Source organism: Nomascus leucogenys, unplaced genomic scaffold (genome assembly GCF_006542625.1).
Source record: "Nomascus leucogenys isolate Asia unplaced genomic scaffold, Asia_NLE_v1 Super-Scaffold_241, whole genome shotgun sequence".
Classification (NCBI taxonomy): Eukaryota; Metazoa; Chordata; class Mammalia; order Primates; family Hylobatidae; genus Nomascus; species Nomascus leucogenys.
This window is the reverse complement of record NW_022095767.1, coordinates 2,512,335-2,757,626: the sequence shown is the minus strand read 5'-3', so window position 1 is coordinate 2,757,626 and position 245,292 is coordinate 2,512,335. Positions and strand designations below refer to the sequence as shown.

Sequence of the window (245,292 nt, the reverse complement as noted above, 5' to 3'; positions counted from 1 at the left end):
TTGAGCCACCATGCCCGGCAGATGTGTGATTTATGATGAGCAGTTCCTGACTATATTTTGGTGCGTATATGTGTGTTTACATGTGAGTATCTTTGTGGATTTGAATATATGGTGGGTGCCTGTGACAGATTGTGTAAGCATGAAAGCAGGTATACCTGTGCAAGAATGCCTGTTTCTGCCGGGTGCAGTGGCTCACGCCTGTAATCCCAGTGCTTTGGGAGGCTGAGGCGGGTGGATCACCTGAGGTCAGGAGTTCAAGACCAGCCTGGCCAACATGGTGAAACCCCGTCTCTACTAAAAATACAAAATATTAGCTGGGCGTGGTGGCCGGCGCCTGTAGTCCCAGCTAATGGGGAGGCTGAGGCGGGTGGATCATCTGAGGTCAGGAGGCAGAGGTTGCAGCGAGCTAGGATTGCACCACTGTACTCCAGCATGGGCAACAGAGTGAAACTCTGTCACATACAAAAAAAAAAAAAAAAGAATGCCTGTTTCTGAATGCTTTTGTGAGAGTTCAAATGTGCATATTTATCTAGGAATTCATATCTGTATGAGCAAATGTATTTCTGTGTGTGAATCTGATTGTGTCTGTCAGTGTGGAGGTGTGTGTGAACGTGTTGCGTACAAATATTTGTGTACATGAGTGCAATTGTGTGTTTATTTGTAAAGTCTAAGTGCCGATTTGTGGATTTTTTTTTTCTGTTTGTTTTTTTTGAGACCGAGTCTCGCTCTGTCACCCAGGCTGGAGTGCAGTGGCACGATCTCAGCTCACTGCAAGCTCCGCCTCCCGGGTTCACGCCATTCTCCTGCCTCAGCCTCCCCATTAGCTGGGACTACAGGCGCCGGCCACCACGCCCAGCTAATATTTTGTATTTTTAGTAGAGACGCGGTTTCATTGTGTTAGCCAGGATGGTCTCGATCTCCTGACCTCAGGTGATCCACCCGCCTCGGCCTCCCAAAGTGCTGGGATTACAGGCATGAGCCACCGCGCCCAGCTGGATGTTTTTAATATTTTAATATTTGCTTTCGTTCCATTGTTTGTTTTGTTGTTATTGTGTCTTTTTTTTTTTGGACAGGATCTCACTCTGTCACCCAGGCTTGAGTGCAGTGGCACAATCATGGCTCACTGCAGCCACCATCCCTGGCTAATTTTTTGTTTTGTGTAGAGATGGGATCTCCTTATATTGCCCAGGCTAATCTCAAACTCCTAGGTTCAAGGGATCCTCCCACCTCGGCCTCCCAAAGTGCTGGGATTACAGGCATGAGCCACTGTGCTTGGCCCTCCATTGTATTTTTGTCAAAATATCCCCTGCATGCCTCTTAGATGTACATAATTGTGAATGCACAAGTGTTTGTGTGAGTTCGTTCTTTCCAGGCATAGAAAGAAAAGTGTGTTACTTTCGGCTGGGCACGGTGGCTCAAACCTGTAATCCCAGCACTTTGGGAGGCCGAGGCGGGTGGATCACTTGAGGTCAGGAGTTCAAGACCAGCCTGACCAACATGGTGAAACCCCGTCTCTACTAAAAATACAAAAATTAGCCGGGCATGGTGGCACACGCTTGTAATCCCAGCTACTTCGGAGGCTGAGGCAGGAGAAGCGCTTGAACCAAGGAGGCAGAGGTTGAAGTGAGCTGAGATCGTGCCATTGCACTCCAGCCTGGGTGACAGAGACTCTGTCTCAAAAAAAAAAAAAGAAAGAAAAAAGTGTGTTACTTTCAGAAAACACACACACACACACACACACACACACATACATATGCACCTTGTCACCTTGTGAACAGGAGTAAGTGCTCACAGACTCACACAAATATTCACAAATTCACACAAATGTAAATGTCAGCTTCATGCACACAAATGCACTCAGAAAGTGATACATAAAAAGATAACATACAGGCCGGGCGCAGTGGCTCACGCCTGTAATCCCAGCACTTTGGGAGGCCGAGGCAGGTGGATCACCTGAGGTCAGGAATTCGAGACCAGCCAACATTGTGAAACGCCATCTCTACTAAAAATACAAAAATTACCTGTGTTTGGTGGCGGGCGCCTGTGATCTCAGCTACTCAGGAGGCTGAGGCAGAAGAATTGCTTGAACCCAGGAGGCAGAGGTTGCAGTGAGCTGAGATCGTGCCACTGCACTTTAGCCTGGGTGAAAGAGCAGGACTCCATCTCAAAAAAAAAAAAAAAAAAAAAAGACCAGGCCCAGTGGCTCATGCCTGTAATCCCAGCATTTTGGGAGGCCAAGGTGGGCGGATCACCTGAGGTCCGGAGTTCAAGACCAGCCTGACCAACATGGAGAAACCCATCTCTACTAAAAATAGAAAAAAAATTAGCCAGAGGTGGCGCATGCCTGTAATCCCAGGTACTTGGGGGGCTGAGGCAGGAGAATTGCTTGAAACCAGAAGGCAGAGATTGTGGTGAGCCTAAGATTGCACCACTGCACTCCAGCCTGGGCAACAACAGCGAAACTCCGTCTCAAAAACATAAATAAATAAATAAAAAATCCCAGCACTTTGGGAGGCCAAGGCGGGCAGATCACCTGAGGTCTGGAGTTCAAGACCAATCTGACCAACATTGAGAAACCCCATCTCTACTAAAAACACAAAATTAGCCAGGCATGGTGGCGCATGCCTGTAATCCCAGCTATTCAGGAGTCTGAGGCAGGAGAATCGCTTGAACCTGGGAGGTGGAGGTTGCAGTGAGCCAAGATCGCACCATTGCACTCTAGCCTGGGCAACAAGAGCAAAACTCCAAAAAAAAAAAAAAAAAAAAAAAAAAATGCTATGAAATGGAAAGACGCTGTGTCAAGCCGGTCTCCAAGACCCCTGACCCCAGATGGTGGCTCTTTGTTGAAATTGCACGTGTGTTTGGGGCGTGGGTCTCATGGTCTGGAGCATGTGAGTAGGCATGGGGGTGGGTGTGCCGAGGGAGGGGAGCTGGGGCGTGGGCCCTCCTGTCTGGATGTGCCCGTGCAGGAGTGGGTGTGGGTGCGCAAAGGGGCCAGTGTCTATGTGTGTGAGCACAGGTGCTGATGTGGATGACGCATGCCCGGGCTCCTGTCCCAGTCCCCTCGAAGGACCTAAACAAGGTCTTTTTCCCACTGGACCTCAGTTTCCCCATCTGGAGACCTGGGGCTCCCAGCCCGGGGACGCATTTCCAGCAGGAAAGGGTGCTCCCGCCATAACCTGCCCTTCTCTGAGCTTGGCGTGTCCTGCCGGCTCACACGCGGGTTTGCTTTTCCTGGGATGGTTCCCGTGACCTCTGTGGACCCCAAGGACAAACCCAGCAAAGGCGGCAAATGCAACTTGCTCACACACAATCCGGGGAGATGTAGGGTGGGCGCACAGGTTCAGCTTCCCATCCCGGGAGGGGGCTGCAGTTTGGGAAGGATGGGTGGAGGGCCGTCCAGGTCCAGAGGTGTCAGTGCAGGTCGAGTGCTCCTGTCCCTGCCTCCAGGGGCCTCCACTGGCCCAACCCCCACACTGGGCGGACTGGAAAGCCTGGCTGGTCTAGACTGCCCCACCCACACACTGCCGGCTGGAATCAAGATCCCACCTGCCCCTGGGGGCCTGTTTCTACGGCCTAGGCAGCCTCAGACACACTGGCTGCCCTGTGCGCATGGGGCGGCCCCTCCTGGAGCCCCCCTCCAGCCTCCCGCCTCCTCCCACACCTGGAGCTCTTTGGGCTCTCACGCCTCCTAACTCATTAGACAGAGCCTGCTTATTAAGCTGGGGGTGGGGATGACTTAGAGGGTTTATAGGTCAGGAGTTCAGGATTTGGTTTGGGGGAGTATGTGAAACCCCATAAAATCATCTGCAAAATTCCACCTGTGTGTGCACTTCAGGGATCAGACTCATAGATGACAATTTCTGAGTGTGTTATATGCCCGACATTGTCTCATTAATCCTCATGCCGACACCAGCATAATGAGGATTGTACCCATTTTACAGATGGAAAAACTGAGTCATACACCAAGGAGAATAGAAGGAGGCTTTGAGCCCCAAGTCACCGGATCTAGGGTCCACCAGCTGAGCCACTTTGCAGCCCTTCCACTGCGAGGCCGGTTCACCCTTCTCTCAACGTCTATGACCTTCAGGACGGGCACAGCGGCGCATGCCTGTAATCCCAGTACCTTGGGAGGCTGAGGCGGGTGGATCACTTGAGGTCAGGAGTTCAAGAACAGCCTGGGCAACATGGTGAAACCCCCTCTCTACTAAAAATACAAAAGTTAACTGGGTGTGGTGCCGGGCACCTGTAATCCCAGCTACTCGGGAGGCTAAGGCAGGAGGATCACTTGAGCCTGGTAGGTGGAGGTTGCAGTGAGCTGAGATCGTGCTACCTCCCGAGTAGCTGGGATTACAGGCACCTACCACCTCGCCCGGCTAATTTTTGTATTTTTAGTAGAGATGGGGTTTCACCATGTTGGCTAGGCTGGTCTCGAACTCCTGACCTAAAGTGATTCGCCCACCTCGGCCTCCCAAAGTGCTGGGATTACAGGTGTGAGCCACCGTGCCCAGCCAGTATGGAGTTTATTATCAGCACTCCCCAGGTACCTCAGGGAGACATGTCCAAAATATTTCAAAAGAATTATTTATATATACATGTGTACATATATATGTAAATATTATGTTATATATATATGTAAATATTATATGTTTTATATGTATATGTGTAGAAATAGGGTCTCGCTCTGATGCCCAGGCTGGAGTGCAGTGGCACAATCATAGCTCACCGTAGGCTGGAACTCATGGGCTCAAGCGATCCTCCTGTCTCAGCCTCCTGAGTAGCTAGGACTACAGGTGTGCACCACCACACCCTCCTAATTTAAAAAATATTTTGTAGAGATGGGTCTGGCTATCTTGCCCAGGCTGGTTTCAAACACCTGGCCTCAAGCGATCCTTCCACCTTGGCTTCCCAAAGTGCCTGGATTACAGGTGTGAGCCACTGTGCCCAGCCACCATGCCCAGCCTCAAAATAATTTTTAAGAACAATATTGGCTGGGCATGGTGGCACACGCCTGTAATCTCGGCACTTTGGGAGGCTGAGGTGGGCAGATCGCTTGAGCCCAGGAGTTTGACAACAACCTGGGCAACACAGTGAGATCCTGTCTCCACACACACACAAAAAATACAAAAATTAGCCAGGCGGGGTGGTGCATGCTTGTAGTCCCAGCACTTTGGGAGGCCGAGGCGGTAGATCACTTGAGCCCAGGAGTTCGAGACCAACCTGGGCAACATGGAAAAACCCCATTTCTACAAAAAATACAAAAAATTAGTTGGGTATGGTGGCTTGAACCTGTAGGTCCAGCTACTTGGGAGGCTGAGGCAGGAGAATCCCTTGAGCCTGGGAGGTTGAGGTTGCAGTGAAGCGAGTTGTGATCATGCCACTGAACTCCAGCCTGGGCAACAGAGCAAGATCCTATCTCAAAAACAAAAACAAAAACAAACAAAAAATGAACATTCCGGGCACGGTGGCCCACACCTGTAATCCCAGCACTCTGGGAGGCTGAGGCAAGCAGATTACTTGAGGTCAGGAGTTCATGACCAGCCTGGCCATCATGGTGAAACTGTGTCTCTACTAAAATACAAAAATTAGGCCGGGCGTGGTAGCTCAGGCCTGTAATCCTAGCCACTTTGGGAGATCAAGGTGGACAGATCACTTGAGATCAGGAGTTCGAGACCAGCCTGGCCAACTTGCTGAAACCTCGTCTCTACTTAAAAGACAAAAATTGCTGGAAATCGCTTGAACCTGGGAGGCGGAGGTTGCAGTGAGCCAAGATCATGCCATTGCACTCCAGCCTGGGCAACAGAGCGAGACTCTGTCTCAATAAAATAAAATAAAATAAAATAAAATAAAATAAAATAAAACAAAATAAAATACAAAAATTAGCCAGGCGTGGTGGTGCACATCTGTAGTCCCAGCCACTCAGGAGGCTGAGGCAGGAGAATTGCTTCAACCCAGGAGGCGGAGGTTGCAGTTTGCTGAGATCGCGCACCGCGCTCCAGCCTGGGGGACAGAGAGAGACTCCGTCTCAAAAAACAAACAAAACAAAACAAAAAACAAATATTATGCATGCCAAAGGCCATCCCTGTCCTTGCGCCTCGTGACAGTTGCATTTAGATGCAATAAACTAATACGAGTGAAAGAGATCATTTCATGGCTGGGCGCGGTGGCTCGTGCCTATAATCCCAGCACTTTGGGAGGCCGAGGCGGGCGGATCACAAGGTCAGGAGTTGGAAGCCATCCTGGCTAACATGGTGAAACCCCGTCTCTACTAAAAATACAAAAAATTAGCCGGGTGTGGTGGCGCGCGCCTGTAGTCCCAGCTACTCGGGAGGCTGAGGCAAGAGAATCACTTGAACCCGGGAGGCAGAGGTTGCAGTGAGCCAAGTTCGTGCCACTGCACTCCAGCCTGGGTGAAAGAGTGAGACTCCATCTTAAAAAAAAAAAAAAGAAAAAGAAAAAGAAAAGAAAAAGATCATTTCACCTAGGGATAAAATACTGGGACAATCACACAGTCTAGCAAAGGGGCTAGTGACAGTCAGGGTGGGAGCTGCTTTTGCTAGGGCAGTTGTCCCGGCAAGCTTCTTCGAGGAGGAGGGAGAGGTAGGGCAGGGAATGGGGCGATGAAAAGAAGCAGATGGGGGAAGAGCATTCTGGGCAGAGCAACTGGCAAGGACAAAGGCCCTGGGGAAGGACCAAGCTGGTGCTCAAAGAAGGTCACTGTCCCTGGAGTGCAGCCAGGAGCAATGCAAGGAGACGCCGGAGGGTGTTTTGCTGCCCAGACTCTCCCTGGTGAAGCACCACTTCTTCATTTTTTTTTTTTTTTTTTGAGATGGAGTCTCACTCTGTCACCCAGGTTGGGGTGCAGTGGCACAATCTCAGCTGACTGCAACCTCTGCCTCCCACGTTCAAGCAATTCTTGTGCCTCAACCTCCCGAGTAGCTGGGAGTGCAGACGCACGCCACCATGCCTGGCTAATTTTTGTATTTTTAGTAGAAACGGAGTTTCACCATTTTGGCCAGGCTGGTCTTGAACTCCTGAACTCAGGTGATCCGCCTGCGTCAGCCTCCCAAAGTGCTGGGATTACAAGCGTAAACCTCCGCACATGGCCCCATTCATTTTGTTTGTTTGTTTGTTTTTGTTTGTTTGTTTTGAGATGGAGTCTCTTTCTGTTACCCAGGCTGAAGTGCGGTGGCGAGATCTCAACTCATTGTAACCTCCACCTCCCACCTCCTGTGTTCACATGATTCTCGTGCCTCAGCCTCCCGAGTAAGCTGGGAGTACAGGTGCATGCCACCATGCCCGGCTAAGTTTTTGTATTTTTAGTAGAGACGGGATTTCATGATGTCGCCCAGGATGAAAAATAAAACATTTAAAAATTAACCAGGCGTGGTGGTGCATGCCTGTGGTCCCAGCTGCTTGGGAGGCTGAGGCGGGAGGATCCTTTGAGCCCAGGAGTTTGAGACTGCAGTGAGCTATGATTGCACCACTGTACTCCAGCCTGGGTGACAGAGAGACACCCTGTCAAAAAAAAAAAAAAAAATGACATTGGATGATTATAATCCGAAGTATAAAATGAATATTTGAGAGTCCACACTGATGTCAAGAAATGAGCAGGCCAGGCTTGGTGGCTCACGTCTGTAATCCCAGCAGTTTGAGAGGCCAAGGTGGGAGGATCGCTTGAGGCCAGGAGTTCCAGACCAGCCTTTACAACATAGCAAAACCCCATCTCTACTAAAAATAAAACAAATTAAAGAAATTAGCTGGGTGTGGCAGTGCAGACCTGTAATCCCAGCTATTCAGGAGGCTGAGGTGGGAGGATTGCTTGAGAGTGGGAGGTTGGGGCTGCAGTGAGCCGTGTTTGCATAAATGCACTGCAGCCTGGGCAACAGAGTAAGACCCTGTCTCAAAAAAAAAAAAAGGAGCACATAATTTCATAATAGGGGATGAGGGACTTCTTCCCCTGCAGAAGAATTTCAAATAATTCATGTAGATGCTCTGCCCTCAAGGAGTGGAACGTAACTCTCCAATCCTTAGGTGTAAGCTACACGGGGTGCCTTCCTTCCAAAGAGCACAGTATGGAAGGAGGAAAGAGGGAAAAAAAAGAGTATCTTTACAGTGGAGAAACCTAACACACTACTCCAGCAGATGGTCAAAGACAACCTTGACGGTCAGAAATTATGTTGTTAGTATGTACTTTTATTTATTTATTTATTTATTTTGAGACACAGTCTTGCTGTGTTACCCAGACTGGAGTGCAGTGGTGTGATCACAGCTCACTGCAGCCACCACCTCCTGGGCTCAGGCAATCCTCCCACCTCAGCCTCCTGAGTAGGTGGGACTACAGGTGGGTGCCACCACACCTGGCTATTTTTTTTTTTTTTTTTTGAGACAAAGTCTCATTCTGTCACCCAGGCTGCAGTGCTGTGGCAAGATCTGGGCTCACTGCAACCTCTGCATCTTGGGTTCAAATGATTCTCCTGCCTCAGCCTCCTGAGTAGCTGGGATTATAGGCACACACCATCATGCCTGGCTAATTTTTGTCTTTTTAGTAGAGACAGGGTTTTACCATGTTGGCCAGGCTGGTCTCGAACTCCTGACCTCAGGTGATCCGCCCATCTCCATCTACCAAAGTGCTGGGATTACAGGCGTGAGCCACCACACCCGGCCTCACATGACATTTAATCATCACATCTCCTTCCATTCAACTGGGACAGTTTCTCAGGAACTGAGAGGCTAAGGCTGGAGAATTGCTTGAACCTGGGAGGTGGCGGTTGCAGGGAGCCAAGATCACGCCATTGCACTCCAGCCTGGCTGACAGAGTGAGACTGTCTCAGATAAATACATGTGAAATCCTGCATGGGATCCTGGGACAGAAAAAGAGCATTATGGGAAAGCTGAAGAAACTGAATGAAGAATGGACTTTAGTTACTAAAAATGTATCAATATTGGTTCATTCCTGGGAGGCAGAGGTTGCAGTGAGCTGAGATCCCACCCTTCCTCTCCAGTGTGAGCAGCAGAGCGAGACTCTGTCTAAAACAAAAAAAAAATTGGCTTATTGATTGTATCAAATGTGCCATGCCAGTGTAAGATGTTAATAAAAGGGGAAATTGTATTGTGTATGTGTTGGGGGAGAATGAGTGTACTCGAAATCTCTGTACCATCTACTTGATTTTTCTGAAAATTTAACACTGTTCTTTAAAAAGTCTATTAGCTGGGCATGGTGGCACAAGCCTGTAGTCCCAGCCACTCAGGAGACTGAGGCAAGAGGGTCACTTGAGCCCAGGAGTTGGAGGCTGCAGTGAGCTGTGATCGCACCACTGCACTCCATCCTGGGCAACAGAGTGAGACCTGGTCTCCAAGAAAATGAAAATAAAAGGCCAGGCACGGTGGCTCACGCCTGTAATCCCAGCGCTTTTGGATGCCAAGGCAGGCGGATCACCTGAGGTCGAGAGTTTGAGACCAGCCTGATCAACATGGAGAAACCCCCTTCTCTAATAAAAATACAAAGTTAGCCGGGCGTGGTGGCACATGCCTGTAATCCCAGCTACTCGGGAGGCTGAGGCAGGAGAACTGCTCGAACCTGGGAGGCAGAGGTTGTGGTGAGCCGAGATCGCGCCATTGCACTCCAGCCTGGGCAACAAGAGCGAAACTCCATCTCAAAAAAAAAAAAAGCCTATTAATACAGGAAGGAATTTAAAAGGCATGCGGAACATGAGCCCAGCTGTCATAAAATTACTATGTGAAATTATTATAATGATTCTATTTATTTATTTATTTATTTATTTATTTATTGAGATAGCGTTTCACATTGTCACCCAGGCTGGAGTGCTTCACTCTGTCACCTAGGCTGGAATGCAGTGGTGTGATCACGGTTCACTGCAGCCTGGGCCTCCCAGGCTCAAGCATTCATCCCACCTCAGCCTTCCAAGTAGCTGGGACCACAAGCATGTGCCACCACATCTGGCTAATTTATTTTTTATTTTGCAGAGATGGGGTCTCGCTATGTTGCCCAGGCTGCACTAGAACTCCTGGGCACCAACGATCCTCCTGCCTTGGCCTCCCAAAGTCCTGGGATCACAGACATGAGCCACTGTACCCAGCCTTTAAAGATTCTAAAAGCTGGCCAGTGCATGGTGGCTCATGCCTGTAACCCCGGCACTTTGGGAGGCCGAGGCAGGCAGATCACTTGAGGTCAGGAGTTCGAAACCAGCATGGGCAACATGGTGAAACCCTGTCTCTACTAAAAATACAAAAAGTACCCAGGCATGTTGGCGCAAGCTATTCCAGAGATTGAGGCAGGAGAATCGCTTGAACCTGGGAGGCGGAGGTTGCAGTGAGCCAAGATTGTGCCACAGCACTCCAGCCTGAGCGGCAGAGTGAGACTGTGTCTCAAAAAACATAAATAAAAATAAAGATTCTGAAAGCTTTTTTTTCTGAACTCTCTCATCTAAATGGGAAATCAACAGCTTGGGACCAGCTGCAGGCTGCGGCTCACACTTCGAGTAGTAGCAGGACAGGGTTTCTTGATCACCGCACTATTGAGATGTAGAATATTTGGATAACTCTTTGCTGTGGGGCCGTCCTGTGCATTGCATGACGTTTAGCAGCACCCTTGGTCTCTACCTACCAGATGCCAGTAGCAGCCCCCTCCGGTTGTGACAACCCAAAATGTCTCCAGACATTGCCAAATGTCCCCCAGCAGGAGGAATCAATGTCCCCTTAAAAACCATGAACAGGCTGGGCGCAGTGGCTTACTCCTGTAATCCCAGCCCTTTGGGGGGCCGAGGCAGGCGGATCACTTGAGGTCAAGAGTTCGAGACCAGCCTGGCCAACATGGTGAAACCCCATCTCTACCAAGAATATAGAAAAAAGTAAGCTGGGCATGGCGGTGCACACCTGTAATCCCAGGTACTCGGGAGGCTGAGGCAGGAGAATCGCTTGAACCCGGGAGGCGGAGGTTGCAGTGAGCCATGATCGTGCCATTGCATTGCAGCCTGGGTGACAGAGCAAGACTCCATCTCAAAAAAAAAAAAAAAAAAAAAAAAGAAAAGAAAAGAAAAAAAGAAAACCGTGTACATACGGGTGACAAAATCAAACCTCAGGTCGCCCTTGGGGGACCCGGTGTTGCCAAGACAATTTCAGGTAGACCACAGAGGTTTCAGTAACGAGGTCAGCCCCAGGGTGTGGCTTTGGGGACAGGAGCATGCACGGGTGCAGAATGTGTTGGGAGATGGAATTGGCAGGGCTTGCTGGTGGATGGGAACAGGCGGCCAGGAGAGGGAGGGCGGAGCCTTGGAAGATGCCCAGATCTCTGCCTTTCGCAAGCAGGTAGATGGTGGTGCTGCATGCTGAGATGGGGACAGGAGATGAGGGGCCAGGCTGGGTGGGGAGGATGAGTTTCGTCTTGGACGGGTTGAGTTTCACATTCCGAAGGGCCATCAAGGAAGCCAGAAATTTGTCATCTTTACCACGTGATGATCAGAGCGGGCCCAGGCGCCTCCACCAATACACAAGATCCCCAAAGGAGTGAGAGGAGCGAGCTATGATCACGCTACCACATTCCAGCCTGGGTGACACAGCAAGACCCTATCTCTCTTTGAAACAAAAAACAAAAAAGGCTGGCGCGGTGGCTCACATGTGTAATCCCAGGACTTTGGGAGGACAAGGCGGGCGGATCACTTGAGGCCTGGAGTTCAAGACCACCCTGGCCAACATGGTAAAACCCCGTCTCTATTAAAAATACAAAAAAAAAAAAAAATTAGCCGGGCGTGGTGGCGGGCACCTGTAGTCCCGGCTACTTGGGAGGCTGAGGCAGGAGAATGGCGTGAACCGGGGAGATGGAGCTTGCAGTGAGTGGAGATCACGCCACTGCACTCCAGCCTGGGTGACAGAGCAAGACTCCGCCTCAAAAACAAAAACAGACAAACAAAAATTAGCCAGGCATGGTGGTGCTTGCTCTAATCCCAGCTACTCGGGAGGCTGAGGCACGAGAATCACTTGAACCTGGGAGGTGGAAGTTGCTGTGAGCCAAGATCATGTCACTGCACTCCAGCCTGGGTGACAGAGCAAGACTCTCTCAGGGAAAAAAAAAAGGCTCTGAAGCTGTGAAAAGACATCAAAGAAACTTAGGTGCATATGGCTAAGTGAAAACCACAATCTGAAAGGGCCACTTATTGTGTACTTCACCAACTCTATGACATTCTGGGAAAGGCAAAACTATGAAGATAGTAAAAGCTCAGTGGTTACTAAGGGTTAAGAGGGAGGACAGATGAGTAGGTGGAACACAGAAGATGTGTAGGGCAATGAAACTACTCTGTATGACACTATAATGGTGGGCCGGGCGCAGTGGCTCACGCCTATAATCCCAGCACTTTGGGAGACCAAGGTGGGAGGATCACTTGAGGTCAGGAGTTCGAGACCAGCCTGCCCAACATGGTGAAACCCTGTCTCTACTAAAAATACAAAAAATTAGCCCAGCATGGTGGTGCACGCCAGTAATCCCAGCTACTCGGAAGGCTGAGGCATGAGAATCACTTGAACCCGGGAGGCAGAGGTTGCAGTGAGCTGAGATTTTGTCATTGCACTCCAGCCTGGGTGACAGAGCGAGACTCTGTGTCAAAATAAATAAATAAAATAAAATAAAATATAGATAATCTCTACAAATACATACTCAGATATTCACAAAGGTACCCACTAATACCCACAGAATTGCATGCATTAACACGAACATCTGCGCACATGCACACACGCATAAACACATTCATGCAGATGCTCAATATTGATGTAGGTCAAGGGAGAGACATTATTTCAAGTGTGCTCTCTGTCATTTATATGGCCTTGATAGGAAGAAACTTCCCTTCCCTCCCTCTGGTAGGAGGAGGTGTTTGGGCAGACAGAAGCGAGAAAATGACTCTAGTAGGTTTAAAAAAAAAAAAAAAAGACCAAGGTGATTGAGAGTGGGGGAGACGTGCAGAGATAAGGGGGCTCCAGCTGCTCTTTTCTTTTCTTTTTGAGACAGGGTTTCTGTTTCCCAGGCTGGAGTGCAGTGGCACGATCACAGCTCACTGCAGCCTCGACCTTACAGGCTCAAACGATCCTCCCACCTCAGCCTCCCAAGTTGCTGAGACCACAGGTGGGTGCCACCATGCCCGGCTAAGTTGTTTTTTAAAGATAGGATCTCGGCCGGGCGCAGTGGCTCAAGCCTGTAATCCCAGCACTTTGGGAGGCCGGGGCGGGCAGATCATGAGGTCAGGAGATCAAGACCATCCAGGCTAACACGGTGAAACCCCGTCTCTACTAAAAATACAAAAAATTAGCCGGGCGTGGTGGCAGGCGCCTGTAGTCCCAGCTACTCAGGAGGCTGAGGCAGGAAAATCGCTTGAATCTGGGAGGCAGAGGTTGCAGTGAGCCGAGATCGTGCCACTGCACTCTAGCCTGGGGGACAGAGCAAGACTCTGACTCAAAACAAACAAACAAACATAGACTGGGAATACAGGTGTGCCCGTGGTAGAAATGGAAGCTCCATGGAATGTGAAACATGGGTCGAGGATGTGGCCCTGGGAGGGAACGGAGGAGAAAGAGGAGGCTCTGAGCTTCCAGGGAGCGAGGAAATCAAACTAACAAGGGAACAAAGGCTTTGGGAAGGTGGGAGTAGTCTCCGGCGTCCTGGGCTGGTCTGGAGACTGTGTGAGATAAGAAGTGGGTGGTTGCATTGGATCTTGGGACATGGCGTCCTATAGTGACCTTGGGGGAAGATGGTCTTAGCGGTATGTGTGTGGGAAGGCAGGAAAGAGGGTGTCCGATGAAGAAGTCAGTGAGAGGAATCAGTGAGGGAGGTTTCACCTAAAACCTCCCCTCCTAAACCTCTCTGCATCATCACCCACCATCCACTCTGTTTTTTAAATTGCTTTATTTTTTGAGACAGAATCTTGCTCTGTCATCTAGGCTGGAGTGCAGTGGTGCGATCTTGGCTCACTACAACCTCTGCCTCCTGGATTCAAGTTATTCTCGCGCCTCAGTCTCCAAAGTAGCTGCGATTACAGACACCCGCCAACACGCCCAGCTAATTTTTGTATTTTTAATAGCGTTAGGGTTTCACTATGTTGGCCAGGCTGGTCTCAAACTCCTGACCTCTGGTGATCCACTTGCCTCAGCCTCCCAAAGTGCTGAGATTACAAGTGTGAGCCACTGCACCTGGTGGCCACATCCACTCCTTTTGAGGTAGGAGGCAGGACTGGACTCCCGAGATGGGGCTAAGAGCCTGGACCAGACTGAAGGCTAGCTGAAACAGCCCAGGCACAGTGGCTCATGCCCTCAAGCCTGTAATCCCTGCACTTTGGGAGGCCGAGGCTGGTGGATCGCCTGAGGCCAGGAGTTCAAAACCAGCCTGGCCAAGATGAGGTAACCCCATCTCTACTGAAAATATGAAAATTAGCTGGGCGTGGTTGTGGGCGCCTGTAATCCCAGCTACTTGGGAGGCTGAGGCAGGAGAATATTGAACCTGGGAGGCAGAGGTTGCAGTGAGCTGAGATCACATCACTGCACTCCAGCCTGGGCAGCAGAGTGAGCCTCCGTCCCCCAAAAGCAAACAAACAAAAAACACTAGCTGAAACGGGGCACAGGTGAAAGCACCTCTCCCTAAGACACGCCCTCCAGTGTGCTGTGTCAGTTTACCATTGCCATAGCAACATGCAGAACTTACCGCCCCTTTCCATGGCAGTCACCCAGAAGTTACTACCCTTTTCTAGAAATTTCTGCATAATCTGCCCCTTCATTTGTATGCAATTAAAAGTAGGTATAAGTCTCACTGCAGCACGGCCTCTCAGCTGCTATTCTGGGCTCCCTGCCTATGGGGCAGCCCTGCTCTGTCAGGAGCAGAACCTCTGCTGCTGCTGTCACTTCAGTAAAACTTCCTCATCACCAGCTCACCCTTGAATCCTTTCCTCGGTGAAGCCAAGAACCCTCCCGGGCTAAGCCCAAACTTTGGGGCCTGCCTATCCAGCATCCCTTTCCTCTCTCCTCTCCCAAGCTGTTCTCTCCTGCACTCCCATCCTTCCTCCTTCGGTGTCCTCTTTTTTGTTGTTGTTGTTGTTGTTGTTTTTTGTCTTGTTTTGTTGAGTCAGAGTCTTCCTCAATCACCCAGGCTGGAGTACAGTGGCATGATCTTGGCTCACTGCCACCTCTGCCTCCCAGGTTCAAGCCATTCTCCTGCCTCTGCCTCCCGAGTAGCTGGGACTACAAGTGTTAGCCACCACCATGAGGTAACTTTATTTATTTTTTTTAGTAAAACTAGGGTTTCACCATGTTGGCCAGGCTGGTCTTGAACTCCTGACCTGAGGTGATCCACCCACCTCGGCCACTCAAAGTGCTGGGATTACAGGCATGAGCCACCGTGCCCAGCCAGTGTCCTCATTTTCTGTTTCTTGTCCACCTCCTATCTTTCCCCCAAACTCAATCCCCGTTGTGGAATTGTAGACTATTCCAGAAGAACGGAGTCTTAAACATCTGCTAGTCCAAACCTTTCCCCAGAGCTCACACAATTTAGCCTATCCTTGATTCTTTCCGTGAACGGGGAGCTCATTATTGAGAAAAGCCGTATTTTCTAGCTCTGTTGGCCACACAGTTATTCCTTTAGCAGAGTCATGCATACAGTAAGTACTCAACTGATGTTTGTGGAATCTGTTTCCTGGCCCTTCTGGTACTTTCTGAGCCCCCATCACCCTGACTTACCTTTCACGATGCTCTCCTCACTTCTCAACTTCTCTATTAAGTTATGTATCCTAAGGCTGGGTGCAGTGGCTTATGCCTGTAATCCCAGCACTTTGGGAGGCCAAAGCAGGAGGATCGCTTGAGCCCAGGAATTTGAGACCAACCTGGGCAACAAAGGGAGACCCACATCTCTACAAAAGATTTAAAAAATTAGCAGGGTGTGGTGGAGCACATCTGTAGCTGCTTAGGAGGCTGAGGCAGGAGGATGTTTTGAGCCCAAGAGTTTGGGGCTGCAGTGAGCTATGATCACTCCACTGCACGCCAGCCTGGAAAGCAGAGTGAGACCTCGTCTATATACATATATCCTAGATGTAAACATAATTTTCAAGGTGTGAAGTGACTTGCAGTCATCATAGAGTTTATTATTTTATTTTATTACTTACTTTATTTTATTTCATTTTGAGACAGAGTCTCGCTCTGTCACCCAGGCTGGAGTGCAGTGGTGCAGTCTCGGCTCACCGCAACCTCTGCTTCCCAGGTTCAAGCAATTCTCCTGTCTCAGCCTCCCAAGTAGCTGGGATTACAGGTGCCCACCGCCATGCCTGGCTAATTTTTTTTTTTTTTTTTTGAGACGGAGTTTCGCTCTTGTTGCCCAGGCTGGAGTGCAATGGCGCAATCTTGGCTCACTGCAACCTCCGCCTCCCCAGTTCAGGCTATTCTCGTGCCTCAGCCTCCCGAGTACCTGAGATTACAGGCATGTGACACCACGCCTGACTACTTTTGTATTTTTAGTAGGGACGGGCTTTCTCCATGTTGGCCAGGCTGGTCTCGAACTCCTGACCTCCACTGATCTACCCACCTTGGCCTCCCAACGTGCTGGGATTACAAGTGTGAGTCACTGTGCCTGGCCTGGCCATATATATATATATATATATTTATATATATATATATATTCCTATAAACTTATTTATAATAAATATATTAACATATATTTATTAATGTATTTGTTAAATATATATTAATAAATATATAAATAAATATATATTAATAAATCACCAAGCAACTAATGTGAACAAATCTGTCCCTTAGGGGCAGAAACTTACCACAGGGAGGGACTTCTTGTGGTGAATTGTGGAAGTAATGATTCCTGGTTTGTTCACGTCTGCTCGTATCCATGCCCTTGGGAAGTCCTCTCCCACGCTGACTCAGAGTTTGGCCATATGACTTATTTTTTTTTTTTTTTTTTTTTTTTTTTTGAGACGGAGTCTGGCTCTGTCACCCAGGCTGGAGTGCAGTGGCACGATCTCGGCTCACTGCAAGCTCCGCCTCCCGGGTTCACGCCATTCTCCTGCTTCAGCCTCTCCGAGTAGCTGGGACTACAGGCGCCCGCCACCACGCCCGGCTAATTTTTTTTGTATTTTTAGTAGAGACGGGGTTTCACCGTGGTCTCGATCTCCTGACCTTGTGATCCGCCCGCCTCGGCCTCCCAAAGTGCTGGGATTACAAGCGTGAGCCACCGCGCCCGGCCAAGGCCATATGACTTATTTAGACCAATGGGACAATAGAAAATGTGACAGAAGCAGAGGCTCGAAAAGCATTTGCACACTGAGGTAAAAGAGGGGATATCACTACAGTCCCTATGGACATTAAAAGGATCATGAGGAAATTTTATGAACAACTCTGTGGCAATAAATTTGACAATTTACCTGACACAGACAAGTTCCTCAAAATGCAAAAACACTAAGCCTTTATTTTATTTTGAGATGGAGTCTTGCTCTTGTCACTCAGGCTGGAGTGCAATGGCACAATCTTGGCTCACTGCAAACCTCCACCTCCTCGGTTCAAGCGATTCTCCTGCCTCAGCCTCCTGAGTAGCTGGGATTGCAGGTGCCTGCCACAATGCCCGGAAAGAAAAGTACAGACCAATATTCTTCAGGAACATCGATACAAACAATCCATCACAAAATATTAGCAAATTGAGTCCAGGAGTATATAAAAAGGAAAACATGTCCTGATCAAGTGGAATTTATCCAAGGGATACAAGGTGGGTTCGGCATTTGAAAATCAATCAATGGGACCGGGTAAGGTGGCTCAGAGAGAGACTCCGCTTAAAAAAAAAAAAAAAAAAAGTGGCCAGGCGTGGTGGCTCATGCCTGTAATCCCAGCACTTTAGGAGGCTGAGGCAGGTGGATCACCTGAGGTCAGGAGTTCGAGACCAGCCTGGCCAACGTGGTGAAACCCCCTCTCAACCAAAAATAAAAAAATTAGCTGGGCGTGGTGGCAGGCACCTGTAATCCCAGCTACTCGGAGGAGCAAGGCAGGAGGATCGCTTGAACCCAGGAGGCAGAGGTGGCAGTGAGCTGAGATCGTGCCATTGCACTCCAGCCTGGGGGACAAGAGGGAGACTTTGTCTCAAAAATAAAATAAAATAAAATAAATCAATGGAATTGCCAAATTAAGAGATTAAACAAAGAAATACATGAAACATGGCTAGTATCATACTTAATAGTAAGACTCAATGTTCTATCCTAAGGTTGGAAACAAGGTAAGGATGTCCAGTTTTGTTTTTGTTTGTTTTTTTTTGAGATGGAGTCTCACTCTGTCGCCACGCTGGAGTGCAGTGGTGCAATCTCAGCTCACTGCAACCTCCGCCTCCCAGGTTCAAGCAATTCCCCTGCCTCAGCCTCCTGAGTAGCTGGGATTACAGGCACGTGCCACCATGCCTGGCTTTTCTTTTTTTGTATTTTAGTAGAGACGAGGTTTCACCATGTTGGCCAGGATGGTCTCGATCTCCTGACCTCGTGATCTGCCCACCTCGGCCTCCCAAAGTGTTGGGATTACAGGCGAGAGCCACCGCGCCCAGCCTGGTTTTTGTTTTGTTTTGTTTTTTGAGACAGGGTGTTGTTGCCTTGTCCCTCAGGCTGGAGTGCAGTGGCACGATCTCGTCTCACTGCAACCTCTGCCTTCCAGGTTCAAGCAATTCTCCCAACTCAGCCTGCCAAGTAGCTGGGATTACAGGCACATGCCACCACACCCAGCTAATATTTATATTTTTAGTAGAGACAGGGTTCCGCATTGTTGGCCAGGCTGGTCTCGAACTCCTGACCTCAGGTGATCCGCCCACCTTGGCCTCCCAAAGTGCTGAGATTACAGGCATGAGCCACCATGCCTGGCCAAGGATGCCTGTTCTTACTATCTCTATTCAGTATTGTACTGGAAGTCCCAGACAGTGCAATAAGGCAGGAAATGAAATAAAAAGCACAGACTTGGAAAGAAGATAAAGATGATTGTGAACATATATGAAAAGAAAGAAAAATAAAACATCATCTACACAAAAAATCAGAATGAATGTACAAAAAAGCTACTAGATCCAGTAAGTGATTTAGCGAAGTTGTAGAATACAAGGTCAATATATAAAACTAAACTGTATTTCTACACAATAACAATGAATAATTGGAAATTGAAAACTTTAAAAATCAATACCTTTTTTTTTTTTTTGATAGAGTTTCGCTCTTGTTGACCAGGCTGGAGTTCAATGGTGTGATCTCAGCTTATCACAACCTCCACCTCCTGGGTTCAAGTGATTCTCCTGCCTCAGCTTCCTGAATAAATGGGATTACAGGCATGCGCCACCACGCCCGTCTAATTTTTGTATTTTTAGTAGAGACAGGGTTTCTCCATGTTGGCCAGGCTGGTCTTGAACTCCCAAGCTCAGGTGATCCGCCCACCTCGGCCTCCCAAAGGGCTAGGATTATAGGCATGAGTCACCACACCTGGCCTTTTTTTTTTTTTTTTTTTAGGACTAAGTCTCACTCTGTTGCCCCAGGCTGGAGTGCAGTTGCGTGATCTCAGCTCACTGCAACCGCTGCCTCCTGAGTTCAAGTGATTCTGCTGCCTCAGCGTTCCCGAGTAGCTGGAATTACACGCACCTGCCACCACTCCTGGCTAATTTTTGAATTTTTAGTAGAGACGGGGGTTTCACTATGTTGGCCAAGCTGGTCTTGAACTCCTGACCTTGTGATCTGCTGGTTTCAGCCTCCCAAAGTGCTGGGATTACAGACATGAGCCGCTGTGCCCAGCCGTGACTCCGTCTTTATTAAAAAAATTAAAAATGAGCTAGGTATGGTGTCGCATGCCTCTAGTCCCACCTACTTGGGAGGCAGAGGTGGGAGGATCAATTGAGCCTAGGAGGTGGAGGCTGCACTGAGCTATCATCACGCCTCTGCACTTTCTCCCAGCTGGGCAACAGAGAGAGACCCTGTCTCTAAAAAAAACAAGAAACAAAAGAATAGGGACCTGGACGTGCACAGAGTGGCAAGTTCTGCCGCTTGCCAGCTAGATGATCTCAGGTTTAAGCTCTCCCAGACTGTTTTACCATCTTCGTATTCTACCTAATTTTAGTCTCTGACAAAAAAGGGTTGCTTTGTAAAGTAAAGAAAACCAAACAGGACTGGGGCAGTGGCTTGTCAGTAATCCCAGAGCTTTGAGAGACTGAGGCCGGAGAATCGTCCAGTTTGAGACCAGCCTGGGCAACTCTGAAATAAACCAAACACACAAATTCGAGGTAACATAAAGAAATCCTCACAGATGCACGTGAAGATTCGTACATAAAGATATTCATCCTCTGGCCGGACGCAGTGGCTCATGCCTGTAATCCCAGCACTTTGGGAGGCCGAGGCGGTGGATCAACTGAGGTTGGGAGTTCGAGCCAGCCTGGCCAACATGGAGAAACCCCATCTCTATTAAAAATACAAAATTAACCAGGCGTGGTGGCGCATGCCTGTAATCCCAGCTACTCAGGAGGCTGAGGCAAGAGAATTGCTTGAACCCGGGAGACGGAGGTTGCAGTGAGCTGAGATTGTGCCATTGCACTCCAGCAACAAGAGCGAAATTCCATCTCAAAAAAAAAAAAAAAAAGATATTCATCCAGGTTTCATTCATAACAATGAAATGTCAGAAACAACCACGATCACAGGATTAAGTTACTTGATGAATATAACCATAACCCCCGCCCCCCCACCTCAAAACAGTGGCTGGTATACAATAAGTGTTCAATAAACACGAGCAATGCTTGATATTCTGCCTAATTGATGTGACAAATATTTTCTCCCAGACTGTTGCTCTGCCCGTCTTCTGTTGTGTTTTATTTTCTGTTTTGTTTTTGTTATTGTTTTTTTTGAGACAGAGTCTTGCTCTGTCACCCAGGCTGGAGTGCAGTAGTGCGATCTCAACTCACTGCAACCTCCACCTCCCGGGTTCAAGCGATTCTCCTGCCTCAGCCTCCCAAGTAGCTGGGACTAATTTTTGTATTTTTAGTAGAGACGGGGTTTTGCCATGTTGACCAGGTTGGTCTTGAACTCCTGACCTCAGGTAATCCGCCTGCCTCGGCCTCCCAGAGTGCTGGGATTACAGGAGTGAGCCACCATGCCCAGCCTTGTGTCATTTTAAAGAAATATTTAGGCCAGGCGCAGTGGCTCAAGCCTGTAATCCCAACACTCTGGGAGGCGGAGGTGGGCCAGCCACTTGAGCCCAGGAGTTCAACACCAGCCTCGGCAGAATAATGAGACCCTGTCTCTAGTTTTGTAAAATAAAAAAATAATAATAAAATTTAAAAAGAGCCAGGCAAAGGTGGCTTATGCCCATAATCCTAGCACTTTGAAAGGCCAAGGCAGGCAGATTGCTGGGGCCTACGAGTTTGAAACCAGCCTAGGCAACATAGGGAGACCTCACCTCTACTAAAAATAAAAAAATTAGCGAGGCATGGTGCTACATGCCCTGTAGTCCCAGCTGCTTGGGAGGCTGAGGTGGGAGGATCACTTGAGCCCGGAAGGCAGAGGCTGCAGTGAGCTGAGATAGTGCCACTGCGCTGCAGCCTGGGTGACAGGATGAGACCCTGTCTCAAAAATAAATAAATAAATAAAACAAAAAGAAATATTTAACAATTTCAAAACAAGATCATTTCTGGGGGCTTTAAAAATTATCAAAATAAATTTAAAAATCATCACAATAATGCAATCTCATTTTTTTTTTTTTTCTGAGACGGAGTCTTACTCTGTTGCCCAGGCTGGAGTGTAGTGGCACGATCTTGGCTCACTGCAAGCTCCGCCTCCCAGGTTCACGCCATTCTCTTGGCTCAGCTGGGACTACAGGCGAGTAGCTGGGACTACAGGCGCCCGCCACCACGCCCGGCTAATTTTTTGTATTTTTACTGGAGACGGGGTTTCACCGTGTTAGTCAGGATGGTCCAGATCTCCCGACCTTGTGATCCGCCGGCCTCGGCCTCCCAAAGTGCTGGGATTACAGGTGTGAGCCACCGCGCCCGGCCGCAATCTCATTGTTAAAGTGTCAAACAGTAGAAAAGTAAAAATATTGAAATTCTCCCCCTTAAATTCCCACCCTGATATTTCTTCCCAAGGAACTATCCTCCCAGCGCATCCTATGCATGTACAAACCTGTGTGTCTTTGATGGTCTTGGACGTAAATGTGATCATACTGTACACAATCTTCTGTGACTCTTTTTTTCCACGGAGTAGAGTACCTAGGAATTTTTTTTATGACAATAGCTATAAGTCTGTTTCATTCTCGTTAATGACTTAAGAGCATTCCCATAATGTACTGTGCCCTAATTTGTTAAACTATGCCTCTATTGTCAGTCACTGACACTGTTTTCCAATTTTCACTTTTACAAGCAACGGCATCATTGCAGAAAAATGCTGTGATGAACACACGTTTGTAGACACATACGTTTATAGAGGATCGATTGTTGGATGAAACCCGGCTAGGTAAAAAGTTATGCGCTTTAAATTTGTTGTTTGTTGGGAGGCCGAGGCGGGCGGATCACAAGGTCAGGAGATCGAGACCATCCTGGTTAACATGGTGAAACCCCGTCTCTACTTAAAATACAAAAAATTAGCCGGGTGTGGCGGCGGGCGCCTGTAGTCCCAGCTAGTTGGGAGGCTGAGGCAGGAGAATGGCGTGAACCCGGGAGGTGGAGCTTGCAGTGAGCCGAGATCACGCCACTGCACTCCAGCCTGGGCGACAGAGCAAGACTCCGTCTAAAAAAAAAAAAAAACAATTTGTTGTTTCACGACAGTCAAATTCCCTTCCCCCTAAAATCTCCATAATTGACAGTTTCCCAGCCCAACACTGTGAAGATGTTTCTTATTCACCCAACTTTCAGTGTGACTGGATTTGTTAATATTTTTAGCATTTGCCAAATTAAGAAGTGAAAACTGGCTGGGCGCAGTGGCTCACACCTGTAATCCCAGCACTTTGGGAAGCCAAGGCAGGAGGATTGCTTGAGCCCAGGAGTTCGAGGCCAGCCTGGGCAACAAAATGAGACCGCCCCCCGCGCCACCGCCATCTCACTTTGAAAAAATAAAACAAATTAGTCGGGTGTGGTGACAGGGGCCTGTAGTCTCAGCTGCTGGGGAGGCTGAGGTGGGAGGATTGCTTGAGCCCAGGAGGTCGAGGCTGCTGTGAGATATGATTGCCCAATAGCACTCCAGCCTGGACGACAGAACGGTACCCATTCTCAAAAACAACAACAACAACAAAAACACCAAAAAGATAAAAAAGGAAATAATAATACTACCTATATAAAGGGCTAAAAATTAAGTTATTTGATAAATACAACCCCCCACAAACAATGGCTGGTATATATAATAGTAACTGTTCAATAAACATGGACAAAGCTCGATCATCTGCCTAATTTATGTGACAAATATTTCCTTCCAGGCTGTTGGCTTTGTTTGTCTCCTGTCTTTGTTAAGCGTGTTTTCATGTCATCAAACACCCTCATCTTTTCTTTCAAGGCACTGACTTGCAATAAAAGCAAATCTAGGACATTTAAATTGATTGCAGAATAAAAAACTGACTCTGGCCGGGCACTGGTGCTCATGCCTGTAATCCCATTGCTTTAGGAGGCCGAGGTGGGCAGATCACCTGAGGTCAGGAGTTCAAGACCAGCCTGGCCAATATGGTGAAACCCCGTCTCTACTAAAAATACAAAAATTAGCCGGGCGTGGTGGCGGGCACCTGTAATCCCAGCTACTCAGGAGACTGAGACAGGAGAATCACTTGAACCCGGGAGGCAGAGGTTGCAGTGAGCCAAGATCAAACCACTGCACACCAGCCTGGGCGACAGAGTGAGACTTCGTTTCAAAAAACAAAACAGAACAGAACAAAACAAAAGAAATTGGGAAAAGAAAAGAGAGTATTAGCAGTGTTCACGTCCAGGCGGTGGAATTCCTGTGACTTTTTCTTTTTTTACACTCTGCTTTCCATGAACATATATTTCCAAATGAACACATATTACCTTTATGTTTATGTTGTGTTTGTTTTTTAAATTTGTTCTAAGTACACAAGTAATAATTTGTTTGTGGGTTTGTTTGAGATGGAGTCTTGCTCTGTTGTCCAGGCTGGAGTGCAATGGTGCGATCTCAGATCACTGCAACCTCCACCTCCTGGGTTCACGCGATTCTCCTGCCTCAGCCTCCCGAGTAGCCGGGATTACAGGCGTCCGCCACCACGCCCTGCTAAATTTTTTGTATTTTTAGTAGAGATGAGGTTTCGTCTTGTTGGCCAGGCTGGTCTCGAACCCCTGACCTCAAGTGATCCACCTGCCTCAGCCTCCCAAAGTGCTGGGATTACAGGCGTGAGCCACTGCAGCTGGCGGAAGCACACAAGTAATGATTTTATAATGAGAACAGTACTCCCTCCCCTCCCCTCCTTTCCAATAAATGTTAATTCTAAAGGACAAAAAAAAAAAAAAAAAAAAAAAAAAAAAAAAAAAAAAAAGCAAGAAGTCAGCCCACAGCTACTCGGTGCTTAATCTTCCCCTAGTCAGCAAAGCTCCACCCCGGAGCCAGACGCCTGAACGCCATAGCAGGATCGCCCCCTGGTGGCAGAAGCCGGTCCAGGTAGGTGTGTGCGTTGAGTTTCCTCCTGCAAGGAGCTCTGTTTTGTTTTATCTTATTTTTATTTTATTATTAATTTTTTTTGAGACAGTGTCTTGCTCTGTCACCCAGGCTGGAGTGCAGTGGCACGATCTTAGCTCACTGCAACCTCTGCCTCCTGGGTTCAAGCGATTCTCCCGCCTCAGCCTCCCGAGTAGCTGGGATTACAGGCGTGCACCACCACGCCTGGCTAATTTTTGTATTTTTAGTAGAGATGGGGTTTCACCATGTTGGCCAGGCTGGTCTCAAACTCCTGACCTCAGGTGATCCACCTGCCTTGGCCTCCCAAAGTGTGGGATTACAGGCGTGAGCCACAGCACTTGGCCTATTTTATTTTATTATTAATGTATTATTCTTTATTAGAGACTGGGGTCTCACTATGTTACCCAGGCTGGTTTCAAACTCCTGACATCAACCGAACTTCCCACTTTGGCCTCCCAAAGTGCTGGGATTACAGGTGTGAGCCACCGCACCCAGCCTGTTTCCTTTTATTTAAATCACAGGTCAGGTGTGGTGGCTCACGCCTGTAATCCCAGCAGTTTGGGAGGCCAAAGTGGGAGGATCGTCTGAGGTCAGGAGTTCGAGAGCAGCCTCACCAACATGGAGAAACCCTGTCTCTACTAAAAATACAAAATTAGCCAAGTGTGGTGACGCATGCCTGTAATCCCTGCTACTCGGGAGGCTGAGGCAGGAGAATCACTTGAACTCCAGAGGCGGAGGTTGCGGTGAGCCGAGACGGAGGTTGCGGTGAGCCGAGATCACGCCATTGCACTCAAGTCTGGGCAACAAGAGCAAAACTCCATCTCAAAAAAATAAAAATAAAAATAAATTACAAAGCAACCCATTGGGACTAAAATTAGGTAGAATACACAGGTGACAAATTTGAGAATGGGGGAAGGGAAGCCCAAGGTCTGCTGGCTAGCAATTGCCAATCTGTGCAAATCTAGGACCCTGAGTTTTTTTCCTTTCCGGCAATAAAGAAGGAAAGGAAAACTCCGTTTTTTACTTTTTTTGTTTTTATTTTTGTGTCAGAGATCGGGTCTTGTTCTGTCACCCAGGCTAGAGCATAGTGATGTGGTAATAGCTTACTGCAGCCTCAAACTCCTGGGCTCAAGCGATCCTCCTGCCTTAGCCTCCCAAAGTGCTGGGATTACAGGTGTGAGCCGCCATGCCCAGCCTCTTATTTTTTTTTAATTTGTTTATTTTTTGAGATAGAGGCTTACTCTGTTGCCCAGGCTGGAGCACAGTGGCATGATCTCGGCTCATTATAATCTCTGCCTCCCAGGTTCAAGCAATTCTCGTTCCTCAGCCTTGCAAGAAGCTGAGATTACAGGCGTGCACCACCACACCCAGCTAATTTTTGTATTTTTAGTACAGAAGGGGTTTCACCATGTTGGCCAGGCTGGTCTCCAACTCCTGGCCTCAAGTGACCTACCTGCCTTGGCCTCCCAAAGTACTGAGATTACAGGCATGAGCCACTGTGCCTGGCCTAAACTTATTATTAATATTATTATTTTTATAAAAGGTTTTACTCTGGCCGGGCGCGGTGGCTCATGCCTGTAATCTCAGCACTTTGAGAGGCCGAGGCAGGCGGATCACCTGAGGTCAGGAGTTCGAGACCAGCCTCAACATGGAGAAACCCCGTCTCTACTAAAAATACAAAATTAGCCAGGCATGGTGGTGCATGCCCTTAATCCCGGCTACTCAGGAGGCTCAGGCAGCAGAATTGCTTGAACCCGGGAGGCGGAGGTTGCGGTGAGCCGAGATCACACCATTGCACTCCAGCCTGGGCAACAAGAGCGAAACTCCGTCTCAAAAAAAAAAAAAAAGGTTTTACTCCGTTGCCCAGGGTGGAGTGCAGTGGTGCAATTATAGCTCACTGCAGCCTCTAACTCCTGGGCTCAAACGATCCTCTAACTTCAGCCTCCCAAGTAGCTGGGACTACAGAAGTGCACCATAACACTCAGCTACTTTTAATATTTTTCACAGAGTCAGAGTCTTGCTATGTCACCCAGGCTGGTCTTGAAGCCCTGGCCTCAAGTGGTCCTCCTGCCTTGGCCTCCCAAAGTGTTGGGATTACAGGTACGAGCCACTGCACTGGGCCTGGGAGGCCGAAAGATGTCCTACAGCCTGACCAGGTTGGTTCCTCCCTGTCCAACCTCTACATGGCCATTTCCAGAGACTGGGCAACAAACACACCAAGAGTCTGGGTGTGGTGGCTCATGCCTGTCATCCCAACATTTTGGGAGGCCAAGGCAGGCAGATTTCTTGAGGTCAGGAGTTCAAGATCAGCCTGGCCAACATGGCAAAACCGCATCTCTACTAAGAATTAAAAAGAAAATTAGCTGGGCATGGTGGCATGCGCTGTAATCTCAGCTGTTCAGGAGGCTGAAGTGGGAGAATCACTTGAGCCCAGGAGGTAGAGGTTGCAGTAAGGCGAGATCACACCACTGCACTCCAGCCTGGGCGACAGAGAGAGACTCTGTCAAAGAAAGAAAGAAAAAGGGGCGTGGGGAGAGAGAGAGAGAGAGACCAAGAAAACACTCGTGAATTTGACTCTATCAGTCTCTTGGGTCCATACCTCGTGTCCAGCTCCTGTGGATTGCAGGACAGGGCCCCTGACGCTGAACCCAGGTCCTCACTGGAACCTCAAAATTTCTTGGCACTAGCTGAGTCTCAAGCTCTGGAACCAGAGAGGGGTAGCCTAGAGAGTGCAGGAAGGTCCAGTTGAGGCTCATTTCCAACTCTGTTAGTCAATAGTTTGTTTTTTGTTTGTCTTTATTTTAATTTTTTGAGACAGGGTCTCGCGCTATTGCCCAGGCTGGAGTGCAGTGGCATGATCATGGCTCACTGCAGCCTAGACCTCCCTTGGCTCAAGTGATCCTCCTACCTCAGCCTCCCTAGAATCTGGGATTTCAGGCTCACATCACCATGCCTGGCTAATTTTTTGTATTTCTGATAGAGATGGGGTTTTGCCATGTTGCCCAGGCTGATGTCGAACTACTGAGCTCAAGCAATCCGCCCGCCTCGGCCTCTCAAAGTGCTTGGATTACAGGCGTGAGCTACTGCGGCCCAGCCTGTTGATCATTAGTGATGATCACCAAATATTTCCAATGCTCTCTCTTCTGGGCACATGGTAGGGCTGTTTTTTCCTGGCCACTTACAGTTGGGTAGGACCATGTGACTTTTTCTGGCCAATGGGCAGTGAGATAAAAGTATTGCATCATTTCTGGACCAGAGTATTTAATGATGGGTATGAGGCTTTCCAGAGATGCCTTTCCTCAGTCACAGTGACCCAAAACATTCCAGATAGTGACTACTTTTGTTTTAGAGAGAGTCTCACTTTGTCACCCAGGCTGGAGTGCAGTGGTGAAATCATAGCTCATTGCAGCCTCAAATTCTTGGGCTCAAGCGATTCTCCTGCTTCGACCTCGCAAATAGCTGAGACTACAGGTGCATGCCACTATGCTCAGCTGATTTTAAAAAGTTTTTTAGAGATGAGGTCTTGCTATGTTTCCCAGGCTGGTCTCAAACTCCTGGGCTCAAGCAATCCTCCTGCCTCAGCCTCCCAAGTAGCTGGGACTATAGGCATGAGCCACTGCACCCAGCTCAGAAATTACTTTTGTATCATTTTTGCCCCCCAAGACTTTGGTGTTATTTGTTACAGCGGCATAACCTGACTTGTCCTGACTCATCCATTACACCATCCACATCATGGCAGCTGAGTCTAGCCAAGGGCTTCTATGTTAATTTGCTAGGATTTGCTGTCACAAAGTTACACAGATGGGGTGACTTCAGCAACAAAAACGTATTGTCGGCCAGGTGCGGTGGCTCACGCCTGTAATCCCAGCACTTTGGGAGGCTGAAGCAGTTGGATTGCTTGAGCCCAAGAGTTCAAGACCAGCCTGGGTAATATGGCAACACTTTGTCTCTATCAAAAATACAAAAATTAAGCCAGGTGTGGTGGCATGTGCCTGTGGTCCCAGCTACTGGGGACGCTGAGGTGGGAGGATGTTTTAAGCCTGGGAGTGGTTGCAGTGAGCTGAGATGGCACCACTGCACTCCAGGGTGGGCAACAGAGCCAGACCATACCTCAAAACAAAACAAAACGAGAGAGAGAGAGAGAGAGAGTGGGAGTTATCTCAGGGATCTTTGCTTCGTCTTTGGAGCTTGATGTCATTCAGCATTTACTGAGCACCTACCATGAGCCAGGTGCTGCTCTATGCAAGGTTCTTCCAGTGATGGAACTTATATTTAAGTGCGTCTTGCAGAGACAGACGAGAAACAAGTAAGCAAGTGAGGCCTGATGTGGTGACTCACCCCTGTAATCCCAGTACTTTGGGTGGCCAAGGCAGAAGGATCAATTGAACCCTGGAATTTGAGAACAGCCTGGACAACCTAGTGAGACCCTTGTCTCTACCAAAAAAAGTTTTAAAAATTAGCCAGGTGTGGTGGTGCTTGCCTGTAGTCCCAGATACTTGGCAGGCTGAGGTGGGAGCATCACTTGAGCCTGGGAGGTTGAGGCTGCAGTGAGCTATGACTGCACCACTGCACTCCAGCCTGGACAACAGAGCGAGATTAAAAAAAAAAAAAAAAGTTAATTAAAAACTTTAGGCCGGCTGTGGTGGCTTGCACCTGTAATCCCAGCACTTTGGGAGGCTGAGGCAGGCAGATCACCTGAGGTCAACAGTTAGAGACCAGCCTGGCCAATATGGTGAAACCCCATCTCTATTAAAAATACAAAAATTAGCCAGGTGTGGTGACGGGTGTCTGTAATCCCAGCTACTTGGGAGGCTGAGGCAGGAGAATAGCTTGAACCTGGGAGGCAGAGGCACCACTGCACTCCAGCCTGGACAACAGAGTGAAACTCTGTCTCAAAAAAAAAAAAAAAAAAAAGAAAAAAAAAAAAACACTTTATACCTGTAATCCCATCACTTTGGGAGGCCAAGACAGGCAGATTGCTTGAGCCCAGAAGTTTGAGACCAGCCTGGACAACATGGTGAGACCCCCATCTCTACAAAAAATAAAACAAATCAAAACAAAACTACCTGGGTGTGGTGACTCACGCCTGTAGTCCCAGCTACTCAGGAGGTTGAGGTGGGAGGATCACTTGAGCTACGGAGGTCAAAGCTGCAGTAAGCCGTGATCGCACCACCGCACTCCAGCCTGGGTGACAGAGTGGGATCTTGTCTCAAAGTAGTAATAATAATAATAATAACAATAATAATAATAATAATAATAAAAAACAACTAAAACAATAAAAACAAGTGAAGCAACTGTGACTAATGAAGTGCTTTAAAGGCAAGGAGACAGGGGCCAACGGGAACAGGGAAGTTACTGTACACAGTCTGAAGAGGTGACAATTGAGGACAGGCTTAATCAGCTACACAGGGAGTAAAAAGCCCAATTCTGTGCATTGAGCCAGGAATCTATGGAGAACTTGAGGAATAGAATGAAGGTTGGTACAACTGGAGCCTCGTGAGCCAGGATGGAAGGGGAGCCAGTTAAGATGCAGACACCAGTAGGTGCCAAACTATGGACTGAACTGTCCCCTAAATGTCCCCTTCCACCATCAAAACCCAGAGATCTGGAGGGCGCAGGGATATCGGGGGAGCTTGGAGAGAAAGACACAGAGGGGGCGCAGTAGCACCTCGGACAGCACCATACCTGTCCATGGTGCTGACAGCTCGAGGCACTGACAGTCAGTGGGAATGTAAAACGGTGCAGCCGCTATGGAAAAGTTTGGCGTTTCCTCAATGCAACGCAGAATCTGCATATAACCCAACAATTCCACTCCCAGGCATCTAGCCAAGGAAATCAAAAGCAGGGATCCAGATAGTTGTACACCTGTGTTCACAGCAGCATGAGTCACCATAGCCAAAAAGTGGAAGCAACTCAAGTGTCCAACAGATGAACCTATAAACACAACGTGGTCCATCCACACAATGGAATGTTATTGTCGTAAAGAAGAAAACCGTTCTGACCGGTCAAGGAGACTCATGCCTGTAATCTTAGCACTTTGGGAGGCCAAGGTGGGTAGATCACTTCAGCTCAGGAGTTCAAGACCAGCCTGGGCATCCCGTCTCTACTAAAAATACAAAAATTAAGGCCAGATGTGGTGGCACATGCTTGTATTCCCAGCACTTTAGAAGGCTGAAACAGGTGGATGGCTTGAGGACAGGAGTTTTAGACCAGCCTGGCCAACATGGTGAAACCCCATCTCTACAAAAAAGACAAAAATTAGCCAGGCATGGTGGTGCTCACCTGTGGCCCCAGCTACTTGGAAGGCTGAGGCATGAAAATCGCTTGAATCCAGGAGCTGGAGGCTGCAATAAGCTGAGATCGCATCACTACACTCCAGCCTAGGTGGAGAGAGAGACACTGTCTCAAAAATTAAAACAAAAAACAAAACAAAACAAAAAAACCCCACAAAATCTAGCTGGGTGTGGTGGCGAGGGCCTGTAATCCCAGCTACTCAGGAGGCTGAGGCAGGAGAATCGCTTGAACCTGGGAGGTGGAGGTTGCAGTGAGCAGAGATCATGCCACCGCACTCCAGCCTGGGTGACACAGTGAGACTCTGTCTCACAAAAAAAAAGAAAAAAGAAAAAGAAAAATAAATAAATAAATAAATAAATAAATAAATAAATAAATAGAGGGGTGCCATATCGGGCCCCCAAGAGCACCTGTGAGCCCGGGAGGGTGGCACGGAATGTTTGGCCCTGTGGTCTGGAGTCAGCACTGGCTTCTGAGGAGCCAGAGAAGGGGCAGAGTGGGGACAAGCACCTAGTGGGGCTCCATGTGGATTCTAGAAAGGCATTCCCTGTGGGGGGCAAGCACCAGGTGGTGTCAGACCCCAGCCCCAGCCATCCTGAGCACAGAAGGTGGGTCCCCAACCCGAAGACGACAGGAGGCCATTTCCAAGAGGTGAGTTTATTGGGGGAGGGGACTGGTCAAGTGATCAGTGCAACACTGCATCCCCGCTCAGGGCAGGTCAGTCCAGTGTGTGGGCCCCGGGGGTCACAGGCATAGCAGCAGGAGGGGGAGTGAGCTACCCCCACAGGGCCACCCCCAGCCCAGTCAGGGGTGGGGGGAAGGGGGTGACCCCTGTCGAGGTCCTCAGGCATCTGTGGCTGAGCCGGGCGGCTCCTGGGGCAGACAGCGTCGTTGCCGGAGAATCGACTTCTCCTCCTCCTGCAAGGAAAGGTCACACACATGTCACCCAGCACGGGACACTGATGCGTCACTGTGCACATGTCAGCCAGCACCCAGCACACACAGGATCTCAAATACGCCCCCCTGCTCCCCCGCCTGACACTGTACTCATGACCCTCTGGGGGGTGTGAGGGGACCCTGGGCCACCCACTCTCACCATCTCGGAGGCAGTGCTGGGGCTTGCGCCCTCGGGGGACCCCCCTTCGTCCCTCGAGCAGTCGGGTCCGGCGTCCTCCTCATACTCTGTCAGACAATCTGACTCTTCTCCTGGAATCAGGAAGCAGGGCACGGGTGAGGGGATCGGGGTTGGCCTGCCATCTCCAGCCACTCCCCTCCCTCTTGGGGGTCTCCTGGGCCCCTCACCGTCAGCACAGCCATCAGAGACATAGCTCGTGGGGGGCTCAATCCGGGACACAATCTCTGCCAAGTCGGTGAAGCCAGAGCTTGGGAAGGCAAGCACCTGTGGGGTGACACTGGTGAGGCTCTTGGGGGGGCCCACACTCTTGGGGCCCCTGGGGGGCCCAGTGGTGCCTTGGGGGCTCAGAGGAGATCCTAGGGTGGGAACTCTCTGAAGTCAGCAGAGGTCTGAGAGCTCAGCAAAACCCAGGGATATGTGGGGTGATCTGAGGTTTGGGGGAGACTTTAAGGGGGCTTGGGTTCTGGAATCAGTGGAGTCAGAGTGGCCCCAGGGGCATCACAGGCTTACGTCTGCACGGCGGCTCTCATTAAGGTCTGTAGACCGCCGGTCTGTGAGCATTTTCTCAATGACATTGCCACGGCTCCAGCCTCCAAACACCGCCTTCCCGTACTGGTAGCCCACATCCTGTGGGAAGTGAGGGGCTGGGTCCGTGTCTGCAACCCTGCTTTGCTTGTCCCCGCTCTGTCTGCCCATTCTCTGGCCCCTCAAAAGCCTGATGCTCTGGGGGAGCTGCATTTGAGACTAAACCTATTTCAGAGTCAGCTGCACATAGCACACTTGCCTACACATCCCGTCCTGCCCTTGACAGACATTACCAATCAATCTCTCCATGTTCTTTCCCACACAGCCCCATGCAGGGTGCTGGGTAGCAAATAACATAAGGTGGTGATGTGTGAGCTTATTTTGAAGTCTGCAAACAGGCAGTACATCTGTGGATGTTGCCATCTCCCAAGCCCACAGCAAACATCTTGAATTTCTCATGGCATGCTATCCCAGTGAGCCCACAAGGGACATCACACATCTCTTCTCAGACTCAGGGCTTCTGGGCTGCAGCTACTGATCAATTTCTTTCTTTCTTTTTAAAAAAAAAAATTATTATTTTTATCTTTTTTAAAATTAATATTATTTTTTGAGACAGAGTCTCACTCTGTCACCCGGGCTGGAGTGCAATGGCACAATCTTGGCTCACTGCAACCACTGCCTCCCAGGTTAAGCAATTTCTCCTGCTGCAGCCTCTCAAGTAGCTGGGACTATAGGCATGCGCCACCACACCCGGCTAATTTTTGTATATTTAGCAGAGATGAGGTTTCACCATGTTGACCAGGCTGGTCTTGAACTCCTGACTTCAAGTGATCTGCCCACCTTGGCCTCCCAAAATGCTGGGATTAAATGCATGAGCCACCATGCCTGGCCCTTTCTTTTTCTTAGAGACAGAGTTCTGCTGTGTCACCCAGGCTGGAGTGCACTGACGCAATCATAGCTCACTGCAGCTTCAAACTCCTGGGCTCAAGCAATCCTCCCACCTCAGCCCCCCGAGTAGCTGGGGTGACAGGCATGCACAACCATATCCAGCTAATTTTAATTTTTAATCTTTGTAGAGATGGGGTTTTGCGATGTTGCCCAGGCTGGTCTTGAACTCCTGGTTTCAAGCAATCCTCTCACCTCAGCTTCCCAAGGTGCTGGGATTACAGGCATGAGCCGCCATGCCTGGCCCCCGATCAATTTCAATTGGCTTGGGCTATGGCACATTTTTCAGGGTCAGTGGCATATAACACACACACTGCTACCTCCCTCTCCTGGAACTGTGGCAACCATTTCTACTTCATCACTATTCTCATTCCCACCAATGCAGAAATGGCACTAGAAATCACTATACAGTGCTTCCGGGGGTGCAGCTGGCCTATAAGGAGAAAGTTCTTACACAGCACATGCACAGCCACACCCCTACTACATCCCCTGCAGACATCACCAATTGATCATTGATCTGTTTTCCAGAGATTCCAGATGGGATTCCTGGATTCCTCCTGGATTCCTCCCCCTCATACCACTCTGGGCTTTAAGTAGCAAAGCTTAGCTGGACCACCTATGCAGGCACCACGCCACTCCTGCCCACTCACATAGATCTGGTCGAACTTCCCGAAGTCCATGGTCTTGAAGCAGTCGATGGGCGGGCGCAGGTACTCGCAGTAGGAGCTGGACTTGACAACCTCTAGCTGCCGCACGCAGGACACATAGGCCAGGCGGGACTGGATTTCGGCCATGTCTGGAACCTTTACCTTGTCTGCCCAGGGATTCAGCCGCTTCCACAGCAGCCACCAGCCGGACAGGCTGTCCCCGTAGGTGCTGAGGTCCGTCTCGTCCTGGCTCCCCACGTCGATGGCGATGACCGTTTTGGCACCCATGCTGCGGGCGATGTCCGCTGTGGGGCCGGGGGCGGTCAGCAGGCTGCTCCCCTTGGGGGCCCGGGGCAGAGATGTTCAACCCAGTCCCACAGACGCCATCATGCAAATGATCATGAAAAAAAAAAAAAAACCACCCACACATGCAAACATCATGCTGTCATGCACAGACGTGGAAATGATGCAACTGAAGTTAAGGAGGGGTGTCAGGTGTTGGGAGGTTTTGTTTTATTTTTTGAGACAGAGTCTCACTCTGTCACCCAGGCTGGAGTGCAATGGCGCGGTCTGGGCTCAGTGCAACCTCCACCTCCCAGGTTCAAGCAACTCTCTTGCCTCAGCCTCCCGAGTAGCTGGGATTAGAGGCATACACCACCATGCCCGGCTAATTTTTGTATTTTTAGTAGAAACCAGGTTTGACCATGTTGGCCAGGCTGGCCTCGAACTCCTGACCTCAAGTGATCCACCCACCTCGGCCTCCCAAAGTGCTGGGATTACAAGCGTGAGCCACTGTGCCCGGCTCAATAAAGCTTTATTTATACAATCAAACAGAGGGCAGGATTCAGCCTGTGGGCCATAGTTTGCCCACCCCTGGCCTACAAGATTGTGAGCATGTGTGCAGCTAGCGTACATGTCTATTCGTATATGCACACTTCTGGGGTGTGAAATTTTAAGTTGTGTACCTGCCCGCCTCTCACCTGCACCCATAAGGGTGGTAGGCATGGCTTAACTCGGTCAGAGGTGCCACATCCTATCTACGTGTGTGCACATCCCTGCATGTTTGAGGGAACGTGCAGGACAAATGGGACAGACTGGCATGTGTTGGCAAATGCCCTATTTCATTGACACACGTGTTCATCTGTGCACGTGCCTGTGTGTACACGTGAGTGTGAGCCCTACCTGCTCCTGAGAGAAAGCATGTGCGTATATAGCTGGTGTGCACATATATGAGTGTTGCATTCCACCTGCATGTCCCCTGATGTGCATGTGGACGTGTGCACCTGTCCCTCTTGTGTGTACATCCACTTGTGCTTAACACAGCACACCAGCAGGTAGATGTAGATTTCTTTCTTTTTTTTGAGACTGAGTCTTGCTCTGTCACCCAGGCTGGAGTGCAGTAGCACGATCTCAGCTCACTGCAACCTCCACCTCCCAGGTTCAAGTGATTTATCCGCCTCAGCCTCCTGAGTAGCTGGGATTACAGGCACACCCCACCAGCCTGGTTAATTTTTTTTGTATTTTTAGTAGAGACGGGGTTTCACCATGTTGGCCAGGCGGGTCTCAAACTCCTGACCTCAGGTGATCCGCCCACCTCAGGCCTCCCAAAGTGCTGGGATTCCAGGCTGAGCCACCGCGCCTGGCCAGAATGTAGATTTCAACTGCACATGTCGCTGTCCACAGGCACATTCATGTATCATCTTGTGCACGTGACCACATGTGTGCACATGTGTGTCTGCACTCCTGCATGGGCAGCTTGGGCATGTGTTCCCTCATTGAGCCTGTCTGTGTGTGCCCATGCGTGTGCATGCGTGTGGTGTGGGAGGTGCTTCCGTGCGCGGGTGGTGCGGGCAGCCACTTGCCTGGCAGATTGTTGATGTAGCCGCCATCCATGAGTAGGTGCCCGTCCTTGGGGTCGCACAGCGGGGGCAGGTAGCCCGACAGCGTCATGCTGGCGCGCACATACCGCCACAGGGAGCCTGCGCGGTGGGACACACAGACACAAACACGCACAGACACGCTCAGACACGCCGGAGGCCCGGCCAGCCCGGCAGGCTCGCTGACCTGGGACGTTGTTAACGTAGCACCCATCCACCAGCAGGTGCCCATCCTTGGGGTCGCACAGTGGGGGCAGGTAGGGGCAGTAGGAGGCGCTGGCCCGGACGTAACGCCACACACAGCCTGTGGGGATGGCGTGAGGGGGGTAAGGCATCCGACGAGTCTCCCTGCTCCCCTCCCTGGAGGATGGACGTACCTGGGGCCTCCAGGGCATTAGTGGGTGGCGGTTAGTGGTCGGCGATCGGGCCAGGGTGGACGGTCACTCGTGTTAACAACGTCCCAGACGCTCAGCGGCCCTCCCGGAAGCATCCCCCCAAACCCCACGTGGCATCAGCGGTTGCTGCGGGCTGGGCGGGGACACCCACCATCTTTGTGGACTCGCATGGCTGAGGCGGTGATATCTGTGGTCACGTTGAAGTAAGGCAGCCACAGGTCCTGCGGGGACAGGGATCGAGGTGGGGGAGGAGCAGGGGGCTCCTCTGGGGAGGGGTAGGCAGGGCAGGGGATGAGGCGGGCCTACCTCAATCTGCTTATCTTGGAAGACCCGGTGGATGCTGCGGTTAAAGGCAGACCCAGTGAACATGGAGGTGACTGGGTACGTGAGGTCCAACACAGGTTCCAGCACCGAAGTCATGCTCTAGGGACAAGGGGGCCAGACAGGGTCAAATAGGAGTTACCTGGGGTCACAGATAAGGTTCACCAATAGGAGGTGAGCAAGCAGCACTTAGGGGCCAGGTGCAGTGGCTCACGCTGGTAATCCCAGCACTTTGGAGGCTAAGGCGGGCAGATCACTTGAGGCCAGGAGTTCAAAAGCAGCCTAGCCAACATGGTGAAACCCCATCTCTACTAAAATACAAAACAATTTTCTGGGCTGGTGGGGCGTGCCTGTAATCCCAGCTACTCAGGAGGCTAAGGCGGATAAATCATTTGAACCTGGGAGGTGGAGGTTGCAGTGAGCCGAGATTGCACCACTGCACTCCAGCCTAGGCGACAGAGCAAGACTCAGTCTCAAAAAAAAAAAAAAAAAGGAGCACTTAGGGATGATGTGGTCACCCAAGGCCATTCACAAGGTGGTCACCAAAGGCCCTGGGTGCTCTTGTTGGGGGTTATGGGTTAGGGTCAGTAGACAGGAGGTCCCAAAGTGGTTACCCAGAGTCCTAGAAGCATATCTATAAAAGTCCGGACAGCTGGGGTTCACAGATTCAATCAGGAAGGGTCACCCTGACCCTGGAGGTTCCCCCATGGGATCAGGTTAGGGTGGAGCCACGGGTTTTATGGCACTCCTGGGGTGCTGCAACCCCTCCTCGCAACACACACCTTGGCCCACTCCCGGGCCCGCTGCTTCGTGCGGCTGGCGCTGCGCTCCTCCGCGTACAGCGCTCCGATGAAAGAGCCAATGGACGTGCCGCCCACCAGGTCCACGGGGACCCCCGCCTCCTCTAATGCCTTTAGTACTCCGATGTGCGAGCAGCCCCTGCCGGGAAAATGGGCCCCAGTGACCCGCTAGGCCCCACCTGCAGGAACTCCCCTGCTCCTACCTCCTCCCACCTCCCGCACTGCTAAGGAACAAGGGACCCGCCCCTACCCACGGGGTCTCTCCCGGGGAGGAAGTCCACCTTCGGACACCCAGACCCCGCCCCCAGAAGCAAGCCCCGCCCCCACGTGTCTCCCAGGAAGCTCCACCCTCGGACACCCAGGCCCCGCCCCCAGGAGCAAGCCCCGCCCCTCACCTGGCCCCGCCCCCGCCCAGCACGAGGGCAATGGTGTTCCCTGTGAGCACCCTCGCCAAGCGGGAGAAGTCGCTGTGCCGGTCCGCGCGCCTGGAGAAAACCTTCTCGTAGAGCTCATGCTGGGATGGGGGAGATAGCCGCGACCCAGGAGCATGAGGGCGGGGTCCGGCGGATCCCCCAGGGGCACCCTGACCTTCGAGCTTGTCCGCAGCTCTCCCAGGCCCCGCCCCAATCTCCCAAGCCACGCCCATTAGCCACGCCCCTGGAAGGTGGGGGCCCGCGCGCTCCTCACCAGCTTGGCAGGGCTGCGGCGCGAGAAGAGGCGGCGCGGACAGCGCAGGTGCAGGTGCCCCGAGCACCAGCTGCGCATGTTGAGCCACTCCACAGTGCGCGTGGGGCCCGCGCCCTCCTCTCGGTGGAGCAGGACGAGCTGCTTAAGGGCGCGCACAGCCGTGTTCTCCAACATCTGCTCCAGCTGCGGAAGACGGCCGGTGGAGGTCACCAGCCGCCCCCCCACCACCTGGCCACACCTGGGTCCCTGATCGCCTACCCCCACGGCGAGGCTGCACGTGGCCTGGTGCAGGCACGGGACAGCAAGGGACGGGGCCCGAGGTGGGTGAGATCAGGGAGCGCGGCCTTCCAACCTGGCCGAGGGTGGGCTCCTGGTCCCCCAGGCCCACGATGAGGATGCAGTCGGCCTGTCGCAGGCAGCGCACGGTCCAGGGTGTCAGCGAGGTGTCCGTCTGGTAGAGTACGATACGGTGTGCATCCTCCTGCTGGGCCAGCCACCCTGACAGCCGGAACTCTTGGATGCTAGGGTGGGATGGGGGCAGCGTCATCCTGGGGTTGGCCTGGGGTCAGTGTGCTCCCCGAGACTACATAGCTCCGTTGCTGGGAGGAACTTAGACACCCAAACCCCCACCATGGAAGTCCGTGCCCCGATGGGCAGATTCACACCACTGCGAGTCTCCCCATTGACCTATGGGTAGTACGCATGCTCCGTGGTTGGAAGCCGAGAACTTGAATGCAGGTCTGAAAGAATTTGAGGCTCCAAGCCCACCCACCACCCTCCCCACTCCCTTCTGCAACACACACCTGTCCAGTGCGGAGGCCCCCAGGCGTGCCCGGATGATGTCACTGTTAAGGAGTAGCGTCGGACCTAGGGGTAGGTAGGGAAGGGAGGCTGGGAACCATGGTCCACAGGGCTGGGGCCTAACTCAGAAAAGAATATCCATTACCCCGCCCCTGTGGCCCTCCAAATGACCTACCCGAACATCTCTCACTCACTAATGTCCCACCCACTGCCAGCCCCCACCCATGACCCTCACCCCACTGACCGATGGCCTGCAGGGCGTGCTGCAGCTCCAGCGTGAAGGCCACCATGGGGACCTCAGCACACACGGGCAAGACTGCCACAGTTGCCAGGTTGCTGGCTGGGTTGGTGAGTTCTGAGTGTGGGGGCACACCCAGCCCAGAGCCTGCTGAGAACCCATGGGATGAGATTTGTGGTTCGAACCTGTGTCTGGAGAGATGAACCCTCCTCCTCCTCTTCTTCCTCTTCCTCCTTATCTGAAATTTCTGCTCCTCTGCTCACAGACTGCAGTCCCCAGCTGCCCAAAGTCTTGACTCTACCATACTGAAAGCCATGGCTCTGGTCCTGGACCCTCAGCCTCAACTACTATCCCCTCTTTTGTTAAAACATGGCCATCCACCCTCCACTTTGGGCCCTGATCACCTCAGTGGGATCCATTACACAACTCTACAACCATTCAGATTCACTGTGCTTGGGAGATCAATTGGCCAGTGCCCCTGCCCCATTCTGGCCTTGGTTCCTCTGTCTAATGGGGGACCTGAACATAAAACAAGGCAGAAATAAAGCTATTTTTAGCCTAGCCAATATGGAGAAACACTGCTCTACTAAAAATACAAAACAATTAGCCAGGCGTGGTGGCATACACCTGTAATCCCAGCTACTTGGGAGGCTGAGGCAGGAGAATCACTTGAATCCGGGAGGCAGAGGTTGCAGTGAGCCGAGATCGTGCCACTGCACTCCAGCCTGGGCTACAGAGCGAGGCCCTGCTTAAAAAGAAAATAAAAGACAAAGACAAGGAAAGAAAAGAAAAGCTACTTTTGACCCATCTGTTGCTTCCCAGCTTCTCCACTACCAGCCTAGACCAGCTGTCAACCCCCATATCTTGCCTAGACCTCTTGTTGCCTCCTTATTGGTGGAATCCTTCCTCCCCTATAACGATCTAAATAAGCTCAAATGCCTGTAGACAGCCCCTAGCCCCTATGTGACTTATCCCCCCACCCCCACCACCTCTCCCCTTGATCACTTTCCTCCTCAGTGCTTCCAAACCACCACCAGCCTCCTGTGCAGCACCCCTGGTTTCTCTTTCATGTCTGGCCCCATCTCATTTGTCAAGTCTCAGCTCACTGTCCTTAGAAAAGCCTCTTTCTCCCTCCCTTCCTCCCTCCGTCAGCCACACGCCATCATGACCCTCTTTTGTCTTCTAGATAGTGTATTCTCTATCTGTAATTTCTTTCCTTCTTTTTCTTTTTTTTTTTTTTTTTGAGATGGAATTTCACTCTTGTTGCCCAGGCTGGAGTGCAACGGCGCAGGCTCGGCTCACTGCAACCTCTACCTCCCAGGTTCAAGCGATTCTCCTGCCTCAGCCGTCCAAGTAGCTGGGATTACAGGCACCCGCCACCACACCCGACTAATTTTTGTACTTTTAGTAGAGATGAGTTTCACCATGTTGGCCAGGCTGGTCTCGAACCCCTGACCTCAAGTGATTCACCTGCCTCGGCCTCACAAAGTGCTGAGATTACAGGCGTGAGCCACCGCCTCAGGCCTCTGTAATTTCTTTTCTTTTTTTTTTTTTTTTTTTGAGACAGAGTCTTTCTCTGTCCCCCAGGCTGGAGTGCAGTGGCGCGATCTCGGCTCACCGCAACCTCCACCTCCTGGGTTCACGCCATTCTCCTGCCTCAGCCTCCCGAGTAGCTGGGACTACAGGCGCCCGCCAACACGCCCGGCTAATTTTTTTTTGTATTTTTAGTAGAGACGGGGTTTCACCGTGTTAGCCAGGATGGTCTCGATCTCCTGACCTCGTGATCCACCCGCCTCAGCCTCCCAAAGTGCTGGGATTACAGGCTTGAGCCACCGCGCCCGGCCTCAGCCTCTGTAATTTCTTAATGATGTCTTTTCTGCCACTACTGCCCTGCCCCCGCTTCGGAGGATCTAGGGGTCAGGGCCAATTGGGTAGAGCCCTTGGAGGGAAAAGGGGTATCTAGGTTGCTGCGCTGGCCCAGAATTTGGCCGCCACAGTGTAGAAACTCAGGCCCGCATTTCAGCAGGCCTCCAACCCCACCACACGCCCCATTCTGTTCTAGCTCATTGAAGCCACAGGCTGAGACAGGGGGCTACATCTCCCAGCATGCTGTAACTTCAGAAGGCAAGGTGCCCAGAGTCCTAAACAATCCACAGACTATTTTCCATCATGGTATGGGGAGTTTTGTTTGTTTGCTGTTTTATTTTTTCTGAAACAGGCTCTAGCTCTGTCGTCCCAGCTGGAGTACAGTGGCACGATCACGGCTCACTGTAGCCTCGACCTCCAGGCTCAAGCAATCAATCCTCCCGCCTCAGCCTCCCGAGTGGCTGAGACTACAGGCATGTGTCACCACGCCCAGCTAATGTTTGAAATTTTTGTAGAGACGGGGGTCCTACTATGTTGCCCAGGCTGGTTTCAAACTCAATCTCCTGGGCTCAAGCGATCCTCCTGCCTCGGCCTCCCAAAGTGCTGAGATTACAGGCATAAGCCAGCATGCCCGGCCCTGCCATCATATTCTGATCTAGGACTCCCTTTCTCTCAACGTCCAGGCCGTGGACTTCCCCAGCAAGCCCTGACTCCCGGGCAGACTCCGCCGACTCCACCGCCTAAGACTCCCTCTCCGGCACCACTGATTTACTTTCGAGCCCATTAACTAGCACGCCCGGGGTCGAGGACTCCGTTTCCCGGCATGCTTAGGAACACGAACTCCATTCCCCAGAATGCTCTGCACCTCGGTCCTACTTAGGGTTTGAAACCCTCAGGGGCACGATTTCTTCGCGGAACTCCATTTCCCAGCATCCCTCAGGAAAGAAGACTTCCCTCCCAGCATGCTCTGGACGCCGGACTACAACTCCCAGCACGCTCTGGGCCGGCCGGCTCTCACCTGGGAAGGGTCCTTGCAGCTGCTGCAAATTCCCTAGAATTTTCTGGCTCAGTAGGTGGATAAGGCGGGTCACGACCTGGGGGCGTTGGAGGTCGGCATTTCAGTGAGACCTGGGAAGCGGCTGTCCAGGTCCCACCTCTCCCTCCTATGCCGGGGCTCCTGGGTCCCCGTTACCTGGGTCCCACCCCTAAGAGCCCCCGCCCTCACTCTTTCGCTTCGGCCCCGCCCCCGACCCGCGCACCTGGAAGCCCCGCCCACACACTAGGCCCGGGCCCCCTGGGGTCCCGCCTCCGCCTCTCTGCCCCGCCCACAACAGGCCGCACCTGCGGGTACCGGCGTTTGATGTGACCCAAGGTGCCCTCGGGAAGCTTGGCCAGCTCCGTGTCGCGCACCGCGTGCACCGTCGTGGCTCGCGGCTGCCGGGTCAGTGCCTCCACCTGGGGGGCCGCGTGCATGATTGGGGCTGCTTGGGTGGGGAATGGGGAGGCGGAAGATGGGTGGAAAGGGGGCTGTACTACCCCATCTAGGGCTCCCCTGCAATGGGGGTGTAGGGAAGCAAGCCTCGCTCGCTACCCATTAGAGCTCTGGGCAGAGGGAGAGGACAGGGATCCACGACAGGCGGAATCCCCTTTTCCGACGAAATGAGGTCTGGGCGGGGAGTGGACTGGGTGACGTCAGAGGTCGGGAGCTGCATTCAGCACTCTCTGGATTACCCGGGATGATGTGTGTGCGTTGTCGAGGGACGGGCCTGGAAAAGGCCAGAGGTCAGTGGGTGGGGGTCGCGCTCACCACACCGATGAGGTCGCCACGGCCGTACTCGCCCACCAGCTCCTTCTTGCCACTGCCTCGCTGGATCACGCTACGCAGTCGCCCATTGAGCACGATGTAAGTGCAGTCGGAGCGGTCGCCCTGCCTGAGTGGGCGTGGGGGTCAGCAAGGTCTGACCACCCCCAGGTCCCAACCCCTAGGCGGGGCCTGAGCAGCGCGGTGGGAGCTGCACCTGTACAGCGCGCGTCCCGCCTCCACTGCCGTCCAGTCGATGGCGAAGTCCATTTGGCGCACGAAGGGCGACATCCTGGCTGCCACCGTGTGCGCTGCGCTCAGCACCACACTGGGCTGTGCGCGCATGATCCTGCAGGAACAGACTTGAGATGAAAGAGGAAGGCCTCAAAATTGTCCTACACCGGCGCTGGAAGGCCAGATCTGGGGGCTCCCTTCTGCTCTTCCCGGAGTGAAGGTTGAGGGATGGGGTTCTGGCCACTCCCACGAGTTGGGGTCCTCCGAGTGCCACCCCCACTCCAACCTCGGGCTGTCATACTCATAGAAGTCGGACTTGGAGATCCGCAGGAAGGTGCAATCGCGCTGGGCTCGCAGTGTGAAGATGAGAGGTTCGCCAGTGAGCACCGCCAGCTGCCCCACCAGCTCCCCGGGCTGCGCTACGAACAGGCACACGTCCTCCGCCTTGTCGATCATGCGCTGGTACACGTGCAGGCAGCCCCAGAGCACGAAGTGCAGGCTCACGTCCTATGAGGGCAGGGGATGTGATGAACACAGAACCCGGACAGCGCGGACCCCAGCTCAGGTCAATGTGCCCCCACAGGAAAAAAAGAAGAAAGGAAGGGTTAAGAAAAATATGAAGGCACAGGGCGCGGTGGCTCACGGCTGTAATCCCAGCGCTTTGGGAGGCCAAGGCAGGGGGATCACTTGAGGCCAGGAGTTCAAGACCAGCCTGGCCAACGTGGCGAAACCCGTCTCTACTAAAATAAAAAAAATTAGCTGGGCGTCGTGGCACATGTCTGTAATTCCAGCTACTCAGGAAGCTGCGGCAAGAGAATTGCCTGAACCTGGAAGGCAGAGGTTGCAGTGAGCTGAGGTCATGCCACTGCACTCCAGCCTGGACGACAGAGTGAGACACTGTCTTAAAAAAAAAGAAAGAGAAAAAAAGAAAAACATGAAGGAGAGAATACAGACTTTGGATATGAGCAGCATCTATATACAAATATAAATACATATAAAAATATTTTACATATTTATATATAGATGAGCAGCCTGTCTCTCTCTCTCTCTCTCTCTCTCTCTCTCTATATATATATATATATGTATGTATGTTCCGTATACCCAGGATTCAACCAACCTTGGATCTAAAATATTCAGGAAAAAAATTGCATCTGCACTGACCATTTACAGACTATTTTTCCTCATTATTTCCTAAATAATACAGTATAATGACTTTACATAGCATTTACATTGTATTAGGTATTATAAGTAATCTCCAGATGATTTAAAGCAAGCTTGCCCAACCTGCTGCCCATGGGCTGCATGTGGCCCAGGATGGCTTCAAATTCGGCCCAACACAAATTCATAAACTTTCTTAAAACATTATGCAATTTTTTTTTGCGATTTTTTTCTTTTAGCTCATCAGCTATCTTTAGTGTTTGTTTTGTTTTGTTTTTGTTTTTTTTTTTGTTTTGAGACGGTGTTTTGCTCTGTCGCTCAGGCTGGAGTGCAGTGGTGCAAACTCGGCTCACTGTAACCTCTACCTCCAGAGTTCAAGTGATTCTCCTGCCTCAGCCTCCCGAGTAGCTGGGATTAAAGGTGCCTGCCACACGCCCGGCTAATTTGTGTATTTTTAGTAGAAACGGGGTTTCACCATGTTGGCAAGGCTGGTCTCAAACTCACTTGTGACCTCAGTGATCCACCCACCTCGGCCTCTCAAAGAGCTGGGATTACAGGTGTGTGTCACTACGCCCAACTAGTGTTAGTGTATTTTATGTGTGGCCCAAGACAATTCTTCTTTTTCCAATGTGGCCCAGGGAAGCCAAAAGATTGGACACCCCTGATTTAAAGTATACTGAAGGGGCTGGGTGTGGTGGCCCACAACTGTAATCCCAGCATTTGAGAGGCCGAGGTGCGAAGATCGCTTGAGCCCAGGAGTTCGAGACCAGCCTGGGCAACATAGTGAGACCCTGTCTCTACAAAAAAAAAAAAAAAATTTTGCTTAATTAGCCAGGCATGGTAGCATGTGTCTATAGTCCTGGCTACTCTGGAGGCTGAGGCAGGAGGATTGCTTGAGCCTAGATGTTTGAGGTTGCGGTGAGCTATTATAGCGTCACTACACTCCAGCCTGGGCTACAGTGCACGACCCCGTCACTAAAATAAATTAAAGGCCAGGTGCGGTGGCTCACACCTGCAATCCCAGCATTTTGGCAGGCCAAGGCAGAAGGATCGCTTGATAGTTTGAGCCCAGGAGTTGGAGACCAGCCTGGGCAACATAGCGAGACCCCCATCTCTAAAAAAAATAGAGTAAAATGGGCAAAAGATCTGAATAGAAACTTCTCCAAAGATATAGAAATGGCCAATAGGCACATAAAAAGCTGTTCGACGTCAAGTCATTAGAGAAATGCAAAGCAAAACCACAATGAGATACTACACTTCACACCCACAAAGATGGCTAGAATTACAAAGTGTTAGAGAGAATGTGGAGAGACTGGAATTCACATACACTGCCAGTGGAAATGTAAAATGGTGCCACTGCTTTGGAAAATAGTCTAGCAAACAAACAAACAAAAACACAGTGCTTAAAAAAAATAAAAATAGAGGCTGGCCGTGGTGGTTCACATCTGTAATCCCTTTGAGCCGTGGTGGCTCACATCTGTAAGCACTTTGGGAAGCTGAGGTGGACAGATCACTTGAGGTCAGGAGTTCAAGACCAGCCTGACCAATATGGTGAAACCGTGTCTCTACTAAAAATACAAAAATTAGCCAGGAGTGGCAGTGTGTGCCTGTAATCCCAGCTACTCGGGAGGCTGAGACAGGAGAATTGCTTGAACCTAGGAGGCAGAGGTTGCAGTGAGCCGAGATCACGCCACTGCACTCCAGCATGGGCGACATAGCGAGACTCCCTCTTAAAAAAAAAAAAAAATAGAGTTGGCTTATAACCCAGCAATTCAACTCCTAGGTATATACCCAAGAGAAATGAAAACATATGTCCAAGCACTTTTGGAGGCCAAGGTGGGAAGATCACTTGGGCCCAGAAGTTCGAGACCAGCCTGGGAAACATAATGAGACGCCACCTTTAAAAAAATAAATAAAACATATGTCTACACAGAAACCCTTACATAAGGCCGGGTGCAGTGGCTCATGCCTGTAATTCCAGCACTTTAGGAGGCTGAGGCAGGCGGATCACCTGAGGTCAGGAGTTCGAGACCATCCTGGCCAACATGGCGAAACCCTGTCTCTACTAAAAATACAAAAATTAGGTGGGCATGGCCGGGTGCGGTGGCTTATGCCTGCCTCAGCTTCCCGTGTAGCTGGGACCACAGGCATGTACCACCATGCCTGGCTAATTTTTTTTGTTTGTTTTTTGTAGAGACTGGGTTTTGCCATGTTGCCCAGGCTGGTCTCCAACTCCTGGACTCGAGATCCTCCCGCCGCGGCCTTCCAAAGCACTGGGATTACAGGCGTGAGCCACTGTGCCCAGCCTAAAGTATATATTTTAAATGGGTAAATCATACAGTACATGAATTATAGCTCAATAAAACCATTACACCCCCCCAAAAAAATATTGTTTCACTTGAGGCCCACTGACTTCCTTTTTTATTTCTTAGAGATCAACCTATTTCTTACCACCACACAACATTTGCACAAGCTCTTCCTTCTGTCTAGAAAGACCTTTCCTCCCACCTGCACCCAGTTTGTTCCTCCCCCTCCTTCCTTCTTAGGTCATACCCTTAGAGGTGCCACCCTAAGCCAGACTTTGTAGTGCCAAGGTCATCTCCTTTGTAGCACTAAGCACATATGATTTTACAAGAATTTGTGTAATCCTTTGAGTCATGTCTCTCAGAATACTGTGGGCTGCCCAAGGGCAGGGACCACTAAGGGCTTTCCCTGCCCACTTTTTTTTTTTTTTTGGAGACAGGGTCTCACTCTGTCGCCCAGGCTGGAGGGCAGGGGTGCGATCTCAGCTCACTGAAACCTGTCTCCTGAGTTCAAGCAATTCTCCTGCCTCAGGCTCCCGAGTAGCTGGGACTACAGGTGCCCGCCACCACGCCTGGCTAATTTTTGAATTTTTAGTAGAGATGGGGTTTCACCATGTTGGCCAGGATGGTCTCGAACTCCTGACCTCAAGTGATCTGCTCACCTTGGCCTCCCAAGGTGCTGGGATTACAGGCGTGAGACACCATGCCCAGCCCTTTTCCTGCCTCTTGTCCAGCTGGCAGCACACGGTTTGAGATGGGGCAAATGCTGGATAAACACGTTTCTTTTTTGGGTAGCCTGACCAGCCAGACACCTTCCTGTTCCACTCCTTTATAAATAAGGAACTGAAACCGCCCAGAAATGGAGAGATTCCTTCTTTATCCACCACACCAACCTGTCTGGCACCCAGTGAAGCTCCACCTGCCAAAACACTGCAGGGACCCCTGGGTGAGGCACAGTCCCAGGAGATATAAACACATGCTGGAACCTTCTAAGACAGAATTTCCAGACTGTGGCCAGGTGCAGTGGCTCATGCCTGTAATCCCAGCACTTTGGGAGGCTGAGGTGAGTGGATCACTTGAGGCCAGGAGTTTGAGACAAGCCTGGCCAACATGGTGAAACCCTGTCTCTACTAAAACTACAAAAATTAGACAGGCGTGGTGGCACGTGCCTGTAGTCCCAGCTTCTAGGGAGGCTGAGGTGGGAGAATCACTCGAATCCGGGAGGCAGAGGTTGCAGTGAGCCAAGATCGCACTGCTGCGCTCCAGCCTGGGCGACAGAGCGAGATTCCGTCTCAAAAAAAAACAAAGTTTCAAGGAGAAGCACAGGAGAGCAAGGAGTACCTAACAAAAGTCCTGCCAACCCAGAGAAGCTCTGACGGGCTGCAGACCAGCTTGGTCCACTGACAGGCCAGGGCTGCGTTGTGGTCAATAGTCGCCCAGATAAGCAGGGCCCAGGGGCCCCCAAAGAAGCCACGAGGTAAACTTACTTCCTCAGCTATACTAAGAACAGCTGGCGAAAGCCTCGACTTCCTCTCCAGAAAAGAGCCCATCCCTGCCATGGGTGGTTCAAGGGGACAGCAGAGTCACTGGGTCAAGTGACACAGCAACACCCCAGCCGGCTAACAGTGGGGCCACAGCTCCCACCCCACTCCAACCTGCCCCAGGCTTCTCTCCCCCGAGCCTGGGGCAGTGCTGGGGTCCCAGTGCCTATGATAGCTCACTGTCACCTCAGGCCCCTCCTCACTGTAAGCTGCTGCTAAACTCCCTCCCTGGCCGCTTGTCACTCTTGCAAACCCCACACTGTGGATAATGGACTGGATGGGCGGGGCGCGGTGGCTCACGCTTGTATCCAGCACTTGGGGGCCGAGGCGGGGGATCACGAGGTCAGGAGATCGAGACCACGGTGAAACCCGTCTCTACTAAAAAATACAAAATAGCGGCGTGGTGGCGGCGCCTGTAGTCCCAGCTACTCGGAGGCTGAGGCGGAGATGGCGTGAACCGGGAGGCGGAGCTTGCAGTGAGCGGTGGCGCCACTGCACTCAGCCTGGGCGACAGCGAGACTCCGTCTCAAAAAAAAAAAAAAAAAAAAAAAAAAAAAAAAAAATGACTGATGGTTCTGGCCTGCTGCTCTGTACATTTGAGCATCCCTGGTCTCTACCCACCAGGTGTCGGGAACAGCACCCTGTGAAATCCTAACAATCAAAAATGTCTCAGTAGGCTGGGTTCGGTGGTTCATGCCTGTAATCCCAGCTCTTTGGGAGGCCGAGGCAGGCAGATCACCTGAGGTCAGGAGTTTGAGACCACCCTGGCCAACATAGCGAAACCCCATCTCTACTAAAAATATAAAAATTAGCCAGGTGTGGTGGCACAACCCTGTAATCCCAGCTACTCGGGAGGCTGAGGCAGGAGAATTGCTTGAATCCAGGAGGCGGAGGTTGCAGTGAGCTGAGACTGTGCCACTGCACTCCAGCCTGGGCAACAAGAGTAAGACTGTCTCAAAAAAAAAAAAAAAAAAGGCCTGGTATAGTGGCTCATGCCTGTAATCCCAGCACTTTGGAAGGCTGAGGCGGGCAGATCATGAGGTCAGGAGATCGAGACCATCCTGGCTAACACGGTGAAACTCCCTCTCTAGTAAAAATACAAAAAATTAGCCGGGCGTGGTGGCGGGCGCCTGTAGTCCCAGCTACTTGGGAGGCTGAGACAGGAGAATGGCGTGAACCTGGGAGGCGGAGCTTGCAGTGACCTGAGACCACGCCACTGCACTCCAGCCTGGGTGACAGAGGGAGGCTCTGTCTCAAAAAAAAAAAAAAAAGTCTCACTGGGGTTTCTGCGAACTGGGCATCTCTTCTTTATTACCCCATTCCACTGATGAGGAAGCAGAGAACTTTCTAGATCATCTGCCACACTCTGGGGGCAGTGTGTGGGTTTCAACTTTCCTCTTCTTCTTCCTCCTCCTCTTCCTCCTACCCTGGGACTTCCTGACTTTCAGCTGGTAGTCGGGTCACTAACCCTTGATGGGCCTCAGTTTCCCCATATGGACAGTGGACAGAATGGTGGCATACATTTTCCTACACATCCTGGGTGCCACCACAAGGGCTGGTTCATGGCCTTCTGGGGCCAGATGGTGATTTGTAGCCATTTATTGAGCCCCTATCCTGGCGGCGGTCAGCGTAAGAAGCAGACACGTTAGTGAATACTGCAGGATCAGAAGTTCAGAAAACAGAATTACAGGAAGAGACAGGGCAGGCAGGAGAGATCTCGGAGTTGGGGTCCTAGGGCAAAAGGTTCAGGGGTCACAGGTGAAGGGTTGACAGGTCCAGAGGACATAGGGTGGGGTTAGGGGGTGGGGGTCACAGAACCCAAGGGTTAGGGTTTGGAGATGATAGGATGAGAGAGGTCTGCTTCTATGGGAGAAGGTGCTGGTCTTACAGTCAAAGGGCAGGGATCAGAGGTCACAGAAGCCATAGGGAATGATCTCAGGTGGCATGGTTAAAGGTCAGGGGTCAGCCTCACCTGGTCTCCCTGGCGGGCAATGATGGTGCCGGCTTTGGCGTGGTGCAGCAAGACTCGGCTGTTCAGGAGGGAGGGGTCCTGGGGAGGGATGGGGGTTGAGATGGGCGCAGCCAGGCCTCCCTTGCGCCCTGTGCCCAGCTCCCCTCGGCTGCCCACCTCAATCCGCATCAGCTTGGCCAGCTCCCGCTTTGCTGCCTCGAAGATGCTGCTGGTCTGGCGGCCCTGGTAGGGCCCAAAGGGGCAGCCATCGGTGGCCGACTCATCCTCACAGTAGCTGTATTCACAGGCACCTGCCGGCTGCTCACGAGGCTCCTGAGTGGGGGTCTGAGTGGGGCAGGCCTGTGACCTCCTGATGCTCCCTCCCAGCCACCTTCCCCTGCGGACTCCACCACTGGCCAGGGTCCCAGGCCTTACCCGAGCGAGGGCTGCCTGGGACCCCCCGGAGGCCTCTTCCTGCAGGGACACGGAGATCCGGCCACGCTCATAGGCCATGTCGAAGTCGGAGCGGGGGCCACCCTGCAAACCTGCAGGTGGGCAGGGGGGCAACAAAAGCCATAAAGATGAGAGTAAGATTTTTTAAAAATGAGCCAGGTGTAGCAGTGCAGGCCTGTAGTTCCAGCTATTTGGGAGGCTGGGGCTGGAGGATCACTTGAGCACAGGAGTTCGAGGCTGCAGTGAGCTATGACAGCACCACTGCACTCTAGCCTGGGAGACAGGTCTCAAAAGAAAAGAAAAAGATGAGAGTAACCACAGTTGCAGTCTGAGACCAATGGATACCAATGTGCCATGGGCCACTGCTGTAGCAGACATGACTAATCAACGCCTGCACTCTCCCTCTGAATCCTTCTCAACACAGGTGGGAGAAGCACTATCTCGATGAATATCTACAAAAAAGTGCCCGGGGAAGTACTGGCAGTGTTCCCATTTCGCAGATTAAAAAAATCAAGATGGGCAGGCGGTGGACCTGGATTCAAACCTGGAAGCTCCATGGCCCTCCCCCCAGACCCAGTGCTCCAAACCTGAGATGTCCCCTGGCATGGAGACGCAGCGGCTCAGCAGAGGGGCCGAGGGGGTTTCCAGGGATGTGGGCTTCACGGGGTCCCCTGGGGGAGACACATGTTCAGGCTCCTGCCCCTCAGAGCCACTAGGAGGATTAGCAGGTTGGGAGATAAGGAGATGCTGGGGACTGATGAACTAGTTAAAGCAATTCCAGTGGGTCCTTGGGGATGAGGCCAGAGCTTCCTGGGTACCAGATAGGAGTCAGACCTGGGTGCCCAGCTATGGGGTCCCTGTGGGGCTAGACAGGGTCAGGTTGACTCTATGCAGAACTGAAAAAGAACTGAGATGGGGCTTCCTGGGAGATTGGGCTTGGCTGGCCTTGGGTCCCTGGGTACCTGTTGGTCCAGGCAGCGGGGCCCCGGTGGGATCAGGTGGCCGGCCTGGGGTCTCCCTGGGCTCGTCTGTAGCTGAGGTGCTGACCATCCTCTTGGAGCCCCGCACAGGGCTGGTGCGAGTTGGGAGGCCGGGGCTGGGGAACAGACGCAGGGGCTGGATCTCCTGGGGGCAGAGAACAGCTTGTAGCCTGTCCTGGGAGTCCTATTCTGACCTCGCCCCCATCCCCTCTGTGCTCGCTCCCCGCCACCCACTCACGTGGCTGAAGAGCTCATTGGTCAGACCCAGGTAGTTGTGCAGTGCCAGGAAGGTGACTCGCTGCAGCCGCACCATGATGATCTGCAGGGCTCCAGGGGCGTGGCCATAAGATGGGGCGGGGTCAGGGACAGGACCAGATGGTGGGCCGGGCTAGTTTGCAGCATAAGGGGTGGGGCGGGAACCAGGGAGAGACCCACAGTCTGGGGAAATGGGGCGAGGCAGCTAAGGGAGGAGTCTGCGGCTGTGGATGTCTGGCTGCTCCAGGCCGATAACCACAGCTCCAGTGCCTGCTGGCTGCTGGGCCTCCGCCCCTTGGAGCCTGGAATGGGTGGGGGCCAGGGTGGGGTCCCTCGGGGGGTGACAGGAGGCGAAGGCCCACTGACCTGCACGACCCGCACCAAGCTCTCCGGGTACTTGGTGAAGACCGCGGAGAACGCCTCCACCGGCAGGCGCAGCACCGTGGAGTCCCGGGCCGCCCGGGCAGACACGGTCCGCTGGGGATGCTGGTGACCCTGGGGGAGGGGAGGGCGTGAAGAGAGACAAGGGCAGGGGCTGCGAGTCCCCCCTCGCTACTACCCCAATCCTTCCTGGCGCCAGTCCCGTGAGGGGCCATCGGCAGCATCAGGGATGAATCAGAGATTGGGGACCCAGTGATTTCCTTCAATCTAGTCCCTTGGGTGGGACCTCGCACCCCAGCCCCCCTGCCTCAGAAACTGGTCACTCACGGTGATGACATCCAGGATGCTGAGAAGGCTGTTGACGCTGTCCCCAGGAACCACTTCCTTCACCACACACTCCTTCCCGTCCTGAGACACAGGGGACCGTGGACCCTCGGTGGCCTCGCCCTGGTGACTGGCATGTCACCCCCTCAGCCATCCCAATGATCACTGACACTCCTCATCCCTTCTCAGGGGAACCCGCCAAGCCTTCCAACCAGCAGGCATCTCCCATCATTCAATACTTGTAACTACTGAGCCACCATGCACACCAGCCCAAATGTCCTTGGTCACCCGTTCCCCTGACTCCCGATGACGCATGACCAAAGACCACCAGCTCTACAGACCAATGCCTGCTGCCCATCCCCACCACCCATCCTCCTGCAGCAGCCCCTGGGGAGGCCCACTCACAGGCCCCGGCAGACAGAGCTCCAGCAGCCCGTCCTGCACCACATAGATGCTGGCATCTGGCTGGCCTGGTCGGAAGACGTAGTCACCCTGGCCCAGCCGCTGGAAGACCATGTGTCGGCAGAGCTCCAGAAAGAGCGGCTTCTCAAAGTGGCCCAGCACCCTGTTGGACAGGCGGTGGGGGACAGAGGCTGGAGGTCAGAGCGGCCCCACGTCTGCAGCCCTCCACCCCCACCTGCACCCCAACACTGACCGGACGTTCTTGAGCATATAAAGCACTTCGGAGGGCAGATGGGAGTTAGCCAGGTCGCCCTCGGTCAGGTCAGCTTCCAGCACTGCGGGTGGGGGCTCCTTCCGCTGCAGCGTGGGCGCCTCTTTCTGGATGCGCAGAATCCTGGTGGGAGGGGAGGGGTGCCGGGGGTGAGGGGGACAGGGAGAAGGTTCAGCAAACCTAAGACCCCCACATACCCCTTTCCCAAGGGCTCACGTACAGCAAACTCTGGCCCGCTGGCCAAATCAGGCGGGCCGCCTTTTTTTTTTTTTTTTTTTTTGAGATGGAGTTTCACTCTTGTTTCCCAGGCTTGAGTGCAATGGTGCGATCTCAGCTCACTGCAACGTCCACCTCCCGGGTCAAGCGATTCTCCTGCCTCAGCCTCCCTAGTAGCTGGGATTACAGGCATGTGCCACCGTGCTTGGCTAATTTTGCATTTTTAGTAGAGATGGGGTTTCTCCATGTTGGTCAGGCTGGTCTCAAACTACCGACCTCAGGTGATCCACCCGACTCGGCCTCCCAAAGTGATGGGATTACAGGCATGAGCCACTGCGACCGGCCTCAGGAGTCTCGCTCTTTTACCCAGGCTGGAGTGCAGTGGTGAAATCTCGGCCCACTGCAACCTCCACCTCCCAGGCTGAAGCGATTCTCCTGCCTCAGCCTCCCAAGTAGCTGGGACTACAGGTGGGCGCCACCAAGCCTGGCTAATTTTTTGTATTTTTAGTAGAGATGGGGTTTCCCCCATGTTGGCCAGGCTGGTCTCAAACTCCTGAACTCAAGTGATCCTCCCGCTTCAGCCTCCCAAAGTGCTAGGATTACAGGTGTGAGCCACTGCACCCGGCTGGACACATTTATTTTTGTAAATAAAGTTTTATTGGTACAAAGCCACGTTCATGTATTTGCATATCATTATGGCTGCTCCCATGCAGCAGAGTTGAAGAGTTGCAGTGGGGACCATATGTGGCCAGCAAAGCCTGAAACATTTACTATCTGGCCCTTTATGGAAAAACCCTATGACCCCAGACCTAAAGTTCTCTGAGATGGCCCCTCCACTAGGCATAGGCCCAAGCTGAACCCTTTAGGAAAGCGGACCCCTGATATAGCTTCCAAGATAAGGGTAGGCCCAGAAATGGTACCTGTGTTTATCATGGGGGTCCTGAAATGGTCCTTCCAGTAGTCACAGAGTAGATTCCTGAGATAGTCCCCTTAACGTGAGTATGCCTTTGACATAGCTTCCAACATATGAGAAGACCGCAGATACAGCCTCTCTACTCTACGTAAACATTCCTGAGATAGACCTTCCTCCCAGTCTCAGAGAACCTTCAGACAGCTCCTCTGACGGCCACAGAGGTCCCTGAAGTAGCCCCCATTATAAGTGGAGAATCCAGAGACAGCCCCTCTGCTAATCGTGGACCTGGGACAGCCCTTCCCCACAAGTCACAGTGATTGCTGAGAAAGACCCTCCGCTGGCAAAAGATCCCTAGATAGACGTTGGAGGATGGGCCCCTGGGTTAAACTCAGTGAAATCAAGAAATTCAGATATAATTCCTTTTTTGGCTGGGCGTGGTGGCTCATGTCTGTAATACCAGCACTTTGGGAGGCCGAGGCAGGAAGATTGCTTGAGGCCAGGAGTTCAAGACTAGCCTAGGCAACACAGTGAGACCCCCATCTCTACAAAAAATTTAAAAATTAGCCAGGCATGGTGGTGCATGCCCATGGTCTCAGCTACTTAAGAGGCTGAGGCAGGAGAGATCTCTTGAGCCCAGGAGGTCAAGGCTGCAGTGAGCTGTGATTGTGCCACTGCACTCTAGCCTCAACAATAGAGTGTGATCCTGTCTCCAAAATAATAATAATAATTGTTATTATTATTTCTTTTTTGATCAGGGAGATCTTGAGCTAACTCTTCCCTAGGTCACAGAAAGTTGAGATAGCCCTCTGACAATCATGAAGATATCAGGGTAGTCCCTTAAGAGTGTGCAAACACTACAGACAGTTCCTGTGATGTGGAGAAACCTGAGGTACAGACCCTCAACTGATCATGGGGAACTTTGAGATAGCCCTTCTACTCAACTCATAGAAAGCCCTGCCATTGCCGGGTTCAGTTGCTCATGCCTGTAATCCCAGCACTTTAGGAGGCTGAGGCGGACGGATCACAAGGTCAGGAGATCGAGACCATCCTGGCCAACATGGTGAAACTGCGTCTCTACTAAAAATGCAAAAATTAGCTGGGCATGGTGGCGGGTGCCTGTAGTCCCAGCTACTCTGGAGGCTGAGGCAGCAGAATCTTTTGAACCTGGGAGGCAGAGGTTGCAGTGAGCCGAGATCACGCCACTGCACTCTAGCCTGGCGACAGAGCGAGACTCCGTCTCAAAAAAAAAAAAAGAAAGGCCTGCCATTGCAGGACTATTGATCATGGAGAGCCCTGCCCTGGGATGAAGAAACCCTTGAGGCAGACCTCCAGGTAGACTCCATGACGCAAGGGGATCCCAGAGCCAGCAACCAGCTTGCAAAGAGGGTTGGAGAGCCTTTCTCACAGACCCTGAGATAGCTCCTTGCTGCCAACAGGGATCTCTGACGCGTCCTTCCTTTATTTCTAGTGCAAGAAAATTCTAAGATAGCCCCTAGGGAATAGAAACTCCTGAAACAGCCTCCTTAGTGTGGGAAGAACTCTAAGGTCCATAAAATAGGAAAGATGTCTTCTGATGTAGAGAGATGCCTGAGATAACCCCTGGAGAAGAGAGGCTGGAGGCTGGAGATAGCCCCTTTAGGAGGTCATAGAAACACAGTTACCTCAGTGAGGTACCCTGGAAGAAAACCACTCATGTGAGGAGACTCATGAAATAACCTACGTGGAGACCCCTGATGTAGACCCCCCACTAAATATATGGCAAGACCGCTGAGATACTGACTTGGGAACACATAGCTCAGATACCCCAGTGGAAGGAGAACGTCACTGAGGTAGCCCTCAGGGAAGAGAGACCCTAGAGACAGCGTGTCTGGTGTGGAAGAGCTCTGAGAGGAGAGTCCAGAGATGCCTCTCTGACACAGGAAGACTTTCTTTTTTTTTTTTTTGTTGGATAAAGCGATGAGTTCTTTTTTTTTTTTTTCTTTTTTTAAAAATTATTATTATCATACTTTAAGTTTTAGGGTACATGTGCACAATGTGCTGGTTTGTTACATATGTATCCATGTACCACGTTGGTGTGCTGCACCCAGTAACTCATCATTTAGCATTAGGTATATCTCCTAATGCTGTCCCTCCCCCCTCCCCCCCCTTCTTTTTTTTTTTGAGACAGAGTCTCACTCTATTGCCCAGGCTGGAGTACAGTGGCGCCATCTCAGCTCACTGCAACCTCCACCTCCCAGATTCAAGTGATTCTCCTGTCTCACCCTTCTGAGTAGCTGGGATTACAGGCCCATGCCACCACACCCAACTAATTTTTGTATTTTTAGTAGAGATGAAGTTTTGCCATGCTGGCCAGGCTGGTCTCAAACTCCTGACCTCAGGTGATCTGCCCGCCTCAGCCTCCCAAAGTGCTGGGAATTACAGGCATGAGCCACAGCGCCCAGCCAATATGGGAAGACTTCCACAACACTTTGGTGTGGGTTGATTACTCAAAAGTCCCCTGAGATAACCCCTAATACCAGGTCACATCCAGCACAGCCTTACTTCTTGGCAATGTTGAGCATCTTCAGTTTCTTCTTCATGCGTGGCCGGGAAGTGGCGGAGACAGAGGTATCCACGAGGGAGGAGGTGGATTGTGACACCTGGGAGAATGAAGGCGGAGATGGGTCAATTGCTAATTCAGACCTTGGAGAAGAGGCAGACGGATCCAGAGGGTCTCCATCAAGGAAGGAGCGGTGGCAGACACTAAGAAGTGTAAATAGGGAAGGGGCGCGGCCTCTGTGTGGTCAGGGCGGACCCCAGGGGTCCCGGACTCACCTTCCGCATAATCTTCCGGCCATAGAACAGCACTTTGTCCCTCTTCCGGAACCGATACCGGGGGCCATCCGGGGCTGGGGTTTCTGGGGATAGGTGGGGACACAGGCACTCCGAACTCTGTGCAGACTCCACCCTGCCAGAGCTGGGGTACCGCGAACAGACGCCAGCAAATCCCCATCTCTGCCGCCTCGGGACCCGGGCATTTGGGCCTCCCACCACACAGCCTCCCAAGAGGGGCCCCTCCGGTGCTCACTTGGCACTCGCAGCCTCCGCACCACCAGGAGGATGAGCACGGCCGTGACCACCACCGCCACTCCGGCCCCGATCATCACGCCCAGCACCTGAGGGACGAATGGCACTGGCTGCGCACCGCAAATCCGTCCCGCCGAGCCTTCCCCGGGCGCCGGGACGTCCTGGAACCCATCCCTCTCCGCCACCTTCGCCCCCGAGGAGTTCGTAGCCAGCCCGTGACTCGATGGCCCCATCTGCAGAATGGGCCAGCGCTGCTCCCTCCCCGGGGGCGCGACTCTTCCCTGAGGCCCGGCGGCCCGCAGTGCATGCCGGGAAACGTAGTTCCGCCCGAGCGGACGCAGCGTGTTAGCGCCAGGCCGCGTAATGCGCGCTAAGCACGCCGGGAGTTGTAGTCCCCGTGGCGCCCCACGCCCGCACCTACCCGGTCCCCGCCCCACCCCTTACCATTCCAGTTTGCAGAGGAGCCTCCATCGGTTGATTCCAGCTGGACGGCCGATCTGGTAGCCCGGAGGCCTGGGAAATCAAGGAGTCGAAGGAACCCGTGCAAGTCGTCAATCTGGGCCCGGCCCTCCCCTGCCTCAAGCCCTGCCCCCAGCTCAAGCCCCGCCCTCTGGGGTGGGGGGAAGCGTCTCCACCTGCCAGGGGCGCGGCTAGAGGGGCGCTGCGGTACTAAGGGATGGAGCAAACCGACCTCCCGGCGCTGGCCAGGAGGTGAGGCGAGTGCCCGGCTTCCTGCTCCCTTCGCCTACGCGTAGGGCCTACCAGACGCCCCGCCCATCCAACCCCACTCCGGGGCCAAAGGCCGACCCGGCACCCACTGTCAGCAGCCTGCAGGCAGGTCCCCGCAGGGCACGGTCCCCTGCACCTGGTGACTTCCTCCCGGGTCACTGCCCTCTGCGGGGTTGATCAAGCCTGACCACCCGACCCCCCAGGCCGCACCCCCTACTCCGTGGAAGACTGAATGCCCCACCCCAGGAAAACTGGGGCCCGCAAACCGTGGGGTCCGGGAGTGGGCACCTAGATACTCGGCTCCCGACCCAAGCCTGCCCCGGGGAAGACCCAGGAGCTGGGAGGCACGGGAGTACTGCCGGGGCATCCGCGGAAGGCGTCTGATACCCACGTTTCAGAAGAGTCCTGGGATGCTTGGGGTGGCCTGGGCTTGCAAGGCGCTGCTGGTTTTTGCCGGGGATCTACTATCACGTAGTAGTGAGGTTATGGGGGCTCTATGGCACGGAGCATCACTGGGACTCCGGGACCGATGGTGGCGCCATTGCTGGGAGGCGTAACCAGAGACGCTGGAATTAGTGGGTGGGGATGGGGGGTCACTGGAAAGTTACTGAGAGATTCTGAGGATTACAATACTACTGCTGGGAAAACTAGGAGGTGGGTGGGCACATTCCTGGGGTGCTTATGAGAGCGGGCCTGGGGAGGGCGTCCGGGCTCCTTGGAAGATACTGAGAGATGCTGGAATATTACTGGGATTTTTCTGGGAAGCTGAGGATGTTTCCGACACCGCTAGAGTATTAATGGAAATTCGGGGACCGGGAGATAGCAATCCCGGAGACTGCGAGTCGTTACTTGGAAAATTCCTGGGTAGCCGGTCCTCTTCCACCCAGGGCACAGCTGGCTACCGATGTGGAAACACCTGCCAAGACGTGGGGGTATGAGAACATCAGAAAGTCTAGAGTTAACAGGAATCGGAAGACAGATCGTGGGAAAGCGGAGGCTCGCTAATGACCCTTGAAGGAACACCCCTGCGAGGCCAACGGAAACCCAGACTCACCCAGGGGCCGCAGCCGGGGTCCACTCCGCGCCAACACCGCTAGCGTTCCGCCCGGCTCCGCAGGCGCGGCCCCTTTAAATTATTCCCTCCTAGTCGCACCGCAGTCCCTCCCGCCCCTCCCACCATCCCCCCCACACACACACCGCGCCATGCTTGGAAGGCCGACTGAGGCCGCCATGCTGAGTGTGGCCGCGCCTTAAAGGGCCTCACACCGCTTAAAGCAAGGACTGCTCCTCCCGCTAAAAATGAAAACGACACATTTATTTTCCCTTTTATTCAACACCCTCCCCACCCTGTCTCCCCACCCCCAAGGGTCCGACACGAAAGGTCCAGGCCCTCCTCGGGCGCGACAGGGAGCCGATCCTTAAAAGCAAACCCTAAAAATAAATAAGCGGGGTAAGGGGCGGGGGTCTCCGCAGTCCAGGGCCTAAGGTCCAATGGCAGTCAGATCGAATCAATTCACCAGCAGCGAATGCTCCTCCGAGGGGTCCCTGGAGGAAGGAAGCAGGGAAGAGGGGCGTCAGTTTTCTCTGGCTCGCTCCCCTTTTTCCAGTCCCTAACCCCCAATCTGAATGGGCCAGACCCGGGACTCGAACCTTCCGCAGCAGCAGAGAAGGCTGCAGGCCGAGCCGCTCCCGCGGCGGAACTTGCCGGAGGTGGGGCTGTCCTGGCACTGTGCGATATAGGCCTGCAGCTCGCTCTCCTCTCCGCCTGCGCCGCCGGGATGCTGGGGAGAGAAGCTGGGAGGCTCAGCCTGAAAGTGGCTCCCAACCTCCAAGGCCCTTGAAGTCCGCCCTCCCCTCCAGCCATATCTGCATCGCTTCCCACCTCCAGGCCTTTGCACTTGCTGTGCCTGCTCCACCCATTGTTCCATAGCTTGCTTGCACAGAGAGAGACCTTCCCTGACCCCTGAACGTGGATACAAGCTGTGTCTTTGCCCTCTGCTGTGGGCCCAGCACCTAGAGACCTAGAGCCAGGGCTGACACGACCTCGGTGCTCAGAAACCATCTATTGAGTGAGCTGGATGCACACTGAGCACAGCCATGGGAGCAGGGCCTGAGTCTGCCCACCAGAGTGGATGCATGTGTGTGAGGTCTACGTGCTAAGCCAAGACAGGAAGTAGCTCCGAGGGCCTGAGTGAATGTGTCTGTGGGACAGCTGAATCCATGCATGGGGAAAAGGGGGTGTACCCATCTGCCGGTGACATTGGATGTGGCAGTGTCCCAGCCAAGGCTTCCTTCCTCTCAGCCTCATGGAGGGACCATCTTTTCTCCAAGTTTTTTCAGGCAACTAGACCTTTGCTTTAGCTATTCCTTCCCCTCAGTGCACTACCCTTGGGCTCCCATCTCTTCGGTCTAGAGACGATGGAAGTATTCAATATCTATGCTGTCCAATATGGCAGCCACCAGCCACACTGGCTTTTGAGCACTGGATACAGGATGGTGCAAGTCGGGGCTGAATTTGCAACTGTACTTCATTTGAATTAAAATTTTTAAAAAATTGTTTTGTTTTGTTTTTGAAGCAGAGTCTCACTCTGTCGCCCAGGTTGGAGTACAGTGGCTTGATCTCGGCTCACTGCAACCTCTACGTCCCAGGTTCAAGCAATTCTACTGCCTCAGCCTCTGGAGTAGCTGGGATTACAGGTGCGTGCCACCACGTCCAGCTAATTTGTTGTATTTTAGTAGAGATGGGGCTTTGCCATGTTGGCCAGGCTGGTCTCGAACTCCTAACCTCAGGTGATCCACCCCCCTCGGCCTCCCAAAGGGCTGGGATTACAGGCGTTGAGTCACCGTGCCCAGCCGGAATTAAAATCAAAATTTAAATAGCTGCATAAGGCTAGAGACTAGTGATGGATAGAACATTCTAGAAGCTCTCCTGGATCTACTCTCAAACCAATCTAAAGCAGGGGTCCCTCTGTAACCTTCCACTCTTCCTTCATACCTGTTACAAGTAGGTCATTGGTCATGGGATGTCTGTTCCTGTGCCATCCTTGCCCACAGGCCTTGGACAGATCATGCACACCTGATTTTCCTCCATGCCCAGAACCCAGCACAGATCTTGGCCCTTAGATATATCTGCTGAAAGAATCCTATCTACCTGCCACTTCCGCATCCTGCTGTGTCCCCTGACCCTTGCAGCTTGCAGGGAAACCACTGTTCCCAGCCACCCTACTAAACAGAGGACAGAGGGGTTAGGAGCATGGCTTCTGGAATCAGACTGCCCTGGGTTGAGCCCAGTTTTACTGCTCAGAAGCTAACCTGGGCCGGGCACAGTGGCTCACGCCCGTAATCCCAGCACTTTGAGAGGCCGAGGCGGGCGGATCACAAGGTCAGGAGTTTGAGACCAGCCTGGTCAAGATGGTGAAACCCCATCTCTACTAAAAATACAAAAATTAGCCAGGCCTGGTGGCATGTGCCTATAATCCCAGCTACTCAGGAGGCTGAGGCAGGAGAATCGCTTGAACCCGGGAGGCAGAGGTTGCAGCGAGCCGAGATTGCACCACTGCACTCCAGCCTGGGTGACAGAGCGAGACTCCGTCTCAAAAAAAAAAAATAAATAAAGAAGCTAACCTTGGGCAGGGTCAGAGGGAGTCGGAGGCATGGCTGGGGGCTGGGGTCAGGGTGGGGTTTTTAGGGGTCCGCCATAGGAATGGGGCCAGCTGAGGATCACCATGTTAATGGCAACGTCCCAGGGTCAATGACAAGGTCATTGAAACTGTATGACTTAGGTGGGTTCAGTGGCTCATGCCTGTAATCCCAGCACTTTGGGAGGCCAAGGTGGGTGGATCACCTGAGGTCAGGAGTTCGAGACCAGCCTGGCCAACGTGGTGAAACCCCATCTCTAGTAAAAATATAAAAATTAGCCAGGTGTGGTGGCACGTGCAAGTAATCCCAGCTACTCAGGAGGCTGATGCACAAGAATCGCTTGAACTCAGAAGGCAGAGGTTGCAGTGAGCCGAGATCATGCCATTGCACTCCAGCCTGGGCCACAGAGTAAGATTCCATTTAAAAATAAAAATAATAATAATAGGCTGGGTGTGGTGGCTTACGCCTGTAATCCCAGCACTTTGGGAGGCCAAAGTGGGAGGATCACTTGACCTCAGGAGTTTGAAACCAGCCTGGGTAACATAGTGAGACCCTTGTCTCTAATAAAATAAAGAATAATACATTAATAATAAAATAAAATAGGCCGGGCATAGTGACTCACGCCTGTAATCCCAGCACTTTGGGAGGCCAAGGCAGTAGATCACCTGAGGTCAGGAGTTTGAGACCAGCCCAACCAATATGGTGAAATGCCATCTCTACTAAAAATACAAAAATTAGCTGGACGTGGTGGCGTGTGCCTGTAGTCCCAGCTACTCAGGAGGCTGAGACAGAATTGCTTGAACCCGGGAGGTGGAGGTTGCAGTGAGTCAAGATCTCACCACTGCACTCCACCCTGGGTGACAGAGCGAGACTCCGTCTCAAATAAACAAATAAATAAATAAACTCTATGACTCGGTTGCCCTGTTGGTAAAGGCTGACTCAGGCCCCCTCCTGGCTCAAACCCACCTTGACATCCCCCTGCGCCCCCCAATTCCGAACCACCCTCTTTTTGGTTTCAGAGTCTCCCATATTCTCTCCTGGGCTCTTCTCTGTTCACCCTGCGGTGTCCCCAAGAACCCCTCATGGCAGACTCCAAGGCACCCAGAGCCCGAGCTCGGGGCTGGGAGCGTGCGGCTGACCTTGATGGTGTCGTAGGCGCCAGTGATGAGCGCGATGAAGAGGCTGAGCACCATGTAGATGAAGAGGCTGATGAAGGAGTATAGGTAGAGCTGGGAGAAGAGCCACACCAGGCTGCTGCGGCCCTGCTGCGCCTGCATGGCGGCGAATGTCACGAACATGTCGTCCCCGTTGATGAGCGAGAACAGGCACTCGGACACCATGGAGAGCGAGCGGAACTGCCAGAGGGGCGGCGGGGTCAGAGGGAGCCAAGGCGTGGCCAGGAACCGGGGGCTGGGGTCAGGCTGGGGTCCCACGTGAATGGCTGGGTCCCGGGCTGGGGTCACCATTGTGAATGGTCAGGACCCAGGCTGGGGTCACCACTGTGAATGGCCAGGACCCAGCTGGGGTCCCACGTGAATGGCCAGGACCCAGGCTGGGGTCACCATTGTGAATGGCCGGGTCCCAGGCTAGGGTCCCATGTGAATGGCTGGGTCCCAGGCTGGGGTCACTATGTGAATGGCCAGGTCCCAGGCTGGGGTCCCATGTGAATGGCCGGGACCGAGGGTCAATGATAGAGCAGGAGGGGAGTAATCCAGGTCGAAATAGGGTCATCAGTAACTGTGACAACAATAACGGCACAGGGTCAGTGTCAGGGTCACCAGGGACCACAGGGGACAGTGGACAGACTCCCAGCAGTCACCAAGGGGTCATCTGGTGGTCACAGTGTCAATGACAAGGTCAAAGGGTCAATGTCAGGGACATCAGGGGTTAGATGTACCTTCACATGATAGGGCCCCAGCACGATCCAGCCACAGAAGCAGTAGCCCAGGTAGATGACGGCCACGCAGCAGCAGAAGCGCATGACGCTGGGCAGGGCCACCCGCAGTGTGGCGATGAGGATCTGGGTTGGGGCAGAGGGAGGCTCGTTGAGGGTGTGGCCACAACTCAGGTCAGATTGGGGTGGGAGGGGCGGGGCCTTGCCGAGAGCACAGCCCGTGTGGCCATGGGAGCCAGTGGGTGCCTAGAGGGGGCGTGGCCGTGTCTGAGGGGGTCCGAGGGCAATGCACGGCTGGACTCAGCTGAGTGGGCACAAAGGAGCAGGCTCCTGGGGCCCCGCGCAGGTGCAGCGACAGATATATATGGTGTGGGCAGGTAGGAGGAGGAGGCTTGCAAGGGGCCATTGGTCGGGGCTGGTGAGTGCTGCATGTTTAGGGATTTATTTGGAGGGCGTGGGGTAACCATGCAGAAGGCCCAGCTGCGTGTGCAAAACTCACATTGTAGTTGTGGAAGAAGGTCAGGTAGCGGATCACGCCCACCCACACCAGCAGCGTCGAGGTGCCCAGGAGGATGCTGCAGACGTCGTAGCTCGCCAAGTTCTGCGGGTGGGAGTTGCGTCAACCTATCTGGCCCAGCCCTTCCTTTGGGGGGCATGGGGGAGGATATGGCCCCAGACAGGCACTGACAGCAGGGATGGGACCTGGGGCCCAGGGTGCGGGTAGGACGCACCTTGGCCTCGATGCCGATCTTCATGATGGTGCCCGAGATGGTGAGCACGTCGCTGGTGACGAGCAGGATGTACCAGCCATTGACAAATTCCAGCCGCTCCCACAGGCTGATGACCCGTCCCCGCTGCCGCCACATGAACCCCACAAACTCCTGCAGAAGGCAGGTGGGGTGAGGGCCTGACCAGGCACAGGACCCTCAAAGCCCTGGCTTTTATCATCCCAGGGCCAGGCGGGGAGGACACCGGCACACATGATGCAGGAGCCTCACGTTCTGCAGCAGGAAGCCTCGAAGGAGCGAGCGGGCGCAGAGGAGGAAGGACAGGGAGCAGGTGAGGATGACCACCACGTCAAACAGGAGCCGGAAGCTGTTGTCTCCTGCAGGGAGGGCAGAGCGGGTAGGGCCAAGGATGGCATGGAGCCTTGGGAGGCTAGCGTTGGTGCCAGGCCAGGCTGGAGACCTAGGGGGCTGCACGGCTGGTTTTGGTTGGTCAGTGGGCTCAGGGCTTGCTTGGGGTGAGTCAAGAACTCCGGTCAGTGCTGGTCTGGGGCTTGGGGGATCTCAGCACAGGACCGGGTCCCTGGTCTGTGCTGATCTGAGGCTCAGCAGATTCCTGGGGAGGTCACGGCCCCCAGGCAGCGCTGATCTGGGGCTTGGGGAATCCCAGGACAGGCCAGGGCCCCTGGTCAGTGCTGGTCTGGGGCTCAGGGGCTCACCGTGCCGGAAGACACTGGGGTGCTTACACTCCTGGATGTGGGCCTGGGTCTCCAGGCTGATGGGGATCCGCCCACTGTGTGCTTTGTTGTCAAACGTGATCTGTGGGGTCCAGTTGGGGGCAGAGTAAAGCTTGGCAGCCCCAAGCCCCAAGTTCCACATGACAGGTGGCCTGACAGACCCCGGGCTCCCTCCCTCATCACCCACACACTTGCCCTTGGCCAGTGCTCCCAAGACCCTCCCTGACCAGGTCCCTGCCCTGGAACTCAGGAGTCCTGTGGGTTCCCGGGGGGCCTCACCAGGACGCTGAAGGTATAGCAGTCCGGAATCTCATTATTGATGAGGCTCTGGAGGTTAATTGTCTTCAGCCGGAAGTGGATGGTGACATTGACCAGCCTAGGCAGGAGGCTCGGGTGAGGGTCAGGGGTGTCTTCGGGTCCCTTCCGGCCCCAAGTGCCAGCATCCCCTGCCATGTGCTGACTCTGCAGCTGGCAGGGGAAGTGCTCACCCAGCAGGCACCAGCGCGGGCGGGGGGGCCCTGTCCCCACCTTAGGGAAGTAGTCGCTGGGGTGAGAGTGCCTAGTGTACTGCCTCCCCCACCCTGGGCCCCCCTCGAGTGAGCAGGCAGTACTTGTGGAATTTGAGTGTGAGGTTCTTGTAACTGGAGCTGCTTTCCAAGAGGGTGAGATCGTCGCTGGGGGGCGGAGGGGGCCGCTCGGGGGGATCCACCTGGATGCAGTCTGAGGACAGGGAGTCAGGGAAGGGCCTCAGGGGGCGGGGGAGGCCAGGCTGGTCTCCCCAGAGTCCCCAGTGGCCTTCTTCCCTGTGCTTCCCCAGGGTTGGGTCATTCCTACAGGCCTGGCACTCTCTGGGCCTGCGGATGTTTTACTGAATGAGCCATATTAAAATATAACACCTGGTGCTTTCTATGTGGCAAGAGTCACACTCACACTAAGCATACTTGTTTTTTTTTTTCTTTTCTTTTCTTTTTTTTGAGACAGGGTCTCACTCTGTCACCCAGGGTGGAGTGCAGTGGCATGATCATAGCTTACTGCAGCCTCAACCTCCTGGACTCAAGCGATCCTCCTGCCTCAGCCTCCTGAGTAGCTGGGACCACAGGGGCACGCCACCATGCCCAGCTAATTTTTTTGTGCGTAGAGACAAGGTCTTCCTACGTGGCCCAGGCTGGTCTCAAACTTCTGGCCTCAAGCAATCCTCCCTCCTCAGCCTCCCAAAATGCTGGTATTATAGGCGTGAGCCACCACGCCCAGCCACAGCTATTGATTTTAATCCCAGCAGCTCAGGCTCCAAACAGCGAAGCCTCGTCCTGCCCACTCACCAGTAACCACCATCGGATCAATGTCAAATGTGTCGTTGGCTGGGTCCACGTGGCCTCGGTGGTAGTACCGCTGGCAGAGAGCAAGCCCTGAGCCATTGGTCCAAGGGTCACCCCTGCCACGGACATACGCATACCGGCCCAGTGACACGTCAGGCAACGCCAGGTACTGTGGGCAGAGAAGGGGAGGGCCTGTGAGTCCGGCCCGCTCTCTGCAGCCCACCCACCTGTACCTGCCCGCCCACCTGCACCTGCCCGCCCACCTGCACCTGCCCGCCCACCTGCACCTGCCCGCCCACCAGCACCTGGTCCACAGCATGGAAGATGGCCTGGTACAGCTGCTCCCGTGTGTAGGCTGCGAAGGTGTCATCCGCCCCGTCCGAGTAGCCCAGCAGGAAGAGGTGTCGGAAGGCGATGGTGTTCTCTTCCCGGAATGTCACAGCCAGCTGATTACTGAGCCCAAACAGGATGAGCTGGGGAGAGGGTAGTGGAGGTTGGCGTGGCTAGGATGGGGGTTGGGGTGTATCTCCCTCAGGGCACAGGTCCTGGAGATGTCCACTGGGGTGGGGCAGGGCCCTGCTAACTTGGGCCACAAACACGGATTTCACTTGTGCATTTCTTTTTTTTTTTTTTTTTTGACACGGAGTCTCACTCTCTCACCCAGGCTGGAGTGCAGTGGCGTGATCTCGGCTCGCTGCAAACTCCACCTCCTGGGTTCGCGCCATTCTCCTGCCTCAGCCTCTCCAAGTAGCTGGGACTACAGGCGCCCGCCACCACGCCTGGCTAATTTTTTGTATTTTTAGTAGAGACGGGGTTTCACTGTGGTCTCAATCTCCTGACCTCGTGATCCGCCCGCCTCGGCCTCCCAAAGTGCTGGGATTACAAGCGTGAGCCACCGCGCCCGGCCACTTGTGCATTTCTTTGCTTTGATTAATTTCACCCCACCTCCTGGCATAGCTCCATGCCACGCCCACCGTGTCCTCCCCTGTACAACACAGGGTGGGCACTCATGTATCTCACTGCAGGGACTAATGTTCATTAAATGTTTACTGGATGTCGGATTCTGTGTTAAACCCAAACTTTCAGGGTAAGTACCATGACTGGGTCCCTTTTCTTTTCTTTTTTTTTTTTGAGACAGAGTCTCACTCTGTTGCCCAAGCTGGAGTGCCGTGGTATGATCTCAGCTCACTGCCACCTCCACCTCCCGGGTTCAAGCAATTCTCCTGTCTCAGCCTCCTGAGTAGCTGAGTTACAGGCACCTGCCACCACATCCAGCTAATTTTTGTATTTTTAGTAGAGACAGGGTTTTGCAATGTTGGCCAGGCTGGTCTCAAACTCCTGGCCTCAAATGATCCACCCACCTCAGCCTCCCAAAGTGCTGGCATTACAGGCATAAGCCACCATGCCTGGCCAACTGGGTCCCTTTTCTGAGGGAAAATTAGAGGCATGGTGACATGCTAAAGTCAGCCCAAGACGTGAAGTAAGTACTTAGGGCAGTGGCTGGGTCCAATTCATCTTGGGGTTCCCAGAGCCCAGCACAGGGTCTGGCATGGGGGAGGGAGAACTATCTGTGCAGCCATTGGGTCAACATGGTGTCAGACTGCCTGGGTTCAAATCCCAGCTCCCAGTGTTCTATTGCTGTGTGACTTTGGGCAAGTCTCTTAACCTCTCTGAGCCTCAGAGTCGGCTTCCTTTTTTTTTTTTTGAGACAGAGTCTTGCTCTGTTGCCCAGGCTGGAGTGCAGTGGCATAATTTCAGCTCACAGCAACCTCCGCCTCCCAGTTCAAGCGATTCTCCTGCCTCGGCCTCCCAAGTAGCTGGGATTACAGGCACCGCCATGCATGGCTAATTTTTTTGTATTTTTAGTAGAGATGGGGTTTCACCATGCTGGCCAGACTGGTCTTGAACTCCCAGCCTCAAGCGATCCACCGTCCTCGGCCTCCCAAAGTGCTGCTTTAAGACTCTCTTCAAGGAGCACAGCAGCCACAGGTGGCCTTCGGCTGGGGCCCCTGCTTGGCTGGCCTCACCTGCACCGTGACCACCAGGATCTTGACCACTTGCAGCATCAGCTTGCAGGGCTTGCGGCCCTTGGCTCGAAACTTGTCGCAGGGACTCATGAAAAAGTATTTGAGACGACGGCGAAGGTCTTCCTCTTCTGGGGGTGTCGGAGGGGCTGGCAAAGGCCCCGCCTGGGTCCCATACCCGGGGTTGGGGGTCAGAAGCCGCTCGGTCTCTGTAGGAATAGGAGAGGGCACTGGGGTGAGGCCTGGGCAACTCCCCTTTTCCCCTTTCTCCAACCAGGAAGGCAGCACACGCCCTACCTTCATGTCCCCATGCTCCTGCAAAGGAAGAGCTCTGAGAGGTCTAAAGAAAACCAGAAAACCTGTGACATTGTACGTATCTATGCACCCGTCCTGCTCAGAGGTTATGAGCTGGGGTTCAGGAGGTACAGGGCCTGGGCTGATTCCTGCCCCTCCTGCTCACCAGCTCTCTGAGCCTCAGTTTCCTCATCTGCAAAATGGGGCAATAATATGTCTCATGGGAACGCTAAGGACTGGATGCTTATGAAGCATTGATCACAGGGGCTGGTCCATGGTGAATGTCAGAACATTTCATCAATATTCCCGTTATTGATCTTTGGGGAGAGAATGAACTGCTCCCACTGGCTTTTCACTGGGCATTCAAGGCTCCTGGGCTCATCCCAACTCCAGCTTCCGGACATGAGCATAGAACTCAGCCTGTATTCTAGGTTTGTCTGGACAAATACCCAAAAGATGACCTCTGGGTTCATTTTAACCTGGCCCATCAGCTGACACTCTCAGAAGCCAAGGACCTGGAGAAGAGGTAATTGACAATATAAGTAATAATAATGGAACACATTCGCTAAAGACTCATTTTGTCTCCCTGAAAAGCACCAGCTCCTGGAAATCATGCAGCCCTAGCATCAAATCCCAGACCTGCCACTTTACAGTAGGTTGACTCCAGGTACCTCCCTGAGCCTCCATCTCTTCATCTGAAGAGTGTAAATTTTAAAAAGGCTACCCCTTGGCTGGGCTCAGTGGCTCATGCCTGCTATCCCAACGGCTTTGGGAGACCAAGGTGGGAGGATCCAGCCTAGGTAATACAGCGAGACCTCCGTCTCTACAAAAAAAAAAATTTTTTTAATAGTCAAATATGATGGCTCATGCCTGTAGTTAGTAGCTGGGACCCCATCTACCCGGGAGGCTGAGTTGGGAGGATCACTTGAGCCCAGGAGTTCGATGTTACAATGAGCTAGGATTATGCCACTGCACTACAGCCTGGGCAACAAAAAAAAGTTTATTAAAAAAAAAAGTTCACCCTCTCCCTGAGCCTTGAGGTTGAGATCCTGAAGCTGCTCTGAGAATTCAGTGAGACACAGCAGATAAAGACCTCTTCAGCAAACACAAGCTGTCCTAATCACTGTTTATTTTTTTCCAGCCTAACGGTTAGATCTAAGCTTTCAGCAACTGCTGGAGTCAAAACCGGTCACAGCAGCCCAGAACTCTCCCTGTCACACCCCCATGGGGATGTGCTTTCTAGGGCCTGGCCCCGTGTTGCTTTCTAGGGCCTGGCCCCCTGCCTAGCAAAGCTGTCAGGATAAATGTGTGCACCGTGAGAACCTCCCCTGCAGAGAGGGACAAGTTCCGGGCCCCTCCCTTTGCAATGGGATGCTGCTGTGGCTGTTTACGACAAAGCCAGAGGGCAGGGCCCGCCTACAGAGCTGAGATTACAGCTAACCCACTCCAGACCCTACTAGCTGGGACACCGGGACACCTATCAGGTAGGGGTCACCAGCTAGCTCCAGAAGGGGAAGCTAACGCAAGGGGTCTTCCTCCAGCCTCCCCGAGGAGGGGTGGCATCAGAATTGGCTGGAAGCCCGAATTTAAGAAAGCTGCGCTTCCACCGGTTTGGAAAGCTAAAACTGAGTTAATCGCCTGGGGGCAATCCCTCCAGCCCTCCGCGCTTGAGTTTAGGGAAGCTGAGCATTTGTCTCCTGGAATCAAGAGGGGAAACCTGGGAGTCTCGCGTGCGGGTTGGAGAAGCTGGTTCCCGCTGTCTGAGTTCCAGCCAAAGTTGAGCAATCGGAACCTAGGCTCCCAGTGGGAATCCCAGGAACCTCGCCGCCCCAAAGGGAGAAGCTGGCGGCCTGGCGCGATCCCTGCCTGAGTTTGGGAACCCAGCAGAGCCTGGGTTCAGGAGGGAGAATCGGAGAGGCTGGTGCCCACCCGCTGCCTAACTTCTAGGAGCCGTCTGCCCATTTCTCCACCATGAAAAGTCAGCGCTGGAGCTTAGAAAAGAGACTGAGAGCTCCGCCGCCCCAGGTCGGAGAAACAGCCCGCCCGCCTGAGTTCGGGGCCCGACGGTGCCGCCCGCGCTCTCACCTGAGCCGCAAGGACCCGCCGGGGCTGTCATGCTGGGGCGGGAGCGCGGGACGCAGGCGGGTACGGCGGGGCAGCCTGGGTCCGATCGCCCGCCGCTGTCACTGCGACCTCTCTCCCTCGCGGCGCGGCTTCAAACCCTCCGGCGTCAGCTGATCTGTGCCTCGGCCACGTGACCCGGTAGACCAGAGCCCCTCACGTGACCGCCTCTGGTCCCGCCCCCTGCGCCACGACAACCCCTGCCGGAACAGCGCGCATGCGTGCCTCTGCCGGCGCCCTCTGGGTCGAAGGCAGTCGCGAGGTCCTAGCGCCGACGCGCTCTGGGTGGCCGGGGATGGGCTGACTCTGAGCTTGGCAACGATGAGCTCCGCCCTGGCTCCCGGCCATGCCCCGAATCCAGTGCCAGGCTCGTGACTTCCATGTTCAGAGCTTGACCCCTTATCCTCCTTGGTGCCTGGTGATGACCCTGCCTACTATCTCAACGCTGTCTTCCTTTTTCTCCCAGAAACTCCTTTTACCCTTCTCCCGCGCATCTTCAGCGAACACGATTGCCTAATTATGTATCAAATAGAACCACTTATCCCCACCCCTATGGCCCCCAGCCCAGTCTTCCAACATTCCTGGCCTGGATCTTTGCAGCAACCTCCTCCCCGATCTCAGCCTCCCTCCACTCCACTCTCTACCCAGCAGCCACAAGCATCTTCAAAGAATAATTCCTATCCGTCTTGCGAGAACCTGCCCTCGGCTTCCCATTGCTCTGGACTGACAGGCAGAGTCCCCACTCTCGTCTATCAGGGCCCTCTGATCTGGCCCCTACCTCCATCCAAAGCTCATCTTTCTATAGCCCCAGAGCCTTTGCATACTTTTGACCTGGAACGTAATGGTTAAGAATTTGGACCCTGGAGGGCAATTGGGATTTAAATCTAGGCACTGACAAATGCCACTTCTACATCTTCCAGAGTCCCTTCAACTCCAAGCTGAGTGCAGTGGGTGGGGGCATGCACCTGCAATCCCAGCTACTCGGGAGGCTAAGGTGGGAGGATCGCTTGAGCCCAGGAGGTCGAGGCTGCAGTGAGCTATGATCACACCACTGCACTCCAGCCTGGGCAACAGAGCAAGACTGTCTGAAAAAAAAAATGTGCCTCAATTTTCTCATTTGCAAAATGGGGATATTCAATCAAAGTCATCTACCTACTGGGGCTGTTGAGAGGATTAAATGAGAGAATGCAAAAACTATCGCATAAGGCTGGGCAAACAGTACTGATTATTAAATTAGTGATTATTGGGATTACAAAATCCTTCATTGAGAAAGCTGCCTACCATTTATATCAGAAGTCTTGTTACGCTTCTCCTAGAATGTACTATACCCTATAATTATTTTTTAAGTATTCTGAATTTAATATATGTGAGCTCCGTGCAGGTCGAGGCCATATTTATCTTGTTCCCTGCTGAGACCCCAGCAACGCAGAGATGTTAGTTGATTGCATAAATGAGCAACATTTTTTGCTCTCTGCTGAGTCCCCAGCAATCCAGAGATGTTTGTTGATTGCATAAATGAGCAAATTTTTTTGCTCCCTGCTGAGACCCCAACAACCCAGAGATGTTTGTTTTTGCATAAATGAGCAACCTCTTTTTGTCCACTTGTGTACCTACTGCGTGGGCTTTGAAGAGCAAGGGGTGAGAGGAACAGAGAGTGGTGACTAGTGGGATGGACCAGGGTGAGACATTGTGGGTTAAGCTGGAAAGTCTAGCTGGTGGGCCCAAGAAGGAAGCCAGGACACTGGAGCTCCAGATTGTGGCTGGCCCTGGCCACACTGTCCCATCTCCGGAGCAAGGGGCTGTGCTCAGAAAGAAAGCACAAAAGGCAAGCCACGACACAGAGCCCGGAGGCAGTGGGAGGATTTTACTAACTGCACAACACACAACTTCCCCAGGCCCCCGAGGATGCCGGCGTCTCCTTCAGCCATCAGGCCCCAGCAGTGCCCCTTGCTCCTGTACCCACTCTGGACTCTCGCCGGTAAGGAGGGCTGGGCTGACAGTGCCATGAGTGGGAGAGCAGGGGTCAGGGCAGGACACAGGGTTGGGATCAGGGCTGGGCACAGGATCAGGGTCTGGACTGGGCACAAGATCAGGGCCTGGGCTGGGCACAAGGTCGGGACCAGCGTTGTGCCCAGCCTTCGGGTCAGAAGATTCCACAGGAGTAGGGCTGGGGGTGGATCTGGAGCCGGGGAGGGGTTTGGAGCTGGGATCCGGCAGAGTGCCCAGCCCAGAGCCAGGGTCAGGGTTGCGGCCAGAGCTGGTGCCAGGGCTGAGGCCCAAGCCAGAGCCGAGCACAGAAACAGCATCAGGACCCAGGAGAGAGACCTGCCCCGGCCTCATCATGGATGCAGGGCTTAGGCCAGGCCCGAGGCCCAGGCCGGCGGCCGCTGCTGCAGCTGCAGCAGCCGCGGCAGCTGCAGCAGCGGCTGCACCCTCATGCACCCGCTTGTGCTTGGTGAGGCTGGAGGCCTGGCCGAAGGCCTTCCCGCAGAGCTGACAGCGATAGGGACGCTCGCCCGAATGCACGTGCAGGTGCTGGAGCAGCGCTGAGCTCTGCCCGAAGGCCTTGGAGCAGTGCGGGCAGGCGTAAGGCCGCTCGCCCGTGTGGATGCGCAGGTGGTGTTGCAAGTTGGAGCTCTGCCCGAAGGCTTTGCCGCAGTGGGGGCAGCGGTAGGGGCGCTCGGCCGTGTGTGTGCGCTGGTGCTGCAGCAGAGCCGAGCTCTGCCCGAAGGCCTTGCCGCACTGCGGACACGGGTAGGGCCGCTCGCCCGTGTGCGTGCGCAGGTGTTTGAGCAGCGCAGAGCCCTGGCCGAAGCCCTTGGCGCACACCGGGCACTTGTGGGGCCGCGGGCCGCCGTGCGTGCGCAGGTGCTGTGCCAGGAGCGAGCCGTGCCCGAAGGCCTTGCCACACACCGGGCAGTGGTGCGGCTTCTCCCCGCTGTGGCTGCTGCGATGTTTCAGCAGCGTGGAGCGCCAGCCGAAGGCCTTGCCGCAGGCCGCGCACTGGTAGGGCCGCGCCCCGGTGTGGATGCCACGGTGCTGCGCCAGGGTGGCACCGTGGCTGAAGGACTTCCCGCAGTCGGGGCAACGGTACGGCTTCTCGCCGCTGTGGGTACGGCGATGCTGGCTCAGCCCGGAGCTGCGGCGGAAGGCTCGCCCGCAATCCGGGCAGGAGAAGGGCCGGGGCGGGCTGGCGGGGGCGGGGAGCACCGTGGGGCTGGTGGCCAAGACCTGGGGGGTGGCAGTGAGGCCAGAGGAGATGGGGTCCACGTTTGGATCGCCGGGGCTGAGGGTGTCGCTGTTAGGATCGAGAATCAGGGGTACGGGGCCAATCACATCTGGATCGAGGTCGAAACTCGAAGACATGGGGTCGGGATCTTGGGGTTCCGAGCCCGGAGCTTCGGCGTCGGGGTCCAGATCCTCCGAGACGGGCTCCAGATCTTCATAGCTGGGGTCCAGGTCTTCCGCGACAGTGTTGAGGTCTTCAGGATCAGGCTCTGGGTCTTCAGAAACCGGGTCCAGATCTTCAGGATTGGGGTCTAGGTCCTCAGAGTCAGAGTCGAGCTCTTCATAAACGGGTCTCAGGCCTTTGTGGCCTGGGTTCCTGACCAGGACTGAGCGCCGCATTTCAGGCGTGGATGTGCCAGCAATTTCTGGGGCAAGACCTGCAAGGGCAAGGATAGAGGGTAGGGGGTAGGTGGGTTCTGTGGGAGCGGGGGTGTCTTTTGGAGTCTGGTTAGGGATGAGAGAGGGGACCTGGTTGTGCCCCCCATAACCCACTTTTTTTTTTTCGAGATGGGGTCTTGTTCTGTTGCCAAGGCTGGAGTGCAGTGGCATGATCTCGGCTCACTGCAACCTCTGCCTCCCAGGTTCAAACAACTCTCCTGCCTCAGCCTCCTGAGTAGCTGGGATTACAGGTGTCCACCACCACACCTGGCTAATTTTTGTATTTTTAGTAGAGACGGGATTTCAGCATGTCAGACAGGCTGGTCTCAAGCTCCTGACCTCAGGTGATCTGCACGCCTCAGCCTCCCAAAGTGCTGGAATTACAGGCATGAGCCACCGCGCCCAGCCCCACTTCTTTATTTTTATTTTTTTGAGACGGGGTCTCACTCTGTCACCCAGGCTAGAGTGCAGTGATGTGATCATAGCTCACCACAGACTGGAACTCCCAGGCTCAAGCAATCCTCCCACCTCGGCCTCCCAAGTAGCTGGAATTACAGATGCACCACCACACTCAGCTAACTTCAATTTTCTTTCTTTCTTTTCTTTCTTTCTTTCTTTCTTTCTTTCTTTCTTTCTTTCTTTCTTTCTTTCTCTCTTTTCCTTCCTTCCTTCTCTCTCTCCTTCCTTTCTTCCTTTCTCTCTCCCTCTCTCTTTTTTGAGATGGGGTGTCACTATGTTGCCCAGGCTGGTCTCAAACTCCTGGACTCAAGCAAATCTCTGGCCTCGGCCTCAGAAAGTGCCGGGATTACAGGCATGAGCCACTGTGCCTGGCCAAACCCCACTCACTTCTGAGCATACACATGGATCTTTCCCTTGTCTCTGACTGCAGGGAGATTTCTGACTTACCCCAGCCAGGGCAGGGAGTTGAGGGACTGGGGTGGGACATGGTAGGACCCTCCCCTCTCAGCCCCGAACCTGGACGGAGGTCATGAGACCCGGCACTAGAGGTTTCTAGTCCCCAACTCCATGGCTCTGCCCCTCTCTCCATCCTGGGCTCCTCTTGTGGGAAGCTGGGGTCCTGTGGAGGAGACAGTCCTAGGTTCCTACTCCCTTGCTGGGCGTCCCCACATGGAAACAGTATGGGTGTCAGCGTTCCTGTGCTCCTGAGCACATGGCCTGAATTCTTGTCCCATACTTGGGGGCGGCAGATTAATTTAGGGGGCGAGTTCTGGTAGGGAGGCCCCCCTCCAGCAGCAGCATTCTGAGCTCTAGAACCCATGTCTGGGGGATAAGAATATGCAACAAATAACGTCAGGTATCCCTCCCAAGTCACGGGGGAAAGACAAGAAGACTCTGGCTTGCCCTCTGGGGAAAAGAAAACCTGAATTCCAGAGCTCACAGCTCCAGGTGAGAGTCCGTGTCAAATCCTCTCTCTTAGACAGATCGGAAATGCCCTTTCCTACAGCCAGATGGTGAGCACAGTGAAGTGATATTTGGGACCCCTCCTGGTGAGGAGGGGTGGGCAGGGAGACTCATGAACCCCATAGGCAGGAGGGTGGGGACAGTTGTTAGTACACCTGTTTTGTTTATTTATTTATGTTTGAGATGGGGTCTTGGTATGTTGCCCAGGCTGGACTCAAACTCCTGGGCTCAAGTGATCCTCCCACCTCAGCCTCCCAAAGTATGGTGATTACAGGCATGAGCCAACATGCCCGGCCAGTATACCTGTTTTCCCTATTGGCTAGAAGTTCCTGAATTTTAACTTCTAGCTGGAGGATAGGCAAAAATAATACCTGGGGACCCTCTGAAGTTAATGGGGGAATGCCTGAGCCATCTCCTCCCATGGCTGGGACATGGCGGGTAGTGTCAGCACACTTGTGGCCCTTCCTGAAGGAAGGATCCTGAACTGAATTGCCAGCTTGTGGCCAGGGGCAGACTGGGAGGTAGAGGGACAAAAGCTGGAACCACTTCTGGGGAGCAATGGGAGCCCAGGATGACCTGCCAGGGGGATGCCTTGAGCTCCCCACCCCGTGGCTGGGTGTTGAGGTGTCAACAATGAATGATCTGCTCCTGGGAGAAGGTGTGGGGGGACCTGTGGCTCTCCTTCTAGGGAAGGGAATACACTGAGCCACAACCCCATAGCTGGGAGTGTGCAGGCAAACAGAGCTGAGTTCCTGGATGGGGGTCCTCAACCCAGACCCCATAGTTGGAGAGTGGAGGAAACAGTACTGGGACCCCTCCTGCATGGGGGGCAGAGGAACCCTTAGATTGCCTCCAGGGGAAGGGGCCCCCTGAATTCCCATCTCTTAACTGGAAGGTGGGAGGAGAAATCACTGAAGTCTTTCCTGAGTTCCCAGGGGCGAGGGCAGGTGGACCCCTGGATCACCTCCAGGGGAAGGAGCTTCCAGAACTCCAGACCCCAAGACTGGAAGGGCAGAGGAACAATCGTTGGGACCCTTCCTAGGGTCCTGGGGGAAGAGGAATCCCCTATGTCCCCCTCTTGAGGACAGGGCCTCCTGAATTCCAGACCCCAGGCGGGAGGTGGGAACAATACCCGAGCCCCTCCTCGAATCAGGAGGGGAGGGGGTCCTGGATCCCCTCCTAGGGAGGGGGCGTCCTGAGCTCCAGACCCCAGAGCTGGCGGGCGCCCCCCACCCCGCCCGATTGAAGGCTCCCAACCCCCTGGCCCTCTCCCCCGGGCCTCAGCGGCGGGATGGGCGCGCTAGGCCGGGGCGGGCCGCGGGGTCCCCTCCCCATCGCGCCCGCGACCCCCGCTCGCCTGGGCCAGGGCCGGCGGCGCGCAGGGCGGGGGACGAATAGAGGTCGCCCCGGGCTGCGCCCCGCGCCTGGAGCCCTCCGCCCGCCCGCCCCCCACTCGGCCCCCCGCCCCTGACCCAGCCCGCTCGCGGGGACACTCACCCGGCGCCCCTCGCCCCTGCCCGGCCCGCCGCGCCCGCGCCGGCCGCCGGCGCCCCCCGGGCCCGCAGGAAGCCCCCCGCCCGCCAGCCCCGCCGGCGGCCCCCTCGGCCCAGCGGCCCCGCCAGGCGCTCCCGGGGAGCGAGAGGGGCCGGCCGAGGGCCGCAGCGGGAGCTGCTGGGACTTGTAGTTCGCCGGCGCCCGCCGCGGCCGTCGCCATCGCTGCCCCCGCCCCCCGGGCAGGCCTTTGTCCCCGGCCGGGCCACCCCGGCCGCGCGGCCGCGCCTTTGTCTGCACCGTGCCCCGCCCGCACGCAGCCCTGGGCCCATCCCTAGTCTCCTCCTGGGCCTGTCTCAGCCCCTCTGTGGCCCTGGCCCTATCTCTTTCTCTCCATCCTTGTCCCTCTCTCTGTCTCTCTCCGTCCCTATCTCTCTATCTCTGTTCATTCTCTGTCTGTCTCTGTCCCTGTCTTCCCATCTCTTTTCCTTTCTCTGTGTCTCTGTCCCCATCTCTTTCTCTCTGTGTTCCAATTTCTTTGCCGCTGTTGCTTTCTCTGCCTCTGTCTCTCTCTATTTCTGTCTCTCTCTCTCTCTCTGTCTCTGCCTCCTGCCCATGTCTCTGGCTCTATCTTTGTTGATAAAATTCTACACGTTGTTCTTGGAGACTTGCAGTGCACATAGGCACAGCCAAGCCTCTCAGCTCCACAATCTAAAAACATGGCTATTTTTGCTTAACCTGGCCTTCCTCCAATTTTCCTTTTTGCATGGTGAAACCTGTCACCCTTTCTGGGTAACACCCGCCAAGGCACAGATTTGGGATATTCCTCCCCTAGTGTTTTCAGCCTCCTACCCAGATGGTGGGTCACCGCTGTCCCTGGAGGCCTCCAAGTGCTAGATGTGAGTGACGGTTTCCGGAGAACCTTACGCAGGGCTGGGAAGGACTGGGGGCAAACTTTCCTTGGAGACACAGATCCCCGCTGCCAGCCAGGAGAGAGAGTGGAAATCAGCTCCTGAAGGCTGGGCCGCGATGTTCTCCACCAAATATAAACAGTGGTCACAGAATATAAACAACGATGAGGCAAGGCCACTCTGTGACCATGTCTGAACGAAGATAGAGACATGGGCCCTCTGCAACCACAAAAATGAGTTCTCATCCCCCTCTCCCAGTGAACATAAATGACTGCCACTTCTCACCGAGGACAATTCCAACCCAACTTCCATCCTCCCACCTCTGAGATAAAAATCACGGAAATACCTAGTCAGCAAAGCGCTCCCAGCTTCCCGACAATACCACCCTAGTAATTCTCTTTAAAACCACCTAGTATAGGCTGGGTGCAGTAGCTCACGCCTGTAATCCCAGCACTTTGGGAGGCCAAGGTGGGTGGATCATGAGGTCAGGAGTTTGAGACCAGCCTGGCCAGCATGGTGAAATCCTGTCTCTGCTAAAAATGCAAAGATTAGGCGGGTGTGGTGGTGGGCACCTGTAATCCCAGCTACTCGGGAGGCTGAGGCAGGAGAATTGCTTGAACCTAGGAGGTGGAGGTTGCAGTGAGCTGAGATTGCACCACTGCACTCCAGCCTGGGCAACAGAGCAAGACTCCATCTCAAAAACAAAAACAAAACAAAAAACCCAAACCACCAAGTACAAGCCCAAATTCTATAGGATGCTCCTCTGTCCCCATGTCCTCCTTATAGAGACACCCTATGGTTCCTTCTTCCTTCCTGAACCTTCTAGATGTGTGTTGGACTCAGCCTGAGACCTGCTTTCCATCTTTCCGCAGAGGCCACAGCAGATCTGAGAGATTGGAGGTAACTTCAATTGGATTATGCCCCTAGTTCGTTATCCTGCCACTTCCTAGATGATCCCATTACAAATACATGTGACGACATCTGTTGTTTCTTTGGCTCAGAATCTAACAGTACTTTCTTTTCCTTTGTGGAGTCCCCTCCACTACTCCAGATGCACATGTGTCTAACACCCCTTCCCAGTCCCATGTGATCTGGACTCTAATCAAAGGGCCCCTATCCCCTGGCCACAATAATTAGGTATGGGATGAGAAGGTGACATTGGACGTTCTCATTCTACCTCTGGGGTTATGAGCCATAGGGGGCTCATTCTGCCTGCAGCCACTTTCCCCAGTTGTTCAAAAGAACAGTCTGCAGACTGAGGCCAATATGCACCAAGATGTACAAGTAAGAGTCAGAGAGATAGCTCTGGCTGTATTTGTTGAGCTCCTGGATATAGCTGTACCTGAAGCCACAGAACTCATTCTTTCCTGTACCATAAACCAACAAATGTTCTGGGTGTTTGAGCTAGTTTTAGTGGATGTCTGTTCGTTGCATCCATGACAGTCTTGACTAATTTAGGAATTATTACCTGGAAAGGAAAGAGTAATAAAAAAAAAATCTTAAAAAAAAAAACCTTAAAATGTGGAACCAACTAAAGAAAGATGGAGTAGAGAGCCAGGGTTGCCACATACATGGGCTATAAAGTGAATGTGAATAGGGCACCTTAGGTTATGCAATGCACAACCTGTCTAGATGTATATGGGGCTTTGTAAAAGAGCTTTCCCCCAGAAAACTAGAGTTACGTGGAAGAAAACCAGAGGATTAAACTGTTGCCTGGCCAGGCGCAGTGGCTGACACTTGTAATCCCAGCACTTTGGGAGGCTGAGATGGGCGGATCACTGAGGTCAGGAGTTTGAGACCATCCTGGCCAACATGGTGAAACCCCATCTCTACTAAAAATACAAAAGTTAGCCGGGCATGGTGGCAGGCACCTGTAATCCTAGCCACTTGGGAGGCTGAGGCAGGAGAATCACTTGAACCCGGGAGGTGGAGATTGCAGTGAGCTGAGATCACGCCACTACACTCCAGCCCAGGCGACAGAGCAAGATTCCATCTCAAAAATAAATAAATAATTAATAAATAAATAGTTACTGATTTTTCATGGAACTCTAACTATGTGTCTCCTAAGTACCAGAATATTGGAATATGGGGAAGCTTTCTTTCTTTTTTAGAGACAGGGTCTCATTGTGTCACCCAGGCTGGAGCACAGTGGCACAATCATAGCTCACTGCAGCCTTGAGCTCCTGGGTTCAGGCCAACCTCCCACCTCAGCCTCTTGAGTAGCTGGGACTACAGATGCGTAGCTGGGGACTCAGCCTCCTGAGTAGGTGGGACTACAGCCACCATGCCTGGCTATTAGTATTATTTTATTCGCAGAGATGGGACCTCAGTATGTTGCCCTGGCTGGTCTCGAACTCCTGGCTTCTGCGATCCTCCCAACTTACTGGAACTACAGGTGTGAGCTACCATGCCTGGCCTGGGGCAGCTTTCATGCAATCTTCAGCAAAGTCTTGCAAGAAAGACACAAGTTTCTGGAATGTGTTTCTTCTCAAAGCAGAGAATCATCTGCTTCATCGTGTGAGATTCTCAGCTGAATTTTCCGCCCTAGGCTAAAAGACGAGGCAGATGATGAAGTAGAAGATAAGACTGGGATTATGGGAGAACATCTGACACCCTAAGCTACTCCCAAACGCTGAACATTCCTTGTCTACAAAGCTGACAATCACTCTCACTGGGAAGAGCCTATTAGCTGAGCTAATCCACCCTCCAGATTGCAACCTGGGGCGGGACACAGATCTGTCCTTAGGAGACACAGTCAATTAAGGTTGGGCTCCAGCACCGCGATCCTGGCTGGGTTTGGGGATCTAAATAAACTAGGGGTGGGTTCCTGAGCTGGGCAAACCAATCACCATATTGTCTTCCTCTGGGCACAGTGATTGGTCCACAACTGGGTGAGTGATTCAAATGGGCCAATCAGCCTGTTCCTTAAATCCCAATATGGGGCCCGGTGCGTTGGCTCATGCATATAATCCCAGCGCTTTGGGAGGCTGAGGCAGGCGGATCACTTGAGGTCAGGAGTTCAAGACCAGCCTGGCCAACATGGTGAAATCCCGTCTGTAATAAAAAATACAAAAATTAGCCGGGTATGGTGGTGCACGCCTGTAGTCCCAGCTACTTGGGAGGCTGATGGAGGAGAATTGCTTGAACCCAGGAGGCGGAGGTTGCAGTGAGCCGAGATTGCATCACTGCACTCCAGCTTGGGTGACAGATGTCTCAAAAAAAAAAAAAATTCAATAGAGGGAGCGTGGTGGAAAGACCCTGCCCTTCTCTGGGGGCTCTAATCATAAGGATTGGAAAATACTAACAGCATCTTCCTTTGCTGTTGCTTGGAGGGATACAAGACTGAGAGATGGCCAGAGGGACAGAGTCCTGAGGCAAAATGCCTGATATTAGACCCAATTCAAGACTCAGACCTTCTTGTTTCTCTGTGTGTGTGTGTGTGTGTGTGTGTGTGTGTGTGTGTGTGTGTGTTATTGTTGAGACAGGAACTTGCTCAGTTGCCAAGGCTGGAGTGGAGTGATAATAGCTCACTGCAGACTCAATCTTCTCGGCTCAAACGATCCTCCCACCTCAGCCTCCCAAGTAGCTGAGACTACAGGTGCACACCACCATGCCCAGCTAATTTTCTAAATTATTTTTAGTGGAGATGAGATCTCGCTATGTTGCACAGGCTGGTCTTGAACTTCTGAGTTCAAGTGATCTTCCCGCCCCAGCCTCCCAAAGTGTTGGCATTGTAGGCATGAGCCACCACGTCTGGCCTGTCTTTTTCTAAATCAATAAAATTCCTTTTATTCCTTGAGCCAGATGGAGCTTGGTTTCTGTCACTTGCAACAAAATGACATAAGACATTAACACATTTAGTCACCATTCATTGAGCTGCAGCCAAGTGCCAGGCCCTCTTCTGAGCATGGTACATGCACCTTTTATTTAATTCTGTAACCACTCTATGAAACGGGAACTACTGGCATTCCCATTTTACAGATAAGGAAAGTGAGAGTCAGGGTGTATTCTTGCCTAAGGACAGAAAGGCAGGTCTGAATTTTGCTGCTGGGTGATGCTTACAACTGAGAAAGTTGTTTTCCTTTAAAAATTAATCTTGGTGGCTGGGCACGGTGGCTCATGCCTGTAATCCCAGCACTTTGGGAGGCCGAGGTGGGCAGATCACGAGGTCAGGAGTTCAAGACCAGCCGAGCAACATGGTGAAACCCCGTCTCTACTAAAAATACAAAAATTAGCCAGGCGTGGTGGCTGGCACCTGTAATCCCAGCTATTTGGGAGGCTGAGGCAGGAAAATTGCTTGAACCCAGGAGGCGGAGGTTGCAGTGAGCTGAGATCACACCATTGCTTTCCAGGCTGGGTGATAGCAGCGAGACTCCATTTCAAAAAAAAAAAAATCTTGGTTTCTCACATTCAATTCTATATTTTTTGTCTTAATCCCTAGGCTTTTGGGGGAAGGAAGGGGGTGAGTGGAATATAGGTGGGTTAGTCATAAATCCATAAAATACATCCAGAATAATCCTGATGTAGTGTCTTTCCCCAAGGATTAAACATTTCCAGTACAGTTTCTGTTCTTCCCTGGCAAGCCATCCTAGGGCTGGTCATTTTCATTGTTAGAAAATGCTTCAAGTTGTGCTGAAATCCAGCTCTTTTTTAACTGCTATGGACTGTTTTCATCTAATACCTAAGGCTGTTTTAAAGCATTCCTGGGATGAGGCAGGAAGATAATCCTGCAACTAGAGCTACATGGAACTTAAGACCAAATAAATATTCTGAGCTTCCCAGCAGGCAAGGCAAAAAGGGAAAGCCTTTCTGTTCTAGTAGTCTGGTCACTAGGCAGACCAGCTTCATCAGAAGGGGATGAGCTTATCGAAGTGGTTTCCAACCAGGATAATTCTCTCCCATCTGGAAGATATTTGGCAATATTTGGGACATTTTGTTACAAGTGGGAGGGAGAGGTTCTACTGGCATTTAGTGGGTAGAGGACAAGGATGGCACTAAATATCCTACAATGCACAGGAGAACCTCCAATAAAGAATGATCTGATCTAAGACATCAATAAATGACAAGCCCTGGTTTATCCTGAAGTAACTCAGAAGAGCATGATGCCAAATATCTCTAGAGGACATATTCTACAGCTGGCAGATTCTTGCATGCTCGAAGCGGATACCATGTGCGGCCAAAAGGGTCATCTTGTCCCTACAGGATGCAAAGCTGGATTCTCTCCTGCCTTTACTGCAGAAATGACAACCTGGCCTAGAAGAACTGATGCCAACCAGGAAAGGGCTCCTGGGCAGGGTTGAGACTGGCTCAACCTCATGATTCATTGGATTGGGGTCCTTGGTCTTTGAAGGTTTGATTCTTGGTTCAGGAAAGCCGTGTTCACTCTTGAAACTGGACGTTCAACAGCTACAGAGGCAGGCCCCAGGCATGGTCACTAAAGCCCACCTTACCCAAGACAGACCTTACCCCAGACAGACCTTTCTCCTCACCACACCCTGGACCTTAAAGGTCAGGTGCTGTCCAAGGTACTGGTCCTTGCTAAGCCCTGTTACTCACTTGCTGCAGAGCCCCATCACATCCTCCTCCTTTTGACGCTTTACATTTTGTCCCTGGCTGAACACTTACCCCCTTGGACCTCATAATATCTTGATGGCTTTTGTCAATTTGCCCCTGGACTCTGCTCTGACCTGGGGACCAGTTGCCCAGACAGCCAGTGCCCCATTCAGTCTCTAGTCTCTGTCCATGATGGAAAAAACTGCTGGGTTATTCTCAGCTGTGTCCACTCCTCCATGTCCTCTATGGGCCACATCCAGTGTCCCCACCATTGAAAGCTTTTTCCCCACACCCTGGCTTTCCCCACTTTCATCCTCAGAAGGGAAGCTTCCTCTCCACGACCCCAGCCCCATGCAGTGAAGAGTGTGTACGTTTCTCATGTATAACAGTCTCATGGGAGAATTGCTACTTATCCCCATTTCATAGATGAGCAAATTGAGGCTCATAGGGGTTAAGTGACTTGCCCAAACTACTATCCGGGACGTGGAGGAGTCCGGGATTGGACTATGCCCATCCGGCACCCCCGCCCTTCCCCGGCCCCAGGGATCTGTGTTCTTAAGTACACATGCCAGTATCTCTGTTCAGCACTATAACTTTATTCTTTTTTTGAGACAGAGTTTTTGCTCTGTTGCGCTGACTGGAATGCAGTGGTGCAATCATATAGCTCACTGCAGCATTAAATTTCTGGGCTTAAGTGATCCTCCCACCTCAGCCTCCTGAGTAACTTGGACTACGAGCATGTACCACCATGCCTGGCTTTCTAAAATTTTTATTTATTTATTTATTTATTGAGACGTAGTCTCACTCTGATGCCCAGGCTGGAACTCAGTGGTGTGATCTCGGCTCACTGCAACCTCCACCTCCCAGGTTCAAGTGATTCCCATGCTTCAGCCTCCCGAGTAGCTAGGATTACAGACATGTACCACCACGTCCGGCTAATTTTTGTATTTTAGTAGAGATAGGGTTTCACCATGTTGGCCAGGTTGGTCTCAAACTCCTGATCTCAGGTGATCTGCTCGCCTTGGCCTCCCAAAGTGCTGGGATTACAGGTGTGAGCCACTGCGCCTGGCCAATTATCTTATTTTTTTGTAGAAACAGGATCTCCCTATGTTGCCCAGGCTGATCTCAAATTCCTGGGCTCAAGCAATCCTCCCATCTCAGCCTCCCAAAGTGCTGGGGTTACAGGTGTGAGCCACCGCACCCAGCCTTGACTCCATACTCTTCATGGCAACACAGCAACAATGGAGTCATCCTTTCCTGTGCAGTCCCTTCCTCCAGCCCCCACCCACCCAAGCATCCTCTGGACTGGCTGACTGATGGGAAGGAGTGGAATGTTGCTAGGATGGTATTTATTGCTGGCTGGGGCACAGGTACATAGGGGGCTGGGGGAGCCGAGGGTCTATCTTCTCCTTGCAGCCATGCTGGTGAGGCGTGCCCAGGGGCACGAAGCCCTCCTGAGGATTTTTCAGTCTCAGGGCTGCTGGGCCCTGGTACTTGAAAGGAAACTCGTCCTTGTATTGGGTTGAGAAGAAGCGCAGTCCACTCAGAGGGGGCTCCATGTGGCTGTACTTGCACTGTGGAGACAGGGTGGACAGCCTGGCAGGGCAGCCTGAGAGGTGGCCGATCCACCCTGTCCACCCCAGGATCTCCAGGCCTGATGAGTCAGGGGGCGGGGCCAGGCAGGGCAGGCTAGCTGGTGGGGGCGGGGCCAGTGTTTGACCAAGGAGGATGGTTAAGACTGGGTAAGAGAGGATAGGGAAAGGGAGGAGGCTGTGGCCAGAAGGGTGGAGTTATGCAGGGGCGGGGCATGGCCACCAAGGGGCGGGATTGTCCAGGGGCGGAGTTGGGGTTCTGGTCAATTTGGGGTGGGATTTAGCCCTTCAGGAGGTGAAGCCTAGGGTAGGGTGGGGCCGGTTAGGGGCAGAGCCAGAGCATCAAAGGCTGGGGAGGTTGAACCCTGGGGAGAGGTGGGCAAAAAGGGCCCCAGGCTGGGCTGAATGAGGAGCTGGATAAGAAGATGGAGAGAAACCAAGGGTGTCCCTGGAAGGACTCCAGGGCTGGGGTGATCCTGGGTGGCTCTGAATTAACCCTCGTCTTGGGTATAACAGTGGTGGTGGTGCAAAGATGCCCCCGAGCTGATCTTGACATGACCCTGGGGGGTGAGCTAGAGATGATCTCTATTTTTTTTTTCCTTTTTTTGAGACAGAGTCTTGCTCTGTTGCCCAGCCCAGAGTGTAATGGTGCGATCTTGGCTCACTGCAACCTCTGCCTCCCTGGTTCAAGCAATTCTGTCTCAGCCTCCCGAGTAGCTGGGATTACAGGCGTGCGCCACCATGCCTGGCTAATTTTTGTATTTTTAGTAGAGAGGGGGTTTCACCATGTTGGCCAGGCTGGTCTCGAACTCCTGACTCCAGGTGATCCGCCTGCTTCGGCCTCCCAAAGCCCTGGAATTACAGGTGTGAACCACTGCACCCGGCCAAGCTAGGGATGATCTTGAGGCTGAAGGGATATTAAGATGCCCCCGAGCCTGGGTGGTCACTAACTCTGAGGCTGGGTGACAGCACAGTCATCCTGAGATAACTCTACACCCATGTGGGAGTTGCCTAATGATGGGTGGCTCTCCTTCCCCTCCCTCACCCGCTGTAGCATCTCTTCAGTCACTGCGGCCGGAGCTGTTCTGTGTGGCATCAGCATTTTCTGGTTCATGGTTAAAAAATCGAATTCTGGAGATTCAGGTTGGGGAGGCTGAGTGAGGGCTGGGGGCCGAGGCAGGGCTGAGGGTGTGGTGAAGTTCAAGGGAAGGGTTCAAGAGCCAAGCCCAGGCCAGCGCTGAAGTTGACCAGGGGAGAAGAATGGATAGGAGAGGGGGGGAGGGAGGAGCCAAAGAAGGAGGGAGGAGCCAGAGGAAGCGGGAGGAGCTGGGAAAGAGGGAGGAGCTGGGAAAGAGGTAGGAGCTGGGGAAGAGGGAGGAGGTGGGAGAGGAGGGAGGAGCCAGGGGAGGAGGGAGGAGCTGGGGAAGAGGGAGGAACTGGGAAAGAGGGAGGAGCTGGGACAAAGGAAGGAGCCGGGAGAGGAGGGAGGAGCCAGAGAAAGGGGAGGAGCTTGGGAAGAGGGAGGAGCTGGAGGAGGACGGAGGAGCTGGGGAGGAGCCCGGAGCTAGGGCATAGGGCTAAGAAGGTCAGGGGCGGGGCCAGGCCAGATGAGTCTGTGGGCAGGGCCAGGCAGGGCAGGCTAGCGGGTCAGGGGCTGAGCCAGAGTCTGACCATGGAGGAGGAGTAAAGACTGGATAAGAGAGGATGGAGAAGGGGCAGGGCCGTGTCTAGAAGGATGGAGTTATGAAGGGGAGAGGCATGGCCATGAAGGGGCGGGATTATCCAGGGGCAGAGTTGGGGTTCTGGTCAATTGGGGGTGGGATTTAGCCTTTCAGGGGGTAAAGCCAGGGGGAAGGGAGGGCTGGTTAGGGGCGGGGCCAGAGCAGTGGCAGGGGCGAGGCTTCCAGGGCTGGGCTTCCTGGGGCGGGGCGGGGCGGGGCGGGGCTTCCCGGGGCGGGGCTCCATGGGGCGGGGCTTCCCGGGAGCGCTCACCGCCCGTGCCCCGCGGCAGGTTGCTCCGCTGCAAGTGGAGGTTGGGCGCTTTCTGCACCTGCCTCCACTCTGAGGGGCAGTAGTCCGAGCCCATGGTGGTCTTGAAGAAGCGTCTGAGTAGCTTTGGCTCCCCTAGGGTCACATGACTCTGCAATTTCTCATGAGGCACGTGGCGGCTGGGTGGCTGGTTCGGGGGTGGCGGCTGTAGGACCACGCGGCATTTGAAAGCTCCGGCGTCCGAGAGGTCCCCGGGCCGGGAGGGGAGGGAGGAGGTGGGCTCTGAGTGACCTTGGACAGCTCCCTCACCCCTTCTGGGCCCCACGTGGTAGAGCTGGGAGTTGGTACTCTTATCTCATTTTACAGAATGAGCCACCGAGGAGGATCGGAGTGGTTAAGTGACTCGCCCTAGATCACTCAAGTACATCCAGGAGATTCCTGCATACATATCAAGTCAAGCTCACTCCCACTTTGGGACTTTTGCACCTGCTATTTGCTCTGCCTGGGAAGCCCTTTTCCCTGGCCGCCTTTTCGCTCTTCCTGCTCACCTGGCCGTAGAAGTACTGCATGAAGGTGTCCAGACTGCCGGGGCCGGGGCACCAATTTCCTTTCAGGATGTGCGACTCCGGAGTCTCATCGTGGTGAAGAACAAAAGGCTCTGCCAGAAGCGGGACAGGTGCAGAGCTGCCCTGGGAGGCTGCGGCAGGAGGCGGGGCGGGGCGGGCCTCAGGCTCTCACCTGGCTCCCTGGCATAGAAGTGCTCGGCCTTGGTGGTCCTGTCGCGGAAGAGGCCGTCACCAGGACGGATATTTACATAGTGGATGTGGGCTGCGGCCTGGGCGTTGTCATACCTGCACGTAGTGTATTATTCCATCAAGAATAAGGTAAAGTGGGCCGGGCACGGTGGCTCACCCCTGTAATCTCAGCACTTTGGGAGGCTGAGGTGGGTGGATCACCTGAGGTCAAGCTTTTGAGACCAGCCTGGCAAAAATGGTGAAACCCCATCTCTACTAAAAATACAAAATTAGCTGGGCATGGTGGCACATGCCTGTAATTCCAGCTACTCGGTAGGCTGAGGCAGGAGAATCGCTTGAAACCGGGAGGCGGAGGTTGCAGTGAGCTGAGATCACGCCACTGCACTCAAGCCTGGGCAACAGAGCGAGACTACGTCTCAAAAAAAAAAAAAAAAAGAAGAAGAAGGTAAAGTGGATCCATCTGGGGCCTTGCAACCCCCAGAAGGAGGGAAGCAGGGTTTCCTAATGACCAAGCTGTGGGGCTCTGATAATGGGAGATCTGGCACAATAGTGCACCTTGGCTACCAGTGACAGAGACCTCAAAGGCAGAGTACTGGCCCTAAAGCCCTAAGGGGCAAATACCACATGCTACTGAAAGCCATCTGGGTGGGAAGGCAGTGCCCCCTCGTCCCCCACTTTTTTTTTTTTTTTTTTTTGAGATTGAGTCTTGCTCTGTCGAACAGGCTGGAGTGCAGTGGCGCAATCTTGGCTCACTGCAGCCTCTGCCTCCTGGGTTCAAGCGATTCTCCTGCCTCAGCCTCTGGAGTAGCTGGGATTACAGGCGCCCACCACCACACCTGGCTAATTGTTGTATTTTTAGTAGAGATGGGGTTTCACCATATTGGCCAGGCTGGTCTCGAGCTCCTGACCTCATGATCTGCCTGCCTCAGCTTCCCAAAGTGCTGGGATTACAGGCATGAGCCACTGTGCCCGGCAGTGGCCGCCCCTTTATACCTATCTTCAGGCAGACCCTGGGGCCTGTAGGCCTGTTTCTGCTCCGAACAGGTTGATCCATAGCTGATCTTGCAGTCTCCCAGCTCCACTCTGGAGGAGGCCTGTGGGCAGACAGGGATAGGAAGGCCCAAACCACCCAGCGCCCAATTCTGCCCCACCTGCAGCCCCAACACAGCCACAATTTACCCTCTTACACATCAAGGCAGGTGGGCCGGGCAGGGCCTGGAACTGTCTTTGGTAGGAAGTCCCATCTTGTCTCGTGTAGTCCCACTTGAGGGTGTTGGGGCCCCCTTAGGATAGGCAAGAGGGGAGAGAGAGAGGGGGAAAGAGAGAGAGAGAGGGAGAGACAGAGAGAGAGAGGGAGAGACAGAGAGAGAGAGGGAGAGACAGAGAGAGAGAGAGAGAGAGAGAGAGAGATTGAGATTCCCTGCTATCTCAAGCCCTCTGGAAGGAATTCTGTTTCTAGCCTGGGAAGGGGAGCTGGGCCATGCTGAACAGTGTAGACTGGGAGCTGCCTGGCAAACACCAAAAAATAAAAATAAAAATAAAATAAATTATACTAAAAGCCAGGTGCAATGGCCCATGCCTGCAGTCCCAGCTATTCAGGCAGCTGAAGTGCGAAGATGAGCTTGAGCCCAGGAACTGGAGACCAGCCTGGGCAACATAGTAAGACCCTCGTCTCTAAAAAATAATGATAAATTAAAAAATACAGCCAGGTGTGGTGGCTCACGCCTGTAATCCCAGCACTTTGAGAGGTCAAGGCAGGTGGATCACCTGAGGTCAGGAGTTCAAGACCAGCCTGATCAATATGGCAAAACCCCATCCCTACCAAAAATATAAAAATTAGGCGGGTGTGTTGGCATGTGCCTGTAGTCCCAGCTACTCAGGAGACTGAGACAGAAGAATAATTTGAACCTGGGAGGTGGAGGTTACAGTGAGCCGAGATCATGCCACTGCACTCTGGCGTGGGCCACAGAGTGGATTCTGTCTCAAAAAACACACACACAATAAAACAAAAAAAACCCAATAATATCTACCAAGGACTATATTGAGACACGCACAGGTTAAGTGCACTGCATCTTCTTCCAGGACTGGGTAGCTCTCTCTCCTTCTCTCTTTTTTTTTTGGAGATGGAGTCTCGCTCTGTGGCCCATGCTGGAGTGCAGTGGCACAATCTCGACTCACTGCAACCTCCTCCTCCCAGGTTCAAGCGATTCTCCTGCTTCAGCCTCCCAAATAGCTGGGATTACAGGAACGCACCACCAGGTCAGGCTAAGTTTTGTATTTTTAGTAGAGATGGGGTTTCACCACATTGGCCAGGCTGGTCTCCAACTCCTAGCCTCAAGTGATCCACCTGCCTCAGCCTCCCAAAGTGCTGGGATCACAGGCATGAGCCTTCGCGCCTGGTCGCACTTTCTTCTTGGACCTGGTATCATTTGTGTTATGTTACAGCCTCCTTGAGGCTCAGAGAGGTTAAGCAACTTGCCAGAAATCACAGAAACTAGGAACCACAACTAAATGTCAAATCAGGGTTTGACAATCCCTGAGCCCATCTTAGGGGCCTCTGACCAGTAATGTTCACCCGAAGGGTCCCTGGAGTCACAGAATTGGAAAATCACACGAATGCTGGCTACTCTTTGTTAAGTGCTCTCTGCACCAGACACACCGTACACATTCAGCTTTACCAGCTCCTGTGAATTGGGCCTTGTGATTACACCCATTTTGTAGATAGGGAAACTGAGGCTTGGAGAGGTTAACTCGCTCAGACTCACACAGCTACTAAGGTGGTAAGGCTGGGGGATGCGGGGAGGAGGGTGTACAGCTGGGGAACTTAGCTGATTTGTCTGACTCCAAACTGGCATTCAAGACTTCTGCCAACCACGCACCACTCTGGACAGATTCAGAGGATACGTCCGCCCTCCTGATGCTGAAACTGACGCTCAAGGTGGTTCCAGGGTTTCTGAGGCTTGGTGTAATCCACATTTGGGGCTGGCTAATTCTCTGCTATGGGGGCTACCCTGTCTGTGGGAGGATACTTGGCAGCATCTCTGGCCTCTACCTACTGTCTGCTGGTAGCACTTCTGCCCGTCTTTTTAAATTTTTATTTTGTAAGGGCTGGGCTCGATGGCTCATGCCTGTAATCTCAGCACTTTGGGACGTCGAGGTGGGTGGATTGCTTGAGCCCAGGAGTTCAAGACCTGCCAGGGCAACATAGAAAGACTGCATCTCTACAAATAAGTACAAAAAATTAGCTGGGCCTGGTGACATGCATGTCTGCAGTCCCAGCTGCCTGGGAGGCTGAGGTGGGAGGATTGCTTGAGCTGGGCAGATCCAGCCTGTGTGAGCCGAGATTGTGCCACTGCACTCCAGCCTGGGTGACAGAGAGAGACACTTTCTCAAAAAAAAATATATATATATAATAAAAAATATATACATATATATAATAAAAAATATATACACATTTTTATTTTGTAGAGATGGGTCTTGCTATGTTGCCCCGGCTGGTCTCCAATTCTGGCCTCAAGAGATCCTCCTGCCTAGGCCTCCCAAAGCACTGGGATTACAGGCGTGAGCCACCATGGGTGGCCTCACCCCCCCCAGTCTTCCTCCCTCCCTCCCTCTCTCTGTCTTCTTTTCCTTCCTTCCTTCTCCTTCCTTCCCTCCTTCCTTCCTCTCTCTCTCTCTCTTTCTTTTTTTTTTTTTTTTGAGACAGAGTCTGGCTCTGTCCCCCAGGCTGGAGTGCAGTGGCACCATCTCGGCTCACTGCAAGCTCCACCTCCCGGGTTCACCCCATTCTCCCGCCTCAGCCTCCCAAGTAGCTGGGACTACAGGTGCCTGCCACCATGCCCTGCTAATTTTTTTTTGTATTTTTAGTAGAGACAGGGTTTCACTATGTTGGCCAGGATGGTCTCGAACTCCTGACCTCGTGATCCGCCCACCTCGGCCTCCCAAAGTGCTAGGATTACAGGCTTGAGCCACCACGCCCGGCCTCTCTCTTTCTTTCTTTCTTTCTTTCTTCTTTCTCTTCTTCCTTTCTTTCTTTCCTTTTTTTAAGACGGAGCCTCAGGTTCCGTTGGAGTGCAGTGGCACAATCTCAGCTCACCGCAACCTCTGCCCCCTGGGTTCAAGCGATTCTCCTGCCTCAGCCTCTCAAGTAGCTGGGATTACAGGCACCCTTCACTGCGCCCTACTAATTTTTGTATTTTAGTAGAGACGGGGTTCCTCCATATTGGCCAGGCTGGTCTCGAACTCTTGACCTCAAGCGATCCACCTGCCTCCTCCTCCCAAAAGTGCTGAGGTTACAGGCTTGAGCCACCGCGCCCGGCCACCCCCCAATTCCTGACCACCAAAAGCGTTTCCAGACATTGCCAAATGTTCCCTGGGGGAAGGGGAATGAAGAGTCCTTGCCCCTGTTTGAGAACCACAAGGTGAAGCAAATCGCCCACTCAGCCGGGCGCTCGCTCACCGAGGTGGTAACTGGGCGCGCGAGGCTGCGGGCGCGCGTCGTGGGGTGGAAAGAGCGCCTGGTGCGTGGTGGGCGGGATGCGCAACTTGTCGCGGTCGCCAGGAGGCAGGGAGTCGCGGTCGAAGATGAGGCGCGCGCCGCGGATCCGCTCTCGGGTGCGCGCCGGAAGCTCGGGCCAGCCGTAGGCGGTGCGAGCGTTGGAGAGGCCGATCCCGGCGTGCGCGTCCTCGTGCAGGTGCAGGTTGCTGGCCTGCATGGCGACCGTCCGTTCCCGCGCCTGCGCTTGCAGCAGCTCCCACGGCGGCGTGGACGGCGGCGGGAACGCGCGGCGCGCCTCCGACACGCGCTGTTCCCGGTCCCGGCGCGGGTCCATTGGGAAAAGCAGCGCGGGCGGCGGCTGCAGGCTCGGCGGCTCCCGGGTGGCAGCCGGGTAGGCAAAGTCCCGGTGCGACGTGGTGCGCATGGTACCCTCGTGCAGCCGCAAGTCTGGCCCCAGCGAGAAGTGCGAGGCCTTAAGGAAGTCCAGCCGGGACATCGGGCACGGGCGCGGGCACGGCAGGAGGGCGCCTGCGGCCATCGCGGGACACCAGCCACCTGCGAGAGGGTGGAAATGAGGGACTGAGCAAGTGTCCATTGGGGCACTTGCCTTTGACTCCTGCCTTTGACTCCTTTCTCTTCGCCAAGCACTCAGCTGGAGGCTGGGGAGATCACGGGAAACTGGTACAGCTTCTGTGCCTTCCCCCAGCGAAAGCAGAGATAGAAATAATCATTCATGGCCGGGCGCGGGGGCTCACGCCTGTAATCTCAGCACTTTGGGAGGCCAAGGCCGGTGGATCACCTGAGGTCAAGAGTTCGAGACCAGCCTGGCCAACCTGGTGAAACCCCCGTCTGTACTAAAAATAATTTTTAAAAAAAATTAGCCTGGAGTGGTGGTGGGCGCCTGTAGTCCCAGCTACTCGGGAGGCTGAGGCAGGAGAATTGCTTGAACCCGGGAGGCAGAGGTTGCAGTGAGCCGAGATTGTGCCATTGCACTCCAGCCTGGAAGACAGAGCGAGACTCCATCTCAAAAAAAAAAAAAATCTTTCATGTGGTGCCTACTGTAGGCCTGGCACAGAGTAGGCACCACATAAATTGATTATTTCTGTCCCTACTCTAGGCCTGGAGGCCAGCAAGGGTGGGGAACTAACATTAGTTCACAAAACAGACCTATATCCCTGCCTTTGTGGAATTGATAATGGGGCGGGAGATGACAGACAATAATAAAAAATATAACAACATAAATTGAAGAGTAGGTTAGAAGGCAATAGCCGGGTACTGTGGCTCACGCCTATAATCCAGGCACATTGAGAGGCCAGAGCGAGAGGATTGCTTGAGCCCAGGAGTTCAAGACCAGCCTGGGCAATATAGTGGGACCCCATCTACACACACACACACACACACACACACACACACATACACACACACAGAAATTAGACAAGTGTGGTGGTCTCAACTTCTTGGGCTCAAGTGGTCTTCTCACCTCAGTCTTCTGAGCATCTGGGACTATAGGTGTGCACCACCATGCATGCCTAATTCTACTTTTTTTTTTTTTAGAGACAGGGGTCTGGCTATGTTGCTCAGGCTGGTCTCAAACTCCTGGGCTCAAGCAATCCTTCTGCCTCAGCCTCCCAAAGTGCTGGGATTACAGGTGTGAGCCACCGTGCCTGGCCAAGGGTAGGTTTTAACCACTGCTTCACAAAAGACATTGAGGCTCAGGGAGGTGGACATTTGCTTGAGATTTGAACCCAGGGCGACTCTGATTCTAGAACTTGGAGAATTAACCACTGCATTCTACTGTATGTCTGATGCGAGAACCCCGTCTTCTCACCCTCAGTCAGTTATCAAGGCCACGGTTTTCTCCTTCTTCCCCTCTGGGGAACCCATTTTTGTTCCTCTGCCTAACTCCAGCCCTGCACCCCAGCCACTGGCCGTTTCTGTTTCTGCCACACTCTTTCTCCCTCCCCTCCCCTCCCCTCCCCTCCCCTCCCCTCCCCTCCCCTCCCTCCCCTTCCCTTCCCTTCCCTTCCCTTCCTTCTCTCTCTTTCTTTCTTTCCTTTTCTTTTTGAGACAGAGTCTTACTCTGTCTCCCAGGCTGGAGTACAGTGGCGCGATCTCAGCTCACTGCAACCTCCACCTCCTGGATTCAACTGACTCTCCTGCCTCAGACGCCCAAGTAGCTGGGATAACAGGTGCCTGCCACCACACCTGGCTAAGTTTTCTATTTTTGGTAGAGACGGGGTTTCACCACATTGGTCAGGCTGGTCTCGAACTCCTGACCTCAAGCGATCTGTCTGCCTTGGCTTCCCAAAGTGCTGGGATTACAGGTGTGAGCCACTGCGCCCTGCCTGCCACGCACTTTCTTACTGGTTTTCCCCTGCTCTGCAGTTGTCCTAGGTCCTGCCTATTCTCGATCTCTTCCTGTCTTCACACTTTCTGAGAGTTAGCTCTCTCCTCTAACCTTCAGCTTCAGACTCCAAGCCTCCCCTGACCCTCCGCCTCTGCTCAGTCACCTGGGACTTTCTTGCCTTTGCTTAGATCACAAGTGTCTCCCCTGCTCTCCTCTCTGTCTCCCTTGGAGACCAGCATTCCAAGTTCTCAGGCTCACCTCTTGCAGGAAGACCTCCCAGATCACTTCAACCCACAAAACCTGCTTACCTCTGTTTATTTAGAAAACATGGATCAGACTGGTGCAGTGGCTCAGGCCTATAATCCCAGCACTTTGGGAGGCCAAGGTGGGCGGATCTCCTGAGGTCGGGAGTTCAAGACCAGACTGACCAACATGGAGAAACCCCATCTCTAATAAAAATACAAAATTAGTCAGGCGTGGTGGTGTGCGCGTGTAATCCCAGCTACTCCAGAGGCTGAGGCAGGAGAATAGCTTGAACCCGGGAGGCGGAGGTTGTGGTGAGCCGAGATTGTGCCATTGCACTCCAGCCTGGGCAACAAGAGCGAAACTCCGTCTCAAAAAAAAAAAAAAAGAAAAAAATACAAAAATTAGCTGGGCATGGTGGCACGCACCTGTAATCCCAGCTACTCAGAAGGCTGAGGTGGGAGAACCGCTTGAACCTGGGTGGCAGAGGTTGCAGTGATCTGAGACCACGCCACTGCACTCCAGCCTGGGTGACAGAGTGAGATCCCATCACAAAAATAGAAAGAAAACATGGATGAAGGGGGGTGTGTGTGTATGTGTGTGTGTGTTTTAATGAAACCACAGTTTTTCAGTGTGTAAGTTTGTTGCTTTTTTTTTTTTTTTTTCTCAGCTCACTGCAACCTCTGCCTCCCGGATTCAAGCGATTCTCCCACCTCAGCCTCCAGAGTAGCTGGGACTATAGGTGTCCGCCACCACGCCTGGCCAATTTTTGTATTTTTAGTAGAGATGGGGTTTCACCGTGGTCTTGATCTCCCTACCTCGTGATCCGCCCGCCTCGGCCTCCCAAAGTGCTGGGATTACAAGCGTGAGCCACCGCGCCTGGCGCCACTGCACCTCTTAATATTATTCTAGGGATCACAGATCTCCAAGGTGCCCTTTAAAGGGACCAGTCACCCCTCCTTCCCCAGCCAAAGACCACCAGGAATTTACCTGTGATTGAACACAGTCAAGCTTATTATTCATCAGAGAGAGAGAGGGAAAGAGAGAAAGAGAGAGGGAGAGAGAGCTCATACATGTCATAGGGCACTATGGGGGTCTCAGTAGGGAGGTGTTAGAAAGAACTTTTTTCATTTTTTATTTATTTTTTTGAGAGAGAGTTTCACTCTTGTTGCCCAGGCTGAAGTGCAATGGCGTGATCTCGGCTCACTGCAACCTCTGCCTCCTGGGTTCAAGTGATTCTCCTGCCTCAGGCTCCCCAGTAGCTGGGATTATAGGCATGTGCCACCACGCCCGGCTAATTTTGTATTTTTAGTAGAGATGGAGTTTCTCCACGTTGGTCAGGCTGGTCTCGAACTCCCGACCTCAGGTGATCTGCTCGCCTCAGCCTCCCAAAGTGCTGGGATTATAGGTGTGAGCCACCGTGCCCGGCCAGAAAGCACTTATTATGGGATTTGCAATTCTGCTCGGGGTTTTGGGGGCACAGCTTAAGGAAGTGGGGGATTTGGGTGGGATGAATTTATTGGTTGGAAATTTTACTTTCTTTTTTGAGATGAGCAGATAAAAACAAATAAAAACAACACACAGGTGAGGCATGGTGGCTCACATTTGTAATCTCAGCCTCCCAAAGTACCGTCCAGAAAAGGGCTGTTGTGGCTAGGTGTGGTGGCTCACACCTGTAATCCTAGCACTTTGGGAGGCCAAGGTGGGTGGATTACTTGAGGTCAGGAGTTTGAGACTAGCCTGGCGAACATGGTGAAACCCTGTTTCTACTGAAAATACAAAAATTAGCCGGGCGTGGTGGCTCACGCCTGTAATCCCCGCTACTCAGGAGGCTGAGGCAGGCGGATCTCCTGTGGTCAGGAGTTCGAGGCCAGCCTGGCCAACGTGGTGAAACCCTGTCTCTACTAAAAATACAAAAAATAGCCGAGTGTAATGGTGGGCACCTGTATTCCCAGCTACTCAGGAGGCTGAGGCAGGAGAATCGCTTGAACCCAGGAGGTGGAGGTTGCAGTGAGCCGAGATTGCGCCATTGCATTCCAGCCTGGGCGACAAGAGCAAAACTCTGTCTCAAAGAAAAAAAAAACTAGCTGGGCATGGTGGCGGGCACCTGTAATCCCAGCTACTCAGGAGGTTGAGGCAGGAGAATCGCTTGAACCCAGGTGGTGGAGGTTGCCGTGAACCGAGATCGTGCCACTGCACTCCAGCTTGGGCCACAGAGCAAAACTCTGTCTCAAAAAAAAAAAAAAAAAAAAAAAAAGAAGCAATTGAGGCTGAGTGCAGTGTCTCAGGCCTGTAATCCCAGCACTTTGAGAGGCTGAAGCGGGAGGATTGCTTGAGCCCAGGTGTTTGAGACCAGCCTGGGCAACACAGGGAGACCCTATCTCTACAAAAAATTAAAAAGCCAGGTGCAGTGGCGTGTGCCTATGGTCCCAGCTACTTGGGAGGCTAAGGGGGGAGGATTTCTTGAACCCAGGACATTGAGGTTGCAGTGAGGGTGCAGTGAGCTACGATTCCACCACTGAACTCCAGCCTGGGCGACAGAGTGAGACTCTGTCTCAGAAACAACACAAAACAAAAGAGCAGCCAGGGAGAGAAGTAACTATTATTCAGCATCTTAATCGTCTGTATGAAGAAGTCAGAAGGAAGGGAGGGAGGGAGGGAAGGAAGGAGGGAGGGAGGGAGGGAAGGAGGGAAGGAAGGAGTGAGTGAGAGAGGGAGGGAAAGGAAGGAAGAAGGAAGGAAGGAGAGAGAGAAGGAGGGAAGGAAGCAGGGAGGAAGGGAAAGGAAGGAAGAAGGAAGGAAGGAAGGAAGGAAGGAAGGAAAGGAAGAAAGAAAGAAAGAAAGAAAGAAAGAAAGAAAGAAAGAAAGAAAGAAAGAAAGAAAGAAAGAAAGAAAGAAAAGAAAGAGAGAAAGTCAGAAGACTAAAGCTGTGCTTGGTAAGGAACAGCCGTTGCTGGTATTAGCTAGCAGCAGAGGAGGTCCAGTTACTCTGATAGTGTCTTCAGTGTTTGTGTTTTGCCTGTGTTCAGACATGATTACGGAGCAGGCTTGTTTTGTCTTGCTCTGCCACGGTCACAGAGTGGCCTTGTCTGATGTCGGCATCATGTGAGATTGTTTATGTCCAGCAGGAGGACACCAGGGCCCTGCTTTGACTGCCAGGCCAGCTCCTAGCAACACCAAGGCCAGCTATGAACCCCAGGCCAGCTCCTGTGTCTGTTTCAAAGGTCGAGCTCGGACCTAGCCAGATGGGGGACGCTGAGAGGGCTGGGCTGTGTCTGCAAAGCTCACTGCTGTATCTCTGTTGCCTAGAGCAGGACCCGGCACACAGGAAGCACTGGGGCAAATGCATTGGGCTGTTCCAAGGCTGTTGGGCCCCAGAGGAGGGATCTGCTTATTCATGCAGCAGTAAGCTTTGCAGTCAGAGGCCCCTTTCCTCTGCATGTCTGGACCTTAGCTTTGGATTTTTTTTTTTTTTTTTTTTTTTTTGCTTTTTTTTAGAGATGGGTCTTGCTGATGCCCAGGCTGGAGTGCAGTGGTGTGATCTTGGTTCACTGCAACCTCTACCTCCTGGATTCAATCGATTCTCGTGCCTCAGCCTCCTGAGTAGCTGGGACCACAGGCACAGGCCACTGTAGCTGGCTTGGCTTGGGTTTTTCTGCTGTGAAAACAGTGACCCCGTGGCTGGGCGCAGTGGCTCATGCTAGTAATCCCAGCACTTTGGGAGGCCGAGGTGGGTGGATTCCCCAAGGTCAGGAGTTCGAGACCAGCCTGGCCAACAGGGTGAAACCCCATCTCTACTAAAAATACAAAAATAAGCTGGGCATGGTAGTGCGTGCCTGTAATCCCAGCTACTTGGGAGGCTGAGGCAGGAGAATCGCTTGAACCCAGAGGCAGAGGTTGCAATAGCTAAGATCATGCCACTGCACTCCAGCCTGGGTGACAGAGCAAGATTCCACTCTTAAAAAAAAAAAAAAAAAAAAAGAGTGACCCCAATTGGAGGAGAGGGGAGTGCACAAAGACCCATGGACCCAAGTCTTTCTTTTTTTTTTTTTGAGATGGGGTTTCACCATATTGGCCAGGCTGGACTCCAACTCCTGACCTCAAGTGATCCGCCTGCCTTGGCCTCCCAAAGTGCTGGGATTACAGGCGTGAGTCACTGAGCTCAGCCAGTGGACCCAGGTCTTAACAGGAGCAGGTGTTGGCTGGATGTGGGAGTTAAAGAGTCTCTTGGGGCCAGGTGTGGTGGCACACACCTGTAATCCCAGTGCTATGGGAGGTTGAGGATTGAGGATCACTTGAGCCCAGAAGTTCAATGCAGCAGTGGTGCTATGATCATGCCACTGCACTCCAGCCTGGGCAACAGAGCGCGACCCTGTCTCAAAAACAAACAAGAAGAAAAAAATAGAGGCTGGGCATGGTGGCTCACGCCTGTAATCCCAACAGTTTGGGAGGCCGAAGCAGGTGGATCACTTGAGCCCAGGAGTTTGAGACCAGCCTGGCCAACATGGTGAGACCCTATCTCTATTAAAAACTCCAGGCGGGCGCGGTGGCTCACGCTTGTAATCCCAGCACTTTGGGAGGCCAAGGCGGGCGGATCACGAGGTCAGGAGATCAAGACCACGGTGAAACCCCGTCTCTACTAAAAATACAAAAAAAAAATTAGCCGGGCATGGTGGCAGTCGCCTGTAGTCCCAGCTACTCGGAGAGGCTGAGGCAGGAGAATGGCGTGAACCCGGGAGGCAGAGCTTGCAGTGAGCCGAGATCGCGCCAGTGCACTCCAGCCTGGGTGAGTGAGCGAGACTCCGCCTCAAAAAAAAAAAAAAAAAACAAAAAACACTCCAAAAATTAGTGGGGGCGTGGTGGCAGATGCCTGTAATCCCAGCTGGTCGGGAGGCTGAGGCAGGAGAATTGCTTGAACCCAGGAAGTGGAGCTTGCAGTGAGCCGAAATCACGCCACTGCACTCCAGCCTGGGCAACAGAGTGAGACTCTGTTTCAAAAAAAAAAAAAAAACAAAAAGAGAGAGAGAGACAAAGAGAAGGAAAATTGTAGGAGTGGACAAGGTCTTTCTTGTGCCCCTTTGTGTTCCATGCTCCCTTGGAGCACAAGAAGAGAACTTTGGACAGGGTGCTGAGCCCCACAGGCAGTGAAACTTACAAAACAGATTCTCTGTTTTCTGCCAGGCTGTGCGGATATAGCCGTGAACAAGACAGGTCACCAGCTGGTAACATGGGTAGGAAGTGTCCAGGAGGGCGTGATCAGGTGGGTCCCGTGAGAGGATGACATTCAAGTAGAGGAAGTTAGGAGGCCGGGCGCGGTGGCTCACGCTTGTAATCCCAGCACTTTGGGAGGCCGAGGCGGGCGGATCACGAGGTCATGAGATCGAGACCACAGTGAAACCCCGTCTCTACTAAAAATACAAAAAATTAGCCGGGCGTGGTGGCAGGCGCCTGTAGTCCCAGCTACTCGGAGAGGCTGAGGCAGGAGAATGGTGTGAACCTGGGAGGCGGAGCTTGCAGTGAGCCAGACTGCGCCACTGCGCTCCAGCCTGGGCGACAGAGCGAGACTCCGACTCAAAAAAAGAAAAAAAAAAAAAAAAGTAGAGGAAGTTAGGGAAGGAGGGAACCACGTTGGTATCTGGCTCAAAAACATTTCTGCAGCGGAAACAGAACGTGCAAAGGTCCTGAGGCAGGAATCTGCTGTAATTTTAAACAACAGGAGGAAAGCAATGCAGGAGAAGAGTAACAAGAGTTGAAATCAAGAGGAAATATTCTGTGAAAGAAAACTGGTTAATATCAAGGCCAGATGCAGTGACTCACGCCTATAATCCCAGCACTTTGGGAGGCCGAGGGGGGCAGATCTCTTGAGATCAAGAGTTCGAGACCAGCCTGGCCAACATGGTGAAACCCCGTCTCTACTAAAAGTATAAAATTAGCTGGGCACAGTGGTAGATGTGCTGTCATCCCAGCTATTTGGGAGGCTGAGGCACGAGAATCGCTTGAACCTGGGAGATGGAGGTTGCAGTGAGCTGAGATTGCCGCTGCACTCCAGCCTAGGCAATAGAGTGAGACTCTGTCTCAAAAAAAAAAAAAAAAATTCAAACAAACAAACAGACTGGTTAACATCATTAGTCATCAGGAAAAGGCAAAACAAAACCACAATGGGATATCACTTCACACCTCCTATGATGGCTATCGTAATCAAAAAAGGACGTTGCAAGGATGTGGCGAAATTGGAACCTTTGTGTAATGCTGGTGGGGATGGAAAATGGTACCGCTACTGTGGGAAACAGTTGGGCAATTACTCAAAAAGTTCAACATAGAGTTACAAAATGACCCAGCAACCCCATTTCTAGGTATAGACCCAAAGGAATTGAATCCAGGGACTCCAACTACATATTCACGAATGTTTATAGCTGTACTTATTCACGATCACCAAAAGGCAGAAACAGCCCAAATGACCATCAGCTGGTACGTGGATAAACAAAATGTAGTCCATCCATATGGCACAATGTTATTCAGCTGCAAGTGGAATGAAATTCTGATACATGCTGCAACTCAGATGAACCTCAACATCATTATGCTCAGCTGTGCACAGTGGCTCACACCTGTAATCCCAGCACTTTGGGAGGCCAAGGCAGGCGGATCCCTTGAGTCCAGGAGGTCGAAACCAGCCTGGTGAACATAGCGAGACCCCATCTCTACAAAAGAAAAATTTAAAAAATTGGCCAGATGTGGTGGAGTGCACCTGTAGTCCCAGGCGATGTGGAGGCTGAGGCAGGAGGATCTCTCAAGCCCAGGAGTTCAAGGCTGCAGTGAGCTATGATCGCACCACTGCACTCCAGCCTGATGACAGAGCAAGATCCTGTCTCAAAAACAAAAAGCAAAAACCAAAACAACCCATTATGCTTGGTGGAAGAGGCCAACACAAATGGTCACATATTGTATGATTGCATTTGTATGAAATATTAAGGAGGTCAGGCACGGTGGCTCATGCCTGTAATCCCAGCACTTTGGGAGGCTGAGGCGGGCAGATCCCTTGAGGTCAAGAGTTCAAGACCAGCCTGGCCAATATGGTAAAATCCGTCTCTACTAAAAATACAAAAATTAGCCGGATGTGGTGGCGTGCACCTGTACTCTCAGCCACTTGGGAAGGCCAAGGCAGGAGAATTGCTTGAACCCGGGAGGCAGAGGCTTCTGTGAGCTGAGATTGCACCACTGCACTCCAGCCTGGGCGACAGAGTGAGACTCTGTCTCAAAAAAAAAAAAAAAAAAAAAAATCAAGAAGTGGTAAAAATATAGAGAGACAGCAGAGAATGCAGATTAGTGGTTGCCAGGGGCTGGGAGGAGGGAGGAATTGAGTGATTGCTTTATGGGAACAGGGTGTAGGGGAGGAAAAATACTTTTTCCTTTATTCTTAGTTCTTAGCTATGATGGATCCTTGCAATGAAAGAATTAACAAGGGCGGGCGCGGTGGTTCACGCCTGTAATTCCAGCACTTTGGAAGGTCGAGGTGGGAAGATTGCTGAAGCCCAGGGCTCAAGGCCAGCCTGGGTAACATGGTGAGATTCTGTTTCTACAAAAAATAAAAAATAAAAAGAAATTAGCCAGTTGTGGTGGCAGGCACCTGTGGTCCCACCTACTCAGGATGCTGAGGTAGGAGGATCGCTTGATCCCAGGAGTTCAAGGCTGCAGTGAGTTAGGATCCTGCCGCTGCGCTCTACCCCTTTTTGTGGGTAGTTGGTTAAGCTACCATGGGGTAGAATGTAGCAAGCTCTGGGCATCATCCTGGGTCCTCAGGCCCAGAGAGCACACATGTGGCGGCCTCACATCTACAAATTTGGTTCCTCCCAGAGTGAGACCCTGTCTCAAAAAAAAAAAAAAAAAAAAAAAAAATAGAGGCCGGGCGCGGTGGCTCACGCCTGTAATCCCAGCACTTTGGGAGGCCGAGGCGGGCGGATCACGAGGTCAGGAGATCAAGATCATCCTGGCTAACACGGTGAAACCCCGTCTCTACTAAAAATACAAAAAATTAGGCGGGCATGTGGCGGGCACCTGTAGTCCCAGCTACTCTGGAGGCTGAGGTAGGAGAATGGCGTGAACCCGGGAGGCGGAGCTTGCAGTGAGCCGAGATTGCGCCACTGCACTCTAGCCTGGGCGACAGAGAAAGGCTCCGTCTCAAAAAAAAAAAAAAAAAAAAAAGAAGGAAAAAAAGAATTAATAAGGGAAAAACAAATTTATTAACATGTATTTTCATGCGCGTCCGTGTGAAGAGACCACCAAACAGGCTTTGTGTGAGCAACAAGGCTGTTTATTTCACCTGGGTGCAGGCGGGCTGAGTCTGAAAAGAGAGTCAGCGAAGGGAGATAAGGGTGGGGCCGTTTTATAGGATTTGGGTAGGTAAAAGAAAATTACAGTCAAAGGGGGTTTGTTCGCTGGCAGGCAGGAGTGGGGGTCGCAAGGTGCTCAGTGGGGGTGCTTTTTGAGCCAGGATGAGCCAGGAAAAGCACTTTCCACAAGGTAATGTCATCACTTAAGCAAGGACCGGCCATTTACACTTCTTTTGTGGTGGAATGTCATCAGTCAGGGTGGGGCAGGGCATATTCACTTCTTTTGTGATTCTTCAGTTACTTCAGGCCATCTGGGCATATATGTGCAAGTCACAGGGGATGCGATGGCTTGGCTTGGGCTCAGAGGCCTGACATGTATACCTTATGTATACACGGGAGATGCCAATAGAAATGAGGTGGCTTATATAGCTTCTATAATTCCTGCTTATATAACACCTTCAACACACAGCAGCAAATTTTTGGAGAAGTGACAAGACAAAGGAAAAGGACATTGAGGCCGGGTGCGGTGGCTCACGCCTGTAATCCCAGCACTTTGGGAGGCTGAGGCAGGCGGATCACTTGAGGCCAGGAATTTGAGACCAGCCTGGCCAACGTGGTGAAACCTCGACTCTACCAAAAATACAAAAATTAGCCAGGTACTGTGGTGCACACTTGTGATCCCAGCTACTTGGGAAGCTGAGGCACGAGAATCGCTTGAACCAGGGAAGCGGAGGATGCAGTGAGCAGAGATGGCACTACTGCACTGTAGCTCTGGGGACAGAGCAAGACTCCGTCTCAAAAAAAAGAAAGAAAAAAAAAGACTCTCCAGACAAGAGTCTAAAGGTGTCCCTGGTGATCAACCTTTGTCCTTCCTGGTAGAGGGGAGGAGAGCACCTTTGTACATTTAGGTCCTGCTTTGAGGCAAATCAGGGAAGAACAGAGAGCTTTTCCGGTATCAGCTCCATTGATCTCAGCTCAAAATAATCCTACACCAAGGTCACATATTTCAGAGTGGCATGTGCTGGTCTCCTATGGGGGTCTCTTCGGGGTGATAAAAATACTCCAGAACTAGCAAGGGGTGATGGTTGTACAACATGCGCATGTACTAAATGTCACTGAGTTGTGCATTTTTATTTTTTATTTATGTTATTTTATTTTATTTTTTGAGACGGAGTCTCGCTCTCTCTCCCAGGCTGGAGTGCAATGGTATGATCTCAGCTCACTGCAGCCTCTGCCTCCCAGGTTCCAGCGATTCTCCTGCCTCAGCCCCCCGAGTAGCTGGGATTATAGGCGCCCGCCATCATGCCTGGCTATATTTTTTGTACATTTGTAGAGACGGGGTTTCACCATCTTGGCCAGGCTGGTCTCGAACTCCTGACCTCAGGTGATCCTTCCAAAGTGCTGGGATTACAGGAGTGAGCTACTGCGCTCGGCCAAGAATTGTGCATTTTTAAATGGTTAATTTCATCTTGTGTCAATTTTACCTCAATAACAAACAAAAACGGGTGAAAATGGTATTTGACTTTTTTTTTCACGAGATGATACAAGAATATTGCACAAAATTTAACAGCTACAAAATGGCATAAAGGTGAAAATGTAATATTTTCCTCAATCACCCAGGTTACCCTTTCTGGAGCAAGTCCAGTTACAATTCTTGTGTATTCTAGAACAATTTTTTTTTTTTTTTTTTTTGAGATGGAGTCTTGCTCTGTCGCCCAGGCTGGAGTGCAGTGGCGCAGTCTCGGCTCACTGCAAGCTCCGCCTCCCGGGTTCACGCCATTCTCCTGCCTCAGCCTCTCCGAGTAGCTGGGACTACAGGCGCCCGCCACCACGCCCGGCTAATTTTTTGTATTTTTAGTAGAGACGTGGTTTCACTGTGGTCTCGATCTCCTGACCTCGTGATCCGCCCGCCTCGGCCTCCCAAAGTGCTGGGATTACAAGCGTGAGCCACCGCACCCGGCTCTAGAACAATTCTTAACGTCCAAAGATAACGTCTTAACGTCGAAAGATGCCTTGTTGTGATATTACAGCAGTCATTCCTGCTCACTACAGGCAAGCAGACAGTGCAGAAAAGGTGAAGCACAAAAACTAAAAAGGAAAATCTCTCCTTGAACCACTGCGAACAGGTTGGTGGTTTTGCTTGGAATATTTTTGGAGCGTGTGGGTAGTTGGTTAAACTTAGAAATATATTTTTTTGTGCGTGGGTAGTTGGCCAAACCGTCGTGGGGCAGAATGCAGCAAACTCCGAGGATCATCCAGGGTCTGCAGGCCTGGAGAGCACACACGTGTCGGCCCCACCTCTGCAAACTCTGTCCCTCCCCTACAGCGGACAAAAAGCCAGTCAGGGAACAAAGGCCTGCGGCCGCGCCTGCGCGCAAGCCTTTGGGGCGCTCCCGGGACCCCGGCCTGGCCCCGCCCCCTGGCGCGGCGCGCCGACTTCGCGGTGACGTCACGGAGTTGCCATGGCGTCGCTGAGCGGCCTGGCGTCGGCGCTGGAGTCTTACAGGGGCCGGGACCGCCTGGTGAGGCAGGGGCGGACCGGGGCCGCAGGTCGTAGAGTTTGGCCCAAACTCAGAGACGGGGAAACAGGCCAGAGAGGGGACGGGGTCGCCCAGGAGACTCCGTTGCAGAGGCCCCGTCCGAGCTAGGCTCAAACGCGGTGCCCTAGCATTGGACATTTATGTATTTATTTATTTTGGCTGGAGTGCAGTGGTGTGATCTCTGCTCACTGCAGCCTCCGCTTCTCGGGTTCAAGCGATTCTCCTGCCTCAGCCCCCCACCGAGTAGCTGGGACTGCAGGTGCCCACCACCACGCCCTGCTAATTTTTTGTATTTTTAGTAGAGACGGGGTTTCATCGTGTTAGCCAGGATGGTCTCGATCTCCTGGCCTCAAGCGATCCACCTGCCTCGGCCTCCCAAAGTGCTGAGATTACAGGCGTGAGCCACCGCGCCTGGCCAGCGTTGGACATTTAGATCGTTTCTGCCAACCCAACCTGTCTGGACATTGACACACTGGCCAGATTCCCGTGTTTGAACGTTCTGGATCAGACCAGGCCACTGAAGTCAGTCCCTGCGTTGTCCTGAACAATCTGGGATGTTGCAGGGCTCTCCTGTGGCTGGACATTCACTTCCAACCAGATTTCCTATAGTTGGGCATTTAGGTTGTTTCAGCAAACCTAGACCAAAGAACACACCGTGGCCTGGGCCCTGCCGTGCCTAAGCAGTGATGGGTTCCAACAAAACCCCAGTTGGTCATTTAGATCGTCTCTGCCAACCCAGCCTGGCTGGACGTTTACATACCAAACAGATTCCCATGTTTGGACATTTAGGATCTGACCAGGCCACTGTAGTTGGTCCCTGGGTTGTCCCAAACAATCTCGTGTGGGGATTTAGGATATTGCAAGACTCTCCCTGTGGCTGGACAGTTTTTAGTTCCAATCAAGTCCCATGTGGTTGAGCATTTAGGTTATGCCATCCATGCCCCTGAGTCTGGACTCTTAGCTTGTCCCCACCAGTCTCTTATAGGTAAACATTTAGGTTGTACCAGGGGGTGTACTGGTGGCTAGGCATTTAGATTCCATTCAAATATCTTATGATGGGGGGATGGGTTAACAAATCCCTGCCAAGTTGAACATTCAGATTGCAGTGTTTTGCCATTATAATGGGGCTAGAAAGGAATTACAAGTAAAAATAAATAAAGCAACAGGAACACGCAATTTCTGAAAAGCAGGTAAAGTAAAGATATAAGGGAGGCTGGGCGTGGTGGCTCACGCCTGTAATCCTAGCACTTTGGGAGGCTGAGGTGGGTGGATTGTCTGAGCTCAGGAGTTTGAGACCAGCCTGGGCAACATGATGAAACCCCGTCCCTACTAAAATACAAAAATTAGCTGGGTGTGGTGGTGCGTGCCTGTAGTCCTAGCTACTTGGGAGGCTGAGGCGGGAGAATTGCTTGAACCTGGGAGGCTGAGGTTGCAGTGAACTCACACCTTTGCACTCGAGCCTGGGGAACAGAGCAAGACTCTGTCTCCAAAAAAAAAAAAAAAAAAAGATACAAGAGTAGTGAAGATGACCTATTTCACAAGGCTCCACGTCACCTACTGAGTAGGTTCTTTCTCTCTAAAGTAATTCAACCAAATTATCCTGTTGTTCACTGGGTTGAGGCCTGATCACTTGCGCCCACCATTCAGCACAGCCAAAGGCTTTGGTCCAGGCAGGTAGATGTAAATATACACTTTAGCTATGGCTTCTTGCCACCTGGGAAAAGAAGGACCTGGGAGGTAGGAAGTAAGGAGCTTTCTTTTCTTTGTTCCTGTCACATCTGTCCCCAAAGGCTGTGCCCTTCAGTTACATCAATGATGTCATGTTTCTTCATTTGTTCCACCTCCAAGTATGTTTTTAAACTTTCAGCTTTTTTTTTTTTTAGACAGAGTCTCACCCTGTTGCCCAGGCTGGAGTGCAGTAGCATGATTATAGCTCACTACAGTCTGGAACTCCTGGGCTCAAGTGATCCTCCAGCATCAGCCTCCTAAGTAGTCACCATGCCCCATTAATTTAAAAAAATTTTTGGTAGCCGGGCACGGTGGCTCACGCCTGTAATCCCAACACTTTGGGAGGCCGAGGCGGGCAGGTCACGAGGTCAGGAGATTGAGATCATCCTGGCTAAAACGGTGAAACCCCGTCTCTACTAAAAATACAAAAAATTAGGTGGGCTTGGTGGTGGGCGCCTGTAATCCCAGCTACTCGGGAGGCTGCGGCAGGAGAATGGTGTGAATCCGGGAGGCGGAGCTTGCAGTGAGCCGAGATTGCGCCACTGCACTCCAGCCTGGGCGACAGAGAGAGACTCCGTCTCAAAAAAAAAAAATTTTTTTTTGGTGGAGACAGGGTCTCGCTATGTCGCCTGGGCTGGTCTCAAACTCTTGGTCTGAAGGCATCCTCTCACCTCGGTCTCTCAAAGTGCTGGGGTTAGAGGCGTGAGCCACTGTGCCCCACCTAAACTTTCAGCTTTTACTGTCACTTTGTCGATTTAGAATCTTCCAAACCCTTGGGTCAGGCACGGTGGCTCATGCCTGTAATCCCAGCACTTTGGGAGGCTAAGGCAGGTGGATCACGATCACTGAGGTTGTGAGTTCGAGACCAGCCTAGCCAACCTGGTGAAACCCTGTCTCTACAAAAAATATAAAAATTAGTGGGGTGTGGTGGTGGGCGCCTGTAATCCCAGCTGCTCGGGAGGCTGAGGCACAAGAATTGCTTGAACATGGGAGATGGAGGCTGCGGTGAGCCGAGATCATGCCACTGCACCCCAGTCTGGATGACAGAGTGAGACTCTTTCAAAAAAAAAGACTCTTCCACACTCTCAATCCAGCGGGGCCCGGGGCCAGGTGTAGGGGGATGCAGCTCAGTTCTGCAGAACAGGAGGGCCACGCTGACTGCTTCTGGTTTCCCACAGATCCGAGTGCTGGGGTACTGCTGCCAGCTGGTTGGTGGGGTTCTGGTTGAACAGTGTCCCGCCAGGTCCGAAGTGGGGACACGTCTGTTGGTGGTGTCCACCCAACTCAGCCACTGCAGGACCATCTTGCGACTCTTTGATGACCTGCCCATGTTTGTCTACACTAAGCAATACGGCCTGGGGGCACAGGTAACAGGGTTTGTGGGGCTCTAGGGAGTAGGGCACGGACCTGAGTGGATATGTTTTAAAAAAGTTTTTGGCCCCTCATGGTGGCTCATACCTATAATCCCAGCACTTTGTGAGGCCAAGGCAGGCGGATCACGAGGTCAGGAGCTCGAGACCAGCCAGGCCAACATGGTAAAACCCTGTCTCGGCCGGGTGAGGTGGCTCACACCTGTAATCCCAGCACTTTGGGAGGCCGAGGCGGGCAGATCATGAGGTCAGGAGATCGAGACCGTCCTGGCTAACACAGTGAAACCCCATCTCTACTAAAAATGCAAAAAATTAGCCAGGTGTGGTTGCAGGCCCTGTAGTCCCAGCTACTTGGGAGGCTGAGGCAGGAGAATGGCCTGAACCCGGGAGGCAGAGCTTGCAGTGAGCTGAGATCACGCCACTGCACTCCAGCCTGGGCAACAGAGCAAGACTCCGTCTCAAAAAAAAAAAAAAAGAAAACCCTGTCTCTACTGATAATACAAAAATTAGCCGGGCATGGTGGTGCGCACCTGTAGTTCCAGCTACTTGGGAGGCTGAGGCAGGAGAATTGCTTGAACCTGGGAGGCGGAGGTTGCCATGAGCTGAGATTGTGCCACTGCACTCCAGCCTGGGCAATGGAGCGGGACTCCATCTCAAACAAAACAAAAAAAAAATTTTTTTTAGAGATAGGGTCTTGCTCTGTCATCCAGGCTGGAGTGCAGTGGAGTGATCATAGTTCACTGCAGCCTTGAACTCTTCGGCTCAAGTGGTCCTCCTGCCTTAGCCTCCCTGAGTGCTGGGATGACAGGCGTGAGCCACCATGAGCGTTTTATAGTCTTGTCCCAAAGTGCTCCCTGCGTGGGTAGTTTATTACTTTTAAAATTTTCACTTTCTTCTTTGAGAGGATCAGATGTTCTCATTTTGATTTAAATTTTTAAAAATAGCAAATGTTCACACGTTCCAAAGGAGGATATAATTTTAAGAAACCTCCCTCCTTCCTCATCTTTCAGGCCTCCAATTTTTCCCCACAGATGCAGCCACTGTGGTCAGCTTCTTTTTTTTTTTTTGAGACAAGGTCTCACTCTGTCACCCAGGCTGGAGTGCAGTGGCGTGATCTCGGCTCACTGCAACCTCTACCTCCCGGATTCAAATGATTTTTCTGCCTCAGCCCCTCACGTAGCTAGGATTACAGGCACCCTTCACCACGCCTGCCTAATTTTTGTATTTTTAGTAGAGATGGGGTTTTGCCATGTTGGCCAGGCTGGTCTCGAACTCCCGACCTCAAGTGATCCGCCCGCCTCAGCCTCCCAAACTGCTGGGATTACAGGTGTGCGCCACCGTGCCCGGCCCTGTGGTCAGCTTCTTGTGTCTCCTTTGTGAGATTTCCTGTACTTGCATAGGCAAATACACATGGTTTACATAAACAGTGCTTTTTTCACTTAACAGTACAGCTTAGGCATCATTTCTTTCTCTTTCTTTTTTTTTTGGAGACAGGGTCTCACTCTGTCACTCAGCCTGGAGTACAGTGGCCTGATCATGGCTCACTGCAGCCTTGACTTCCCGGGCTCAGGTTATCCTCCTACCTCAGCCTCCCAAATAGCTGGGACTACAGGTGCGCCACCACACCTGGTTAATTTTTTGTATCTTTTGTAGACACAGGGTTTTGCCATGTTGCCCAGGCTGGCCTTGAACTCCTGGGCTCAAGTGATCCACCTGCCCCGCCTCCCAAAGTGCTAGGATGACAGGCGTGAGCCACCGCTCCCGGCCACAGATCATTTCTTATCAGTCTAGAAAGAGCTGCGTTCTCAGGACCACATAGTGCCCTGCTACGCAGCTTCGGATTTATTTAATCGGCCTCTGGTTGACGCACAGGGCACTGATTTCTAAGGTTTTGCTATTGCGACAGTGCTGCAGAGAGTAGCCTTGTCCCTGCGGCGTCCCACAGGCGTGCCAGCCTATCTAGAGGGCCATCTTGCCCCCCACGGGATGATCTCAGAGGCTGCGTGGGCCAGCCTCTCAGCGTCATGCCCCTCCCTGGGCTGCCCCGTCTGTTCTCTCTGTCCTCCCAGGGATCACCTCTCTGAGCCACTTGCCACTCAGATGCTCCCCGCCCCAACCCCCAACCCCATGGTGTTCAGCACCACGTGTCCTTGGCCTGAGCATCCTACATCACGAGTGTTGCTGTTGTGGGCCGCCTTCCTGTTTTGACACCTATAGAATCCTCCTCCTCCGTGTCTGATTAGGACAACACTCTGGTGCATCCCTGAGACCCCTCCTTCCTCTATCCCCTCTGTGGAAGAGCCCTCAGGCAAGGGGTGGAGGCCCTTGCACCTCGAGTGTCCCTTGGCCAGAACGAGAGCCCCTTTTGTTGGGTTCCTGGTTTATATGTCTGCGTTCCTCCCTGCCCTGGTGAGCCTCTGCCCCTCCCCAGAGTCTAGCCTGGACCCTGCCGCTTCTCAGGAAATCCGGGCGGAATGACCACATTGGGGCGGGGTCCGCCATCCTCAGGGAGGTGGGCAATGTGCCAGGACGTGCCAGGCAGATGAGGGAAGCTGGAGTGAGGTTCAGAGCCCGGAGGGAGGCAGGATCATGACTGGCCAGAAAGAAGGAGAGCAGCATCTGGAATCAGCCGGGGGGCGGGGAGGAGCTTCCTGGGAAGTCAGAGAGGAGGGGAAGGATGTGAAGGTAACAAGGAAGATGAAGGGAGAGGGGGCGGGGCTCCGATGGGGCGGGGTCCTAATGGGCGGGGTCCCAATGAGCGGGGTCCCAAGGGGGCCGGGCCCCCAGTTGGCTGCGGGGCTCCGGTCCCAGAAACCAGGCTTCAGCGCTGGCTTCTACAGCCTCAACTGGTCCTGCCTCGCTGGCTGTAGGCGGTGTGATTAAGAACTTGGGGCAGAGGGCATGCGCACCGTGCAGGACCGAGAGCCCGCGTGTGCACTGCAATTCGAGGGCCTGGAGGACCATCCCTGCCAGAACTGGGGCCAGCAGCTTTCCCTGAGAGTCTCAGCGTGGCCGTCTGTAACTTTCTTGGGGTTGAGGGAGGCCATGAGCCTTGCCGCACTGTGCGTGGTGTGTGGTCAGCAGTGGGCGTGCGGTGGCCCAAGGGTTGGCACACCATCTCAGCCTGGTCAGGGTTCCCTGTGGGCCACCTCTCATGCTCCCTGCATAGAGTCTGGCATCAGAGGTCGTCGCCTGTGCAGGAACTGGAAGCCTTTGGGAAGGAAGGCTCTGACACAGGGCTCCCAACTTGGCCGTACCTGGGAATCCCCTGGGAATGTGAAAATTCCTGGCACTGGGGCCTGCCCCAGGCCGAGTGAGGCAGAATCCTCAGGGCTGGCACTGGGCATGGGGTTTTTGAAGCTCTGCAGAGGATTGCACTGCACAGCTGCGTTGAGAGCCTCCCTCCAAGGGGCACTGAGCACCGTGCTACTGAGACACGGAAATCGGGCCTGTGTGGGGACCCCCAGCCCCAGAGCCTTTCTCCTGCAGGGCCTGCCGGGCCTGGACACGGCCCAGGGACTGGGGTCAGGAAATAGCTCTCTGCCACCTGGCATGGCTATGGTGCTAAAATGGGCAGTGGGTAAGTCTGACCCTAGGCCCCCTCTGCTCCTGGTCCCGCAGGAGGAGGACGCCTTTGTCCGCTGGGTCTCCGTCCTAGGGAACCTGGCCGACCAGCTCTACTATCCCTGTGAGCACGTCGCCTGGGCAGCTGATGCCCGGGTCCTCCACGTGGACTCTTCCCGGTGGTGGACGCTGAGTACAGCCTTGTGGGCCCTCTCTCTGCTCCTGGGGGTTGCCAGGTAAGTGGCATGGGCCAGAAGGGAGCACCCAAGGTCCCTGGGCGGGGCCTCCCTAGCAAATCGGCAGTGGCCCCAGCAACAGCACAGGCTTCAGACTGAAGCATGTGGGTCTTTGCCTCTTAGAGTTTTCCTTGGAGGTTTTGTTGCTTCTTCCTTTTGTGGGTGTATTTGTTTAGAATAACTGTCGGAACAAATTACCACAACTCTGTAGTGCTGGGCAACAGAAACTTCTTATCTTAGGATTCTGAAGGCTGGAAGTGGGAACACTCCCTGGGCTAGTGTCAGCAGGTGCTGATGCCTTCTGGAAGCCCCAGGGGGAGGTCCGTTTCCTTGGATTTTCCAGCTTCTAGAGGCCACCCACACTCCTTGGCTCATGGTCCCTTCCTTCATCTTCCAAGCATGACCTCTGCTTTCAGGGTCACACCTCCTTCCCTGAGCCTCATCTTCCTTCCTCCCTCCTATAAGGACCCCTGTGATGACATGGAGACCACCTGGATGATCCAGGGTAATACCCCATCTCAAGATCCTTAGCTTAGGTTGGGCGTGGTGGCTTATGCCTGTAATCCCAGCACTTTGGGAGGCCAAGGCGGGTGGATCACTTGAGCCCAGGAGTTCTAGACCAGCCTGGCCAACATGGTGAAACCCCGTCTCTACTAAAAACACAAAAATTAGCTGGGCTTGGTGGTACACACTTGTAATCCCAGCTACTTGGGAGGCTGAGGCAGGAGGATTGCTTGAATTTGGGGAGGTGGAGGTTGCAGTGAGCCGAGATCACACCCCAGCACTCCAGCCTGGCGACAGAGCAAGATTCCGTGTCAAAAAAAGAAAAAATCCTTAGCTTAATCCCGTCGGCAAAGCCTCCTTTGCCTTGGAGGTGAACATGTTCACAGGTTCAGGACATGGACATTTTAGGACGGGCCATGACTCTGCTGACCACACTCAGAAAGAAGAAGTAACTCCAGGGCCTGTGAGAAGCAGCCAGCGGAGTGGCCTTTACCCGGGTTGCTGAGTCATGCTGGCGTTGCTGCTGCCGACACCCCGGAGAAAACAGTCAGCAGTTTCCTGACTAGCTCTGTGCCTCCAAAAAACCATACAGTTTCTAGAACTCTCCAGTAATGGTTTCCTCCCAAACATTTTCCTCTTTGCAAATGTGCTGAGTCAGAATCCCCTGCCCCTGAAAACACCAGGAGGAGCTGGGCGCCCTGGTCTCCATGTTTCAGTGGCCATGAAGGGCTCTTAGATCGCTGGGGTGAGGTGCGGCTGCCCCCAGCCTTGGGGCAGGCCGTGTCCTTTTTCTGGGTGAAGCGTTTGCTTGTCCCTAGTCGAGGCTCTGACTGTCAGTAGTTTTTGTTGTCCCCCCGACACAGATGTCCTAATTACATGCTTACCGTAGACAATCTGGAAAATAGATAAACCTCAGAGTAGAAGATTCGAATTACCCACAATCCAACCCAGAGACTCCCACTGTTCAAACTTCGGTGGTTCTTTTCCAGCCTTTGACCTAATACCCTGCCTACGCATTTTGACTGTCTCAAAAGGGTCATGCTTCATGGCCATGCCCCTGGAGGCAGCAGTGTCTGTCTATGGTGCTGGCCTTCCCTGTGTGCTGGGAGACCCCCGGGAGGGTGCCTGGGCCCAGCCTGGATGTTCCTGGGGCTCCGGTCAGAGGGGGGCCTTGGCTCACAGCCTCTCTTCCTCCACCTTCCTCTGGGTGCCTCGTGACCTCTGGTTTGTATTTTAGGGGCAGCCTTGGTTCCTTTCTTTTTTGCTTAAATAAACTTTTTTTTTTTTTTTTTTTTGAGACAGGCTGAAGAGCAGTGGCTCAATCTTGACCCACTGCAACCTCCACCCCTTGGGCTCAAACAATGCTCCCACCTCAGCCTTCTGAGTGGCTGGGACCACAGGCATGTGCCACTAAACCTGGCTAATTTTTGTAATTTTTTTTTTGTAGAGATGTGGTTTTGCCATGTTGCCCAGCCTGGTCTCCAACTCCTAGGCTCAGGTGATCCACTTGCCTTGGCCTCCCAAAGTGCTGGGATTATAGGCGTGAGCCACCACACCAGGCCCAGACTATTTTTTTAGAGCAGTTTTAGGCTCACAGTAAAATTGAGCATGATGTTCAGAGAGCTCCCATATGCCCCCACACACAGCCTCCCCGACTACTGGCACTATCCCCATGGTGCATGTTACAACTGATGCCCCTCCATGGATCCATCATCACCCCAAGTGCATAGCTCACGTTAGGGTTCACGCTAGGTTTTGGGCATCCTATGGGTTTGGACACTGACACACAGAATCAAATGGAATTGTTTCATGGCCATCAAAGTCCTCTGTGCCCTGCCTGCTGTGGCATTCTTGTTTCGGGCCTGTGGTTTTTCATCATTTCTCTGGGTTTGCGGTGAGCAGGGGGAGTGGGTGGAGAGCATTCCATGTGTGCTCATCACGACCAGACATCTGCCCTAAGGCCCAGGGCTGCCGGAGCATCAGCCAGGAGGTTTCTAAATGGAGATGCCTGGGTCTGGCGCCCAGGGCTTCTGATTCTTTTTCTTGAGACACAGTCTTCCTCTGTCGCCCAGGCTGGAGTGCAGTGGTGCAATCTTGGCTCACTGCAACCTCCGCCTGCCGGGGTCAAGTGATTCTCCTGCCTCAGCCTCCTGAGTAGCTGGGATTACAGGCACCCACCACCACCCCCAGCTAATTTTTGTATTTTTAGTAGAGACAGGGGTTCACCATGTTGGCCGGGCTAGTCTCGAACTCCTGACCTCAGGTGATCCACCTGCCTTGGCCTCCCAAAGTGCCGGGATTACAGGTGTGAGCCACCGCGCCTGGCCTAGAGCTTCTGATTCTGTGGGTCTGGGGAGCCCAGGAATCAGTGTTTTGCCCTAGCCCCCCCAGGAGGCTCCCACCTGCTGTGCCACTGGTGCTATCCTGCATCCTGCACCCTGGGTACCCAGTGGCCAGAGGAGATGTGACCAGGCCCTGCCCATTCTGTCACAGTCACAACCCGGCACACTCCACGGCCGAGGCTGGAGAGTGCAGGTGCCTGGTGGACTGGCCCGGGTGGGTGCCATGTATGGCTGCAGAGTCCCCTGGGAGCACAGAGGCTGCCCACTGGGTAACCCCTTCCTCAGCCTGCAGATGCCAGCCCTGGGGGCTCAAGGGATCATCCAGACAGGTCCAGCCAATGTCCGGAGTGTGTGTGCAGGGGGTGCTGGCATGGCACTGATTTGGGCCTTTCCACACAGAGCAGGCAAGGCAGCCAAGGCCCAGAGGGGAAACGGCGTCCCCAGGCCTGTCCAACTGCGGGCCTCTTGGCATCCTCTTCTGTCTAGGACTCCCTGCCAGGCTGTGAACACCTCACGGGGCTTGATGTTCCTTTGAGCACTTACCAGTGGTTTGCAGAGGCTGGGCCAGGCCCTGGATGGCCATGTCAGAAGTGCAGGACGATGTCCCGGGTGGGACGGGGCCGTGTTAGAGATGAGTCCCCGGGAGCTTGAGGCACAGCCAGGAGGGTGTGGGACTGTGGGGGCAGGGAGAGGGCAGGCCATTTATCTGAGATGCAGCACCTGTCCCAGACTGTATGTCCGGGGCCAGCATTGTGGAGCTAACCCTCCTGCTCCCCGCTGGGGCATCCTCCCTTGGGCTCTGGTGCCGCAGGTCCCTGTGGATGCTGCTGAAACTGAGACAGAGGCTGCGGAGCCCCACGGCGCCCTTCACCAGGTAGGAGCCCGTGATCACCCAGCAGGGAGGCCCACTCCCTCCAGCAGGCGTGGGATCCCAGCTCGCAGCCACCCCTGTGCAGGCCCGTGCTGGGGTCTGTTGTGCTCAGGTCATGGGGGTCTCACCACAGCCTCTGGTGGTTGGTGGTACCTTTTACAGATGGAGAAACTGAGGCTTGCTTGAGCGAGGACTCCAGGGCTGAGCCTTCATGCCTGCGCCCCCAGCAGGAGAGAATGATCAATTTCCCGAAGGCCATGGCCATTGTTACTGTTGCTTTTTCTTTTTCTTTTCTGAGACAGGGTCTTGCTCTGTCGCCCAGGCTGGAGCACTGTGGTGCCAATTTGGCTCACTGCAACCTCCGCCTCCCAGGCTCAACTGATTCTCCTGCCTCAGCTTCCCGAGTAGCTGGGACTACAGGCACGTGCCACCACGCCTGGCTAATTTTGTTATTTTTTGGTGGAGATGGGGTCTCGCCGCATTGGCCAGGCTTATCATCACTGTGTCATCCTGATAAAGAAAGGCCGGGCAGGCACAGGCCACGCTCCTGGGGTTCCCCCTTCCCTCCACACCTCCCAAAGTGCATGTGTGCTTTCTGTTTTTCACAAGGAATCCCCATCTGTGGGTGTTCAGGATGAGGAGTGAGGTGCGGATTTGAGGACTTGGATCCGGGTCCCTGCCCTGTTCGTGCTTCGGTCGGGGGGGTGATGGGGACGCAGTCTCTGTGGAGGGTCAGGGAGGCCACCTCGGTCCTGCCAGCTCCTCCCACTCACAGGCAGGGGCTCAGGGCTGCCAGGCCACACAGGGCATTCAGGGGCTTGGGAAGGGCAGGCAGGTGTGAGCGTGAGTGTGAGCGGCCCCTCTCTGCCCCACAGCCCGCTGCCCCGGGGCAAGCAGAGGGCCATGGAGGCGCAGATGCAGTCGGAGGCACTGTCACTTCTCAGCAACCTGGCCGACCTGGCCAACGCCGTGCACTGGCTGCCCCGGGGCGTGCTGTGGGCCGGCCGCTTCCCGCCGTGGCTGGTGGGCCTCATGGGCACCATCTCCTCGATCCTCAGCATGTATCAGGCGGCCCGGGCTGGCGGCCAGGCCGAGGCCACTACCCCCTGACACTGCCGGAAGAGCACAGGGACACAGCCAGAGCCCACGGAGGGCCCTTCCTGCAAAGCAGAAGCCGCCAGGGCAGGGGCCGTGGCTCTCACGGAGCTGCCTGTGGCGAAACCCATGGGCAGGGTGGGTGGAGGGACTGATGCGAGGTCCCCCAGGCCTCAGCCTGGAGCTCCTCAGCCGTGACAGTTTTCAGGGGCCGTGGAGGGCTTCAGCAGCACCTCCTGCCTGCCAGCTGGCGTCTTGTATCCAAATCAAGATGAGGAGGAGGGAGCCCATCGTGCCTTGAGAAAGCTGGAACGGGAATCAATTAAACATTGTGGTGCTGGCACCTGGCTCGGGTGAAGGTTATTACACTGGTGGCTCCTGGCCCCTTACCGTCCACAGGACGGAGCCAAAGTTGGAAACCACACTACCCCAGCCCACCTTCAGGAATGCCCTCAGCCCGGTAGGTCCTCTCCATCTTTGAGCAAGCATTGCCCATGGACCCCAAGTGGCCTCCAGCCATTGAAGGCTGTTCTCTACTCTCCCCAGAGTCCTGGCACACAGGCCAGAGGTGCCACCTCTCGTCAGGCCACCTGAGGGCATGGCCTCATGCCACTGTGCTGCAGATGCAGGGCCACTGTGAGCATTTTAAGGGCTCCAGGCTGAGACTGGGCAACACACACTGGCATCGCTGAAGACACTTGGGGCTCCCACCTCAGCCAATGTGTGGTGGGATGGGATGAGGGTACTTCTTAGTCTGCTGGCTGAGATGACCCTTCAGAGTCCGTGCACATGTGGCCTCTGGCAGACATTGTTGCACAGCCTGGCCCAGGAACACACAACAGCCAGTGTGTGTGCCCTTGGGCCTCATGTGATATCAATTGCACTGCCTTGATTTTTATCTTTTTGACACAGGATCTCTGTCACCCAGGCTGGAGTGCAGTGGTGCGATCATAGCCTCACTGCAGCCTCGAACTCCTGGGCTCAAGGGATCCTCCTAACTCAGCTTCCCGAATAGCAGGAACTACAGGCGTTTATCACCAAATCCAGCTAATTTTTAAACTTTTTGTAGAGACAGGGTCTCGCCACATTGCCCAGGCTGGTCTTGAACTCCTGGCTTCAAGTGATCTGCCTGCCTCGGCCTCCCAGAGTACATTTGTGGTTTGTTTTGTTTTTACAAGGAAGATACCAAGTGGCTCTGAGCAGCTGGGAGGCCGGGGTCCGCTCAGGGTCACACGGGTGCGGGAGACCCCATCTGTGGGGGCTCCTTCTGGCCAGGACTCACGAGTGGGCCAGGCTTGGTGGATTTCCCCCTTCGCTCCCTTGTCGGGGGTGCAGGCCTGTCCTGGCCCTCAGCAGAGGCCTCCTTCCCAGCCCCTAGCGGCACCTGCATGATTAGGGCATCTCATTATCTACCTGGAGACCCAACTACTTACCAGCTCATACCTGTGGGGCCCTTGGAGCAGTGCCTCTGTGTGGGGAAGCCACATGACCACCTGGTCATAGGTGCCAGGAGGAAAAGCAAGCCACCTTCAGGGATACAGCCTGGGCTGGGAAGGCCTTGGACACTGACCATGTGGAGCCCAGGCACAGAGCAGACGGGTCGGATGCGGATGCTTCCAGAAAGGGAGGCCGCTCTCCCACTCTCTCAGCTGGTCCAGTGGTTGTGTGTGTGTGTGTGTGTGTGTGTGTATGTGTGTTTAAACAGTTTTATTGAAATATAATTCACATATAAAACTTATCCACAGAAGGGGTACAGTTCAGTGGCATTTAGTACATCCACAGTCGTGCAGAGCCACAATCAACCTTAGAACATTCCATCACCCCAGAGAAACCTCATACCCCTCAGCTGTTACGCACCCGCAACCCCCAGGCTTGGTGACCACTACTCTGTCCCTGAGTTGCCCATTCTGGTCCATGGTTCTCAACCTTTTAGGGGCTGGGAACGGACCCCTTTGTGAACCTTAAAGACTACGGGCCCTCTTTTTTGAGACAGAGTCACTCTGTTGCCCAGGCTGGAGTGCAGTGGCGTGATCTCGGCTCACTGCAACCTCTGCCTCCTGGGTTCAAGCAGTTCTCTGCCTTAGCCTCCGGAATAGCTGGGACTACAGGTGCACCCAACCATGCCTGGCTAATTTTGTATTTTTAGTAGAAACGGGGTTTCACCATGTTGCCCAGGCTGGTCTTGAACTCCTGTGCTCAAGTGATTCACCCGCTTCGGCCTCCCAAAGTGCTGGGATTAGAGGCATGAGCCACCGTGCCCAGCCACTACAGGCCCTCTTTGCAGAACATCTCAATTTAGGGTGCCTCCAAGCCCCCCAGGGCTCGTAAGGTGTGCTGAGGAAGGCTGGGGGCATGGGCATCCCAGGGGAGGGGTCAGCTAGGCAGAGGTCAGAGGATGGCTGGGGTTGGGGTGCAGCAAATCAGAGGGTGGGGACACACACACACACACACACGCACACACACACTCTCTCTCTCTCTCTCCAATGTCCACCATCAGGAGAATAGCTACTGGCCAGTTTTATGTTGTGTGCATTTGACCACAATGAAGAAAAAATAGACCAGGCGTGGTGGGTCACGCCTGTAATCCCAGCACTTTGAGAGGCTGAGACAGGCGGATCACCTGAGGTCAGGAGTTCAAGACCAGCCTGGTCAACATGGTGAAACCCCATCTCTACAAAAATGCAAAAATTAGCCGGGCATGGTGGCGGGCGCCTGTAATCCCAGCTACTCGGGAGGCTGAGGCAGGACAATCACTTGAACTCGGGAGGCGGAGGTTGCAGTGAGTCAAGATAGCGTACCACTGCACTCCAGCCTGGGTGACAGAGCAAGACTCCATGTCAAAAAAATAAATAAAAATGAAATAAATAAATTACATCTTTTTTTTTTTTTTTTTTTTGAGACGAAGTCTCACTCTTGTCCCCCAGGTTGGAGTGCAATGGTGCAATCTCGGCTCACTGCAACCTCCGCCTCCGGGTTCAACCGATTCTCTTGCCTCAGCCCCTGGAGTAGCTGGGATTACAGGCATTTGCCACCACGCCCGGCTGATTTTTGTGTTTTTAGTAGAGACGGGGTTTCAACACGTTGGCTAGGCTGGTCTCAAACTCCTGACCTCAGGTGATCTGCCCGCCTCGGCCTCCCAAAGTGCTGGGATTACAGGCGTGAGCCACCGTGCCCAGCCCTTTTTCTTTTTTTTTTAATTTCATTTTTCAATCCCCCAAATTTCCTTTTTTTTTAAGCTCTTAGAGACAAGGTCTTACCATGTTGCCCAGGCTGGAGTGCAGTGGCACGATCATAGCTCACTGCAACTTTGAACCCCTAGGCTCAAGCAATCCTCCTGCCTCGGCCTCCTGTGTAGCTGGGACTATAGGTGCATGCCACCGTACCTCGCTAATTTTTTTTTTTTTTTTTGAGACGGAGTCTCGCTCTGTTGCCCAGGCTGGAGTGCAGTGGTGCAATCTCGGCTCACCGCAAGCTCCGCCTCCTGGGTTCACACCATTCTCCTGCTTCAGCCTCCAGAGTAGCTGGGACTACAGGTGCCTGCCACCACGCCCAACTAATTTTTGTATTTTTAGTTGAGACGGGGTTTCACCTTGTTAGCCAGGATGGTCTGGATCTCCTGACCTCGTGATCTGCCCGCCTTGGCCTCCCAGAGTGCTGGGATTACAGGCGTGGCCACTGCACCCGGCCAACCTGGCTAATTTTTTAATTTTTTTGTGAAGGGGTTTCACTGTGTTGCCCAGGCTGGTCTCGAACTCCTGGGCTCAAGCGATCCTCCTGCCTGAGCCCCCGCCTCCCGAAAATGCTGGGATTACAGGGATGAGCCACTGTGCCCTGCCCTCCTTTTACTTTTTTAATATGGCTACTAAAAATGAAAAATTCTACACGTGGCCTGCATCATCTGGTGGACAGTGCTGCCTGAGAGTTCCCTTTTTGCACTTCCTAGTGAACTAGTGATCGACTTTACACCTAGTCCCCTCGTGACGGGAAACCCTCTGTTGAAATAGCAGTGTCCTCGCCTCACTGGACTGGGACTAAGACCAGGTGGAAAGGATTTCACGCTCACAGCCAAGCTGCCTCTCACACCAGATGGAGGAACTGAAAGTTACACCCTTTGCAGTTATTTTGGATTAAAAGCAAAAAGATTTTTGTGGAGGTGCCACAAAAGCCTGAAGTGTACCCAGTGGGCAGGACCCTCCACAGGCACCTCCACGCCCCACTCCTGCCCTGTGCCCGTAATCCCAGCACTTTGGGAGGCTGAGGCGGGCAGATCACTTGAGGTCAGGAGTTCGAGACCAGCCTCGCCAACATGGTGAAACCCCATGTCTACTAAAAAAATACAAAAATTAGCTGGGCGTGGTAGTGGGCACCTGTAATCCCAGCTACTCAGGAGGCTGAGGCAGGAGAAGTGCTTGAACCCGGGAGGCAGAGGGTGCAGTGAGCTGAGATCCTGCCACTGGTCTCTGGCCTGGGTGACAGAGCCAGACTCCGTCTCAAACCAACCAACCAACCAACCAACCAAAAAAACAAACAAAAACAAAAAACCCCAACAACTCCTGGGGACTGGACCTGAAGGGGTCTTCGGAGTGTTAAGCTGGATACAGAGGGCAGGGGGGCGAGCTGAGGTGCAGGAGCCATGGGGAGCCCCCACCAGAACCTGCTACTCCTGCAGCGACGTTTGGGCAGAAGAAAATCCTCAAACAAAACCTCCAAGAACGTGCACGCCAGTCGCCGCTCATCTTGGACACGTTTATTGCTAGAATCGGGTCTTAAGTTCTAAAGCGGGTCAGAAATATCCCGCGGTGAGGAAACGTTGTAATCATTGTAAAAATAATTAGCAGGTGACTAAGATCATGACCACAACTGACGAAGACGTGTGCAGATCCCACGAAAATATGAACGTTTGCTTGCCTGTCAACTTTACAAATAAAATCGGGCTCCAACCCAGGAGTGGCCGAGGGGCACTGGTGAAGGAAGGGCTGTCGGCGCCACCGCCTGATGCCTAGCACGACTGAGACCCCTCAGCCACGTGGTGGGGACGCGGGGTTCCCACCACATGGCTGAGCAGAAATTCCTTGAACTTCTCCCCCATCCAAGGAACTGTGGCATCTCGGAGGGCTGGACTGGCGCACGCCGGCTCAGGAGGGTGCCAGGGTCTGGGAATGTTCTCTTCACAACAGAACAGGAACGCACAGTCAGCTTTTGTAAAGTGCTCGGATACTCAGTACAAAAATACAAAACACTGATGATAAACATGGCACCCCACACATGGGATCTGACGGGGGTGGAGAGTGTCGCTGATGGCCAAGGACCAGGCTGGATAGAGTTGAGGTCGTCAGAGGGGCCAGGAGCCTGGGGATACCCGGCCACTCACTGTGTTCTCAGGACCTTGTCACCGACGGGCTGTATGGCTGTGGGGCTCTGGTTCCCAGTTGGCACCAGCTCCTGCCCCGCCCCCAGCTCCTGCCCCGCCCCGCCCCCTCCTAAGCCCACGGCACCCAGTGGGCGCCTCTGCCCAGGGGAGCACTTCCTGACGGAGTTTCCCCTCCCCTGTGCCCATCTGTCCCCGAGTGGCGGGAATGTCCCTATTCACTGTATTCAGCATCACAGGAGTGCCTCTGCCAGCACAGTGGGAGAAGGGCTAAATCCCCCCAGGATCTGCGGTTCCCAGGACCCTGGGTTCGGGAGAAGGACTTGGCCCTGGCAGGGGCTCACGTGTACCCCACTGGGAACAAGGACGATCAGCCAGGACCCAGTCCTGCCACCAATGCTTGGGGTGCAGAACAAGGCTTGAAATGTGCCCTTTCTCCACCGGAGCTGGATCATGGATGGATCTCACCACCCTGGGATGTCCCAGCACCTTTGACACTGCCCAACACCTCCTTCCTCCACTCCTCCAGGGGAGGGACCATGAACTGCAACAGCTCACTACAGGCGAGGAGCCCGCACAGCGGCCACTTGTCCACTTGCTGCAACGTCTCTAGGTGCTTCCTCTGCATGCCCTGGGACATGGCGCTCTCGACAGTCTGTGATGTGCCAGCCCCCGCCTGGAAGGTGGGACGCCAGCCCCGGGAGCTCATTTCCCGGGGGCTGAGGACCCTGTGCCCAGGGTGTGTACCCACCCTGGCTGAAGCTAGAGGCCCAGTCCCCCAGACAGGTTGAGCGTGTGAACAGCAACGGGTGCCCTCGGGAAGCAGTTTGGGAAATAGCTGGTTTCAAAACCAATGCCAAGTAAAAAGGGGCAAAGGTCAGCCCCTTTCACAATGGGCTTCCAAACCCACAGAACCTGACTGGAGGGTACTGATGTTCTCTCAGTGGGCCCTGCCCCGTGGCCCTCTCTGCCCATGCCCCCATGCCTGGCTCATTCCCTGGCCCTGAGGTTCATGGTGAACCTGCGTGGGGCTCTGTTTGGGACATGGATTCTGCCTGACTCTGGGGACAGATGCTGCCGACGCCACCTGGCCCCTCCTGGTGCCCTAACCCTTGGCTCCACTGTCGTGCAGTGGCTGTGGAGTGTGGCCCCGGCCGGCAGCTCCTTCTCAAAGCAAGGTCTGTCCTGTCCTCAGCTCCGTGCAGAGCCGGCACCGTTCCTCACTGCCTCGGAAAAACAGCTCGGAGTTGATCTCCCCGCCACCCGGATGGGGTGCTATGATTTCAGACAGCTCCCATGGTTTATAGATCTGGCTCAACTTTCCATTAAAAACTTTCCTTTTTGAAAAAAAAAAAAAAGTTCAGAAAGTGACCCAGGCACCACCGCTAATCTTACAGAAACAGCTGCGAGGCCCAGAGCACCGACAGGCTGGCCCCTGCCAGGCGGTCATCGGTGGTTTGCTAGGGAAGAGGAGGGGACAGCTGGGTGGGGATGGTGACCCCATGGGGGTCCCCAGAGGGCAGGAAGGGTGGGCAGGGCAGGGAGGGGCCTTGCACCTTGAGTCACGGCCCTTTTAGAAGAAGATGACGTCTTCTTTGCTGGCGTCCTCCTTGGCGCTGAGTGGTGTGGCCGGCAGTGGTGAGGGAGCTGGGGGCCCAGGCAGGAGGGCTGTGCCCCCAGCCTTGAGAGAGAAGCCCTCGGAGGGGGCTGGCGGTGGGCTCGGGGCGGGGAAGCCAGGGTCTGGAACAGAGAGAGGGTTCAGACTGAGCAGTCGCCGGGTGGTGCCGCAGCTGCCAAGTGGTGCCGCAGCCCCGCTGCCCTGGGACTGGGCTCACGTCAGGGGGTGAGGGCTCACCTGGTGGGGGTGCAGGGCTGTGTCCGCCGGGCAGGATAGGGCTCAGCGAGCGGCGGTTCCGTGAGGTGCTCTCATCTTTCCCCATGAGCTTGTTGAGCAGCAGCTGCTGCTTCAGGTCGAAGGACGCTGGAAGAGGGAAGGTGCTTGGGCCAGCTCCAGGCTGGCCAGCTGTCCCCACCCCCCAAGGGCAGCCTCCGAGAGCAGAGGGGCCTGGCCATCCCCACCTGACACTTCCCACGGGCAGCCTGGATCCCATGACCTGAGCTGCTCAGATGCTAAGCCTCAGATTCAGGGAGAATGGCCCCAACCTCGCTGAGGAAGGACCTGCAGAGTCACCCGGCATCTGGAGAGGAGGCTGAGCCTCCTGTGGAAATAGCACAGGCCCTAGTGACTATGGGACACACCCTTAATCTTCAGAGAATGTCCCAGAACATCCCTGGTTGTCCCCCAGGGAGGTGTCCCCCAGAGGAGCAGGGCTGGCTCTCATGCCAGAGGAGCCCCTGGGCATCCTCCGTGGAAACACTGGGGCTGCTCTGGGCTCCGTGTCCCCCTCTGTGGAACGGCTCTGTGGAATGAGGATGATGCGCAGAGGTGCCTGCACCTGTCCCTGTCCTGGCTGTGCTGATCCTAGGTGGCCAGGGATCTCTGCCTTCTTGCTCGTGTCCCTTTCTAAGGCTCCTGGTCCCCATCCCACTGTTTTGAAGGTCGAAGTGGGGAAGACACAGGGTGGATCATCTCAGTTTTGGGCCTGGAGACCAAACACGGCCCTGTGTGGGGTGGCCTCAGCCACGAGGCCAGCTGTGCCTTCTGGTTTTCCTCTCCAGAGGACGGCACAGGTGTCCCGAATTTCCTGGCTCCCAGTGAGCCCCTGGAGCCTGACCAGTTTCACCTTCCAGGCCCAGGCGAAGGGGTGGGGCCAGCTCACCTGAGCTCTCCCAGCGCTGAGAGCCCCTGCTCTTGCCGCCCTTGTCCTTGCCACCCTTGGTGGAGGCCGCCAGCTTGGTGGGGATCTGCTGCTGCACGGCCGCCTGCCTCTGGAACTGGTTGGTGGCGCTGAGCAGCTGGATAGGCACATCGCTCTTGGCCAGCCGGCTCTCGGTGGGGGCGCTGTCCCGGCGAGCCACCTCGGGGCGCTCTGCGTATTCTGGCCCCAAGCCGGACAGCAGCATGTTCACCCGAGGCCCCTCCAGCCCTTCCCCGTTGAAGCTGGGAGGGTGGCTTGGGGGCTGGGCCTGGGGGGACAACAGCAGATACATCCAATGCGAGGTTCCTGCTGTGCAGCCTCTGGAGAGCCCCCGAGGGTCGTGCACAGGAGACCCTCAACCTCTCCTGTTCTGGACAGAGCCAGGTGCAGCCTGAAGGAGCTGCCGGTCATTGCCTGTCCCTAACCTTTGCTAAATGTGCATACTTGTGGTGACATTCAGTGGCACCCATACTGTCACACACTCATATACAAACATCTCACACATCCGTGTCCACATCTGTTCACAGAACCCATGGTTTATAGATTTGTTTTCAGACACACGGTCTTGCTCTGTTACCCAGGCTAGAGTGCAGTGGCACAATCATAGCTCTTGAGCCTCTTGGGCTCAAATGATCCCCCTGCCTCAGCCTCCCAAGTAGCTGGGATTACAGGTATGTGCCACCACGCCCTGCTAATTTTTGTATTTTGTTTTTTAGAGACGAGGTCTCACTACGTGGCCCAGGCTGGTCTCAAATACCTAGCCTCAAGCAATCCTCCGGCCTCAGCCTCCCGAGTAGCTAGGGTGCACACTATGGCCCCCAGCTTCATTTTTTTTTTTTTGAGACGGGGTCTCACTCTGTTGCCCAGGCTGGAGTGCAGTGGCGTGATCACGGCTCATGGCAGCCTCATTCTCCCGGCCTCAAGTGATCCACCTCAGCATTCCAAGTAGCGGGGACCACAGGTGCAAGCCACCATGCCATTTTTGTATTTTTTTGTAGAGATGGAGTTTCACCATGTTACCCAGGCTGGCCTGGAACTCCTGCGCTCAAGCAATCCGCCCACCTCCACCACCCAAAGTGCTGGGATTACAGGAGTGCATTTTCTTTTTAAGAAGTTTCTAACATTTATGGAATGTTTTGAGCAACAGCGTTCTGTTAAGCATTTAGCCAGCTCTGAGAAAGGTTCTGCATTGTGGCATGAGCTGTTAATGCAAGGGTATGTCGTGCCGTTTGCTCTTACACTCCTGCACGCATGCACCCGTGAACCCTGTCACCTGCATGCACTCGTGCAAATGCATGTGCAAACCAGTCACCCCCCCACCTGCGCACACTGGCTGCTGCGCGCTCACCTCGGCCAGTGTGTCGGGCGGCAGCGCGCCTGGCGCGGTGTTCTGCTTCTTGAGGCGGCGCAGCAGCTCCAGGCGCTCCCGCTCGCGCTCCACGGCACGCTGAGCCTCGCGCAGCCGCTCCAGGTCGTGCTGGTAGGCCTGGCGCTGGCGCTCCAGCTCGGCCCGCTCTTGCTCCAGCCGCTCGCGTAGCTGCCGCGCCTCTCCCTCGCGCTCCTGCAGCCGCGCGCCCGCACGCTCCAGCTCCTGTTGCTGCCGCTGTCGCTCGCGCTCCCAGCGCTGCTGCTCCTGCCGCAGCTGGCTCTGCAGCTTCTCCACGGCCGCGCGCTCCTCCCGCTGCTTCTCGAAGTTGCGTTGCCGCTCCTGCTCCAGCAGCAGGTTCCCACGCGTCGACTGCAGCCGGAACTGCTTCTCGCGCTCCTGGATGGCAGCCCGCTGCGTCTCTACATAGCTGTCCTGGTGGGCGATTACCGCCTGCGGAGGGCCAGCGCCAGGCAAGTGAGAGCCGCACCTGCACCCCAGCCAACCAGGAAAGGGCACGCGTGGCCGGCCCCAACCCGCCCCTGTACCTGAAGGTTCAGGAGCAGCTGGGACAGTGTCTGGATCCGCTGGACAAGCTGCGGAGAGGAGAGGGAGATTGATGCTAGTTACTGGGCTGAGGCCACACGCGCGTGCACAAGGCCCTGGGGAGATGGAGACCCGCGGGCGCCTACCTCCGACTCCAGGACTGTGGGCAGACGGGGATCAGATTCCGTGCCTGGAGCCTCCACCTGGGAAGAGGACACCGTCAAACCAGAGAGAGCGGCTCAAGACCCATCCAACTAGACTCAAGCCTGCTTCTTCTTCTTCATCTCCTTTTTTTTTTTTTGAGACAGAATTCTGCTCTTGTTGCCCAAGCTGGAGTGCAGTGGCGCGATCTTGGCTCACTGCACCCTCCAGCTCCTGGGTTCAAGCAGTTCTCCTGCCTCAGCCTCCCGAGTAATCGGGATTATAGGCTCCATCCTCCATGCCTGGCTAATTTTGTGTATTTTTAGTAGAAACGGAGTTTCACCATGTTAGCCAGGCTGGTCTCAAACTCCTGACCTCAGGTGATCTGCCCGCCTCGGCCTCCCAAAGTGCTGGGATTACAGGCATAAGCCACCATGCCTGGCTTCTTTTTTTTTTTTTTTTTTTTTTTTTTGAGACAGGGCCTTGCTCTAGAGTGTAGTGGCCTGATCCTCTCACCTCGGCCTCCTAAGTAGCTGGGACTACAGGTGTGCACCACCAGGATCAGCTATTTTTTTTTTTTTGAGATGGAGTTTTGCTCGTTGCCCAGGCTGCAGTGCAATGGCACGATCTCAGCTCACTGAAACCACCACCTCCCTGATTCAAGTGATTAACCTGCCTCAGCCTCCCAAATAGCTGAAAATACTCGAATGTGCCACCACGCCTGGCTAATTTTGTATTTTTAGTAGAGGCGGGGTTTCACCATGTTGGTCAGGCTGGTCTCGAATTCCTGACCTCAGGTGATCCACCTGCCTTGGCTTCCCACAGTGCTGGGATTACAGGCGTGAGCCACCACACTCAGCAGCTATTTTTAACTTTTTTGAAATAAAGTCTTGCTTGGTCACCCAGGCTAGAGTGCAGTGGTGCAATCTCGGCTCACTGCAACCTCCACCTCCTGGGTTCAAGCGATTCTCCCACCTTAGCCTCCTGAGTAGCTGGAATTACAGGTATCCACCACCACGCCCAGCTAATTTTATATTTTTAGTAGAGACAGGGTTTCACCATTGTTGGCCAGGCTGGTCTCAAACCCTGGACTCAAGTGATCCACCTGAGTCGGCCTCCTGAAGTGCTAGGATTATAGGCATGAGCCACCGCACCCAAAGGATCAGCTATTTTAAAAATATTTTGTCAACATGTGGTCTTGCTATGTTGCCCAGGCTGGTCTCAAACTCATGGCCTCAAGTGATCCTCCCAAGGCCAGGTATGGTGGCCTTGCCTGTAATCCCAACACTTTGGGAGGCCAAGGCAGGAGGACTGCTTGAGCCCAGGAGTTGGAAACCAGCCTGAGCAACCATAGTGAGACCCTGTACCTATAAAAATTTTAAAAATTAGTCAGGTGTGGGGGTGTGCACCTGTAGTCTCAGCTACTTGGGAGGCTGAGGTGTGAGGGTTGCTTGAGCCTAGGAGTTAGAGGCTGCGTGAGCTGTGATCACGCCACTGCCCTTAAGCCTGGGTGACAGAGTGAGACCTTGTCTCCAAAAAAAAAAAAAAAAAAGTGATCCTCCCACCTCGGTCTCCCAAAACACTGGGATTATGGGTGTGAGACACTGCACCCAGCCCCTGCTTATTATTGAAAATATATCCCTTAGTGTGGATAACAGGAAGGACCCAGCACCAGGTCATGACTGGGAACACAGTCCCTGCTAATCATCTGACTTGTGCAAATCTGGGTGTTCGGAAAACGAAGGGCTGGGGCCACCTGGGAGGTAGAGTGGGCTTGGCTATGAGGCCTGCGTGCCAGCTCCGGCCACAGGGGCAAGTCCAAGCCTCAGAGCTGACCAGAGGCAGCTGGCCTTGGCCTCTGACCCCTAACCTGGGCAGGCTCGAGTAGGCACCTGGCCTTCTCATTCAAAAGCAAAGGAACAGCTGGGAAGATCTGGCATCTGGTGGGCGCCACCACACCTGCCCTGGCTGAAAGCTGGTGGCCCCTGTAGGGGGTTCCTCGCCTGTTGATGAAGCCATGGTGAGTGCCCTGAGCCTGTCCCCTCCCCAGCCTTCCTCCTGGGGACCTCTTGCTTTTCCCGGGAGGCTGCAGGAAGAAATCACCTGCCAGCGCGTTAATCTGGGCTGAGATACTGTTATTCACCACAAAACGAACAACGCTTGTCCATGCTGATGAGACCAAAACTAGACAACCCCAGCAGAAGCTCTCACACGCATGAATCCTTACGACGACTCATACTGTACCGGGCAAGTGGATATCCACGTACCACCTGCAGCGAGTCCTCGGAGCCCCCAGGAATGTCACTGTCACTGAGCTTCGAGTCCGGGCTGTTTGGGGGGCCTCGCCAGTCTCGGGGCCTGGGGTCGGTGCTGCTGACTTTCTTCTTGAAACTGCCATCTGAGAACCCCAAGCCAGGGGCGTGAGGATGCTGCCATCCCATGGGGAGGGGGAAGCTTCCCAGTCCACCCCCAGCCCCTGCCCAGGTAGGAAACCCAGGCTGGGCCCGAATGGTGGCATCTGCAGCACAGACGCCTGCTGGAGAGGGGTGGGCTGGTCTGGGTGCTGCTATCACAACACAACCAACAATGTCTGGAGGGTTTCAGAAGGTTCCAGAAAACTGGCTGGGCGTGGTGGCTCACGCCTGCAATCCCAGCACTTTGGGAGGATGAGGCGGGTGGATCACCTGAAGTCAGGAGTTCGAGACCAGCCTGGCCAACGTGGCGAAACCCCATCTGTACTAAAAATACAAAGTAGCTAGGCGTGGTGGCGTGTGCTTGTGGTCCCAGCTACTTGGGAGGCTGAGGCGGGAGAATCACTTGAACCCGAGAGACAGAGGTTGCAGAGAGCCGAGATTGCGCCACTGCACTCTGTCTCAACAACAACAAAAAAGAAGGTTCCAGGAAACCCTACACAAGCTAATGTGCATCCTGAGGGGTGGCCCTGGGGGCGGGAGGGGAGACGGCCCCACTCTTACTCTTGGTGGGGCTGTTTGCACAGTCGTAGCCCGCGAAGGTCTCAGCCCTCCTGGACGGGCCTGTGGAGCTGCCTCCGTCTTCCGCCTGGCTGTTGGCGCTGCCCAGCCGCCTGCAGATCAGGCTCTGGATACCCTCGACTGTGGAAGGAAGGGGACAGGAAGCAGGGGTCGCCCTGCGGAAGTGTGCTGGGGGAATACGGAGCGCTGGGGCAGCGAGACTGGGGTGGATGGAGGGACTCACTGGGGTGGTGATCGCCTGCCCCCTACTGTCTGCCATGGGATTCCAGCCCCACTGTCCCTGTGCACACGCTTACTTCAGGTACGGCCACCAGGACAGGCCAATCCGCATCTAAGTGAGAGGACAGGGCTGTGGGGCAGCCATGGGGAGGGCGGGCACAGGCTCCTGCAGCCCCTTCCACCAGGCCGCCCTGGGCCAGGGGCTGGCGAATGCTGGATGTGGCCCTGCCCAGGGTCAGCAGGAAACACTTGGTGTGTTATATGACAATGACCATACAATGAGTGTGAGACAATGGCCATATGGGAGAGTGACTTTGTGGGGAAGGGCTGTCCACAGAAAGCCCTCTAGGACCAACAGGCTGTGGCCAGGCACAGAGGTGGCAAAAAGAACATTCCAGGCCAAGGTGCGGGATATGAGAGTGTCCCCAGGGAGCCAAGAACAACGGCCGTTGGAGCTGGGTGGAAGGATGTCAGTGGGCCTGGAGGGAGAAAGACTGACCCCGTCTCTGCCTTCTTATTCTCTGGAAGGCAGGGGCTGTGTCAGCTTCCCTCATTGTTGAAAGAGCAGATTGAGGCAGGGTGAGGTGGCTTACGCCTATAATCCCAGCACCTTGGGGGGCAGAGGAGGGTGGATCATCTGAGGTCAGGAGTTCGAGACCAGCCTGGCCAACATGGTGAAACCCAATCTCTACTAAAAATATAAAAATTAGCCGGGCGCGGTGGCTCACGCTTGTAATCCCAGCACTTTGGGAGGCCGAGGCGGGCGGATCACGAGGTCAGGAGATCGAGACCACGGTGAAACCCCGTCTCTACTAAAAATACAAAAAAAAAATTAGCCGGGCGTGGTGGCGGGCGCCTGTAGTCCCAGCTACTCGGAGAGGCTGAGGCAGGAGAATGGCGTGAACCCGGGAGGCAGAGCTTGCAGTGAGCCGAGATTGCGCCACTGCACTCCAGCCTGGGCGACAGAGCGAGACTCCGTCTCAAAAAAAAAAAAAAAAAAAAAAAAAAAATACAAAAATTAGCCGGGCGTGGTGGCAGGTGCCTGTAATCCCAGCTACCCAGGAGGCTGAGGCAGGAGAATTACTTGAACCCAGGAGGTGGAGGTTGCAGTAAGCCGAGATCACGCCACTGCACTCCAGCCTGGGTGACAAAGCGAGACTCCATCTCAAAAAAAAAAAAAAGAAAAAAAGAAAGAGCAGACTGGGCACTGACTGCCTGCCCAAGCGGCCAGCCCAGGGGCCTGGCGGCTGTGTTAGAGCTGTGCGTGGGGACCCCCTGAGGGAGTGTGCATGTGTTTTTCTGGGGATATCACCAGGGACCCACCTCTCAGGAAGAAGAGGAACCTCTGGTGCGTAGGGAACCAGTCTCAGTCAACTTCAGATCCTCCCCACGGCCCGGCTTAGAGCCTCCGCATGCAGGGAGCATCAGAGTGGTGTTGAATGAGGAGAAAGTGCTTTATGTCTGCAAGGAGGGGCTTGGCCCAGATTATGTCTAAGGCCCTTCTGGCTCTGGCAGGCACCAGTAGGGGGTCAGTGCTGCTCCTGGGCCCCCCCAGATAGAAGCCTGTCCTGGACAGAGTGCCGTGTCGGCCATACTGAGCCGTGAGCCTGGCCTGGGGTCCCCTGAGGAGCCCACCCAGGCAAGACTGCACCCTTGAGGTGTGGGCAGCCAACTTACTCTCGCTCATGGCTGACTTGAGAATTAGCTCCCCCTGCAGGGTCTCGGATGGGTCCCCTCCACGGAACAGGCCTCGGGGCTGGGGCAAGTCTTCGAGGCCGCCCATCTCGGCCATCTCCAAGTAGATCTGCTGTTTCTCTAGGAGGCTCTGCGCAATCAGCTGGTCTTTCATGCTCAACCGCTCTGCAGAGTGATGGTGGAGGTGACAGTCAGCCCTGTCGGCCTTCCCTGGAATTGTCTGAGCCCCGAGGACTGGCCTAAGGATGAGGACCCCCGCTGGCCCTGCCCTGAGGTAGGCTGCCCCCTTGAGTCCTGCATTCCTGGGAGGTAGGGGAGGGCATGGCCTTGTCCTCTGATTATTTTCCCCCTTGTTATAAAAATCAGGTTAGCTGTGGTGGCTCAGGCCTACGATCCCAGTACTTAGGGAGGCCAAGGTAGGAGGACTCTTGCGGCCTGGAGTTCGAGACCAGCCTGGGCAACATAATGAGACTCTGTCTCTACAAAGAAATAAAAAATTAGCTAGTTGTGGTGGTGCATGCCTGGGAAATGAGGCAGGAGGATCGCTTGAGCCCAGGAGTTCAAGGCTGCAGTGAGCTATGACTGCACTACTGCACGCCAGCCTGGCCAACAAAGCAAGACCCTGTCTCTAAAATAAACAAAATAAAATCGAACACAGTAGGATGTGAGCAAGGATTGTATCAGGCCCATTTATTAGTCTGGGACCAACTTAGAGCCTTAGAAAACTGAATTTTCCATCCTCCCTTTCTTTCTTTCCTTCCTTCTTCTTTTGAGAAGGAGTCTCGCTCTGTCGCCCAGGCTGGAATGCAGTGGCACGATCTCGGCTCACTGCAACCTCCAACTCCCAGGTTCAAGCGATTCTTCTGCCTCAGCCTCCTGAGTAGCTGGGACTACAGGCACGCACCACCATGCCTGGCTAATTTTTTGTATTTTTAGTAGAAATGGGGTTTTGCCATCTTGGCCAGGCTGGTCTCAAACTCCTGATCTCAAGTGATCCACCCGCTTCCGCCTCCCAAAGTGCTGGGATTACAGGAGTGAGCCACCGCACCCAGCCTAATTTTTAAATTTTTTGTAGAGACGGGGTTTCGCCATGTTGTCCAGGCTGGTCTCAAACTCCTGGCTTCCAGTGATCCATCTGCCTTAGCCTCCCAAAGTGCTGGGATTACAGGCATGAGCCACCATACCACGCCACTTATTGTTTTAGTATTATCCAATTTAGAAATGAATAATACAGGGCTGGGAGCGGTGGCTCACTCCTGTAATCCCAGCACTCTGGGGGGCCGAGGCAGGCAGATTATGAGGTCAAGAGATCAAGACCATCCTGGCCAACACGGTGAAACCCCATCTCTACTAAAAACACAAAAATTAGCGGGGCGTGGTGGCTCGCGCCTATAGTCCCAGCTACTCGGGGGGCTGAGGGAGGAGAATCCCTTGATGCTAGGCGCGGTGGCTCATGCCCGTAATCCCAGCACTTTGGGAGGCCGAGGTGGGTGGATCATGAGGTCAGGAGATTGAGACCATCCTGGCTAACACGGTGAAACCCCATCTCTACTAAAAATACAAAAAATTAGCCAGGCGTGGTGGCGGGCGCCTGTAGTCCCAGCTACTCGGGAGACTGAGGCAGGAGAATGGCATGAACCCAGGAGGCGGAGCTTGCAGTGAGCTGAGATCGCACCATTGCACTCCAGCCTGGGCAGTAGAGCCAGACTCCGTCTCAAAAAAAAAAAAAGAAAAAGAAAAGAGAATCCCTTGGACCCAAGAGGCGGAGCTTGCAGTGAGCCGAGATCATGCCACTGCACTCCAGCCTGGTGACAGAGCGAGGCTCTGTTTAAAAACAAAAAAGATAAAATAAAAAAAAATACAGACATTGAAAGGGAAGACGGGAGCTTGCTGCAGGCTACAGGGTACCAGGAATTGTTCTTGACAAAGCGCTCACTGAACGCGGATGAACTTTAACATCACACCCAGCGAGAGAAGCCAGACCCAAAAGGCTGCGCGGTGTGTGACTCCATTTATGTGGAATGTCCAGACAGGCCAATCCACAGGGATAAGAAGTAGATTCCTGTTGCCAGGGTTGGGGCATGGGGTGGGGAGTGACTCTTAACGGGGACGGGGCTTCTTTCTGGGGTGGTGGAACGTTCTAGTTAACGTGATTCTGGTTGCATAATTGGAAATGCACTGAAATGCCACCGAACCCAACGCTTGGGAGGGTGAGTGGCGTGGTGTGTGAATTACATCTCAGTAGTGTAATTAAACAAACAGGGAGGAGGAAGCTCTGGAAGGAGGCTGTGGGGGCCCTCTGCTATTCCTTCGTATGGGGCTGGGATGCCCTGTCGAGCTCCTGGCTACACGAGGATGGGGTGGTGGCGGTGTGCGTGGCTGTGCGGTTAGCTCTGGAAGGGGCTCAGGGCCCCTGAGCTCTCCTCTGTCCCTCTCCCACATACCCCCGAAAGGGCTAAGTGACCTCTGGAGATCGCTGTGTCATGGCACAGCCCCGTTCTAATGCTTCACAGAGCTGCAGGACATGGCACAGCCCACGGGAAAACGCTGGGTCACTTGGGGGGCAGTTCGCCCTCTGTGGTCAGTCCTGATGGGGGGCCCAGGGCTCACCATGCAAGGGGTGTGCCCACAACGCCGTCTCCCCCTCACCTTGAAAGTCCCGGAGTCTCGTGGCGCGGGCCTCGACCACCTTCCTTTCCTCTTCGGGCAGGCTGAAGGGCCCCTCCTCCTCGTCAGGGCAGCTGCAGGGAGAGGAGTCGGGTGGGTAACTGCGCTTCCCAGGCAGGCCGGCCTCCGGCACAGACACTGGTTCGGCAGAACCAGCCGCCAGGACCGTCTCTGACTTTTGGAGTGATTTAGCTTGTTCGTGGTACAGGAGGACGAGGAGGGGAAGAGAGAGAGCCACTGACATTCATCCGGCCCCAAAGTGCCAGGGCATAACCAGGAAGAGGCTTTATGTGCCTGCCTGTGACTTAGAGGAGGAGTCCAGGGGACAGCGGTCTTGCAGGGGACCTGCCAGGTGCAGGTGGTGGCTGCAAGCCCCACAGAGCTACAGCTACTGTGGATGGGGGAGTCTGAACCAGGCTAAGGCACCAAGAAGCCTCCAGGAATCAAGAGAGGGAGTGGACAGGCATGGTAGCTCACGCCTGTAATCCCAACACTTTGGGAGGCCAAGGCAGGAGGATGGCTTGAGGCCAGGAGTTCAAGACCAGCCTGGGCAACACAGTGAGGCCCCATCTCTAAAACAATTAAAAATCTAGCTGGGTGTGGTGGTGTGTGCCTGTAGTTCCAGCTACTTGGGAGGCCGAGGGGGTATGATGTCTTGAGCCCAGGAGTTTGGGTTGCAGTAAGCTATGATTGTGCCAGTGCACTCCAGCCTGGGTGACAGAGCAAGAGCCCGACTCTAAAAAACAAAACAAAACAAAATAGGCTGGGCGCAGTGGCTCACGCCTGTAATCCCAGCTACTCGGGAGGCTGAGGCAGGAGAATCGCTTGAACCTGGGAGGTGGAGGCTGCAGTGAGCTGAGATTGCATTACTGCACTCCAGCCTGGGCAACAGAGCAAGACTTTGTCTCAAAAAAAAAAAAAAAAAAAAAAAAAAAGAAGGAGGGGAAGCCAGCTGGTTCCAGGCCCTGAGGGGTGCTCGGCCCAAGGAGGAAGGACAAGATGCCAGGAAGGACAAGACGCCATGCCCTGCTCCAACAAATCTGGCCCTAGAATGCAGACAGCCCGCCATGGCAGGTGCAGTGGCCCACGCATGCAGAAAGGCCCAGGTTACTGCTGCCTTTCCAGGCCCGTTGGCCTCAACATCCAACAGGTTGAGTCATCAGAAGGAGCTGGAATGGTGTCATGGGTCCCAAGCTGGGATGAGGGAGTTCAAGGTCACAGCCGACGGCCAACCATCGAAGCCAAGGGTGGACCAGTCAGTGGAAGGAACACAGCGGGTGGGGAGACCCCCCCAGGCCCTCCTCACCTCTCCACAGCCCTTCGGATATGGGCCATCCAGGCGTTCCTGTCCTCTTTGGAGCTCGTGTAGATTTCATACATCTCTGGCCCTTGCAAGGAGGCGCTGATCAGAAACATCGCTTTCTCCTCGTTGGCCACTTCCCTCACGATGAGCTTTTGTAACGAGATGACAGGTGGCTTTGAGTCCTGCATGGGTAGAGGGCATTGGGGAGGTCACCCTTTACCCCACCGCACCCAAACAGCAGCGAGGTCAAGGGCCTGATGAGGGGAACTAAGAGTGGGGGTCACGCTCCTCGTTTCTTTTCAAACAATTCAAAGCAGAAATATTTTGCCATCTGGGGGAAAAAGACACTATTGCAATGAAATCCTAGAATCCTTTTTTTTTTTTTTTTTTTTTTTTTTTTTACTATCTTGGAGGCCAGGTCTTGCTCTGTCACCCAGGCTGTAGTGCAGTGGTGCAATCATTGCTCCCTGCAGCCTTAACTTCCAGGCTCAAGTGATCCTCCCACCTCAGCCTCCTGAGTAGCTGGGATTATAGGTGCATGCCACCAGGCCCAGCTAAGTTTTGTATTTTTTATAGAGATGAGATCTCACTATGTTGCCCAGGCTGGTCTTGAACTCCTAGGCTCAAGTGATCCTCCTACCTCGGCCTCCCAAAGTGCTGAGATGACAGGAGTGAGCCATCTTGCCCCTTAGTATCCTGATAATGTGTCAATTTTGTCAGCTTAAAAATTTTTAAAAATAGTCAGCAATGCACATACACACGACAAAGCTCAAAAGATACAACAGTATGTAGTATATAACAACAAATAAACCCATCTCTGTCTTGTGCCTCAGGCCACCCAGAGCCACCGGTATTTCTAGTCTGTCACGCATCCTTCAAGAGACAATGCCTCCACAGACCAGCAGAACGTACATTTTAACTGGCTAGAGTGGGTTACACTGTGTTCCCCACAAATCATAAGAGGTCCTGACCCCCAGTACCTCAGAATGTGGCTGTCTTTGGAGATGGGGCCTTTAAAGAGGTGACTAAGGTCTGGGTGTGGTGGCTCACTCCTGTAATCCCAGCACTTTGGGAGGCTGAGGCAGGTAGATCACTTAATCAAGGAGTTCAAGACCAGTGTGGCCAACGTGGTGAAACCCCGTCTCTACTAAAAATACAAAAAGTAGCTGGGTGTGGCGGCGGGAACCTGTAATCCCAGCTACTCAGGAGGCTGAGGCAGGGGAATCACTTGAACTCGGGAGGTGGAGTTTGCAGTGAGTCGAGATTGTGCCATTGCACTCCAGGCTGGGTGACACAGCGAGACTCTGTCTCAAAAAAACAAAAAGAGAGAGAGAGAGAGATGATTATGGCAAAATGAGATCATATGGGCGGGCCCAAATCCAATCCAATCTGACTGGCATCCTTCTAACAAGAGGAGATTAGCAGAGACACACACAGAGGGATGGCCACGTGAGGACACAGAGTACAGACGAGCAGATGGCTGTCTACAAGCCAACGGGCCTCAGAAGAAACCAACCATGCCAACACCTTCATCTTGGACTTTCAGCCTGCAGAAACGTGAGACGATAAATTTATGTGGTCTAAACCACCCAGTCCATGATACTTTGTTTACAGCAGCCTCAGCAAACAAATACACTGGTTAAGAACACACCAGCAGCTGGACGCGGTGGCGCAAGACTGTAATCCCATCACTTTGGGAGGCCAAGGCAGGAGGATCACTTGAGGTTAGGAGTTGGAGACCACCCTGGCCAACATGGTGAAACCCCGTCTCTACTAAAAATACAAAAAATTAGCCAGGCCTGTTGACGGGTGCCTGTAATCCCAGCTACGTGGGCCTGGGAAACTCACAGGTGCCCCTTCCATGGGCAGTTTCAGCCAACCTCCCAACAAGGTCACAGCAAGCAGGGCCCTTCATCTGTTTTTTGTTTGTTTGTTTTGTTTTTTTGTTTTGAGATAGAGTCTCGCTCTGTTGCCCTGGCTGGAGAGCAGTGGCGCAATCTTGCTGGAGAGCAGTGGCACAATCTCAGCTCACTGCAACCTTCGCCTCCTGGGTTCAGGTGATTATCCTGCCTCAGCCTCCTGAGTAGCTGGGACTACAGACATGGGCCACCATGCCCGGCTAATTTTTGTATTTTTAGTAGAGGTGAGGTTTCACCATGTTGGCCAGGTTGGACTTGAACTCCTGAGCTCAAGTGATCCACCCACCTTGGCCTCCCAAAGCGCCGGGATTATAGGCATGAGCCACAGCACCCAGCTGACCCTTCGTCTGAATAGACAGGATACATACCACAGAAGCAAAGACGTATTTCTGATCTTTTTCTTGTAGCAGCAAAAGTACATCGGTCAGCAGGACGGCCAGGACATCTGAGAAAACAGCATGGAAGGAGGCATCTTAAAGGTCCCATGGCCAGGAGGTCTTGCTGGCAACCCCCACGGATGCCACTTCCCAGGAAGGTGTAAGCAGCGTGATGCTTCTGCCTGGGCCTAGAAGTTTCCTTTCTGCCTTGCCTGCACCCCCCATCACCTTTCCAGGTCTCAACCTTCAGCACCAACGAGCAGCCGGAGCCTCCTCTAAGTCCCTTCTGTGTCCAGAGCTCAAACCAGGGCTCCCGCCCGTGTTAGGCCACTGTGCCTGGCAGTTCTCTTTGCTGTAACAACACCTGCTGGGTCTGACCTTTGAGAGTCTGATATGGTTTGGCTGCGTTCCCACCTACATCTCATCTTGAATTCCCACGTGCTGTAAGAGGGACCCGGTGGGAGGTAATTGAATCATGGGGGCAGATCTTTTCCATGCCTTTCCCGTGATAGTGAATGAGTCTCACAAGAGCTGACAGTTTATAAGGGGGAATTTCCCTGCACAAGGTCCCCCTCTCTTTGCCTGCTGCCATCCATGTAAGGCATGACTTGCTCCTCCTGCCTTCTGCCATGATTGTGAGGTCTTCCCCCCCAGGTGGAACTATTTAAGTCCATTAAACCTCTTTCTTTGGTAAGTTGCCCAGTCTCAGGTATGTCTTTATCAGCAGCATGAACACGGACTAATACAGCATCTCTCCCTCTGATGTCTCAGATGTGAACGGAGCTCTCTGTTCTCTGCTCCTGGGTCACCAGGGCCCAAGCCACTGCAGCGATGCAGGCCAGGGGTGGTCTCAGTCCCCTCGTGCCCCTCAGTCCTCCTCAGTGCCTTGTCCCTGTATGAATGTCTCATGCTGTATGGCTTCCTGCACATAGATGCAAACCCTGAGCTGTGTTTCAAGGGCAACGCCACTTTTGGGGAGCTGCTTCCAACACCCCTAAGTCAGATACGCTTTTGCTAATTCTCTCACACTGCAGCCTGCTGGCTTCCTTAAAGCATCTGCTGGACTTCTAACTCGTTTTTCCGTTTGTTTGCTTGTTTCTCTCTTTCAGCCCTAGTGACTGATGCCCTAAAAGGCTAGGCGCCAGGTCTTGCCCGGTGGGGTGTATTCCTACCATCCAACTCTGTGCCTGGCGGGCAGAAGGCACTAAACCTGTCTGTGAAATACACGCCTACTCAAATGATGAGTGGGCAAATGCTGTCATTTGGCCACCTCAGTGACTCCCTCAAGATCCTTAAAGATGCTGATGTGAATGGATAGCTTGGGATGTTTCCAGAGGCTGCAAAAATGAACAGGAAACCCAGGGATGAATCCTGAGCGCTCTCTGGTCTGAACTGCAACATGGGTCTTGAAAATAGGGCTCGGAGCACACCCTGGGCAGCGAGTGGGATGCTTGGGGACATTGATCAGCAGTCCTGGGAGTATTCTCTACCCACATGGGGGCCACTCAGTGGCCGGGCCCATGGCAGGCAGGCTGGCCCATGACTAACCAGATGGGCAGCTGAGCGTGTTCGGAATTCTGGGCCCAAACCTGGGGTGTCACGATGTGTCACCAATGCCCTGGGTATCCATTTGGAAGTCAACGACTCAGCATGCCCTCCTGGTTTGTACTGCACCCTTCCAAAGACCAGAGGAGGAGGATGGTGATACAACCACCTTTTATGCTACACCCCAGCTGCCTTCCTCATCCTGACTCAGCTCATAACCTCCCTTCAGCCATGAAGTAGCCAGACTTCAGTGGCTCTGTGTCAGTTGACACCCACCAAACCAAGATGGTGCTCACTGATCCGAGATGATGCCACCACTCCCAAGACCATGCCACCAGTCCAAGATGGCACCCACCAATCAAAATGGTGGCCACTGATCCAAGAGGGAGCCCACTGATCAAGATGATGCCACCATTCCAAGATGGTGCTCATTGATCCAAGATGGTACTCACTGATCCAGGATGATGTCACTACTTCCAAGACTATGCCACCAATCCAAGATGGCACCCACTGATCTAAGATGGTGCCATCATTCCCAAGAGTGTGCCACCAATCCAATATGGCACCCACCAACCCAAATGGTGCCCACTGATTCAAGAGGGCACCCACCAAGATGGTGCCACTGATCCAAGATGGTACTACCATTCCCAAGACCATGCCACCAATCCAAGATGGCACCCACCACTCCAAGAGGGTGCCAACTCCCAAGATGGTGCCACCAATCCAATATGGTGCCACCACTCCAAGATGGTGCTGCTAATCCAATATGGCACCCACAATCCAAGATGATGCCCACTGATCCAAGATGGCACCCATCACTCTAAGAGGGCACCCACAACTCCCAAGATGGTGCTACCAACCCAAGATAGCACCCACCAATCCAATATAGTGCCACCAATCCAACGTGGCACCCACCAATAAAAAATGGCAACCAACACTCCAAAATGGTACCCACTGATACAGGATAGTGCCACCAATCAAGAGAGTACCCACCAATCCAAGATGGTGACCACCTCTCCAAGATGGTACCCACTGATACAAGATGGTGCCACTAACCTAAGACAGTGCCCACCACTCCAAGACAGTGCCCACTGATCCAAGATGGCACCCACTAGAGGTGGCCAGGGGCAGGCCTTTACCTTTCAAGCGCCCTGATGTGGTCTTCCAGCATAGCATGCCCTCCAGGTGAAGCTGCCGCTGAAGCATGTCTTCCTTGCGGAAGGTGAGCCCGTTCTTGAGTTTGCTGGAGGACTTCAGGTCCATCTTCCCTGCGATCTCCCTGAGGCGCTGGCCCTTCTCACACTCGCTGACCTTGGCGTCCACTTGTGAGATGATATCTTTGATGAGGTTCAAGGCCTGGGTCAGGTCTTCATAGTCCTCAGTGCCAGCTGCCACACATAGCAGAGTTAACGTCTTTCTTTTCCACTTTAACACAACAGAAGTGGACACACTCACTATGTATGGGTGTGTGGGATCTATGAGGTGTGTGGACACACTCATGTATGGGCGTGTGGGATCTATGAGGTGTGTGGACACACTGTGGGCGTGTGGGATCTATGAGGTGTGTGGACACACTATGTATGGGCGTGTGGGATCTATGAGGTGAGTGGACACACTCATGTATGGGCGTGTGGGATCGATGAGGTGTGTGGACACACTATGTATGGGCGTGTGGGATCTATGAGGTGTGTGGACACACTCACTATGGGCGTGTGGGATCTATGAGGTGTGTGGACACACTCATGTATGGGCGTGTGGGATCTATGAGGTGTGTGGACACACTCATGTATGGGCGTGTGGGATCTATGAGGTGTGTGGACACACTCATGTATGGGCGTGTGAGATCTATGAGGTGTGTGGACACACTCATGTATGGGCGTGTGGGATCGATGAGGTGTGTGGACACACTGTGGGCGTGTGGGATCTATGAGGTGTGTGGACACACTATGTATGGGCGTGTGGGATCTATGAGGTGAGTGGACACACTCATGTATGGGCGTGTGGGATCGATGAGGTGTGTGGACACACTATGTATGGGCGTGTGGGATCTATGAGGTGTGTGGACACACTCACTATGGGCGTGTGGGATCTATGAGGTGTGTGGACACACTCATGTATGGGCGTGTGGGATCTATGAGGTGTGTGGACACACTCATGTATGGGCGTGTGGGATCTATGAGGTGTGTGGACACACTCATGTATGGGCGTGTGAGATCGATGAGGTGTGTGGACACACTCATGTATGGGCGTGTGGGATCTATGAGGTGTGTGGACACACTCATGTATGGGCGTGTGGGATCTATGAGGTGTGTGGACACACTCATGTATGGGCGTGTGAGATCTATGAGGTGTGTGGACACACTCATGTATGGGCATGTGGGATCGATGAGGTGTGTGGACACACTCGTGTATGGGCGTGTGGGATCTATGTGGTGTGTTCTCCAAGGCCACCACTCAGAAGACCCTCAAGATCACTTCCCAACTGTAATCTCCTGAGATGCAAATAGTTCTCCAAGATAAATGCAACACTTTAGAGTTTAGTTTTGCGGCGGGGGGGGGCATTGTGGGGACAGAGTCTGGCTCTGTCGCCCAGGCTGGAGTACAGTGGCGCAATCTCAGCTCACTGCAACTTGTCTCTCAGGTTCAAGCGATTCTCCTGCCTCAGTCTCTGGAGTAGCTGGGATTACAGGCACCCGCCACCATGCCCAGCTACTTTTTTTGGTATTTTTAGTATAGACAGGGTTTTGCTATGTTGGCCAGGCTGGTCTCAAACTCCTGATCTCAAGTGATCTGCCTGCCTCAGCCTCCCAAAGTGCTGGGATTACAGGCATGAGCCACCACGCCTGGCTCAGAGTTGAGTTTCTACCTAGGTAGAGCGTCCATCGAATGCAGAAGCTAAGGTGCAATTCAAGTGGCAAAACTGCCACGACTAGCTCTGCTGTCTACTGCTTGGTAAACAAACTCTCCTCTGTTCCAATCCCTTCATAAAAGACTCCCAGCTGGGCGCGGTGGCTCACACCTGTAATCCCAGCACTCTGGGAGGCCGAGGTGGGCGGATCACCTGAGGTTGGGAGTTTAAGACCAGCCTGGCCAACATGGAGAAACCTTGTCTCTACTAAAAATATAAAAATTAGCCAGGCGTGGTGGACATGCCTGTCATCCCAGCTACTTGGGAGGCTGAGGCAGGAGAATCACTTGAACCCGGGAGGCAGAGGTTGCAGTGAGCCAAGATTATGCCACTGCACTCTAGCCTGGGCCATAAGAGTGTCTTATTGCTGTCTTAAAATAAATAAATTAATTAATTAATTAAAAAAATAAAAAGACTTCTTCCACCTCCTGTTGTGACTGGGATCTGGCTCCTCCCATTCCAAGGATGTGGCTTTTATAGCGGGGAAACTTGTTCATCCTCTCATAGCCTGAATTCACTGGTGAAGCAAGAGTTGTGGTCAGCATGGCCCTGGCTCCCAGAACTCCCGGCTGGACTGCCCGCCCTTCTCTGCCTCCCTGGCTCCAGACACATCCCTTGCTCAGCCCTGGTCATATGACACAGAGGCCATCTCTGGGTCTGTTTGAACCACCAGGGCACCATCTCCATCCATTCATTCATCCTTTCCACAGACACTGACACTGAGGGCCTGCGGTGGCCCAGCCTGTGCTAGGGGCTGGGGGAAACAGTTGGCAAATAAGACCTGGCTCCTGCTTTCATGGTGCTGACCACCCCATCTTTCTTGTATCAAAAACCCCAGGCCAGGCTCGGTGCGGCGCAGTGGCTCACGCCTGTAATCCCAGCACTTTGGGAGGCCAAAGTGGGCGGATCATTTGAGGCCAGGAGTTTAAGACCAGCCTGATCAACATGGTGAATCCCCATCTCTACTACAAATATCAAAATTAGCTGGGTGTGGTGGCGGGCGCCTGTAGTCCCAGCTACTCGGGAGGCTGAGGCAGGAGAATCGCTTGAACTTGGGAAGCGGAGGTTGCAGTGAGCCGAGATCGCGCCACTGCACTCCAGCCTGAGGGACAGAGCAAGACTGTCTCAAAACAAACAAAAAAACCCAGGCCAGATGTGATGGCTCATGCCTGTGATCCCAGCACTTTGGAGAGACCGAGGCAGGAAGATCACTTGAACCCAGGAGTTCCAGACCAGCCTGGGCAACACAGCGAGACCCCATCTCTACAAAAAAAAAAAAAAATTAAAAAAAAAATTAACTGGGTGTAGTGGCGTATGCCTGTAGTCCCAGGTGCCTGGGAGGCTGAGGTAGGCGGATCACTTGAGCCCCGGAGTTGGAGGCTGCAATGAGCTATGATTTCACCACTACACTCCAGCCTGGGCAACAGAGTGAGATTCTGTCTCTTAAGAAAAAAAAAGGAACCCCAGCCCCCAGCAAAGTGGATTTCAAAGGGAATTTATCCAGTTTGCTGCTCAAATAGGGAGTGGGTACAGGGAGAGAGCCCCGTGCTGCAGCAGCACGGGCGGGCGGGGCAGTGGGGAGAAGGCCTACCTTCCGTGTTCTGGATGATGCGCTCCACCAGCACTGGGTATTTGGTTATGCGTTGCGTAACCAGGAGAATGCACTCCTGCACGCCAAGCCGCCGCACGATGGAGAAGTTGCCAATTTTCTAGGAAACGGAAAGCAAGGTCCCGTATTAACATCTCGGAAACGGACAGCAAGATCCCGTATTAACATCTCGGAAACGGACAGCAAGATCCCGCATTAACATCTCGGAAACGGACAGCAAGATCCCGCATTAACATCTCGGAAACGGACAGCAAGATCCCGCATTAACATCTCGGAAACGGACAGCAAGATCCCGTATTAACATCTCGGAAACGGACAGAAAATCCCGTATTAACATCTCGGAAATGGAAACAGAAAGTGAGATCCCGCATTAACATCTCGGAAACGGACAGCAAGATCCCGCATTAACATCTCGGAAATGGACAGCAAGATCCCGCATTAGCATCTCGGAAACGGACAGCAAGATCCCGTATTAACATCTCGGAAACGGACAGAAAATCCCGTATTAACATCTCGGAAATGGAAACAGAAAGCGAGATCCCGCATTAACAGCTTGGAAACGGACAGCAAGATCCCATATTAACATCTCGGAAAGGACAGCAAGATCCCACATTAACATCTCAGAAACGGACAGCAAGATCCCGCATTAACATCTCGGAAACGGACAGCAAGATCCCGCATTAACATCTCAGAAACGGACAGCAAGATCTGGTATTAACATCTCGGAAACGGAAACAGAAAGCAAGATCCCGTATTAACATCTCAGAAAGGGACAGCAAGAGCCTGTATTAACATCTCAGAAACAGAAAGCAAGATCCTGCATTAACAGCTTGGAAATGGACAGCAAGATCCCGTATTAACATCTCAGAAACAGAAAGCAAGATTCCGTATTAACGTCTCGGAAATGGACAGCAAGATCCCGTATTAACATCTTGGAAACGGACAGCAAGATCCTGCATTAATATCTCGGAAACGACAGCAAGATCCTGCATTAACATCTCAGCTCCTGCCCAATTCATCAACAATCGGCTGCCGAGGCTGGGGCTCCTTCCTTTCTCAGCTCACCAGGACCTTTCTTTTGTCACTTTGGAGGAGACAGACACAGACACCTGAAAGCAGGGATCACCTGCTATATACACAAAGGCCACTAAAGGCCAGATGTGGTTGTTCATGCCTGTAATCTCAGCACTTTGGGAGGCCAAGGTGGGAGGAACATTTGAGACCAGGAGTTTGAGACCAGCCTGGGCAACACAGCAAGACCCCATCTCTACAAAAAATTAAAATATTAGCTGGGCATGGTGGCACACTCCTGTAGTCCCAGCTACTCAGGAAGCAGAGACAGGAGGTTTTGCTTGAGCCCAGGAGTTTGAGGCTGCAGTGAGCCATGATTCTTCCATTGCACTCCAGCCTGGGCAACAGAGCAAGACCCTGACTCTTAAAAAAATAAATGAGAACCAGCCAGGGGGTTGTTATGGAAATCATCTGTCAAGCTGTCCACACACACGATGTCAACATGAACACACACCCCCTAACCCATGACTGCTGGAACCCTCCAGAACTAGAGTGGGCATGTGCCTTTTGAATGGGTCCCTGGGTGTGATCTCAGCTCACTGCAACCTCCGCCTCCCGAGTTTAAGCGATTCTCCTGTCTCAGCCTCCGAGTGCTGGGATTACAGGTGTGTGCCACCACACCTGGCTAATTTTTGTAGTTTTAGTAGAGATGAGATTTCGCCATATTCCCCAGGCTGGTCTCAAACTCCTGGGCTCAAATGATCTGCCTGCCTTGGCCTTCCCAAAAGTGCTGGGATTCCAAGCGTGAGCCACCATGCCCAGCCTGGGTGCTTTCTGATGCTCACCTCCGGCGAAGAACCAAAAGGGGTCACCTGACACTCTCTCAGGAGCATAGCACATTTTCTGCTTGTTTGCTCCCGCTGCTCTTGTATGCATTTTAGGGATGCCAGCACTTGCAAAGAGCCACTGAAGAGGCCCAGAGCCGCTGTGGGATTTGCAAGTCTGTGGACGGAGGTTTCATTGGAATCCCCCTCCTGGCTTTGAGGAACTGCAGCTTCAAAACGATCCTCTCCCTTTCCCACCTACCTATAATGCAATGAAGTTTAAACGCATGTCACTCCTAACTTTGGACCACTGGGTGTAGAATGCCACTGCAGAACCAAGTCCTGGCCAGGCCACAGGTGATGCAGCTCTTGTGGAATCAGCGGTGTTAGGGCCTCTAAAGAGGTGAATGTTGATAGAACCAACTAGCCATCATCCAAGTGTGGTTTCTAGGACGCGGGAGGTGGGGTCTCCCTTGACTTGGCTGACTCCGGCTGGGCTTCGAGCACCTACCCATGCTCACACAAAGGAGGCAGGAAGATCATTCTACATGCTCCAGGGGTGAACACGGACCAGCAAGGGGACAAACGTTTGGAGTAACCCTCCTTTTTTTATTTTGTATTTTTTTGAGATGGAGTTTCGCTCTTGTTGCCCAGGCTGGAGTGCAGTGGTGCGATCTCGGCTCACCGCACGCTCCGCCTCCCGGGTTCACACCATTCTTCTGCCTCAGCCTTCTGAGTAGCTGGGACTACAGGCGCCTGCCACCACGCCCGGCTAATTTTTTGTACTTTTAGTAGAGACCGGGTTTCACCATGTTAGCCAGGATGGTCTTGATCTCCTGACCTTGGGATCCGCCCAACTTGGCCTCCCAAAACGCTGGGATTACAGGCGTGAGCCACCGCGCCCGGCCCACGCCTGGCTATTTTTTTGTATTTTTAGTAAAGACAGGGTTTCGTCATGTTGGGCAGGCTGGTATTGAACTCCTGACCTCAGGTGATCTGCCCGCCTTGGCCTCCCAAAGTTACAGGGATTACAGGTATGAGCCACCGTGCCCATCTGGAGTAACCCTCCTTACGACAGACGGCATCCCCAAGGCAAAACAGGGCGGCTCTGGAGGGCCAGTTCCTGGGGCAGGGCAGCCCCTTCAAACGATCCTTTGTGTCATCCAAACAGTGATGACACAAAGTGATGGTCAGCAGGTCCCATGCTGAGGGCTGCAGGGGTCTCTCAGGGGCCACTGTGGCCTGGCAAGGAACAAAGTCTAGATATGCTTTCTTTGATTGATTTTGTTAATATGTGTGTGTGTATATATATGTATTTTATATAATAGAGATGGGATCTTGCTATGTTGCCCAGGCTGGTCTTAAACTCCTGAGCTCAACTGATTTTCCCTCCTTAGCTGCTGGGGTAGCTGGGGTTACAGGTGTGCACCACCATGCCTGGCTAATTTTTAAATTTTTCGTAGAGACAGGATCTTGCTATGTTGCCCAGGCTGGTCTCGAACTCCTGGCCTCAAGCGATCCTCCTGCCTTGGCCTCCCGAAGTGCTGGATTTACAGCGTGAGGCATTGCATCTGGCCTGCTTTATTTTACATCTCAGGATTCTATGTAAGATTTCACTGATGTGTTCTGAATGGGGTTGTAGTTAAAACCCAAACCAAACCTTGAAAATCACTGCTACATAACAGATGCCTTATAATTCCCAAGTCCCAAGACTCTACAATTCTGTGGAAAAACCCCACAGTGAAGAATATAAGTTTTTTGTTTGTTTGTTTTGTTTTTTTTGAGACAGATTCTTGCTCTGTTGCCAGGCTGGAGTGCAGTGGCAGTGGCGTGATCTCGGCTCACTGTAACCTTCGCTTCCTGGGTTCAAGCAATTCCTCTGCCTCAGCCTCCCAAGTAGCTGGGATTACAGGTGCGTGCCACCGTGCCCGGCTAATTTTTTGTATTTTAATAGAGACGGGGTTTCACCATGTTGGCCAAGACGGTCTCGATCTCCTGACCTCATGATCCGCCCGCCTCAGTCTCCCAAAGTGCTGGGATTACAGGCGTGAGCCACTGCGCCCGGCCAGAATATAAGTTTTTGATTAAAAAAAAAAACTTGTTTTTACCTTGATCAAGTTTTGAAATTTCTTGTTTTGCTGAAGCAGCAACTTGTAATGACTAACAGCTTCATTGTGGCCACTACAAAACACACCGTACTTTTCTTTCATTCTCTCCCCATTTTCACCTGAAAACTGATAAACAAAAGAATGGAAATGTTAATTAAACATGAAAACTGCCAAAGTATATTTTCATCTAATTCGTCTGAGTGTGCTAAAATAAATATTAGATTTATGTGTAATTCCATTTTCTTTCTTTTTTTTTTTTTGAGACAGCATCTTGCTCTGTGGCTCAGGCTGAAGTGCAATGGCGCGATCTTTGCTCACTGCAACCTCCGCCTCCCGGGTTCAAGCGATGCCCCTGCTGTAGCCTCCTGAGTAGCTGGGATTACAGATGCTGCCACCACGCCCGGCTAATTTTTTTTAGACAGAGTCTCACTCTGTTGCCCAGGCTGGAGTACAGTGGCGTGATCTTGGCTCACTGTGGCATCTTGCTCTGTGGCCCAGGCTGAAGTGCAATGGCGCGATCTTGGTTCACTGCAACCTCCACCTCCTGGGGTCAAGCGATCCTCCTGCCTCAGCCTCCTGAGTAGCTGAGATTATAGGTGCACGCCACCATGCCCAGCTAATTTTTGTATTTTTAGTAGAGACCAGGTTTCACCATGTCGGTCAGGCTGGTCTCGAACTCTTGACCTCTTGATCTACCCACCTCAGCTTCCCAAAGTGCTGGGATTATAGGCGTGAGCTACCGTGCCTGGCCAGCCAAAGTATATTTTCATCTAATTTGTCTGACTCTGCTAAAATAAATATTAGATTTATTTGCAATTCCATTTTCTTTCTTTTTTTTTTTAGAGACAGCATCTTGCTCTGTGGCTCAGGCTGGAGTGCAGTGGTGCGATCTTGGCTTACTGCAACCTCTGCCTTCCGGGTTTGAGTGATTCTCCTGCTGCAGCCTCCTGAGTAGCTGGGATTACAGGTGCCGCCACCACACCTGGCTAACCTGACCATGTTGGTCAGGCTGGCCTTGAACTCATAACCTCAAGTGATCCACCCCCCTCAGCCTCCCAAAGTGTTGGGGTTACAGGTGTGAACCACAGCACCCAGCTGCAGTTCCACTTTCTAATATGTCCTCAAACAGAGAAATGCTTCAGTTTGGGGTCTCTACTCGCAAGGAGTCATAAAGGTAAAATAAAAAAACCTTCTGTTTTGGGGCTTTGCTACATCACAGATGCCGTAAAACTTCCTAAGAGCTGAGAAAAAAAGTAAATTTCAGCCAACGGACATTAGAAACATAAAAAGCAGGCCAGATGCAGTGGCTCACACACGTAATCCCAACAGTTTGGGAGACTAAGGCAGGAGGATCACCTGAGGTCAAGAGTTGGAGACCAGCCTGGCCAACATGGTGAAACCCTGTCTCTACCGAAAATACAAAAAAATTAGCTGGGTGTGGTGGCAGGCGCCTGTAATCCCAGCTACTCGGGAGGCTGAGGCATGAGAATTGCTTGAATTTGGGAGGTGCAGGTTGCAGTGAGCCGACATTGCGCCACTGCACTCCAGCTTGGGCGACAGAGCGAGACTTCGTCTCAAAAAAAAAAAAGAAACATAAAAAGCAAAAGGATTGTTCTTCTAATTAGCTGGCCCAGGATGCTTTGAGCAAATAGTTTGAGGTCACATGAGGGGCACAGCTCCCCTGGGTAAATCTTGGCCTAGGGTGATCATTTGGGGTTAATACCACTACCATGGATGGTGCTGGTTCACAGGTATGCCTTCCCCTGCCCCCGAGATGGGGTCTTGCTCTGCTGCCCAGGCTGGAGGGCAGTGGCATGATCATAGCTCATTGCAATCTCCGCCTCCCAAGCTCAAGTGATCCTCCTACCTCAGCCTCCTGAGTAGCTGGGACTACAGCTATACACCACCACAGCTGGCTATTTTTATGTTTTGTAGATACCGGGTCTTGCTATGTTGCCCAGGCTGGTCTGGAACTCCTAGGCTCAAGCAATTCACCTGCTTGGCCTCCCAAAGTGCTGGGATTACAGGTGTGGGCCACTGCACTCAGTCAATAGGTATGCTTTGAACGGTTGAAAGCATAAGTGATTTGAACCAAAAAACAAAAACCAACGAACCAAACAAGAGCACAGAAGAATGTAACATTGAATAGTGTTCAGCCAGGGACACTGGCTAATTTAGGTCTCTGTGTTTCTAGAATATGAACTGCAGGCATCGCTGTAAGGGGCCCAGAACTGTGTGTCCTCAGGGGAGCAGGCACTCGACAAACAGGAGCCACTTGAGCCACTCTCGTTTTATTATTGAAAGGAACAGGCTGGGCCGGGCGCGGTGGCTCAAGCCTGTAATCCCAGCACTTTGGGAGGCCGAGGCGGGCGGATCACAAGGTCAGGAGATCGAGACCGTCTTGGCTAACACGGTGAAACCCCGTCTCTACTAAAAATACAAAAAAGTAGCCGGGCGTGTTGGCGGGTGCCTGTAGTCCCAGCTGCTCGGGAGGCTGAGGCAGGAGAATGGCCTGAACCCAGGAGGCGGAGCTTGCAGTGAGCCGAGATCGCGCCACTGCACTCCAGCCTGGGGGACAGAGAAAGACTCCGTCTCAAAAAAAAAAAAAAAAAAAAAAAAAAAAAAAAGAAAGGAACAGGCTGGCACAATGGCTCATGCCTGTGATCCCTGCACTTTGGGAGGCCGAGGCAGGGGGACTGCTTAAGCCAGGAATTTGAGACTAGCCTGGGCAACAAGGCAAGACCCAATCTCTTCAAAAAATAAAAAATTAGCCAGGCACGGTGTTCCTTGGAGTCCCAGCTACGTGGAAGGCTGAGGCAGGAGAATCACTTGAGCTCAGGAGTTCAAGACCAGCCTGGGCCATAGAGTGAGACCTCATCCCTACAAAAAATAAAATTTAGCCGGGTATGGTGGCGCACAGCTGTAGTCCCAGCTACTTGGGAGGCTGAGGTGGGAGGATCACCTGAGCCTGAGAGGTTGAGGCTGCATTGAGCTGTGACTGCACCACTGCCCTCCAGCCTGGGCAACACAGCAAGACCCTATCTCAGAAAAAAAGAAGAAAGGAACAGAGACAAAGCAGAGGCTTTGAAGACTTGAGATGAACATGGCTGCACCCACCTGCTGAACCAGGAGGTCGCCGATTTTCTGGATGACATAATTCCGGTCACTGCCCTCCTCCAGGGACTCTTGGCGGCGCTCCTTGAGCCGAGCGAGGAAGTGGCTGTGCGTCTCCAGCAGGTCATCAGCGCATGGGAAGAGGCGGCCAATGGCCTTGCTGCTGAACTGCAGCTCCTCCTGCAGGGCCCTGGAGTACACCTTCAGCATGATCTTGAGTGTCCGCACGTGGTGCACCTCTGTCTGCATCAGCTCTGCAGGGACATGGACGGCAGGACTTAGCCACGCTGCCCCACGGCCCCGCTGGGCAGTCGTGGGTGCTGCCAGCCCTTCACGTGCTGAACTGGCTCCTGAGAGTTCTCTGCCTAAGACCTTGCACCTTTGGGATCTTTGTTACTTCCAAGGTGTCCAGGGTTTAGAGTGCTGCGGGGGGGTCCCAGCCTGAAGGAGCAGGGGAAGGAGACAGCCCTGGGCCTCCCCATCACAGGAGGGTTTTGTGCCCAGTGTCAACCCAGCGGACAACATTTTAAGTCCGTGTTTTTTTGTTTGTTTTTTTTTTTTTTTTTTTGAGATGGAGTCTTGCTCTGTTGCCCAGGCTGGAGAGCAGTGGCGCAATCTCAGCTCACTGCAACCTCTGCCTCCCACATTCAAGCGATTCTCCTGCCTCGGCCTCCTAAGTAGCTGGGATTACAGGTGTGCACCACCATGCCCGGTATCAGGTCTTTTTAGGAAGAAGAGTGTTCTGAGGAACACTCCTGTAGCTGTTAAAACTCATACATCACATCTGTGTGTGTCCCTCACCAGACCTAGACTGCAATGAACAAGACGTTTGCGTCCCCCAAAATTTGTATGTCGAAATTCGAACCCCCAAGGTGACAGTATCAGGAGGTGTGGCCCTTGGAAGGTGATGAGGTCCTAAGGGGAGAGAACCTCATGGTGGGACTAGCGCCCTTAGGAAAAGGACCTGAGGGCCAAGGGTGGTGGCTCATGCCTGTAATGCCAGCACTCTGGGAGGCCGAGGTAAGCAGATCACTTGAGGTCAGGAGTTCGAGACTAGCCTGGCCAACAAAGCGAAACCCTGTCTCTGCCAAAAAATAATTAACTGGGCACGGCCGGGCATGGTGGCTGACGCCTGTAATCCTAGCATTTTGGGAGGCCAAGGTGGGCGGATCATGAGGTCAGGAGTCCGAGACTAGCCTGACCAACATGGTGAAACACTGCCTCTACTAAAAATACAAAAATTAGCTGGGTGTCACAGCAGGCACCTGTAATCCCAGCTATTTGGGAGGCTGAGGCAGGAGAATTGCTTGAATCCGGGAGATGGAGGTGAGCCGAGATGGAACCACTGCACTTCAGCCTGGGCGACAGAGTGAGACTCTGTCTCAAAACAAAACAAAACAAAACAAAAAAAATTAGCTGGGCATGGTGGCAGGCACCATCATCTCAGCTACTCAGGAGGCTGAGGCAGGACAATCGCTTGAACCTGGGAGGCGGAGGTTGCAGTGAGCTGAGACTGCATCACTGCATCCAGCCCGGGTGACAGAGTGAGACCCTGCCTCAAAAAAAGAAAAAAAGAACCTGAGAAAGACCATGAAGACTTTGTGAGAACACAGCCAGATGGCACCATCAGGAAGCCAGGAAACGGGGACTCCATGGACACTAAGTCTGCCGCTGCCTTGATCTTAGACGTCCCAGCCTCTAGAACTGTGAGCAATAAACTTCTGCGGCTTTTCAGCCACCCTGTGTATAGTGTTCTATGAGCACTGCCTATACAGGCTAAGACAGCCACCAACAAGGGAAGAACCAGCCAGACCTGGGCATTCAGCCAGACGTGTCCACAGGGACACATTCTAACAAAATCCTCTCCGACCGTCTCTTCCCTGGCATGGGAAGCAGGGCTGCACCAAGGGAGGAGAGAGAAAGAGAGAGAAACACAGAGAGAGGCCAGGCACCGTGGCTCATGCCTATAATCCCAATACTTTGGGAGGCCCAGGTGGGCGGGTCACTTGAGCTCAGGAGATTGAGACCAGCCTGGGCAACATGGTGAGACCCCTGTCTCTACAGAAAATAAAAAAATTCACCAGGTGTAGTGGCCCATGCTTGTGGTCCCAGCTACTAGGGAGGCTGAGGTGAGGGACTGCTTGAGCCCAGGTCGAGGCTGCAGTGAGCTCTGATTATCCCGCTGTACTCCAGCCTGGGCAATAGAGAGAGACTCTGTCTCAAAAAAGAAAAAAAAGAAAGAGAGAAAGAGAACAAAAGAGAGAGGGAAAGAGAGAAAGAGAGAAAGACAAAGATAAGGAAGGAAGGAAGGAAGGAAGGAAGGAAGGAAGGAAGGAAGGAAGGAAGGAAGGGAGAGAGGGAGGGAGCAGAGAAGAGAGTAGAGGGCTGGTGTGGTGGCACAGGGCTGTGGACTCCTCACCGTAAAGGACATCTTGTCTTTTCACCACCTCCCTCTTTTGCTTCTTGGCGTAGGCTGGGTCCACGGCGAGGCTCCAGGACTCAGCTTCAAACTCGTGGCCGTCTGACTCAATCTCACTCCTCAGTGAGGCGGCGTAGGGATCTGAAGGAAAAGCGAGGTGCGGCTGCTGGGGGCCCAGAGCCACGTCACCCCGATTCCCTCCGGTAGACATGCTGACACGAGCCCCAGCTCTTCCCAGGAGGGACAGGGACTGTGTGGCAGCCGCGAGAAAGCAGAGATGACCATACCTTCTACAAAAATGGACTCGGTGTTCGGAGATGTAAGGGACAGAGAGTCATCAGCTATCTGCTTAAATTTTAAAAACCCAGAATCGGCTTCATCCATCTCTCCTGTGATTGGTCTGAGTGCAAACAATAAAAACAATTGTTTTAGAAAAGTGAATTAAACACACACGACCTCATGCAACAAAGGCATATCGGTGACTCCATCCGATTCGATACTCTCTGAGAACTCTCCAGATTTTCACAGAAGCCTCAACTTTGTCTACAGATCATTTTTAAAAACTGGGAGATTTGCCAGGTGCGGTGTCTCATGCCTGTAATCCCAGACTTTGGGAGGCCGAAGCCAGGCAGATCACCTGAGGTCAGGAGTTTGAGACCAGCTCACCCAACATGGCAAAATCCCGTCTCTGCTAAAAATACAAAAATTAGCCGGGCGTGGTGGCAGGTGCCTGTAATCCCAGCTACTTGGGAGGCTGAGGCAGGGGAATCACTTGAGCCCGGGAGGTGGAGGTTGCAGTGAGCCGAGATTGTGCCACTGAACTCCAGCCTGGGCGACAGAGTGAGATTCTGTCTAAAGAAAAAAAAAAAAAAAAAGTGGTGGGGGGGATGGGGGAGATTATCTGTCAATGTCACATCAGGATTTCTTCCATAGTAACTTCCTTTCATGTTTAGTTACGTTCTAATGGGGTGTGGATTGCAGCTTCCTTGACGGGCCACTGGAGCCCGCTTGGGGCCCCTGGGATCCTGCCTACCAGGAGTTAAGTGGAAATGGTTTCATGGTCAAGGTGGGAAGGCAGTCCTTACTCAGAGGAAAATGATAATCTACTCCCTTTCCCACGAGCTCATGGAATAGTCACCACAAACATATCAGCTTCTAGCATCACTTTCTACCCCGACACCGATGCAGGCATTATCAAGGGATCCACTTTGAAGTCCTATAAAATGAGGTAAGGCACAGATAATGGGACGCCGCCTCCACACACACCCAGCAGGACTTTGAGCATCGCCTTGAGTAAGTAAGGAGCCCGGCCTAAGGAGCGAGTCCAAGGATCCCTCGAGGGCGCTAAGCAAACTGGCTCCACCAGGGGCCGAATACACCCCGGGATGCATCGTTTTTGCAAAAAAGCGTGGATCCTGGAAGCAAGCGTTAATGGGAATTTCTCTGCTTAGCACGGGGGCTGCCGTGCGGATTCACACAGATCTAAGTCGGGGTCTCCCTCCGGAGAGGCTGTCAACAGCTCCCCAGGGAATGCCACCACCCACCCGAGGGCACAGAGGGGACCCTGGCTTACCCGAGTTGCGTCCCAGGGCCAGCCGGGCTCGGTGTTGGCTGGGGACCCCCTTTCTGAGAGACCGTCATACCGACATTCCTGGACAGGGCCGGGCTGCCATCGGACAGGAGGGTGCCCCGGGGGTGCTCCTTGAGCGAGGCTGTGACAGAGGCAAGGACAGAGTTGGTGCTGAGAAAGTGGGTCGGGTAGCGGAGGTCGCCAGCACGGAAGCCCCGCTCCGACTGCGGCCGCAGCACTGACAAGATCTTGGAGGTCAGCAGCTCGTTATCCAAGAAGACGTTCTCGCTCCATTTCCTGGGGAAAGAGCCGTAAAAAGACAGCTCGGGGCGGCCGGGGAGCGCGCCGTGCCTGTCCCCGCTTTTGGAGTGCGCATTCCCCATGTTGGCGCCCGGGGCTCCGGTACCCGGCGCGGCGCCAGCCTGGGCTGCGCCGTTTTTATGCCTCAGTGGGATCCTTCTAGAAAACAGAGCTGCGTCTTCCCTTGCTGTATTGGCTGAAGCAGCGGGTCTGGAGGGCAGGATATTGGTCCCCACTGTGACCATTTACTGTGGAAATTGCAGTATTTGCTGCTTTGATAGAATAAAACAGAAAAAAAAAAAAACAAAAAAAAAAAACCTCTAGGCTCTCCCTTGGTCTTTGCAGGGTGTAAAAAGCAAGTGAGCTGTTTGAGTTTGCTGTAAACAGTCTAAGATCATGAAACTGTGAGCCTGGCATGCTTCATGCCAAAACCTCGCACATGGTGATAATTAATCTGAGATCAGATGTGAGGGTGACTCTAAGACCCAGAGATGGCAGGGCATGGTGCTTAGCCGCCCCTGGTCATCAGCACTCAAATAGAATTCTACCATCGAAGTGGACGCGAGGCTCCGATTCTGTTCCATACGGTGATTATAAACCAACCCAACATCAACAGGGGCTGCAAACTGCTGTCTACACCCATCTGTTCATTAATTTAAGGGTTCAGATCATAGGATACATGTGCCTGCTGAGAAGCTCACCTACTCATGGAAAGATGCAGCTTTTTAAATTAATTATTATTATTTTTAGAGATAGTTTCACTCTAGCTCGGGCTGGAGTGCAGTGGCCGACCATAGCTCACTGCAGCCTTAAACTCCTAGGTTCAAGCAATCCTTCTGCCTCAGTCTCCTGAGTAGCTGGGACTACAGGTGTGCTGTATAATTTAAAAATATTTTATTGTAGAGAGACGGGGGTCTCACTATGTTGCTCACGCTGGTCTTGAACTCCTGGCTTCAAGCAGTCCTCCTGCTTTGGGCCTCCCAAGATGCAACTCTTAATAAAGCTCAACTATGGCCGAGTGCGGTGGCTCATGCCTGTAATCCAGCACTTTGGGAGGCCGAGGTGGGTGGATCACAAGGTCAGGAGTTCAAGACCAGCCTGGCCAGGAAAACCCTGTCTCTACTAAAAAAAAAAAAAAAAAAAAAAAAAATTAGAAGGGCGTGGTGGTGGATGCCTGTAATCCCAGCTACTCAGGAGGCTGAGGCACAGAATCGCTTGAACCCAGGAGTCGGAGGTCGCAGTGAGCAGAGATCACACCACTGCACTCCAGCCTGGGCGACGGAGTGAGACTCTGCCTCAAAAATAAATAAGTAATAAATAAAGCTCAACTATCATTCATTAGGTTCAGTTTTCCCCTCCTATTTGACAGGCATAGTTGAGATGGGCTACTTGGCTAGTTTACTCTTATATTTTATAAAATTGTATCTTGAAGTTCTGCCTAGGTAAGGACAAAGACCAGCATTAAAAAGAAATCTGGCGGCCGGGCGTGGTGGCTCACGCCTGTAATCCCAGCACTTTGGGAGGCCAAGGCTGGCGGATCACCTGAGATTGGGAGTTTGAGACCAGCCTGACCAACATGGAGAAACCCCATCTCTACTAAAAATACAAAATTAGCCGGGCGTGGTGGCACATGCCTGTAAAACCAGCTACTAGGGAGGCTAAGGCAGGAGAATCGCTTGAACCCGGGAGGCGGAGGTTTCAGTGAGCCGAGACCGCGCCATTGCACTCCAGCCTGGGCAACAAGAGGGAAACTCTGTCTTGAAAAAAAAAAAAAAAAGAAATCTGGGCCAGACATGGTGGCTCACGCCTGTAATCCTAGCACTTTGGGAGGTAGAGGTGGAAGGATCGCTTGAGGCCAGGAGTTCAAAACCAGCCTGGGAAACATAGCAAGGCCCCGTCTCTACACAAAATAAAAAATTAGCTGAGCACAGTGGCGCACGCCTGTAGTCTCAGCTACTTGGGAGGCTGAGGCAGTAGGATTGCTTGAGCCCAGGAGTTCAAGGCTGCAGTGAGCTATGATTGTGCCACTGCACTCCAGCCTGGGTGACAGAGCGGGACCTTCTAGAAAAGGAGAGGGGAGAGGAGGAGAGGGGAGGGAGGGGAGGAGAGAAGAGAGAAGAGGAGAGGAGAGGGGAGGGGAGGGGAGGGGAGGGGAGGGGGAGAAGAGAGGAGAGGAGAGGAGAGAAGGGGGAGGGGAGAGGAGAGGAGAGAAGAGAAATAGAAATCTGATCTGTCAGGTCAGGTGCAGTGGCTAATGCCTGTAATCCCAGCATTTTGGAAGGCTGACACGGTGGATCTCCTGAGGTCAGGAGTTCGAGACCAGCCTGGCCAAAGGCCAACATGATGAAACCCCATGTCTACTAAAAATACAAAATTAGCTGGGCATGGTGGCGGGCACCTGTAATCCCAGCTACTCGGGAGGCTGAGGCAGGAGAATTGCCTGAACCCGGGAGGCAGAGGTTGCCGTGAGCTGACATCATGCCACCGCACTCCAGCCTGGACAACAAAGTGAGACTCCATCTGACCAAAAAAAAAAAAAGAAAAAAAAAAGAAATCTGATCTGTCCCATGGCCTCCTGGCTCCTAGGTCCTGACACACCATTGGTTTGTCTATGTTACAGGAAGAGAGCAGCTAGAAGTCTCTTTCTTGGGAACACAGAGTTATAAACCATGGGGTGGGCAGAGCTTGCCCTAGGGAAAACATACTCGCAGCAGCTCTCCTGGGAGAGGATTCAGCATTCTCTGAGCAACTTTTTTTTTTTTTCTTTTTTTTTTGAGACGGATTAACGCTTTTGTTGCCCAGGCTGGAGTGCAATGGCGTGATCTCGGCTCACTGAAACCTCTGCCTCCCGGGTTCAAGCGATTCTCCTGCCTCAGCCTCCCGAGTAGCTGGGATTATAGGCATGTGCCACCACACCCGGCTAATTTTATATTTTTAGTAGAGACGGAGTTTCTCCATGTTGGTCAGGCTGGTCTCGAACTCCCGACTTCAGGTGATCCACCCGCCTCAGCCTCCCAAAGTCCTGGGATTACAGGCTTGAGCCACCGTAGCCGGCCTCTGAGCAACTTTTAATTTAGCTGTAAATTGAAGGTGATTGTTAACGTGCAGGTGGCTGTGAGTTAGAGATTTTCTGGCAGAGGAGTCAAGAATTCTTGCCAATTAAGACATCAGCCACTAAGCTGTGTAACAGCACATTGCACATATACTCAGTAACTGTTCATTTCTTTCCACAGCCCAGCACAGCAAGGATGACATTTGTTCAGTGGCCAGAAACATTCTGAAGTCATAATACATGACTAACGATTACTATTGTTATAGGAGACAAAGCAGTTGAAGATGTCACTCACAAGGCAACACCTATGTAAAAAAACAGGAATCCTAAACCAAAGGCGACACGGTCCAGGACAGGCATTTCCTGCCATTTCTGTACACTCAACTCCACCCAGGCGATTATGACCTAAACGTACAAATATGGCGCAAATCCCGAGATGTATCCTTTGCCCAGCAGCATCCTGGCATGGCTGACAGATGGTTGCTTGTGGACTGAGGTCTTGACTGAAATCAGATTAATTCTGCTCTAATACAATAGTCCATAGAAGAAAAAGTCACTAAAAATAGCATCTGGCCGGGTGTTGTGGCTCACACCTGTGATCCCAGCACTTTGGGAGGCCGAGGCGGGTGCATCATTTGAGGTCAGGAGTTCAAGACCAGCCTGGCCAACACGGTGAAAACCTGTCTCTACTAAAAATACAAAAATTAGCTTGGCAGTGGTGGTGCACACCTGTAATCTCAGCTACTCAGAAGGCTGAGGCAGGAGAATTGCTTGATCCTGGGAGGCAGAGGTTGTGGTAAGCCGAGATCATGCCACTGCACTCCAGCCTGGGCAGCAGAGTGAGATCCTGTCTCAAAAAAAACCAAAACCAAAACCAAACAAAAAAACAGCATGTAAGCAATGCCAATTCCCCAAATCAAGTTGATGGCAAAAAAAAAAAAAAAAAAAAAAAAAGAAAAAAGAAAGAAAGAAGAAATGCTGATTCCAAAGAATTTTAATAAACTATTGGTAATGCTAAATCTATGGGAATAGATGTAAATCTTCCTTTGATGATTTAGAAGACACTGAAGTTTTCACATGTTGGGGTCATGACCAGGGACAGCAGGTTAGAGACCAGCCTGGGCAACATAGTGAGATCTCGTCTCTTAAAAAACAACAACAAAAAAAATTAGGCAGACATGTTGGTGTGTGCCAGTAGTCCCAGCTACCTGGGAGGCTGAGGTGGGAAAATTGCTTGAGCCCTGGGATTCAGGGCTGTGGTGAGCTATGACTGCCCCACTGCACTCCAGCCTGGGTGACAGAGCAAGACTGAAAAAGAATGAAATAAAATGAAATAGAATAAGAGGTGGACAGTCATAAATTGAGTCTTCCTGGAACACATGCGGCCACTGAAATAGCTGATGGGTCAAGACATGAGTCAGTGGCCCTGCCACAGAGCCGCTGTATTGATTATGTCCTTTTATTCCATATTTGTGATGCTCTGACATCTTGGGGCTTTGCTGACCATGGACGCACAGCCCCTCCCAGGGCTGGCCAGTTTCTAGAGACAGTAAAGGGTCTGCACCCAGTGCAGAGCTCAGACCCCCAGTTGCCTCCTTTATGGGGCTCTCACACTCCTGGCCACGATCCCACTGCCCTCATCACCTCGGGGCCCCGTCCTGAGCCTGCTCACCCTACCTGGCCCACTTGTTCCCCAGGAAACCACAATGAAGACTCCTGTCCATATTTTCCCCTCTGTCCCTCAACTGACCCTGGTGCTTCCCCGTGTGGCCCCTGTGTGGTGTGCCCTGCCTCCTGCTTCCAGAGGACTGTGAATATAAACTTCTTCCTTCCTGACGGTCATTTCTGGGTCTGTGAGTCTCACCATACCGGGTTAAGACAAATCCTGGGTACCCTAAAACACCAGCTGCCCAGGGGCCAGAAGTCTGCTTGCCAGGGATGGGAGAGCCTCAGATCTTCTGACACCTTTTTTTTTTTTTTTTTGAGATGGAGTCTTGCTCTGTCACTCAGGTTGGAAAACAGTGAGGGTGATCTTGGCTCACTGCAAACTCCACCTCCCGGGTTCAAGTGATTCTCCTGACTCAGCCTCCCGAGTAGCTGGGATTACAGGCGCCTGCCACCACGCCCAGCTAATTTTTGTATTTTTAGTAGAGACAGGGTTTTGCCACGTTGGCTAGGCTGGTATCGAACTCTTGACCTCAGGTGATCTGCCCGCCTTGGCCTCCCAAAGTGCTGGGATTACAGGCATGAGCCACTGCGCCTGGCCTATAGTGTTTCTTTTTGGGGTTCTAAGATCCATTTCGATGACTGTGAATATACTAAAAGCCCCTGGGTTGTACTCTTAAATGGGTGCATTGTATGGTCTGTGAATTCCGTCTCAATAAACCTGCTCAACCAACAAACTCACACCTGTGATGGACAGGCTTCTTTCCGTGGGAGGAGAGCAAGACATTTGATTTGCAGTTCAACATACGGTGGGAATTAGTCATTCTGCTCTTGGCTCCGAGAGAGACAGGGATACATATTTATCTCCTGCTACGGTTTTTCCTACAGCAGACGGCCATGGCGCTTGAAGTTCAGCTTGTGCTGTCCAGCACTTTCTGTGCAGCTGCAAAAGCTACTCAGAGTCTAATTAGCGCCTCCTGCCCACTGCTGAGAGGTGCGATCGATTAGCGAGCACCTGGCCCGCTGTGGCCACTGTATGCCGCAGAGCTCTTTCTGCAAGGGGACCTGGAGGATGGATGGAAAGAAGTGAATGGTGAAAATCAAAACAGTTCTGACCTGAGGGGGAAAAAAATATATCCTATTCTCAGCAACAAACACAGACAGTGGCCTATCCTCAGGGTGATTTTTAAAAGTTGGTTTTGTCTTGGTTTCGTGAATTCAAGAGTAGTCTCTGGCCAGGCATGGTGGCTCACGCCTGTAGTAATCCCAGCACTTTGGGAGGCTGAGGTGGGAGGATCACTTGAGGCTAGGTGTTCGAGACCAGCCTGGGCAACATAGACCTGTCTCTATAAATTTTGTTTGTTTTTAAAAAAAAAAACACTAAAACAAGAGCAATCTCTGAGCAAGTTAGATGACAAAGCTTTCGTAACAGGTGTCAGGATCCCACCTGCATTACTTTACTGGGACAAAAGACTCCATACTTTTTTTTCTTCTTTCTTGTTTTTTTATGAGACAGATCTCACTCTGTCGCCCAGGTTGGAGTGCAGTGGCGCGATGTCAGCTCACTGCAACCTCTGCCTCCCAGGTTCAAGTGATTCTCCTGCCTCAGCTCCCCGAGTAGCTGGAATTACAGGTGCCCACCACCATGCCAGGCTGTTTTTGTATTTTTAGTAGAGATAGGGTTTCTCCATGTTGGCCAAGCTGGTCTCAAACTCCTAGCCTCGAGTGATGCGCCTGCCTCGGCCTTCCAAAGTGTTGGGATTACAGGCCTGAGCCACCGCACCCAGCCTAAGACCCCAGACTTTTTCTAGTGCCTCTGTGCTTCCTTAGTGACTCAGTCTGTTATAAATCCTGTTAAGCCACAGGTTTCGTCCTCTGATATCCAAGCACACTCCTTATTAGGTCTTACAGGATCAGGACTCACCAAAAATTACATGAAAACAGCTGAGTAGTTACTAGCCTGTTCAAAGTAATGTTCAAGAAAACCTGATACACTTTTTTCTTTTTTTTTTTGAGACAGAGTCTTGATCTGTCACCCAGGCTGGAATGCAGTGGCACGATCTTGGCTCACTGCAACCTCCACCTCCCTGTAGTGGTGCAATCTTGATTCACTGCAACCCCACCTCTCGGGTTCAAGCGATTCTCCTGCCTCAGCCTCCCGAGTAGCTGGGACTACAGGTGTGTCCAACCACGCCCAGCTAATTTTTGTATTTTTAGTAGAGATGGGGTTTTGCCGTGTTGGCCAGGCTGGTCTCAAACTCCTGACCTCAGGTGATCCACCCGCCTTGGCCTCCCAAAGTGCTGGGATTACAGGTGTGAGCCACCGCGCCTGGCCTGCCTTCTTTTTTTTTAAAGAGAGACACAGTCTCACTCCATCACCCAGGCTAGAGTGCAGTGGCATGACCATAGCTCACTGAAGCCTCCAATTCCTGGGCTCAAGGGATCCTCCAGCTTCAGCCTCCTGAGTAGCTGTGATTACAGGTGTGTGATACCATGCCCAGCTAATTTAAAATTTTTCTGTAGCAACGGGGGTGTCATTATGTTGCCCAGGCTGGTCTTGAATACCTGGCCTCAAGTGATCCTCCCACTTCGGCTTCCCAAAGTGCTGAGATTATAGGCATGAGCCACTGTACCCGGCCCTGATGTGACATATTAAGTGATGGTCTTAATTGGTTTCAAACTCTCTTTTATATGTAATCTAGAGGCACACTGACTTCCAGAAATGCCAATTTGTAAGCAAGAATTGCCCATCCTAAATTGCAGATTCCTATATAGCCTCTCACTTGTAAAGGGACCCCAAACATTTTTTGAAGGCAGCTGGGCCCTGGTCCATAAGTCTCCACAGTTTTCTGCAAAGGACTATTCAAGAAACAAATGGGGCTGGGAGTGGTGGCTCAAGTCTGTAATCTGAGTACTTTGGGAGGCTGAGGCAGGAGGATCCCTTGAGCCCAGGAGGTCGAGATTGCAGTGAGCTATCATGGCACCACCGTATTCCAGCCTGGGTGACGTAGTGAGACCCTGTCTCTGAAAAAAACAAAAACAGAAAGAAACAAGTGAACCAGACAAGCACCTCGGTTTCAAGGCCTCGTCTCAGAAATAATGGCTCCTTTTCTCACATTTAGGGAGGTTTTCTGTCCCCACCCATCCTTCTGCTCTTTGTTTCAGCCAAGACTTTTCTTTTAGGCTGAGAGTGCAACCCGGCTCTAGAGAGTTCTAGCAAGCACTGGCTTACCGGTGAGTGTTCGAGAGACAATTAAAGAAAATCTGATGCCAGATGAAGTTTTCAGTTCACAGTTCCTGCCTTTTCAGCCACCTGGGAATAGACTAAATCGATGAGAAGACGACTTCATTGATTTCTCTTTCTTGCCTCATTTTGATGTTACACAAGCAAGATAGTATTAAAAAGAATAAAAAGGTAGGAGGAAGAAAAAAACCCCTTCATCCCACACCTCAGCAGACAAAGAAAAATTAAAAAAGATACCTTGCAGCTTAGAAGTATGACTCAGAATATTCTTCCCAAACCTGGTACTATCCAAAAACAAAAAAACAAAACGAAAAGCCCCCTACCCCAAACTACATGTCAAACCCCCAAAATACCATTAAAAAAAAATGTGGTAATTCCTAGCACAGGTACTATTTATTGAGTGCTTCTTGCATTCCAGGCTGTGTCCTGAGGACTTAATCTTCCTTCCTTCCTTCCTTCCTTCCTTCCTTCCTTCCTTCCTTCCTTCCTTCCTTCCTTCCTTCCTCTCTTCCTTCCCTCCCTCCTTTTCTTTCTTTCTTTCTTTCTTTTCTTTCTTTCTTCTTTCAGATGAAGTCTTGCTCTGTTGTCCAGGCGACGACGTGCAGTGGCATGATCTTGACTCACTGCAACCTCCACCTCCCGGGTTCAAGTGATTCTCCTGCCTCAGCCTCCTGAGTAGCTGGGATTACAGCCGCCCGCATCCATGCCCAGCTAATTTTTATATTTTTAGTAGAGTCGGGGTTTCACCATGTTGGCCAGGCTGGTTTCGAATGCCTGACCTCAAGTGAGCCGCCCACCTCGGCCTCTCAAAGTGCTGGGATTACAGGGGTGAGCCACCGCGACCGGCCTCACTTAATATTTCTTAAGTCCTGCAGTCCTCACAATGACTCAACAGTAGCTACTACTGTTATTTTATCTTTTTATGTTTTGAAACGGTCTCATTCTGTCACCCTGGCTATAGTGCACAGGCACAATCATGGCTCACTGCAGCCTCAACCTCCTTGTCTCGAGTGATCCTTCCACCTCAGTCTCCCGAGTAGCTGGGACCATAGGTGTGTGCTATCACACCTGGCTAATTTAGAGATGGGATCTGGCTATGTTGCAAAGGTTGGTCTCGAACTCTTGGACTCAAGTGATGCTCTTGCTTGGCCTCCCAAAGTGCTTGAGTTCATTTTTGTTAGGAAGTATAACATTTAGGTTGAGGATGGTTGGTATATTTATTTATTGTCTATGGATGTGGCCATTATTGTTCTATTTTATTTATTTATTTATTTGAAGATAGGGTCTCGCTCTGTCACCCAGGCTGGAGTATAGTGGCACACACATAGCTTACTGCAGTTATGAATTCCTGGGCTCAGCTTCCCAAGTGGCTGGGACTGTAGGCGCATACCACCATGCCCAGCTAATTTTTTAGATATTTTTGTAGAGATAGGGTCTCCCTATGTTACCAAGGCTGATCTCGAACTCCAGGCTTTAGCTGTCCTCCCACCTCAGCCTCCCAAAGTGCTGGGATTACAGGCAACACCATGCCTGGCCTGTGTTAATTTTGGGAGCTGTATATTTGGGTACAGTGGCTCACGCCTGTAATTCCAACACTTTGGGGGGCTGAGGCGGGAGGATCACTTGAAGTCAAGAGTTTGAAACCAGCCTGGCCAACATGGTGAGACTTCATCTCTCCAGAAAAAAAAAAAAATTAGCCAGGCATGGTAGCATATGCCTGCAGGCCTGAGTACTTGGGAGGCTGAGGCAGAAGGATCGCTTGAGCCTGGGACCTCGAGGCTGCGTTGAGCCATGATCATGCCACTGCACTCCAGCCTGGGTGACAGAGCCGACCTTCATTTCCTTTAAAGAAAAATAAAAAATGACAGGGAAGTATCTCAAAAGTTAAATTCACCAAGTGCAAGTTGAGCCTGAGCTGGATTCTGGAGCAGAAAAATAGGTGAAATTTGGATAAAGCCTGGGAGTTTAGTCAACAGTTATTAATGTGCGGGGAAACTGGGTGTGGGGTACCATGAATATTCTCTTTCCTATCTATGCAACTTTTCTGTAAATTGAAAATTATTCCCAAGCAATAGGTTCCTTAAAAAAAAAAAAGTATATTGAGGCACAAGTCAATTAAAAAAAAAAAAGTACTTCCAGGATGCACTGAGGCTTGTTAAACACAGCAGAGGTTTTGGTAAGGCATATGCACGGGGGCGCTCTGATTTAAGAACCAGAACTCACTGGCCAGGAGACAGCGCCCTCTCTGTGGCATGCATGCCACTGCCCTCTGGGATCCTCCTGTGGGATCTTCTAGAGCCTCCTCTTATGGGTGTGGGCCCTCCCTCTGTGCCAGGGACATGAGCCCCAGCTTGGGGCACCTGTGGGACGATGACTTCTCTTGCACCCTGAAATCCAATCGGCCACAGTCCTGCCTTCTGCCTATTTTTTTTTTTATTTATTTTTGAGACAGAGTCTCACTCTGTTGCCCAGGCTGGAGTGCAGTGGTGTGATCTCAGCTCACTGCAACCTCTGCCTCCCGGGTTCAAGCAATTCTCCTGCCTCAGCCTCCCGAGTAGCTGGGATTACAGGTGCCTGCCACCACGCTCAGGTAATTTTTGTATTTTTAGTAGAGATGAGGTTTCACCACGTTGGCCAAGCTGGTCTCAAACGCCTGACCTCAAGAGATCAGCCCACCTCGGCCTCCCAAAGTGCTGGGATTACAGGCATGAGCCACCACATCTGGTCTTCTGTTTAACGGGCTTTGGGGCTGCCCACTGATCACTTAGCCCAGGCTGAGATTGCCGTGGGTGGCTGCCCATCCAGACTCACTCATTCTCATCCCACCCCATCTACAGGGTCCAGACCCTCCCTGGCCTCACCTCTTGCCACGTTTTGTACCCTGTACCCCAACTACGCTGACATGCCATACCAGGGAGCCTCAGAGCCCCCGGCCCCTCAGCTCAAGGTGTCTCCCTTATCTGGCCAGCTGTGGGGCCAGGTCAGAGTCCTTCTGCATGGCGTGCCCCTGCCCTCGGGTCCTGTGGCGTAGGCCTGCAGGCTTCCTTTACAGCTCACCACACTCCTGACTTTATTGCACAGCCTCCCTGCACCTTGACCTCCCTGGGAGCAAGGGTCAGGTGCTGTTCATCTCCAGGCACTGGCGTCACATCAGATCTACGCGCTCAGCCCACTGCGGCACGAGCACACAGCCATGCAGGCTACCATGGCCCTGTGGCGAAGGGTGCAGTCAGGGAGGGCGGGGGGCACAGTGAGGAGAGAGATCAGGGAGGGCACCCAAAAGTGCGACCTGCAGGGGCCCAGGGTAATCTCCTTCTCGGCCATTTCACTTTTGTTTTTTCGACACAGTTTCACTCTGTTGCCCAGGCTGGAGTGCAGTGGCATGGTCACAGCTCGCTGCAGCCTCCAACTCCTGGGCTGAAGTGATCCTCCTGCCTCAGCCTCCTGAACCGTTAAAGGCAACAGCCACATTCAGGGTCATTATCTTTGTTGGGATTTTAAGTTCCACTTAAAAAGAAAAATCTCTTTGGAAGGCCAAGGTGGGAAGATCATTTGAGGCCAGGAGTTCGAGGCTACAGTGAGCTACGATCGCACCACTGCACTCCAGCCTGAGAGAGAAGTGAGAGTCCATTTCTGAAGAAAGAAAATCTCCATGCAACAGGCTGTGGGCTCACCAGGCTCTGCTGGAAGGCGAAGGAAGGCCACAGCCAGGAAGCAAGTGGGCGCCTGGCCCAACAGATGGGAACACAAACTACCTTGCAAAGCCAAGGGTTACTCACCCAAGAAAATTGAGTTAAAAACTGCCTGAAAAAATGCATTTTAAGCACTGCTATTTCTTAAGTGGAGTTGTATGACTCTTCGACTTAGCTACCACCCACCCCCATTCAGTTTCACATAAACATGAAAATCCTTACACATTCTCAACATGACCGCAGGAATTAACTGTTGAGCTACTTTCTGGTTTTATCATCTTATTCTTCTTACTGTTTATTTAAGTTCTGAACATGTTTGCCCAGAGGTTTGACCTGTTACACACTCTTATTCTATTCCTTTAAAAGAGAGGTGATTTTCATTTTTTTCTCTCTCTCTTTTTCTTTTTTCCTTTTTGAGACAGAGTCTCACTCTGTCATCCAGGCTGGAGTGCAGTGGCGTGATCTCAGCTCACTGCAGACTCTGCCTCCCAGATTCAAGCAATTCTTGTGCTTCAGCCTCCCAAGTAGCTGGGATTACAGGCGTGTGCCAAAACACCTGGCTAATTTTTGTATTTTTAGTAGAGACAGGGTTTCACCATGTTTCTCAGGCTGGTCTTGAACTCCTGAGCTCAAGCAATCTGCCTGCCTCAGCCTCCCAAAGTGCTGGGATTACAGGCATGAGCCACCGTGCCCAGCCTCCTTTTTTTTCAGAGACAGGGTCTCACTCTGTCATCCAGGTTGCAGTGCAGTGGCATGATCATAGCTCACTGCAGCCTTGACCTCTGGGGCTCCAGTGATCCTCCCACCTCAACCTCCCAAGTAGCTGGAACTAAAGGCAGGCACTCCCACACTCAGCTGGTTTTTGTATTTTCTGTAAAGACAGGGTCTTACTATGTTGCCCAGGCAGATCTTGAACTCCTTCCCGCGCTCAGGCAATCCTTCCACCTCGGCCTCCCTAAGTGCTGGGATTACAGACAAGAGCCACCGTGCCTGGCCAAGACAGCCCTTTTTTTTCTGGACGATGCCTGGACACATGAAGCCCACAGACATCCCCCCTCCAGGGTACTGGGTAGACACACCTGCCGTCGGGCTCAACTTGCAAAAGTGAGGCAGCTAGGGCAACATTTGACCTCAGTGAGACTCATTTCTTCACTGGGGGCTCTCCAGGAGCCTGTAGTGAATTGGGCCCTAAAGCATCCTGTGTGCGGCTTTCCTGGCAGGTTCTGCGACAGCAAAAAGGCCAGATGGAACCACATTCTTGCCTGCAGTGGGGGTTCTGGGTTTTCCCCACCTCGAGCTTACGAGAGGGAAAAAGGAGGCCGGGGTCATCTCTAACCCCAAAGTGCCTGACCTGGGCTCCTCCACCCCAAGAATTCAAACTTAACTTTCTCCGAGATTCAGAAGGCTCTGTAGAACTTTTCAACACGGTGAGGTGACCTATGATTTTAGAATATTTGACAGCATAACTAAGAATTCAAGAGTCCACAGTGAGAAACCTCATTCTCCATGGAAACCAATCAAAGCCGCTTTTCCTCCTGGGACAAGTCTCATCCTAAGAGTAAGGGATGCTTCACAGTACAAAATACACTTGCTGCTAGCTGGAAATACCCACGTCCTAAGGCCTTTATCCTGGTGGGAGCGTTCCATTCTGAGCAAACGTTCTCTCAGCCAGGGCAGCGGCATTTCTGTGACATACGAAAATACTACATGATTTTGCATAAGGGGAAAACTGAGGTGGAGGTGGGAAAGGCAGGCAGAGAGCTAGATTTTGGTGCCCAAATCACTAGATGTTGATTAGGTGTCTGGCATACTACCTAAGAGTAAATTCTCATCATTCTTTGGTGCTTTTTTCTTTCTTTCTTTTTTTTTTGAGACAGAGTCTCACTCTGTCGCCCAGGCTGGAGTGTAGTGGTGCAATCTCAGCTCACTGCAACCTTTGCCTCCCAGGTTCAAGCAATTATCCTGCCTCAGCCTCCCGAGTAGCCGGGACGACAGGCACGTTCCACCACGCCTGGCTCATTTTGGTATTTTTAGTAGAGACAGGTTTCATCATGTTGGCCAGGCTGGTCTCAAACTCCTGACCTCAGGTGATCCACCCCCCCTCAGCCTCCCAAAGTGTTGGGATTACCGGCATGAGCCACCTCGCCCAGCTTATTCTTTGGTGCTTTTTTCCTTTTTTGAGACAGGGTCTTGCTCTGTTGACCAGGCTGGAGTGCAGTGGTGCAGTCATGGCTCACCGCAGTCTCCAACTGCTAGGCTCTAGCAATCCTCCTGCCTCAGCCTCCCAAGTAGCTGGGACTATAGGCATGTGCCACCAAGCCCGGCTAATTTCCTATTTTCTTATTTTATTTTATTTTTTTTTGAGACAGGGTCTCGCTCTGTTGCCCAGGCTGGAGTGCAGTGGTGCATTCATAGGTCACTGTAGCCTCGAACTCCTGAGTTCAAGCAATCCTCCTGCCTCAGCCTCCTGAGTAGCTGGGACTATGGGCACACACCACCATGCCTGGCTAATTTTTATGTTTTTCGTAGAGACAGGGTGTTGCTATGTTGCCCAGAGTGGTCTTGAACTCCTAACCTCAAGCGATTCTCCTGCTTTGGTCTCCCAAAGTACTGAGATTACAGGCATGAGCCACTGTGCCCGGCCTCTCATCATTCTTAATAAGCTTTTTTTTTTGAGACGGAGTCTCCCTCTGTCACCCAGGCTGGAGTGCAGTGGCACTATCTCGGCTCACTGCAATCTCCGCCTCCCAGGTTCAAGCGATTCTCCTGCCTCAGCCTCCTGAGTAGCTGGGATTACAGGTGCCCACCACCACGCCCGGCTAATTTTTGTATTTTTAGTAGAGATGGGGGTTTCACCATGTTGGCCAGGCTGGTCTCGAACTCCTGACCTCGTGATCTGCCCACTTCACCCTCTCAAATTGCTGGTATTACAGGCGTGAAGCACCGTGCCCGGCCCATTCTTAATAAGCTTTAACTGCAAAAGTTTGTTTTTTTTTGTGGGGGAGTAGGGGGAGATCCCCACCTTTTTTCCATTGATATAGAAGGCATTTCTCTAAATGTGTAAGACCAAGCCAGAGCCCTACTCTTGTTTAATGAAGAACTAAGGTAAACTGCTATAGGTGAGTCACCTTAGGGGCATTAGAAAAAAAAAAAGGGAACAAAGTGGAACATTCTTGGGCATAAAACCAGTTGGCTGCATGTTATGGTCTTAAAAAAGTACAAATGTGGTACAAACTCTTCATCTGCAAAGATTCCTGGCTGATAAGAACTGGCTCTCAGGAAATATTGATAAGGGCTCATGAAGAAATATCACCTATAGCACTGTTACCTGAATTTGAGCCTTTTTTTTTTTTTTTTTTTTTTGAGACGGAGTCTTGGTCTGTCACCAGGCTGGAGTGCAGTGGTGCGATCTCGGCTCACTGCAACCTCCGCCTCCTGGGTTCCAGCAATTCTCCTGCCTCAGCCTCCCGAGTAGCTGGGATTACAGGCACCTAGCACCATGCCTGGCAAATTTTTGTATTTTTAGTCGAGATGAGGTTTCACCACATTGGCCAGCATGGTCCCAATCTCCCGACCTTGTGATCCGCCTGCCTCGGCCTCCCAAAGTGCTGGGATTACAGGCGTGCACCACCGCGCCCAGTCTAAATTTGAGCCTTCTTAATGAATAGTACAAGAGTGAACTAAAATTTAAAATTAAATTAAAATCGACCAGCACTCTTACCATCACTTACAAATGTCTCTATGCCCCAGTCTTTATTGACATGGGTGTACATGTTCAGTTATAGTTGCAGGGAACACATGAATATTTCACGTTGCTATGGACTTTGTAAGTACTGCTTTAATCGTTTCCCTGCTGTTAGACATTCGAGGCATTCCAATTTCATATATGAGTCTCCGTGAGACGAGATTTTGGACACAAAGGTTACAAATCTTTTCTGATTTTTAGACTTGCATTACCAAATTGCTTTTCCCAAGGACTTTGCTAATAAGTGTAACCTTGCAGGAAAATCTGGCTCAAGAAAGAAACTCCGGCCTGGCGTGGTGGCTCATGCTTGTAATCCCAGCACTTTGGGAGGCTGAGGCAGGCGGATCACCTGAGGTCAGGAGTTCGAGACCAGCCTGACCAACATGGAGAAACCCTGTCTCTACTAAATATACAAAATTAGCCAGGCGTGGTGGCACATGCCTGTAATCCCAGCTACTTAGGAGGCTGAGGCAGGAGAATCGCTTGAACCCGGGAGGTGGAAGTTACAGTGAGCCGAGATCACGCCATTGCACTCCAGCCTGGGCAAAAAGAGCAAAACTCCATCTCAAAAATAAATAAATCAGTAAATAACATAAAAACCTCAAAGTGGGTGGCCACCATTTTTGATGCCACCCCGGATCAACAGTGTGTCAGTTTTCACGTGGCTTGCTTCTATCAGATCCACTTCTGGACTCACTTCTACTAGATCCACTAGAACACATAGCTCACTTCCATGAATACCAGATCCACTTCCTGTTTCCTTGCCCAAGTGTGGAGGTGGGGGCTGTAGAATTAGGGGATCTTGATCCATGACATTTGTCTTCCGAAACACAGGCTTTGGCATCAGGTAGAACACGGGTTTGAATCTTATTCTGCCACGTGCTTTTTTTTTGAGATAGAGTCTCTCGCTCTGTCACCCAGGCTAGAGTGCAGTGGCATGATCTCGGCTCATTGCAACCTCTGCCTCCCGGGTTGGTTCAAGTGATTCTCGTGCCTCAGCCTCCCGAGTAGCTGGGATTATGGCCATGCATCACCACGCCTGGCTAATTTTTTCTATTTGTAGTAGAGAAGGAGTTTCACTATGTTGGCCAGGCTGGTCTCAAACTCCTGTCCTCAAGTGATCCGCTCGCCTCGGCCTCCCAAAGTGCTGCCACGTGCTTGTACTACCTTTTTGATCATGGCCAGTTAATGACCTGGTTCCCCTGAGATTGTTTAGTCATCTGTGCAGAAGCAATAAATGACATCCACCTCACAGGACTGTTGGGACAATTCAAGGGGGAAATAAACTTCAAGAATCTGAGAACAGAGCAAGGGGCCAACTGTTAGCTCCCTCACGCCCAACCCGAATACTCAAACAGCTAACTGAAGATAGACTGGACAACATTTTCCTGAACGCAGACTGGACCGTGCAAATGGGCTCAGTAATAATCCATGAAACCCCAGCACACTGGAACGAGGAGGAACGGGGGTTTAGCTCCCCGCGGCTGTTAATCCCTGTGCTGTCCAGACAGTCACTGATGACCCATGAGCCATGTTTCCAAAGAAAAATTATTTATACATCTGTTTAGAAAAGTTAAAACAGCCTGGTGGGGTGGCTTATGACTGTAATCCCAGCACTTTGGGAGGCCAAGATGGGCGGATCACTTGAGATCAAGAGTTTGAGACCAGCCTGGCCAACATGGTGAAACCCCATCTCTGCTAAAAATACAAAAATTAGCTGGGTGTGGTGGTGTGCGCCTGTAATCTCAGCTACTTAGGGGGCTGAGGCAGGAGAATTGCTTGAACCCAGGAAGCGGAGACTGCAGTGAGCCAAGATTGTGCCACTGCACTCCAGCCTGGGTGACAGACTGAGACTCCATCTCAAAAAAAAAAGAAAAGAAAAGAAAAGAAAAGTTAGAACACATTTTGTTGTGGGACTGATGATGCGGTGTTTGAGAGGAGATCTCCAGTCCAGAGGAACCCAGGTGATCCAGGAGGTGGTGTGTTAGCAAAGGATGATGGGATCGCCAATAGTGGGAGCTGGGGTGGCCTGAGGAGGAAGGTGAGTCATTTTGCCTGGAGGCAGATCATGGGATCCTTTGCACTGGGTTTTGAGGGATGAATAGAAGGTCATTAGAAGAAAGAAGCATGAGGGAAGGTCATTCCAGGAGAGGACAGTGGGCAAGGGCAGAGGCATTAACAGGGGGAATGATGGCATATTGAGGGGAAGGTGGTTTACAGTACAGGAGGCTGGGGGGGGGGGGGCATGGGCGGGAGCTGGGCAGGCAGGGAGTGCTAGAAGAGTGTGGCCAGAGATGAAGATTAAAAGGCAGGCTGGGCGGGGCATGTGTGTGTGGCGTTTTACATGCTGCCCTACAGCACTCTTCCAGAATAGGAGCCAGGAGAAGGTTTTAGGCAGGGAGAGGCATGATTAGACCTGCATTACAGAGGTAACCAGTGATAGGAGAGGCAAATGATTAGATGGAGACAGAGAGATGACAGAGGCAGGCAACCAGTTTGGCAGCCTGAGTGCGAGGTGACAAAGCCCTTAAGGAAGGCAGAGGGTGAACAGTTGGGACAGGAGGTCAGAGGCAGAACCAGCGGGGCTTGGTGCCTGGGTAAACACAGGTGCGGATGGAGGAGGCCAGGATGACGAAGATGTCTGGTTTGGGCCACTGAGGTGGGACCTGGAAGAAGGAAGGGAGAAGGGGACAGAGGTGGGAAAAAGAACAACAGCTCTCCTAGCAGACACGGTCAGTCTGAAATGCAACCCAGGACCCTCTGCTCAGAAGTCCTGAAGGCTGTTGAGACATGCATGGAGTCAGGGTCATCATCAAGGCTGGGGATATCTATTTATTTATTTTTCAGGCAGAGTGTCACTCTGTTGCCCTGTCTGGAGTGCAATGGCACCATCTCAGCTCACTGCAGCTTCTGCCTCCTGGGTTCAAGTGATCCTCCTGTCTCAACCTCCCAAGTAGCTCGGATTACAGGCGTGCACCAGCATGCCTGGCTAATGTTTGTATTTTTAGTAGAGACGGGTTTTCACCATGTTTGGCCAGCCTGGTCTTGAACTCCTGACCTCAGGTAATCTGCCTGCCTGGGTGTCCCAAAGTGCTGGGATTACAGGTGTGAGCCACTGCAACCGGCCAAAGCTGGGGATATCTATTTGGGAGCAGTCTATGTGCAGAAACAGAAAAGAAGAGGAGGGTACAGTTGTCCGGCATATGGGAAAAGTCGGCCCTCCGAACCTGTGGGTTTTCATCCTGAGAACACTGTATTTTTGATCTGCTTTGGTTGCAGAAGCAGAACCTGTGGCCGCAGAGGGCCGACTGTATTGACTGAGAAAAGTCTGTGTGTAACTGGACTCACGCAGCTGAAACCCGTGCTGTTCAAGGGTCAACTGTAGTCAAAGACATAATCCTGAGGAACGGCATTTGGAGGCTGAAGTGGGCAGATCGCTTGAGCCCAGGAGTTTGAGACCAGCCTGGACAACACAGTGGGACCACATCCCTACAAAAAATACAGAAATTAGCTGGGTGTGGTGTCACACGCCTGCAGACCCAGCTCCTCAGGAGGCTGAGGTGGAAGGACCACTTGAGCCCGGAAGGTGGAGGCTGCAGTGAGCCATCACTGTACCACTGCCCTCCAGCCTGGGCGACACAGCAAGACTTTTTCAAAACAAAAGCAAAAAAACAAAAAACAGTTTTGAACAGAGCTGTCCGCCATCCATCCCAGGTGAACCAGCACAGCAGATAGACTCTTAAGACTCTTAGGTTTGACAGGCTCACCCCATAGCGTCTCCTCTCCACAACAGGTGTGACTCAGGGCAGGGACACTTGCCCTCTGCAGCTGTCTGCCTGTAAACTGTGCTTACCCAGAGCCATTACTGTTTGTTCCCAGGGCTGTGTGCGCCATCGCTACCTGCCATCAAAGTTATGCACTTGAGCGACAGTGCCACCTAAACTCATGAACCCATGGGTGCAAAAGAGTTGAGTGTTTCTACGAAACAGAGTCAAATGCTTTGGAAAAACTGAAAAGCAAGTCACTTAAAAACAAGCAAAACAGGCTGGGTGCGGGGGCTCACGCCTGGAATCCCAGCACTTTGGGAGGCCGAGGTGGGCAGATCACCTGAGGCTGGGAGTTCGAGACCAGGCTGGGCAACGTGGTGAAACCCCGTCTCTACTAGAAATATAAAAATTAGCTGAATATGATGGCACACGCCTGTAGTCCCAGCTACTCAGGAGGCTGAGGCATGGGAATTGCTTGAACTGGTAGGTGGAGGTTGCAGATTGTGCCGCTGCACTCCAGCCGGGGCAACAGAGCAAGATCCTGTCTCAAAATAATAATAATTGCTCAGCTGCCTGTGGTGGCATACACTTGTAGCCCCAGTCCCACCTGTACTTAGGAGGCTGCAGCAGGAGGATCACTTGAGCCCAGGAGTTCAAGACCAGCCTGGACAATACAGCAAGACCCAATCTCTAAAATATATACAGAGAGCTGGCCTTTTTTGATTAGTTGCCAATCTCTGAGAGCTCAGCTGGCCTGAGGCTGTCATCAGGGCTTAGTGTGAGTGTGGGGGCTGAGTGTGGGTGCACCTGGGGTGCGGGGGCCGGGTGTGGGTACAGAGGCCGAGTGTGGGTATCTGGGGTACAAAGCCTGAGTGTGGATACACCTGGGGTGCACCCTCCAGGCAGCTTCCTATGGTGGAGTGTGTGTATTCAAAACACAGATGCAGAAGAGGTAAGGGCCACCTGCATGGGCTCAGGGTTCAGAAGTCTGTCCTGGGGAAAAGTGCCCTGCCCGACACCTTCCCGAGTGACTGCGACACGCCCTACGCAACTCAGTGCTCGAGACAGCAGGTCTGGTGTGTGTGGGAGAATCCTCCGTGAGGTTCAGGCTAGGGTGGCTCGATGGAGAAAAGGAAACCCTTCAAGAGAAAAGGGTTTTGAAGGAGGGTGGGTTTGAGGGCAAGACTAGGGTGGTGCCTGTCCTGCGGCAGGCAAGGGTAGGGAGAGAGGGGTCCTTCTGAGACAGGCTGGAGGCCGGGAGTTCCCTTCACGGTGGGATGGGTTGCCCAGGCTATGGTGAAGGAGCTGCAGGTGCACCTGGGGTGTGGGGACTGAGTGTGGGTACATCTGGGTTGTAGGGGCTGAGTGTGGGTGCACCTGGGGTGCAAGGGGCAACTGTGGATCCATCTGGGGTGCGGGGGCCAAGTATGGGCACACCCAGGGTGCAGGGGCCGAGTGTGGGCACACCCGGGGTGCGGGGGCTGAGTGTGGGCGCACCTGGGGTGCAGGGGCCAAGTGTGGGCACATCGGGGTACAGAGGCCAAGTGTGGGTACACTGGCGTAAAGAGGCCGAGTGTGGGTACATCTGGGGTATGGGGTCGAGTGTGGGTGCACCTGGGGTGAGGGGCCTGCTGGGGGCTGGAGAGCAGACACACCTGCAACACAGAAATGAAGGGAGAGAGGCCCTTCCATTCCCTGGTGCTTACTGAACAGGTGCCAGGTGGACTAGCACATGTCTGAAAGGAAAGACTCTCCAGGAAACAAGTATTTGTGGAAACTCAAAAGAGCCATCAATGAGTGCCAGCGTCACCTCCTCTCCTCCCTCTCTCCCCCTTGAATCCACACCGACGACTCCATCAGCCACATGTGCCGGGGCAGAGAGGGCAGGTGTGCTAGGAACAGACATTGCAGCCACGCTGCCCGGACTCAAACCCCCACCTCCGAGATCCAGAGCCAGGGACCTAATTGCACCCTGCCTCCGTTTCCCCCATCTGTAGGATGGGGACAATATAGTGCCCACTGGCTGGGCACAGTGGCTCACACCTGTAATCCCAGCATTTTGGAAGGCTGAGGTGGCAAGAAGGTGACAGAGTGACCACCTGTCACCGACAGAGTGGGAGAACTACTTGAGCCCAGGAGTTTTGAGACCAGTCTGGGCAACATAGCAAAACCCCATTTCTACAAAAAACAAAAAATTAGTCAAGCATGGTGCACGCCTGTGCTCCCAGCTACTCGGGGGGCTGAGGCAGGAGGATCGCTTGCGCCCAGGAGTTCTAGGCTGCAGTGAGCTGTGATTGTGCCACTGCACTCCAGCTGGGGTGACGGTGAGATCCTGCCTTAAAACAAAACAAAAAACCACCACAAACACAAAAAACCAGTAATGCCCTATCTGGGGGTTGGCTGTGATAGAGAACATTCTGGAATGCTGTCTGACACAAAGCAAATACTTTCCTTTACTATTTGTACTACGGTTCACTTCCTCCGTAGCTGCTGGAATGATTCTACTAACCAAGTCAGGCATGTCCCTCCTCTGCTCAAAGCCCTGCCATGGCTCCCACCTTCCCCAGGAACCCGTCTTTACCGTGACCTGCAAGAGCGGTCGGCAAACTGTGGCCCCAGGGCCAAATCCAGCACCTCCTTTGGTAGAGCAAAAATATGCACCAGAGACCTTATGCTGCCCACAAAGCCCAAGGTATGTACCATCTGGTCTCCTACAGAGAGTCCAGGACCTCCGGCCCCACCCAGGCCATCTCCTCACCAGCTACCACCCGCCTTCACTCTCCCACTCTCCTGGGTCACCTGGCTCCACCCACCCTAGCCTCCTCCAAACATGTCACCACCCCACTGGGCCCCCGTGGCTGCTGCTCCTTCTGCCTGTCCCCATCTTCTTTTTCATTTTATTTTTATTGAGACTGAGTCTCGCTCTGTCACCCAGGCTGAAGTACAATGGTGCAATCTCGGCTCACTATAACTTCTGCCTCCTGGGTTCAGGTGATTCTCATGCCTCAGTCTCCCGAATAGCTGGGATTACAGGTGTGTGCCACTCGTCCGGCTGATTTTTGTATTTTCAGTAGAGATGGGGTTTTGCCATGTTGGCCAGGCTGCTCTCCAACTCCTCACTTCAAGCGATCTGCCCGCCTCAGTCTCCCAAAGTGCTAGGTTACAGGTGTGGGCCACTGTGCTGGGCCAACTTTTATTTTTAAATATATAATTTTGAAATAAGACAGGGTCTTGCTATGCTGCCCAGGCTGGTCTCGAACTCCTGGCCTTAAGCAATCCTCCTCCCTCTGCCTCCCAAAGTGCTAGAATCACAGGTGGTAGGCCATCTTGTTTAAAATAACATCCAGGCCAGGTGCAGTGGTTCACACCTGTAATCCCAGCAATTTGGGTGGCTGAGGCGGGTGGATCACTTGAGGTCAGGAGTTCGAGACCAGCCTGACCAACATAGTGAAACCCCGTCTCTACCAAAAATACAAAAATTACGCAGGTGTGGTGGTGCGTGTCTGTAATCCCCAGCTACTTGGGAGGCTAAGGCAGGAGAATCGCTTGAACCTGGGAGGCAGAGGCTGCAGTGAGCTGAGATGGCGCCACTGCACTCCAGCCGGGCAACAGCATGAGATTCCATCTCAAACAACAACAACAACAACAACAAACAGTCAGGCACAGTGGCTCACACCTGTAATCCCAGCACTTTGGGAGGCTGAGGCGAGCGGATCATGAGGTCAGGAGATCGAGATCATCCTGGCTAACACCGTGAAACCCCGTCTCTACTAAAAAATACAAAAAATTAGCTGGGTATGGTGGCGGGCACCTGTAGTCCCAGCTACTGAGGAGGCTGAGGCAGGAGAATGGCATGAACCCAGGAGGCAGAGTTTGCAGTGAGCTGAGATCACGCCACTGCACTCCAGCCAGGGTAGCAGAGCAAGACTCTGTCTCAAAACAAACAAACAAACCAAAACAAACAAACAAACAAACAAAAACACCCAAATAAAATATCATCCACCCCAAAACACACACACACACACACACACACACACACACACACACACACACACACATGAATTTTCTCTGCGAGGCACATCACAGCCTCCTTGCACTCAGGGGCACTTGCTGGCACGTCAGCACTACATATGAAGGTCATTTTATTTTCTAAAAATCTTATTATTATATTATTATTTTAGAGATGAGGTCTCTGTTGCCCATGCTGGAGTGCAGTGGCACAATCATAGCTCACTGCAGCCTCGAACTCCTGGGCTCAAGGAATCAAGGGACCCTCCTGCCTCAGCCTCCCAAACAGCTGAGACCACAGGTGTGTGACACCATGCCTGGTTAATTTAAAAAAATTTTTTTTAGAGATAGGGTCTTGCTATGTTGCCCAGGCTGGCTGGTCTCAAACTCCTGGGCTCAACTAATCCTCCTGCCTAGGCCTCCCAGTGTGCTGGGATTATAGGCACAAGCCTCCTTGCCCAGCTAGGGGTCATTTTCAATATTAACATCACCAACAAGAAGCACACAAATGCGAAAACTGCGGCACTCCACAGACCTTAAACAGGGCGTGTGTTTACAGCGTGAAAGGCCGAATGAGAAGGCGGAGTGTCACCTCGCTCAGCCTCAGCTGGGAACGTGCGTGGGAACTCCAAGTTTTCTCCACTCTGCACCAATATGAATGGATTCATGTTGTGGTTACAGAGAAATTTTAGCAAGTGGGTGAAAATTAAACAACCAATTACCATCCGATCCAGCAATTCTACTCCTGGGTATATCTTCAAAAGAGTAAACACTGACTCCGCAAATCCCGAGGCTCAACTGTAGTTTTGTTTATTTAGAAGGGAAACTCCGGGAGCCGCGGGTGTCTGTGGTCCTGGCTGGCACGAGGTGGTGGGGGTGCTTAACAAATATGTGCTTCAGGGAAGGAGGGAGAGGACATCTGGGAGGGACCTGGTCTGGACCTGTCAGAGGAGAAAGGAAAGGGCAGAGTGGAGGGAATGTCTTATTCCAGGAGGTTCTGCCGTGAGCCTTGGGGGTCCCTGGAGAGTCACTTTGTCATTGAACCTGAAGCCACGGAAAGGTTTCTGTGGAGGAGTGGATGAGCTCTGCTTCTAGAAATGATGGCTGCAGCGTGGGGAGCAGGGCACACTGGAAGGGGTTGCTGGTGGACACAGGGGGACCTGGACCTTGAGGGCAGGGTGCAGAGTGGCAGAGAGGGGCGGTGCAGGGGCCATGAAGTGGGGGGTAGAGTGGTGAGCTCGGCAGCAGGCAGCCGCTGGCACGGGGGTGTGGCGCTCAGGAGGGCTAAGAAAGGGATGGAAATTTGGGCCTGAGGTGCTACCTGGAGCCTAGGAGAACCCAGGAGCGCCCAGGAGCAGAGCTACGGAGGTGGTTTAATGGAGCTGCCTGGAGAGTCAACGGAATAAGGGTTGGAACTAAGGTCCTTGGGTCCAGCTATGTTGAAAGCGGTCTTGGGACCAGAATATATGAATGGCAGAGTGGTTTTTATTTTGGGGGAGGGGAGAACACAGTTGTATCATAACCACTGGCTCAAACTAGTATTATTTTATTTATTTGCTTATTTACTTATTTATTTTGAGATGGAATTTCACTCTGTGGCCCAGGCTGGAGGGCAGTGGCATGATCTCGGCTCACTGCAACCTCTGCTTCCCAGGTTCAAACGATCCTCCTGCCTCAGCCACCCAAGTAGCTGAGATTACGGGTGCACGTCACCACGCCTGGTGAATTTTTGTATTTGTATTTGTATTTTATTTTATTTTTTTTTTTTTGAGACAGAGTCTCGCAGTCGCCAGGCTGAAGTGCAATGGTGCGATCTCGGCTCACTGCAACCTCCACCTCCCAGGTTCAAGTGATTCTCCTGCCTCAGCCTCCAGAGTAGCTGGGATCACAGGCACGTGCCACCATGCCCAGCTAATTTTTGTATTTTTAGTAGAGACGGGGTTTCACCGTGTTAGCCAGCATGGTCTCGATCTCTTGACCTTGTGATCCACCTGCCTTGGCTTCCCAAAGTGCTGGGATTATAGGCGTGAACCACCATGCCCAGCCTAATTTTTGTATTTTTAGTAGAGATGGGGTTCACCATGTTGGCTAGGCTGGTCTCGAATTCCTGACCCAGGTGATCCACCCGCCTTGGTCTCACAAAGTGCTGGGATTACAGGCGTCAACCACCGTGCCCGGCCCTCAAACTAGTATTATTATGACTTTTAAAAAAAAGATCGACTGAAACCCCAAAGTTGTTTCCTCACAAGCTGTCACTAGGTTTTATTTCCCCATCCTGTATCTACATCGTTGCTTATTTAGACCAGTGATTCTCTACCAGGGGCGATTCTTGCTCCCAGGGTCATTTGGCAGAGTCTGGAGACATTTTTGGTTGTTATGGGAGTGAGGGGGGAAGAGGGGTGCTCCTGGCATCTGGTGGGTGGAGGCCAGGGATGCTGCTTAGCACCCTGCAGTGCCCAGGTCGGTCCCATCTCAAAGAATGATCTGGCCCCAAATGCCTATAGTGTCTAGGCTGGGAAACCCTGATTTAGACCCACACGCAGGAATCTAAGCATCCCAGTACTCACTCTGTCACCTGGTGATTAAAGCCACCCCTCTAGCTGTCTGTCATCTCCAGCTTTGATAAATAAGCTTTCTACATCTTTATCTTCCCAAATTACAAGTTAAATGACTGACCGAGACACAGCAGAGGACAGAACCGTGGGTGCCTTCCTACTAAGTTAACATCAGCCCATTAATTAACAGCTTTGTGAACTTCCATCCACCGATGAGCATGGCTAAAAGATGATTACCTCACAACCATCTTGTTTGTTTGTTTATTTATTTTTTGGAGACAGAGTCTCAGCTGGAGTGTAGTGGTGTAATCATAGCTCACTGCAGCCCCAAACTCCCGGGGCTTAAGTGATCCTTCTCCCTCTCTCCCGAGTAGCTGGGACTACAAGTGCACACCACCACGGCTAATTAAAAAAGCTTTTTTTGCCGGGCGCGGTGGCTCACGCCTGTAATCCCAGCACTTGGGGAGGCTGAGGCGGGCAGATCACGAGGTCAGGAGATCGAGACCATCCTGGTTAACACGGTGAAACCCTGTGTCTACTAAAAATGCAAAAAATTAGCCGGGTGTGGTGGTGGGTGCCTGTAGTCCCAGCTAGTTGGGAGGCTGAGGCAGGAGAATGGCGTGAACCCAGGAGGTGGAGCTTGCAGCAAGCCGAGATCGTGCCACTGCACTCCAGCCTGGGCAACAGAGCAAGACTCTGTCTCAAAAAAACAAAAAAAAATAAAAAGCTTTTTGTTTTTTGTTTTTTGGTAGAGACAGGGTCTCGCCATGTTGCCCAGGCTGGTTTTGAACTCCTGGGCTCAATCGATCCTCCTGCCTTGGCCTCCCACAGTGTTGGGATTGCAGGCATGAGCCACCATACCCAGCCCCTAACTATCTTAATATCTCTGCGTGCTTCTGATCCTGCCCCCCAAAAATATGGTGTGGGACGTGGTTAGATGCTTTCTATTTCCATGTGTTTGATCCTGTTTCGCTGGCTGAAATGCCAAAGGTCACGGGAACCTGTGACTTGCTTTCCAGTTCTTGCAAGATCCTATAGTGTCAGACGCAACTAGTAAGGGGACTCCTCCAACTCAACAATAAAAAACAAATACTCCCATTCACAAATGGGCACAAGATGTGAACAGACATGTCTCCAAAGAAGAGATACAAATGACCAGTAAGCACATGAAAAGACGCTCAACATCAGTAGTCACTAGGGAAATGCAAAGCAAAACCGCCCACTTCACACCCACTAAGATGGTATAATTTATTTTATTTACTTTTTTTTTTTTGAGACAGAGTCTTGCTCTGTCACCCAGGCTCCAGTACAGTGGCTCGATCTCAGTTCACTGCAACCTCCGCCTCCCGGGTTCAAGTGATTCTCCTGCCTCAGCCTCCTGAGTAGCTGGGATTACAGGCGCCCGCCACCACGCCCGGCTAATTTATGTATTTTTAGTAGAGACAGAGTTTCGCCATGTTGGCCAGGCTGGTCTGGAACTCCTGACCTCAGGTGATCCGCCCACCTTGAGCTCCCAAAGTGCTGGGATTACAGGCTGAGCCACCGTTCCCGGCCTAAAATGGTATAATTTTAAAAACGGAAAATTACGTATCTTGGTGAGAAGGCAGAAAAACCAGGACCCTCACACACTGCTGGTAGGAAGGTAAAATGGGGCAGCTGCTATGGAAGACAGCTTGGTGGCTCCTAAAAAAGTCTAGCATAGGCCGGGTGTGGTAGCTCACGCCTGTATTCCCAGCACTTTGGGAGGCCAAAGAGGCCAGAATATGAAGTCAGAAGTCCGAGACCAGCCTGACCAACACTAAAAATATAAAAATTAGCCGGGCGTGGTGGCACGCCCCTGTAATCCCAGCTACTTGGGAGGCTGAGGCAGGAGAATGGTGTGAACCCGGGAGGCGGAGGTTGCAGTGAGCTGAGATCACGGCATTGCACTGCAGCCTGGGTGACAGAGCGAGACTCCGTCTCAAAACAAAACAAAACAAAACAAAAACTAAAAACTCAGAAACAAACAAGAAAACACAAAACGTGGAAATAAACTAAGTGTGCATGTATAGATGAACGGATAAACAAAATGTGACACACACACACATTGTAATATTATTCGACCTTAAGAAGGAAGTTCTGACACACAGATGGACCTTGAGGTCACTATGCTCAGTGAAATCAGCTAGTCACAAAAGAAAACATCACTATGTGACTCCACTTCTAGCAGCTCCCTAGAGTTGTCAGATTCATAGAGACAGGAAGTAGAATGGTGGGTGCCAAGGGCTGGGGAGGGGGATGGAGAGTGAGTGTTTTATGAGGACAGAGTTGCAGCTTGGGAAGCGGAGAAAGTTCTAGAGATGGATGGTGGTGATGGTGGCATCAGCAATGTGAATGTGCTTAATGCCACCAACCTGTGCACTTAAAAAGGATTTTTTTTTTTAAAAAGATGCCACTTGGCTGGGTGCAGTGGCTGACACTTGTAATCCCAGCACTTTGGGAGGCTGAGGCAGGCAGATCACTTGAGGTCAGGAGTTCAAGATCAGCCTGGCCAACATGGTGAAAGCCTGTGTCTACTAAAAATACAAAACTTAGCCAGACATGGTGGTGTGCACCTGTAATCCCATCTACTCGGGAGGCTGAGGCAGGAGAACTGCTTGAACCCGGAAGGTGGAGGTTGCAGTGAGCCGAGATCACACCACTGCACTCCAGCCTGGGCGACAGGGCAAGACTCTATCAAGAAAAGAAATAGAAAAGAAAAGGGAAAGGGAGGGGAGAGGAGGGGAGGGGAGGGAGGGGAGGGGAAGGGGAAGGGGAAGAGGTAGGGGAAGGGGAAGAGGTCAGGGAAGGGAACGGGAAGAAAAGAAGGAAGGAAAGAGAGAAGCTTGGCATGCAACTTCATTTTTAACATATCTGACAAAAGAAAGTGCCTAAGGCCAGGTCTCAGGCCCTGCGCTGCCCAGGCTTGTTCTGAGATCCTCTGCTTCCTTTTGTGCAAATTTCACACTATTTTCTGGTATCAGGATGGAGGGACCTTCGATATCACCCATAGATATTGCAGATGCTGAAAAAGCATCTGCCTTATGAGTATTTCTCTTGACACTGGGTACAGGCCAGATGCTGAAGTATAAGAGGTCCCAGCAAAACAATTCCACCCCCTGAGGCCTTCTCAGGACGGGCAGTGTGTGGCATCTTTTAAACAATTATGTTAATTCTATTGACTGGGCAGAAATCAAAATGACAAGGGTGAAAAACTTTTTTTTTTTTTTTTTTTTTTTTTTTTTGAGATGGAGTCTCACGCTGCTGCCCAGGCTGGAGTACAATAGCACAATCTCAGATCACTGCAACCTCTGCTTCTCAGGTTCAAGCGATTCTTGTGCCTCAGCCTCCCAAGTAACTCGGATTATAGGTGCACGCCACCACACCCAGCTAATTTTTGTATTTTTAGTAGAGATGGGGTTTCACCATGTTGGCCAGGCTGGTCTTGAACTCCTGACCACAGGTGATCTGCCCGCCTCAGCCTCCCAAAGTGCTGGGATTACAGGCGTGAACCACCGCGCCCAGCCCCTGAAAAACATTCTGATGAAAAGAAAACTGATTCTGAAAAGATTAATTCAGGTCTAGTTACATAGCTGAAATCTTCCAGAAAGCTGGAAGATTTATATACATATATATGTATACATATGTGTTACATATGTGTATACATATATGTGTGTGTGTATATATATATATATATATATATATATATATATATATATATATATATATTTCAAGCCAACAATTTTAATGTGGGAAATAAACAGCAAATAAATGTCAGCAGAGGTGGCTCTAAGAAGGGCAGAGGAAACCAAACACCTGAGAGAGGCCGGGGGTTTCTCTTTCAGCAGATCAAAAGCACTGTCACAGGCGGAAGGCAGGGCAGAAAAACAGGTGTGCAGAATGCCAGAAAGAAACCTGTTTGCCTTCAATGGGTGGGGAAATTATTCAAGGGCACTGCATTTCTGGAAAAACGGAACTGAAATGATGTCAAGGCAGGTGAACCTTAGAAAAACCCTTCACAGGCCGGGCATGATGGCTCACGCCTGTAATGATGGCTCACGCCTGTAATCCCAGCACTTTGGGAGGCCGAGGTGGGTGGATCATGAGGTCAGGAGTTCAAGACCAGCCTGGCCAACATGGTAAAATCCCATCTCTACTAAAAAAAAAAAAAAAAAAAAAAATTAGCCGGGTGCGGTGGCAGGCACCTGTAATCCCAGCTACTTGGGAGGCTGAGACAGGAGAATCACTTGAACTCGGAGGGCGGAGGTTGCAATAAGTAAGCTGAGATCGCACCACTGCACTCCAGCCTAGGTGACAGAGTGAGACTCCATCTCAAAAAAAAAAAGAAAAAGAAAAACCCTTCACAGGCCAGGCGTGATGGCTCACGCCTGTAATCCCAACACTCTAGCAGGCCGAGGTGGGCCTCGGCTCAAGTGTGACGTCAAGTGTTTGAGACCAGCCTGGCCAACATGGTGAAACCCCGTGTTTACTAAAAAATACAAAAATTAGCTGGAGGTGGTGGCAGGCGCCTGTAATCCCAGCCACTCGGGAGGCTGAGGCAGGAGAATAGCTTGAACTCAGGAGGTGGAGGTTACAGTGAGCCAAGATTGTACCACTGCACTCCAGCTTAGGTGACAGAGTGGCCTCATCTCAAAAAAGAAAAAAGACTCTTCACAGGGAGTTTCCAATCTAATCCAAACTCTCGCAGAGGCCAATCTTTCCATAGCATGGACTGGGACTGCCATAGGTCTTTTTTTGTTTTTTAAGAAACAGGGTCTCGCTCTTGCCCAGGCTGGAGTGCAGTGGTACAATCACAGCTCACTGCAGTCTCGAACTCCTGGACTCAAGCGATCTTCCTGCCTCAGCCTCCCAAGTAGCTGGGACTACGTGTGCACACTACCTACCTGTAGTCACCACGCGTGGCTAAGTTTATCTATTTCTTTTTGTAGAGATGGGGTCTCACTATGTTGCCCAGGCTGGTCTTGAACTCCTGGGTTCAAGTGATCCTCCCGCCTTAGCCTCCCAAAGTGTGAGATTACAGGCGTGAGCCACTGCACTCAGCTGGTCTTGTTGTTTTAATCTGGGGGGACTCAAACTCTATGTTGAATACCCCTAGGCTTGCAAATACCACAACAGATCATTATTCCCTTAAAAAACACACTGCAGGATAAAGAGGGGCCCCTTGGGGAGCTCATGGATGGGCCCAGATTGTGAAGAGGCCAACCTGGGACACAGCTGCTGAGCTCATGAGACAGCTGAGGGCCTCCTGTTCCCTAAGCCACATCCCTCGCCAAATTTACAGTCAGATCATCGGGGCCCTAGAAACAGAACTGTAAAAATGATGAGTCTACTGTAGGGGCTGGTGAACCCCTACTGTCTGTGGGCTGGCCATCTGTTTTTGTAAATAAAGTTTTATCAGAACACGGCCACGCCCACTTGTTTCTCTGTTGTCTGTGGCTTCTTTTGAGTTGAGTGGCCGTGACAGAGGCTATGTGGCCTGCAGAGCCTGAAATATTTACTATCTGGCTCTTTCTTTTTTTCTTTTGAAACGGGGTCTCACTTTGTCATCCAGGCTGGAGGCAGTGGTGCGATTTTGGCTCACTGCAACTTCCACCTCCCGCGTTCATGCAATTCTCCTGTCTCACCCCCCAAGTAGCTGGGATTATAGGCATAAGTCATCATGCCTGGATAATTTTTGTATTTTTAGTAGAGATGTGGTTTCACCATGTTACCCAGGCTGGTCTCCAACTCCTGGGATCAAGTGATCTGCCCACCTCAGCCTCCTGAAGTGCTGAGATTACAGGCATGAGCCACCACACCCAGCCTACTACACCTTCTTTTTTTTTTGGGAGATGGAGTCTGGCTCTGTCACCCAGGCTGGAGTGTAGTGGTGCAATCTCGGCTCACTGCAAGCTCCGCCTCCCGGGTTCACACCATTCTCCTGCCTCAGCCTCCCGAGTAGCTGGGACTACAGGCGCCGCCACCATGCCTGGCTAATTTTTTTGTATTTTTAGTAGAGACAGGGTTTCACCATGTTAGCCAAGATGGTCTCCATCTCCTGACCTCATGATCTGCCCATCTCCGCCTCTACCTAGCTCTTAACAGAAAAAGTTTGCTGGTCCCTGGCCTACTATATCTAATTGGTTTGTTCTGTAAGGGAGGGCCTATTTCCAAGAATTCAAATGCAACCAGCTGGGCTCATGCAGTCTGGGAACTCCCAATGCGCTATCCCTGATGTGCAGAAGGAACCGGAATAAAAGGAGTGGCAAAGTGGATTCGCTGTGCAAAGTCATTACTGAATTCCGGAGCCCTGAAATTGCCCATGCTGGGAGCAAACAGGCCACAAACAAGTAGCAAAGAGGTTGGTTTCTTTCTTTTTTTTTTTTTTGAGACACAGTCTCACTCTGTCTCCCAGGCTGGGGTAAAGTGGCTCAATCTCAGCTCGCTTCAACCCCCGCCTCTCGGGTTCCAGCAATTCTCCTGCCTTAGCCTCCTGAGTAGCTGGGATTACAGGCGCCCACCACCACACTCAGCTAATTTTTGTATTTTTAGTAGAGACGGGGTTTTCACCATGTTTGGCCAGGCTGGTCTTGAACTCCTGACCTCAGGTGATCTGCCCACCTTGGCCTCCCAAAGTGTTGAGATTACCAGCGTGAGGCACCATGCCTGGCCAGTGGTTGGTTTCTGAGCATCTCAAGTTCCCTACCATCCTGAGTATGATGGCTATAACTTTTTTTTTTTTTTTTTGAGACGGAGTCTTGCCTTGTCGCCCAGGCTAGAGTGCAGTGGCACGATCTCCGCTCACTGCAAGCTCTGCCTCCCGGGTTCGTGCCATTCTCCTGCCTCAGCCTCCCAAGTAGCTGGGACTACAGGCACCCGCCACCACGCCTGGCTAATTTTTGTATTTTTTTTTAGTAGAGACGGGGTTTTACCGTGTTAGCCAGGATGGTCTCCATCTCCTGACCTCATATCCGCCTGCCTCGGCCTCCCAAAGTGCTGGGATTACAGGCGTGAGCCACTGTGCCAGGCGGCTATAACTATTAATATAAGTCAGCAACCAGCTCCTATGCTAGGAAAATTCCAGAACCTTGCAAAGACCTTCATTAGCATTCCTTTTAGAACTGCAACAGTGTGAGCTTGAATATATTTTAACGTATCCTGTGTCTCAAGGTCAGCTTGTAAGCTAGGTGCAGGGGTAGGCAGCTGGTACAGCTTTGTTTTTTGCCCTCTCTGAATCCATAAAACTTTTGTGTTTGATGAAGGTGGTATTTGAATGCAGGGGAAGGAACAGATTATATGGAGTATAGGCACACGGCCAGACATTTGACAGACTGTAGTATCAGATTTCTACTCATACTTTTTGGCAAATTATATTCACAGAGAATTCAGATTTAGAAGCTTTTCAAAAAGAATCTGGATGCCAGGTGTGGTGGCTCACGCTTGTAATCCCAGCACTTTGGGAGGCCGAGGTGGGTGGATCACCTGAGGTCAGGGGTTCGAGACCAGCCTGGCCAACATGGTGAAACCTCGTCTCTACTAAAAATACAAAAATTAGCCAAGCGTAGTGGCACGCGCCTATAATCCCAGCCACCTTGGAGGGTGAGGCATGAGAATGGCTTGAACCCAAGTGGATGGTGGAGGTTGCAGTGAGCCGAGATAGCACCATTGCATTCCAGCCTGGGTGACGAGCGAGACTCCGTCTCAATAACAACAACAAAAAGAATCTGGCGTTCTCCCGAAGACCTCCTCTTTCCTCTCTGCAATTAACTGGTTCTAAAGAGTGAGACCTTCTACATTTACTTCAACTTCAAAATATTGGAAAATCACTGTGTTGTAAAGAGCCTAAGAAATGAGTGCCAATAGCTTGTAAACTTGTTCTAGGCTGGGAATGGTGGCTCACACCTGGAATCCCAGTGTTTTGGGAGGCTGAGGCAGGAGGATCCCTTGAGCCCAAGAGTTTAAGACCAGCCTGGGCAATATGGCGAAACCCCATCTCTACAAAATAGCATTAAAAAAACCAACAATTAGCCAGGCATGGTGGTGCATGCCTGTGGTCCCAGCTACTCAGGAGGCTGAGGTGGGAGGATTGCTTGAGCCTGGCAGATAGAGGTTGCAGTGAGCTATGATTGCACCACTGTACTCCAGCCTGGGCAACAGAGCAAGACCCTGTTTCAAAAACAAAAACTAAAACAAAACAAATATGTTGTTTACAAATCACTAGAAAGAGGAGATTCCTGAAGTGGGCTGAACGGTGTCCCATCAAAATTCATGTCCACTGAGAACCCTGGAATGTGGACTTCTTTGGAAAGAGAGCCTGGGGCAGAGGTCATTAGTTAAGGATCTCGGGATGAAATTTCGATTTAGGGTGGGCCCTAGAGCCTATGACTGGTGTGTAGAGAAAGGAGAGGGAGATTTAGAGACACAGATACAGAGTGGAAACACACACACAGGTGAAGGCCACGTGACCACGGAGGGTGTGGAATGACATGGCTACAAGCCGAGGAATCCCTGGGGCCACCTTTTAGAAGTTGAAAGAGTTCGCCGGGCGCGGTGGCTCACACCTGTAATCCCAGCACTTTGGGAGGCAGAGGCGGGCGGATTGCCTGAGGTCAGGAGTTTGAGACAGGCCTGACCGACATGGTGAAACCTCGTCTCTACTAAAAGTACAAAAAATAAGCTGGACAAAGCGGCCGGCACCTATAATCCCAGTTACTGGGGAGGCTGAGGCAGGAGAATCGCTTGAACTCCGTAGACAGAGGTTGCAGTGAGCCAAGATCATGCCATTACACTCCAGCCTGGGTGAAAGAGTGAGACTCCATCTCTCAAAAAAATAAAAATAAAGCACCTGAGTCTGTCGCACACAGTAAAGATGAGTACAGTTTGGTAACACTTTGTATCCTATTATTTTATGTGTGCCCAATGGGCCATGGTATAGAATGTTCTGTTTTTGGTCAAAACAAAATGCACCCATCTGAAGGAGCTACAAGAGAGTCCCAGAGGCCCCTGTCTTCAGGCCCAACCATCGGGCGAATCTTCCAGACCAACAGAGAGCTACCCTCATGCTAAAATACTCCAGGACTGGGATGTTCAGGTGGGATTAGCTCCACAATCTATCTAAAAGGCCTTTTAGTTGAGACATGGCAAAACCCCGTCTCTACTAAAAATACAAAAATTAGCCGGGTGCGGTGGGGGGCGCCTGTAATCCCAGTTACTGGGGAGGCTGAGGCAGAAGAATCGCTTGAACCTGGGAGACAGAGGTTGCAGTGAGCCGAGATTGAGCCACTGCACTCCAGCCTGGGTGACAGAGCGAGACTCCATCTCAAAAAAAAAAAAAGACAGAGATCCTCCTTCCTCAGCCTCGCAGAGCGGGTTTGCTTTGGGTTTCTACCTAACTGTGTTTCTGCTTTTTGTGACTTGACAACAGTTGTCCAGATCAGTCGGTATTTACAGGACAACAGAGAACGCAGCCCAAGAAGCCCCTCGAGCATCTAACTGGCTCCCTGGAGCCAGGACAGGAAAGGGATCAACAATGAACACACAAGGTCAGGTCAACTCTGTGAAACGGCCCCAGGGCAGCCCGTACCTGCCTCTGGCAAGGTGCTCCTTACCATTCCTTCACATTTCTTCTTACAGATTACAAATAACTAGGCTAGGTGCAGTGGCTCACACCTGTAATCCCAGCACTCTGTGAGGCTGAGGCAGGAGGATCTCTTTTTTTTTTTTGAGATGGAGTCTCACTCTGTTGCCCAAGCTGAAGTGCACTGGCTCAATCTCGGCTGACTGCAACCTGCGCCGCCTCCCGGGTTCAAGTGATTCTCCTGCCTCAGCCTCGTCAGTAGCTGGGATTACAGGCACCAGCCACCATGCCTGGCTAATTTTTGTATTTTCAGTAGAGATGAGGTTTTGCCATGTTGGCCAGGCAGGTCTTGAACTCCCAACCTCAGGTGATCCGCCTGCCTTGGCCTCTCAAAGTGCTGGGATTACAGGTGTGAGTCACGAGCCCAGCAGGAGGATCTCTTGAGCCCAGGAGTTCAAGACCAGCCTGGGTAACACAGCAAGGCTTCATCTCTACAAAAAATAAAAAATTAGCCGGGCACGGTGGCGCACACCTGTAGTGCCAGCTACTTAGGAGGACAAAGCGGGAGGATCGCTTGTGCCCAGGAGGTCAAGGCTTCAGTGAGCTATGATTCTTCTATCCTGGGCAACAGAGCAAGACCGTCTCAAAAAAAAAAAAAGAAAGAAAGAAAGAAAGAAAGAAAGAAAGAAAGAAAGAAAGAAAGAAAGAAAGAAAGAAAGAAAGAAAGAGCTAAGTTTAGGCAACAACGTAAATGAACCTTGCAATCGTTATGCTAAGTAAAAGAAGCCACATTAATACATCAAGTATACTGTAAGATTCCACTGACATGAAAAGTCTAGAATAGACAGATCTAGAGACAGAAAGTAGGGTCATGGCTGCTGGGGGCTGGGAGGATGGGGGAATGAGCAGTGAAAGCTACGGGTGCGAGCTTCTCTTGTGGGTGATGACAATGTTCTGAAATTATAGTAGTGACAGCTGCACCACTCTGTGCACATAGTAAAAATCACTGATTTGGCCGGGCATGGTGGCTCACGCCTGAAATCTCACCACTTTGGGAGGCCAAGGCGGGTGGATCGCTTGAGGTCAGGAGTTCGAGACCAGCCTGGCCAACATAGTGAAACCCTATCTCTACTAAAAATACAAAAACTAGCCGGGCGTGTTGGCCTGCACCTGTAGCCCCAGCTACTTGGGAGGCTGAGGCAGGAGAATCGCTTGAACCCGGGAGGTGGAGGTTGCAGTGAGCCGAGATTGTGCCACTACACTCCAGCCTGGGTGACAGAGTGAGACTCTGTCTTGGAAAAAACAAAACAAACACATTGAATTGTACACTGTAAAGGGGTGAATTTTACGGTATGTGAATTACATTATCCCAATTTTAAATTTGCAATAATATAATAGAAATTGTGATAATATAATTATCTTGACCAGCAGCAGTTGGTCAAGAGGGCTTTCTGGGTCATACCTGGGCTACACCTGCTGCGAGGCTCTCACCTCATCACATTGGATGGCACAGACACACTTTGTAACCTTCTCCTAAATGGTCCTACGTGGCAGGGACCAGCACGTGGGCACACTGACATTCTCCTGGGCATTAGGCAATCTATTAACCTAGCCCCACACCACTTACAGGGCAAGCTGGTCCCCTTTCCTTTAGTGTTCTCTTAGCTTTACCCCCCAGTCTTCCTGCTACTCAGTCTCAAACCGTTCCTTAAAATTCTGTCCCATTGCCACTGTGCTTCCAGTTCTTATCCCATCTCTTCCTCTCTTTGTAACTGCTTTACTGAGAAAGAGTTCTCATATCATACAATTCACCCTTTGAAAGCGTCCAATTCAATGGTTCTTAGTATATTCACAGAGTTGCGCATCTATCATCATAATCTATTTTATTTATTTTATTTTTTGAGACAGAGTCTCGCTCTGTTGCCCGGGCTGAAGTGCAGTGGCAGGATCTCGGCTCACTGCAACCTCCGTCTCTGGGGTTCAGGCAATTCTCATGCCTTGGCCTCCCGAGTAGCTGGGTCTACAGGCACATGCCACCACGCCTGGCTAATTTTTGTATTTTTAGTAGAGATCAGCCTTCACCATGTTGGCCAGGCTGGTCTCGAACTCCTGACCTTGTGATCTGCCCATTCTGGGCTCCCAAAGTGCTGGGATTACAGGCATGAGCCACCGCGCCGAGCCTACAATCAATTTTAGAATGCCTCCATCACCTCAAAAAGAAACCCCATTACCTTGGCCATCACTCCCCACTCCACTACACCCAGCCCGTGGCAACCACTAATCCACTTTCTGTCCTTGTGGATTCATCTGTGGTATACATTTCATATAAATGGAATCATACAGCAGGTAGCCTTTGGGGACTGGCGTCTTTCACTGAGCAAGGTTTTTTTCTTTTTCATGGCCAAGTAATATTCCACAGTATGGCAGGACCACATTTTATGTATCCACTCCTCAGGTGATGGACATTTAGGTTGTCTCTGCTTTCTGGCTATTTGGAATAATGCTACTATGAACATTCCTCTCCAAGTTTTTGTGTAGGACCTATGTTTTCATTTGTCTTAGGAATCTACAGAGGAACAGAATTGCTGGGTCCTATGTTAATTCAAGGTTTAAGCTTTTGAGGAACTACCTGTTTCCCAAGGCAGCTACACCAACCTATATTCCCACCAGCAGTGTATGAGGGTCCCAATTTTTCCATTTTCCCATCTCTCTTAGGGACGGCACAATGGTTCATGCCTATAATCCCAGCACTTTGGGAAGCCAAGGTGGGCAGATTGCTTGAGTGCAGGAGTTCAGGACCAGCCTGGGCAACATGGTAAGACCCCTGTCTCTCCAAAAAATAAAAAAAATTAGCCAGGTGTGATGGCGTGCGCCTGTGGTTCCAGCTATTTGGGAGGCTAAGGTGGGAGGATCACTTGAGCCCAGGAGGTTGAGGCTGCAGTGGTCTATGATCGTGACACCGCACTCCAGCCTGGGCGACAGGGCAAGACCCTGACTCAAAACCAAAACAAACAAAACCTCATTGGTTAGGATCCCCCAAGTGGACATCACAAAGGGTCACAGGGGCCCACCATGGCCACCACACCCTGGCATTGTCAGCGCTACAGAGCTGACCCCTTGCTGCCTCCAGCACCCAAGGATGCTGAAATCCTTTGCTCTACATTCTATCTGGTCCGTCACTATCCATTTCACCCCTGTAAGGGAACTACTGAGTCCGGTAATCCCTATTGTGGATAACTTCCCAACTTACTAATGTTTTTAAATTCAATTTCGCTCTTCAAATGAAACCTCAGCAAATTAGAGGTATCCGTACACGGAGCGTAACTGGGATGTCCCTCTATGCAAGATGACGCTAGATTCCTGCCAAGTAATTTGATGTCGTCCTCCCCTCCTTCCATCCCACACTGCAATGAGAGAGCACCTGCTCAGGACTCCCTCTTTTCATTTATAAATATTTATTTATTTATTTAGAGATAGGGTCTTGCTCTGTTGCCAAGGCTGGAGTGCAGTGGTGTGATCACAGCTCTCTGCAGCCTTGACCTCCCAGGATCAAGCAATCCTTCCATCTCAGCCTCCCAAGTAGCTGGGGCCACAGGTGTGAGCCATCACACCTGGCCAATTTTTCAATTTTTTGTAGAGATAGGATTCTTGCTATGCTATCCAGGCTGGTCTTGAACTCCTGGCCTCAAGTAGTCCTCCTGCCTCAGCCTTCCAAAGTATTGGGATTACAGGTGTGAGCTGCTGTGCCCGGCCAATTTTTGTTTTCATTTTTGAGCTGAGACTTTCTCCAGACCAACTCCCTCTTTTCACTTTTTCTCCTCCTGAAACCCACACATAAGAATGATGAACTGAGCCAGGTATGGTGGCCGATGCTTGTAGTCCCAGCTACTCAGGAGGCTAAGGCAGGAGGAACACTTTATTTTTTATTTTTATTTATTTATTTTTTTTGAGACAGAGTCTCGCTCTGTCACCCAGGCTGGAGTGCAGTGGCGCAATCTCGGCTCACTGCAAGCTCCGCCTCCCGGGTTCACGCCATTCTCCTGCCTCAGCCTCTCCGAGTAGCTGGGACTACAGGCGCCCGCCACCACACCCGGCTAATTTTCTGTATTTTTAGTAGAGACGGGGTTTCACCGTGGTCTCGATCTCCTGACCTCGTGATCCGCCCACCTCGGCCTCCCAAAGTGCTGGGATTACAAGCGTGAGCCACCGCGCCCAGCCAGGCAGGAGGAATACTTTAACCCAGGAGTTTGAATTTAGCCTGGACAACACAGCAAGACCCTGTTTTTTTTAAAAAAATAATAAGATGCCCTGGAATTAAACACTGATGACTGTTGCTTAACTCTGTGAATATACTAAAACACACCAAATGGTATACTTTTAAAAGGTGAATTTTATGCTGTGCTAATTATATTTCAATAAAGCTGCTGTATTAAAAAAGTGACGTGTATTAAAAATGTAACCATCCACAATGTGTTAAATGTGTACTTAGTGAAACCTTTAGAATATATATTTTTTCAATATATGACCATAAATCAGTGTATGAAGCCGTGCATGGTGACTCACATCTATAATACCAACACTTTGGGAGACGAAGGTAGGAGGATCACTTGAGCCCATGAGTTTGAGACCAGCCTGGGCAACCCTATCTCTAACACACACAGAAAAATACAAAAATTAATTGGGCGCAGTGGTACGCACTTATAGTCCTAGCTCCTTGGGAGGCTGAAGTGGGAGGATTGCTTGAGCCTAGGAGGTCGAGGCTGTAGTGAGCTGTGATCACACCACTGCTCTCTAGCCCAGGTGATAAGAGCGAAACTCTGTCTCAAAAAAAAAAAAAAAAAAGGCCAGGCACAGTGGCTCACGCCTGTAATCCCAGCACTTTGGGAGGCCGAAGCGGGTGGATCATGAGGTCAGGAGATCGAGACCATCCTGGCTAACAGGGTGAAACCCCGTCTCTACTAAAAATACAAAAAATTAGCCAGGCGTGGTGGCGGGCACCTGTAGTCCCAGCTACTCAGGAGGCTGAGGCAGGAGAATGGCATGAACCCTGAGGTGGAGCTTGCAGTGAGCCAAGATCGCGCCACTGCACTCCAGCACTTCAGCCTGGGGGACAGAGCAAAACTCTGTCTCAAAAAAAAAAAAAAAAAGGAAAAAAAAAGTTAGTGTATCTACTGCTTTGAACATATCGAACATAACCAGACTAGAACTCTATACTCAGTTGAAACTATGAATCTATCTCCGACAAAAGCAGAGAAGCAAGCAAACTTAATTTAGTTCACATACAACTTAATTTGCATCATAAAAATGAGAAGAACTGTTGTCACTGAACGCTCTCGGAGGACATTATTTTACCCAGTTTCCCTCCCTCGCCCGGTCAGCCACAATCCTCCTCCAAAAAAATTCCTCCAGGCAGCTGTGGGGCTTCCACTGGTGCTGTTTTGCACCTAGAGAGAGGGTTTTCAAAACGCAGTAGTTCTTGACCATCTCAGGGGGAAAGTAAAGTTTACCTAACAAATAACAAAGAAACAGCTATTGGCTGGACTTCATATAAGGTCTCTGGGCTTTTAAATGATTTTCAGAGAGGTGGCAGCAAAAATGTTTTGTAAGTCATAGAGTTTGAAGAGATGGAAACATTGAGTGAGAATGAGGGAGATCTTGACACACGATCTGAACTATGTTAAACACGTGCTAGGTAAACACCCAGGGAGGCGCAGCTAGTCACCACGGTCCTGGCCCACAAAGGGCAATGGCCTTGAAGCCATAATTGTTACTGTGTGACAAGAATGAAAATTATACCACAGCTAGGCCAGAAACAATGCATGTGCCACTTCCCCTTTCAAAGTGGGGACAGTCTCAAGTCGATTTAAAAAAGAAAGACAGAAAGAACCAAAGAATCTCTTTTCTTTCTTTTTTCTTCTTCTGAGACAGTCTAGCTCTGTTGCCCAGGCTGGAGTGCAATGGCGTGATCTCGGCTCACTGCAACCTCTGCCTTCCAGGTTTAAGCGATTCTCCTGCCTCAGCCTCCCAAGTAGCTAGGATTACAGGTGCACGCCACCACACCCAGCTAATTTTTGTATTTCTTAGTAGAGATGGGGTTTCACCCTTTTGGCCAGGCTGGTCTCGAACTCCTGGCCTCTCTGCCTGCCTCGACCTCCCAAGGTGTTGGGATTACAGGTGTGAGCCATGGTGCCTGGTCTCTTTTCTGCTTCTCTAAGGTATGCCATTTAAAAATGAAATATGACCGGGCGTGGTGGCTCATGCCTGTAATCCCAGCTCTCTTAGAGGCCAAGGAGGGGCGATTACCTGAGACATCAGCCTGGCCAACATGACAAAACCCCACCTCTACTAAAAATACAAAAAATTAGCTGGGCATGGTGGTACATGCCTGTAATCCCAGCTACTTGGGAGGCTGAGACAGAATTGCTCGAACTTGGGAGGCAGAGGTTGTAGTGAGCCAAGATCACACTACTGTACTCCAGCCTGGGCGCCAGAGTGAGACTGTCTCAAAAAGAAAAAGGAAACACACTTTGAAGTATAGATACACAATGGCATGGTTAAATCTAGCTTAGTAACAAATGCAGCACTTTGCATAGCTCTCATTTTTGTGGTGAGAGTACTTAACATCCCCTCTTCTTGCATTTTTCAAGAATACGTCATATTGTACATGATAAACATATACACTATTATCTGTCAGTTAAAAAAACAAAAACAAAAACCACAGGCTGTGGCAGCTCACACCTGTCATCCCAGCACTTCGGGAGGCCGAGGTGGGAGGATCATCTGAGTCCAGGACTTCAAGACCAGCCTGGGCAACATAGCAAGGCCCCACAAAATTCTTTTTTTTTTTTTTTTTTTTTTTTTTTGAGAAAGAGTCTTGTTCTGTTGCCCAGGCTGGAGTGCAGTGGTGCAATCTCGGCTCACTGCAGCCTCTACCTCCTGAGTTCATGCCATTCTCCTGCCTCAGCCTCCTGACTACCTGGGACTACAGGTGCACGCCACTATGCCCAGCTAAGTTTTTGTATTTTTAGTAGAGACGGGGTTTCACCGTGTTAGCCAGGATGGTCTCCATCTCCTGACCTCGTGATCTGCCCGCCTCGGCCTCCCAAAGTGCTGGGATTACAGGTGTGAGCCACTGCGCCCGGCCCAAAAAATTTTTAAAAACTAGCCAGACATGGAGGCGCATGCCTGTAGTCCCAGCTACTTGGGAGTTTGTGGCAGGAGGATTATTTGAGCCCAGGAGTTCCAGGCTGTAGTGAGCTATGATTGTGCTATTGCACTCCAGTCTGGGCAACAGAGTGAGACCCTGTCTCTAAAAAGAAACAAAATTTTTTTAAGTAAAATCACATACTAATTTCAGAAGAAAACAAAAATGAAATAAGCTATACAAAACCAAAACAAAGTAACATTTACAAAAATGAAATGTATTATGCCTGCCAGCTGTTTGCTCTTTTTTGCTCTAGAACAAACACATCTTTTTTTTTTTTTTATTTTTTCTCAGAAAGGCTTGTTGACCTACAGAAATAGCAAACTACTGATAAAGTGTAAACCCTGACCCGGTCCAAACAACATCCGAGATGCTCAAATTCTCCAAACTCTTTATAATTTGGAATGTTAACCCAAACATCCAAGCCTGGGAGCATTCGCATATGCAAAGGGTGTATAACACTGATGGAAAATTTGCCGTATGCCAGATACTTCTGTGATGCACCTTACACAGATTACCTCATAGAAACCCTAACCAACTCTTATTCCCATTTTAAAGATGGGAAGACGGAAACTTAGTGAAGTTACACGGCTAACAGGTGGTGGAACTGGGACCAGAACCCAGCTCGGATCTGACCTCAAGCCTGCGCTCCTAACACTTCTTTTTTTTTTTTTTTTTTTTTTTGTAGACAGAGTCTTGCTCTGTCGCCAGGCTGGAGTGCAGTGGCCCCATCGTAGCTCACTGCAACTTCCGCCTCCCAAGTTCAAGTGATTCCCCTGCCTCAGCCTCCAGAGTAGCTGGGACTACAGGCGCCCGCCACCATGCCCGGCTAATTTAGTGTTTTAGTAGAGATGCGGTTTCACCATGTTGGCCAGGATGGTCTCGATCTCCTGACTCGTGATCCACCCGCCTTGGCCTCCCAAAGTGCTAGGATTACAGGCTTGAGCCACCGCGCCCGGCCGCTCCTGACACTTCTTACAGCTGGAGGATTAATCATTCACTCAGACACCTGCAAAACTCATCCCTTGGCCACTGGGCTGTCTATACTGTCCTGAACTCTCTCTCTGGTCAATGGGAGGAGAATGCGCCCCTTCAAAGCTACTGGCTGGAGCTTCATCTCCGAGAAAACAAGGCAAAGGGGAAAAAGTTGTGTTGGCCGCTTCGCTTCCGTGGTAAAACTTTAAGAACGTTTTTTAACCCTGTGGTCCAGGCTTTAATCTCAACAGAGCAAGAGATAAGGGGCAGATAGCTACAGCAAAACACACAAGTGCTGGTCGAATTAACGCAGGAACAGAAAACCAAATACCGCACTTTCCCACTTGTAAGTGGAGCTAAACCTTGGGTACTCATGGACACAAAGAAGGCAACAGAAACTGGGCTCTACTAGAGCGGGGAGGGAAGGAGGAGGTCAAGGGTTGAAACACTAACTATTGGGTACTATGCTCAGTACCTGGGTGACGAGATCAGTCACACCCCAAACCTCAGCATCACGCAATATATCCAGGTAACAAACCTGTACATGTACCCCCTCAATCTAAAATAAAAGTTGAAATTTAAAAACGTAAAACAAAACGAAACATACAAGGATCAGGGGAAAGCTTCTGGTTCCCGTCCGCAGTGAAAGCACCAACTGAGTTCTTATACAAGAAACGAAAACCCATGGCACAGATAGTTCTCATGGTTTTGCACCCAAACGCTCCCTGCCAGGGAGGGCTGTCTGCTCCGGGATGTGAGGGTTCTCCCGGGAGGCCTGAAATACGACGGTGCTGGGTATTGTGGTGGGTTCCATTCCATCCCTGGTCCCGCCCCGGGCGCTCCTGAACGAGGAGCAGAGGCTGGGGCTCGAGTGACCCCTCCTATCCTCTCCTGGAGGAGAGTAAGCTGCAGCACCCCAGGACTGGCTGGGGCTCGGATGGAGCCGGCGGGCATCGTCTGCACCTCTGCACCCTGCAATCGCCGCCTAGAGCCTCCATGCATTGAAGGAGCAACCTGCACCCCAGCACCGGTTCGCCTGCCTGGAGAAGTCCTCCAGGAGCCGGCGGGAGGCCCGAGGCAGCCCCAGGGGTCCCGCGCCCCAGGCCACCCCCTGAAGAGACCGAGGGCCCCCTCCTGAGCCCCGTTTTCCTTGGGACCGCCCCGCCGCCGCCCTCACCTCGGCCCGATAGCCCGCAGGCCGCTCTCCGCCAGCTCCTCTGCCACTCTCGCAGCCGCCTCCGATGCCTCCGCCCGGCCTCCCCGGATCCACTGTAGCTAGCAGCTGGGAGCCGGAAGCGGGAAGCCGCGCGATGAGAGCGGCGCATGCGCGATTCCGCCTCGGAGGCGGGGCAGAGGGCGTGACCCGGAAGGAGGCGTGCCCTCGAGGGCGGGGCGCTCCCGGGGACCTGAGGCTGCTGCTCCCCGAGCCGCGAGGAGGGGGCGTCGGCTCGGCCTTGAGAGGGGCGCGGGCACCGAAGTGGGAGGGTGCTCGCGGCGAGGGTGAGGGCGACTTTTGAGGGGCGGGTCAGCGGGGTTGGGGGGCTTTTTGAAGGAGATCAATGCAAGCCTGGCTGTCAGTAGGGCCGGGGGCTCTGAGGGGACAGCCGGGTTGCGGGGATCCAGAGGGACAGCAGCAGGGTTAGGTGGGCGTTTTGTGGGGTTAACGGAAGCCTGGGTGATTAGCGGGGCTGGGGAGGGAGTCCTGAGGAGGACAGCGGGTTGGGGAATCTCAAGGGGGGTACAGCACAGTTAGGGGGACCCTGAGGGAGGACAGCGGGGTTGGGGGGACCCCGAGGGAGGACAGTGGAGCTGGGGGTGTTTTGGAAGAATCAACGGATGCCTGGAGGGGATGTCAGTGGGCTCCTACGGGCTCGTTAGGATTGGAGGTACCTAAGGGGGGCACCCCCAGTGGTGGGGAGTCTTAGCGGGGAGAGTCCAAGAAATGGAGAGGGCAGGGTCTGTCACCTGAGAAAAAACAAGCAGCATCAGGGAGTGGTGGGGGGATCACTTCAGCCCAGGAGTTCAGGACCACCAGTCTGGGCAACATAGCAAGACCCCATCTCTACAAAACATTTTTTAAAATGAGCAGGGCGTGGAGGCGCCTGCCTGTGGTCCCAACTCCTCCAGAGGCTGAGGTGGGAGGATGACTTGAGCCTGGGAGGTCCAGGCTGCAGTGAGCTATGATCATGCCACTGCACTCCAGCCTGGGCAACAGAGCAAGACTGTCTCAAAACAACAACAACAAAAAAGAGGCAGCATAGACTTCAGAAAGGCGGGTCTGGGAAAAATGAATCATATACCTCTCCAGTGGTCTCAGACATCCCAACATACATACCATCAGATCCCCTAAACACAGGCATCCAGGCAGGTGCCATCAGATACCCAAAACAGGCTTCCAAGTAACCCCCAAATATGTCAGACACTCCACATAGGTCCAGCAGATACCCCCAAACACATATTAGATAACCCCAGTACAGATGCTGTCAGATACCCTCAAATAGGTGCTGAGAGTCTGAATCACATACCATACCCTCCCCCATCCACTTCCACACAGGTGCTATTTGGCAGATGTGGATAGGCCAGATGCTTCCCCCAGCACCAGCAACCTCTCAATTGCCATCAGACACCCCAGTCTTGAGGTTGCCTGTCTAATCCAAGTCCCCCCACAGGGGAAGCAGTTGAACAGTAACCAGGAGTCGAGCAGAGCAGCTCTCACCAAGGTTGGCTGGTTAGCCAGTCCCAGAAGATCTCCCCATGGCCAGGCAAGACGGCTCATGCCTGTAATCCTAACACTTTGGGAGTCCGAGGAGGGAGGATCACTTGAGTCCACGAGCTTTGAGATCAGCCTGGGAAACCTCGCATGACCCAGTCTCTGTTTTAGAAAAAAAGATTTCCCAAACCCAATCACTTCAAAACATGCACAATATGTTGTTGAGAGCCCCCAGTTCAGAAGCTGGAGGGTCACGTCCCCAAATGGACTAGCCTTCAGTTCAAGTCCAACCTTCATGGTCCAGAGGAAGGGAGCATGTTCAGGGAATTGGATGTCCCAGAAATGCAAGATGTAATTCACCAGGCACCCTACTGCAGCTGAGGTCAGAAACCCTAACACGGGTGTTTATGAGGGCTCAATGGATGGGCAGCTGTTCCTTCTCTGAGTAGCTGTGGCTTTTGGACTTAGGGGCATGAACCTTATTTTTTCTTTCTCTTTTTTTTTTTTTTTTTGTTTTTTGTTTTTGAGATAGGATCTCACTCTGTCACTCAGGCTGGAAGTGCAGTGGCACAATCATAGCTCATTGCAGCTTCCATCTCCTGGGCTCAAGTCATCCTCCCACCTCAGCCTCCCGAGTAGCTGGGACCACAGGCACGCACCACGTCTGGCTAATGTTTTTGTAGAGACAGGGTTTCACCGTGTTGCCTAGGTTGATCTCGAACTCCCGAGCTCAAGTGATCTGCCTGCCTGGGCCTCCTATGATGCTGGGACTATAGGTGTGAGCCATCATACCTGGCCTTTGAACCTTATTTCTTTCTTTCTCTTTTTCTTTTTCTTTCTTTTTTTAATTTATTTCTTGAGACGGAGTCTCACTCTGTCACCCAGGCTGCAGTGCAGTGGCACCATCTCGGCTCACTGCAGCCTCCACCTCCTGGGTTCAAGTGATCCTCTTGCCTCAGCCTCCTGAATGCTGGAATTACAGGTATGCACCACTAAGCTAATTTTTGTGTGTGTGTTTTTTTTTAGTAGAGTCAGGGTTTCATCATGTTGGCCAGACTGGTCTTGAACTCCTGACCTCAAGTGATCCTCCCATCCCGGCCTCCCAAAGTGCTGGGATTACAGGTATGAGCCACTGGGTCTGGCCATGAGCCTTATTTCTATAGCTATCTTGGTTATAGGAACCTTCAGGTGGACACAGCCCTCCCCTAAACATAGAAACCAACTTTCTCAGAGACAATTAGGAAGGAGAAACATCTCCCATCTTTCTTTTATCCATCCAACCATTTTGCATTTATGAGTCTTTTTTTTTGAGATGGAGTCTCACTCTGTTGCCCAGGCTGGAGTGCAGTGGTGCGATCTTGGCTCACTGCAAACTCTGCCTCCCAGGTTGAAGCAATTCTCCTGCCTCAGCCTCCCGAGTAGCTGGGATTACAGGCGCCCGCCACCACACCTGGCTAATTTTTGTATTTTTTGTAGAGATGGGGTTTTACCATGTTGGCCAGGCTGGTCTTGAACTCCTGACCTTAGATGATCTGCCTGCCTCAGCCTCCCAAAGTGCTGGGATTACAGGCGTGAGCCACCATACCCGGCCTCATTTATGAGGCTTTAGCATGGGCCAGGGGCTCTAAGAGCTAAGGAGATGCAAGGAGCTTAGATCCAAAGCAGGGTTTTCTCAGTCTTGGCACTTTTGACCATTAGGGCTGGATAATTCTCAGTGATGGTGGCAGGGGTGGTCTCCTATGCATTGGAGGGTGTTGAACAGCATCCCTGGTCTCTACCTCCTAGATGCCAGTGGCTTCCCTGGTCCTGAAAAAAATACCTCCAGATGTTTCCTTGGCTGAGAGCAACTGGCCTAAGAGACATTCAGACCCTTATCCAGCCTAATTCCGACTTCCTGGAGGAAGTGGGCCTGGGCTTTGTCTTAAAAGCATGAGTAAGAGTTAGGTGGGAGAGGGAGTTCCAGGAACAGCACTGGATGAGCAAGGCACAGCGTATGTGTATGATGTGTATGAACAGCCATGAGACTTCAGGGTGGCTGGGCCGTGGAGCCCGGAGAACCTGAGTAGTGGGAGAGAAGCGTGGAGGGATAGGTGGGGTCGAATCATAAATAGCCTCAAAGGTCAAGGCCAGGAACAGGACTGTCTGGCGTGGTGTCTGTTCTCTGAAAAGCATCCCGACTTTATCATGGAGACCCACCTTCTCTAATTACCTGGAGTGTGACTCATTCTCTGTTCTGTTTGTTTAACTTACTGTGAGGCTGTTTCCTCCATGGGACAGACTGTCACGTCTGGCTTTGAATATCTTTAAAAGCAGGTAGGCCTGTGGGGAGTTATACCTTGGGAGGACCTTTCTCAGCCTACTAGGAATGAGACATGGGTGTTCTGGCCCCTGCATGCCTCCTGACACAGGTGGGGAGGGGTTTGTGGTCAGAGAACGGGGTTAGGGTCTGTGATTTATTATTTTATTTTTATTTTATTTATTTTTTTGAGACAGAGTCTCACTCTGTCAATGGGCTGGAGTGCAGTGGTGTGATCTCAGCTCACTGCAACCTCTGCTTCCCGGGTTCAAGTGATTCTCCTGCCTCAGTCTCCCGAGTAGCTGGGACTACAGGCAGGCGCCACCATGCCCAGCTAATTTTTGTATTTTTAGTAGAGATGGGGTTTCACCATGTTGGCCAGGATGGTCTCCATCTCTTGACCTCGTGATCTTCCCTCCTCGGCCTCCCAAAGTGTTAGGATTACAGGCGTGAGCCACCACACCTGGCTGGGTCTGTGATTTATTATTATTTTTATTTGTTTCGGCAGCTTTGCAGAGGCAAGGGTCTAGGATTTAAATGCTAGCTTTGCCTCTTACTGGCTGAAAGACTTTAGATGACAATAACAAAAAATGAAGAGGATGATGATACAAGATACCATTGCCCATATGTACCAGACATCATGCTAAGTGAGTGCTACCCACATCACATTTTTCTCTTTTTCTTTTTTTTGATACAGAGTCTCGCTCTGTTGCCCAGGCTGGAGTGCAGTGGCGCAATCTTGGCTCACTGCAACCTCCACCTCTTAGGTTCAAGGGATCCTCCTACCTCAGCTTCCTGAGTAGCTGCGATTACAGGCATGTGCTGTAATTGTTTTGTGTTTTTAATGGAGATGGGGTCTTACCACGTTGGCCAGGCTGGTCTCAAACTCCTGACCTCAAGTGATCCTCCCACCTTGGTCTCCTAAAGTGCTGGGATTACAGGCGTAAGCCACCACGCCTAGCCTTTACCCACATTATTTCTTTTTTCTTTGTAGGGACAGGGTCTTGCTCTGTGGCCCAGGCTAAAAGGCAGTGGCAGATCATGGCTCACTGTGGCTTTGAACACCTGGGCTCAAGCAATGCTCCCACCTCAGCCTCCCGAGTAGCTAGGATTATAGGCGAGTGCCACCACACCTGGATAACTTTTAAACATCTTTTTTGTAGAGACGAGGGTCTCACTATATTGCCCAGACTCCTGAACTCAAGGGATCCTCCTGCCTCAGCCTCCCAAAGCGCTGAGATTATAGGCATGAGCTTCCGCGCCTGGCCCCATATCATTTCTTTCACACAAACTCAAATCTTTCTTGACCTCAAAGGGTTGTCCTGCAAATCAAAATCAAATGATGTCTCCAGGAGAAAGAGCTTAATTCCCACCACCCTGAGAGTGGGCTGGATGTCATGACTTGTGGGTGGATCACTCGGGGTCAGGAGTTTGAGACCAGCCTTGCCAACATGGTGAAACCCCGTCTCTACTAAAAATACAAAAAATTAGCCAGGCATGGTGGCATGTGCCTGTAATCCCAGCTACTCGGGAGGCTGAGACAGGAGAATAGCTTGGACCCAGGAGGCGGAGGTTGCAGTGAGCCGAGATTGTGCCACTGCACTCCAGCCTGGGCGACAGAGCAAGGCTCCGTCTCAAAAAAAAATAAATAAATAAAGATAATGTAGGGTGGATGCAATGGCTCACACCTGTAATCCCAGCACTTTGGGAGGCTGAGGTGGGTGGATTGCTTGAGCCCAGGAGTTCAAGACCAGCTTGGGTAACATGATGAAACTGTTTCTACAAAAAAAAAAATAAAAATTATCCTGGTATGATGGCATGCGCCTCTAGTCCCAGCTACTTGGGAGGCTGGGGTGGGAGGATTGCTTGAGCCCGGGAGGCGGAGGTTGCAGTGAACCAAGATCACACCACTGCACTCCAGCCTGGGCAACAGAGTGAGACTCTGTCTCAAAAAAAAAAAAAAATTAGCCAGGTGTGGTGGTACGAGACTGTAGTCCCTGCTACTCGGGAGGCTGAAGTGGGAGGATCTCTTGAGCCCAAGAAGTCGAGGCTGCAGTAAGCTGTGACCGTGCCACTGCACTCCAGCCTGGGCAACAGAGTGAGACTCTGTCTCAAAAAAATTAAAAATAACATGAGGAGAAGCTGGGGAGGAGGGCTTAAAGGGACTCTGTCTGCTTTCTTTGTACTTTCCTGTAAATATAAAATTAAAAGTATATTTTTTAAAAATCAAAGGGCAGGCCGGGTGCAGTGGCTCACGCCTGTAATCCTAGCATTTTGGAAGGCTGAGGGGGGTGGATCACCTAAGGTCAGGAGTTTGAGACCAGCCTGGTCAACATGGTGAAACCCCATCTCTACTAAAAATACAAAAATTAGCCGGGCGTGGTGGCACATGCCTGTAATCCAAGCTACTCAGGAGGCTGAGGCAGGAGAATGGCTTGAACCTGAGAGGCGGAGGTTGCAGTGAGCTGGGATGGTGCCAACTGCTCTCCAGCCTGGGTGATAGAGCAAAACTCCATCTGAAAATAAATAAATAAAAATAAAAATAAAAGGGCATCATATGCCAATGGATTGGTGATCGGGGGCTCAGGCTGTGCGTTCAAACCCTGACTTGAGCAAAAACTTAACATCTTTGGGCCTCAGTTTCCTCATCTGTGAAAGAGAGAAAGTGCTAGTGTCTATAGAGTTACAAAGCTGAATGAGGAAATTGGTTTAGAGCACTTACAGACCAGGCTCGGTAGTTCATACCAGTAATCCCAGCACTTTGGGAGGCATAGGTGGGAGGATCACCTGAGGGCAGGAGTTCGAGACCAGCCTGGACAACATAGCAAGACCCTGTCTCTATTTTTAAAAAATCTAAATAAAAACAAAATAAAGCACTTACAGTGTTTGGGATAGTGTAAGCACTCCGTACAGTAAAGCTAACCATTGTTATATTTGTGCAGTCTTCTGTGATTCTAAAGTGACATTCAGGAAATTAGATGCTGTTGGAACTCTCATTGCTCAAGGTCATTTTTGTAAGGGCTTTATTGATTTGCAGGACATGATAAGCCACTCGCCTTGCTTGCTACCAGATAACCTCGTTCAGTTGGCAAACTTGCTTTGTAATGCTGCAAACTCAACTCTGCCAACCAAAAATGTAGCTTGAGCCAGACACAGTGGCTCATGCCTATAATCTCAGCACTTTGGGAGGCTGAGGTGGGTGTATCACTTGAGGTCAGGAGTTTGAGACCAGCCTGGCCAACATGGTGAAACCCCGTCTCTACTAAAAAAAATTAGCGCAGGTGCCTGTAGTCCCAGCTACTCGGGAGGCTGAGGCAGGAGAATGGCGTGAACCCCGGGGGGGCGGAGCCTGCAGTGAGCCGAGATCGTGCCACTGCACTCCAGCCTGGGAGACAGCGAGACTCTGTCTCAAAAAAAAAAAAAAAAAAAAAAAAAAAAAAAAAAAATTAGCCAGGCATGGTGGCAGGTACCTGTAATCCCAGACACTCGGGAGGCTGAGGCGTGAGAATCGCTTGAACCTGGGAGGCGGAGGCTCCAGTGAGCCGACATCACGTCACTGCACTCTAGCCTGGGCGACAGAGCGAGATTCTGTCTCAGAACAAAACAAAACAAAAAACAAAGATGTAGTTTGGGAACAACCGAAGGTGATAAATGAACAGGTGAGCTGTCCTGCCACAAAACCTTATTTGCAGACTGTAAAATGCAAATTTCATAGAATGGTTGTGTGTCACCAAATATTTGTTTTCAACCATTTACAAATATAAAAAACCCACACCATTCTTAGCTTTCAGCGTATACAAACAAACAAAAAACTCAAAAAACAAAAAGCAGCGCTGGGCGCGGTGTCTCACGCCTGTAATCCCAGCACTTTGGGAGGCCGAGGCGGGCGGATCACGAAGTTAGGAGATCGAGACTATCCTGGTTAACAGGTGAAACCCTGTCTCTACTAAAAATACAAAATATTAGCCAGGTGTGGTGGCGGGTGCCTGTAGTCCCAGCTACTCGGAAGGCTGAGGCAGGAGAATGGCGTGAACCAGGAAGACAGAGCTTGCAGTGAGCTGAGATCGCACCACTGCACTCCAGCCTGGGTGACAGAGTGAGACTCCGTCTCAAAAAAAAACAAACAACAACAACAACAACAACAACAACAAAACAGGTGATGTCTTAGAAAATTGTTGCCAAACTTTTCCAAGGTCACATGTTCTGTTTGGAGATCTGATGAAAACCCTAGCTGCTCTGCTCCTCCAGAAAAAGGCAGGGACACAGCAGATGTGGCATACAACTTCAGGTGGACTGAAAGCTCATAAGGAGGTGCTGGATGCTGTCCCGCCCAAATCCCCAGCTGGAAGGCAGGAATTGTCTTTGCAGCGCCCCAAGTGGAGAAGGGATCTGAAGCAGCAATGGGAACTTCCGGGCTCATACAGGGGCCACTGAAGCCTGTCTGCCCTGAGAAGAGTCTAGGTGGGGGCGGGATTTGCAGACAGCAAGCTCAGCTATCGAGTGACAAGTGACAGGGTCCTCTGAGCAATGGCTCAGATGGGGGCAGGCATGCACATTTGTGTGACCTGCAGCAGGTTCCAACAGACCTCCTCTACCTCCACTTCAAGTACACTGGCCTTTCTGCTGCCCGGGGCACATTCCTGCCCTGGGACCTTTCCACCTACGACCTGGGATACTCTTCCCTGCATATCCACAGGGCCCTTTTCCCGCCTCCTCTACATCTGGATTCCAATGTCACCAATTCGGAGAGGCTATCCCTGGACACTTCAGGGAGACCCATGGTCCTCAGCTGGGGGTGACTGCATTCCTACCCTGCCACTAGAGGACACGCGGCAACTTGGTCATCATAGCTAGAGGTGCTCCTGCCACCAAGTGGGTGAAGGCGATGGATGCTTTTCAACCTCCTCCCAGGCACAGGGCGGCCCCACATGACAGCCCTAAATGTCAGTAGTGCTGAGGTTGACAAACTCTGTAATCACTCTGTCTCCTTTTCTAACTTCATGTTTTTCCTTTGTCTTTTTTTTTTTTTTGAGACACAGTCTCACTCTGTCGCCCAGGCTGGAGTGCAGTGGTGTAATCTCAGCTCATTGCAATCTCCGCCTCCCAGGCTCAAGCAATCCTCCCACTTCAGCCGCCGGAGTAGCTGGGACTACAGGTATGCACCACCATGCCCAGCTATTTTTTTTTTTTTTTTTTTGAGACGGAGTTTTGCTGTTGTTGCCCAGGCTGGAGTGCAGTGGCGTGATCTTGGCTCACTGCAACCTCTGCCTCGTGGGTTCAAGCGATTCTCCTGCCTCAGCCTCCTGAGTAGCTGGGATTACAGGCATGTGTCACCACGCCTGGCAAATTTTTGTATTTTTAGTAGATATGGGGTTTCACCGTGTTGGCCAGGCTGGTCTTGAACTCCTGACCTCAAGTGATCCACCTGCCTCGGCCTCCCAAAGTGCTGGGATTATAGGTGTGAGCCACTGCACCCGGCCGGAAAACACTTTTGATTGTTCCAACTGGAGGGAGAGTGGGTTGCTATTGGCACTGAGTGGGTCTAAAGGTCAAAGATGCCAGTCAGCATCATACAATGCATAGGAGGGGCCCCCATGATAGAAAATGATTGGGTCCCAAATAGGTCAATAGCGTTGAGTCTGTGAAACCTGCTTGCCAGCAGCAATGAGCAAACTAATGGCATACAAATCACTCCGGGTTCTTGTTAAAATCAGATTCTGTTTCAGTCCATCTGGGATGGGACCTCAGATTTGGCATTAAAAGTTCCCAGTTGGGTCAGGTGCAATGATTCATACCTGTAATCCCAGCATTTTGGGAGGCTGAGGTGGGAGGATCACTTGAGCTGGGGATTTCAAGACCAGCCTGGGCAACACAGAGAAACCCCGTCTCTACAAAAAATTAGCCAGGTATTTGTGGCATGTGCCTGTAGTCCCAGCTACTTGGGAGGCTGAGGTGGGAGGATCACTTAAGCCTGGGAGGCAGACGTTACAGGAAGCTGAGATTGCACCACTGCACTCCAGCCTGGTGACAGAGCCAGACCCTATCTTAAAAAAAAAAAAAAAAAGGTCCCAGGTGGGCCAGCCATGGTGGCTCATGCCGATAATCCCAGCACTTTGGGAGGCTGAGGCGGGAGGATCCATTGAGCTCAGGAGTTTGAGACCAGCGTGGGCAACATAGCAAGAACCCGTCTCTCCAAAGAAACAAAAACGTTAAAAATTAGCAGGGTGTGGTTATAGATGCCTGTGGTCCCGGATATTTGGGAGGCTGAGGTGGGAAGATTGCTTAAGGCAAGGATTTCAAGGCTGCAGTGAGCTATGATCACACCACTGCACTCCAGCCTCGGGCAGAGAGACAGAGAGAGAGAAGAGGAGGGGAGGGGAGGGGAGGGGAAGGGAGAGGAGAGAGATCCTGTCTCTAAAATGAAAATTTTTAAAAAGTTCTCAGGCGCGCAGTGGTTCATGCCTATAATCCCAGCATTTTGGGAGGCCAAGGCGGCCAAATCACTTGAGGTTAGGAGTTTCAGCCTGGCCAACATGGTGACACCCTGTTTCTACTAAAAATACAAAAATTAGCTGGGCGTGGTGGTGGGGCACCTGTAATCCCCGCTACTCAGGAGGCTGGGGCAGGAGAATCGCTTGAACCTGGGAGGTGAAAGTTGCAGTGAGCTATGATCGTGCCACTGCACTCCAGCCTGGGTGACAGAGTGGAACTCATCTCATAATAATAATAATAATAATAATAATAATAATGAAGTTCCCAGATGACAGTGATGCTCTAAGTCAGTGGGCCACATGGACATACAAGACCTTGGATGACCCCAAATCAGAGTTTAAAGAACTCAGGATTTTTCTGAGAAGCAAAGCAAAAGCAGGAACAGAAGCAAATGGAGAATGATAAGGAACCAGCAATCACAGAAGGAAGTGCATGGTTCAGCTCAGCCTGGAGCTGTTGAAACAAGGGCATCCAAGAGCAGGCTCCCGGCGCCTGCTCTGTGCAGTCTTGGTTCTAGATCTCTGGCTTTACTCTTCCAACTTCCAACCTCCTACCTGCCCCTTGCATCTGATGCCTAAGATAGACTGAGCACAGCTCATCCCCTGCAGAAGAGAACAAGGTGCCAGGGAAAAGAGGGAGTCACCTACTGTCCCAAATTAAGGACTTCAACATGCTGACTTTGTTGGTGCACTGAAGATTTGGCAAAGGCTGGGTGAGGTGGCTCACACCTGTAATTCCAGCACTTTGGGAGGCTGAGGTGGGAGGATCGCTTGAGTCCAGGAGTTTGAAAGCAGCCTGGGCAATATAGTGAGACCTTGTCTCTACAAAAATAAGTTAAAAAATTAGCCAAGCATGGTGGTGCACACCTGTAGACCCAGCTACTCAGGAGGAGGAGGTGGGAGGATTGCTTGAGCCCAGGAGGCAAAGGCTATAGTGTGCTGAGATCACACCATTGCACACCAGCCTGGGCAACAGAGTGAGATCCTGTTGCAAAAAAAAAAAAAAAAAAAGATTTTGCAAAAAGCTCATGCCAGCCTCTGCTGAGGACAGCTCATGGGTCACAGAGCTGGGTGGGGATGCCTAACAGAGGAAGAGCTCAAAGAGGAACATCCTTGACACCAACAGCCACCAACAGCCACCCCCAGCCCCATGGCCAGCAATGGCACTGCAGAAAGAGAGGGAAACGAGAAAGAAGGAAAATTCCCACGCCTGAAGCAGGTAAAGCCAACAAATGCAAAACCTGCAAGACAGGTTGCTCAGAGGCACTTGCCCCGGGGGTGGAGATATTCTCTCACTGCATGGTCTAAGCCCATCCAGGATCTGTTTGCCCATCTCATTCACCCATTGATTCCTGTCTGGAGGCAATTCTGCCCCCTAGGAGACTTTTGGCCATGTCTGGAGACATTTTTGGTTGTTACAACTGGAGGCAGGAGGTGGTTACTACCAGCATTTAGAGGGTGGAGGCCAGGGATGCTACTAAATATCCTATGATGCACAGGATAGCCCCTTAGAACAAAGAATTACCTGGCCCCAAATGTTGACAGTGCTAAGGTCCAGAAACTGTGAACTAGCCTGAGTTCTGCCAGCCGCAGACTGCAGTTTGGATTCTTGGCTACAAATTGCACACGCATCTTTTCTAACACGCAGTTGCCACCACCTCCTCCTCTTCGTTCCCTTCAACGTGGAGCTTATTTGCAAAAAGACAAAGTTCTAAATCCCAGCATTGACCAGAGCCATCTCTTCCTGGGAGTCTCTTGAATCCAGTACTTTTTCTCAAGTAGAGACTCTTTCCCTCACAACCCCACAACCACCAAGAACCCCAGGAAGCAGAAAACGACCTGTTATGGATAAAATTGTATGCCCCTCCCCCCCATCAAATTCATATGTTGCAATCCGACTCCCCCACTTCTGTCCTTTAGGATGTGACCTTATTTGAAAATAGAGTCTTTGCGGATGTAAATAAGCTAAGATGAGGCCACACTGGAGTCTGGTGGGCCCCTAATCCAATATGGCTGGTATCCTTATAGAAAGGGGAAACTGGGACACAGACAGGGCCATGTGAGGCTAAGGGATGAAGCCAGGAGAGGTGCCTGGAATGGATCATTTCCTGGCACCTTCATATGAAGCTTAGTCCTTGATCTCAGACTTTAAGCCTCCAGAACTGCAAGGGAATACATCTCTGATGGTTAAGCCACCTGGTGTGTGGTGCTTTGTCATGACAGCCCTAGCAAACTCATAGACGGCTCAAGTCCAGATGCTGCAGGAGGATTCCCACAATTGCAAAAGCTGAGACTTAAAGGGATTGTTGCCAGTCCCAAGTTAGCCCAAAGGTCCCTGTGCCCAGGGACCGATCCCTGGTTCTCTCCAGGGAGCCGCCGAGGAGAGGGCAAAACAGAACGAGGATGCACACATCAAAAGAGACCCCAGGAGTATGATTGAAAGGATGCGAAGAAGGGAAATTGGCTGCCCTCCAGGAGGATGGATTGGGCCACTAGACTTACCTGAGCTCAAGAAGGGTTTGCCACACAGGGGGCAGCTGGAGGGGCCGGAGAAGGTCCCTTGCACCAGCTGGTGCCCATTGACACACTCCCGCTTCTCTCGTGCATCCTGGCCCTTGTCCTTTAGATGTGCTGGGCTCTTACCCTGGATGGGACAGAGGTGGGTCTCAGGATGCCCTCTGCAGGTGCTGGCCCTCTTATATACTGTGTACCCAGCCCACCACCAGCCCCAGTCACAGGGCTCCCGGACTAAGGGCAGCGTGCCAAGCTGGGGAAGGCGGAGGAGAGCCCCAGTGGCTCAGCTCCCCTTACCTTCTCCTTCTGTCTGGTCACTCGACTGCGGAGGCAGCTCAGCCTGCGCTTCACACTGGTACTCTTGTCACTCTTCTCGTTCCTGCCAGCACCGTCCTCGCTCCTGGGGGACGAGAGGGAAGGTCCACTAGAGGGGGCCAGGGGTCATTCTGAGGCAGCCCTGTGGGTTGCTCCAGGAATCCACCTGGAACCTGTCTCCCTGTGGCCTCCTGGTCCTGTCTTACCCCTTCCCTGGCCCTTGACTTCCTCCTTCCCTCCCTCTTTCCCTCTCTTACTTATTCACTCAGCAAACATGAATGAATGTTTGCAAAGTTCTGGGAGCTTTGGGGACCGGGTTTGCAGAGGGAAATGCAATGTGATCTCAGGTTTGAGGTCCCTCAATGCCTGGGCTGGGAATTTCAGCTCTGTTCACTTGTGATTTCTCCCTCTAATTCACGCCCCCCACCCCCACCCGGTATCTAATTGGCCTTTATTTATTTATTTAGTTAGTTATTTATTATTTTTGAGACAGAGTCCCACTCTGTCACCCAGGCTGGAGTGCAGTGGTTCAATCTCGGCTCACTGCAGCCTCTGCCTCCAGGTTCAAGCGATTCTCATGCTTCAGCCTCCCGAGTAGCTGGGACCACAGGTGTGTGCCACTGTGCCCAGCTAATTGTTTTGTATTTTAGTAGAGGCGGGGTTTCACCGTGTTGGCCAGGGTCAGGTGATCCGTCCACCTCAGCCTCCCAAAATGCTGGTATTACAGGCATGAGCCACCGCGCCTGGCCCTAATTGGTCTTTAAATCCTGCTCATTCTTCTATCTCCTCCCCCACCCCAAACTCCATCCCCAGGTCACTGGTGTGGTTTCCTGGATTTCAGGCACACCCTCATTTTATAAATATTAGGTCAGTGACGTATAAGGCAGACAGGATTCCTGCTCTGGTGGGATCTATTTCCTGGGCAGAGATGCCACTTCTCCAGTCTGTGCCCCTGATCCCAGTCTGAGTGGCTTCTGGAACTTTGTAAATAACCGTAAATGTTTGTTGAATGAATGAGTGAGTGAGAGAGGGAGGGAGGAAAGGAGGGAGAGAGAGGGATTCAGGGACCTCCAGCCCTGTCTGTGGTCCTCATCCTGTCCTCATCCTATCACCAGAACTGATGATGCTCAAAGGCCCCACTGCTCTTTTTATTTTTATTTATTTATTTTTGAGACGGAGTTTCACTCTGTCGCCCAGGCTAGAGTGCAAGGTCATGATCTTGGCTCACTGCAACCTCCGCCTCCTGAGTTCAAGTGATTCTCCTGCCTCAGCCTTCTGAGTAGCTGGGATTACAGGCACCCGCCACCACGTCTGGCTAATTTTTTTATTTTTAGTAGAGATTGGGTTTCACCATGTTGGCCAGGCTGGCCTTGAACTCCTGACCTCAGACGATCCACCCTCCTCGGCCTCCCAAAGTGCTGGGATTATAGGCATGAGCCACCGCGCCCAAGTCCCACTGCTCTTTAGGATAAAGTCTGAGCTCCTTCGTGTCGCAGAGGTGGTCTGGTCTCTGCTGATTTCTCCCACCTTGCCTCCTCCCAGCCCCACTCCGATGTCATTCCCTAAGCCTTCTAGTTTCTTTTTCTTTCCTTCATCCACATCTGCACATATTGGCAAACTCCTACTCTTCCGTTAGAACCCTGCTTACATTGTCACCTCCTCCAGGAAGTCTTCCTCTGTCCTCTCAGGGTATATGGGAGCCTCACTCCTCCCTTTCCTGCCAGCTCCCACCATTGCCCTGATGGGGGCTCCAGCTCCTACCCCCAGCCTGGGGGGCCTGGCCCAAAGGACCATCTGTAAACACTTGTTCGAATCCAAGGCTGCCCTCCCTGGAAGCAGATCTGTGTACTTACTCCGACAGGAATTCAAACCAGGTCAGGTTCGAGTGGGCTCCTCCGGGGCTGGCTGACGTGCAAGCCCTCTGCCGGGCCCTGCAGGATCAGAGGTGACAGATACCTGGGTCGGCAGCCTCCTCTCCCACTCACCTACCCCAGTGCTACCGAGTACAGGCATGTACCAGGTACCCCGTCTAAGAGCCCACCCGTCCTTGACACTCTGGACTTGTATATGAGACATTATGACAGGTTTTCCAGCAGAGGGCAGTAATGTGTCTTGGCTGAACAAAATCAGTGTAGCAGGAAGATTTTTTTTTGCTTTTTTAATAGAGAAAAATTAAGTCTCGCTCTGTTGCCCAGGCTGGAGTGCGGTGGTACAATCAGCTCACTGCAGCCTTGGCCTCCAGGGCTTGAGCAATCCTCCTGCCTCAGTCTCCTGAGTAGCTGGGACTATAGGCATGTGCCACCATGCCTGGCTAATTTTTAATTTTTTTTTTAACCAAGTACTTAAATCTTACATAATTTTTTTTTTTTTTTTTTTTGAGACGGAGTCTCGCTCTATCGCCCAGGCTGGAGTGCAGTGGCGTGATCTCGGCTCACTGCAATCTCCACCTCCCTGGTTCACGCCATTCTCCTGCCTCAGCCTCCTGAGTAGCTGGGACTACAGGCGCCTGCCACCACGTCCGGCTAATTTTTTGTATTTTTTAGTAGAGACGGGGTTTCACCATGTTAGTCAGGATGGTCTCGATCTCCTGACCTCGTGATCCACCCGCCTCGGCCTCCCAAAGTGCTGGGATTACAGGCGTGAGCCACCGTACCCAGCCTTCACCCAGTCTTCTCTACCCCTGTCTCCCACACCTGTGCACACCCCTGCATGCTTCCTGCTTTTGTCTCCCACTTTGTTCCCCTCAAGCCTGTCCCGATTCCCACTTACCCATGGTACTGTCGAAGTTCTTGAAGCACCTGCTGGACAATCAGCCTGTGGGGGTGGAGGTGAGATTAGAACAGCCCATGGTAGCTCCAGGTTACAGACACTCTCCCCGAGACAAGCTGGGGTTGCCCAGCCAGGACTCAGGTCCTGATGCAGACCCTACTCAAAGTCAGCTGGGCACGGTGGCTCACGCCTGTAATCCCAGTAGTTTGGGAGGCCGAGGCAGGCGGATCACCTGAGGTCAGGGGTTCGAGACCAGCCTGGCCAACATGGTGAAACTCTGTCTCTACTAGAAATACAACAATTAGCTGGGCGTGGTGGTGGGAGCCTGTAGTCCCAGCTACTCTGGAGGCTGAGGCAGGAGAATCACTTGAACCCAGGAGGCAGAGGTGAGCTGAGATCACGCCACTGCACTCCAGCCTGGGCAACAGAGTGAGACCCTATCTCACACACACACACCACACACACACACACACACACACACACACAAGCCACAATTGTCTCCCAAGGCTACATTGAGAACCTTTCTGAGGGGCCTGGGTCCCTCCTGCCAGGAGAAGGATGGTGTCAGAAAGAAGATGAGGTTATGGGCGGACTAGTGGGATGGTGTCTGGCCCTGGTCACTTATGGCCAACAACACTGCACCCCGGCAGCCCTCCTCCCACAGCCCTGACTTTGTGGCCTGTTCCCTGGGGGTCCCTCCCCGCCACGAGGCAGAAACTCACACGTGATCTGGTTCCACGTGGTCTTTTTCCATGCACTCCAGCACTGGAGGTTCCAGGCCTGGAAGAAGCCCCGCATCCCAGGAAGCACAGTTGTGAGGAGCTCTGGGACAGGACCAGCCCAGCAGAGCCCTCCCGGATGCCACCCTGGGCCCCTGCGGAACTGGAGCCATGTAGACAGGGCCTGTACTCTCAGGCAACAGAGACGAGAAGAGGACAGAGAGCCAGGGACAAACGCAGGTGTCCCCAGTGTCTCGTGAGTGCTTACAACCTAGTAAGTGTTTTACGTGTATGAGATCAGCAGACTCTCCAAGTGGCCGTAAGGAGATATGCTTATGTCCCCCCTTCCCTTTTTTTCCTTAGACACAGTCTCGCTCCGTCACCCTGGCTGGAGTGCAATGGCTCAATCTCAGCTCACTGCAACCTCCGCCTCCTGGGTTCAAGCAATTCTCCTGTCTCAGCCTCCCGAGTAGCTGGGATTACAGGCACGCACCACCATGCCCGAGTAATTCTTGTATTTTTATATTTTTAGTAGAGATGGGGTTTCACCATGTTGGCTAGGCTGGTCTCAAACTCCGGACCTCAGGTAATCCACCCGCCTCGGCCTCCCAAAGTGCTAGGATTACAGGCGTGGGCCACTGCACCAGGCCTTTTTCTTTTTCTTTTTTTTTTTTTTTTTTTTTTGAGACGGTTTCACTCTGTCACCCAGAGTGGAGTGCAGTCCTGCCATCAGAACTCACTGCAGCCTTGACCTCCTGGGTTAAAGCGATCCTCCCATCTCAGCCTCCAAAGTAGCTGGGACTACAGTTGCACACTGTCATGCCTGGCTAATTGTTTTTTGTATTTTTAGTAGAGACAAGATTTCACCATGTTGCCCAGGCTGGCCTCAAACTCCTGGGCTCAAGCTATTCACCTGCCTCGGCCTCCCAAAGTGCTGGGATTCCAGGTGTGAGCTGCTGCGCCTCTTCTAATAGAAGAAGCCACAGAGGCTCAGAGACTTGTTATGCGTTTAGACTCCAGGTTTGTCTGATGCCAGAGAGGTGCAAGATCTCAGGATAAAAATTCAGAGATAAAGAAAGAGATAAAGAAATAGTCAGAATGCCAGGCATGGTGGTTCATGCCTGTAATCTCAGAACTTTGGGAAGTTGAGGCGGGCTGATCACTCAAGGCCAGGACTTTGAGACCAGCCTGGCCAACATGACGAAACCCTGTGTCTACTAAAAATATAAAAATTAGCCAGGCATGGTAGCGGGTGCTTGTAGTCCTAGCTACTTGGGAGGCTGAGGCAGGAGAATCGTTTGAACCCGGGAGACGGAAGTTGCAGTGAGCTGAGATTGCACCACTGCACTGCAGCCTGGGCGACAGAGCAAGACTCTGTCACACAAACACACACACAAAAGAGCCAGAGAGAGAATAGAGAATCTTGGGGACAAGGTCATTGCAATGGGGCAATCTCACACTGGCTCAAGAGCTGCAGGGAGAGGAGGAGGGACAGATGCTGGAGGTCCCTTCCCCTCTCTGGTTTCCCCCAGCGTTCTGCTCAGTCCCTGCCCAGGGGACCCTAAACCAGCTCCCTTCCCTTCCCTGGGGCCCATCTAGAGCCCCATCAAGGGGACCCTCCGGGATGAAGGATGAAACCCCAACAGCGTTTCACCCTGTTGGCCAGGCTCCTCTTTCCCTGACTTGGTTTGAATGAAGGCAACTCCCAGGCTGGCTACCTTGAACAGGTGGAGTGGGCACTTCCAGACCCGGAGAGATTTCTGGAGAGTGGATCTCACAGAAGGACACAGGAACAGACCTTGACCTCACTCTTTTCTTGGGGCTGTCACATTCCTGCAGGGAATTAAACATCTCACTAAGCTGGGAAGGCAGCCTGGACTGCAGGCAGGTTCCCTGGATTGAGGGGCCCAACCCACAGCCAGGGCCACCTCCACAGAAATGGGGTGACACACTCATCCAAGCCTCAGCCTCCAGCCACTCCGCCCAGCCATCGGACATGGGTTCAGCTACCTGCTTCCCAGCCACAGGGCTGTAGTCCTGGCTGAGGAGCCTCCAGCTCTGAGCTGGAGCCCCAGGTATCAGAGCCATAGGTTCTAACAATGGCCAGGAATTTCCCCCAGGGTCTATTGTGATCACAGCCAGAAGATGTCTCAGCCACCAGCCACAGCTCCAAGCATGCATTCCTCAGGTGTCAGCTGGGATCTCAGATCAGAGACAAATTCTCCTTAGCTGCATACCCCAACCACAGACACAGCTGCCTTCCGGCTACAGGCTACACTCCAGGCAAAGATCCTCCAAGCCTGGCTGAAACTGCAAGATAAGACATCCCCCATCCCCTTGTCTCCAGCCCTTGGGTTGGAGTCATGGCCATGCATAGCCTGCCCTAGATGCTTACCCAGGGAAATCCCTTCAGGCCTGGGCTGGAATCTTAGGACCCAGAGACGACCAAGGCATGGCCCACACCACAGATAAGCAGCCTCCACCCCGCCATGGTGGGTAAGTGCCACCAGCCCTGGCAAGTCTCTCCTTCCTACCCATAGCACTGGCTTCTGGACCCAAAAGTGTGCTACTGTCAGGGGTGGCTGCAGGTTATACCCACCTTGCCTGGGGTCTCTGCGGGGGTCCCGCCCCCAGACAGACACCCTTGAGTCCAGGTCTTCAGCCCTCCTCCTGGCAGGTTCAAAGCAAGGCTGGCCAGTGTTCGAGGGAGACAGGGTTCCTCCTCCACAGTTGAGGCATCGAGGCTGAGCCTAGTGGAGAAGACAGGGTACTGGGGCTTCAGCAGGTCTTGCCCACCTGGCTGCTGCCCCAGGCATCCAGGGGAGCTTGAAAGAACATGCAAGGGGGCCCTTCCAGGACAGGGAAGGGTGCGCCGGCCACAGAAAGGGGTCCAGACCTCCCAGTATGAGAGGAGTGGGTGACAAGGGGGAGAGGACAAAGAAAGCCAGCCTGGTTAGATTTGTTGGAGCTACATTTGTATCTCAGATAGTTTTTGCACAGACTGGTTTTCTTTTTCTTTTCTTTTTTCTTTCTTTCTCTTTCTTTTTTTTTTTTTTTTTTTTTTTTTTTTTGAGACAGAGTCTCACTCTGTCACCCAGGCTGGAGTGCAGTGGCACGATCTCGGCTCACTGCAACCTCCGCCTCCCGGGTTCAAGCAATTCTCCTCCTTCAGCCTCCCAAGTAGCTGGGATTACAGGCACGTGCCACTACGCCCAGCTAATTTTTGTATTTTTAGTAGAGACGGGGTTTCACCACATTGGCCAGGCTGGTCTCGAACTCCTGACCTCAAATGATCTGCCCCCCAAAGTGCTGGGATTACAGGCGTGAGCCACTGCACCCTGCCTGAATTTCTATGTGGGATGACTTGGAAGGGGTTGAGAGACACGGGTTAGGTGTGGCTAGAGCACCCCCTGCCTCTACTATTTGGTGCTGCCACTGTGGGGTGCATGGCGTCTCACACATTTCCGTTTTGATCATAACTGCATGGGTGGCTTCATGCGTATGCGTGCAAGCAGTGTGCAGATCACGTTTAGGCTTATATGCGTGGGTCTAATGGGGGCTGAGGATGGCCATACTCTCAGCAGGTGTGCGCATTTAGGTTTTTGTGTGCTTGCAGTGTGTGCATACAGTCGATTTTTTTTTCCTCCTTTTTTTTTCTTTTTTTTTTTTGAGACAGAGTCTCTTTCTGTCGCCCAGGCTGGAGTGCAGTGGCATAATCTTAGCTCACTGCAACCTCCGTCTCCCGGGTTCAAGCGATTCTCGGGCCTCAGCCTACCGAGTAGCTGGGACTACAGGTGTGCACTACCACACCCGGCTAATTTTTGTATTTTTAGTAGACAGGGGGTTTAGCCATGTTGACCATGGCTGGTCTTGAACTCCTGACCTCAGGTGATCCACCTGCCTTGGCCTCCCAAAGTGCTGGGATTACAGGCGTGAGCCACTGCGCCCGGCCTCACGTGCAGTTTTCAGTTTGGGCTTGTGCATGCATGCTCAGTCACTCGCACAGGCTCTATGTTCACGCATGTGCAAGTTAGAAGAGGGTTTTTTGGGCTGCCTCTGATGGTGCAGACACCCCTCATGGCCCTAGAGCAGGGATCCCCAACTCCTGGGCCACAGACTCGTACTGGTCTGTGACCTTTTAGAATCTGGGCTGCAAAGCAGGTGAGCGCAGGCGTATGAGCCACTCCCCATCGCTCACATGGCTGCCTGAGCTCCGCCTCCTGTCATATGAGTGGCAGCATTAGATTATCAAAGGAGCAGGGGCCCGGCATGGTGACTCATGCCTGTCATGTCAGCACCTGGGAGGCCAAGGTGGGAGGATCCCCTGAGGTCAGGAGTTTGAGATTAGTCTGGCCAACATGGTAAAACTCTGTCTCTACTAAAAATACAAAAAATTAGCCGGGTGTGGTGGTGTGAGCCTGTAGCCTGGGCAACAGAGTGAGATTCTGTCTCAAAAAAAAAAAAAAAAAAAAAAATTCTCATAGGGTCATAGGAGTGGGAACTGTGTTGTGAACTGCACATGTGAGGGATCCAGGTTGCACACTCCTTATGAGAATCTAGGCTGGGTGCGGTGGCTCGCGCCTGTAATCCCAGCACTTTGGGAGGCTGAGGCAGGCGGATCATGAAGTCAGGAGTTCGAGACCAGCCTGACCAACATGGTGAAACCCCGTCTCTACTAAAAATACAAAAATTAGCGGGTGTGGTGATGCGTGCCAGTAATCCCAGCTACTCGGGAGGCTGAGGCAGGAGAATCGCTTGAACCAGGAGGCAGAGATTGCAGTGAGCCGAGATCACGCCACTGCACTCCAGCCTGGGCAATGGAATGAGACTCCATCTCAAAAAAACCAAAAACAAAAAACAAACAAACAAACAAACAAGAGAATCTAGTGCCTGATGATCTGTCACTGTCTCCCATCACCCCCAGAATGGACTGTCTAGTGCAGGAAAACAAGCTTGGGGCTCCCACTGATTCTACATGATGATGAATTGTATAATTATTTCATTATGTATTACAATGTAATAATAATATAAATAAAGTGCAAGATAAATGGAATGTGCTTGAATTGTCCAGAAAGTATCCCCTGTCCCCCTGGGTCTATGGAAAAATTGTCTTCCATGAAACCGGTCCCTGGTACCGAAAACGTTGGGGACCACGACAGGTGCAAGGGGCGGCTCGTCTTAGGACCTGGCTCTGGCCTTCTGGACCTCTGCCCTGTCCCAGGGGTGCACTGTGGGAAGCAGGCAGCAGTGGGGAACTGACCTCCGCCAGCTCTCTGAGCAGCTCCGCGACCTTTCCCAGCTGCGCCGCCTTGACAGGTCTTGGGACCCCACCAAGCTGGAGAAAAGAGAATCCCTTCCTGGTTCTTCACCGGGGGGGTGACTGTCTGGGGTCTCCCCAGGCTGGCTGTGGGAAGGGGCCCCAAGGCTCAGGTCCTGCAGATACTCGCTGCCCTGAAGGGCCCCCAAATCCAGGCTGAGGTCCTCCATACTCTCGCTGAGCTGCCTGGGAAAATCATCCTCCTGTAGGTTGGGAGGGTGAGGAGGAGGAAGAAGACATTGACCAAGGGGCAGCAGAGCCTGGGGTCTCTTGACCACAAGGTCCCTGCTCCCAACATCCAGACCCTGCCTGTCCCCCACCTGTCCATCCTGGGCTCAGTGCCCTTCTCACAGTGGGTGGGATGGAATGGGAGGGAGTAGTCCCCCAGTCCCCTGTCTAACCTGGACCTTCAAGACCTCACCCCCACAAAAGGGCCAGAAGTCTGGTCTTCCATGACAGATTCCCCTACTTGTAGCCTTGGCAAAGCACTTCACATCACTGAGTTTCCATCTGATTATCTTTTTTTTTTTTTTTTGGTAGAGTTCCTGCTCCTGTTCCTACTTCTTTTTCCTTCCCTTCTTTTGTCCTTCACTTCTCTCTTCTCCTCTCAGTCATTCTATTTGTCATTCTGTCCAGCCAGGGCACCTGCCTTTTCTTCTTGCAAAACCTCCTCTCCCACCCGGCCCATCCTGAGTCTGTCTGGTGAACTCCTATGCATCCGTCAAAACCCAGCTTGGGCATGCCCTCCAGGTTGCCTTCCTGACTCCTCAAGGTTGGGAAGGTGCCCTTCCTCTGGGCTGTCAGGATCTGCAGGACAGGAATTGTCCTTTTCCAGGCATTTGTTAGGACTGTCTGCACACAGGGTTTGGTGAGTAGGTGGGTAGGTGGGCGAGTGGGCTTCCCCCATGGCTCCATGCGAGGCCAATGCTGAGATGTGGCTCCAGGCATCCATGTGATCTCAGGCAGCACTTGGTGGATGCTCTCAATTTGTCAGCTGCAGATCTTTGCCGGCAGGAGGCAAGGGGCCAGTGTCCACACCTGTCTTGGGATGAGGAAGGAGGAGCTACGCAGGGTTTGCCCTTTTCCCTAAACTCACCCATGTTGATGTCTTTATAGATTTGGCCCCTCCCTTCTTTTTACTGCAGTGAGATACACATCACATAATATTTATCATCTTAACCTTTTTTTTTTTTTTTTTTTTGAGATGGAGTCTTGCTCTGCTGCCCAGGCTGGTGTGCAGTGGCACGATCTCAGCTCACTGCAACCTCCACCTCTCAGGTTCAAGTGATTCTTCTGCCTCAGCCTCCTGAGTAGCTGGGATTACAGGCACCCGCCATTATGCCCGGCTAATTTTTGTATTTTTACTGGAGATGGCGTTTCACCATGTTGGCTGGGCTGGTCTCGAACTCCTGACCGCAGGCAATTCGACTGCCTCGGCCTCCCAAAGTGCTGGGACTACAGACATGTGCCACTGCTCCTGGCGAATTTTTATATATTTTTTATTAGAGACGGGGTTTCACGACGTTGGCCAGGATGGTCTTGAACTCCTAGCTTCAAGTGATCCGCCTGCCTCAGCCTCCCAAAGTGTTGGGATTACAGACGTGAGCCGCTGTACCCGGGCCCACATCTTAACCATTTTTAAGTGTCCAGTTCAGTATCATTAAGCACATTCCCATTGCTGTGCAACCATCACCTCCATCTATCTCTAGAACTTTCTCATCTTCCCAAACTAAAATTCTGTTCCCATGAAACACTCCCCCCTCATTCCCCTCCCCAGCCTTTGGCACCCACCTTTCTGCTTTCTGTCTCCATGAATCTGACCAGGCCTGGCGTGGTGGCTCGTGCCTCGGAATCCCAGCAATCTGGGAGGATCGCTTGAGCCCAGTAGTTTAAGACCAGCCTGGACAGCATAACGAGACCCTATCTCTACAAAAAAATTTAAAAGTGAGCTGGGCATGGTGGGAGGCTCCTGTAGTCCCAGCTACTTGGGAGGCTGAGGTGGGAGGATCACTTGAACCCGGGAGGTCAAAGCTGAAGTGAGCTGTGATCGTGCTACCGCGCTCCAGCCTGGGTGACAAGGCAAGACCCTGTCTCCAAAGAAAAAAAAATAAAAGCGGGGGGTGGTAAATCTATGAACCTGACGAGTCCAGAGACCTCCTACGAGTGGAATCAGACAGTATTTATCCTTTTGTGTCTGGTTTATTTCACCGAGCATAACATCCTCATGGTTCCTCCACGTTGCAGCATGTGTCAGAATTTCCTTCCTTTTTAAGGTTGAATTGTATTCCACTGTGTGGATGGATCACATCGCATTTATTCATCCATCCATCAACGGACACCTGGGCTCTTTCCATCTGTTGGCTCTTGTGAATAACGCTGCTATCAACATCAGTATGCAAATATCTGTGAGTCCTTGCTCTCAGTTCTTCTGGAAAGATACCCAGAAGTGGAATTGCTGGATCATATGGTAATTTTATTTTTATATTTATTTTATTTTTATTTATTTATTTTTGCGACGGAGTTTCACTCTTGTTGCCCAGGCTGGAGTGCAATGGCGTGATCTCGGCTCACTGCAACCTCCGCCTCCCAGGTTCAAGCAATTCTTCTGTCTCAGCCTACCGAGTAGCTGGGATTACAGGCATGCGCCACCATGCCCTGCTAATTTTGTAATTTTAATAGAGACAGGGTTTCTCCACATTGGTCAGGCCAGTCTCGAACTCCTGACCTCAGGTGATCCGCCTGCCTTGGCCTCCCAAAGTGCTGGGATTACAAGCGTGAGCCGCTGCGCCCGGCCTATTTTATTTATTTATTTATTTATTTATTTATTTATTATTTTTTGAGACGGAGTCTCGCTCTGTCGCCCAGGCTGGAGTGCAGTGGTGCAATCTCGGCTCACTGCAAGCTCCACCTCCTGGGTTCACACCATTCTCCTGCCTCAGCCTCCCGAGTAGCTGGGACTACAGTCGCCCATCACCATGCCCGGCTAATTTTTTTGTATTTTTAGTAGAGAGGGGGTTTCCCTGTGTTAGCCAGGATGGTCTTGATCTCCTGACCTCGTGATCCACCCGCCTCGGCCTCCCAAAGTGCTGGGATTACAGGCATGAGCCACTGCGCCCGGCCCCTATTTTTTATTTTTTGAGACAGAGTCTTGCCCTGTCGCCCTGGCTGGAGTGCAGTGGCACCATCTCGGCTCACTGCAACCTCCGCCTCCTGGGTTCAAGCGATTCTCGTGCCTCACCCTCCCGAGTAGTAGGAATTACAGGTGTATGCCACCATGCCCAGCTGATTTTTCTATTTTCAGTAGAGACAGGGTTTCATCATGTTGCCCAGGCTGGTCTCAAATTCCTGATTTCAGATGATCCTGCCCCGCTCAGCCTCCCAAAGTGCTGGGGTTACAAGCGTGAGCCACTGTGCCCAAACTAATTTATTTTATTTTTTGAGACAGCATCTCACTCTGTCTCCTAGGCTGGAGTGCAGTGGCACAGTTGCATGGCAATTTTAGGTTTAACTTTCTTTCTTTCTTTCTTTTTTATTAATTTTCTTGAGATGGAGTCTCATTCTGTCGCCCAGGCTGGAGTGCAATGGCATGATCTCAGCTCACTGCAACCTCTGCCTCCCAGGTTCAAACAATTCTCCTGCCTCAGCCTCCTGAGTAGCTGGAATTACAGGTGCCTGCCACCAGGCGCCTTTTCTTTTCTTTTCTTTTCTTTTTTTTCCTGAGACGGAGTTTCACTCTTGTTGCCCAGGCTGGAGTGCAATGGTGTGATCTCAGCTCACCGCAACCTCCTCCTCCCGGGTTCAAGCGATTCTCCTGCCTCAGCCTCCCAAGTAGCTGGGATTACAGGCATGTGCCACCACGCCTGGCTTATTTCGTATTTTTAGTAGAGACATGGGGTTTCTCCATGTTGCCCAGGCTGGTCTTGAACTCCCGACCTCAGATGATCCACCCGCTTCGGCCTCCCAAAGTGCTGGGATTACAGGCGTGAGCCACTGCGCCTGGCCAATTTTAGGTTTAACTTCCTAAGGACTCACTCTACTGTTTCCACAGCCTGCCTTCTTCTTGAATCTCCTCTCCTTTGTGGCCAACGTCCTCGTTTCCCTCCCTCCTCCCTGCTGACTCCTCCACTGCCTCCTCTTCCTCCCTCTGCCTTTTGATCACCAGCGTCTCTCTTTTTCAGTCTCTTTCTAAAGAGCCACAGCTCTAGCTCTGGCTGGCCCTCATGTGACTTGGGCGGCAGCGTCCTTTCAAATTCCCACTTACCCCCCAAATGGCTCCATTCCTACCCCCAGTGCCTGGACAACCTCCTACTGTCTTTTCTGTCGCTGCCCCTGAAGGTTTTTTGTGTCTCTGGTTTTCATCCTCCTGTAAATATAAACATGTCAGGACGGACTCTCGGCCTGGCTAAGCCTCCCTCTTTCTCCTGCATCTGGCCTCCCTCAGAGGAGGCAGAGGTGGGAGCCAGGCCAGAGATGGGGGTGGAGCTGGGGAGTGGGGAGCCAGGCAGTACAGGCTGTTCCAGCTCCCACTGGTAGGTACATTGAGGGAGGGAGAGAGGGGGTGTCTCATCTTTTATTTTGGAGCTTGCACCTTTGTTCTGACATATCTTGGGCAAGAAAAGATGAGAGCCAGCCCAGTGGGGGTCTTTCCAGGTATCTGAGTAAGCATCGTACGCTGCCCGCTGGCCCTGACACCCCAGAGAGGATGCTATAAATCCAGGCTCCTGTTCCCTAGAGCTGGGGGAGCCTTGGGGGATGGGATCCCCCATCAAACCCAGAGGCGAAACAGCCGAGGGTTCCCCACTCTTCAGAAAGGCTCACCACGCAGTTTTTCATAGTACATGGATAAATGCCTATTTTAAAAATGTAAATAGTTATTGATCTTGTTGTCTATTGGAAAAAGATAACACACCAAAGCAACTTCAAGCATAATGTGTCCCTGGTCCCATTTTGTCATGTAAAAAAGTGACTTGATTTCAAATAAAATGGCAAGTAAATCATAGAGCAGATAGTCTTTCTTTCTCCTTCCTTCCTTCTTTTTTCTCTTTTCTTTCTTTCTTTTTCTTTCTCTCTTTTTCTTTCTCTCTTTTTCTTTCTTTCTTTCTTTCTTTCTTTCTTTCTTTCTTTCTTTCTTTCTTTCTTCTTTCTTTTCTTTCTTTTCTTTCTTTCTTTTTTTTTAGACGAGTCTCCCTCTGTTGCCCAGGCTGGAGTGCAGTGGCGCAATCTCGGCTCACTGCAAGCTCCGCCTTCCGGGTTCACGCCATTCTCCTGCCTCAGCCTCTCCGAGTAGCTGGGACTACAGGCGCCCGCCACTATGCCCAGCTAATTTTTTTGTATTTTTAGTAGAGACGGGGTTTCACCGTGGTCTCGATCTCCTGACCTCGTGATCCGCCCGCCTCGGCCTCCCAAAGTGCTGGGATTACAAGCGTGAGCCACCACACCCGGCCTCTTTCTTTTTTTTCTTTCCTTCCTTCCTTCTTTCCAGGTGTGCACTACCATGCCCAGCTTATATATATATATTTCTTTTTTTGAGATGGAGTTTCGCTCTTGTTACCTAGGCTGGAGTGCAATGGTGCGATCTTGGCTCACTGCAACCTCCGCCTCCTGGGTTCAAGTGATTCTCCTGCCTCAGTCTCCCGAGTAGCTGGGATTACAGGTGTCCACCACCATGCCCGGCTAATTTTTGTATTTTTAGTAGAGATGGGTTTCACCATGTTGGCCAGGCTGGTCTCGAACTCCTGACCTTAGGTGATCTGTCTGCCTCAGCCTCCTAAAGTGCTGGGATTACAGGCATGTCACCACGCCCGGCCCCAGCTAGTATTTTTTTATTTTTTGTAGAGACAGTGTCTTGTTATGTTGCCCAGGCTGGTCTTGAAATCCTGGGCCAAAGTGACCCTCCCACCTCGGCCTCCCAAAGTGCTGGAATTACAGACATGAGCCACTGTGCCTTGCAGGGCAGATGGTTTTCAAATGGTCATTGAGTAGAAAGACCTCAATCAAGGTTTGCATCCTGCTGTGGTAGCTGTTGTTAGCTTAGCATGACCTCGATCAAGTACCTAAAGCTCTCTGAGCCTCAGTTTTTTCCATCTCTAAGGTGGGCATACTGCCACCTACTTGTAGGATTGTGTTGTGCAGGTGAAATGAGATGCTTGGGCAATGCAAGCCCTCGGCCGATGGAATAATATATTGCCGTTTTTAAATTTCAGGAGTCAGGGGGCCAGGGCCGTGGCTCACACCTGTAATCCCAGTGCTTTGGGAGGTTAAAGTAGGAGGATCAGTTGAGACTAGGGGTTTGAGACCAGCCCGGGCAACATAGCGCGATCCCATCTTTAAAAAAATAAAAACAAAAACAAAACAAAACAAAACAAAAAAAACTAGCCAGATGTGGTGGCGTGCACCTGTAGTCTCAGCTACTTTGGAAACTGAGGTGGGAGGGTTGCTTGAGTTCAGGAGGCAGAGATTGCAGTGAGCTATGATCACACCACTGCACTCCAACCTGGGTGACAGAGAAGACCCCGTCTCTACAAATAAATAATTAAATTACATAAAATAAATAAATTTCAGGAGTCAGGACCCTTCCTCTGAGCAAGCCTCTGACAGTCCCAAATGGAATCATACGGTCTCTCCTGTCCTCATGGAGCTAATTGGAGAAGATAGATGATTAAGCCAAACCGTTATAATCAAGAATGTTAGAAGGTTCCAGCCAGCAGGCTGGGGAAGATCTGAGGGGGAACAGATTACACTGTCCAAAGAGTATCAGGGAGGGCTTCCTGGAGGAAATGGCAGCAAGTGAAGGCCTGAGGACTAAGTAGGAGCTGGCTAGGCAGATACTGCAGGTAAGCACATTTCAGGCAGTGAAAGAACAGGACATCCAGAAGTCTGCAGGCTGGAGAGCTCATGGCGCCTTTAAGCAACTGGCAAATGTTCCTGTGGCTAGAGGTGTGGACAGTTGGGGAACACGAGTCTGGTTGGCCAAAGCATGGATTTAATCTGGAAGTTTCCAATAGTGGTGGTAGGGAGGGCAGTGATTGGCCTTCAGAAAGATTATTCAGCTTGCTGGCCAGGCGCGGTGGCTCACGCCTGTAATCCCAGCACTTCGGGAGGCCTGAGGCAGGTGGATCACATGAGTCCAGGAGTTTGAGAACAGCCTGGCCAACGTGGCAAAACCCCATCTCTTCTAAAAATACAGAAATTAGCTGGACGCGGTGGTGGGTGCCTGTAATCTCAGCTACTCAGGAGGCTGAGGCACAAGAATCTCTTGAACGCGGGAGGCGGAAGTTGCAGTGAGCCGAGATTGTGCCACTGCACTCCAGCCTGGGTGATGGAGTGAGACCCTCCCTCAAAAAAAAAAAAAAAAAATGTATTCAGCTTGCAGAGCAGAGATGGGCTTCGATGGGGCCAAGATGCAGGCAGGTGGCCCAGCCAGGACACTCATGCAGATTACCTGGGGGAGCCATGATGGGGACCACCACCAGGGAAAGGGAAGGAGGGTGCAATGCACAAAAATGGAGGGTCCTTGGGGTTCAACATTCACAGGACTTGGTGCCTGATGGGAGAGGGAGGGGCAAGGAAAATGCCCTGGTCTCCAGCTCTGATGACCAAGTGGATGATGAGAATACAGACTCAGGAAGAGGGGGTAGATTTGCTAGGGGGTGGGGACACAGCCTTGCTGCCCGCTCACAGACCTGCCTGCTTCCCCTGAGCCATGTTACCCACCCAACTGCCTGCATCCCATGGTTCTCTTTCAAAGAGGTCCAGATCCCAGGGAAGGTGCAGGGCTAAACTCCAGTCCTGGTTCTGTGATCCTTTACCCGGGACCTTCCATGACATCTGGACTAATTCCTTCACTGCTTGCATCTCAGTGTCTTTTTTTTTTCCTCATTCCATCACCCAGGGTGGACTGCAATGGTGTGATCTTGGCTCACTGCAATCCCCACCTCCTGGGTTCAAGCGATTCTCTTGCCTCAGTCTCCTGAGTAGCTGGGACTACAGGTGCACACCTCCATACCGGGCTAATTTTTGTATTTTTAGTAGAGACAGGGTTTCACTCCGTTGTTCAGGCTGGCCCAGGCTGGGCATGTTGCTCAGGCTGGTCTCAAACTCCTGACCTCAAGTGATCTGCCCGCCTCGGCCTCCAAAGTGCTGTGATTACAGGCATGAGCCAACGTGCCCAGCCCCTCAGTGTCCTCTTCCATAAAATGACAAGCATGGGTACATGGAATGCCCTTTATGGCTTAACCATAACAGACCCTCCTTCCTCATTGGAGCAGATGTTGTGGAAAGCCACTGAGATCCCCAGAGGCCATGGGAGAAGGAACTGTCAGCTCTCAGCCCCCTTCCTGGGCAGCCCATTGGCAATGGTTGATTGACAAGGGGGTATAAAGGCTTGACCATTTCAGCCCAACTCCAACTGAGTCTGCTTCCTGGAGACCCAACACACACCACCTGAGTGTCTTGGTCCCTGGTGAAGCAGGAGCTGAACTGTGTTCACAAGGCCTCTCCCTGGCCCCTGCCCTCTCAAGGATGCACCTCCTAGATGCCACATCTTCCACACCAGGAGACCTTCCCTGAAGCAGCCTGGAAGCTGTCACCAGGACCTTTGCCACGACCTCAGTCCCAGCCATACACCATTAGGGCTTGATGTTAACCGTGCCCCAACTCCACCCAGGGACCTCAAGCTTTCAGGGTCTTTCTTTTGAGACTGGAGCCCGGGGGCTGGCCTCCCCCACAGGCCCCTGACATAAGTGCCTAGAGAAAGTGTGATGAGAGCAGAGGGTACGGATGCAGGCCGCAGAGTCAGAATGGGCTTGAATCCCAACTCTGCCATGACGGGAACTTAGGCAAGTCAGTTTACCTTTCTAGGCTGTATTTGGTTTTAGTCAGCCTTCCTGCCGCCTTCCTCCCTCCCTTCCTTCCTTCCTTCCTTCCTTCCTTCCTTCCTTCCTTCCACTCACCCTTCTTCTCATCCATCCACTCACCCATCCATTATCCATCCATCCTTCCTTCATTCTTTCATTTATCCATCCTCCTTCCTTCCATCAACCCATCCATCCATCTTCCTTACTTCCTTCCTTCTTTCCTTCCTTCCTCTCACCCTTTTACTCATCCATCCATTCACCTACCCATTATTTATCCATCCTTCCTTCATTCTTTTATTTATCCATCCTCCTTCCTTCCATCAACCCATCCATCTTCCTTCCTTCCTTTCTTCCTTTCTTCCTTCCTTCCTTCCTTTCACCCTTTTTCTCATCCATCCATTCACCCACCCATTATCCATCCATCCTTCCTTCATTCTTTCATTTATCCATCCTCCTTCCTTTCATCAATCCAGCCATCTTCCTTTCACCCATCTTCCTTCCTTCCTTCCTTCCTTCCTTCCACTCACCCTTCTTCTCATCCATCCACTCACCCATCCATTATCCATCCATCCTTCCTTCATTCTTTCATTTATCCATCCTCTTTCCTTTCATCCATCCATTTTCCGTCCTTTCTTCTTTAGTTTTATTCATCAATCATTCATGTATCCATCCACCCACACTTCTCATCTTTCTTCCTTCTTTCCATTCACCCACCTTTCTACTCTTTCATTCATCAACCATCTCTCCTTCCTTCCTTTAATCCACCCATCCTTCTACCCATCCATCCATACTTCCTTCTTTCCTTCCTTCATCCATCTTCCTTCCTTCCATCGGTCCATCCTTCTATCCATCCAGCTTTCTTCTTTTTATTCACCCATCATCCATTTATCCATTCACCCACACTTCTACCCATCTTTCCTCCCTTCCTTCTAGTCATCCATCATCCATTCATCCACCCAACCACCCTTCTATTCATCCATGTATCCATCCATCCATCCATCCTTCTACTCATCTTTCCTTGATTTCCTCTTTCCTTCCATCTATCCATCCATCTATCCAGACATCCACCCATTCATTTATCCATCCATCCATTCATCCCTGCATTGCTCTTTTCCTCCCTGTTCTTATTTCAGAACAGATTCCGGTTTCCTCATAGGTAAAACAGGATAATAATGACTTTGCAAGTTTGGATGAGGATTCCCTGAGATAATGTACACAAAGTGCCTGGTAAAATGCAGGTGCTAAACAAAGTGTACTTGCTGCCACTGTTGTCATCAGCTCTTGCCCATTTCAGTAGTCAGACACTTGCCTGATCATCCCCCATGGCAGAGAAGAAGTCTGGGTTCTCAGGTTTCCAGGATCTACTGCTGCTCTTGGTGGCCGAAGCCACAGCTCCAGAGTCAAAAGGTTGGACACATGACTTGGGCTCAGAGCCTGTGGAAAAAAGAGGGACAAGGTGTCACGGATAAGCTGGGAGTGCTGAGGAAGCCAGGACCTGGATTCTACATCTGTGGCTGGTCACCCTGGACCTCAGTTTTCTCATTTATAAAATGAGTTGGTGAGGGGCTGGGGAGGATGGCCTCAATGATCTTGAAGCCAACATACATGTCACCTCTTCCCTATCCCAAGCCTATGGCAGACATTGCTAGTCAATCACGAGGCAATTTCCTGCTTAGCCATTTGCCCCTTCAGGATTCTTCCCAACACACCAGTTCCAGCAGCCATCACCAGGTGATCCAAGTTGGCTTATGTATGAAACCAATTTGTTGTGCCTGCTCTAGGAAAAAGCCCTCAGTTGATCAATGATGCTAATGGTCCCATAGACCAAATGCAAGTACCCAATGCCCACATTGTTTTTCCCTCTCCTCCTCCTCCTCCTCCTTCCTTCTTTTTGTTCCCCCTCCTCCTCCTCCTTCTTTTTCCTCTTCTTCTTCTTCCTCTTCTTCTTCTTTGACAGAGTCTTGCTCTGTTGCCCCCAAGCTGGAGTGCAGTGGCACGATCTTGGCTCACCACAACCTCCGCCTCCTGAGTTCAAGCCATTCTCCTGCCTCAGTCTCCCGAGTAGCTGGGATTACAGGTGCACACCACTGCACCTGGCTAATGTATTATTAGTAGAGTCGGGGTTTCACCATGTTGGCCAGGCTGATCTTGAACTCCTGACCTCAGGTGATCTGCCTGCCTCAGCCTCCCAAAGTGTTGGGATTATAGGTGTGAGCCAAGGCACCTAGCTTTCTTCTTTTTTTAAAAAATTAAAAACGACTTTTAAAAATAAGCTTATTTTTTCCTCTTTTTTCCGTTATAGGTGAGGTCTCACTATGTTGCCCAGGTTGGTCTCAAACTCCTGAGCTCAAGAGATCCTCCCGGCCGGGCGCGGTGGCTCACGCTTGTAATCCCAGCACTTTGGGAGGCCGAGGCCGGCGGATCACGAGGTCAGGAGATCGAGACCACGGTGAAACCCTGTCTCTACTAAAAATACAAAAAAATTAGCCGGGCATGGTGGCGGGCGCCTGTAGTCCCAGCTACTCGGAGAGGCTGAGGCAGGAGAATGGCGTGAACCTGGGAGGCGGAGCTTGCAGTGAGCCGAGATTGCGCCACTGCACTCCAGCCTGGGTGACAGAGCCAGACTCTGTCTCAAAAAAAAAAAAAAAAAAAAAAAGAGATCCTCCTAACTCAGACTCTTAAAGTGCTAGGATTACAGGTGTGAGCCACTGCGCCCAGCCCTAATGCCCACAATGCCCACATTTGTAGGAGAGTCTCTAATGGTGGAATTGAGGCTGCCTCTTCTTTTGGTGGGGAGTGAGAAGCAGAGAGCAGGGAGTTGGGCCCCCGAGGAGCCACATGTCCCAGGACCCACATGCAGATGGAAATGGATAAGCCAGCCCCAAGATGCTCAGCCCCAAAGCAATGACAAATTCTAATCCATATCCCTTGCCCCCTGAACATTTCATATAAACGGAATGATAGACCACGTGTTCTCTTGTGACTTGTTGCTTTGACTTTACATACTTTTGAGGTTTGTCTATAATGTGCCACAGGACAGTGCTTCATTTCTTTCTTTTTCTTTTTTTTTTTTTTTTTTTTTGAGATGGAGTGTTGTTCTGTCACCCAGGCTGGAGTGCAATGGTGTGATCTTGGCTCACTGCAACCTCTGCCTCCCGGGCTCAAGCAATTCTCCTGCCTCAGCCTCCCAAGTAGCTGAGATTACAGGTGCCCACCACCACACCCCACTAATTATTGTATTTTTGTTAGCAGAGCTGGGGTTTCACCATGTCGGCCAGGCTGAACTCCTGACCTCAGGTGATCTGCCCGCCTTGGCCTCCCAAAGTGTAGGGATTACAGGTGTGAGCCACAGCACCCGGCCAGTGCTTTATTTGTTTTAGGGCTGAATAATATTCAGTTGTATGGAGATACCACATTAGGTGTATCCATTGATCTGTTGATGGATGTTTGGGTCATTTTCACCATTTGGCTATTTCGAATCATGCTGCCATGAACAATTGTGTACAAGTTTTTGCACAGATGTGTGTTTTCTATTGTCTTGGGTCGTTACCTAGGAAGGGAATTGCTGGAGTACATGCTAATCTATGCTTAACTTTTTGAGGAACCGCTGTTAGGCAATCTCTTTTTTTGAGACAGAGCCTCGCTCTGTCGCCCAGGCTGGACTGCAGTGGCGCCATCTTGGCTCACTGCAACCTCCGCCTCCCGGATTCGAGCGATTCTCCTGCCTCAGCCTGTCGAGTAGCTGGGATTACATGTGTGCACAACCACACCTGGCTAATTTTTGTATTTTTAGTAGACATGGAGGTCTTGCTATGTTGGCCACGGTCCGGAACTCCTGAGCTCAGGCAATCCCCCCGCCTTGGCCTCCCAAAGTGCTGGGGTTACAGGCATGAGCCATTGCACCTGGCCTAAAACCATTGAATTGTATGCTTTAAATGGGTGAAGTATATGGTAGCTCAATAAAGCTGTTCCTAAAAAATTTTTTGTTGGAGCCTCTTGCAGAGCTTTGGATGGGGCAGGTGCACATGGGGCCTGAAGCTTCAGTTCCATTGCTTCAAGGTAAATTTACCCTCTGATGCCACCTGTATTCACAGATGAATGGCTGGACAGTAATGGGCAATGCCAGGGTTTCCACCATCACTGCTTTCCAGGTTGCCCTCCCAGGCTGGTTGGAGGGACTCTGTTCAGCTGCTGTTGTTAAGCTTTGCATCTGTCCTCTTCCCCACCCAGAAGCCGAAGCAGCATCTATGACTCACAGAAATGAAACAAGCAGGCTGTGAAGGAGGAGGAAATCCAGATGTAGGGGAGGGTCCTGGAGGTTGGTGGGAGCTTGGGAGGGGAAAGGCAAGCCCATTCCTCAGCCAAGTCCCCTCGGGGCTGGAGGAGAGGCTGCAGGGTTGGCTTGCTTCACTGGACAGGGTCCTTGTGGAGGCCTGAGGCCTCCTGTAGCCGGCAGGAACTCATGCCCTGTATCTGTGAACCCTGAAAGTCTGGGATCCAAAGATCAAAGGTGAAAGGCCAGGGTTGGCCGGGCCCAGTGGCTCACACTTGTAATCCCAGCACTTTGGGAGGCTGAGGCAGGCGGATCACTTGAGGTGAGGAGTTCGAGACCAGCCTGACCAACATGGTGAAACCCAGTCTCTACTGAAAATACAAATATTAGCTGGGCATGGTGGCGTGTGCTTATAATTCCAGCTACCAGGGAGGCTAACACATGAGAATCTCTTGAGCCAGGGAAGGGGAGGATGCAGTGAACTGAGATTGTGCCACCGCACTCCAGCCTGGGCGACAGAGTGGGACTCTGTCTCAAAAAAAAAAAAAAAAAAAAAAAAAAGGAAAAGAGTAAAAAAAGAAAAGAAATTCCAGGGTTGTGTGTTTGTGCATGTTTTTGTTGTTGTTGTTGTTGTTTTATTTTAAGAGAGTCTCACTCTGTCACCCAGGCTGGAGTGGTTCAATCTTGGCTTACTGCAATCTCCACCTCCTGGGTTCAAGCGATTCTCCTGCCTCAGACTTCTGAGTAGCTGGGACCACTGATGTGTACCACCACGTCCAGCTAATTTTTGCATTTTTAGTTGAGATGGGGTTCCACCATGTTGGCTAGGCTAGTCTCGAACTCCTGGTCTCATACGATCCTCCCACCTTGGCCTCCCAAAGTGCTGGGATTTCAGGCATGAACCACTGTGCCTGGCTGAGTTTTGTTTTTATAGGGAAGCTTCTGACCTAGGAACAGGTTGAGCTTGACCTGATGATGAACTCAACTCTGATCCTAGTTCTCAATGACTGGCTCAACTCTGATCCTAGTTTTACAGATTGAACTTCAAATCTTTGTGCCACAGACTGAGCCATGATCCTGGTGTCATATACCGAGACTTAATCCTGATATCACAGACTGAACCTCATCTGGCTGTCATTGGTTGAGCATTCATTCTTGTATCATAGACTGAACCCCCATCCTAGTGTCATAGACTAAGCCTTTATCCTGATGTCATATATTGACCCCTGATCCTAGGGTCATAGGCTAAGCCCTAATCTTGGTGTCATAGTCTTAGCTCTTATCCTGGTATCATAGACTAAGCCCCAATCCTGGTGTCATAGACTGAATCTTGATCTGGCATCATAGACTGAGCCCCAATCCTAGTGTCATAGGCTGTGTCCTAATTCCAATATTTATTATGAACTAAGCCCTAATCCCAGTGTTATAGACTGAGTTCTGTCAATTACCAATCACAATTGCCCCAAACGATTGCCAATCACATTTGTCACTGACCCTCAGCTACCAGTCTCTCCCCTGTAGCCCGTCTTCTATCCTGGAGTTGGTGTGTCCTTTTGATATGACCCTCTGATGGTCACTCACCTTCTACTGATCCCCACCCCCATAGACTCCAGTCCCCTTAGAATGACATTCAGAGCCCTCCTCAGCCTGTCCTCTTACCTCCCAGTCAAACACATGCACCCCTAACTCACCATTCTCCTGGTATCTCTGTGCTGTTCCTACCACTCTTCCTGCCTGGCAACTGAGGGCTCTGTCTCAGATCCTCTGCAGACAATTTTAGCCACAGGACTTTGGATTGCTCTGCCTAGCTCTTTATAGAAAAGGTTTGCTGATCCATGCTCTAGAGCATGAGGTCTGTGAAGGCAGGGACTATATCTGATCCACTTTTACATCCCCAAGCTCCAAGGGGTAAAATCTTGTATCAATCAATTTCTATATGTCTGGCTTAGTGCTAAGCCCATCATGTACTTTTCATTCTTCTATACTCACAACAACTCTCTGAGTCCTCATTTTATAGAAAGGGAAACTGGGGCTTAGAGAGGTGCACTGACTTTACCAAGGCCATACCAATCTGGTATGAGGTAGAGCTGGGAGTCAAATTCAGGTATTTCTGAATTCAAAAAAAGAGCTCACCAGGCTCTCCTGTGCTGTGTTGGATTGGGCACAGAGTCAGTGCCCATCCATTTGCTGGTGAATGGATAAATGGGTAGATAAATGGATAGACGGTTGGATGGATGGATGGGTGAGTGGATGGTTGAATGGATGGGTGGATGTGTGGAAGGATGGATGGATGGCTGAATGAGTGGATAGACGGATGGGTGAATGGTTGGATAGGTAGATGGATGGATAGGTGGATGGATGAATGAGTAGATAATTGGATGTATGAGTGGATGGGTGGATGGATAGGTAGATGGATGAATGGATGTTTGAATGGATGGATGGTTGGATGGATGGATGAATGGATGGATGGATGAATGGATGTTTGAATGGATGGATGGTTGGATGGATGGAAGAATGGATGGATGAATGGATGAATGGATGGATGAATGGATGGATGGACGGATGGATGGATGGATGGATGGATGGATGGAAGAGTGGATGAATGGGTGGATGGGTGGATGGATGGATGGATGGATGGATGGATGGATGGATGGTTGAAGAGTTGGCTGATTGGCTGGTTGGCTGGATAGATAGTTGGATGGCTGCATGGTTGCAGGGATGAATGGGTAGATAGTTGGATGGATAGGTTATATGGCAGTGTCCAGAGACAGTGATGCATTACACTCAGGAGATGGCATTCTGAGGGGGTGAGGAAGGAGATGTAGAAGGAAGAGGGACAGAATTGTGGCAGAAAAGCCACACAGGAAGGAAACCAAGATGAGCAAGGTACAGACTGCACTCACCAGACATGCACCAATAGATTGAGGAATGAATGAAAAAACATGAGCAGAATGGGTAACGGGGGCAGTTGATGGGGAAGGGGCACTGGGACCCTTCGCTGAAAGTCTCAGCTCTCCTCTCCCAGGCCTTACTTGCCTCCCCAAGTCCAATCCCACTTTTCCCCAGGAAATTCCTATTAGGTGTCCAGATAGCCAATTACAGAGCTTAAGAGTGTGACAGGCCGGGCGCGGTGGCTCACGCTTGTAATCCCAGCACTTTGGGAGGCCGAGGCGGGCGGATCACGAGGTCAGGAGATCGAGACCACGGTGAAACCCCGTCTCTACTAAAAATACAAAAAAATTAGCCGGGCGTAGTGGCGGGCGCCTGTAGTCCCAGCTCCTCGGAGAGGCTGAGGCAGGAGAATGGCATGAACCCGGGAGGCGGAGCTTGCAGTGAGCTGAGATCGCGCCACTGCACTCCAGCCTGGGCGACAGAGCCAGACTCCGTCTCAAAAAAAAAAAAAAAAAAAAAAAAAGAGTGTGACAAAAAGGCCATTCTTCCCTGCTTTCCAAGGCTAGTGACAGGAGACACGCTGTTAGGAAGTCACTCTCCCAGGGGAGCTAAGCCAGAGGAGACATGAGGCCTCAGGAAAAGGGGCTCTGCTGGGGATGCACCCTGCTCCCCACCCCCATGCTCCTCTCCAGGGAGCTGTCCATGAGCCTGGATTCAGTCCCAAGCAGCCTCCTCCACTATCAGCCCCTGCAGCATCAGCCATAAAAGGGTTTAAGAGTCACTGTCAGTTCCCACAGCTCACTCCCCCACCTGCTAGCATATAAATCCCAGCCTCAACTGCCTGGGCAGGGAGACAGGATGAGCTGAGCAGCCACAAGAGGGGCAGAACTTCTTAGGGACCTGAGTCACAGGCGGACACTTTGGTGATCCATGGCAGATACACTGATTCTTCAGGATCGCCATCCACCGTTGGATCTAAAAACCCTCCCCAGGCACTCCAGCTGCCCACATTGGCAGCTTTGTTCATTGGTCAGAACACATCAAAGTGGTGTCAGACAGAATCAGCTTCAAATCCCGGTTCCTCCAGCATATATTGCTGTGTGACCTTGAGCAAGTCACTCAACCTCTCTGAGCCCAACTTCATGACAGCTTAACAGCCACCAACAACTTCTATCCTGATGATTACTCTTCTATTGCATCTCAGTTCCCAGGCCATCCTCTCTCCCTCTAACCCCAGCCCCTGGGTCCCCTGACACTCCCACCTGCTCCCTGACCCCGGCGCAGTGCCTGGTATGCAATGAGCCTTCAAGGAGGGTCAGTGGAATGAATGAGCTAATGAATCTTCACATTGGCCCCCTTTTTCATGAAAACTCACTGCTACCTTGAACAAGTACATGGCTCATGCAGGTAATGGTGGCCATGACTAACAAGTCATGCAGGCTGAGCCATGTGGCTGGTCTGACCAAGAGGGGCTCATATGGGCAGTGGGGAACGGGGGACAAGAAAACCCATGAGGCAATGAGTGCATGACCAGCTCTTATTATATTGTCTGGCAGTGTCCTCTCATGCCCTGCGTACTGGGACATCACCTGGTTATCTTCAAGGGCTACACTCTTGAGCATTAAGAAGTGTCTCTTTGATGGCTGGGTGCGCTGGCTCACGCCTATAATCCTAGCACTTTGGGAGGCCGAGGCAGGTGGATCACCTGCGGTCAGGAGTTCGAGACCAGCTTGCTCAATATGGTGAAACCCCGTCTCTACTAAAAATACAAAAATTAGCTGGGTGTGGTGGCGGGCACCTGTAATTCCAGCTACCTGAAAGGCTGAGGCAGGAGAATCAACTGAACCCGGGAGGCAGAGTTTGCAGTAGTGAGCTGAGATCGTGCCACTGCACTCCAGCCTCGGCGACCGAGTGAGACGTGGTCTCAAAAAAAAAAAAAAAAAAAAAAAAAGAAGTGTCTCTCTTTGCAACAACAATTCACTCAGGCCTTTGATGATATAATAAAGGCTGTTATCAGTCCCCAAAGAGGTCACCTGAGGCCTGGGGACCCTGGGGGTTGAGAGAGAGGGCATCAGCTGATGTGTGTGTGTATGTGTGTTGGAGGGAGGTGTGTACCCCAGAGCCTCTATTCCCCCCGTTTTTGTTTCTGCCCTGAGCCTCCTGTCCTGCGGCTGGGCCAGAAACCAGCAGCATCTGGGACCCCGAGGAAATCGCTGGGCTGCCCCTAAGGAGTTCAGCGGCTGAGTTAAGAGGGCGGACTTTCTTTCTGCAAATTTCCCGCCTAAGACAAATTCCTGGCCAAGTCTTGGGAGACACTTCCTCTGAAACAAGAGGGACCCCACAAGTCTGTGATAATTCCAGGGGGCCCTGGAGAATCAGGGGTCATGGAATCCAGGGCCGATGCCAGCACAGTCTGTACCGCAGCCAAGAAAAAGCTCGAAGGGGGATGGCGAGCAGGCTGTCCTGGGATCCCCGCCTGGGTGGATGGCTCCCGCTGGTCACTGCCAGCTGCTTACCTCTCTTGAAGGCCCACCGCTTCAGCCACAGCTTGGAGAAGGCCGGCCAGGAGTGGTTGAGCACCGAGTCAGCCATGGGGGCCATGCGTGCGTGTGAGAGCTCGAGTGTGAGCTGGGCTGGGGATCCCTGCCAGGATGGGGCTGCCAGTAAGAGGGGTGGAGACTGCCTCCAAGGTCTGCCAGATGCATCAGCTGATAGAAGCCTGGGGCTTCAGCAGGGGGGCTGGGGTTTCCAGCTCAGGGGCCCAGGAACCCCTGGTTTGAGGGGAAGCCAAGCCCTTTAGCACCCTCTGTCCCTTAAACCCAGTCTTACAGGCCTCTTACCCTGGCTGAACAAGACAATCTTAGGGAAATACAAGTACAAACTGGGTCCCACGGGGAGCCTGGGTGTGCATGGATGTCTGAGTGTTTGTGTGTGTGTGCGTGCCATCGTCTTGGTGGGTTTGATGATGCATTTACATGTTGTGTAGAGAGCACGTGTTTTTGGGTTTGTGATTCTGTGTTTCAGGGTTAGTTCTGAATATTAACTTGTCAATGTGGGGGTGTATTTGATTATCTAGATAGTTTAAAAAGTGTCTCTGTGATTGTCTCTATGTGTATGTGTGTGTGTGTGAGAATGCCCGTTGGTATCTGTGTCTTGGGGAGATCTGTTTCTAGTATCTGTGAGGTGGTTTGGTGTCTGCCTGGGTTTCTGTGTTTCTACATATTTGTGTCTTCATCTGTTTCTGTCTTTTGTTTGTTTATTTGTCTTGAGATGGGGTCTTGTTCTGTCACCCAGGCTGGAGTGCAATGGCGTGGTCACAGCTCACTGCAGCCTCCAACTCCTAGTCTCAAGGGATCCTCCGGCCTCAGCCTCCTGAGTAGCTAGGACTACAGGTGTGTGCCACCACACTGGCTAAGTTTTGTATTTTTTGTAGAGCTGGGGTCTCACTATGTTGCCCAGGCTGGTCTCAAAACTCCTGGGCACAAGCGATCCTCCTGCCGTGGGCTCCCAAAGTGCTGGGATTGCAGGCATTGAGCCACATCACCTTTCTCTCTGTACCCAAGTGTGGGGTATGGTGTGTGTGTGTCAAGGAGTGCTCATCCGTGCAGGTGCTGCCCCCTCGTGGTAGAAGCTCCTTTATCAGCATCTTCACTCCTTGTGTCTGAAAAATCCCTGCTTCAAATCCTGGCTTCAAATCCCAGCTCCTCCAGCACGTACTTGCTGTGTGACTCCCTTCTTCAGTCCCCGAATTCTTTACATTACTTCCCAGTCCCAAATCACCCCCAGCCCCAAATCAGCCTCCCAAAGTGCTGGGATAACAGGCATGAGCCACCACGCCCGGCTTGTTATTTTTTAACTTCTATTTTTGAGACAGGATCTCACTCTGTTACCCAGGCTGGAGTAGTGTGATCTATAGCTCACTGCAGCCTTGAACCCTTTGGCTCAAGCAATCCTCTTGCCTCAGACTCCTGAGTAGCTGGGAATATACGTGCATGCTATCACACTTGGCTATTTTTTTACTTTTTTCTTTTTTGTAGGGATGGGGTCTTCTACGTTGCCCAGGCTGGTCTCAAACTCTGAGCTTCAAGTGACCTTCCTGACTCAGCCTTCCAAAGTTTTGGGATACAGGCGTGAGCCATGGCACCCAGCCAAATCTCACTTTAAAAATACAACAGGGATATCTATTTCTTTCTTTTTTTTTTTCTTTTTTTTTAGACAGAGTCTTGCTCTGTCACCCAGACTGGGGTGCAGTGGCTGAACTCAGCTCACTGCAACCTCCAACCTCCACCTGCTAGATTCAAGTGATTCTCCTGCCTTAGCCTCCTGAGTAGCTGGGATCACAGGCATGCACCACCACGCCCGGCTAATTTTTGTGTTTTTCGTAGAGGCAGGCTTTCACCATGTTGGCCAGACTGGTCTTGAACTCCTAACCTCAGGTGATCCTCCTGCCTTGGCCTCCAAAAGTGCTGGGATTACAGGTGTGAGCCACCACACCTGGCTAAGTCTCACTTTAAAAAATACAACAGGGATATCTTTTTTTCTTTTTCTTTTCTTTTTTTTTTTTTTCTGTCACCCAGGCTGAAGTGCGGTGGCACGATCTCGGCTCACTGCAACCTCTGCCTCCTGGGTTCAAGTGATTTTCCTGCCTCAGCCTCTCGAGTACCTGGGATTACAGGTGCCTGCCACCATACCTGGCTAATTGTTTATATTCTTAGTAGAGATGGGGCTTCACCATATTGGCCAGGCTGGTCTCGAACTCCTGACCTCATGTGATCCAACCGCCTCGGCCTCCCAAAGTGCTGAGATTACAGGCGTGAGCCACTGCACCCAGCTGGAGTATCTATTTCTAATGATGGCAGGCTAGCTTATTGCAGATTTATCCTCCCACCAAGAACAAATAGAAAAGCTGGACAAAATTGGAAGAGTAAAAAACCACCCTTGCTTGGAAGGCATTGGCAGTCAGAGTTGGAAGAATCACGGCCCTGGAAAGAAAGGAAACCTAGGGGCTGGGTGCAGTGGCTCACACCTGTAATCCCAGCACTTTGGGAGGCCAAGGCGGGTGGATCACGAGGTCAGGAGTTCAAGACCAGCGTGGCCAAGATGGTGAAACCCCGTGTCTATTAAAACTACAAAAGTTAGCCAGGCGCGGCTGGGCGCGGTGGCTCACACCTGTAATCCCAGCACTTTGGGAGGCCGAGGCGGACAAATCACTGGAGGTCAGGAATTCAAGACCAGCATGGCCAACATGGTGAAACCCCATCTCTACTAAAAATACAAAATTAGCCAGGCATGGTGGTGGGTGCCTGTAATCCCAGCTACTCAGGAGGCTGAGGCAGGAGAATCGCTTGAACCCAGGAGGCAGAGGTTGTGATGAGCCAAGATCATGCCACTGCACTCCAGCTTGGATGACAGAGCGAGACTCCGTCTCAAAAAAAAAGAAAAAAAAAAAAAAAAGGCTGTGCGCGGTGGCTGATGCCTGTAATCCCAGCACTTTGGGAGGCCGAGGCAGGCGGATCACGAGATCAGGAGATCGAGACCATCTTGGCTAACACTGTGAAACCCCGTTTCTACTAAAAATACAAAAAATTAGCCAGGCATGGTGGCGGGTGCCTGTAGTCCCAGCTACTCAGGAGGCTGAGGCAGGAGAATGGCGTGAACCTGGGAGGCGGAGCTTGCAGTGAGCCGAGATTGCACCACTGCACTCCAGCCTGGGTGACAGAGTGAGACTCCATCTCAAAAAAAAAGGAAACCTAGGAAAGTGAGGACACAATGCAATGCTTTTCTCTCACAAACAAGTTGTTGATTTGAACACAGTTCTTGAGTGAATGGGAGGCAGACCAGAAAAAGCCTGAGAAGCTGAATGTAGCTCTT

The 245,292-nt window shown here is 52.1% G+C and overlaps 7 protein-coding genes and 1 long non-coding RNA gene across 20 annotated transcripts; 1 reads left to right on the top strand and 7 right to left on the bottom strand.

Moving 5' to 3' along the window:
* Positions 1–29,790: 29,790 nt before the first annotated feature.
* Positions 29,791–30,961, bottom strand: LOC115833530. Its single transcript, XR_004028933.1, has 3 exons — positions 30,930–30,961; positions 30,333–30,469; positions 29,791–29,831 (listed from the first exon to the last, which is right to left on the bottom strand). It is a non-coding gene; the product is annotated as an uncharacterized LOC115833530 (long non-coding RNA).
* Positions 30,962–31,579: 618 nt separating this feature from the next.
* On the bottom strand, positions 31,580–59,387 carry PNPLA6 (patatin like phospholipase domain containing 6). 8 transcript variants are annotated; one of them, XM_030807692.1, is made up of 35 exons: positions 59,208–59,387; positions 58,545–58,697; positions 57,869–57,937; positions 57,426–57,513; positions 57,173–57,255; positions 56,900–56,997; positions 53,212–53,352; positions 52,962–53,121; positions 52,560–52,640; positions 52,218–52,346; positions 51,835–51,915; positions 51,579–51,741; positions 51,204–51,287; positions 50,599–50,708; positions 50,341–50,508; positions 50,185–50,262; positions 43,512–43,717; positions 43,194–43,325; positions 42,983–43,106; positions 42,517–42,630; positions 42,194–42,269; positions 39,316–39,459; positions 39,074–39,137; positions 38,623–38,791; positions 38,271–38,453; positions 37,979–38,097; positions 37,566–37,722; positions 36,769–36,885; positions 36,614–36,683; positions 36,053–36,169; positions 34,194–34,495; positions 32,584–32,700; positions 32,241–32,337; positions 32,035–32,144; positions 31,580–31,856 (listed from the first exon to the last, which is right to left on the bottom strand). In XM_030807692.1, the coding sequence occupies exons 3-35, from the start codon at positions 57,893–57,895 to the stop codon at positions 31,782–31,784; spliced, it is 3,984 nt and encodes a 1,327-aa protein (XP_030663552.1). In that variant the 5' UTR covers positions 57,896–57,937; positions 58,545–58,697; positions 59,208–59,387; the 3' UTR covers positions 31,580–31,781. The 8 variants fall into 8 exon arrangements, with proteins under 8 accessions (XP_030663552.1, XP_030663555.1, XP_030663553.1 ...); XM_030807695.1 differs by having other exon boundaries at positions 39,316–39,456; XM_030807693.1 differs by having other exon boundaries at positions 58,545–59,069; positions 59,208–59,306.
* Positions 59,388–59,466: 79 nt separating this feature from the next.
* On the bottom strand, positions 59,467–71,053 carry MCOLN1 (mucolipin 1). The gene is made up of 14 exons (XM_003281050.2): positions 70,868–71,053; positions 68,492–68,697; positions 66,770–66,937; positions 66,468–66,633; positions 65,760–65,868; positions 65,428–65,524; positions 65,131–65,230; positions 64,685–64,791; positions 64,418–64,567; positions 64,186–64,287; positions 63,690–63,812; positions 62,932–63,147; positions 59,804–59,934; positions 59,467–59,698 (listed from the first exon to the last, which is right to left on the bottom strand). Exons 1-14 carry the CDS (start codon positions 70,896–70,898, stop codon positions 59,662–59,664), a joined length of 1,743 nt encoding a protein of 580 aa, XP_003281098.2. The 5' UTR covers positions 70,899–71,053; the 3' UTR covers positions 59,467–59,661.
* A 1,694-nt stretch (positions 71,054–72,747) lies between these two features.
* Positions 72,748–78,443, bottom strand: ZNF358 (zinc finger protein 358). Of its 2 annotated transcripts, none has more exons than XM_030807800.1 (2): positions 78,335–78,443; positions 72,748–74,568 (listed from the first exon to the last, which is right to left on the bottom strand). In XM_030807800.1, the coding sequence occupies exon 2, from the start codon at positions 74,528–74,530 to the stop codon at positions 72,824–72,826; it is 1,707 nt and encodes a 568-aa protein (XP_030663660.1). In that variant the 5' UTR covers positions 74,531–74,568; positions 78,335–78,443; the 3' UTR covers positions 72,748–72,823. The 2 variants fall into 2 exon arrangements, with proteins under 2 accessions (XP_030663660.1, XP_030663659.1); XM_030807799.1 differs by lacking the exon at positions 78,335–78,443 and adding an exon at positions 77,489–77,670.
* A 6,681-nt stretch (positions 78,444–85,124) lies between these two features.
* TEX45 (testis expressed 45) lies at positions 85,125–93,276 on the bottom strand. The gene is made up of 7 exons (XM_030807801.1): positions 92,742–93,276; positions 89,462–89,565; positions 89,276–89,376; positions 88,266–88,378; positions 88,076–88,185; positions 87,531–87,732; positions 85,125–85,684 (listed from the first exon to the last, which is right to left on the bottom strand). Exons 1-7 carry the CDS (start codon positions 93,274–93,276, stop codon positions 85,296–85,298), a joined length of 1,554 nt encoding a protein of 517 aa, XP_030663661.1. The 3' UTR covers positions 85,125–85,295.
* A 12,883-nt stretch (positions 93,277–106,159) lies between these two features.
* PEX11G (peroxisomal biogenesis factor 11 gamma) lies at positions 106,160–118,290 on the top strand. 2 transcript variants are annotated; one of them, XM_003281049.4, is made up of 5 exons: positions 106,160–106,219; positions 109,144–109,332; positions 112,957–113,135; positions 116,793–116,855; positions 117,728–118,290. In XM_003281049.4, exons 1-5 carry the CDS (start codon positions 106,160–106,162, stop codon positions 117,960–117,962), a joined length of 726 nt encoding a protein of 241 aa, XP_003281097.1. In that variant the 3' UTR covers positions 117,963–118,290. The 2 variants fall into 2 exon arrangements, with proteins under 2 accessions (XP_003281097.1, XP_030663634.1); XM_030807774.1 differs by lacking the exon at positions 109,144–109,332.
* A 4,385-nt stretch (positions 118,291–122,675) lies between these two features.
* On the bottom strand, positions 122,676–201,575 carry LOC100581805 (rho guanine nucleotide exchange factor 18). Of its 4 annotated transcripts, none has more exons than XM_030807772.1 (21): positions 201,448–201,575; positions 156,472–156,610; positions 155,186–155,298; positions 154,899–155,039; positions 152,483–152,733; positions 149,366–149,491; positions 145,405–145,522; positions 142,045–142,293; positions 139,352–139,428; positions 137,068–137,246; positions 135,744–135,835; positions 133,077–133,259; positions 131,163–131,300; positions 130,455–130,585; positions 128,193–128,249; positions 128,049–128,096; positions 127,483–127,953; positions 126,096–126,402; positions 125,171–125,296; positions 124,872–125,055; positions 122,680–124,652 (listed from the first exon to the last, which is right to left on the bottom strand). In XM_030807772.1, exons 2-20 carry the CDS (start codon positions 156,537–156,539, stop codon positions 124,889–124,891), a joined length of 3,042 nt encoding a protein of 1,013 aa, XP_030663632.1. In that variant the 5' UTR covers positions 156,540–156,610; positions 201,448–201,575; the 3' UTR covers positions 122,680–124,652; positions 124,872–124,888. The 4 variants fall into 4 exon arrangements, with proteins under 4 accessions (XP_030663630.1, XP_030663631.1, XP_030663632.1 ...); XM_030807773.1 differs by having other exon boundaries at positions 156,472–156,765; positions 201,448–201,557; XM_030807770.1 differs by lacking the exon at positions 201,448–201,575 and having other exon boundaries at positions 122,676–124,652; positions 156,472–156,866.
* LOC115833529 (rho guanine nucleotide exchange factor 18-like) lies at positions 201,256–242,022 on the bottom strand. Its single transcript, XM_030807685.1, has 13 exons — positions 241,938–242,022; positions 233,566–233,690; positions 223,345–223,604; positions 220,684–220,834; positions 219,803–219,917; positions 218,088–218,145; positions 217,366–217,410; positions 216,450–216,527; positions 214,579–214,681; positions 214,270–214,411; positions 212,323–212,370; positions 202,138–202,160; positions 201,256–201,780 (listed from the first exon to the last, which is right to left on the bottom strand). Exons 1-13 carry the CDS (start codon positions 242,020–242,022, stop codon positions 201,256–201,258), a joined length of 1,758 nt encoding a protein of 585 aa, XP_030663545.1.
* Between the last annotated feature and the right edge of the window lie 3,270 nt (positions 242,023–245,292).

What these genes read in the sequence shown, in the direction of transcription:
- PNPLA6 (XM_030807689.1), bottom strand. Translation starts at nt 57,657, where the DNA reads ATGGGGCCATCGAGTCACGGGCTGGCTACGAACTCCTCGGGGGCGAAG. An exon ending in GCATCCTGGATGTCATCACC is followed by an intron (nt 52,347 to 52,559) that starts GTGAGTGACCAG and finishes CCCCTCCCCCAG; the next exon opens with GGTCACCAGCATCCCCAGCG. An exon ending in GCTGCAAGGACCCTTCCCAG is followed by an intron (nt 39,460 to 42,193) that starts GTGAGAGCCGGC and finishes ATGGGTTCTCAG; the next exon opens with CAGGCTCTGGGCTGGGTGTG.
- LOC100581805 (XM_030807770.1), bottom strand. Translation starts at nt 156,851, where the DNA reads ATGGGGAATGCGCACTCCAAAAGCGGGGACAGGCACGGCGCGCTCCCC. An exon ending in GGCCCTGGGACGCAACTCGG is followed by an intron (nt 155,299 to 156,471) that starts GTAAGCCAGGGT and finishes GTTTGCACTCAG; the next exon opens with ACCAATCACAGGAGAGATGG. An exon ending in TGCAAACAGCCCCACCAAGA is followed by an intron (nt 130,586 to 131,162) that starts GTAAGAGTGGGG and finishes TGGGGTTCTCAG; the next exon opens with ATGGCAGTTTCAAGAAGAAA.
- MCOLN1 (XM_003281050.2), bottom strand. Translation starts at nt 70,898, where the DNA reads ATGACAGCCCCGGCGGGTCCTTGCGGCTCAG. An exon ending in GCTATACCTTCAGCGTCCTG is followed by an intron (nt 65,231 to 65,427) that starts GTGAGGCCCCCC and finishes TGGACCCCACAG; the next exon opens with ATCACGTTTGACAACAAAGC. An exon ending in TGGGGCCCTATCATGTGAAG is followed by an intron (nt 63,148 to 63,689) that starts GTACATCTAACC and finishes CCCCTCTGGCAG; the next exon opens with TTCCGCTCGCTCTCCATGGT.
- ZNF358 (XM_030807800.1), bottom strand. Translation starts at nt 74,530, where the DNA reads ATGCGGCGCTCAGTCCTGGTCAGGAACCCAGGCCACAAAGGCCTGAGA.
- PEX11G (XM_003281049.4), top strand. Translation starts at nt 106,160, where the DNA reads ATGGCGTCGCTGAGCGGCCTGGCGTCGGCGCTGGAGTCTTACAGGGGC. An exon ending in ACAGGGGCCGGGACCGCCTG is followed by an intron (nt 106,220 to 109,143) that starts GTGAGGCAGGGG and finishes GGTTTCCCACAG; the next exon opens with ATCCGAGTGCTGGGGTACTG. An exon ending in CTGCTCCTGGGGGTTGCCAG is followed by an intron (nt 113,136 to 116,792) that starts GTAAGTGGCATG and finishes CTGGTGCCGCAG; the next exon opens with GTCCCTGTGGATGCTGCTGA.
- TEX45 (XM_030807801.1), bottom strand. Translation starts at nt 93,276, where the DNA reads ATGTCCCGGCTGGACTTCCTTAAGGCCTCGCACTTCTCGCTGGGGCCA. An exon ending in CGCGCCCAGTTACCACCTCG is followed by an intron (nt 89,566 to 92,741) that starts GTGAGCGAGCGC and finishes GCCTATCCTAAG; the next exon opens with GGGGCCCCAACACCCTCAAG. An exon ending in CTGCCTTGATGTGTAAGAGG is followed by an intron (nt 89,377 to 89,461) that starts GTAAATTGTGGC and finishes GTCTGCCCACAG; the next exon opens with GCCTCCTCCAGAGTGGAGCT.
- LOC115833529 (XM_030807685.1), bottom strand. Translation starts at nt 242,022, where the DNA reads ATGGCCCCCATGGCTGACTCGGTGCTCAACCACTCCTGGCCGGCCTTC. An exon ending in TGGTTTGAATTCCTGTCGGA is followed by an intron (nt 214,682 to 216,449) that starts GTAAGTACACAG and finishes CTCGTCCCCCAG; the next exon opens with GAGCGAGGACGGTGCTGGCA. An exon ending in TGACCAGACAGAAGGAGAAG is followed by an intron (nt 214,412 to 214,578) that starts GTAAGGGGAGCT and finishes TGTCCCATCCAG; the next exon opens with GGTAAGAGCCCAGCACATCT.